We start from the raw sequence: 222,061 nt of genomic DNA on the forward strand, positions 1-222,061 counted from the left end.
TGGAGTGTATCCTAAGGTTATGAATGAACAGTCAAAATTGAATTCAATCATGGCCTGGGGTAGTCTAGCAATTAGGGCTGCTACCTTCAAAGTGCATATATAGGACTACTCTGTCGGTTCGTTTCTCGCTTATGATGTACATTTAACAAAAATATAAACGCAACAATTTAAAAGATTTTTCTGAGAGTTCAAATAAGGAAATCAGTCAATTTAAATAAATAAATGAGGTCCTAATCTATGGATTTCACATGACTGGGAATACAGATATGCATCTATTGGTCACAAATACTTGAACAAAAAGACTCAATGGACAGATAGTGTAGTTGTCATTAAGTCTGTAAAAATATGTTACCTGGTTCTATTCATTCTGCTCTGGTCCAGAACTCTCCTGCCTATTACACTCATAGACTACTACCAACACCAAAGGCACGTTTGTATTGCTGTGCATGTGTGTTTCAACCCAAAAAGTCAATTTAATCATGTAGTGTGTGTTTTCATGTGCAGGTGGTTAAAGGTGTGGGAGAGGCACATGGGGAAGATTTCAATTGCATACTCCATGCGTCCTCTCTCTGTAGAGAGTATGCAATTGAGATCTTCCCAGCTAACAATTCTACCTGTAATGTTCTCCTGTTTGAGTGTCCAGTTTTCCGTTAGTTAGGTGAACATTGTATGTATAGTACCAGTTAAAAGTTTGGACACACCTACCCATTCAAGAGTTTTTCTTTATTTGTACTATTTTCTACATTGTAAAATAATAGTGAAGACATCAAAACTATGAAATAACACATATGGAATCATGTCGTAACCAAAAAAGTGTTAAACAAATCAAAATGTATTTTATATTTGAGATTATTCAAAGTAGCCACCCTTTGCCTTGATGACAGCTTTGCACACTCTTGGCATTCTCTCAACCAGCTTCATGAGGTAGTCACCTGGAATATATTTAAATTAATTTGTAGAATTTATTTCCTTCTTAATGCATTTGAGCCAATCAGTTGTGTTTTGACAAGGTAGGGTGGTATACAGAATATAGCCTTATTTGGTCAAATTCAAAGTTCTTATTATGGCAAGAACAGCTCAAATAAGCAAAGAGAAAAGACAGTTCATCATTACTTTAAGACATGAAGGTCAGTCAATCCAGAAAATTTCAAGAACTTTCAAGAAAGTTTCTTCAAGTCCAATCGCAAAAAACATCAAGTGCTATGATGAAACTGGCTCTCATGAGGACCACCACAGGACAAGAAGTCCCAGAGTTACCTCTGCTGCAGAGGAAAGTTAAGAGTTACCAGCCTCAGAAATCGGCAATTAACTTCACCTCAGATTGCAACTCATAGAGTTCAAGTAACAGACACATCTCAACATCAACTGTTCAGAGGAAAATTTGTGAATCAGGTGTTCATGGTAGAATTGCTGCAAAGAAACCACTACTAAAGGACACCAATAATAATAAGAGATTTGCTTGGGTCAAGAACACGAGCAACGGACATCAGACTGGTGAAAATCTGTCCTTTTGGTCTGATGAGTCGAAATTTGAGATTTTTGGTTCACCTGATTGGTGAACCACTGATCCATTCACAGCTCTTTGCCCGTTGTCAAGGTTAAGGAAACATACACAGTGCTTTTAACATTAGTGTTTTCAACTTACATATTTGACACACTTTGACATACATGATTACATTGTGCATGTTCATTTATACAGTAATTATTATTCACCTATTGTGTGAGATGAAAACAGGATTTACCAAACCACCCTAAAATACAATACTAAACTAAATCTGTAACGGATTTCCTCCTCTTCGTCTGAGGAGGAGTAAGGATCGGAACAAAGCGCAGCGTGGTAAGTGTTCATGATGATGTTTAATTAAAACTCAGAACACTAAACAATAAATGACAACGTGAATATACAAAAAAACGAAACAGTACCGTGTGGCCCAAACACACACACGGAAACAAACACCCACAAACCAAAAGTGAAACCCAGGCTACCTAAGTATGATTCTCAATCAGGGACAACGATTGACAGCTGCCTCTGATTGAGAACCATAGTAGGCCGAACTCAAAACCCCAACATAGAAAAACACGCATAGACTGCCCACCCAACTCACGCCCTGACCAACTAAAACAAAGACAAAACAAAGGAACTAAGGTCAGAACGTGACAAGATCAAACAACATCTTTTATTTATATCAAAAAAGATCCGATCCCTACACAGGCTCAAGGGGAACCTTGGAGGGCAGGTCTTCCAATGCCAGTACCCCTTGTCTTTAGATGTAAAATCCTTAAATCCCCAAAACCTTTCTGCCGCAACCCACAATAATGTCCAGTTTATAACTGTGGCAATGAAAGCCACAAAATCCACCTTTTTGACACATGGTATCTTTTGAATTGGAGTAAACATTTACTACATATTTTCACGAGCATCACTTGTTTTCTAAATTATTTTAAATCGCCTCCACATAGGAGATTCGATTGACTACTCTAACTTTTGCCACCTCAATCTCCTTCACCTTTACAGGCCACTCCAGGACCTCGGGATCATGATCCCCACCATAACTGCAACACCGTCGTCCTTCTACACACCGTTCTTTAATATGCTCTGTCTGTCTGCACACACTTGAAACATGACCAAATCCTTTACAATTCTTACACTGCAATGGTTTGGGGACGAAAGCTCTTGTGTCGGTATTTGCTCTTTGTCAAAAAACAACAGGACTGTCAGACTTTATTATTTTGATTTTCTATATATATTTTTTATTTTGATTATTTTTCTCCATTCACCAATCAGGTCAGACACCGGGCACCAACAACACCAAGAAAACTCTTCAGGTATTATGGATATGGAAATTATGGAAATTGATATGGAAATTGATGTAACAAATGTATCACTAGCCACTTTAAACAATGCCACTTAATATAATGTTTACATACCCTACATTACTCATCTCATATGTATATACTGTACTCTATACCATCTATTGCATCTTGCCATCTTTATGTAATACATGTATCACTAGCCACTTTAAACTATGCCACTTTTATGTTTACATACCCTACACTACTCATCTCATATGTATATACTGTACTCGATACCATCTCTGCATCTTGCCTATGCCGTTCTGTACCATCACTCATTCATATATCTTTATGTACATATGCTTTATCCCTTTACACTTGTGTGTATAAGGTAGCAGTTGTGGAATTGTTAGGTTAGATTACTTGTTGGTTACTACTGCATTGTCAGAACTAGAAGCGCAAGCATTTCGCTACACTCGCATTAACATCTGCTAACCATGTGTATGTCACAAATACAATTTGATTTGATTTGACATTGTGCAGTAATTAGAATCCATTGAGCAGCTTTAATTGATACAGCCTACTGTCTGCTCAACCCACCGTTGCTCTCTCTCCATATGCCCTCTTCTTTCACTTTTTCTGTGTCTTGTCTGTTGCTGTCTGTGTTTTGTCTGTTGCCGTCTCAGGTACTTGTTTGTTACTGTCTCCTTTGTCTATTCTCTTCTGTTATGGCCTGTTCTGTTCTTCTGGTGTCTCTCTCCATCCTATCTTATTCTTCTGTTGCGGTCTCTGTGTCTTGTCTGGTGTGTCTCTCTCCATCACCTATTCTTCTGTTGCGGTCTCTGTGTCTTGTCTGGTATGTCTCTCTCCATCACCTATTCTTCTGTTGCGGTCTCTGTGTCTTGTCTGGTGTGTCTCTCTCCATCACCTATTCTTCTGTTGTTGTCTCTGTGTTTCTTCTGGTGTCTCTCTCCATCACCTATTCTTCTGTTGTTGTCTCTGTGTTTCTTCTGGTGTCTCTCTCCATCATCTATTCTTCTGTTGTTGTCTCTGTGTTTCTTCTGGTGTCTCTCTCCATCACCTATTCTTCTGTTGTTGTCTCTGTGTTTCTTCTGGTGTCTCTCTCCATCACCTATTCTTCTGTTGTTGTCTCTGTGTTTCTTCTGGTGTCTCTCTCCATCATCTATTCTTCTGTTGCGGTCTCTGTGTCTTGTCTGGTGTGTCTCTCTCCATCACCTATTCTTCTGTTGTTGTCTCTGTGTTTCTTCTGGTGTCTCTCTCCATCATCTATTCTTCTGTTGTTGTCTCTGTGTTTCTTCTGGTGTCTCTCTCCATCATCTATTCTTCTGTTGTTGTCTCTGTGTTTCTTCTGGTGTCTCTCTCCATCACCTATTCTTCTGTTGTTGTCTCTGTGTCTTGTCTGGTGTGTCTCTCTCCATCATCTATTCTTCTGTTGTTGTCTCTGTGTTTCTTCTGGTGTCTCTCTCCATCACCTATTCTTCTGTTGTTGCCTCTGTGTTTCTTCTAGTGTCTCTCTCCATCACCTATTCTTCTGTTGTTGTCTCTGTGTTTATTCTGGTGTCTCTCTCCATCATCTATTCTTCTGTTGTTGTCTCTGTGTTTCTTCTGGTGTCTCTCTCCATCACCTATTCTTCTGTTGTTGTCTCTGTGTTTCTTCTGGTGTCTCTCTCCATCATCTATTCTTCTGTTGCTGTCTCTGTGTTTCTTCTGGTGTCTCTCTCCATCATCTATTCTTCTGTTGCTGCGTCTCTGTGTTTCTTCTGGTGTCTCTCTCCATCATCTATTCTTCTGTTGTTGTCTCTGTGTTTCTTCTGGTGTCTCTCTCCATCACCTATTCTTCTGTTGCTGTCTCTGTGTTTCTTCTGGTGTCTCTCTCCATCACCTATTCTTCTGTTGTTGTTTCTGTGTTTCTTCTGGTGTCTCTCTCCATCATCTATTCTTCTGTTGTTGTCTCTGTGTCTTGTCTGGTGTGTCTCTCTCCATCATCTATTCTTCTGTTGTTGTTTCTGTGTTTCTTCTGGTGTCTCTCTCCATCATCTATTCTTCTGTTGCTGTCTCTGTGTTTCTTCTGGTGTCTCTCTCCATCATCTATTCTTCTGTTGTTGTTTCTGTGTTTCTTCTGGTGTCTCTCTCCATCATCTATTCTTCTGTTGTTGTCTCTGTGTTTCTTCTGGTGTCTCTCTCCATCATCTATTCTTCTGTTGTTGTCTCTGTGTTTCTTCTGGTGTCTCTCTCCATCATCTATTCTTCTGTTGTTGTCTCTGTGTTTCTTCTGGTGTCTCTCTCCATCATCTATTCTTCTGTTGTTGTCTCTGTGTTTCTTCTGGTGTCTCTCTCCATCACCTATTCTTCTGTTGTTGTCTCTGTGTTTCTTCTGGTGTCTCTCTCCATCATCTATTCTTCTGTTGCGGTCTCTGTGTCTTGTCTGGTGTGTCTCTCTCCATCATCTATTCTTCTGTTGTTGTCTCTGTGTTTCTTCTGGTGTCTCTCTCCATCATCTATTCTTCTGTTGTTGTCTCTGTGTTTCTTCTGGTGTCTCTCTCCATCATCTATTCTTCTGTTGTTGTCTCTGTGTCTTGTATGGTGTGTCTCTCTCCATCATCTATTCTTCTGTTGTTGTTTCTGTGTTTCTTCTGGTGTCTCTCTCCATCATCTATTCTTCTGTTGTTGTCTCTGTGTTTCTTCTGGTGTCTCTCTCCATCACCTATTCTTCTGTTGTTGCCTCTGTGTTTCTTCTAGTGTCTCTCTCCATCACCTATTCTTCTGTTGTTGTCTCTGTGTTTCTTCTGGTGTCTCTCTCCATCATCTATTCTTCTGTTGTTGTCTCTGTGTTTCTTCTGGTGTCTCTCTCCATCACCTATTCTTCTGTTGTTGTCTCTGTGTTTCTTCTGGTGTCTCTCTCCATCATCTATTCTTCTGTTGCTGTCTCTGTGTTTATTCTGGTGTCTCTCTCCATCATCTATTCTTCTGTTGCTGCGTCTCTGTGTTTCTTCTGGTGTCTCTCTCCATCATCTATTCTTCTGTTGTTGTCTCTGTGTTTCTTCTGGTGTCTCTCTCCATCATCTATTCTTCTGTTGTTGTCTCTGTGTTTCTTCTGGTGTCTCTCTCCATCATCTATTCTTCTGTTGTTGTCTCTGTGTTTCTTCTGGTGTCTCTCTCCATCATCTATTCTTCTGTTGTTGTCTCTGTGTTTCTTCTGGTGTCTCTCTCCATCACCTATTCTTCTGTTGTTGTCTCTGTGTTTCTTCTGGTGTCTCTCTCCATCATCTATTCTTCTGTTGCGGTCTCTGTGTCTTGTCTGGTGTGTCTCTCTCCATCATCTATTCTTCTGTTGTTGTCTCTGTGTTTCTTCTGGTGTCTCTCTCCATCATCTATTCTTCTGTTGTTGTCTCTGTGTTTCTTCTGGTGTCTCTCTCCATCATCTATTCTTCTGTTGTTGTCTCTGTGTTTCTTCTGGTGTCTCTCTCCATCATCTATTCTTCTGTTGTTGTCTCTGTGTTTCTTCTGGTGTCTCTCTCCATCATCTATTATTCTGTTGTTGTCTCTGTGTTTCTTCTGGTGTCTCTCTCCATCATCTATTCTTCTGTTGTTGTCTCTGTGTTTCTTCTGGTGTCTCTCTCCATCACCTATTCTTCTGTTGTTGCCTCTGTGTTTCTTCTAGTGTCTCTCTCCATCATCTATTCTTCTGTTGCGGTCTCTGTGTCTTGTCTGGTGTGTCTCTCTCCATCACCTATTCTTCTGTTGTTGTCTCTGTGTTTCTTCTGGTGTCTCTCTCCATCACCTATTCTTCTGTTGTTGTCTCTGTGTTTCTTCTGGTGTCTCTCTCCATCACCTATTCTTCTGTTGTTGTCTCTGTGTTTCTTCTGGTGTCTCTCTCCATCATCTATTCTTCTGTTGTTGTCTCTGTGTTTCTTCTGGTGTCTCTCTCCATCATCTATTCTTCGGTTGTTGTCTCTGTGTTTCTTCTGGTGTCTCTCTCCATCACCTATTCTTCTGTTGCTGTCTCTGTGTTTCTTCTGGTGTCTCTCTCCATCATCTATTATTCTGTTGTTGTCTCTGTGTTTCTTCTGGTGTCTCTCTCCATCACCTATTCTTCTGTTGTTGTCTCTGTGTTTCTTCTGGTGTCTCTCTCCATCACCTATTCTTCTGTTGCTGTCTCTGTGTTTCTTCTGGTGTCTCTCTCCATCACCTATTCTTCTGTTGTTGTCTCTGTGTTTCTTCTGGTGTCTCTCTCCATCACCTATTCTTCTGTTGTTGTCTCTGTGTTTCTTCTGGTGTCTCTCTCCATCACCTATTCTTCTGTTGCTGTCTCTGTGTTTCTTCTGGTGTCTCTCTCCATCATCTATTATTCTGTTGTTGTCTCTGTGTTTCTTCTGGTGTCTCTCTCCATCACCTATTCTTCTGTTGTTGCCTCTGTGTTTCTTCTGGTGTCTCTCTCCATCATCTATTATTCTGTTGTTGTCTCTGTGTTTCTTCTGGTGTCTCTCTCCATCACCTATTCTTCTGTTGTTGTCTCTGTGTTTCTTCTGGTGTCTCTCTCCATCACCTATTCTTCTGTTGCTGTCTCTGTGTTTCTTCTGGTGTCTCTCTCCATCACCTATTCTTCTGTTGTTGTCTCTGTGTTTCTTCTGGTGTCTCTCTCCATCACCTATTCTTCTGTTGTTGTCTCTGTGTTTCTTCTGGTGTCTCTCTCCATCACCTATTCTTCTGTTGCTGTCTCTGTGTTTCTTCTGGTGTCTCTCTCCATCATCTATTATTCTGTTGTTGTCTCTGTGTTTCTTCTGGTGTCTCTCTCCATCATCTATTCTTCTGTTGTTGTCTCTGTGTTTCTTCTGGTGTCTCTCTCCATCATCTATTATTCTGTTGTTGTTTCTGTGTTTCTTCTGGTGTCTCTCTCCATCATCTATTCTTCTGTTGCTGTCTCTGTGTTTCTTCTGGTGTCTCTCGCCATCATCTATTCTTCTGTTGCTGCGTCTCTGTGTCTTTTTGCAATCTAAAACAATCTAGGGAATACTGAGGTAGCTTAACTTGTTTTGGGCCTGTGTCTGAGTCACCTAAATCATCCTCTTCCCTACCAATTGCCCCTGGATGCTGCTGTTCTAAGTGCTCCACTGGCCTGCTGTTCTCACCTGTCCTCCTCCTTGGCTCATCTGCAAGGTAGCAAGGTAGAGGTGCAACATGTCATTAGTTAATTTTTAAGGGGGACTGCACTTCCTGATTTGGCCTCGTATTTAGATTGGGTTCATAAAAAAATGCTAGCAGCCATGACTGAATTCAAATGTGAGTTGGTTTCGGGGTGTGGTTTGATGTGGGAGTCTCGTGGCATGTGACATGACTTTGACTTTGGATGGCCTACATCTGGGGCTAGTAAGGGACTGTCAATACATTTCAATATTTGTATAATAATTTCTACAATTTATAGTTGGTTTGAGGTCATTGAAATGTGGAGCTATTGGATTTTTAACATATTGTACCATAATATGGGGAAATTGTGTAACTTACCAACGATCCCTAACTTGCCCAATAGAGATATCCAATGTCAACCCAAATTTGCAGTATGCATTACGATCGGGTCGCGTCCAGCTGTACTTTGAATTGATGATAACTTGTCTGCTGCCAGCATGTGGGCAAGATTGAAACAAGCCCAACCTTTATTTACGTTGTGAGGCAGTCACGAGCACAAGTCTCACACAATTCTGTTTTGGACGAGACCTTATGACCAAAATGTTCAATTTTGAAAGTAGAATACATTTTTCAGATTCATATCGTTGCCACATACAGACCGTTTTCTAAATGAAAAGTTGGTTTTTAGGGACAGTTGCTCTTTAAAGTAACTGCATACTGACATCACCACAGCAACTCCACTGTAAAGAAACATTCAAGTGTTTGCATGACAGAGCAACACAACTCCAAACATGACAGATAACAAGCTACATAGACCTAGGCTATATGAATATAAAAAGACATGAGCCAAAACATTTTTACCTGTAGAATGGAATGAGACCTGAATAACCAGATTTCCATCCAACCTTTTAATGCGAGTGAAGTATATGTCGGATAAAAATGTCAGGACCGGCCTCAGGAAACAGCACATTTTTCAGTAAACTTTCCAAATATCGACAAAACTATATAAATACGCCAAACAAGATGTGATCTTTTTGTTTTAGTAAAAGGTATTATGCGAGAAATGGAAACACATTTATGTGGAAACACATTTATGCGCAGATATTGATATAATAACTTGGGAGTGACACGATGACATGTTGCGTGGTCCTCCCACTACGACTTGGGAAAGCATGCATTTATTAGGCTACAGATTAAATCAGTTATGATGAAGTTTACAGGGTGGTGAAAGTTCAAGGTAATGAGCTTGAAGCTACTTTCCAATAAATATTGAGGGTCTTATTCCAGTGACATGATGATCGATGCTTGGCTCCTGTTTGACAAATACAAATAATCTCGCTCTTTTGTCCATAATAATCTCATCATGTAGGCTATACCCGCCAGTGGAGGCTGCTGAGGGGAGGACGGCGCACAATAATGTCTGGAACGGAGCAAATGGAATGGCATCAAACACATGGAAGCCATGTGTTTGATGGATTTGATATCATTCCACTGAATCCTGCTCCAGCCATTACCACAAGCCCGTCCTCCCCGATTAAGGTGCCATCAACCTGCTGTGAAACCTGCACTTGATCTGCGAGCTGTTGGCTGGAGCACACGTGCGAATACCAGAGTGGGCAGATTCACTATATGAGGCAATTTTTTGGTGACGAAACCATCAGTAGAGTTGAAAATGCGATGGAGACCCATGTGACTTCCATTTTTTATTCAGTACATGGAAGTTTAACTGCAAAAGTAATTTGTATGTGCACTATGCCATCGCCCACAGTATTTTATCCGCAAAAAGTGAATTTGACGAAAACACATTTCTGTTGTGAAATTACGCATATTGTTTTTATGCAGATTTGTTATATTCGCATGCAAATCTGTCGCCAGTTGGATGGAAACCGAGCTTCTTATGAATTTTTGTTAGCTCTACCAGCTAATGTGAGATTTGAAGATTACATAACATTTGAGGACACATACATGTAAGTTAAGGTTCTATGTACAGGTAACTGCCAAAATAATGGAAACACTTCAGTAACTGAGGGATTCAAAGTATAATGATTGATCACTTATGGGAGATTCTGAAGCGGTACCTGAGACAGCGTTTTCCAATACCATCAACAAAACACCTAATGATGGAATTTCTCATTGAAGAATGGTGTCGCATCCCTCCAATAGAGTTCCAGACACTTGTAGAATCTTTGAATTCTACAATGGTGCTTCATGGCAGCCCAATGCCCTATTAAGACACTAGATTGGTGTTTCCTTTATTTTGTCAGTTACCTGTATTTCACCTACAATCTAACCACAAAGCTGGCCATCTTTTCCCCTCTCTTTCTGTATGCCCTCCCCCTTCCCTTCTAAGTTTAAGTTAGTTTATTTTTCATATACACATGATATACATGTTAAGTTGCAAGTAAGCAAGTTAACCTGCAAGTCTCAACACTCCAACAACAATAGAACAAGTAGTTAAGTGAATTAAAACAGTAATACAAATAAAAGCTCAATGAAATAATTTCACATGTTTAATCATTTTAGTTAGTTTTTTTTACAAATAGTTACATAGCCTATATGGAAATAACAGTGAGCCAAGCACGTTTACCTGTCGAATGGAACAGGTTATAAGACCATTTCATTTGGTCAGTTCTCCCACCTCAACATAATTTGTAATTCTACAGATTCCCATCTTTCAATGAGAAACAGATTTGAATTAGATCAGTTTTGGGTGTTGTAACTGTTGGAAAATAATGCCAACTAAGAATGTGAGAGTAGTGTGACTCCCGTAGCGGGTCTCAAACCCGGGCCACCAGCACCAATGACAAACAGCCACTGTCCCAATAAGATAGCACGAAGGCAGGGTTTTCCAACTCTCTCCTTGGGCCCTCCCAGACATTTCACATTTTTGGTTTAACCCTAAAATGGCATACTTGATTACATTTGTCAAAGGCTTGATGATTACTATTATGTATTGATTTTTATTTGATTGATTTATTATTATTATTTATATATCTTTTTTCACTCTTTATGCGATCCGCACTGCAGAAAACAACGGAAGAAGAATTATTACTGAATTATCACAGTGAATTATTGTAATGTTTGTTTATGTGTCAATTCATCGCCAACTGGCAATTTGACAGGGTTAAAAAATAATAATCATTCATTCATTCATTAATTCCAGCATCTTCGCACAGCCATTGAAGAGGAGCAGGACAACATTCCGCATGCCACAATCAACAGCCGGATTAACTCTATGCGAAGGAGATGTGTCGAGCTGCATGAGGCAAATGGCGGTCACACCAGATACTGACTGGTTTTCTGATCCACCCCCAACCTTTTTTAAGGCACAGTATCTGTGACCAATAGATACATATCTATATTCCCAGTCATGTGAAATTCATAGATTAGGGCCTAATTAATTTATTTCAATTATCTGATTTCCTTATCTGAATTGTAACTGAGTAACATCTTTGAAATTCTTGCATGTGGTGTTTATATTTTTGTTCAATATAACATACTTTTAGAAAAAAACAAACAGGTATATTACTGGCTAGCTAGTGGTCAATCAGACTGAGACTGGGAGCTAGCTTACCAGCTGAGCTAGCAAACACAGTAACAAAAGTATAATTTCGGATTCGAAAAATACTCCAACAGCAATTGCATTTCAGGAATCACAGTAGCAAGTAACCCTGGTGCACTGTTATATTATTTATCCATTTTGTCACACCCTGACCGTAGAGAGCCCTTGGTTTTATATCACAAAAAAATACGGTTTTATATCTTTATGTTTGAAGCCTGAAATGTGGCAAAATGTCGCAAAGTTCAAGGGGGCCGAATACTTTCGCAAGGCACAGTATCTTTACTTTTACTCAAGTATGACAATTGAATAATTTTCTCAACACCGTTTCCATGAAACTGGTCTAGGACATTAATATGTTATATTCTGAGAACATGGCAACTATGTTTTGTGCATGTTTGGTGGGGGTTGATGGAATATTCTCTGGACTGTGAAAAGACGTCTGGTGGGGTAAGTGTGTGTGTCGTGTCAGTGCTGTGTGTAAATTGACTATGCAAACGATTTGGAATTTCTTATAAAAACAAGATATGATGCGGTCAGTCTTTCCTCAACTCTTAGCCAAGAGAGACTGGCATGCATAGTATTAATATTAGCTCTCTGATTACAATGAAGAGCAAGATGTGCGGCTCTGTTCTGGGCCAGTTGCAGCTTAACTAGGTCTTTCTTTGTAGCACTTGACCATATGACTGGACAATAATCAAGAAAAGATAAAACTAGAGGCTGCAGGATTTGCTTTGTGGAGTGTGGTGTCAAAAAAGAAGAGCATCTCTTTATTACAGACAGACCTCTTCCGATCTTTACAACCAGTCCTGTGGGCGCGCTCCACCTCAATCTTCTTGTGGTCCAACTTCAGTTTCTCCAAGATAATTTCCGCACTTTGTCCTTAGACTCTGTCCAGGTCTCATGTGGAGATTCTGCAATCCCTGGGAGAACTGCAAACTGTTCTTCAGGTCCTGGACCTCTCTGGTCAGGTTGTCCATTATTTTGTTAGTTGACTCCACCAGTATTTGGACATGACACTTGAAGCTATTTTCTTGTTGTTGTAACAACTGCTTGTAGAACTATTTTTGTTCATTTAAAAGATCCTTCACCTGTGATAGAGAGACACCCCTGTCCTCAACGGTACTCCCGCCGGCTTTGGTCTTGGTTATGGTAGCAACGTAGGTTACGCTGTTGCTCCTCGCAGTTCCAGACCGGGCAGGGAAGATTGGAAACAACAACAACAGCAAACAGCAGGGATCTAGACAGCCACAAGCCCGGGACAATTCGCGGTCCCAGCCACAATGGCTAACCGCATCGCGGGCTGCGTTCAAGCTTCTATGGTGGAGTTTTTATTGCTATCTATCTGTACTGTTAGTCCTTCCATTTCCTTTTTTAATATGGACTCTTTTGACCTAAATTGCTTTTGTTTTAGAGAAGAGTACTGAATTGCATGGCCTCTAAAGGCACATTTAAAAGTGTCCCATCTGCTGTACAGATGTATGTTATGTTGGAAAAAGTCAGTTCTAAATTCTTCTGTCCTAGTTTTTTTTTTAAGTTATCATCCAATAGGCTTTGATTAAATTGCCAATACTCTCACCCATGTGGAAATTCTGTAAGAGTAATATATATACCAATTATGTGATGGTCCAACCTCATTCTATCCCCTATCAACAATTTTTGGTGCCAGAGAAAATGACGTAAGAAAGTAATCAAGTTATCTTGAAAATGTTGGTGACCACTGGTGTAGTGTATAGTGTATAGTAGGTAACCTTATGTGTAAAATAGTAAATAATGGCTTCTTCTCAGAAAGTTTTAAACTGTCAGTAAAATTTGAATTAGATCAAGAGGAGTAAAACAAGATTGTCCACTATCGGCATATCTATGTATTACTGCCATCGAAATGTTAGCTGTTAAAATCAGATCCAACAATAATATTAAGGGGTTAGAAATCCAGGGCTTACAAACATGTATGCTGATCATTCATGTTTTCTTTTAAATCCACAATGTGGATCCCTCCATAGCTTCACAGAGGATCTAGATACATGTTCAAACCATCTAACCATCTGAATCTCTAGATTTAAACAAAATTATGATACTATTTTACGTATTATAAACTGGGTGATTCCGAGCCCTGAATGCTGATTGGCTGACAGCCGTGGTATACAACGGGTATGACAAAATATTTATTTTTACAGTTCTAATTACGTTGGTAACCAGTTTATAATAGCAATAAGGCACCTTGGGGGTTTGTGGTATGTGGCCAATATACCACGGCTAAGGGCTGTATCCAGGCACTCCGCATTGCGTCGTGCATGGATACAGCCCTTAGCCATGGTATATTGGCATATACCACATCCCCTTGGGAAACTTTTACATTACCATGTAGTTTACCAATAAAATGGTCTGATGGGGATGTGGACAAACTCAGTATACATATCCCGAAATAAAGAAATTATCTCACTCCAATACATTTTAATAGAAAGTTAGCAAAAATAGATAAGATCTTGCAACCATGGAAAGGAAAATACCTGTCTATTTGTGAAAAAACCCTGATTAACTCTTTAGTCACATCCCAGTTTAACTATTTGCTTATGGTCTTGCCTACACCTAGCAATCTGTTGTTTAAATCATATGAGCAAAAAATATTCAATTTGATTTGGAATGGCAAGCGAGACAAAATTAAAAGGGCCTAATGAATTTGAATTCGGTGGGCAGAAATGATTAAATATTAAAGCATTAGACCTCTCACTAAAGGCGTCAGTCAAACAAAAGTTATACTTAAATCCGAACTGGTTCTCTAGCAAATTAGTAAGAATGTCTCACCCCATGTTCAAGAATGGCCTTTTTCCCTTTATTCAGATTACAACCTCTCACTTTCGGTTATTCGAAAATGAAATAATCTCCAAAATATGCTATTTTTAAAACAAGCCACAAAGTTTGTTGCAATTTCAGTTTAATCCGCCATAAAAGACAGAACACATATTACAACAAATATTATGGTTAAACTCAAATATACTGATAACAAAAACATTATTTTTTGAAAACATTTTTAAAAACTGTATAATCTTTGTAAATTATATCATAAATAGGACTGGTGGTATTATGTCACACATGCAGCTAACAAAAATATATGGAAATGTCTGCTCTAACCAAAATTACAACCAACTAATTGCAGCATTAGCGCAAAAATGGAAGAGGCAAGTTGAAGGGGGAAAAGGAAGGAATTTGCCTGTCAGCCCTGCATTAAAGACCAAAATTGGTTAAAGAAAATTGTGATAAATAAAAAAATATACCAGTTTAATTTAAGAACCAAAAAATTGACAGCTGTGCCATATAGATTGCAAAATAGTTGGGAAGAGATTTTCAATGTACCAATTCCATGGCACATGGTTTATAAACTGATACGTAAAACGACTCCGGATTCAAAACTTAGAATTTTTCTATTTAAATTATTATACACAATTATTGCAGGCAATATGATACAGTGGGTCAAAAAAGTATTTAGTCAGCCACCAATTGTGCAAGTTCTCCCACTTAAAAAGGGAGGCCTGTAATTTTCATCATAGGTACACTTTAACTATGACAGACAAAATGAGGAAAAAAATCCAGAAAATCACATTGTAGGATTTTTAATGAATTTATTTGCAAATTATTTTTAACCTCCTTTTTCTCCCCAATTTCATGGTATTCAATTGTTAGTAGTTACTGTCTTGTCTCATCGCTACAACTCCCGTACGGGCTTGGGAGAGACGAAGGTCGAGAGCCACACAACACCACACAAGCCGCACTGCTTCTTAACACAGCGCGCATCCAACCCGGAAGCCAGCCGCACCAATGTGTCGGAGGAAACACCGTATACCTAGCGACCTGGTCAGCGTGCACTGCGCCCGACCCACCACAGGAGTCGCTAGTGCGCGATGAGACAAGGATATCCCTACTGGCCAAACCCTCCCTAACCCGGATAACGCTAGGCCAATTGTGGACCTCCCGGTCGCGGCCGGCTGCGACAGAGTCTCTGGTGGCACAGTTAGCACTGCAATGCAGTGCCTTAGACCACTGCGCCACCCGGGAGGGAGGCCATGGACTGATACCTGACCTTTCCAGCTTATGCAAGGAAACAATTCTTAATCTTAAGTCTTCTGAGATCTCTTTTGTTAGAGGCATGGTTCACATCAGGCAATGCTTCTTGTGAATAGCAAAATAACATTTTGTGAGTCTTTTTTATGGGGCAGGGCAGCTCTAACCAAAATCTCCAATCTTGTCTCATTGATTCGACTCCAGGTTAGCTGACTCCTGACTCCAATTAGCTATTGGAGAAGTCATTAGCCTAGGGGTTCTATTAAGGCACAAGGCGAGACCCAGATGCAGACACAGGAGGCAGATGGTTAGAGTCTTTGATATTTATTAACAATCCAAAAGAGGTAGGCAAGAGAATGGTCTTGGACAGGCAAAAAGGTCAAAACCAGTTCAGAGTCCAGGAGGTACAGAGTGGCAGGCAGGCTCAATGTCAGGCAGGCAGGAATAGAGTCCAGAAAACAGGCAAGGGTCAAAACTGGGAGGACTAGTAAAAGAGAAATAGAAGGCAGGAGCACGGGAAAACACGCTGGTTGACTTGAAAACATACAAGATGAACTGGCACAGAGAGACTGGAAACATAGGGATAAATACACTGGGGGAAAAAGCGACACCTGGAGGGGGTGGAGACAAACACAAGAAACAGGTGAAACAGATCAGGGCGTGACAGGTTCACATACTTTTTCCAACCTACACAGTGAATTTTTAATTGATGAATTCAATATAGACAAGAAAAATACAATAATGTGTGTGTTATTATTTTAAGCACACTGTGTTTGTCTATTGTTGTGACTTAGATGAAGATCAGATCAAATTGTATGTCAAATGTATGCAGAAATCCAGGTAATTACAAAAGGTTCACATACTTTTTCTTGCCACTGTATATATTTACAAAAAAATATATATTGGGGATTGGAAATGATGCAAACAACTACATTGATGGAAGCTACTATCTATATTCAATATTAAAGCTGATCTATTCTTTGACAGCCTCTCTCTGATCATGGTTTTAAAAGTTATGAAATCTCATGCAGGCTTGTATCTAATTTTGCTGTGGCCGGAGTCGTGGATGCTGTAGGGATGCACGGTGATTTAAGCTATCCGATTGTCCAGCACAGTAGACGCAGTCGATTTAGCAGATCTCCCAGTTCGTCGGGTAGGCAGAGTTTTTCTTTTCAGACAAATGAAATGTTCAAAATGCGAACAGTTTGCCTACTTGGTGTGCAGGGCTTCTGAATCAAGTGCGGCTACCTTCAGCAGTGCAACACGGAAAAAAAGAGCGCAAGCCTTCATGCTTGTATCGTTGGCTTTTCTACAAAAATGTCTGGCTTCAGTATTAGTCAGAAACATTTATTCCAGTGCCAAAATGGACTAAAAAGTGTAAATTGACAAATGTTGTGCATAAGTCAGTATATTCCAAAATAGAGATGTGAGATTTGTGTTTTGTGAGCCAATGCTAACTAGTATTAGCGCAATGAAAACCATAGACTTGCGCTAACGCTGGTTAGGAATTTGCGCATCCTTCAAACTGCACGCAGAGACATAAAAATGGTATCCACGATTTCATCTAACTAAGGGGAAAAAGTTAAAGGGCCTCATTACCAAAATCCCAAAGTATCCCTTTAACCACCATAAAGTCGATCATGTCGCTGTAACTTATTACATTGTATCATGTTGTTGTTATTAGGTTGACGTTTGGTGTGATCTGAGCCTTGGTGCTTCAGTGATGATGGTCAATTTATATGGAATTATTTTAAAGACTCCAACCACCCAAACCATATACTATTTTCTCTGCTGCCGCACGGCAAGAGGTACCGTGCCTCAAGTCTGACACCAACTGGCTATTGAACAGCTTCTATCCCCAAGCAATACGACTGATAAATAGCTAATAAAATAGCTACACGGACTATCTGAGTTAACCTTTATCGACCTTTTTATTTCAATTTCTCTATGCACACTCACACACGCTGTCACTCCAACACCTAAACAAAAACTCACTCCACCATTTGCTCACTCACACATAATATGCACATACAATTACAATGACTCTACACACCCGCACACCCACTCACATACAAGCTGCAGCTAGTCTGTTTATCTTATATCCTGTTGCCTAGTCACCTCACCCCTATATATATATATCCATCACTCCAGTATCCCTGCACATTGTAAATATGGTATTGGAACTTACTTAAAAATATATATTTCCTGTATATGGTATGCTTACTTACTTACTTAGTGTATTTCAAATTTCTTATTCTTATTTCTCATGTTTTATCTACGAATACATTGTTATTGATTATTGCGTTGAGTTTGCAAGAAAGACATTTCACTGTACTTGTTGTGCATGTGACATTAAAATTTGACATGAAAGAGCATAGAATCAACACTAGGTCATAAGTATTTTATACTTTGGGATGATTTTGGCATGAAGCGCAAAAATGCTAATATGGGCACCATTGACTAATATTGGCTGGCCTATATTATGCATAACGCACAATATAATGAATAGGATGTGGAAAAGAGGAGGCTGGTGGGAGGAGCTATAGGAGCTATAGGCTCATTGTAATAGCTGGAATAGAATAATTGGAACGGTATCAAACACACGGAAACCACTTCTGACTCTGTTCCATTCCAGCCATTACAATGAGCCCGTCATCCTATAGCTCCTCCCAACAGCATCCTCTGATATACAGTTAATGATAGATAGCCTAAGTAACTGAAAGATTAGGCAACATATGGTGTTTTCTTCCCAATCTGTCATCAATCCTGCCACTACTCAAAGGGAATGGGTATGACTGACTTACAGTGGCTCTAGAAACTATTCATACCTCTTGACTTGCACATTTTGTTGTGTTACAGCCCGAATTCAAAATGGATTACACACATTTTTGTCCACCCTTCTACACACAATACCCCATAATGACAAAGTGAAAACATGTTTTTAGACATTTTTGCAAATGTATTGAAAATTAAACACTGAAATATCTCATTACACAAGTATTCACACCACATGTTAGAATCACCTTTGGCAGCGATTACAGCTGTGAGTCTTTCTGGGTAAGTCTCTAAGCTTTGCACACCTGGATAGTACAATTTTTGCCCATTATTCTTTAAAATTCTTCAAGCTCTGTCAAATTGGTTGTTGATCATTGCTAGATAACCATTTTCAAGTCTTGCCATAGATTTCCAAGCAGATTTAAGTCAAAACTGTAATTTGGCCACTTGGGAACATTCACTGTCTTCTTGGTAAGCAGCTCCAGTGTAGATTTGGCATTGTGTTTTAGGTTATTGTCCTGCTGAAAGGTGAATTCATCTCCCCGTGTCTGGTGGAAAGCAGACTGAACCAGAATTTCCTCTAGCTCCATTCCATTCCATTTCTTTTTTATCCTGAAAAACTCTCCAGTCCTTAATGATTACAAGCATACCCATAACATGATGGAGTCACCACTATGCTTAAAAATATGAGGATTGGTACTCAGTAATGTGTTGTATTGGATTTGCCCCAAACATAACAAACATTGCATTCTGGGCAAAAAGCCACATTTTTTGCTGTATTACTTTAGTGCCTTGTTGCAAACAGGATGCATGTTTTGGAATATTTATATTTTGTACAGGCTTTCTTCTTTTCACTCTGTCCATTTGGTTAGTATTGTGGAGTAACTACAATGTGATTAATCCATCCTCAGTTAAACTCTATAACTGTTTTAAAGTCACCATTGGCCTCATTGTGAAATCCCTGACCGGTTTCCTTCCTCTCCGGCAACTGAGTTAGGAAGGACACCTGAATCTTTGTAGTGACTGGGTGTATTGATACACCATCCAAAGTGTAATTAATAACTTCACCATGCTCAAAGGGATATCCAATATCTGCTTTTAATTTAATTTTTTTTGTAAGACATTGGAAAACCTCCTTGGTCTTTGTGGTTAAAACTGTGTTTGAAATTCACTGCTCAACAGAGGGACCTTAAAGATCAAATGTAATGTACAGTGCCTTGCGAAAGTATTCGGCCCCCTTGAACTTTGCGACCTTTTTCCACATTTCAGGCTTCAAACATAAAGATATAAAACTGTATTTTTTTGTGAAGAATCAACAACAAGTGGGACACAATCATGAAGTGGAACGACATTTATTGGATATTTCAAACTTTTTTAACAAATCAAAAACTGAAAAATTGTGCAGCAAACTCTCTCCAGAAGTTCAGTGAGGATCTCTGAATGATCCAATGTTGACCTAAATGACTAATGATGATAAATACAATCCACCTGTGTGTAATCAAGTCTCCGTATAAATGCACCTGCACTGTGATAGTCTCAGAGGTCCGTCAAAAGCACAGAGAGCATCATGAAGAACAAGGAACACACCAGGCAGGTCCGAGATACTGTTGTGAAGAAGTTTAAAGCCGGATTTGGATACAAAAAGATTTCCCAAGCTTTAAACATCCCAAGGAGCACTGTGCAAGCGATAATATTGAAATGGAAGGAGTATCAGACCACTGCAAATCTACCAAGACCTGGCCGTCCCTCTAAACTTTCAGCTCATACAAGGAGAAGACTGATCAGAGATGCAGCCAAGAGGCCCATGATCACTCTGGATGAACTGCAGAGATCTACAGCTGAGGTGGGAGACTCTGTCCATAGGACAACAATCAGTCGTATATTGCACAAATCTGGCCTTTATGGAAGAGTGGCAAGAAGAAAGCCATTTCTTAAAGATATCCATAAAAAGTGTTGTTTAAAGTTTGCCACAAGCCACCTGGGAGACACACCAAACATGTGGAAGAAGGTGCTCTGGTCAGATGAAACCAAAATTGAACTTTTTGGCAACAATGCAAAACGTTATGTTTGGCGTAAAAGCAACACAGCTGAACACACCATCCCCACTGTCAAACATGGTGGTGGCAGCATTATGGTTTGGGCCTGCTTTTCTTCAGCAGGGACAGGGAAGATGGTTAAAATTGATGGGAAGATGGATGGAGCCAAATACAGGACCATTCTGGAAGAAAACCTGATGGAGTCTGCAAAAGACCTGAGACTGGGACGGAGATTTGTCTTCCAACAAGACAATGATCCAAAACATAAAGCAAAATCTACAATGGAATGGGTCAAAAATAAACATATCCAGGTGTTAGAATGGCCAAGTCAAAGTCCAGACCTGAATCCAATCGAGAATCTGTGGAAAGAACTGAAAACTGCTGTTCACAAATGCTCTCCATCCAACCTCACTGAGCTCGAGCTGTTTTGCAAGGAGGAATGGGAAAAAATTTCAGTCTCTCGATGTGCAAAACTGATAGAGACATACCCCAAGCGACTTACAGCTGTAATCGCAGCAAAAGGTGGCGCTACAAAGTATTAACTTAAGGGGGCTGAATAATTTTGCTCGCCCAATTTTTCAGTTTTTGATTTGTTAAAAAAGTTTGAAATATCCAATAAATGTCGTTCCACTTCATGATTGTGTCCCACTTGTTGATGATTCTTCACAAAAAAATACAGTTTTTTATCTTTATGTTTGAAGCCTGAAATGTGGCAAAAGGTCGCAAAGTTCAAGGGGGCCGAATACTTTCGCAAGGCACTGTATGTGTGGGGTAGAGATGAGGCTGTAACAACAAAATGTCAAGTCAAAGGGTATGAATACTTTCCGAAGGCACTGTATGATAGAGAAAGTATGTCCTCCAGTGTTCAACCTGAGCAGTAGCAAGCCTATGGCCACTAGAATAATCGTCTCTCCTCAAAGCTGCTGTGTGGTGGAGATACAGCGACTGTGAGAAGAGACGACTAATTCTATTTGTTTGGGAAACGCTAATCTCACCTGCCAGACTTTACATTACTTTTATGGTAAATTCAGAGACATTTGTCTGGCTCTGTGAGATAAGAACAATTATTGGAGTGGCTGCAAAGCCAATATAACAATGCAATGACATGGTTAACAGTGTTACACTAACTGTGGAATAACATCCATCACAATCTTAAACCACTTTTATAAGGGTATGAAGATCATATGACACACTTATGACTATTGTATAAAGGCAATTCAAACCTCATACTTTAAATGTCTTGTAGGAGAAGCCTTGCATACATACTGTGCAACATTAGCAGAAACCTTCACTCTGCCTTGGGGCAACGCTCCTTTTATCAGAAACCTTCACTCTGCCTTGGGGCAACGCTCCTTTTATCAGAAACCTTCACTCTGCCTTGGGGCAACGCTCCTTTTATCAGAAACCTTCACTCTGCCTTGGGGCAACGCTCCTTTTATCAGAAACCTTCACTCTGCCTTGGGGCAACGCTCCTTTTATCAGAAACCTTCACTCTGCCTTGGGGCAACGCTCCTTTTATCAGAAACTTTAACTCTGCCTCAGAGCAGTTTCCTCTACCAAATGTTTCCCACTGTAGATGAACATTTCAGAATTTGTACCCTAAGGACTTGAATACTGGAACTAAATTAACATGAAAAGTCAAACAGTGTCAAAAAGACAAAAAAAAGTTTGTATTAAAATGACAATGCTGTATTTTTATTTCACTTTGGTGTACAGTCAACATTACAAGAGCAGCATGTCTTTTTACAATAAAATAATTACAATTACAACAATAATAGAAATAACAATACCATAAAATAGCCAAATTGAGTAATTTCACACTTGATAACATATTGTCTATTATATTTTCTGTTTTAAAACGAAATAGATAATTTATGTACGGAATGATGTATGATTCCTGTTGAGTGACCATCATCTCACTCACGTTCTCTTTGGTGACAGGTATCAGTTTGAATGTGGTCAAATGCAGAGGAACATGACATGGGTCTCAATTAGGGTTGCAAAGGGAGGGTATATTACTGGAAACTTTCAAAGTTTACCAGTAAACTACCAGAATTTTGGTATCTTTCAATAATTTTCTGTAATCTATCAAAATACATCTAGTGGCCCTTTTTGGTACCACATATTATCACAGGTGTCTGTAATTACCTCTGGCACTCTGTGTGGCTTTATCACAGGTAAAATATAAAATAGAATGCCAAAGCTGTAAAACATTATCCTAAATATAAACCATCAACTTAGTGAATACCACTGATATTTAGTATTAGGGTTTCAGCATGAAATAGACTTGTTCTATTTTTACTATGTCAATATGTATTTGTTGTCAATGTTTTGGCATCAAATCGGTGGCAGTTGTGAAAAAGTCAATAGTTGGAAGGGTTGCAGAGTTAAATGAAAATAATGGCATTGTAGATTAGATGCTTTTCATTAATTAGGATACTTTCTATTTAATTATATGGTCTATCTACTAGAAACTCATGGACACAGGTAAAAAAAAGGAATACTATTTATGAATACATTTTTTTTAAATCATTCAAGTATAAATTACCAAAGTTAAGATAAATTGCCACAGACTTTCTGTTAATTACCAAAATTACTGAAGATTCTGGTAACTTTGGAAAACTACCGGTAGCTTTGCAACCCTAGTCTCAATGGTTAAAGCACTGGTTGAGGGGAGATATAGCACTACGATAAGCAGAGCCATAGATGGAGCAACAATAGTTTTAAACCTCTCTTCATCCCTGAATACATAACACTCCCAGACACATGCCGAGCCCAAGTGACAAATAATGAAATCAACTGTGACAAAGGTGTGTGGAGTGCATGGGCAGTTTCTAGGGGCAGCAAGTTTTCCAATTCATATTAGACACCTTAGTAACATAATTGTTCAGTAAGGCTAAACAACACAACAATGGCTATATGGATATTTGGGGTATAACTGTCAAACAGTATTAATCCAATACCAGCCTGATACAATAATAAAGTGGTATGTAATAATACCTACAATGGGGCTGTAACACAGTACCTGAGGGAACCACTAGATGTCGGTCTCAATCTAACTCAGGAGCTGTTGAGCTCAACACTTTCATTTCTTATTGCTTCACTGCCCGAATTGATCAGCAAAACTCAGTGGCATGTACAAACACTTGAGCTATGTTATTTTTCATTCCTCCCCAACCAACACACTCAAAAGAAGGGATAAAACTATCGAGATGACAACCAGTATATCATGGTACTGTATATCTACAAAGGAAGACAAAGTGTAGTTTGTGTGTTACAATCCAGTGTGAGGTGTATCATCTACTTTGACTAAAACTAAAGGCACTAATCACAAACAGTGAATATAAATGGCTGTTCACTTTAAAGCAGTTGTGTTAAATGACAACAATTACATGAAGGCTTACTTCTATCTTCAACATAACCGGAGCCACCTTTTTCAACCCTGCAGTGAGGCTTCTCTTTCAACAAAATCTCTAGTATTACTGAATAAACTACCACTAAAATGGTTGAATAGAATCGTTGAATAGACTCTTTCAACTACAGATTTTAAAAGAGCTATTGAGATTCTCCCAAAACAGCGAGAACACCTTTTTGACCTTGACCATTGTTGCCAACATGTAGGCTTAGTAGAAATCCCACTCTGACTGGAGGAGTAAATAGTCATGCTTTGGAGAGGCCCCACTTAAGAATGACATAAACCCTAGCGTCTGAAGTACATTCCTAAACAGCTTGACTAGGAGAACGGAAAGGCACAGGTATCAAATGTACCAGAGCACAGGAAGGAGCAAATAAAAGCACTCATGTTCCTGTCCCTGGATTGGGTGATGGTTTGCATTCAGTCCAGGCACTTCAACCCAAAATCATGAAGCCAAGCCTACTTTCTACTACTGTAGAAAATGTGTTACGTCTTATATGATTAGCTTTCATATCGTATCACACATCAATGTTAGAACATCAGTCATAACTTCACTTCAGTAAGCTTGAGGTTGATTGTTACCAACACTAGGGTACCTGATTTAAATGAATGCAAAAAAGTGAAGATACATTTTATGTTTATCAAAAGTGACCTAAGTCACTGTATAAGTGATATTATTCTGGACTAACTTAAATTGACTGAGAATGAATCATTCTATCCAAAAGTGGGACATCCTATTAATATGACATTTGAAAACGTTGTGTTGGGTCTCTACTCAAAATATTATTCCCACGAGTCACGGGGATGTAAGATTTTAAATCTGAGCAACTACTGTATTACAGCCTGGATTATGTCTTGTTCCCCAAGGCTCCATTGAGGGTCCACTCCATATTCCATTTTATATTGATTTGATGATACAGGCATAATGTGATATGAGGCTGTAAGGGGGAACTTACAAGAGGAGAAAATGCTGAGAGTCTGAGGTTTTGGCTGAAAGACAAACTGTGGGTTTACACTGTTATCATGAGGTATTCTGGCTTTGGTGAGTTCCACCATATGGCAAACTGTTTGGTTACATACACTGTACTGCTTCATCACAAATACAAACACCACTTTTAAAGCTGACATTTTTGGGCTTTTTTCTCTCCATCTTTTGGTAAGAAAATAAATTAGCTTGAGAAAGGTGCCCTGTGCTATTACAGGGCTAACGAGCTAACAATGTTAACAATGACTAACTATGTGATTTGAGATCCACACACAGGAGAACACAACACAAGCACAGATATGACAAAAGGTTGGCTGGCTAGGTTCATTAGAACGCTGGTTCCATCACTCTGGTGTTCTTCCAAGGTCCCAAGCCATTTTGGTTCTGTGACCCCAAGTTTTGGTCTGGATTTGCCAAAAACTCTGTAAATCTTCTAGGTTAACCTTAGAATCCACATCTGATTTTTTTTTTGTGTGAGATGTGTGTGACCAGGTCATTTTATTAATGAGTTATTTGGGTCAAGTTCTTTAATCCTCCTGGGTTTGTGTCATCTCTGGATTTCTGAACAGTGTGTGTGTGTGTGTGTGTATAAGCAGGAAATAAGAAAGTGTGGATTGTGTGTGCATTTGAGGAGTACCAAAGTATATCATGTTACACATCTCTGAAACACATCCCTAGATTTCTACAGTGCATATCCATTTCTGTAGAGAACAGAAGACGAATAAACATAAATTACTCAGTAGACATATTCACTAAAGTTACCTGATTATACTATAATAAAGAACCTCTATGAAAGGTAATTCAGGGGTCTGGGCTGCTTTATAGTGTTCGTGTTTAGCATGTGGGAGCTGTGCAAAAACAATAAATGTTCACAAAATATTGAAAGTATGTTAAGGACATCAGTAGCTTTATGTCTGCATGCCCACAGACATGTGGTTTGGTTAGTGGTTGCATGGCCATGTGGGAGACCGTACAAGTGGTTAAGAAGTGTGCAGTGATTAAGTGTGTGTCTGTGTGTGACGGAGAGGTTGATGTTAGCCTTTGTGGGGATTTGTGTGGCTCTAGATTGTGTGCGTTAAATAGAAAGAAAACATGCATGTGCCTGTATGTGGTTCTATCTGCATGTATCGGTCTATATGTATCATCAAGAGGGGGGAAATCAGTGTGTGTATGATTGTACGTTTTTAACCCCGTATGGATTTTTAACTGGTCATCTTTCCTTCCACTCAGTTAGCGGGTCCTGGGTCGGCCAAGGGCATGGTGTGTAGTACCTCGTCCAGCAGCTGCAGAGCCCGGTGCAGGTGTACCTCCACCCAACAGGGGGTATGTTTGATGCTCTGCCGGGGGTAGTCGGGCCCCCAACCTTTCACAAAGCTCAGCCGCAAAATACACAGCCTCCGGAGATCATCTACACCTATCCCCGCTGCAGCAGAAAGACCTGGAAGAAAGAGGAAGTGAGGTATCAGGGATAGGCATTTGAAAGGATTTCACTATTAGAATAATAGTTGAAATACATGTTTTTTTAAGAAAACCCCTATATATTTTTTACTTCAATGGGGAGTTGCTCGCATGACTCGGGAGGGAGCCGGTGCGCTACGCTACACTCTTAGAAAAAAGGTTTCCAAAAGGGTTCTTCGGCTGTCCACATAGGATAACCCTTTTTGGTTCCAGGTAGAACTCTTTTGGGTTACATGTAAAACCCTCTGGGGAAAGTGTTCAACATGGAACCCAATAGCGTTCTACCTGGAACCAATAGGGTTCTGCAAATGGTTCTCCTATGGGGACAGCCAAAGAACCCTTTTAGGTTCTAGATAGCACCTTTTTTTCTAAGAGTGCATGCTTGTTTCAGCAGTAGGGTGGGGGAGCGGAAGAGGAGCAGGGGCTGGTGTGTGTGACAATCTGTGTGGCACGGAGGGAGAGGGAGAGAGAAAAGTAGCCAAACCGACTGGCGCTGGATAAAAAAAACGTATTGCTTTCATAGGTTCCTATCATACCATCTGGTAGTGCCTGTTTTGACTGCATCAAATCAATGTAAAGAATCTAGCTAGCTACAGTAGCCTGCTAAGTTAGCCAGCCAGCTAGCTAATGTAGCAAGGCTAACTGAGGCTATTTTGGTGAGCTGATCTTCATTCATATTAACCAACAGCCTACCTGTTGGTTGATCATTGTAGCCTTCTCATTTAGTCAACGTAATTCCATAATTGTAATTCCATTTTGCATTGGTTAGAAATCTCCCACTTCACTTGATACACATGGAGCCTCTGACTGTAGAGCCAACAACAAGTTACACTTGTCACCTGTATGGCTATTAGGTATGCCTTTTTATGGGGCGCACGTCATAAAAACTACATTCAAAAGTCGGAGGTTTTGTAAAATTAAGAATTGAAAATGTCATGGTATATCCTTCTGTGTAGCAATGTCACATATAAATGTATTTAATTGAGAAAGCCTTCATAGTTAAAATGAGTCTATATATTTTGTATTAAAAAAATGTATACTCTCTCAAGTAATCAAACACTAACATCTGTTTGGATATTGAAATATTTGAATAATCGTGCCCATCCCTATGAGGTATACACTGAGTATACAAAATATTAAGAGATAGACTGACCAGGTAAATCCAGGTGAAAGCTATGATCCCTTATTGATGTCACTTGTTAAATCCACTACAAATCAGACTAGATGAAGGGGAGGTGACAGGTTAAAGAAGGATTTTTAAGCCTTGAAACAATTGAGACATGGATTGTGTATGTGTGCCATTCAAAGGGTGAACGGGCAAGACAAGAGTTTTAAGTGCCCTTGAACGGGGAATGGTAGTAGGTGCCAGGCTCACCGGTTTCTCAAGAACTGCAACGCTGATGGGTTTTTCACGCTCAACAGTTTCCCTTGTGTATAAAGAATGGTCCACCACCCGAAGGGCATTCAGCCAACTTAACCAAACTGTGGGAAGCATTGGGGTCAACATGGGACGGCATTCTTGTGGAATGCTTTTGACACCTTGTAGAGTCCATGCCCCGACTAATTGAGGCTGTTAAATGGGATAAAAGGAGTGCGGGTGCAACTCCATATTAGGAAGGTGTTCCTAATGTTTGGTATAGTCAGTGGTGTCCCACAGGGGTCAATACTTGGACCCATTGTCATTCAACAGAGGTTATAAATTCACAATAGCCTAATGGAAAAATGTAAATAAAAGACACGAAGGCTGTGCATATCTCATACACTGTACATTGTACTTACTGACTGCAGGGGCAATGCCTCCAACACTGCCTGGCCCGGGGATGTTGCCGGCCACGGCGGCAGCCTGAGCTGCTGCTGCTGCCTGCGCTGTAGCTGCTTGCTGCTGCATCTGCCTGTGACACTGTCTCAGGTCAAACACCTACAGGGGAGAGAACAGTCTGATGTCAGAACACCTACAGAGAGTCATCAGTGTCCAGTGAAATTCCTATAGGAAGGTTATCAAGAGGTCAAACAACTGCAAAGAGAACAGACGAAAGTCATTGTGTTCCTCACCTTGATGTAGGCGCCGGGGTAGATCTTGTGTACTGCGTCGCCTGGTGCTCTGCCTGCCTCTCGGTCCAGGTAGTAGCTCTGCACGAACACGGCATGGTCGCTCATACAGCGCATCCACACATCTCCCTCGCCACGACACTCCAGCTGCACTCCTTTACCTATGTGCAACCTGTGAGAGAGGGAGAGATGAAGATGATGAGTACAAGTGAATATAAGTTGTATTAAAGTGTTATATTTCAATCAATAAAAGAAGTTGCATTTTGCTAGAGTGGGTCTTCTGCCACTGGTACAAAACAGATAGAGACAAGGCATGGCATTATTATGAACGAGAGATATACATCTATTCATAGTTTGCAAAAAGGCATAGATATACCAATCCAAGCCAAAAGAACACAGACACATATAAAAACATACAAAATAGACATTTGTGGCAAGGTAAGAACTAGCATGCTTATTGATATAGAGATGGCATTAGAGGAGCACAGACCTGGCTCTTTCGCTGGAGTCGGTGCGGTGGACGTTGCTGAGCTGGCCCAGACAGAAGCGGTCGCCCCCTGAGGGGTCCACGTAGCCGTCCACCGTCACCACCGGGCAGCTGGCCGGCACCTTGAACATCTCCCCCACCTGGACATCCATCTCAAAGTAGGAGATGGAGCACCAGAACTCTGGTCCTGCACACAGACAAAGATGTGGATAGCAGAGTGTTTGTGCATCTATACATCTACATACAGTGCATTTGGAAAGAATTCAACCCCTTGACTTTTTACACATTTTGTTAAGTTATAGCCTTATTCTAAAATGTATTAAATTGTTTTTTCCCCTTGTCAGTCTACACACAATACCCCATAATGACAAAGCAAAAATAGGTTTTTAGAAATGTTTGCAAATTTACAAAAAATGTAAAAATGAAACATGACATTTACATAAGCATTCAGACCCTTTAAATCAGTACTTTGTTGAAGCACCTTTGACAGTGATTACAGTCTTGAGGTTTCTTGTGTATGACGCTACAAGCTTGGCACACCTGTATTTGGTGAGTTTCTCCCATTCTTCTCTGCAGTTCCCCTCAAGCTCTGTCAGGTTGAATGGGGAGCATCGCTGCATAGCTATTTTCAGGTCTCTCCAAAGATGTTTGAGGGTTCTCCCGAAGCCACTCCTGTGTTGTCTTGGTTGTGTGCCTAGGTTCATTGTCCTGTTTGTTAGAAGGTGAAGCTGCCCCCTAGTCTGAGGTCCTGAGCGCTCTGGAGCAAGGTTTCATCAAGGATCCCTCTGTACTTTGCTCCGTTCATCTTTCCCTCGATCCTGACTAGTCTCCCAGTCCCTGCCGCTGAAAAACATTCCCACAGATGATGCTGCCACCACCATACTTCACCATAGGGATGGTGCCAGGTTTCCTCCAGATGTGACGCTTGGCATTCACGCCAAATAGTTCAATCTTGGTTTCATCAGACCAGAGAATCTTGTTTCTCATGGTCTGAGAGTCCTTTAGGTGCTTTTGGCAAACTCCAAGCCAGCTGTCATGTGCCTTTTACTGAGAAGTGGATTCCGTTTGTCCACTCCACCAAAAAGGCTTGATTGGTGGAGTGCTGCAGAGATGGTTGTCCTTCTGGAAGGTTCTCCCAACCTTACAGAGGAACTCTGGAGCTCTGTCAGAGGGACCATCAGGTTTTTGGTCACCACCCTGACCAAGACCCATCTCCCCAATCGCTCAGTTTGGCGTGGGCAGCCAGCTTTAGGAAGAGTCTTGGTGGTTCCAAACTTCTTCCATTTAAGAATGATGGAGGCCAATGTGTTCTTGGGGACCTCCATTGCTGCAGACATTTTTTGTACCTTTCCCCAGATTTGTGCATCGACACAATCCTGTCTCTGAGCTTTATTGAAAATTCCTTCGACCTCATGGCTGGGTTTTTGCTCTGACATGCACTGTCAACTGTAGGACCTTATCTAGACAGGTGTGTTCCTTTCCAAATCATGTCCAATTAATTCCATTTACCGCAGGTGGACTCCAATCAAGTTGTAGAAACATCTCAAGGATGATCAAAACAGGATGCACCTGAGCTCAATTTCGGGGCTTATAGCAAAGGGTCTGAATACTTATGTAAATAAGGTATTTCTGTTTATTATTTTTATTACATTTGCAAAAAAAATCTAAAACCTGTTTTTGCTTTGTCATTATGGGGAATTGTGTGTAGATTGATGAGGGAATACATTTATTTAAATCAATTTCAGAATAAGGCTATAACGTAACAAAATGATTCAACAGGTCTGAATACCTCCCGAACGTGTGTATGTGTTGTCTTACCTGGATGATTGGACACAGGGGGAGGAAATGAAGCCGAGCCATGATGCTGAGACCCTAAAAGGTGAACAAATAAAAGATGTAGATTACGACACAGGTTACCAAACATACACTATCCCTAGGGCTGGGCGGTGTACCATATTTTACGAAACACCGTTATTGGTGCCTGGAGTGATTTGGGTTTTTACTTGACCTTCTATAACGGTATTAAAAGTTTGTTTTGTTAAAAGTGATATGCCATGTGTAACTTACATTTTTACAATTTACTCCGATACTTGAGTAATATTTCGCCACTCTCACTCTCACTCTCTCCATGCCACTTTCCACACAGACCTAGCCCCGCCCCCTGTCACATGCATTGAGTCTGCAAGGTCAATGCAGCACAAGCAACATTGTTGATGACAACGATGCTTTTTTCACTTTGCTTCTTAATAGAAATCCACTAGCGTTCTATAATTACAATATTAGTTTGTGTTTCTTCTTTTCTTAGCAAGTTAGGCCTAAATCGCGTTAGCTGCTAATGCTAATCAGCATACCACCCTGCATCCCACTGCATGGTTGCCTCTGAAGCTAAGTAGGGTTGGTCCTGGTCGGTCCCTGGATGGGAGACCAAATGCTGCTAGAAGTGATGTTGGAGGGCCAGTAGGAGGCATTCCTTTCTTTGGTCTAAAAAAATATCTCAATGCCCCAGGGCAGTGATTGGGAACATTGCCCTGTGTATGGTGCTGTCTTTCTGACTCTCTGTGGTCACTAAAGATCCCATGGCACTTATCGTAAGAGTAAGGGTGTTAACACTGGTATCTTGGCTGAATTCCCAATCTGGCCATAAAATCATCCCCAGCTTCTAAATGGCTCATTCATCCCCCTTTCTCTCCCCTGTAACTATTCCCCAGATTGTTGCTGTAAATGAGAATATGTTCTCAGTCAACTTAGTTAGCTAGCTACCTAACAAACACATTTATTGAGTCAACAATATCTTCTAAATCAAAGAAGAATATGCAAAGCATGAATATGTTAGCTACATGAAGTATCTATGAGAAAACATTAAATGTTACCAAAGAGTATAGGGTCCCCTAGGAAACACTTAACAACACTTTGGTTCCTACCCTGTCACAATAACTCCTCCCTGGCATTTTCATTTGTTGTCATGTGAAACACTGTATTCAAAGTGCCCACTATTATATTTTAACAATAGAATTGGAATAATCCTTCTATTTCAATGATTCCAACAGTTCACCAAAGTGTTTTGCTCTAAAACGCCAGTCAAATCGCAATTTCAACATTTGGTGAAAAATAAGGCCTAGATTGTTTGCTTATATCATGCAGCCCTTTGTGGCAGTGCGGAAATGATCCCAAATGAGTGCAGGAAATGCAAAAATGTATCAATTGTTTTTGGTTGAAGTTGAATTGAACAGTATAAAACAATCATAATGGAGAAAGACCCATTGAAATCACTTAGAATATATGTGTTGCCACCCTATGGTCACACACTACTCAGAAAGCAAATTTAAACTTGTATCATTTAAACTTTTATTATATTTTTATCCAACATAAAATACTGTCCAAAATGTAAAAAATATCAAGATATGATATTTTGGCCATAACACCCAGCCCTAACTTTTCCTAACAATATCCCAAAAAAAACACCTCAGAAGACATACGGACACACTTTGGGCTTGCATACTATAACTTACTGTAACTGCCTAACTTACAGAAGTGGGTTGGATGGTGGAGAGGAGGCTGTTGGTGGCCACGCCCATTCTGTTGTTGGGGTCCTACAGGAGTGTAGGATGCTGTGCTGCTGCCTGTCCAAGTTGCTGAATTCCCCCAAAATAAATACAAGTTAACAACATGCACATCAATCTAGCAAACAACCATTTAGCATTTTTACTAATATTTTGATTCATTTTTACACTTTCTAAATATGATGATCCATCATGCCATTGAAATGAATTGTGTATTGCTCCCTGAGTGTTTGTGTGTGTGTGTGTGTGTGTGTGTGTGTGTGTGTATGTGTGTGTGTGTGTGTGTGAACCATATGGCAGTACTAACTGTGGAACGCAGCCTGTGTCTGTGTGTGTTTGGAGCTGTTGTATCCATTCTGACCAGACGGGAGCTGGGGTGGCTGGGGGGTGTGTGGTGGCCCATGTGGTAGCCCGTGTGTTGGGGTGGAGGGGGGCGGCGTGGGGGTTATAGGGGTCATGACCTGACCCTGCGGAGAGGCGATCTGTAGGAGCCCCTCACTGTGACCTCCCTGGAGAGGCAGCATAGAGCCGGGCACTAGAGAGAGAGGAAGACAGAAAGAGAGACAGAGAGAGAGAGAGACACACAAGAAGAGCTACCAGGTTGTTTTCAATATCAATAGGTAGGCAGAAGTCGATAAACAAATGTCATATAACAGGATTACGTAGTAACACCCTTAGAAACAAAAATATAACCCTTGTGGACATCTTTGGTGACACCTACCAAATAATCCCCTAAGTTTTATTAAAATATCACCTTAGGGAGCAGCAAAACAGGAGCGGATATTACATTTTTCTCTATGTATTGGAACTTATTTTTGGCTAGTTCCCGTTATTATGTTGGATGTGCGTATAACTCCCTCCATTCATTAAACAACTATCGGTTTTACCTGTGGGCGAGAGGGGCATGTTGGGGTAGAGGGTGATGGGCGGAGGGGCGCACTGCGGTTCCGGCGGGAGCTGCAGAGGCGGGAGGGGCTGGCCGTAGTGGTCGGGAGGCGGTAGCTTGAGCGCCCCTGGGTGGGGGTGGTCCGATGGGGACATGCCTAGTGGCATATCCATCTGGATACAGTCATGAATGTACTCCTCTTTGATCAACCTCCCAGGGGTGCCTAGAGGAGAGAGGGAGAGGGCTACCAACAACATGGTATAACATTGTCATTAGTTTCAAGTTTTATAAGGCGTATGTAGGGGATACACATGGTATACACCGTCCAACGAAATGCTAACTTGCAGGTTCCATCTTGTCAATGCAACTATAATAAGAAATAATTAAAGATTATAATACGACCATGAAGTAAATGGCTCAGTAGAATAAACATTTTAGAATAAGAATAACATGAACCATGTGTGTGCAATTAATTAGCCATCTGTATTAACAGGTTTAAAACCTGTATTACAGTATTACCACCTGTGTGTAATGCATTGTGAACGCATTTAAGCAATTATAAAACATTAAGTTCAATGCTTTGTAATGAATGCAAGTCATTTTTGTCTAGGAAACTATAAAGAATTGATTAATGCAGAAACAGTCTGGCATCACGGCCAGTGAGGCACGAGCGAACCTCAATAGTACTCTTTTCACACTATTGTGCCAAGTCGAACCGTTGAGTGCTGGCTTGGATATTTTTTTTTCCACATTGTCCTTTCCAGCAACTATGGTGGATGCTTAACCAGACCAGCACAGTGCAGCTAGGCTCAGTAGTGTGAGAAGGGTATAGAAATGAAAGGAAAGAGGAATGTTTGGTCATCTGATACCATCAGCAAAGTATAATACTGTTATACTTAACATGCCTGCAGTAAGTTCGTTAGTGCTGTGATAGGGCACTCACCTGTATTTTGAAGACTGAGACCAACTTTGAAAGAGAACAAAAGAAAGAGGGGCAAAGAAAGAAAGGAGAGAATAAGAGACAGAGAATGCTTATCATTTGTAGTTAAGTTACATTGTGGTGAAGTCAAAATATCATTCACATAAACCATTTTATGTGAGTAAAGTACATGTTGGATAAAAATGTCATGACAGGCCTGACGGAAACAGCAAAAATCTTTTTGTGTCAGTAAAATGTATTTTGTGAGAAATGGCAGTGAAAACGCCTTGATATAATAACCATCATATCAAAGTAAACTTGGGAGTCACGCAATGATATGTTGGTTGGTCTTCCCAATACGACTCGGGAAAGCTTGCAGTTTGTTAGGCAACACATGAAATAAGTGATGATGAACTTCACAGGGAGGTGAAAGTGCACGTTGATGAGGTTGATGCGCTTTTCCAAAAAATATTCGGGGTCTAATTCTGGTTACATTAGGATTGATGCTTGGCTGCCGTTTGACAAATCTAAAATCTTGCCCTTATCCATAATAATCTCATCATGTAGGTAACCTAACCGTGACTGTATCTGCGAGCTGATGGCTAGAGCACATGTACCAAGACCAGAGCAGGCGCATTAGATTACTATTACGCATCTTCTTTGGGAGAAAACCATCAGTAGTACTGAAAATGCAATGTAAACTTTTTAAAAAAATGTTTGGTGCATTACATCATCACGCATAGTTTTTTATCCACAGAAAGCAAATTTGACTGAAACATCTCTAGTGGGAAAATGTGAATATTGTTTTTCTGTGGACTTTAATTTTTGGAATGTTATGACAGGAAACATAGTATTTACATATCAGAAACACCTGTACCATTAGACATTACGCGATATATGGTGAACTATCCCTTTAAGCTGTTGAGCAGACCTACCAATGCCGGGAGAAACCACTCTCTCGTAGTGGTAGGGGTTGACACACACATTGTCATATTTGAGGTCGAAAGCGTATTGGCAGAATTTGACGTGCTTTAGCTCATTCTTGTGCAGGTCTGGCCAGCGCCATAGTCGAGCGTAAATCACATGGGGGAAGCCTTTCCTCCCTGCAACCTGGAGATAAAGAAAAAAAGGTTGATAGGGGGGAGAAAGAGAGGGGGTGAGAGAGGGTGGGGGGGGTGAGAGAAAGAGAGGGGGTGAGAGAGAGAGGGTGGGCGATAAAGTGTTAGAGATACATAGAGATACATGGCCCTATTCAATCAAAATTAGTGTATGGGTTTATCTTAAATCTCTTAACTGGGTTAGAATTTTAAGAGGCTGTGCAGTCAAAAACGTGATTTTACTTTTTAAAATTATATTTCTACATTATAAGGTTGAAATTATGATAATGTCCTTTTTTTATGCCTTGAATTTAAGCCTTTTCAGATGGGATGGAGTTTTTTGCCCACATCATGACATCACAATCTGATTATTCTTACCAATGACCAGTCATCTTTTATTTGCATATGCATCCTCCTACTTTGAAGGGGGAAGTGGGGTAGGCTCTAGGGCAGGGGTCTCCAACCCTGTTACTGGAGAACTACCCTGCTGTAGGATTCGCTCCAACCCCAGTTGTAATTAACCTGATTCAGCTTTTCAACCAGCGAACAAAGTACAAAGTTAACATATGGAATTGTTTTAAGATGGTCATTTAGCAATTTGATTTCCAATTTTAGGACACCTCTAAGCATAAAAAAAATGGAGAAAAAAAAACAGAAAAATAATATATATTACATACACAGTACTTTTATATTACATACACAGTACCAATCAAAAGTTTGGACACACCTACTCATTCAAGGGTTTTTCTTTATTTGTAAGATGTTCTACATTGTAGAATAATAGTAAAGATATCAAAACTATGAAAGAACACATATGGAATCATGTAGTAACCAAAAAAGTATTTAAAAAATCTAAATATATGTTAGATTTTAGATTCATCAAAGTAGCCTCCCTTTGCCTTGATGACAGCTTTGCACATGGTTGGCATTCTCTCAACCAGCTTCAGCTGGAATGCTTTTCCAACAGTCTTGAAGGATTTCCCACATATGCAGAGCACTTGTTGGCTGCTTTTTTATTTTACCTTTATTTAACCATGTAGGCAGGTTGAGAACAAGTTCTCATTTACAACTGCGACCTGGCTAAGATAAAGAAAATCAGTGCGAGAAAAACAACCCAGAGTTACACATTAACAAACGTACAGTCAATAACACAATAGAAACATCTATGTACAGTGTGTGCAAATGTAGAAGAGTAGTGTGGTAAGACAATAAATAGGCCATAGAGGCAAATTATTTACAACTTAGCATTAACACTGGAGTGATAGATGTGCAGATGAAGATGTGCAAGTAGAGATACTGGGGTGCAAAAGAGCAAGAGGATAAATAACAATATGGGGATGAGGTAGGTAGTCGGGTGTGCTATTTACAGATTGGCTGTGTACAGGTATAATGAACGGTAAGCTGCTCTGACAGCTGATGCTTAAAGTTAGAGAGGGAGATATAAGACGCCAGCTTCAGTGATATTTGCAATTTGTTCCAGTCATTGGCAGCAGAAAACTGGAAGGAAAGACAGCCAAAGGAAGTGTTGGCTTTGGGGAAGACCAGTGAAATATACAGTTGAAGTAAGAAGTTTACATACACTTAGGTTGGAGTCATTAAAACTTGTTTTTTCATCCACTCCACACATTTCTTGTTAACAAACTATAGTTTTGGCAAGTCGGTTAGGACATCTACTTTGTGCATGACAAGTCATTTTTCCAACAATTGTTTACAGACAGATTATTTCACTTATAATTCACTGTATCACAATTCTAGTGGGTCAGAAGTTTGCATACACTAAGTTGACTGTGCCTTTAACCAGCTTGGAAAATTCCAGAAAATGATGTCATGGATTTTGAAGCTTCTGATAGGCTACTTGACATCATTTGAGTCAATTGGAGGTGTACCTGTGGATGTATTTCAAGGCCTACCTTCAAACTCAGTGCCTCTATGCTTGACATCATGGGAAAATCAAAAGAAATCAGCCAAGACCTCCACAAGTCTGGCTCATCCTTGGGAGCAATTTTCAAACGCCTGAAGGTACCATGTTCATCTGTACAAAAAGGTATGCAAGTACAAACACCATGGGACCACGCAGCAGCCATACCGCTCAGGAAGGAGACGCGTTCTGTCTCCTAGAGATGAATATACTCAAATCTACCCCAGAACAACAGAAAAGGACCTTATGAAGATGCTGGAGGAAACGGGTACAAAAGTATCTATATCCACAGTAAAACGAGTCCTATATCGACATAACCTGAAAGGCCGCTCAATAAGGAAGAATCCACTGCTCCAAAACCGCCATAAAAAATCCAGACTACGGTTTGCAACTGCACACGGGGGACAAAGATCGTACTTTTTGGAGAAATGTCCTCTGGTCTGATGAAACAAAAATATAATGACCTTCGTTATGTTTGGAGGAAAAAAGGGGAGGCTTGCTGAAGAACACCATCCCAACCGTGAAGCACGGGGATGGCAGCATCATGTTGTGGGGGTGCTTTGCTGCAGGAGGGACTGGGGCACTTCACAAAATAGATGGCATCATGAGGTGGGAAAATTATGTGGATATATTGAAGCAACATCAGAACAACATAGAAGGCCAGCCTCCCGGAGTCGCCTCTTCACTGTTGACGTTGAGGCTGGTGTTTTGCGGGTACTATTTAATGAAGCTGCCAGTTGAGGACTTGTGGCGTCTGTTTCTCAAACTAATGTACTTGTCCTCTTTCTGCATGACCCCAAACTTATGAACGGTAGTGTATATTACCGTGAGCACTCCCATGGTAGTCTAATTAAGCAATAAGGCCTGGTGGGTGTGGTATATGGCCAATATACCACGGCTAAGGGCTGTTATTATGCACGATGCAAAGCGGAGTGCCTGGCCACAGCCCTTAGCCGTGGTATATTGGCTATAATACCACAAACCCCCAAGGTGCCTTATTGCTATTATAAACTGGTTACCAATGTAATTAGAGTAGGAAAAACAAATGTTTTGTCATACCCGGTCTGATATACCACGGCTGTCACCCAATCAGCATTCATGGTTCAAACCACCCAGTTTATAATTGTTTTGATAGAGAACTTTTCAGGCCACCTCCAAGAGTCAATATATAATTTGCAACCTGCAATAAGTCTAATGTAGTATGTAATGATGTCACTTTTGCTCTGCTCATACATCTGCTGGTGTCAATACTGTTCTGAATGTACCTGGAGCATTCTGGAAGCAGGGAGATTATGTGTGAAAATAGGGGTGGAGAGTGAGTTTGTACAGTATTTAATGTGTGTTTGCGTGTGTGCCTGCGTGCGTGCGTTCATGCATGCATGTTTGTGTGACGGAAAGAGAGAGAGAAAGGGAGACAGAACGGGAGAGTGAGTGACAGAAAGAGAGGATATGGATCTACATGTGACTGTGAGCAAAGTCCTTAGACATTTGAAGCCTGATCTAGTCTACAGCTATGTCTATACAGCCCCTCCTCTCTCTCTCGCTCTCTCCCTCCCCCTCTTGTTGGGGAGAAGGTCACAGAAGGTGAGACATGTCTTCACTCAGCAGTTAGGATTTATTCTACCAGGGCGTATTGAATGAATTCCCTCTCTCTAGATCCACCGCGCGCACACATACAGGTTTTACAGTATATATACACACACTCAAAACAGACGGCCTCAGATTAGCCCGGTCCCTTTCCTGTGTCTCAGACAAAACAACTCTAACAGCCCCTCCAGCTCTCCACTCCCTCCCGCTCTTTCTCCCCCTCCCTCTTCAGGGGGATGGGTGGGGGTTCATTGGGAACTCCCTAAAACGTTCTCTCTCTTGACATGCAAAACTTGACTGTTGTACTGGCCACCATAATTCAGGCTTCAACTGTTAAACACAAGTTTCATATTTTTTTATCATCACCAATAACCAAACACCCTCAACCAACATTGGAGATAGGATTCTCCTTAGCAATACTGAGGTGTTAGCTACTATTAGCAAGTATCCCTTTGTTTCACTACTGTAGCACTAGCCACATAAGCAAAACCTGGCTGTTGGCTAACACGTTTAGCATTTACTATAAGCAGTGAGATCTTCAGCTGTCAGTAACTCTATAGTGTTAGCCTCAGTGAGTACAGTCTACTGCCTAGTAAATTTGCAGCATTAGCCACCATTAGCCAGGCTTAAGTCACTGAAACCTCATAGCATCCCCATAAACTAACAACTCCTCATTTGACTATTGCCTTGTAGCATTAGCCAACACTGTTTCCAGGGAAAATCTATGAAAGAGTTTAGCATTTAGCTGTATCGAGGCAAAGATTTATACATTCCATGTAGCCTATCGTCATTAAACATTTCTTATGTCTTTCAGTACAATACCTCCCACATGTGTTTGACAGCAAGTGCTTGACAGAAACCTGGGCCCAACTCTCAAAAGAGAAAACCAGGGCAACAGCTGCAAGGAAAAACGTATTGAGAGGTTTCACAGTAGGCTACATATGATGTGGCATGACATTCAAAAGTTGTCCATGTATTTCTCTGTTTACTAAAGTGTAGTCAAATAATCGCCTCCTCATATCGCACAGTTGTCAAATTAAATCACACTGCAAGACTACGAGGTTTACGCTATTTTTGGCACTTTTCACAATGCTCTTGCACTATGAAAATTTTGCCCCAAGTCGTTCTCTGTGACATTACATGTGCATTTGAGTCATTTAGTAGATGACGTACATGATCAATCAGGGTTACGTGCATTCCTCAAGGGCACATCGGAACATTTCTCACCTAGTCGGCTCTGGGATTCAAACCAGAGAACTTTCGGTTACTGGTCCAATGCTCTTAACTGTGCTATAGGTGTCTCGCTGTATGCTATAGGTGACCCATCTGCAGGTGTCCATATACATGAATACATAATACAGTGCCTTGCGAAAGTATTCGGCCCCCTTGAACTTTGCGACCTTTTGCCACATTTCAGGCTTCAAACATAAAGATATAAAACTGTATTTTTTTGTGAAGAATCAACAAGTGGGACACAATCATGAAGTGGAACGACATTTATTGGATATTTCAAACTTTTTTAACAAATCAAAAACTGAAAAATTGGGCGTGCAAAATTATTCAGCCCCCTTAAGTTAATACTTTGTAGCGCCACCTTTTTCTGCGATTACAGCTGTAAGTCGCTTGGGGTATGTCTCTATCAGTTTTGCACATCGAGAGACTGAAATTTCTTCCCATTCCTCCTTGCAAAACAGCTCGAGCTCAGTGAGGTTGGATGGAGAGCATTTGTGAACAGCAGTTTTCAGTTCTTTCCACAGATTCTCGATTGGATTCAGGTCTGGACTTTGACTTGGCCATTCTAACACCTGGATATGTTTATTTTTGAACCATTCCATTGTAGATTTTGCTTTATGTTTTGGATCATTGTCTTGTTGGAAGACAAATCTCCATCCCAGTCTCAGGTCTTTTGCAGACTCCATCAGGTTTTCTTCCAGAATGGTCCTGTATTTGGCTTCATCCATCTTCCCATCAATTTTAACCATCTTCCCTGTCCCTGCTGAAGAAAAGCAGGCCCAAACCATGATGCTGCCACCACCATGTTTGACAGTGGGGATGGTGTGTTCAGTGTGATGAGCTGTGTTGCTTTTACGCCAAACATAACGTTTTGCATTGTTGCCAAAAAGGTCAATTTTGGTTTTATGTCACCAGAGCACCTTCTTCCACATGTTTGGTGTGTCTCCCAGGTGGCTTGTGGCAAACTTTAAACAACACTTTTTATGGATATCTTTAAGAAATGGCTTTCTTCTTGCCACTCTTCCATAAAGGCCAGATTTGTGCAATATACGACTGATTGTTGTCCTATGGACAGAGTCTCCCACCTCAGCTGTAGATCTCTGCAGTTCATCCAGAGTGATCATGGGCCTCTTGGCTGCATCTCTGATCAGTCTTCTCCTTGTATGAGCTGAAAGTTTAGAGGGACGGTCAGATTTGCAGTGGTCTGATACTCCTTCCATTTCAATATTATCGCTTGCACAGTGCTCCTTGGGATGTTTAAACATTGGGAAATCTTTTTGTATCCAAATCCGGCTTTAAACTTCTTCACAACAGTATCTCGGACCTGCCTGGTGTGTTCCTTGTTCTTCATGATGCTCTCTGCGCTTTTAACGGACCTCTGAGACTATCACAGTACAGGTGCATTTATACGGAGACTTGATTACACACAGGTGGATTGTATTTATCATCATTAGTCATATAGGACAACATTGGATCATTCAGAGATCCTCACTGAACTTCTGGAGAGAGTTTGCTGCACTGAAAGTAAAGTGGCTGAATAATTTTGCACGCCCAATTTTTCAGTTTTTGATTTGTTAAAAAAGTTTGAAATATCCAATAAATGTCGTTCCACTTCATGATTGTGTCCCACTTGTTGTTGATTCTTCACAAAAAAATACAGTTTTATATCTTTATGTTTGAAGCCTGAAATGTGGCAGAAGGTCGCAAAGTTCAAGGGGGCCGAATACTTTCGCAAGGCACTGTATATAGTTTATACTATAGACTTTGGACAATACTTTTGCACTATGAAAATGTCTGTATTATAAATTATATATGGACACCTACAGATGGGTCATCTATAGCACACAGATAAATGTAAGTAGTGCATGTGTACACTGTACAGACCTATATCACAGAGAAAGACTTGGGGCGATTTTTTCATTGTGTCCCTCTCTTTTTACTACTTTATGACCCACTTGCAGGCGACCGTCTAGGGTCCTCTGGATGGTGACACACTTGCTGGGGTGCACTCCATTGGTGGTGATGGCGGTGATGAGCGAGTCCAGCTCGTCCTTCTTCTCCTTCAGCTTCTTCACCAGGCTCTCGATGGCGCGCTTGGCGAAGCCTTCATTCTCGCCGCCCTGCCGGTGGCACATGAGGCTGTGCACGATGCTCAGGCAGGCGTCATTGCTGCTGGGGGCATTCACCGACATGATACTGCAGAGGGAGGGAGGAAGGAACGGAGAGGTCAGTGGTTGGCATAATGATAACCCCTGTCATAGCGCTTGTCATAAAGGTTCAGGTGCATGCAAACTGACACTGTCTTGACACTTGACATTCAGTTATGTTATGTTTATGACAACATTGTGATACTGTTATAGCATACAATTGAAAATAGTGTCCCACATAAGGACTTAATACCCCATTCATAACCCATACATACTGCATTCATGAGCACAGACATGAGTGCACACCATTGGCGCACACAGTCACACAAAAGGGAGTGAAGTTGTGTATCAAGGTTTGTGCTTTGAGTTGTTACGACTTGCTTGTGTGTGTGTGTGTCATCATTCTTTACTGGCATTGTTAGTCAGCAGCGGATAACACTCAGTATCAACAAATTAATTTAAGCGTTCCAACTGGCTTCCCTCCATCTCCTCTAGAAAGAGTCCCAGGGTTGCATTCAATAAAATGTGCTTCTTCAATGTTGATTCTGATGCAGTGTCTTTGCTTACAAGCTGCTGCCCCTGCACAGGTTGCCATTGCCAACCCTCCCGGCTGGTCTCGACCAGAGAGTCTCCAAGAATTGAATCTTGGGGTATAAAGCTATTTTGGGAGATTATAGTAATATCGTTGACTGAGATGTGAAAAATGTTAAAAGGCTTCTTATGAATACACTATTCATAATGCATTATAATCACATTTATAATATCTCATGAGCCATGGATAATGCACTCTTATGCACAAAATACATGCTAACAACTATAATCTCCCAGACTGAGCTTGATCCAACTTGGCAACCCTAGCCTCGCCTGGAGTCACCTGCCTGTGAGGGGAATCTACCTGGTACTTTAAAATAGCCTGCCTTTAACCATTCTACAGTTTCATTTGACAAAAGTGGAAAACATGTTTGTGCTACTAGTGCAATGTGAATTGAATTAAATTGAGCCCCCCATACTCACTAATCAACATACCTCCACTACCAGGGTCGAGTTCAGGAGGCACAAAATGAAAGAGAGAGAAAAAAAAACGCTTCAAAACTGAGTGAAACAGGGTGGTACTATCTGCACTTACTCTTCATATTACGTAAGCCAATTTCTCTATTGTTAGGCCAATAACCCCAAAATGTCACTATTAGGAAATCCATGGCAAAACTGCAGCCTTGCTCTCTTAATACGTGTAAGAGCTAAAATAATTCTGCAATGACGTAGCTATCATAACCTGTTAACATCTACGTGGCTAAGCTGACTGGAAGTGACTCCATGTTCTCCCTCCTCTCATTATCTTAATATCTGTCAGTTTGGAAACATCCTCGCACAACAACATGGCCTCAAGCTGTGGGAGAAAGTCACAGGCTACCAGTGTGTGTACACTCAGGAAATTCATTGCCACAGCTTCTTCAACATAGAACAGCCATAAAAAGACAAACTCAGTCACCATAACGTGAGTCATGTCACAAAACAGCAAGTCCTACTTATAGCAAGCGATGTGTGTCTTCGTTATTCAGGATATACTGTATAGGCCGGGCCTACTGAGTTGGTGTTGTAGTCTAAAGCTTTATCTAGAGCAGGATAGCATTCCTTTGATAGTACTTTTTTCAAAGCAGTCATAGGGAATGGTGTATGTCACCATCAAAAAGCCTGGTGTGTCTGTCCTCTTACACTGAACCAATCTGATAAATATCTAGGGGCAGGGGGTTATATTGGACTAAGCCAGTGTTACTGTGAAGTCAATGCTCCAATAGAGATATTATGATATTATGAAAAAGAGAGGATTTGGGGGCTCTGTGCAAAGGGGAAAAGACTCAGCTGATAAGAAAGCTACGATGGTTTACAGTAGGTCTAACGACTGTCGATCAACCTGTCCTCAGGCCGACTATAAACCAAGCTTTAAATTCAAGAATTCAGACGTGAATCCATGCAACAAGTGACCAACAATAAGGGCATTCTGAGAAAAGAATGATAGTCTGGAGTAGAGATGTCATTTTGTGGGTATATGATAGATTTGTACTAAACTAGGGCCTACCTCACAATTAATAGATATATAACTAGCAAATTATCACTTCAACAATTAATGAATGAATGATTGCAATTCTGTTCTACACACTATTCCTGTAGGCCTACAGTACTCTCTAAGGGCTTCACCCATTTTGAAGGTAATATTTTATTAAAATGTCATATTTTAATAACAACATGAGCAAGAGCACGGTTAAGGTCCACTTATAGGCCTAAATGTATAGCATGCGGTTGGGGTTACATTTAATGTGAATCTTTAGACCCTAGTAGTAAAGCTATTATAACATAATAGTATGGCCTACACTACAGAGTCTGCTGTTATGTAGCAAGTAGTGAGCCTTCTGACATATCCCTCATAAAACAGCTGATTCTGCCAATAACATTACCGATCCAGCATTGCTTACAATATATAGGCCCCTACCGTCCAAATAAGATTTGCCAACTGAAGATGTACACTCATTGGACAGTCTATTAGTTACACCACCCCGTTCACAAAAATGGATTGCTCCTACAGACAATGAGTCATGTGACTGTGGCTTGCTATATAATGCAGGCAGACAGGCATCCAGTTACTGTTTGATTGACCATTAGAACGAGCAAAACAAGTGACTTAAGCAGCTTTGAAAGTGGTATGATTGTCGGTGCCAGGTGCACCGGATCCAGTATCTCAGAAACGGACGCCCTCCTGGGTTTTTCACCCATGACAATGTCTAGGGTTTACCGAGAATGGTGAAAAAAATTCTAATAACCATCCTGTCAGCGGCAGTCCTGTGGGCGAAAACAGCTCGTTGACGAGAGAGGTCAAAGGAGAATGGCAAGAATTGTGTAAGCTAACAGGCAGGCCACAAACAGATAAATAACTGTGTAGTACAACAGTGGTGTGCAGAACGGCATGTCAGAACGCACAACTCGTCGATCCTTGTCACGGATGGGTTATTGCAGCAAGCGACCACACCACGTTACACTAAAAGCATCTAAAAACAAGAAGAGGCTCCAGTGAGCACACGATCACCAACACTGGACAATTGAGAAGTGGAAAAACATTGGCTGATCCAACAAATCCCAGTTGCGTCATGCTGATGACAGAATCAGGATTTGGCGTAAGCAGCATGAGTCTATGGCCCCATACTGCCTGATGCCAACAGTACAGGCTGTTGGCAGTGGTATATTGTTGTGGGTAATGTTTTCCTGGCACACGTTAGGTCCCTTGAGACCAATTGAGCAACGACTGAACGCCACAGCGCATCTGAACATTGTTGCTGACCAAACCCAATAGAGCATCTGGGATGAGATAGAACGGGCTGTTGGCAGCATGAATGTACTGCCGTCCAATCTGCAACAACTGTGTGATGCCATCATATCAGCATGGACCAACATCCCTGTGAAATGTTTGTGACACCTTGTAGAATTCACGCCCCAAATAATTAATGCTGTCCTGGAAGCAAAGGGGGGTCCAACCCGGTACTAGATGGGTGTACCTAATAAACTGGCAGGTGAATGTATGTGTCGGTTTCTGCACATGACTATAGGCTAATCTCAGGGAATGGAAAGGATGACAAAAACATATGCTACAACTAAAACAAAGCATTGTTGGTGTGACCTTCTTGGGTGACCCTTATAATGCGTTATTATATCTCAATCTGACCAATTTTCAAGCCATACATTCCCTTTACAAGGATCTTCCGCGGAGAAGCAAACACTGCCACACCATATTTGGTCATATCGCGTCACCAAGTCTAGGCTACAGTCAACATTTTAAGAAATCCCGGTAGGGATGATAAAACGCTTGCAACGTTGTATCAATCTAATCATCCGAAAGCAGGAACTACAGTGCAACTCATTACAGTGCTACATCTAGTAGCATCTTTGAATAGAACATTAGACGTTGAGAAGACAGAGGGCAAAATGTCATATCAACTACCTTTTCGAAAAAACATCGACAGCGCAGACTACACAGTCATGCAGCCAGTGAAATCACTGCTGGACCAAATCATTCGAAATAAAAGCAGCTAAAACAAGCATATCATAAAACCGAAGACAGACAGACACACTCCCCAGACATATGTCTGGTTGATAAAACTAGCTAGTAATCAAGCTATTTTGCCAGTCTGGTCCAGAAATCTCCTCCTCGGTCTTTTACTGTATTTGGTCTGCTTGGAGATTAGAGAGCTCGCGTGACGAGAAACCGCATAATTTGATAAATTGACTATACTTACACGTCAACCAGAGTGTATTGAGGGATTAGAAGAGAAGTAGTGGTGAATGTGTTGCACTGAGGTAGCTAGTAATCCGAATTCCCTTCCTCCCCTCCTGGGCTATCTGTTTCTATCCCTGTCGATATCAGCCTCTCTGTCTCCGCTCGTGCATCCTGCTAGCTCCCCCAAACCTCTCCTCGCGCTTGGTACAATAACAAAAGAGAGTAGCTATCTTGCGCGTGAGTGTCTCACCGAGCCCCAGCCAATGCGGCCTCCAGTCTCAAAGGGATGGCGGCTATCAGCCAATAGTGATGCGGCTCTCACGGGAAGGCCCGGGTGGAGGTCTGTCTGGGTCGCGTCAAGATTGACATATCAACGCGACTGTTTTTTTAAAGTGGCGCCGCCGAGATTACCACGCCCCTATGCCTAACCCACTCACCCCCTCCCCAACTCCACTTTGTCAGTCCTACTAATGACTGGTGTTGTAGGCTACTACAAATAGGCCTACACCCCACCCCAAATTTGATGACTATTGTATTGTTTCTTAAATCCCGATTACTTAGCGCCACATTGGCCCTAATTTGTTAACGTTTAAAGGTTTAAGGAACCATGGTGATGAATAGGGCAATTAGTATTCAATTTAAAAACACCTGTTTTCAGTAATACATTTGATCTACAGTGTTACAATCCAGTCACACAACTCTATATAAAGGGGTGGGATAACTTTTTTCTGCCTAATTTTCTAAAACAACCATGTCCCCTCAATAAGCCAGTACAATTCCATTTTAATGTACAATTTTTTTGACATTCTGTGATAAACAAATGCACCAGCGTGGCATATATGAGTGCTACTACCTCTACCTGAGCCCCATGGCTTTGTGGTACAGGTTGTTTAATGATCGATCCTGCACCGCACTGAGCCCCCCTTCAGCTTTTCTCTAAGTTACAATAGACAAAAGAATTAATCATAAAAAACTACACAACAGTGAAACTCTAACTCTCCATTGAAAGTGCCATACATACATGTCTGCACAAATTCTCTCCAAATTCATGTTCAGGGAAATTCAAGAAAGTCTGGTTTGATCTGAAAAACACACCAAGGACCATACAGTCAGTGTAAGATTTTTACTTTGTCTCAGCCTTTCCCTCCATCTCTTTCTCTCTAACTACCTCAACCTAAGACAACGCCACCATGAAACTCAAACGCAGCTGCCCTCACCCAATCCATTTGTATCAATTCATATACCTCTTCCACAAGCCTTCCCCTCTCGACCTTTGCCCCACTCTCAAATCCCTCTCTGGCATTCCCTCCTACTCCAGTTCAAACCCAACTGGATCACCTTCAACCTACCTTCTCTCGTTACAAAACATTCAGTGTTGACATAGGAGGCAGACACACTTTGCATTTTACCACTGATCCAATTATGCAGAGCGCAATCCTTAAGAAGGTATACAGGTGAAGGACTTTTTAAAAAGAGTGGAGGAGCATTTCTAGCCCAGTCTTAGATTTGTTTGTTTCGCTTCATTCTCAGTTAACTGTAGACAGTCATGCTTGAAAAGCCCAGGAGGGTGGCCGTTTCTGAGACACTAGATCCGGCACGCAAGGCACCGATGATCATTCCATGGTCCAAGTTGCTTAGGTCACTTGTTTTGCCCATTCTAACATTCAATTTAACAGTAACTGAATGCCTCAATGCCTGTCTGCCTGCTTTATATAGCAAGCCACAGCCATGTGACTCACTGTCTGTAGGAGCGATCCATATTCGTGAATGGGGTGGTGTACCTAATAAACTGGTTGGTGAGTGTAGGTCAGAGCTGAGTTTCCTACAACACTGTCTTTCTTGGCATGAAAACATGATTTAAAATGATTTAAGTTCAGTATATCCACATAAACATAAGGTTTGTTTGTGAGAAAGTTGGTGTTGTTTGAGAATTGTGATTATTACAGAGCAGAAATTTGAATTGCAGAGCAATCCCTCAAAATCACATTTTTCAAAGGTGTCCTTGAAGTTTACTGTTAAAATGCGTGAAAACAGTTTGCTAGTAAGAATACTGACTTGCCACCATTCATCTTAAACTTTGATACTGATCTGTCATCTTGAACCAATTAAATGTGTCTGCGTAAAACTTCAGAGTAAATATTTGGCTACTATAACACATTTCATTGTGTTGTCAGACCACTCCGCTGAAACACAAATAATGTTAAGGACCTCCTCTGATTGTCTGTCTATACACACACACAATACGACAATGTCATGACAGTAGTACTAATACAATTTCCTTATACTAAAATGTATACACTAACAGAGTATTTGCACAATTCACAATATAGGAAAATAGTAATGCTTCTGTTTTATTCAATTGCATCTACTAAGTACAGATGTTGTCACTAACATGATGTTTTGTACTATTAGGTATTACTACACCGTCGGAGCTAGAAACATAAGCACTTCGCTGCACCTGCGATAACATCAGCAAAATATGTGTATGGAACCAATAAAATTCGATTTGACATCAAGAAAAAAAAGGTTTGACACACCGTATCAGGCAGCGGTGCATATCAGCTGCTGCTAGAAGCGTGAAACAGTGACGGCTGTTTCCAAACATTCCTTGCATCTTTTTTTTTCTGCACTATATTATATTGCCGGGTCTAGTTACAGAGTCCATAGAGACAAAAAATACATCACCCTTCAGAGAAACCGGTTCCATCAATTACATATCTGTGGGCATAGCTTTGAATGGAATGAAGAGGCATCCATTCACATATTCTGGAAAGAGGTTCGTAAAAATCTGTATGCCCAAAGCCTGTAAACTCACATTTCCTTGAATAACTTGAGGATAACCAGCCACCCATGGTTCTACATTTAATCCTATTTGAGTTGCAATGTCTGAACAAATTAAATGCATTGTTTAATTCATTTTCATGAACTGTGAAAAATAGTGTGACAAGTGATTGTTTGGCAAACCTTAGTCAAACAGTGTCATGTGTTAAGGATGAACCATGCCCTCCTGTGGCCATAGCAAAGCTGTACATATATGCAATGGTGAAAAGCATGACTTTAGATCGCTTTCCAATTATTTTTATTTTCAATTCTAATTTTAGCTTGCACAATCTTAACATTGTATCAATTTGTGTCCGTTTCTGAAGCAAAGCGCTCCTGATTCTAATTGCTTTTGGCTTATTGTAAAATAGTAATTTATGACTATACAAGATATGTACTCGTTGAACATTAGCACAAAGCAGAGGTAAGGTCGGTGTTTCAGCAGATAAAATGAGCATAGTCTGTGAGAATGGAAAGAAATATTCCACCCAATCTCACAGCGTAGGCTTGAGTATGCCGGGACATTCTGAAATACAGATGTTATGATTTTCAATACCGTTTGCTATGCCACTGCATAAAAGTTAACCATCTATGATGTGCCAAATAAATGATCATCTCAGGGCTCCAGCTATGCAGCTAGATCAAGCTTCTTGGTTACAGCAAAGACAATCAATCCCTAATGGATCAATATCCCTGCTATCTAATATTTATTTTGTACTACAGCAAACCGTGAGTATCTGTCCTTGCAATTCGTTTATGTTCGCTTGCGCTTATTAGCATTCGCTATGGGAATTCACTAGTAATTTGTAATCATTTGTTGGGACCAACACACACATATATATACACTCTTTACATTTGAAAATAAATAGCGCCCCTTGTGCACACTGACGATAATCCCGTATACCCCGGTATGGTACAGGAACGGTATGAAGGTATGAAAATCTGGATACCGCCCAACCCCAGTGGAAAGTTGAATGTGAAAACTTTATTAAGTCCAGGAGGAAGGCAGACAAGTTGTGTTGTTTTCAAGGCTGAGGAGTGAGGCTGTGGTCATTGTTTACTAGGCGACCGAGGAGTGAACGCTCCAGAGGTCTCCAGCATGGTCTTTCGACGCGCCGTCTCCTTGGCGACATTGTGATTGAGCCGTCGCAGCCGTTCCTAGAGAGGGAGAAAGAGTGAGTGAAATTCAAGTGAGCATTGAATGTTGAAAGTCAGAAGTTTGAAATAATATACCACCTGAGCAGTGGCGACTCGTCATTCACGGCCTGAGCCGTAGATAAAATAAAATAAAACATGTTTTGGACTTGCCTGTTTTGCATGTTATTTTGGCATTAATACGTGTCACATATCAATTTGCAAAGAATGTAAAAATAATAATATATAATTTAGTTAATAAAGCCACATACAAACATGGTCTCTTTTTTTTCTTGAGTAAGGCAGCTCCAAAATGCAGGTGTTTCAGCCTAGCTCAGTGCTTTCTGTGGTGGTGGGGCAAGCCAGCAGAAAATATGGAGCATTGCGCTGTGATTGGCTCAGTGTTCTGTCACTCATGGGGACACTGCGTCACTGCCAAGTCTAAGAGTAGACCTCGAAAATTCTAGCCCTTTGGGTGCTGCCATAGAGTTACATTAGAAGTGCCCATTCAAGAAGGCTCAAGGTCATTGGCCACAGATAAAATGACGTCAAGTCACATATCTACAGTAGCTTTGATTGGACTGTCAAAATCATACTTCCAAAATCTTAGCTAGCAGTCATCATGAATCAAGTCGACAATCTACTGGCAAATCCTTGTCATATGAAGAGAAATAATGAAGAGAAATTATAGATAAAACATATCGCTGCTCATCGGCCATTGGACATAAACATTACACAAGTTGGAAATCGCAAATTAAAAAATGTGTGGTTTGGAAGGAATCAGTGACAGTGACTGTGTGGTCCCAAATTTGGGATTAAGGGGCTCTTTTCCAAGTTTAAAATGATTAACATTCAACATTGTCCATACACTGTCAATGAAGCATGATTTGTTCCGCGCTCAAAACAACTGTTAACTCGGAACTGCGGAAATATTGACTTCAGTGAGTTCAAAACAACTGGGAAGTCGGGAATAAATGAGCTCTGACTGGAAAAATACGTTTTGAACTGTCACCCAACTAGGAATTGTAAATCAGGCCTCTTTCTAGAGCTACGACCTGAAGATCAATGACAACATCATGATTCAACCTTGTTTTTCCCCCCCTGAGTTCCCAGTTGTTTTGAAAGCACCATAAATCCATAGAATGCCCGACTTTGATGATAACATTTGCGCATGAAGAACCACCCACCACCTTCCTGTTCAAGTGAGCACAGCACAACAAGGTGAGTCCAAAAATGTATTGTACGCTGCTGCATTAATTATCTAATATGCCAGGGAGATATGTATACTGTAGCTAAGAAAGTAATACTAAGTGTATGTTGTGTAGTAAGATGTTAGTAGCACATGTGCCTCACCCTAATAATTTGGTCTATTTACCCCTCTTAACTTTGCCTACTGTTCTGAATTGGTGGTACGCATGTAGCCAGCCTATAACCTGTTTTAGAGAAATGTAATCATTGAATATTGTAAGAGCTTTCATTGTCTGCTTATATGCCCCCTTTATTTATCCTACGGTTCTGACTTAGTGTACAGTGAGAACACTGTAAGAACGGCCCATGTTCTGAATTCTGTCGCTGTACATTTCAAAAGTGCTAAAACAATTGTTATATTGACTACATCCGTCCTAGCTAGCTCATTGTCTTAATCAAAATTACGGATTGCCTTTAATCTGCTTGTCGTCCCCTAATGCCATAGTTTGTACATCTCAATTGTCATTAGAAACCACATTTGTTTAAGCAAGTCAGCCATATCAGTTATGTAAATGAGACTGAATTAACTGTTTTGCTGCCAGATAAGTCTCAGCTGAAAGCCAGGAGTAGCAGTGGTAATGTGTTGGGACATCTTTATGTAGGTTTGTTGGCACCGTTTGTCACCATTATAGATCAATTCATGTATTGTTTAGTGGCTTTGCTGGCATGCATCCCAAGATTTACATGATAAAATGGCCACTGCACCCGAGTAGCTAGCAGAGCTGCATAAATGCAAAATGCACAGACAAGGCAGAATTGCCATGCCCATTGGAATTGAACAAATACACATTTCATCCACATATTTAATGTATAGATGGACACATGGGATGAACACTAAAACAATGAATTGGACACAGTGACACATAAAAAGAGTGTTAGGTAAAATGACAGGAGTAAAAGAAGGCCCACAAAACAGCACAGGCAAATAAGAAAGAAAGCATCCAAGCTCTTGCTTTGAGCCACTGACCTGAGCATTCTGTAGTATGTTGTTGACCAGCACCACCCTGCGTCTCGCATTCAGCAGCTTTTTCACATAGGGGTCCAGGTCTAGCACCACCTTCTGGTGCTCATTTATCCTGCACAGCTCTAAAAATGAAGGGATGAGCTGAGGATGACTGACAGGGTGGTTTGGCTAACCATAAAGAAAATTGATAAAAGACAGCAGCCATTTTGGTAAGGTATTCAGGTCTTATTCATACCTTCAACTGTAGGATTGATTCTGTATATAATTTAAAAAACTTTTTTTTATGATCTCATGAAAATCACAGGTTCTGAATAAAGGATATACCTCTTTCAATTTAATTACCCCCAGGCAGCACATGAGCTTACACAAGCGTCAAAATCTGTGGTTGTACTGGTCACATCACAGCAGCGTCTGCCTGTCTCACACACTGGTTTTCATGGGCTTGGCTAAGGGCTTTCTTTCACAGGGTCAAGTGCATTAACCTGGCACCACTCCACTTCCCTGTTCCCCCGGGAAGGCATAATAAGCATGTAAAAGTAAATAATTTTACCTGTGGCTAGATTGTCTATGTGTTCTCGTAGTTCCACCTGGCTTTCCCTATAACAAGAAAACACAATAGCATTATTCATAGAGAAAAATAGTAAAGTAACAATCATTGCTACTACAACAGACAAAGAGTGGTTACAGCAGACTCCATTGACATCTGTAGCATAGGCCTACTTGGGCTACAGCAAGTAACAAAGTAATGAGGAAAGGAGACATCCAGAATGTCCATCCCTAAAAACACGCCTCTTCAATACAAGTGACTTTTCGTAGCAGGTTAGGAGAGCATTTTCTCTAACACTAACCCTTTTCCTAACCTAATTATCCTAACCTGCTACGTAAGATCTCTTAACTTGCTATGAAAAAGTTGTAGCTGATCCACCAACACAGAGAATAGTGAGGCACTGGACACAGGAGGCAGACTCAATAATGCAGGACCGTTTTTGAGTATACTGATTGGAATATGTTCAAAGATTAATCACCCAAGACTCATCATCAATGTTAAGGAATATACATTCGCAGTCACAGGCTTCATTAGGAAATGTGTTGATTATGTTGTATGTACAACTACAATCCGGACATACCCCAACCAAAATCCCTGGATGAACGGACATATCCGTACTAGAGGTCGACCGATTATGATTTTTCAACGCCGATACCGATTATTGGAGGACAAAAAAGCCAATACCGATTAATCGGCTGATTTTTTAAAATGTATTTGTAATAATGACAATTACAACAATACTGAATGAACATTTTAACTTAATATAATACATCAATCAAATCTATTTAGCCTCAAATAAATAATGAAACATGTTCAATTTGGTTTAAATAATGCAAAAACAAAGTGTTGGAGAAGAAAGTAAAAGTGCAATATGTGCCATGTAAGAAAGCTAACGTTTAAGTTCCTTGCTCAGAACATGAGAACATATGAAAGCTGGTGGTTCCTTTTAACATGAGTCTTCAATATTCCCAGGTAAGAAGTTTTAGGTTGCAGTTATAGGATTTATAGGACTATTTCTCTCTATACCATTTGTATTTCATATACCTTTGATTATTGGATGTTCTTATAGGCACTTTAGTATTGCCAGTGTAACAGTATAGCTTCCGTCCCTCTCCTCGCTCCTCCCTGGGCTCGAACCAGGAACACAACATCATCAATGTTAAGGAATATACATTCGCAGTCACAGGCTTCATTAGGAAATGTGTTGATTATGTTGTATGCACAACTACAACTACCACCCTCGAAGCAGCGTTACCCTAACTAGCTAGCCATTTCACATCAAATCGTTACACCAGCCTACCAGTCATAAACAGCAGAGCTGCTGGCAAAACGCACAAAAGTGCTGTTTGAATGAATGCTTACGAGCCTGCTGCTGCCAACCACCGCTCAGTCAGACTGCTCTATCAAATCATAGACTTAATTATAACATAATAACACACAGAAATACGAGCCTTAGGTCATTAATATGGTCGAATCCGGAAACTATCATCTCGAAAACAAGACATTTATTCTTTCAGTGAAATACGGAACCATTCCGTATTTTATCTAACGGGTGGCATCCATCAGTCTAAATATTCCTGTTACATTGCACAACCTTCAATGTTATGTCATAATTACGTAAAATTCTGGCAAATTAGTTCGCAATGAGCCAGGCGGCCCAAACTGTTGCATATGCCCACCCTGACTCTGCGTGCAATGAACGCAAGAGAAGTAATACAATTTCACCAGGTTAATATTGCCTGCTAACCTGGATTTCTTGTAGCTAAATATGCAGGTTTAAAAATATACTTCTGCATATTGATTTTTAGAAAGGCATTGATGTTTATGGTTAGGTACACGTTGGAGCAACGACAGTCCTTTTTCGCGAATGCGCACTGCAACGCAGGACACGCTAGATAAACTAGTAATATCATCAACCATGTGTAGTTATAACTAGTGATTATGATTGATTAAGTTTAATGCTAGCTAGCAACTTACCTTGGCTTCTTACTGAATTAGCGTAACAGGTGGGCTCCTCGTGAGGCAGGAGGTTAGAGCATTGGACTAGTTAACCGTAAGGTTGCAAGATTGAATCCCTGAGCTGACAATGTAAAAAAATATGTCGTTCTGCCCCTGGACAAGGCAGTTAACCCACCGTTGCTAGGCCGTCATTGAAAATAAGAATGTGTTCTTAACTGACTTGCCTAGTTAAATAAAGAATAAACAAAGGTGTAAAAATTATTATTATTATTTTTTTTTAAATCGGCATCCAAAATTACCAATTTCCGATTGTTTTGAAAACTTGAAATCGGCCCTAATTAAATTGGCCATTCCGATTAATCGGTTGACCTCTAAGCCATACCATGCTGAGAGCCCGTACTGCAGCATTCAATGCCAGCAGAACGAACCCCAATGACTCGATGGCGTACAACACACACAGGGCAAGCAGGTACGAGCTCCACAAATCCATTAGGGACGCAAAAAGACAACACAGACTCAAACTTGAATTTATGTCAGACAACTCAGACTCATGTGGGAAGGATTATAGACCATTACGGACTAGAAAGGCAAATCCAGCTGTGTAGTGCCCACCTAAGCCTCCCTCCCAGACGAGCTTAACACATTCTATACTCGCTTTGAGGCAGACAATAGCCATTCAGGAAGACTCTCACTGCTTCGGAGGACCAGGTGCTTTTGCTCTCCGAGAAAACTCTGAAGAGTGAAAACTCACAAAGCCGCCGGTCCAGATGGCATCCCTGGCCGCTTCCTCAGAGTGTGTGCTGAAAAGCTGTCTTCTCGGACATCTTCAACCTCTTCCTCTCCCAGGTTGTATTCCCCACCTGCTTCAAGGAGACCACCATCATCCCAGTGTCCAAGAAAAACAAGGCGACATGACTATCGCCCTGTCGCACTCACCCCGGTCATCATGAAGTGCTTCAAGGTGCTGATCATGGCCAGCAGGCCACACACGCTGGACCCACTCCAATTTGCCTACCGCTCCAACAGATCCACGGAAGATGCCATTTCCATCGCTATTCACACAGCTGTAACACATCTGGACAAGAGGAACACCTATGTGAGAATGCTGTTCAGTGACTACAGTTCAGCATTCAACACAATTGTTCCCTCCAAGCTCGACACAAAGCTCAGAGCCCTGGATCTGGACACCACCCTCTGCAACTGGGCCCTGGACTTCCTGACGGGCAGACCACAGGCTGTGAGGATTGGTAACAACACCTCCTCCATACTGACTCTTAAAGTCAGCCTATAGGGAGGAGGTAAGTGAACTGGCATTCTGGTGCCAGGACAACAACCTCTCCCTCAACGTCAGCAAAACAAAGGATTTCATTGTTGACTTCAGGAAGCAGAAGAGGGAACATGCCCCAATCCACAAGAACGGGACTGCAGTACAGAGAGTCAGCAGTTTTAAGTTCTTCTGCTTCCACATCACCGAGGACTTGACATGGACCAACAACACCACCACTCTTGTCAAGAGGGCGTCTCTACTTCCTAAGGCGGCTAAAGAAATTCAGCATGCCATCCCGGGATTCTCTCCAAATACTACCAATGCACCCTCGAGAGCGTCCTGACCGGTTGTATCATGGCCTGGTACAGGAATTGCTCCGTCCACGACCGCAAAGCCCTCCAGCAGGGGGTGAAGACGGCACAGTACATCACTAGGATCATGCTCCCACCCATCCAGGACATTTACTCAAAACTGTGCCTGAGGAAGGCCTGCAGCATCGTTAAGGACCCCACACACCCCAGCTACGAGCTGTTCACTCCCATACCATCAGGTGGACGGTGTCGGAAGGTCTGATACCAAAAGGCTCAGAGACAGTTCCTATCTACAAGCAATTAGACTGCTGAACACTTGAACTGGACTGACCACCTGCTCTGATTCTCTGCACCTTAGCACACATGCACTCTATCACGCACACATGCACTCTATCACGCACACACAACACAAATGTTACAACCAGACTCTTATTATAATTGCTAAATACTGTACAATTTAGACACCTGTACCCAAATATTGGAATATAAATGGTGCCTTCCTTTATTATACATATGCTCAAATATTTTTATATTCTACTGAGCCATTTCCTTTATGTTTGCATTCTTATATTTTATAATTTCTTATTGTTGTTGCATTTCGAGAAGGAACCTGCAAGTAATTGGAATTGTAACCCCCTTTAAAGACTGGATGTAATTTATTGTGTGGCAATAGTCATGTCTGCGTTCTGGAACTGCCTGCGTCCCCGTACAGAACTGTCCATGTAAGGTGCTGCATGAAGTAGATTGGGCGGGTACGCGGGAGTTGGACTGAGGTGATCTTGGGGAACAACGACGGATTTCGCTAGAGTCTTGAGACACCGAAGTTCATTGTTCAATTAGCTTTTTGTTTAATACTCAGGGGCGGTATGAGTGTAGCCAGTTCCTTTTCACTCACTATTCTTGTTTAATTTTGTGGTTCACCGGATTGGTCATCATCCTCGAGGGACAGTCGAACGACATGCTGGCTAGCCAAGCTAGTCGGTACAGCTACCTAAGCAGCTACCTACTCTACCAGCAGGATCCTATTGATCCTACCACTACATCATCACCGGCTTCCTGCAGTTGTTGTGCAAGTTCTCTCTCGGCACCAATGGAGCTCCCTAGTTGATTTTTCACCTGTTAAATCCTGTGGAGGGCCTGGTCCTCTCATTGACGGATGCCGGTTACCTACTCTGTCCGGTTCCCCTCTCTTCACTGGATGGGTGGTAACTTGAATGTTTAACCCCTCTGTGTCCAAGGACAAGGGCCAAACTTATTAATATTTTTTTCAGGGTGCCCCAAGGTTTTTATTGTTTGTAAAAAATAAAAATACATGTTTTTTAACTTTACCATCTACCGGCTTTTAGGTATATATTCTGGTACTAGTTTCAAACTAGCTTCAGCATACTAGGGTTCTAGGTTTGGAAAGTAACTTTAGCTACAGTATATTTTCCCCCGGGTTTCAGCTGTTTACAGGGTTTGATCCATATTTGTTATAGCCCATGTGGCTCACTAGAGTATGGCACTTGCAATGCCAGGGTTGTGAGTTCAACTCCCACGGGGGACCAGTATAAAAATGTATGCACTCCCTACTGTAAGTCGCTCTGAATAAGAGTGTCTGCTAAATGACTAAGATGTAAATATATATATTTGTAAAATTGCAATACTGTTGATTTATGAATCTTATTCAAATAATTTTCTCATTTTGAGGTTTTAATATTCTACCAGTTTACAATTTCTCTCAGGGTTTTATTAGGTCCAGTATTATTCTGTGTTCCTCCGTGGCTCATTGTTCTTTGTGATAATTGCTGTGTCTTTATTTTTTTTACATTCTAATTTATTTTTGACCATTATCTTTAGTTTGAATCAATTCTACTATCGTGGAGGAAAAAGGTTGTGCTTGTCACTGTGTGGGTGTATCATGTAGTTTCCTAATAAGCTAATTATAACCTTTCACGTCTTATTGCTTATTAGGTGGAGGCACAGCATTATTCTATACATGGTACATATACAGTCTCATGGTTTATCTTATCCCTGTATCATTCATGGGCATACTGACTCATGGTAATACACAGTGTCCTGTAGACCTACAGGGATTTACTTTATTTTTACTATTTTCTACATTGTAGAATAATAACAAAGACATCAATAATATGAAATAACTCATATGGAATCATGTATGTTCTATTTCATAGTTTGGATCTCTTCACTATTACAATGTAGAAAATAGTAAAAAATAAAATAAAAACTCTGGAATGAGCAGGTGTTTCCAAATATATATATATATATATATATATATATATATATATGCCCACCCTGATATAACCCAGGTATTCTCTCTCTATCAGTACGTGCTTAGTTAAAGTCATAACAAAGCTGCCTGAAGAAAGAGGGGTCACATAAGCATTTTGTTGGCTGGTGTATACCATGTGTATCCCGTACATACAACTGATAAAACTTGAAACTATATCGAAGCGGCATGTTTTTAGGGAATCTCTGTCCCTGATAACTAACGCCTCATTCACGTGCTAGTCGGAACTAGGAAACTGACTTGCTAACTGGTTGTAGTTATAGAGCTTGCTAGCTTGTAGTCCTTAAACCCAGAATGAGTTACCTCTGGTTCGCTCAACCATCCCTATGGAAAAAATAATGGGGAAATAATAGGGTTTTTGGAATAAATGCATTTTGTTCTTTGAGTTAACAGTCAGTTAAGTCAGCATGCCCTTTATGAACGATGAAGCCTTTGTGTGCTTAATGTGCTTTTTTTATTACAAATTCTCAAAAAGGTGGCGTTAGCTGTTGAAGATGATCATAGAACAAAAACGTATAAGATCTCCTAAGCCGTTTTAGCACAGACCTTATTTTTTGGCGTTTATCCAAAAACGCCATTCATTTTCCCCATAGGCATTGTCCAACACACCATGGCGGAGTTCATGCCTACAAAAAGACGGCATTATTATTTCTCTACCGTTAGCTAGTAGAACATTTCCTAGTTCCGACTAGGGACGAGACATTACTAGGGACGAGGAAGGACTGCATCGCTGGACTGTCATGTCTTATTTCTGCGTTCAAAACAACTGGGAACACTGGCCTCTTTCTAGAACACGGACTTTTAAACCTAAAGATCATCCACGTCAAGATTTGACCATGTTTTGTTGTGTTCCCAGTTGTCTTGAAAGCATCATATTTGATAGCAAGCTAGCTAGCTGTGAATGGAGCGGTATCTAGCAGGCACATTTGAAGTCGAAGCACATATCTTGCTACTAGCTACCCACCTCACTGAGTGTACATGAAGATCAAGCTGCTGGACAGCTGGTTTTAAGAGGTCAAGCAGTCCTTCTGCAATTGCATCTTTCCCGGACGGTGTCTCCACCACAGCTAGAGCGGCAGCCATTTCTCCTCCAGAAACAGTGACAACAACAAACGTAAACCCCTCCAGGAAGTAACTATGTGACGTAGCTATAAAGCATCTCCATTTTCCGCCAGTTAGCACCATTTTGTAAAGAAGGGAGATAGGGAGAACAGGCTGTTCTCAGTTTAAAAAAAAAAAAAAATAACGTTACTGTTTTAATCATTGTAGCTAGCTAGGATAGTTCGTATTTTAATATTATCCGAAAGAGCAAGGCGAAAGAAAACATCAAGTGAGAAGTGGATCCAGATCTTTCGGCTGCAACTAGCTTAGCTACTAGCTAACTCGTAACTGGTTCATCGCTCAAGTTAACGAAGATAACTAGCACAGCTAGTAGTTCGCTTGCTAGCCAAGTGAAACGAGTATTGACATAACAAGCACCGATCAAAGTAAGTTTCTACCAATCGTCTACTGAACTTGTTTCAGACAATGTTTACTTTTTAAAATAGTTTATAGCTAGTTAGCTAGCTAACGTTATTTACGTTGACTAATATTCTGACTCGTTGGGGACGCCAGCCCAACGTTAGCTCACACTGCAGGTTCCTTTTTTTGTTGTTGCTTACAGGCTGTTTATAGCTAGTTAATTAACTACCGCGAATAGGTAACGTTACTATAGTTTTTGTAGATGTCCCGTCTCTCGTTTGTCTTTCAAACGCAGTGAAGTCAACGCATGTGGTACATTTTCTTTCTTATTAACTGGACTTGTAACGTTATGTTGTGCCTGCAATGTCCACGATATGTTTATTTCGAGCCCGTGGCGTTTTCTTAATTAAAATTATGCATCCAATTATTGGTTAATGCTAACTAACTAGTTGGATCCCACAACTAGCCAACGCTAGCGATCTACAAACTACGTTAACCATTTTGCCAGCTAAATATAATGAATTATTATACAACTAGTTAGTTAAGCACAGATGAAATGGCCAACACGGGTGTATTTCCATCTCCTTGCTTGTGAAGTTTTTCTAACCAGTCCCCTCTCCCCCCTCCCTTTACAATTTGATCTATCCCCCCCTCTCTTGTCTGTTGCTTGTTCCAAGGAGTTCCAGTGAAGTCAAAATGAGTGCTCCCTCCTCCCAAAAAGTTGTGCTGAAAAGCACCACCAAGCAGTCCCTGAATGAGCGGTGAGACGCGCTACGCACCCTGACAGCACTAAGCGAGGCGAAGGGCGAAACAGTGGTACAGACGGCCCTAGTGTGCTCTACTACGGAAGGCCACTGTTGGGGACCTGACCAGACATGGACGCTAGACTGCCCAGGGCCGACGTGTGCTCCGCTCACTCAAAAGGCATGCCGTAGTCAGCATTTGCTGACAAAAAGTTTAACAAACAGAGTTTGGAGTGCAACATGGTGCTCCGGGCCAACCTTTTGTGTGAGCAGTGCACACTTAGACCCAAGGAGAGAGGGTAACGGTGATGCTTGGTAAGGCGACTGCCCTAGAATGGGCACAGGCTGCACTCCTGATATGCCCGGGCACTCCTCTCTGTGTGTCACACAACCCAAAATATACTGTACGTATGGGAGAGGAGAGACCAAACCAATGAAAAGGGGAGGGTGTGCCAAAGCACCCTCCCGCTCCTCTCCAACCCTCTCTACACCCACAACTCTCTCTCAACTAAATGACTGTTTGTTTAGCCATTTGTCTCCTCTTCCTCTCTTTGCTACCACTTAAATTTTCTGTGCTCTGAAGTCTTTCTATAAGACTAGGTGCCCAGTCCTAGCCCGGACGTGACCAACCCCCCCCCGCCCCCCTTCTATTCTCTCTCCCCCTTCTATTCTCATGTGTGGTGTGAGCACAAGGCACGGTCCGGGCTGTAAGTGGCTGGGTTGCCAGATACCCCTCCAGTCCTGGGCCTCCAACCTCCGCCAGGCCTTTTTCGCAGGCGGATGACATCAAAACAAGGTGGCGGGAGGCCTGTAAGTGGCAATCACTCTCCTCTCTTGAAAATCCTCTTTCTGTTCTCTCCTGCCTTTCTCATTCTTGTCTTCCAATCTGTCCCATCTGTTCCAGTGTTTCTTCTACTGCCTTTTCATCCATCTTTCTACTTTGTTTTACTTTAACCTAAAATGTGCTGAATTGCTTCCAGAAGACATTTTGGGTTGTCAAATACTTAACACTGAGAGAGAGAAACAAAGAGAGTGAGGTGCCAACAAGTGGGGCATTCATAACACACCACAGCTCCTGTGGCCGTGTCCATGGTATGAGAAATGACTTGATTTGGAACCCTCCCTCCCCCTCCGTATCCTCTCTTTCCCTCCTCTTCCCCCTTCTGTCCCGCTCCCCCTCCCCTCCAAAGCTTCACTACCATGCTGAAGAACAAGGCGCCGACAGCGGTGAGTGTGCGAGCCACCATGCAGCAGCAACACATGGCCAGCGCCCGGAACCGTCGCCTCGCCCAGCAGATGGAGAACAGACCCTCTGTGCAGGCCGCCCTGCACCACAAGCAGGTGAGATAAGGTGCTCCATCTCATTTAGTCTTTCTGCAATTCCTCACGGTAAGATGAATTGAGATAGAAACAAATGGGGAGACATCTGAAGAACTAAACGGGTGAGAAGGAGAGAGGAATGGGACACCGGAAACAGGCCATGTTCTATATAAGTGTATGGTGGGGATCGGGAAAAATACTTTACACTTGAAATCAGAATATATTGGGAACTTGAAATGCTTGACGCAGACCTAGTAAGAGAGGGGACCGTAGAGCAAAGGTTCATATACAGATCACATAAATGCTGAGTGCTTCACCACCTCCCTATCCCTGCCACTTGGTATCAATCTTCCACCTAACCCTCCCAGAGCCTGAAGCAACGCCTGGGGAAGAGCAACATCCAGGCCAGGCTGGGCAGGCCCATCGGGGCCTTGATGCGGGGGGGTGCTGGAGGCCGGGGATTTTCCATTGGAGGGATGCGGGGGATGACCAGAGGAGGTCTGCGAGGCCGCGGCAGAGGAGGAGCCCTGAGGGGAGCTATGGCTCTGAGAGGTGAGCATTTGGTATCACACAGCAAAGCCTATTTGGATTGATATTTTGGTACTATGTTAGACCTGAAAATGTTGGCCTCATAAATTGTTGAAAGACTACGACAAGGACCGTTTTCTCTGAAATGTTCTACCCTGGGGCTGGAATATACTTTCCACAGCTTTTATGTTGGCCTTGTACTTTTTTGCATATGGGGAAAGGCACATTTAGTTATTTTAAGGGGTGACTTCATCTGTAAACTAGCTTGAACAAATGCCCTCTGCTGAGTTGAATGGAATACCCCAGCTGTCTGTCCAGGTGGAGCTGTCAATCAAAGTATGGCTTCACCCCCTGGTTTACTGTCCATCCCCTCAACCTGAGGGAATGTGGCTTTCAATCATGTAACTCCACTCTCCATAAACCCCCTGCTGTCCTGATTGGCCTGGCATCTTAGCAACTGTTGTGCAACTGAACATGTGGTGATGGATCTAACAGCTGCACTTTCCCTACTTATCCACACAGTCACCCCACACCCATTTCTACACACTCCTGGTGGAGGGGATTGATTTTAGAAACCATTTAGAATAAAACAATTTAAAAATGAAGGTAATACTTCAAGTGAAATTAATTTAAATAATCCTGATGTCTAAACATTGGCTTTAATTTATCTGTGTTTATGTAATTGTGCCGATACAAAATGTGCACTGCCGTCGCATATCTGTTGCATACCGGCATTCTGTAAAAGAAAAAAAAAACTTTTTTTTTTACCCAATCTTGGTCATAGCATTTGAAGTTATATTAGTGCATTTACGGTCTCGCTAATTGTTATTCCGTCAGAATACCTCATGCCTAGCTAGAACGGAAGTAGGTGATTCGAGAGAATACATGGGCAAACACCATGACCCTGTCTGTCAAGGCTAACTTAAAACAAGATGGAGTACAGTTGCGAAGCAACATTATTTTTTTTGCCCCCCCCCCCCTCATAGAATTGGAATACTTTAGCTGTTTTAGTTAGGTGTGGCGGAGATGGGGGTGAATGATAAGCTTGCAGAAGGTTCTTGTATTCACTTGACAACTTTGTTCTTAAACTGAAATCTGATAGTTAAATTCCTAAATGCTAACTTATCAACCTTCAGCTAAGTCGCTAGCTAACTGTTCCTTTATTTCATCCTGTGTCGTGATAGGGAATCGCCTTGTCCCAGGCATGGGCCAGATGCGTGGCAGAGGGGGTCCAGGCCGGGTGGCCCACCGTAGGGGGATGCGTCAGAGAGGAGGGTTTGCTGGTCGTGGAGGTGCCTTCGGAAGAGGAGTGGGAGTCAGGGGTATGGAGCTGGGCTGATTTAAATCTGTATATTGACATGTCACAATCTACCTCAAGTTTCTTGTTTACATGAACATTTGTGCAGCAGCCATTTTGTTAACGCATTGTGATTCTATCGTAGTTTGGTTGGTGTTGTTGACCACCATCTCTCTGCCTCCAGGACGAGGCGGTCTGCGTGGGCGTGGTAGCTTTGCCGGCAGGGGTGGTGGCCGCGGTCGTGGGGGGGCAAGAGGAGGCCGGGGCAGGGGAGGTGGCCCAGGGATGACCCGCGAGCAGCTGGACAACCAGCTTGACGCCTACATGTCCAAGACCAAGGGCAACCTGGATGCTGAGCTGGATGCGTACATGGCCCAAGCTGACCCAGAGGGCATGGAGTGAACCTGGACCTCCACCACGAGAGCAGGGACTCCTTCAACAGACCCCTTAGTGAGACAGTACTGATAACATGGTGACATGGAGAGAAGCTTGTTTAGTGCTATTACTCCACACAAACGTAATGATAAACGCACATACGTAAACTCTGAGTGCACTGTCTCGCACTACATGGCTAAAATTTTAGATGTGATCACAACCTCGGGCTTAAATATGAAACCTGCTTACTCACTGACACACATGCATACAAACTCACTCTAAAATGTTGGGCCTATGAAGAGAACTGTTTGAAATGGACTGTTTCCCTGAATTTGGATTTGACCATTCTATCAGTATCAGTGCAACGTAGACACACCTGCGGTTTTAAACCCTTTTTCTGTATGTGCAAGTGTGCATGAAGAACGCAAATATCTTCAACTTGAATGGATGACACTTACCAAACTAGAGACTTGAAGAACCAATATTATCAATGTTCCTGAAAGGCCTGCATTTTGGACCAGAATCTCTCCTGTCATAATCTGTTTTGATGCTGAATTGGACTGTTACTGAACTTTGCATCTATGTCCAAATTCCTTTTTTCGGGAAGGAACCATGCCCCCCCCCCCCCCCCCCCCAGCGCCATAATCATGTCCAGCTAGCATCCACCTATCATATTTCGTAAACCTATTTTTTTACTACCATGTTTTTTTTAGGATTTGTATTTAGCAATGGATGCTCATTTTATTGTTTTAGCAGTAATGTACATCGACTTGACTCTCGAGTAAAAAAAAATCTAAAGAAAATGACCAGGGGAATTCTAGAGAAATCATTCTGTTTTTCTCCAATTTCATGCCTCCAACTTAACTTAAGCTTTGCTTCTGGTGAATTGAAGTATGTTGATGTCTTCAGTTGATATTCCCCTAACAGCATTGTATGGATGCTAGACATACCAAATAAGCAACTACACAAGGAGGTGCAAAATATTTCCATCAAGTTGCAAATGTGTGAGTGGTCTTCCCTCCTGGTGTCAATTGTATACATTTGAAATGGTCTTTAAGCTGTGGTTGTTGTACACAACACTCCAATGAAGTGAGTGAAAAATATTTTCAGATTGATTGTGTCCATCTGGATGAAATGATCTAAACTCCAATTTCTATGTAATTCCTTCTCCTACCTGGTTAGTGTCATAGAAAAGAGAATAAACTTTATATTGTCATCTTCTCTTAACATAGTTGTTGTTTGAATATTGGTTCCATCATGTATTCTCTCAAGACTAATTCACTTGGCTTTTTGGCTAAATCACCATTTACACTCACCACCATTTACACTCATTTTCACAAAAATGGATCTCTCCTACAGCGAGCGTGGTATCATTGGTGCCAGCCGCACTAGATCCAGTTTCTCAAACCGACACCCTCCTGGGCTTTTTACGCATGACAGTATAGGGTTTTTACCAAGCATGGTGCGACAAACAAACATCCAGTCACCGGCAGTCCTGTAGCCGAAAACACCTTATTGATGAAAGAGGTTGAAGGAGAATGCAAGAATCATGCAAGCTGACAGGCGGGCCACAAACTCACACACAATGATTTGTAGAGACCTGATCATATATCAATGTCTCTGATATGTTAAGACTTTACCATAAGTTTCTCCGTAGTAATTGTAATCACTCTATGGTACAACATTGCATTGTAGTTGTGATTAGCATTTTTTTTGTTCTTGAACATTCCCTATTCACTTGTAATTAAAATGGCTCGACTCATGGCTTAATCACAAAGCAATTACTAAATACTGAACAAAAATATAAATGCAACATGCAACAATTTCAAATATTTTACTGAGTTACAGTTCATATAAGGAAATCAGTCAATTGGAATAAATTCATTAGGCCCTAATCACATGACTGAGAATACAGATATGCATCTGTTAGTCACAGATACTTAAGTGAAGCGGTGTGAAAACCAAGTCAGTATCTGGTATGACCATTTGCCTCATGCAGCGTGACATATCTCCTTCACATAGATTTGGTTGTGGGACAACGGTTGTGGAATGGCTGTGTGAAGGTGCTGGATATTGGCAGGTACATTGTCAATCCAGAGCATCCCGAACATGTTCAATAGGTGACATGTCTGGTGTGTATGTATTTTCAGCTTCCAGGAATTGTGTACAGATCCTTACATGGGGCTGTGGATTCTAATGCTGAAACATGGGGTGATGGCGGCAGATGAATGGCACGACAATGGGCCTCAGGATCTCGTCACGGTATCTGTGTGCATTCAAATTGCTATATATAAAATGCATTTGTATTTGTTGTCCGTAGCTTATGCCTGCCCCGACCATAACCACACCGCCTCCATGGGGCGCTCTGTTCACAATGTTGTCATCAGCAAACCGCTCGCCCATACAAAGCCACACACGTGGTCTGTGGTTGAGAGGTCGGTTGGACATACTGCCAAATTCTCTAAAACGATGTTGGAAAATAACATTAAATTCTCTGGCGACAGCTCTGGTCGACATTCCTGCAGTCAGCATGCCAATTGCACGGTCCCTCAACACTTGAGATATCTTTGACATTGTGTTGTGTGACATCTATTTTTGAGAGAAGTAAACTTTTTTGTGCGCATGGAACATGGGACCAATACTTTTCATGTATTATTTTTTTGTTTGTTGTAACAGGTAATAAATACAAATATAAATTATCTTTGTTAAGAGCCTAATGGCCTACTTATTGGTAGATCTGATGATTTTGAATATTCATATAACAAGAATATCCATGCATTTCAATATTTGCATAAGATATACACTCCCCTATGTATTTATTTGGACAGTAAAGCTAAAACCTTTAATTTGGCTCTATATGAGGTGACAGTATACAATGTCAAATGTTATTATTTTTTTCATTCATACAAGTATTTGGACAAATTCACTTATATCTTCATTACAAGTTTAGTATCAAATTTCAAAATTTATTTTATATAGCCCTTCGTACATCAGCTGATATCTCAAAGTGCTGTACAGAAACCCAGCCTAAAACCCCAAACAGCAAGCAATGCAGGTGAAGAAGCACGAAGCACGGTGGCTAGGAAAAACTCCCTAGAAAGGCCAAAACCTAGGAATTAGTATCAAAACCTAGGAATTAGTATTTGGTCCCATAGTCCTAGCACGCAACGACTACATCAAGCTTGTGACTACAAATTTGTTGGATGCATTTACAGATTGTTTTGGTTTTGTTTCACATTATGTTGTGCCCAATAGAAATGAATGGTAAATAATATATTGTGCCATTTTGGGTCACTTTAATTGTAAATATGAATAGAATATGTTGCTGAACACTTCTATATTGATGTGGATCCTACCATGATCACAGATAATCACAAATTAATTGTGAATATAATGAGTGAGAAATTTAAAGAGGCGTAAATATCATACCCCCCCAAATGCTAACCTCCCCGTTAATGTTAATGTTGAGAGGTTAGCATGTTTTGAGGGCATGATCTTTGTGCATCTGTAACTTTCTCACTCATCATTATTCAAAATGTATTAATGATTATCCATAATCATTGTAGCATCCGCATTAATGTAGAAGTGTTCAGAAACATTTTCTATTCTTAATAAAATAGCTTTCAAAATGACACATCGTTAACTATTAATTTCAGTTGAGCACGCCTTAATCCGAAACATAACCAAAACTAACTGCATCCAACCAGTTTGTAGTCACAAGCTTGAGGTAGTCATTGTGTGCTAGGAATATAGGACAAAATACTAAACTTTTGACATAAATGTAATACAATATAAGTTGAATTTGTCCAAACACTTTTGATACCTTCAAATGGGGGGACAAGATACATAAAGTGCTTCCATTTCTAAACAGTAAAACAGATATGTATGAAAATACCCTCAAAAAAGGTGGCAGACAGCCTCATATAAAACATTCAATCTCAAATCCAGATTTTCTGTCCAAATACGCAGGGGAGTCTGAGCTTGATATAGGGGGGCATTGAAGTAGGAAGAGTGTCTTCTACTTGCCCTCCAACAACACACTTCTAGCAGCATCTGGTCTCCCAACCAAGGATCGATGGTCATCAAAACGAGAAGAATTTTATACATTGGTAATTAAGTTGGGTTATTGGGTAGTTGTACTTAGTAGGCAAAGTGCTTCATATTTGACTAACCTAGTTGACAAATATCACTTCAATGACAAAGAATGCAAATGCTAAATCATTATTGGCATTTAGATTTTAAGGTGTCAAATCCATCTGTCGTACTTTTTGTTGAAGTGGTTTTTGTATCTACAGTACCAGTCAAAAGTTTGGACACACCAACTCATTCTAAAGTTTTTCTTTATTTGTACTATTTTCTACATTGTAGAATAATAGTGAAGACATCAAAACAATGAAATAAAACATTTGGAATCATGTAGTAAACCAAAAAGTGTGTTAATCAAATCAAAATATTTGTTATATTTGAGATTATTCAAAGTAGCCAACCACTCTTCAAGTACTGTCGCAAAAACCATCAAGCGCATTATGAAATTGGCTCTCATAAGGACCGCCACAGGAAAAGAAGAACCAGAGTTACCTCTGCTGCAGAGGATATGTTCATTAGAGTTACCATAAATAACAGACACATCTCAACATGAACTGTTCAGAGAAGACTGCGTGAATCAGTCCTTCATGGTCGAATTTCTGCAAAGAAACAACTACTAAAGAACACGGATGAAATGGAGAGACTTGCTTGGGCCAAGAAACACAAGAAAAGGAAATTAGACCGGTGGAAATCTGTCATTCTGATGAGTCCAAATTTGAGATGTTTGGTTCCAACCCCTGTGTCTTTGTGAGTTGCAGAGTAGGTGAATGGATGAACTCCGCATGTGCGGATCCCACTGTGAAGCATGGAGGGGGAGGTGTGATGGCGCGGGGGTGCTTTGCTGGTGACAATGTCTGTGATTTATTTATGCTTCAAGGCACACTTAATCAGCATGGCTACCAGAGCATTCTGCAGCGATACGCCATCCCATCGCCATCCCATCTGGTTTGCGCTTAGTGGGACTATAATTTGTTTTTCAACAGGACAATGACCCAACACACCTCCAGGCTGTGTAAGGGTTATTTGACCAAGAAGTAGAGTGATGGAGTGCTGCATGAGATGACCTGGCATCCACAATCACCCGACCTCAACCTAATTGAGATGGTTTGGGATGAGTGCTCAGCATATGTTGGAAAAGCATTCCAGGTGAAGCTGGTTGAGAGAATGTCAAGATTGTGCAAAGCTGTCATCAAGGCAAAGGGTGGCTACTTTGAAGAATCTGTGAAAAAATAAGAAACCCGCACACTGCTCTTGATTGTATCACTGCTCTTTAATAAGCTTTACATGTCGGCCTCAGGGACTTCTTCAGAGATTTTCAAAGCTCTGAGGAAGGCCGTGTGGCCTATATGTAAAGCTTATTAAAGAGAAGATACCATCAAGAGCAGTGTGTGGGTCTCTTATTTTTTTTCATTTTATTCAACTGTTACCATTCACCTGAATAAAAGATAGCTCAGATGTGAATTTTACTTTGAAGAATCTAAAAAATATTTAGATTTGTTTAACATTTTTATGGTTACTACGTGATTCCATGTGTTATTTCATAGTGTTGATGTCTTTACTATTATTCTACTATAGTACAATAGTACAACTAAAGAAAAACCCTTGAATGAGTAGGCGATTCCAAACTTCTGACTGGTACTGTATGTATTTGAACATTAATCGAAAGAAAGTTCAAATGTAACAAGTAACTATATTTGTTACATTTCAGGAAAATATTTAGCAGAGGATGGTTTCGATCCATCGACCTCTGGGTTATGGGCCCAGCACGCTTCCGCTGCGCCACTCTGCTACTGTTGCAATAGCACGATCCTAGCTATTTATTCCGTTTTTCTGATTGCGGTCTGCACGTCGGCGTTGTGTTTTTGCAGTTAGCAACAGGTAGTTAGTTCCATTTTGGGCCCTGACTTCCGTCCGTAGCTGTACTCCATCTAGTAGTCTAGCTGACCGGCGTTGGATGCTGGTGATTTCTCTGTGAATATCTACATTAAAACATCAAAACGTCGTACGCAATGAGGTAATTTTATGCATTTGATAAGACCGTAATGTTGGACTATATCTATACAGTATCAAATTCTAAAAGAGTTATAGACATATGGAATTTAAAGGGGTGGTTTAGAGGGGGTTGCATTATTAGCTAGTTTACGTGTAGCGTGCTAACGTTAGCCCAGCTAGCCCACTTTGTTAGCCAGGTGGCCTGTATCATAGCTTATCTGGTGACTAACTATATAGCTATTATAGCTACCTATCTACAGAGATATCCATCAACTATCTTGCTAGTTAGTGTATGATTTGCTAGCTAGCGCCCTTTATTAGCTACCTAGCTAAACGTGCTTTGTTTTGTCTAAGTAAAATCAATGGACGAATGAATGAACCAACAGTCAGTAGCTATTCATGCTATGCTATAGTAGCAGCTAGCTAGTCATCTGGCTAGCTGCTGCTGCTTCTAACACAATTTAGTTAATGTGGTAATTGCCATCACTCAACTAACTATATTAATAATGTAATCAATTTCAGAGGCGATAGGGGCAGGGGCCGTGGTGGCCGGTTCGGCTCACGTGGAGGACTGGTGCAAGGGTGAGTAGCCAGTTAGCCAGTTGCTAACATAATAATGCCCACAAATGTAAATTTAACCTGTCCATTGTATGATTTAGGCCTATGAGATTCAAGATTCATGAGGTCACTTTGCCAACAGAAAGAAGAAGAAGAATTCATAGAAGAATGTCTGGCACAATATAATATGCATTGATGTTTCCTTGTCCCTTGTTTCAGGTATCGGCCATTTGTCCCCCACATTCCCTTTGACTTCTATGTGGTGAGTATTTGCCACTATGCCAAGCATCCTTCCCATACTCATGCACCAAGGGTTACGTTGAAGTGGTGCAGCATGTAGCTCACATGAATTGAAATAAAGAAAGAGTATGACCATAATCACAGATTATAATCAATGGATATCAGCTCACATACACACACACTCACAATGGTCTAGTAATGCTCTAGTCGAAACAACAGGGATCTTGTCAAAGTAATACAGTAGCGCAGATAGGGATGTCGAGTGGACAGTGCTAAGTTGTCTCTCTGTTTCCCCCAGTGTGAGATGGCCTTCCCCAGAGTAAAGCCAGCAGCGGATGAGACTGCCTTTAGCGAGTGTCTACTGAAGAGGAACCAGGACCTCAGTCCTACACCCGCAGAGCAGGTAGAGAACACATACATTCTCTCTCTCTTAAACATTCAACACACTTCCCTCGGTCAAACCACGCTCGCTGGATCATTTCAGTCAAACTGTTGTATGCACACAGCAACATATTCCTTTCAGCTATGTGTTAAAAAACACTCCTACACTATGTCCCCATAGAAGTCTTTCAGTTGACTCCATGCAAACTCTCTGCTCTGACTTTCAGTCCTCTATCTTGTCCCTGGTCACCAAGATCAACAACGTCATCGACAACCTCATCGTCGCCCCCGGCAACTTTGAAGTGGTGAGTTCCAGAGCTTGGTAGAGATTAGCGTGCCAAAATGGATATGCATCTGTATTGGATAACATATTTAGCCATGTACAATAACAATGGGAATGGCTTTCTCCTCTCATTCCAGCAAATTGAAGAGGTACGTCAGGTAGGCTCATACAAGAAAGGCACCATGACAACGGGACACAACGTCGCTGACTTGGTGGTCATCCTCAAGATCTTGCCCACATGTGAGTTGTGTGTGTGTGACCCAACAAAGCAAAGCCCAGTTGTACATTCATTAACTGGTCTTCAAATGTCAGCATAGTGTCTCAGATGTTGATTGCTGCACAGCATTTTGCATCTTTGCTGGGTTATAATACGAATTAGTCCTCATTCTGGACTGTATTTCCCAGAGCAGCCATTTTTGAAATTGCGTCTATTGGTTGTGCTGAACCCCCATAATGGAAGTTCTCTCTCTTGCAGTGGAGGCTGTCGCAGCTCTCGGCAACAAAGTGGTGGAGACCCTTCGCACACAAGACCCTGCTGAAGGTGACCTATATTACACAGTTACGTTTGTTTTCATGTAGCCACAGTGAAACATCAGTCACAGAAGTTAGATTTAGCTTTCAATAGCATACATTTTACTCATATTTAGCTTTATTAGTTTGTCATGCCATGTTGTTTAGTGATGAATTCATATAAAAGTAGAAGGATAATGTAGGCACACTGGGTAATGGGGTATTCTCGATCTTCAGTGGTTATGATCTAATGTTGCCAAGTGACTGCCTCTCTGTGTCCTAGTTCTCTCCATGCTGACCAATGAGACAGGCTTTGAGATCAGCTCTGCCGATGCCACAGTGAAAATCCTCATCACCACCGTTCCCCCCAACCTGCGCAAGCTGGACCCCGAACTGCACTGTACGTGCAGACAGAAACCCACACACAAACACGCAGTACAATGTGATAGAATGTAAACATGAGCTGCAACATAAGTACACTCATAGAACTACAGAAATAAGTCAAAACACTCACATAGATTCACTGGGATTGGCAAACAGCTCCCTATACCATGCATGTCATACAGAAGCATTCATTGTAGACTGGAGGAAGAGTGTGTGTGTGTCTTAAAGTAGATGGTTCCAGGACCGAGTTTGGGAAACACTGCTGTAAGTGGTCACATTGGTGTTGATCTTGATATGGTCTCTTTCTCCCCAGTGGACATCAAGGTGCTGCAGAGTGCTCTGGCCGCCATCCGCCATGCCCGCTGGTTTGAGGAGAACGCCTCCCAATCTACGTAAGTCACCGTTTTACCCTTAACCTTTTAGTCTTTTACCACTCACCTGGTTTACCCTCCCAAACCGATATCTCCTCAGAATGTGTTCCAAGTTTTTGTAGAAGGTCCTTACACCTCAGGCTTCTTTTTTTTTCACGTCAAGGAGGAATAGAGGGAGGCTTTTTAATCTAAATGTTTCAGTCATCATGGCCTTTGTCTTGAAAAATACTGTCTCCCTTCAAGGATCAAGTTGGCGCCGACTAACTTGATCCTTTAACTTAAGTCTTACTCATGTCCTGTTTGCTGCTGTTATTTAGGGTGAAAGTGTTGATTCGCCTGCTGAAGGATCTGAGGGTGCGTTTCCCCGGGTTCGAGCCTCTCACCCCCTGGATCCTGGATCTACTGGTGAGTCCATTGCACTGACCATAGTTGCACTGGATGTACTGGTTTGGTCACTACACCCACCGTTATCACGACTCGGCACTTAACATGTGATACTAGTAAGCCCACTGCATTCACCGTAGTTATGCTAATGTTCAGTTATACTGGAAATACTGGTGAGGACGCTACGCCTACCATTAACACAACTACTGGTGAATCAATAGCATGTGATACTGGTGAACGTTGGCACTTGGAGAGGCATGATAATGGATGATTTAGCTATTCATTTGTTGTGGATTACCACACACAGAGCAAGTCCCCTGGCTAATATGTTTTGTCTGATTTTCTGTTGTTGCTATCGTATTGACCCAAACTGAAAGCTTGTATCGCATCACTTCAAATCTAAAGGATGTTTAAGAAATAAAAAGCGTTTCATGTGTGTCTTCTCAGGGTCATTCTGCAGTCATGAATAACCCCTCCAGACAGCCCTTGTCACTCAATGTGGCTTACAGGTGAGCCTCCCCATTCTCTCAGTCAGTGCTCGATGTATCTGAGGTTGTTTTCTTATGACTTACTATTAGATATAGTAAGTTTTTCTGTTATACATGTATTTCGTACCACATTCCACTATCATTTTGTATTAGACACCCATATTTCCTCAAGTGTATGCACCAAGTTGTTTTTCAACTGGAGGTGTCTTTGTTGACAGTGTCTCAATTTATGAAACGTTGCTGGCGGTGCCTATTTTTGCAATCGGAAAGTATTCAGACCCTTTTCCACATTTTGTTACGTTACCGACTTATTCTAAAATGGATTAAATTAATAAATGTCTCCAATCTACACACAATACCATATAATGATGAAGCAAACAGGTTGTTGAATTATTTTTGCTAATTTGTAAAAAAAAAATATATATATATATATATATAAACAGAAAACCCTTATTTACATAAGCATGCAGACCCTTTGCTATGGCACTCGAAATTGAGCTCAGGTGCATCCTGTTTCCATTGATCATCCTTTAGATGTTTCTACAACTTGATTGGAGTCCACCTGTGGTAAATTCAATTGATTGGACATGATTTGGAAAGGCACACACCTGTCTATATAAGGTCCCACAGTTGACCGTGCATGTCAGAGCTAAAACCAAACCACAAGGTCAAAGGAGTTGTCCATTGTGTTGAGGCATAGATCTGGGGATGGGTACCAAAAAATGTCTGCAGCAATGAAGTCCCCAAGAACACAGTAGCCTCCATCATTCTTAAATGGAAGAAGTTGGGAACCATCAAGACTCTTCTTAGAGCTGGCTTACTGGCCAAACTAATCAATCGGGGGAGAAGGGCCTTGGTCAGGGAGGTGACTAAGAATCCGATGGTCACTCTGACAGAGCTCCAGCGTTCCTCTGTAGAGATGGGTAAACCTTCCAGAATGACAACCATCTCTGCAGCACTCCACCAATCAGGCTTTTATGGTTGAGTGGCCAGACGGAAGCCACTCCTCAGTAAAAGGCACATGACCGCCCGCTTGGAGTTTGCCAAATGGCGCCTAAAGGACAGACCACGAGAAACAAGATTCTCTTGTCTGATGAAACCAAAATTGAACTCTTTGGCCTGAATGCTAAGTGTCATGTCTGGAGGAGTCCTGGCACCATCCCTACGGTGGTGGCAGCATCATACTGTATTGATGTTTTTCAGCGGCAGGGACTGGGAGACAAGTCAGGATTGAGGGAAAGATGAGCGGAGCAAAGTACAGAGGGGTCCTTCATGAAAACCTGCTCCAGAGCCCTCAGGACCTCAGATGGGGGCTAAGGTTCACCTTCCAACAGGACAACGACCCTAAGCACACAGCCAAAACAATGCAGGAGTGGCCCAGCCCAAGCCCGCACTTGAACCTGATCGACCATCTCTGGAGAGACCTGAAAATAGCTGTGCAGGAACGCTCCCCATCCAACCTTCGAGTTTGAGAAGATCTGCAGAGAATAATGGGAGAAATACAGGTGTGCCAAGCTTGTAGTGTCATACCCAAGAAGACTCAAAGCTGTAATCGCTGCCATAGTTACTTCAACAAAGTACTGAGTAATGGGTCTGAATACTTGTAACATGTAATGTTTCCGTTTTACATTTACAAAAAAATATATAACCTGTTTTTGCTTTGTCATTATGGGCTATGGTGTGTAGATTGATGAGGGGGAAAACTATTTAATAATTTTTAGAATAAACCTGTAACGTAACGAAATGTAATAGTCTGAATACTTTCTGAATGCACTGTGTATATTTTCCCTTAAACGTACCACGCCCTTCCCTTGGAGTAAACTAATGGACAACAACACTTAGGCTTCTACTTCCAGTTTATACATACTATATAGTTGTTTTGTTTGTTTTTCGTCCCATCCTTCTGAAAGTGAGATGTTGTAATCTGAATAAAGGGAAAAGGCCATTCTTGATTCTTCATTTTTGTTTGTTGCTCTTTTCAGGCGCTGCCTACAGATGTTAGCCGCTGGACTTTTCCTGCCAGGCTCAGTAGGCATCACTGACCCCTGTGAGAGTGGAAACTTCCGGGTGCACACCGTCATGACCCTCGAGCAGCAGGTAATAATTTCGCTTTTAGGTGCCTTCATGGTGCAGGGGTGGTGAACCTTGGTCCTGGTGACAGGGTTTGCGCCAGCACTAAAACACTAAATTCATTTCCATTATCATATGTGTTTGGTTAGGATTATTGTCTGATGAATCACATTGAGGTATGTGAATTGAAAGTGTGTTTGTTTTGTAGGACATGGTGTGTTTCACTGCTCAGACATTGGTGAGGGTGCTCTCTCATGGAGGGTACAGGAAAATCCTGGGCCTGGAGGGTGATGCCAGCTGTGAGTCTCTCATTCTCTCGCATGTGCTCACACACACACACACACACACATACACCATTTTCTCAAAGTAAACATTAAACAAATCTACCTTACTCTCCCAGACCTGGCTTCGGAAATGTCCACCTGGGACGGCGTGATCGTCACACCCTCCGAGAAGGCCTACGAGAAGCCGCCAGAGAGGAAGGAAGAGGAGGATGAGGCGCTGGAGGAAGGAGGAGATGTTGAGGATGAAAGCATGGAGACACAGGAATGAGAAGGACCCGGAAGGTGGTGAGCTGCCAGGTACCAGTAGCCAGTCAAAAAAAAACAGGCTCATTACCAGGCTAGCTAGCTGCCTAGCTTGTTACAGCTCCTACAGTAGCTTTGTTAGGGCTTTAGCTAACTTAAGCCATAGTTAGCTAGAATCGTAACGTTCTATAAATTAGCCTACTTTGCATAGATGCTAGTTGAAAATCTCATTGAGTTAACAAAATCAACATAACATTTTGTTTATGGAAAGAAGTCATTGTAATTCCAAGTCATAACAAAGTAAACTATGTAGCCAACTAGCAGTGCTGCCACACATCAACTCACCAGCAAGAGAGACTAGCCAGCGATAGTACTGCATGGTGCCATAGTGCATAGCGCCATCTACTATATCAGTGTTATTGGCAAGAATTCAGCAAAATCAACTCCGCTTTACACAGATTATAATAGGAGAGGGTTTGCGAAGGATATTATTTTGTCTTTGAGAACCACCCCAAGTTCAACTTCAATTGTAACCCTGTGGGCAGAGTGATGGTTGTGCCAGATATCCTCTCTAGTAAGACAAAAAGGTCAAGGGTTAATGGGAGACAGGCAGCGCCATCAGCGTTGCGAGTGACAGAAGGCCAAATGGTGTTAGTGGTGGGATCCAATTCACCCTTTTACCCATACAATGTGCTCTTAGGCTTAACAACATTTTATTTTTCTCTTGTTGCCATCCAGAGGATCCTGTGCCACGTCTTTTAAACAATCGTTTACCCCTGACCCTTTTGGAAACCCTTCACTCGCCCATTTGTCCTTCATTGAAGTTCATGTCCACTAATCATGAATTGACTGCATTGACCTGGACCAAAGTGCGCCAACTGGACGGACAGACTTGCATATAGACTGTTACTGGTCCCTCAACGCCCTCAACAAAAATTCAATTCATGATCTTCTCAAAAGGGGCGGGTGTCACTATCAAATTGTATTCCGTGTGTTTGTGTGGTTTTTACTTTGTAACAGCAATGATGACTAAATTAAACAGCTTCTTTATTTTAATCTGCTTCTTTATGTAAATGTATACATTTAGAAATGCATATCCCTATTTTCAAATGTGTGGCTAGATGGATGGGTGGAATACATATGCCCCATGCTTGTGTGAATACGCATACTTCATTTTTAGATCTGGTCATAGAATGTGTAATTACCTCCACAGAACCAGTCTGTACCCCAAATTTGACAAACTTGTTAATGTTTTATTTGATACTTTATTGAAGCACAGTTCAAATTAAATGCTGTTTTGCAGTTCAGATTTAAGATACTTCTGGAAAATGCCTGGATCTTTCAAATGGTCTCATAGAGATTCTGTGAAATGACTAGAGGGGATATATCACTAAACCCTCAAAGTCCATAATAGGGTGAAAATGACATCCATCTTGGTCAGGAAGAAGTCCAAAACCAGTCAAATTGGAATGAATGGCAGTAGGGGCAATGGTGTGGTGTTACCTGCTTCTACTTATGCAGGAACATAAAAGTAAGGCATGGGATGTATCATAAATTGTAATGGTATTATAGTCAACATAAAATGCTGTCATATAGTTCTAAATACAGTTTATACAGGTTTTATACACATTTTCTATATAAATAGTCCCTATCGTCAACTGATTTCAGCCAATGAATGGCTGTGGATTGACTGCATTGTTTGAATGAAATGTTGGCATATTGGCAGTTAATTTGATAAATGTATGGAATACTTTCTCTAAAACTAAATGCAGATAAATTCTTCAAATTCATTGTTTTACACTATCTATTCACCGCACTGGAAAGCCATGGTTGACCAACTACTTTCTCATTTTGAAGTTGAAGTTACCACAATTGAATTAGGACTTAAAGTAATATAGTAGGGTCTAATGATCTAACTGAAGAAGACTGCATAACATTAGAACAACTGAGGACCAGCCACAAGTAGCACCGCATGCCTGTAGGTGGCATCAGAGTAAAGGATATTGCATATGGCAGCCAAGCTCAACCAACTTTTGCTGAAATCCCCCTTATGGTCTATCAATCAACTCTCCAATTCAAGCTAATCACACTGTACCTTGATCTTATATTTACCATATATCCTAATTCTATTCTTTAAGACTTTATTCAGAAACAGGATATTCATGATATTAGATTGCATTCTTATGTATAATGCTTTATTACTGGTCTCTATGTGTTACCTCATCCAGCTCCAATATGTAGCTTCCACCTGGATGACACACGGAAGCCATTTTGTGCCCGAAAACTATGCTCACATCTGCGATTATAGCAGAGAAGTGAGCGTTTGTTCCCTGACCAATCTGTTTCACTTCTGAAGGTTTACGCAGACAGACTAATTGAATAACAGAGTATCTGGAAAGCCATCATGCACTTTATGTGCCTGCTCTGTTTTCTGTTGCTTTTACCAGACTGTTCAAGTCCCTCCAATGGTGTGTTTACTGAGTGAATTTAGCCAATTAGCTGCAGTGAATTAGTGTCTGTGTTCCAGATGGCCAAGTGATCTTGTTTTTGATCCAGTAGACCTTATTAACCCAACAGTGACCTCGTCCAGATAATCGGACCTCTTGGCTTTACAGCTAAAGTGTTGGGTTGACAGTAGCATGGGTTCAGGCCCTGGTTGGGACTAAACCCTGACTTGTCTATGTGAAATGTACAAAGGAAAAATACATTTCCAATGCTGATTATAAAGAGAAACATTATTTTAGAATACAACAGCGACAGTGTGTGGTGGTAAAGCACTACAGTTGAATCATATCTGATAAACTGGATAGGCCTTATTAAGTATCCAAGCCCAGGTCCTTTAGCTATATTGTAGTTCGTTGGATTACAAAGATCAGCTCCTTTTCAAACAAACGTGACATCCTTCCAATTTTCCAACAACTAAGTCACACCTGTAAATGCCACATCTTGTGTTCACTTTCCATTTCCCTCCTTTCTGAAGTAATTGCCTAGAACGGCCTATTTTCCCCCTGCAGGAGGTAAACTGGGATGTGAGAAGCAGTTTACTCAGTCGAATAAAGCTGGCGCTCGGAATCTCGGATCCCATTGAGTCACACTGAGTCACACAGCTGTTCCTCTCTACGTGCAGGCCTTTTTTCTGATGCTGTCTGGTCCAAACGAGTATGACATTGTTGCCGCCTGTTGCATTGAAGGCAAGGGAATATAAAAAATAATTCAATCAGTGTTGAGCTAAATTGAGCGAGCTCAACTGTGAATGGTTCTGGCACAACAACAAAAAGGTGGGGGAAGCCAGTTTGGATTTGGCATCACTCCTATTAAATCCCATTGAGAGCATACCTCATGGACAGTATGTAAGTGTTGCATCGTGTTGTGTTGTCCTCCAGAGGCTAGTTAGCCAGCTAGCTAAAATTGTCGCTTTCCTAAATTAGCTATGGATGGAGAAAGGGATTTGGACTTGTGGTTTTACTTAATTCTCCATTCTGGCCAATGATTATAATGGTGATTCTGATCCAACCATCAATTCATACATGTGCCCCTGGTCTGAGAGGATGGAAGTTCAATTCATGTAAAGAGACACAATTGTGAGCTGAGAGTAGCCTAGATGCAACACCCTCACTCAGACTCTTATTAAAATAGTGCAATGTGAAGAATTGTTCACAAACTACTCTTGTAGAGCATTTGGAGACACCATGAAGTCTTACTTGTCATTGGCTGAAATCCTGGACATTTAGTCCATGAAGCCTTATATACATTTTCCAATAATTATTTCCCATAGAGTGAGCGCTATCTCATCTGTTCCTTCAGAGAATCCTGGTTGCATACGCAGTGCAACCTTTTAATATCTCAGGTCCAGATCAGACACTAATTCAGAGGATGAAAAGTTAGAAAATCTACAGGAGTGAAATTTGACACCTCCGCTCTATAATCACTGTCCTGGTGACCAGGGCCGGTCCTTTCCATTCTGTCGCCCTAGGCGCGACCAAAAGATGCCTCCCAAAACTATTGCAGTCCTAGTATTTGGTATTTTAGTAGGATCCCCATTAGCTCTTGCAAAAGCAGCGCCTACACTTCCTGTGGTCCACACAAGACTTGAAACATAATACAGAATGACATATCAATAGACAAGAACAGCTCAAGGACAGAACTACATACATTATTTAAAAAGGTACACACAGCCTACATATCAATGCATACACACAAACTATCTAGGTCAAATAGAGGAGAGGCAAGGTGTTGCTTTATCTGTTTTTTGAAACAAGGTTTGCTGTTTATTTGAGCAGTATGAGATTGAAGGATGTTCCATGCAATAAGGGCTCTATATAATACTGTGCGCTTTCTTGAATTTGTTCTGGATTTGGAGACTGTGAAAAGACCCCTGGTGGGATAAGTGTGTGTGTAAATTGACAATGCAAACTATTTGGGATTTTCAACACATTGTTTCTTATAAAAATAAGTTATGCAGTCAGCCTCTCCTCAACTCTTAGCAAAGAGAGACTGGCATGCATAGTACTTATATCATCAGCCCTCTGATTACAATTAAGAGCAAAATGTGCCGCTCTGTTCCGGGCCTGCTGCAGCTTAACTAGGTCTTTCCTTGCAGCACTGGACCACACGACTGGACAATAATCAAGATGACAAAGCTAGAGCCTGCAGAACTTGCTTTTTGGAGTGTGGTGTAAAAAAAAGCAGAGCATCTCTTTATTATGGCTAGACCTCTCCCCATCTTTACAACCATTGAATCTATATGTTTTGACCATGACAGTTTACAATCTAAGGTAATGCCAAGTAATTTAGTCTCAACTTGTTCAACAGCCATACCATTCATTACTAGATTCAGCTGAAGTCTAGAACTTAAGGAATGATTTGTACCACATATAATGATATTAGTTTTATTACTGGCCACCCAATCCAAAACAGTCTGCAACTCTAAGGTTTTAAACCACTTAGCTGTGGTTGCTGATGCGCATATAGTTGAATCATCAGTATACATGGACACAAATACTTTGTTTAATGCCAGTGGCAGGTCATTGGTAAAAATAGAAAAGAGTAGAGGGCCTAGAGAGCTGCCCTGTGGTACACCCCACTTTACATGTTTGATGTTACGTACGCCTCTTGGCGGAGGGAACACCCTGCTACAACTCGACTCCCCGTGGAGTGAAAAAGTATGTGATCGTAGGTGCGGGGAAGGACGACAGAGGCAGAAAAAATGAACGTTTTACAGGGAATTTATTTCCTTAACACTGTAATGTGTGAAAAGGGGGCTGGATGGAACCAAAGCAAAGAAAGTAAAAGTTAGAGTCCCCTCTCCTACCTTACCTGCCTACCTAATCTTAGCACCACCTGGCGCGCTAACCAAAATACAGGGGGTGGTCCGCCCAGGTCTTACCTAGTGTGCATAAACAGATTAAATACTACAAGTAATGTATGCCCGCAGCCCTCTTGCCTAAACAGTCCCAAGGTGCGCTCCCCCCCTGGAATCAAATGAAACGGAATAATTCACCAATACCTAGTGAACAATTTCAATAAACCAAAAACACTAAGTCCTATGGCATACACATACCTCTGCAGGAGCGGCTACAAAATACTTTCAACATCTTATACAGACCAACAACCAACACAGAACATACAAAGAAGCTCTCCCCCCTGGGGCAGGAACACTGGCTTCTCAAGCTGCAGAAGGAGTCGGTAATTGATAAGCCAGCTGTTTCCCCTGACGAGAGGGCGAGGTCAGAGCTCCAATCAGTGATGGGGCCGACCAATCAGCTGATTGAGGAATCCAGGATTCCATTTCCTGAAATACACACACACACCCAGAACAACACAGAAACTGGGGAACGTAACATTTGACATTAGAGAAGCTTCCATTAAAGAAAACCCTCTGAGTTCTATTAGATAGATAGCTCTGAATCCACGATATGGCAGAGGTTGAAAAGCCGTAGCACATACGTTTTTTTCAAAAACAGGTTATAGTCAACAATATTAAAGGCTGCACTGAAATCTAACAGTACAGCTCCCACAATCTTCTTATCAATGTCTTTCAACCAATCATCAGTAATTTGGGTCAGTGCAGTACATGTTGAGTGCCCTTCTCTATAAGCATGATGAAAGTCTGTTGTTAATTTTTTTACTGAGAAATAGCATTGCAACAGTTTTCTAAGAGCTAGCAGCAAGCGTATGGGTCTGCTGTTAGAACCAGTAAAGGACGCTTTACCACTCTTGGGTAGCGGAATTACTTTGGCTTCCCTCCAGGCCTGAGGACAAAGGCTTTCCTCTAGGCTCAGCTACCATCCTCAGTAGCTTTCCGTCTAAATACAGCCCCAGATCGATTCCAATCATTTTCCCACCTCTCCCACACAAACTTTACAAAATTCAAACTTGCACTGCTTTTCTTTCATTATTTGTTTTTTTATGCATGAATAGAATTGCTCACTGTTCGTTGTTCCTGCCTAAGTTTGCCCACTTTGACAATGAAATAATCATTAAAATCATTGGCAACATCATATTTTTGTGTGTTGTGATGAATAAGCCATCGGATTTGATGAAAGATGGTGTTGAATTTGTCTTTCTGCCCATAATTTAATTTAAAGTACTCCAAAGTTTTCCCCCCTCATTCTTTATATAATTTATCTTGGCTTCATAATAAAGTTTCTTCTTCTTTTTGTTGAGATTAGTCACATAATTTCTCAATTTGCAGTAAGTCAGCCAGTCAGATGTGCAGCCAGACTTATTAGCCACTCCTTTTGCCCCATCTCTTTCAATCATACAGTTGTTCAATTCCTCATCAATCCGTGGAGCCTTAACAGTTCTAACAGTCAGTTTCTTAACAGGTGCATGTTTATCAATAATTGGAAGAAGCAATTTCATAAATTCATCAAGTGCATCATCTGGATGCTCCTCATCAATCACATCAGACTAACAAATATGTTTAACATCAGTAAGCAAATGATGTTGTAAAGATGTCTAAAATATGTATTTTCCAGACGTTGCCATTAGGTTCAGTTTAGGTTCTGAATGAAAGGCGAAAAGGTCATTTCTGTATGTTTAAAATACATATTTTACCGGACATTGAAAAAGCATCTTGAAAAATATGTATTTTTCAGAGATTTGAAAGTATGTATTTTCCGGATGTTGAAATCAGGCACATTTTTGGGTCTGAATGAAAGTTGAAAATAAGTAATTTATAGACATCTATGTTTAGGCCAAATCTAAGCTGGACAAAATCTGAATCTATGATTGGTTCAGATTTGTTGTGGACCAAAAACCAATGGATGTAGAAATCAAAGCCGGTCCGTATCTGCACCAAAAAAAGACGCCAAAAAGGTGGCGGTTTCAGGTCTGTGCTTACGGAGGTGTAGGCTACAGTTTTGGTTAAAATATAATGTTATCTATGTCTACCGTTTGTAAAACACACAAAAAAAAGAGACACCAAATGGAATGTTAGCGCAAATGGAATTTTATGAATTTAATTTCACCTTTATTTAACCAGGCAAGTCAGTTAAGAACAAATTCTTATTTTCAATGACAACCTAGGAACAGTGGGTTAACTGCCTGTTCAGGGGCAGAACGACAGATTAGTACCCTGTCAGCTCGGGGGTTTGAACTTGCAACCTTCCGGTTCCTAGTCCAACTCTCTAACCACTAGGCTACCCTGCCGCCCCAATGCCCATCCATGTGGTAGGCGAACCATTAGTAAAACAGGCCGTTGCGTTCACTTTATTAGTCCTGATTCATGTGACTAAACAATTTGTCAGTTTAAGCTCTGAATATCAGCTACCCAACTTTATCAGGAGTTATCCTGAGCCTATTTGCAATGTGTTTACACAGCCGGAAATGCAGAAGTATTTTCTTTTTCGCTACGATCAGCAATTGAGGGATACAAACTTGAAACCACTGATCATGACAATGGGGTGAAACACCTGGACAACAGTTGTGATGGTCCATTCCATATTGTCCATTTTACTTTGACCTGTCCTGTTTTTTTAGGATATGTTGTTTGTTAACATGACAACGCGTTTTTTAATTGATTGAGTGCCATTTAGGTTAGGCTATTTGATCGGAGAAACCTGCATGATGTAAAAAGTGTCCGTCTCATTACATTGTCATATATTTTATCTCTAGCCTGTAGGCTATAGAAAAGGCCACATACCATATCCTATATCTGCTACTTGATTTATGTTAATTATATTTTTGACTGAATGTTTGGGGGAGTCCCGCAGCGATGCCTGGAGAGGCATGCTGGTAATGGACAAGCTAAATATTTTGCGCCATTGACATAGCGGCCACTGCTTATCACAGGACGTCATCAGCGCTCACCTAAAAAGCCCATATGCCACTGGTTGAGAGAAATTGTTTTTGGGCAGAATTATGTGAGGCTTTATGTGTTGTTGTTGGAGGTGTGTCTTGGTCAGTTTAGCTCAGAAGATGCCGCCCTCGTCAATCTGCCGTAATAGGTGTTCGCCTAATCCTGCCTAATGAGCGGGCCGGCCGTGCTGGTGACTCATCTTGTATCTCACTCTAGCGGGAACAGTTTTTCAATGGCGCTGTGTCAATAATAGTCCTAATTAAATGAAACTCTGAAAGGACATGCAGCTGCTGGTTGATTCACATAATGTCAAATCTACATCATTAGCTTGCAGTCATATCATATCAAATTACCATAAATTGGTGACTAGGAAGAGTGCCATTTAAACAGGGGCTAGTTGATCTTTACAATCTGCTTGGTTAATTACAGTACTTTTACCAAATCCTTCTATATACTTGTGCCAAGGTAGTAATGGTTAAATGTGCACCAACATTGTTTTGAACTACCATCACGTGACAGAAAATAATGACTCTGTTGACGTATGCCCTCCATTTGATTTTGGCCACACAGTTGATGCTTATCTACGCATCTCACATCCATATTTGCTATGCTCCATACCATGTTGATGCTAACTTGTATTTTGTCCAGAACAAAATCCAGTGTAGACTGGCCATTAGCTTAGCGCTAAAAGAGAAACAATATAATTTTCATCCATATGAGCAGAAATGACCTTCAGGGTCAGGAACTTGAGGTAGAAGTTGCCGCAAACCCTAATTACGTCTGGGCTCTGTGCAGGCTGGTCAAGTTCTTCCACACCGATCTCAACAAACCATTTTGGTATGGACCACGCTTTTTGCATCAGGTGCACGGGGGCATTGCCATGCTGAAACAGGAAAGGGCCTTCCCCAAACTGTTGCCACAAAGTTGGAAGCACATAATTGTCAAGAATGTCATTGTATGCTGTAGCGTTGATTTCCCTTCACTGGAACTAATGGGCCTCAACCAAAACATGAAATGAAGCCCCAGATCATTATTCCTCCTCCACCAAACTTTACAGTATGCACTATGCATTGGGGCAGGCATCCGCCAAAGCCAGATTTGTCCATCGGAATGCCAGATGGGAAAGCGTGATTCATCACTCCAGAGAACACGTTTCCACTGCGCCAGAGTTCGATGGAGGCGAGCATTACACCACTCCAGCCAACGCTTCACAGAAATTTAACAAACTGACTTGTTGGAAAGGGGGCATCCTATGACGATGCTACGTTGAAAGTCACTGAACTCTTCAGTAAGGCCATTTTACTGCCAATGTTGTTATGGAGATTGCATGGATGTGAGCTATTGCCAAATGTACTAATAGAAGGCGTGTCCACATACTTTTGTATATATAGTGTATGTGTGACTCCTCTCCAGTATTACAGTTTTTCTCAATTGTTTGGTGACATGCATAAAAGAAAAAGTGCAAAGCTGTGAAACCTACTCTTGTTCTGTGTTTTTTGTTGTTGACATGTCAAATAACTCCAGCATAGGTTGGTAACTACAGGCCATTAGGGCGGCAGGTACCCTAGCTGTTAAGAGCATTGGGCAAGTAACCGAAAAGTCGATGGTTTGAATCCCCGAGCTGACTAGTTGAAAAATCTGTCGATGTTCCCTTGAGCAAGGCACTTAACCGTAATTGCTTCTGTGAGTAGCACTGGATAAGAGTGTCTGCTAAGTGACTAAAATGTAATCAAGTAACTTGGTCAAATAGAATGGCAGTGATTGTCCTGTAGGTGATGCTGTTATAACCAGTCTCACTCAAATCTGTCGCCCAGCTTGACATTGAAACTTTGTATGTAGGTTTCTTTCCTCATGCTGAACACATTTGCCTCAAGGACCCTTAAGGTCCACCAGGATAGATTTTGGAAAACCAAATAACACCGAATTGTATTTTTTTCTACTGGTGGTGGACTCCGATAGAGTTGCCGGTTTAGATATAGTTGCAACTGTCCCAGCGTCCTTGTAAGAGGACATAATTTACCAGTAAGAGACAGGTGTACAGAACACACATTTATTGCCACACGCAAGACAGGGACACACATACAGCAAACAAGAAGAGGACTGATGATAGCCAAGGTAAGAACCAGAGCAAACAACCAGAGAGAAGAAGAGGTAGAGGCCGAGAGGCCCCTGCTGGAGCTGACGGAGGGAGAGACTGGAGCTGCTGCAACTGTGGGAAGTTAGGGCATTTCTCAGACACACTGGAGCAGGAGAATGTCAAGGAGAGTGGCCGTCCTCATCTGTGCAGGTGGACAACCCATTTAGAAGAGGAGGTGGACAAGTGGGCTACAAAACATAGGATGAGGAAACAGAAGAAGAAAGTAATGAAGAAAACAATGATGAAAAACCAAAAGAGACCTGTCAAATGCTAAAATTGACCACCTGACAAATTGACCATTGACAACCCAAAACCCCCTTATTGACATTTTAGTTAATAAACATAGAATTCCATTTTTGTTGGACACTGGTACCGCGGTCTAAGTGTTGAAAATGTCTGCCCCCCCCCCCCCCCCCCCCCCCCTTGAAAGAAAACAATGCACACAGTTGGAGCGTCTAGAATTCCCTGGATGTGGAGTGGGGAGACGGAAATTGGAAACACCAATTCCTCTGCCTGACCAGTACATTTATTAGGAAGAGATTTGATGTGTAAAATGAATTTATGTTGCCTATACTGACAAAGGATTGTCATTGGGATAGAGAGAAAATGTAATCTTCCCGTGCCTGATGAACTGTTACAATGCTTGGCACCTGAATGTTCTGCATGTTGAGGGGGAGCTGAGAAAGCAATCCTTCTCTTCCCCATTGAATGCTAACTGGGAAGTGTCTGAACACCTACATTGTACTGCTGATGTTCCCCAATGCGAAGATTACCAACAGAGATGGTCAAAACAGAGAAAGTTGAGATAACCATGAATGGGATATACAGAGGAGAAGACTTCGTAGCAGTCCCTGGCTCTGTTCCCAATTGTACCTCATCAAAAGCTTCTGGAACACAATGGAATGATGTGGGTGTTTGAATGAAGAAAGTGATGGAAGCAACTAATTGGGTGGCCTGGGAAGGAGAGGGAAAGTGGCAGCTTCAACAGCAACGTTCTATTCCCCATACTGGGCTACTGCAATGACAGTACCAAGAAAATAACCAATTCCAGTTGAAACCATGCCTGTGGTATTATAAGATAATTCACACATTGATTTGTTAAAAGATATACATGAAGAACTGTGGGCTAAATCCAAGACTGACATTGGATGCATGAAAGGAGCTTTGCCAGTTATGGTCATTCCAAAAAGCACCCACAAAATTCAGTACCCTCTTAACCAGTCTAGGACACAGGTTCCGTTAACTTTCACACATTAACAAGTCCAATACAGCAAATGAAAGATAAACATCTTGTTAATCTACCCATCGTGTCCGATTTTTTAAAATGTTTCACAGCGAAAACACAACATATATTTATGTTAGATCACCACCAAATCCAAAAAACACAGCCATTTTTCCCAGCCAAAGATAGTCACAAAAGCAGAATTAGAGATAAAATGAATCACTAACCTTTGATAATCTTCATCAGATGACACTCATAGGACATCATGTTACACAATACATTTATGTTTTGTTTGATAATATGCATACTTATATCCACAAAACTCGGTTTACATTGGCGCCATGTTCAGAAATGCCTCCAAAATATCCGGAGTAATTACAGAGAGCCACGTCATATAACAGAAATGCTCATCATAAACTTTGACGAAAGATACATGTTTTACATATAATTAAAGATACACTGGTTCTTAATGCAACCGCTGTGTCAGATTTTTTAAAAACGTTCCGAAAAAAGCATACCATGCAATAATCTGAGACGGCGCTCAGGCGTAAATATATTTTTCCGCCATGTTGGAGTCAACAGAAATACGAAATTACATCATAAATATTCCCTTACCTTTGATTATCTTTCATCAGAATGCAGTGCAAGGAATCCTAGTTCCGCAATAAATCGTTGTTTTGTTTGATAATGTCCATTACTAGTGTCCAATTAGCTACTTTTGCTAGCACGTTTGTGTCCAAAAGCTGTGCAAATCAATCCCAGAACAACAGCAAAGGACCTTGTGAAGATGCTGGAGGAAACAGGTACAAAAGTATCTACATCCACCGTAGAACTAGTCCGATATCGACATAACCTGAAAGGCCGCTCAGCATGGAAGAAGCCACTGCTCCAAAACCGCCATGAAAAAAGCCAGACTACGGTTTGCAATCTCACATGGGGACAAAGATCGTACTTTTTGGTTTAATGTCCTCTGGTCTGATGAAACAAAAATATAACTGTTTGGTCATAATGGCCATCGTTATGTTTGGAGGAAAAGGGGGGAGGCTTGCAAGCCGAAGAACACCATTCCAACCGTGAAGCATGGGGGTGGCAGCATGTTGTGGGGGTGCTTTGCTGCAGGAGGGACTGGGGCACTTCACAAAATAGATGGCATCATGAGGTAGGAAATGTATGTGGATATATGGAAGCAACATCTCAAGACATTAGTCAGGAAGTTAAAGCTTGGTCACATGGGTCTTCCAAATGGACAATGACCACAAGCAAACTTCTGGCAAGGTTGTGGCAAAATGGCTTAAGGACAACAAAGTCAAGGTATTGGAGAGGCCATCACAAAGCCCTGACCTCAATCCTATATAACATTTGTGGGCAGAACTGAAAAAGTGTGTGCGAGCAAGGAGGCCTACTAACCTGATTCAGTTACACCAGCTCTGTCGGAAGCTTGTGGAAGACTACCTGAAACGTTTGACCCAAGTTAAAAATGTAAAGTCAATGCTACCAAATACTAATTGAGTGTATGTAAACTTCTGACCCACTGGGAATGTGATGAAAGAAATAAAATCTGAAATAAATCATTCTCTCTAGTGTTATTCTGACATTTCACATTCTTAAAATAAAGTTGTGATCCTAACTGACCTAAGACAGGGAATTTTTACTTGGATTAAATGTCAGGAATTGTGAAAAAATATATTTTCAAATGTTATGTTAAGGTTATGTAAACTTCTGACTTCAACTGTAAGTATTTTGATAGAACCTCCTTTAATAGTTAAGCCATTATCTAATGCTTACCTTAAAATGTAAATAATTATCACAGAGTGGTGAAAGGAGGGAGTGTGAGGGAAAATGTTGTTGTCTGAAAAGATAGCCTTGAATTGTACATAGCATCTCCTCTCACTCTATCTTGGTTCGTGCAGGTGACTGTGACCTCCTCCTCAGATGAATTGGTGGTACGCTCAGAACATTGTTCTCAGATCCAAAAGGAGTATCTCAGTTTCAAGGTCCCGGCTTTGAGAGAAGAAGCCCAGTGAGGTATCAGTCAGTCACATGCAGGAACCAAAGTTAATAATGAATAATGTAAATCATGCTTATATGACTTGTTTGTGTAGCAGTATATAAAGCCTGAAAGGTTTCACCCTTTTCAGAGTTTTCATCAAGCTTGGATTGAGTTTGTGAACCTCTCTGTTTGTGATAATAAAGAGTGATTCATTTAATTTTGACTTCCGGTGTCCTTGGTGTTGAATTTCCACGACATTAGCATCAGTGTTGGCAGCTACAAAGGCTAGGATTCTAACATGCAGCCATGTTGGATGTGGCTATGACCATATCAGGACGTGACTGTGAAGTATGTAACATGGGATTACAGAAGGCAATCCTGACATAAACATCTTAAGGAAGCATATAAACTCAGTTTATGCCCCTTTTTCAGGACCCTGTCTTTCAAAGATAATTCGTAAAAAATCAGATCTTCATTGTAAAGGGTTTAAACACAGTTTCGCATGCTTGTTCAATGAACCATAAACAATTAATGAACATGCACCTGTGGAATGGTCGTTAAGACACAAACAGCTTACAGACGGTAGGCAATTAAGGTCACAGTTATGAACATTTAGGACACTAAAGAGGCCTTTCTACTGACTCTGAAAAACAAAGAAAGATGCCCAGGGTCCCTGCTCATCTGCGTGAATGTGCATTAGGCATGCTGCAAGGAGGCATGAGGACTGCAAATGTGGCCAGGGCAATAAATTGCATTGTCCGTACTGTGAGACGCCTAAGACAGAGAGGCAGGATGGACAGCTGATCGTCCTCGCAATGGCAGACCACGTGAAACAACACCTCCACAGGATCGGTACATCCGAACATCACACCTGCGGGACAGGTACAGAATGGCAACAACAACTGCCCGAGTTACACCAGGAACGCACAATCCCTCCATCAGTGCTCAGACTCTCCGCAATAGGCTGAGAGAGGCTGGACTGAGCGCTTGTAGGCCTGTTGCAAAGCAGGTCCTCACCAGACATCACCGGCAACAACGTTGCCTATGGGCACAAACCCACCATCGCTGGTCCAGACAGGACTGGCAAAAAGTGCTCTTCACTGACGAGTCGTAGTTTTGTCTCACCAGGGGTGATGATCGGATTTGCGTTTATTGTTGAAGGAATGAGCATTCCCCCTGGGCCTGTACTCTGGAGTGGGATTGATTTGGAGGTGGAGGGTCCGTCATGGTCTGGGGCGGTGTGTCACGGCATCATCGGATTGAGCTTGTTGTCATTGCAGGCAATCTCAACCCTGTGCGTTACAGGGAAGACATCCTCCTCCCTCATGTGGTACCCTTCGTGCTGGCTCATCCTGACATGACCCTCCAGCATGACAATGCCACCAGCCATACTGCTTGTTCTGTGTGTGATTTCCTGCAAGACAGGAATGTCAGTGTTCTGCCATGGCCAGCGAAGAGCCCGGATCTCAATCCCATTGAGCACATTTGGGACCTATTGGATCGGAGGGTGAGGGCTAGGGCCATTACCCATAGAAATGTCCGGGAACTTGCAGGTGCCTTGGTGAAAGAGTGGGGTAACATCTCACAGCAAGAACTGGCAAATCTGGTGCAGTCCATGAGGAGGAGATGCACTGCAGTATTTAATGTTACTTTTGATTTTGACCCCCCTCCCTTTGTTCAGGGACACATTATTCCATTTTTGTTAGTCACCTGTCTGTGGAACTTGTTCAGTTTATGTCTCAATTGTTGAATCTTGTTATGTTCATACACATATTTACATATGTTAAGTTTGCTGAAAATAAACGCAGTTGACAGTGAGAGGACGTTTCTTTTTTTGCTGAGTTTATAAGCATATACTAACAGAGCAGTAGCAGCTTATAACGTGTATACAGATCAAATGCACACGAGCCCTAACAAAGTCCACTTACATGTTCAGTGATGCACTAACACAGGGTTGGGGAAGTCTGTTACCTCCAGAAGGTAGAGCCTGTGAATGGCTGGCCCTGGTCAGCTGACTGAGTTCCCTGGCAAACTGGTCCTTAGCACACAGGTGTGAAATGCCCTATGCCTGAATAATAGAGTCAGGCTGAGGCAGGGGATGGTAGCCTACCTCAGCAGTAAAAGCCTACAAATTTTGTGTCTCTTCCAGGGTCAGAGAGAGGGTTAATGAGAGAGGGTTTTTAACACCCATGGTAGATCTGTAAACTTAGTTTCAGAAAAGTTAAGGGATTGCTTAAGAGATGTCTGAGTTATTTATACATCAGGAAATCAGCCGATGTCAAAGTGCTATACAGAAACCCAGCCTAAAATCCCAAACAAGCAAGCAATGCAGATGTGGAAGCACAGTGTCCATTTAAAGCCTTCGTAAATCCACTCCACAGTGGCCTATCAACATGAAACTTTCTTGGGTCTTCAAAACCAATAGAATGATGAACCATGTTAAATTTGGCACTGATATGAAAAAAAAAGCTAACTATTAACAATACATGTGACTATGTAACACCAATGCTCAAAGCCGTCTGCAATCATCTTCTTATGAACCAAACATCAGATTCACTCAGTCTTTACTGGTTTTAAGAAAAAATTGTTGCTGCATTCCTATAGATGCACTTTAGCACATATGCTACTGCTAAAAATACTTACAAAATCTCCTCATGAACCACACATCAGATTGACTCCAGATTTGGAATACAGACTCAATGAATTAGCCTCCAATCAGTTTAAGAATGATTCATTTTTGCATTCAACGTCGGCAATGCAACACCACTAGATGGCACCATGTCACACCAGGGCTATAAGAACTGAACAGATGGACATGGGGCCATAACATTTGGTATGTAAACTTCATGTACATTTCCTTAGAAGCTGTGTGAATATTAAGTCACAGCAACCTTAGATGGCTGCACCAGACGAGTTGGTGGCACTATAGATGTCATTGGCACCATAGGATACTAGAGCACTAATTAATGATCAACTAGACTTTGTCTCATGCAAATGAATGTTAGATTTTAATTATGCAGACGAACAATGTAAAATATTTTGAAAATATTTCACAAATCTTAACAAAACCATTAGCCAAATTGACCCCAGAATTGGTATACAAACTCGATACATTAAGTAATGACTTTAAGAATGAATACCTGCTGCATTCAAAGACCACCAACCTACAGCACTGAGCACCTACTGTGCACAGTACGAAAGTTTTCATTTTGACCAATTAGGAATTTAATGCTGGAGATTATTATTTTTTTTTTAAGTAGGTTAAATCAAAACCATGTCTGGTGTGTTTGATGTTTTCGTAAACTGATTAAAGGGTAACCAATTAACTGTGTCTTTGATTGGTTGCATCCTTTAACTGGGCACGCATACTAATAAGTGTTTAAGTAATGGTCTAACGAATAATGCTTTGATTATATTGTCACAGGTGTGATTCATTTGCATGTTTATGAAATAAGCCTTTTTATTGGTTGATTAATGCATCTGTATTTAAACCCCCCAGTTTGTGTGTGCCAGGTGGATGCCCATAGGAAGTGAATGCAGTCCGGAGGCATGTTGGAGCCCAGGTTTGTTATGGCTTTGTTTGGTGAGAGCAATGGCTAATGGAGTTTGGTTAAGCTGAAATAGAGATATTGAGAAAATGGACGTGTGCTTCCTGGGCTGCATCACTTCCTGTGCTCCTTTTGTTTTCTGTTGGTTTGGTATGTATGTGTGATTTTTAAAAAAATATAATAATTTGAACTACCATGGCTTTTAAAAGTAAAGAAAATTGAAATTGTACGTATGGTAACAAAGTATGCTGAACTGAATTGACAATGGAATAAGATTGTGCTGTAATGTTCTGAAAGGAATGCTGGAAATCCTGGGAAACAACATTGATTCAACCAGTTTGTGCCTAGTGGGGGGGTTGTTTCAACTGTGACTCAGTTGTCTCACTCATGCAGTAGCAGCTCGACTGTGGCGGCCTCGCTATCTATCTATCTATCACTCCTCGACTTGTCGTCTTGCCTCGCTGTTTCTTGTCCACACTTGTCTCCGTGCCCTCTGGAAAGTGATCAGAGCCTTGTGCAATTGGCTGCCCTCTCTTAAACTCAACAATTCCAGCTGCTACCAGGAACTTGCACTGCTGTGATTACCCATGGTTGGCAGCTGCACAACAACAAACCCCCCCCTCCTCCATACGGGGCATGGCGGTTTCCTGCGCTCCCTCTCATGGGCTAACTAATCAGAAATGAGTCATTCAGTTGAGCTTGTCAGCTGTGATGCCTTCTAACGAGCCTCCTGCGGGCTACGGCCTCCTCTGAGGGCAAAGGGTCTGTAAAAAAAGTTGGTAGCTGCTGTAACTGACTTTTTGCATCCTGAGCCAGTATACGACATATACACTGCAGGTCTATGCAATATGTCTATATGGGACTTGCATCTGTTTATTTGTAGTTTTTTTTCCGGTTTACATCAGCCTCTGCCCAGTGACTATTTGCGACGATAACAGTGATTTGTACCTCATTTGTTGTTATTTTCTTGCACTGGCTCAATGGGGTGGGGGTGTTTAATGTATGGGAATGTGAAAGGTCCTGCTACATATGGTATTTACCAAAAAAGAGGTGTGTGTGGTCTATGGTAACTTCCATTTTCAGCTAACGCCAAGATGTGTGTGTGTGTGTGTGTGTGTGTGTGGTACATTCCCTGCTTTTTACTAGACTGTAGCTTACTCACACACTCACAGGCAAACACACACGGTGATGGCAAACCATCATTAGTGAAGCTGCATCATGTCAGAACCATGGAGGCAAGTGGTAACTAGTTTTCTGTAGTAAGATCAAGGCACTCTCCCACTCCCACACAGACCCGCAAATGTGTGTGCGCGTCCACACACACACATCAATATCTGTCACCACAGCGATGTTCGGCTCTCTATTTTACTCAGTGAGACCATTAGCAGCTTTGGAACAGTGTGATTCAGCAGGTTCAAAGGGACAGAGACCAGAGAGAAGGGGAAAAGGACACAGAGAGGTTAGGCATCATCACATGCAACTCGCTGAGCAGAAAATGCTAGTGGGAGTGCAGGGAAAGAGTCATCAAGAGCTGGAGGAAAGCAAAACACCACACAAAGGAATTGTGGAGGTTTTCTAGTCTTATATCTGTACGTTCATGTGTAAGATAGCTAGCTACATAAGAGACTACTGATCTCATGCTATTTTATCCGGAGGTATTCTGTCTTCCACCAGTTAATAGTGTGGGTAGGGAAGAGGGGAGCATGTGTTTAATTGTCAGAGCAGTGTGATGACCAATAACCTGAGTGCACAGGCCTAGTGGAAGAAAAGAGGGAGGGGGTGGAAGTGTGTGTGTGTGTGTGTGTGAGTGAGGTGGGGGGGGGGTCAGTCCGGAGGTCGGTGATAATATCCAGGAAAAGGCACAGGGGAGAAAGGGAGTGCACAACTGTGCCACATCCTGTTTTGTAAACTGTATCCTGCAGCCTTTTGGAGTGCGTCTTGGGCAGAAGGCTGAGGGAACGAGAGGGGAGAGAATGGGTTAGGTGGGTGGACAGTAGTGGAGGAGGGTTGTACATTAGCCAAGAAAAAACACATGCCGGGGTAAGAGGAGCATGGTGAATGAACTCCTCCTCTGTTGGAAGTAAAGGCAGCATGCGTCCCGCGGATGATTTACGAGTGGCCATGACTCGGGAAGCTTCACCTCCGCTTGGCACTTTACACACACACGTTCTTCCGCATCCCGGCGTCCGGGAAGCAAGCGAGCGCTTGTTTTCCCTCTATTGAGCTGGAAGTTAAGCGAGCATAACACGCTTGCAAGCGATGCAAGACACGAGGTACGGCAAGGTGAAATTAAAGTGCAGTGAAGACTATTGAGGGGAGAATGACTAAGTGGCAATAAAAGCTTAATGGACTTTTACAAAAATAGTATGTTTTAGAATGAAAAGGAAGCGGAGCGTGCGATGGGCAGAAATTCTTCAATATCTAGTTTAGCGACAGTCAGTAGTAGGCAATTTTAAATACATTGTTGCTCTCCTTTAGCAGAAGTCACGAACATTAACCTACATCATAATAGGAGTGACTGGATTACCGTATGCAATCACAGTTAACCTTAGTGTATTTTTTTTGACAAATGTCTATCTCAGCTTGCTTACTCAGTTTGAGGAACAATGGTTTCAGATGTGCACATCGAACAAGCTCACCCAATTAAGCATTTATCTGGAAATCAGACCACCAGCCCTGATATTCTAACTATTACAGTACATGCATTTGGGAACACTGACAATGCATACGTTCCTTATGCACACAATCAAACAACATGTTTTGGCATAAATGTCCCTGCAATGGCACAGCTCCCCATCCATCCCTTAGGCGCAGATCTCTTGTTATTGATGACACATGGTAATGTAATGGTATATGCCTCACCCTTCCCAGCCCTGTGCACAAAAGCAAATATAGCCTATCACACTGCAGCGCACACAGACTGGTTACCCTTGTGCCCGGAGCTCCCCAGCGCTTATTCATCAGCGCGATAGATCCTTGTGTGTTGCTGTATGAGCTGAATGTTGGCGATGTGCGCAGAGAGGAAACCACCGCACGCAACGCTAAGAATGACACTTCGGTTTATCGGTCGGCTTCGAGAACTTTGGATGTTTAGTTGCTATTTTAACTTTGAGCATTAATGGAATCAACAAGAGACGAGTAAAATCGCTGCCTTCACAACACCAGCAAAACGTGTTGGAATTTAGGCTAAGAAGCAGCGGCTACAGATTGAAATAATTAGCCGTTTTTTTTCATTCTTCAAAACAACAAAAGTGATATACATTATGCAATAATTCAGTCGCCTACTGCAGATATTCACCTAACTGTTGTGTTATTTATGATCCCAAATACCAGCCCGAGCTTAGAGAATTTTCCTATAGGCCTTAGTGTTGCCAATTTAGCTTAGCCTATAGCCTAGTTCATAAACACTCCTGGCATACCTAGAGAACTATTTTTTTAATAAACGGTTTTCTGCGTTAAAGTAGGCAATTAAAGAAAACAACAGTTCAAATCTCCTGTTCAAACTAAACTGAAGGAAAGAGTCAGGAGATCAGGGATTTGCACTCTAGTAGGAGTGGTGCGCAACAAAATATTTCTCGCGCGAGGCGCATTGTCTTTACAGCCTCGCATCTTCCATTGACAGGACAGCCGGGAGACAATCAACTGAGAACATCTGTGCCACTTGTGGAAGAGATACAAAAAATGACGAGAAATAACCATCGACATTAAGGTAAAATTTCATTTGAATTCAATTTAGGCCAATCATGGAAAGTTTCACGCAATAGTCCAGGGTTCCCCAACTGCCATCCCACTGGTGATTTTATTTGGCTCCCCGAGATTTGTTTGTGGGGAAGAGGGGGGACATAAAATACTGTAAATACACTGGCAAATCTGTTCTTAGTGGTTTTAATTTTGGAAATCTCTTCCCGAAGTACGCACGCACAATAGAGATGTGATCTTATACAAATGTAAGCACGGTTTGAAATGCTTGTTTTAGTCAACTTTTATATCTGTTTGAGCTTCTTGCGGTCAATTTGCAGTCTACAAATTATTTGTAATTAAGTTCGAACCCCGTGACCATCTTCTCAAAACATCGTCTGAATTTAGTTGATTGATGATCCCTACAATAGGCTATCTGATATTAACAGTTCCGAGTAGCTAGCCTATTTGGCTGCAAAGATGAGCACGCACTGACAGCTGAGTTAGTTTTGGCTTCACGCACGCAATGGCATAGTAGTGAATCTTTTTAACTAGTCACAGGTTGGCTACGGGGTTATACTACATTTTTTGGTGTCTCAAGTAAGAAACTGACTGTTAGGCAATTGCTATATAAGCTATTTAAAGTTAAGTATACAGTGGCAGGTCTAGCCATCCTCACTAACAAAGCAGTCAAATGCTAGACGTTATCATATCATGTGTCTTATCCACACACACCAAATAAGTAGATTAGAACCTGTTAATACCATGATGCTTCCCTTATCCCCACCACCACCTTTTTTAAATGCTTATTCTGTCAATCTCCATCCAAATTCCATGATATTTCACATAGAATAAATTCAACACTACTTTGGTAATCTTATCTAGTGGTTATTCAAAATCCTGCTACAGAATTGAACTGAATCATTCAATATAAAGGCCACATGCCTCTGGGAGTTGGGTTGGTGTCATGTTATAAATCATTATTCACAGGCCACCTCATGCACTGTGTGTTTGTTCCTGCCAGCCCCTCTGTGGTTGATGGTGATGCCCGAGTCCAACCCAGCAATGCAGAGGACGAGAACCTGGTGGTGGCAGGGAAAACTGGGGGTTCCTCTGCTGTTTCTGGTTTTCCCGCTCCTCAGGACCGAACCGCTCCAGCTCGAGCTGTCTTTCAATGGACTTTCGGAACCCCAGAATGTGACACTGGCTGCTATTCTGCCTTTGAGCAACACTGAATACCCGTGGGCCTGGCCTCGCGTGGGGCCCGCTCTGATGAGGGCTCTGGAGCGAGTCAATGACGACCCCACCCTGCTACCGGGCCACCGCCTTCGAATAGTCTACGACAGCAGCGAAAACAAGGACGGCGTCTGCTCCGACTCAGTGGCGCCATTGGTGGCCGTGGACTTTAAGTTCTCCTACGACCCATGGGCCTTCATCGGCCCTGGCTGCGACTATGCTTCGTCTCCCGTGGGCCGCTTCACTACCCACTGGGACGTTCCCATGGTGACGGCCGGGGCAGCGGCCATCGGCTTCCACTTGTACACGTCCATCACCAACACGGGCCCCACGCACAAGAAGCTGGGCGAGTTTGGGGTGCGCCTGCATCGGCATTTTGGTTGGCACAGACACGCCATGCTCATGTTCAGCGACAACAAGAACGACGACCGGCCGTACTACTTTACGGCCGAGGGGTTGTACTCGCAGCTGCAGCTGGACAACATCACCACAGCAGACAAGGTCTTCAATGAGCAGAATGGACCGGTCCAGTATGATAACCTCATCAGTGTCATCAGCCAGAGTGCCCGGGGTGAGCTCCATGTCTAATCTCTGTCCATCTGACCTTTATCCTTTTTCTACCTAAAGTCTTCTGGACACCCTCTGCCATTATCTGGGTGACTGTTCCTTGTTCTCATCTTGATATGAAATGTTTTTGGTTTGTTTGTACAATTGCATACAGACACGTACATAAATGTTGACATGGTTTTCTCATGCCAAAGACATGAGAAAATAGCTCTCAAGCAGTCACAAACTCAGCTAGCAGTAGATTTGGTCCAATTTTTATGACCGCGCATTAAAGCCATATGTTTCACGTGTGAAAATAAGTGGCCTGAATAATTGCTTTTGGCAGTAATGGTATTTTAATTCCGTTATTTCATGAAGCTGTAGCGAGCAGTCATTCCCAGTTGGTCCTTATTTTAAGACCCCCATGTGTATGCTGTTTTCATTTCCAACCACTCTTTTAATTATTTTGAATTGACCTGTAAACTTACTAATTATGTCGACACATGACGTCCCAATTACCAGAATTAGGCCTACTTGCACATGCACAGTTTAAGTCCAATAGATTGAATGATATTATTTGAGCTTATGATTTGTTGACCTAGTGAGTCAAACAGATGGACCTAGATGGAAAATGTAACCAAAAGCCTAATTCATGCATTGCCCTGGCAGATCGAGTATTCAAAATGCTGTCAACTTGCCACAACGACAATTAACACACAACACAGTGAGGGAGAGAAAACAGACATCTGTTAACACACATTTAACAGACAGCATGACAATGTATACAACAAAGACAACAAACACAACTCATTTTTCACTCTCCACTTTTAAATTCCACCAAGGGAACAACTATTTTAGAGAAATTGGAATTAAAACAAGGCAACAGTAAACATCTCGTCCTCCACGAACGATCTCTGTGGCATCTCATTCACCCTAGTATCGTCAAAATTGGGCCAGTGCTGTGAGAGATGTCGCATGTGACTAACGGACGGAGACAAATCCACAGTCCCCTCCCCGATTTCATTGTGGGGGACAATGAATCCTGGCAGGTAAAAAAAAATGGAGAGTGGAGAGGGAGTTAGAGTGAAAAAGAGAGCATGTGCACAAGCAAAGTGATGGGTCTGTCAAAGATATAATGGACGAAACAGGATGGTGAAAGATAAATAAAGATCTACAGATAGAGTGCAAATAGTTAGACGACTTAGTCCTGCTGTCAGAGAGACGGTAAGTGTTGAAGTACAATAGTGTTGAAAGGAAGTAGAATAGTACTCCCTGCTTTGCTGGGCTATGGATGGTATTTTTGGTATTTTATTAGGATCCCCATTAGCTGTTGCAAAAGCAGCAGCTACTCATCCTAGACAAGAACAGCTCATGGACAAAACTACATAAAAACATATTTTTTTACGGCACACGTAGCCTACCAATCAATGCATACACACAAACTATCTAGGTCAAATGTGAATCATAACTAGTCCACTCCTCTGCTTTAGCTCCGTGTGTGGCAGTGGTCCTATCCATATGGCAGCAGGAGAACACCCTGTGAGCACATTCTGAAACGACATCTCACCACGTCTTCCCATTTAAGAGATGCTGCGTCTGGCACTGTGTCTGCAGGTGTGAGGAGCCTCGCTGGCATCACCTTGCTGCAGCTAGGCCACACAGGCACTAAAGTTTAGGAGAGAAGTAGAGGAAATGCGTCCAGGAAATGCTGACAGAACATGTTCCTGAAAACACTCTCTCACACAAACACACACACACACGAAGTTGGGCACCTCCCCACCAAATAGCAATGGAAAGTTAAGGCCAACGTCAGCAGAGGCAACTCCACTTGGCATACAGATAACCTTATTATGTACTTGAGTGCTTCATTGTTATTTCAAATATGTAACTAATTAAAGGTGCACTATGCCAAAATTGCTCCAACGTTTCCTGGTTTCTAAAATTCAAATAGTTTGCCTAATTTTAATTTTATGTGAGCAAGTATAGTGTAGAGAATCACTACCATGTAAACCGCTGTTAAATATATTTTCCATAACCAAAAATATTGTTATTTCAGCTGTTTGAAGCTGATGTACAAAACTGAAAGTAAAAGACACAAAAACTCAACTTTAGAATGGGAAGCATAGAAATAGCGTACATAGACAAAATCTACCACTTCTTAGACTTGCTTTCAATGAGAATGACAGATCTATAATTCACATTTCTATGTGATTTTGTTTAGATCACCCAAAAAGTTACATATTGCAGTAATAAGTGCTCCCTGGCTAGCACCCTTAACTGAACCACCACCAAGCAATCAATATATCCAATATGAAGTTTGCGAGTACTGTGAACTTTAATTCGATGTGGCTTTAATTCGGCTTTAATTCGATAATTGGCTAGTTCAGATGTTGAAATGTGTTGTCAGACTGGGTCTTCCCCCAAGAGAGAGTCCAAGACATAACTGGAGGAGGCCACCTAGAGAGAGAGGATGAAAATAAACATGTTCTGGAGCCCTTCAGTTGGTGTGCTGTTTGAGCGTGAAGTTGACCTGAGACAAAGCTGTCATGTCCAGGCAAAATAACTCTTGTACAAAGGGCAAATGGGAACGGAAGAGGGAGATGTACAAAGGGCAAATGTGAACGGAAGAGGGACATGTACAAAGGGCAAATGGGAACGGAAGAGGGAGCTTGTTTTACCTTCTAAGACCTACAGCATTTCATTAGCATTTTTTCACACTACTGAATTCTTTATTTTGGAATTAATCCACAAGAAACTGTATCTAGTTGGCTGTAAAATCCAACAATGTGTGAATGGGAACACTTGATTGGTTCTAGTTGGATTGTAATGGAGAAAGTCTTTGTTTCCTTCAAGTAGACATGCATTTCTGTTGCCAGTACTTTGTGTTCTTAGCCTCAGGACACACTGAAGAAGGTACATAAAAGCACATTGAATGATCAGAACTCATCGTTTTCTATAGATTTTACTTTTGACTTCTTCAAATTGATCATAAGCTATTTGATTATTATTAGCAGATGGTATTCATTTTAACACGGCTTCTTTCAATTTATTTGGCTTGCTGCATAGCTGTAAATGTGGAATTTTGATAGTGTGGCTCATGGTTTCTGAAAGAGGACATTACATGAACTTGAATGGTAGAATGTTGGTGGTATAACTGCCCTGTCAGGAACCACCTCGCGCTGTGCCCGGCCTCAGCCCACTCCCCCAGTTCCCACATGGGTACGACAACATTTCTAATTAAAAGTCCCAAACTTAAGCAAGAGGTCAATCCAGTGGCCCCTCTTTGACTTTATAAGGCAAACGGCTCGGGACATTTCTGACACCAAGATATTTCCTGTGAAACATAATTTGTCCAGATTCTTTTGTTCTCTAATGTTTTGTAGGGCTATTTCTGGTACCGGCCCCGTATGATCGCCATCTGAGTTTATTGACTGTCACACAGTCGTTTGTCTCACCGAGCAACCGGGGAATCAATTTGCAGGCTAAGCTGACCCAGCAGGGGTGGAGTGGTGATGAGTGGAAGAGAGAAGGAGAGAGAGAAGCGGGATGGCTGGCTCTTCAGCTCTACCCCAGTCCATTGTGAGGGATGCTCCGTTCTCACATGGTCTTCACTGCACTCCCTCTCCCTCACCAGGAGCCTGAAGTTTTCGTGGTTGGTCAAAAATAATACAGGACCATCAGTGCCCCCTCTGCCTCCCTTCAACAACCACCGCTTCACAAGATTAGGAAACCAATGGGAACCACTCTTAACTGGTCAGAACACACCGTTTAAAATTAATTATTCTTTCAATTACCCAGTACAATATCAGAGTGTTTTCCTCTTGTATTTTTTCGGGTATAGCCTGTCCAAGCCCCAGGGCCTCTGGAATGATTTAAGGCTGGTGGTAAAAGGGGTTTGGGTTTTGGGGGAGAGGCGTTGGGGGGAGCTCTGTAACAACGTCATTTGATGAAGTGATTTGCAAGCAGAGATCTATATTGGAGCCAGCAGTCCCATTTAAAAGGCATAAATATAAGCCTGGTTTCTCTGGCCCTTTTGGGTTGGAGTGGAGGCAGAGAGCGCCCCTAATTCAAACAGCATGGAGACTTCCAGTGTGGGATTACTTAGTGGTGCTGTGGCTGTCTCATCCTTCTTGTTTACCCCCCCAGCAGCATTTAGCAAATCAAAGCTGGGGATAGTGTCGGTTTGTTAGACTGGCAAGAGAAGGGGATAGAGAGAGAGAATGAGAGAAGGAAAACAGTTTTCAGAATGTTTTCTAACTGATTCAAATAGTTCAGAGAACATTAAGAAACAACGTTCTTCTGGGGGAATTTCAGTACTTCAGCATAACGTTTCTTCAGGATTCTATTTAAAAATGCACTATGCAGAAATCTCTCCGCCGTTTCCTGGTTGCTAAAATGTGAATAATTTAAGTTTATCTGACAAAACAAGGAGTTATTGTGTAGAGAATCATTGTACCATCTAAACTGCTATGAAATGCAGTATATTTTCCATAATCACGAATATTGTATTTTGAGCTGTTTTGAAGCTGGTGTGCAAAACCGAAAGTAAAAATCATCAAATCAAATTGTATTTGTCACATGTGCTGAATACAACAGTAGACCTTACTGTGAAATGCTTACTAAAAGCCCTTAACCAACAATGCAGTTTTAAGAAAAATATGTGTTATTTACTAAAATAAACTGAAGTAAAAAATATATATAAAAAAATAAGAAAATGTACATGTAGGTAGAGGTAAAGTGACTATGTATAGATAAGAAACAGAGTAGCAGCAGCGTAAAAATGGGGGGTGAGGGGGGTCAATGCAAAAAGTCCAGGTAGCCATTTGATTAGCTGTTCAGGAGTCTAATGGCTTGGGGGTAGAAGCTGTTAAAAAGCTGAAAAGAAACTTAAGAACGGGAAGTATAGAAATAGTGCACATAAAACAGATCTACCATGTAGACTTACTTTCATTGAGAATGAAAGATCTATAACGTGCATTTCTATGATAATTGGGTCGGTCATGTTCTCAAATTGTTCTGAGAACATTTAAGAAAACTTTATTTTAAGAAAACTTTCCATAAAAACCACAACTTTAACGTTCAGAGAACGTTCTAAGAATGTTATTTAAATATATACACGCCATTCTCAGCATCAACAAAACTCTTATTATCTTGTTTTGTGTTCAGGTGTGTTGGTGGCACCCACTGATTGGCCACACCTGATCTTAATCAGTGCTTTGTTCCTTTGAATGGGGTCTGTTTGAATATACTAAAATGAACAGCTTTGAATGCGTATAAAACTAAAGGAATGCTAGCTCCATTCTGGTGGGACAGTGGACTCATTCCCTGGATAGAGAACAGAAGATTATAGGTTCAAATCTCACTGATGCCATGTCACAATAAAAAATGAAATGTGTTTGCATGTTTAGGCCTAATGACTAAGGTAATTAATTTCCATGTGTCCTATCTGTGATTGGTACAACAAAGTTAACTCAAAATGAGCTAGCAGTGTTATTAAAAGTCTTAATGAAATGTTCAATTAAAGTTTTTAGAAAGTTATTCAAAAACCTCTAAATAACCTATAATTTCCATTGTTAGTGTTAATAAAACCTCCCAGGAAAATCTCCAACGAACCAGAGTAAAACATTCTCAGAACCTCCCTGCAACCTAAAAATGAAAGTTCCCAGAACAGGCAACATTTTCACTTCTATTCTCAGAACGTTTAAAAAATGTTCAGTTTACCGGTCAGGAAATGCATGGCTTCGTTCCCACAACCAATGTGAAACCAAAAGCATACGTTCCCACAGCTTCCAAGAAACTAAATGTGCTAGCTGGGAGAGCTTTTGTAATACTGTTCCATTATTACTTTTAATTTCCCCGGTAGCATTGCGTCTTTCACAGTCATGCTGATAAAGAGTATTTGGATCAGAACATTAATTTGCCAGAGAGTCATAGATCTCATCAGAAGGGAAGACTGAGTGTGCCAGAATGTGGCAGCTTGTCGAACAACCCGAGGGGCAATGAGAAAACAGTTTGGTTTAACTTACTCCCAGAGAAATATGCAAAGTCATTTTTTTTTATCGCATTCCAAACTATTTAGTTCTGGCTGTTTATCCTCCTGTTCAAATTTCAACCAATTGTAGTACCTTACTTGCATAAATATTACTTGCCCTGTGTAGATGCAAAGAAAGTTACAAAACAATTAGTTTGAAACATAGAAAGGAGTGAGAGAAGTAAAGACAGAAAGAGATGGCGGAGTCTTGGCCAGTGAGGGGTGTCTCTGAGAAAGAAAGAAAAATACCAAGAGAGCCAAAACAGAAGGAACGAGAGAAATACACATTTAGTGTGAATGAAAGCACAGAGCTGCTTTGTAAAGCTCACTACGTCTAAACCGCATTTTAGCTGGATTTGTGAGTTTACCCTTCACTGAGGAGGGATTATGAGGCACTGGCATTGTCAAGGTATTTGGATAGATGCTACATTTTCTTTCCTACTCCCGATGTGCCATGATGAAAGTTTGACGGAGAGAAGGATCCGCAATCATGTCTGAGCCGAGGAGATAGTTTCTATGGCGACAGGCAGCATCTGCGCAGGAACGTGTGGGCATGACAGGAGCTGTCACCTGCCCTCCTGTGTCGTATATTTTCATCGGGAGCACAGTGAAACTGTCAGTGTGACCACCACTCTTTACTCCCTCTCTTTCACATGCTCTCAAACATACAGAAGCACACAGTATCTCTCTCTCTCTCTCTCTCTCTCTCTCTGTCTCTCTCAAATACACACACAATAACCATATGTTCGAAAACATGTCACTTTGTCTATGCATGTGCATCTGACAGGCTAAATTGAATGTGTGGATGTTCAATACTCCCAGATACACGTAAATCAAATCAAAGATTTGCTTTTTACCTAAACATCTAACTGGAATTGCCATAAATAATTTACAAGCCAGGACTTCGAGAACTGACATATGCATGCTTCAGCAGAGTAACTTTGGACTAGCCTTTACCAGACTGATTACTGCTGAATCCGTGTAGGTAAACTGAATGTAAGCTCGCAAGACTTCCAGAAGGTTGTACGAGGTTAACTTTGGACTCCAATTAATCAAAATCCTATCTATTTTGACCCTCACCTCAATTGCTTTAAATTGCTTGTCTTTTTCTAAATACGAGGATGTAGAAAAAAAAACGGACCAGTTTCTACAGGAGCAATATGGCAGAGCCTTACCTCATCACACTCTAGGTGGGATATGTTGACAGGACTCTGCATTCTTAGAGTATCTACAGTGAATTGTACCCCAGGGGGAATTATTTTACATTTTAACTCTGGGGACGTGGTTACAAATTGAACAGACAAACTCGTGTTTGCTTTAATTGTTTGTTACATTGTTAGGTTGCTGAACTGTAGAGATTATTTGCAAGCATTTATTCACTTTTTTCAACTTGCCTGGATTTGATTTACTTCAAACTAGAAATTGGTTGTGCAAGCAAGGGCGTCCCTGGAAGTTTTGTCACGCACATTAACTCATGAATGGGAATAGTTGCTTTATTTTACATTAGGCTATGTTCAGTTTTATCTATGCAACTGCTACTGTGAAATGTTTTATTTGCCACTATCGACAACAGTTTAAGTCAGCACTGACTGTTTGTCAATAGAATGGATTATAGTTTTTGAGTGAACACGCTCCCTGTCATCATTTCAAATGATATGCTTGAACAGAGGTTGATCATTGGTTGAGTTGTCACATCAACTGAGAAGGTAAACTGATGCCTTGTGCGCTGGGGCAAAATGATACGATATCGTTCCACTTCTCTGAATTGGAGAGAATTACTTTCACACCAGCTGGGAATCTAACATCTTTTCCTATTGGCAAACTAGGTCGCCTTTTTTTTTCTCTTCATTTTGGCAGAAAATGCTATCACACCTGTTAAAAAAATAAACAAGCAACCCCTTTCAAACGATCCAGGTTTGACAGATATCCACCTTAGAGGGTCCATGGCGGTCAGTACGGGTATGAAGTACAGTTGACAGGACATTGCTGAACGCACCCTGAATCTAACACCCCCTCCAATTGAGCCAGATGTGAAAGACAACTGAAGAGGAATCCACCTGAGGGGGGTCAGTGTTTAGGCCTAACTCTCAGAAAGGACGATGCACCTGGACACCGGCGCGGCTACCCAACAGACGTGGCATGTTCTTTGGCTGAAAAACCACTGAGGCGCGGCTCCAGGGTCGCCGCCTCGCTAAATGGCACGACACACACACACACAGGAAAACACACAGAGGAGCGAAGGGTCTGACCCTATCTGATTTATTACGGCTGATACGGTTGAACATGACGCTGGTCGAAAGATTGCTGGTCCGGTTAGCATGGCAAACGCTCCCCTGGATTCAGTGGGCTATAATAAAGGTTGGCCATCTGTTGCCACTGGAGATGCGAGGCCTACGTGCCGTGTGCCAAGACAGGAGAGGCTGTAATTGCTGCTGTTTGCCGTATGCAAGGCCTGCCGTCGCTCGTCATGGACGTGCTGGACGTAGTGTGTAAACAAGATGGGCCTGCTGCTGCTTTTCTTTCACCACGTAGAAGCCAACTCTGCCATATGTACTTCCTCGACACAAGAAAAATGGGTTCGACGGAATGGAAATATGTTACTCCGAGCTAAACATTTGAACATAATGTCAGAGAGCTTAGTCAACCTGCTAATATTCCCTGGCAGATATTTTATCTTAAAAAAAACTCCCAGTCCTTGGTGATGACAAGCATACCCATAACTTGATGCAGCCACCACTATGCTTGAAAATATGAAGAGTGTTACTCTGTTGTGTTGGATTTGCCCCAACATAACGCTTTGTATTCAGGACATGAAGTTAATTTCATTGCCACATTTTTGGCAGTTTTAATTTAGTGCCTTATTGCAAACAGGATGCATGTTTTGGAATATTTATTATTCTGTATGGTCTTCCTTCTTTTCACTCGGTCATTTAGGTTAGTATTGTGGCGTAATTACAATGTTGTTGATCCATCCTCAGAGTTTAATGGCTGCCATAAGAGAGAACTATCTGTTTTTAAAGTCACAATTGGCCTCATGATGAAATACCTGAGTGGTTTCCTTTCTCTTAGGAAGGACGCCTGTATCTTTGTAGTGACTAGGTGCATTAATACAACATTCAAAGTGTAATTAATAACTTCACCATGCTTAAAGGGATAGTCAATGTCATTTTAAAATGTATTTTACCCCATCTACCAATAAATGCCTTTCTTTATGAGGCATTGGAAAACCTCCCTGGCTTTGTGGTTGAATCTGTGTTTGAAATTCACTGCTCGACTGAGGGACCTTGCAGATAATTGTGTGTGGGTTACAGAGCTGAGGTAGTCATTCAAAAGTCATGTTAAACACTATTATTGCACACAGTGTGTCCATGCAACTTATGTGACTTGTTAAGCACATTTTTACTCCTGAACTTATATAAGCTTGCCTTGATAAAGAGGTTGAATACTAATTGACTCAAGATATTTCAGCTTTTCATTTGTAAATAATTTGTAAACATTTCCAAAAACATAATTCCCCTTTGACATTATGGGGTATTGTGTGTAGTCCAGTGACACAAATTCTCACTATAATACATTTTCAATTCTGGCTGTGACACAACAAAATGTGGAGAAGGTGTGAATTTGTTCTGAAGGAACTGTACATCATCGACAAGATAGAGACCATGTGAGCAAGGGAGAGGAAGGACAAGAGTGGGAAAGTGGGGAAAAAAAAGAGAGAGAGAGGGAAATGAGAGAGCGATGGAAGAGAGCAATGCAAAAGAGAGTAGAGTGACGACCGAGTATAAATAATGAGTGATTATAAGGAAAAAGAGGAGAGAGGTGGAGACAGAATGTGTGTGTGAGAAATGGATTAGCAAGTCCTCCAGTAATTAAGTCTCCCAGCTCCTCAGTCTTAAGTCTCTCACCACGTCTAATTTACATTAGCCGCTTCACAGCCACATCCAGCAGAACCATTTCATTTGGCAGAATTTGTTTAGAATAATGAACCTTTCTTTGAAGCTTTACATTTGGCATTACGACATAGGTTGTTTCAGGTTAGGGAATAACTTGTCAGTTGGTATTGTTTTTGTCCATATACACCTGGTTGTTTTGTCAGGTATGGGGTGGATTTTTTTCAGCAAAGGTTGATTTATGCCACAATTGATTAATTATATTGATCAGATACTATAGTGGCCACTTTTCAATTAAAGAAATGTCTTCAAAAATGGAAGGCAGTCTGAAGGAGATCACTTGGGACCATTCTAGCCAATGAGAGTCCAGATATGCGTGTGAACAACAGGCACAACGATTTCCACTAGTTATCACAGCCACAAAGTCAAAATTGGCTATATCATAAATATTCATGAAAACAAACGTGTTTTTTGGTCATATTTTAAGGTTAGCAATGTGGTTAGGGTTAGAATCAAAATGTAAGAAAATAAATTCTAGAAATAGGCAGGGTTTATGACTGTGGCTGTGGTAACTAGTGGAGACCAGGCACAAATCCGATATAAATTGTTTTTTCTCAAAGTTTCTGGTATGTCACAGTGGGTCAGAAGTTTAGATACACTCAATTAGTATTTGGTGGCATTGTCTTTAAATTGTTTAACTTGGGTCAAACATTTCGGTTAGCATTCCACAAGCTTCCCACAATAAGTTGGGTGAATTTTGGCCCATTCCTCCTGACGACAGAGCTGGTGTAACTGAGTCAGGTTTGTAGGCCTCCTTGCTCGCACACGCTTTTTCAATTCTGCCCACAAATTTTCCATAGGATTGAGGTCAGGGCTTTGCAATGGCCACTCCAATACCTTGACCTTGTTGTCCTTAAGCCATTTTGCCACAACTTTGGAAGTATGCTTGGGGTCATTGTCCATTTGGAAGACCCATTTGCGACCAAGCTTTAACTTCCTGACTGATATCTTGAGATGTTGCTTCAATATATCCACATAATTTTCCTACCTCATGATGCCATCTATTTTGTGAAGTGCACCAGCCCCTCTTGCAGCAAAGCACTCCCACAACATGATGCTGCCACCCCCATGCTTCACGGTTGGGATGGTGTTCCTCGGCTTGCAAGCCTCCCCCTTTTTCCTCCAAACATAACAATGGTCATTATGGCCAAACAGTTCTGTTTTTGTTTCATCAGACCAGAGGACATTTCTCCAAAAAGTATGATCTTTGTCCCCATGTGCAGTTGCAAACCGTAGTCAGGCTTTTTTATGGTGGTTTTGGAGCAGTGGCTTCTTCCTTGCTGAGCTGCCTTTCAGGTTATGTTGATATAGGACTCGTTTTACTGTGGATATAGATGCTTTTGTATCTGTTTCCTCCAGCATCTTCACAAGGTCCTTTGCTGTTGTTCTGGGATTGATTTGCACTTTTCGCAACAAAGTACGTTCATCTCCAGGAGACAGAATGCGTCTCCTTCCTGAGCAGTATGACGGCTTGCGTGGTCCAGTGGTGTTTATACTTGCGTACTATTGTTTGTACAGATGGACGTGGTACCTTCAGGCATTTGGAAATTGCTCCCAAGGATGAACCAGACTTCTGGAGGTCTACAAATTTTTATCTGAGGTCTAGGCTGATTTCTTTTGATTTTCCCATGATGTCAAGCAAAGAGGCACTGAGTTTGGGGGTAGGCCATGAAATACATCCACAGGTACCCCTCCAATTGACTCAAATTATGAAAATTAGCCTATCAGGAGCTTCTAAAGCCATGACATAATTTTCTGGAATTTTCTAAGCTGTTTAAAGGAACAGTCAACTTAGTGTATGTAAACTTCTGACCCAGTGGAATTGTGATACAGTGAATTATAAGTTAAATAATCTGTCTGTAAACAATTGTTGGAAAAATTACTTGTCATGCACAAAGTAGATGTCCTAACCGACTTGCCGAAACTACAGTTTAACAAGAAACTAGTGGAGTTGTTGAAAAACAAGTTTTAATGACTCCAACCTAAGTGCATGTAAACTTCCGACTTCAACTGTATAGATATTTTAAATATATCTAAAAAGAATTTTAAAAACATTGACTTCCAAATGACACCACATTGTAGGAATGACCCAGCTATGCTTTCCCACCTTATTTACTAGCTAGGTAACTTACCATCCGCAGGTAACATTACCCAGAGTAGCTAATGTTAATGTAAACCCCTGCGATTATTTTTGGTTTTGATAATGTTAGCAATCTACACACACACCAATGACCTGTAAATCACCAGCAGTAGCTACAGTACATTTGGCCAACTCATGTTCCTCATCTCTCTTTCTTAGTAGCTTATTAATGCCCCCCCTCTCACAAACTATGATAGCTAGTTAGATACAGTGGGGAGAACAAGTATTTGACACACTGCCGATTTTAGCAGGTTTTCCTACTTACAAAGCATGTAGAGGTCTGTAATTTTTATCATAGGTACACTTCAACTGTGAGAGACGGAATCTAAAACAAAAATACAGAAAATCACATTGTATGATTTTTAAGTAATTAATTTGCATTTTATTGCATGACATAAGTATTTGATACATCGGAAAAGCAGAACTTAATATTTGGTACAGAAACCTTTGTTTGCAATTACAGAGATCATACGTTTCCTGTAGTTCTTGACCAGGATTGCACACACTGCAGCAGGGATTTTGGCCCACTCCTCCATACAGACCTTCTCCAGATCCTTCAGGTTTCGGGGCTGTCGCTGGGCAATACGGACTTTCAGCTCCCTCCAAAGATTTTCTATTGGGTTCAGGTCTGGGGACTGGCTAGGCCACTCCAGGACCTTGAGATGATTATTATGGAGCCACTCCTTAGTTGCCCTGGCTGTGTGTTTCGGGTTGTTGTCATGCTGGAAGACCCAGCCACGACCCATCTTCAATGCTCTTACTGAGGGAAGGAGGTGGTTGGCCAAGATCTCGCGATACATGGCCCCATCCATCCTCCCCTCAATATGGTGCAGTCGTCCTGTCACCTTTGCAGAAAAGCATCCCCAAAGAATGATGTTTCCACCTCCATGCTTCATGGTTGGGATGGTGTTCTTGGGGTTGAACTCATCCTTCATCTTCCTCCAAACACAGCAGGTGGAGTTTTTAGACCAACAAGCTCTATTTTTGTCTCATCAGATCACATGACCTTCTCCCATTCCTCCTCTGGATAATCCAGATGGTCATTTGCAAACTTCAGACGGGCCTGGACATGCGCTAGCTTGAGCAGGGGGACCTTGCGTGCGCTGCAGGATTTTAATCCATGACGGCGTAGTGTGTTACTAATGGTTATCTTTGAGACTGTGGTCCCAGCTCTCTTCAGGTCATTGACCAGGTCCTGCCACGTAGTTCTGGGCTGATCCCTCACATTCCTCATGATCATTGGTGCCCCACGGCGTGAGATCTTGCATGGAGTCCCAGACCGAGGGTGATTGACCGTCATCTTGAACTTCTTCCATTTTCTAATAATTGTGCCAACAATTGTTGCCTTCTCACCAAGCTGCTTGCCTATTGTCCTGTAGCCCATCCCAGCCTTATGCAGGTCTACAATTGTATCCCTGATGTCCTTACACAGCTCTCTGGTCTTGGCCATTGTGCAGAGGCTGGAGTCTGTTTGATTGAGTGTGTGGACAGGTGTATTTTATACTGTTAACGAGTTCAAACAGGTGCAGTTAATACGTGGAGTGGAGAACAGGAGGGCTTCTTAAAGAAAAAGTAACAGGTCTGTGAGAGCTGGAATTCTTACTGGTTGGTAGGTGATCAAATACTTATGTCATGCAATAAAATGCAAATGAATTACTTAAAAATCATACAATGTGATTTTCTGGATTTTTGTTTTAGATTCCGACTCTCACAGTTGAAGTGTACCTATGATAAAAATGACAGACCTCTACATGCTTTGTAAGTAGGAAAACCTGCAACCTGATAACCTGTGTATCAAATACTTGTTCTCCCCGCTGTAGCTAGCTTAGTTAACCCAGTTAACAGCAAGTTAGCTAGTTAGCAGATCAGTTAGCTATGCTTTCCCTCCTTGTAGCTAGCCAAAGATATTTAGCAATCCACCTCTGTTTGTATTGTAACATTAGTTAGCTAGCATCTGCATTCTTGAGAAAAGTCTACATAAAATAATTGTTTCGACTTGGACAGATTACAAAATGTTTAGAAAATTATTCAGAAAAAATGTACTTACAGTCCCCACTCTCACCTGTCCTCCACTTTTTGAAAGTCATCAGTGTGCTGTGTGGCTTTTGTGTGGTCTTGAGAGGAGCAAATGGTGCGAATGGTTCAAAGTATTTTGTCCTTCTAGCATTTGCGCAGTAAAGTTGCCACAGAAGCAAATGGTTGTTAAAATATCTAATTCAAATTGGTATGAATTAATTTCTTAAATTGTGCACCCATAAGATTACAGGCTGTTTTCAGTCATATTCTTCCTGTGTCAGAACATTTGACAACTTGACAGGGTAAATTTGTTGGAAAAATATCCATATTTTGTGGATATTTCCATGAAGCCACCATCATTTTATCAATATAGGCTATGCAATACATGATTATTTTTGTGGATTTCATGTTTTCAATGAGTACAGCAAGCTAGCGGTAAGGCTGATCTTTGGTAAAATTTAGACCAAAACGAACTGACTATTTTTGGGCGAAATAGCGGCCATGACGGACGGGCCAGATATCACCCATAATTTGACGTCAATTGACGTAACGTGCTGAGTGAGATGTTCTCCAACCAGATATCAACTAATTGATATTTTTTCCATGCAATGTTTTAATTCTGGGATGATTTCACCAATGATAATGATACTTCACTTTATCCTCTGTCTTAGCCTCAGAAATGATAGAAGTGTGTTACACAGAACAAAGCCATTAGAGTCCCCTTCAAACCCGTATGTCTTTTTCATATTTTGTTCCTATGGGCTCAACAGTAATTAGCTCTTCTTTAGTTGATTGTTAAGCGGCTCGTTAGGAGAACCGATCTCGGATAATTATCATAGAGATTGACCTAGTATGTGAAGTCATCAGTGAAGCGCAGTTGACCCCATGGAGAGCGGGATATTGAGTTTCCCTCACTGTATAATAGATATAGAAATATAATGGGGGTTGGGTGAATTGGTTAAACTGTGTGTGTGCGCGTATGCCTGATGCGTAAGGGAGAGCCTGGATGAAAGTAACACGCCCATTTTCTCAGATAACACAGAATCTAGAATGGTGAACTGAAGTCAGCATGTCTCTAATACGGAGGACGTCCTCCCTTTTTAAAAAAGAGCCCAGTCCGACCATGTTTCGCCGAGTTATCAACAAAAAGTGGTTTTGAGCAATGAAAGTTTAAAAAAGCAGACATGACAAGGACAGCTGCAACACACCTGATTGATAGGCCTAAGCATGAATAGTAATAGAAAACCTCCCACTACATTTACATTTAAAGTGAGATGATAAAATTATAGTTAATATAGCAATTATGTGATCCAATTTTGTCCGATTTTAATATTGTAAGGCAAAATATAGTGCTTGCGCAACATTACGATGTTGACGTATGGTTCATTTTCATAAATGTAGAACCTATAGCATTCATTATTCAAATCAACAAAATCATGAAATTAGAACTGATTTGTTTGTTGAAAGTAAGACAGATATTGTGCACTTCTCGCCACGTGTTACTTCTGTCCCAGGGCTGTGTTACTGCTGCCACGCCGGCAGGTACAAAAGTAACGTTGTGGTCAATATTCCCTCTAAGCTGCACAGGTGCCCACTCAAAAGTAATATCAGCCTGCACAGAGAAGCACGAGATTGAATTTCACTCAACTTTCTAGAGTTTTCCCCGTTAGTCAACACATATCGTTTCCCTTTACTGTGGGAATTGGGATTGAATCAACGCAATATTAGCGGCCACGTGTGCACATTTGTTCATATCCTTTGCTCGCTAGTGAGTTATTAGCCCAGTTATAGATAATTTGTAGTCAGCAATGGGGGAGTGATTGCTTCCTACAGGGGTACAAAATGTGTGCATTTCTAGTGTCGTGTCTTTACTATCATTAAACTGAAGATTCATCTTTATCAAATGACTCTCTGTAATTATTATTACGCGATTAAACTGATTAATTATGTAACGGTAATTAACTAGGAAGTCGGGGCACCAAGGAAAATATTCAGATTACAAAGTTATAATTTTCGTAATATAACTTTTTCAGATATTTTCATATCTGATCAATAGTCTTCTGGTTAATGAATTCTTCTTTACCTCACGTTAGTCTCATTTCAAACGTCGTAAATTGTTGGTTATCTGCACGAACCCAGTCTTCACTATGAGTCATCCATACATCAATTGTCTGAAAATAATTTATTTACTAACTAAGTAATTCACAGAAATGCATTAACAAACAGTAGATAGTTACAAGGAAATGATAACGGAGTTTCCCTAGTGGGATAAACCGGCATCGCTGCTTGGTGTACAAAAGGGAAGTGGGGGTCGACTGAGATAAGACAACACATAGTTGATAATTATAACAATTGAAATGCTAATCCTTTGCACATGAACGCTCACCCATTCGGGAACAACTGCAATCAATATATATATTTACGCTCAGTGTGTCGTCGGGGTCTCTGTTGAAAAGTTTGTTTCTGTTGGAGAGTTTGTCCGCCTTCTCTGTCGTGGTTAGATTGGATAGTTCAGAGTGACATTCATTCATATCGTTATGGATAGATGTTTTGCCGGTTGTCGGTCTTTGTGTTCAATTATACCGAATTCCTTGCTGCAGAATAGTAATTCATATCAAAGACTTGTTCTTATTCTGTCGGTATCGATAGTCTAAGAGTTTAACCACGTGGGATGGTTAAAAGATTCAGCAGTCTGGTTTCAAACCATGGCCCTCTCGTTATCGAGGTAAGCTGGTCTGCAACCTTTGTCCTCCTGTAATTGAGAGCAACATGGTCTGTTGAGAAATTCTCTAGGTGGGGCTTATATTCGGAATTGCAGAAAAGGGCCTGTTCCAGGATGCCCGACCATAACTGTGCTCATGGGCGGTCCTCTGATTTAGTTAAACTCAAAAGGGAATTGGAGTTTCCTTCATTAAACAGTCCAAAATCACATTACACAATTTTACAAACCGTATCCTCACTCATTCATCTTATACAACAACTAGATGTAAACCTCATATCTGAGGCTATTATATAAACAGCGTTATGGTAATGTGGCCGTATTGTCTCCCATGAGTTTCACAAAATTGTACCAAACGGACCAGTCCGTAGCTGGATTATTCACCGATCTTTTATACCTTCTCCGGAACATAAATGTTGTTCGGACCTCTACTCTCTCTCTCTATACTGTGACCATGAGGAGATAATCTCCTCCAGGAATTTACGACCTCTCTCTGACCACAGCAGCCTGGGTGTAGGAGACAGGGAGAGGGGGATGGGACTTGCTGTACCCAAAGAGGGCAACGTCATGACACTAGCCATATTTGAAAAGTGAGTCGGGTAAAGATATATTTTTTTTAAGGGGCAGTGTGGTATTTTAGACAGGCTTAAATAATATAAGAAGCCAATAGGCAGAAGGTTGCATAATTTGTCTGATTCTCTGTAATAATGCTATGGGAATAATAATGCATTTTATTTTGTAAAGGGGTTTCTTGCATCAAACAACACAAAAACATTTTCAGTCACCTCCTTGTCTGAAGGACAAATGGATAAATAGGTTAATGTCAAGGCTTGCATGTTTTTTTTCATAAGTCTCATTGAATCTAGGCCTAAATTGAACACCACAAATTGGCTGCTACTGTAGGCTGAATGATAGAACAGCCATTTCCATATTAAAATGTTATGGGATATTTTCTCCATTGTTTTTGATGATGGGCCACTCTGTTAGGCTACTGTGGTCAAGTAGGCCTATTTGACCACTGTTAAAACTAACTTAAAGCAGAAAAAATGTAAGCGATCATTGGTTGCGGTAGTTCTTTTCTTGGTCTATTTCATTTAAAATCATTTACCCTAGAAATGAAATTACATTTGTTAATGGTAGATGATATATATAAGTTGTTTGTCATAAAATATGGTGTCTCTAGATCTATCGATCTCTGAGTAGTTAGGAAAAAAACTAAAAGTGTCACTTTCATCCCGGTTCTCCCCTATGTGTGTGTGGGCGGGTGAGGTGAGTTGGCAGTATATTGTATTGCTAACAGCAACATGGGCCGTTCACATCATACTGTCATCAGCACATCTGCTGTGAATCAGTTTGAGACCTTCACACAGAACCTGTCAACATATTCGCTCTGTCTATGTAGCCTACTGTATGTCTTCCCCTTAGAGTGGTTCTTGGTATGTTGCAGAATGCACTTCATGTTGTGTGTCTTTACTAGTTGACCTTGTGTAAAGTATTCCTTTCACTTGGACCCTATAGTATAAGCAATAAAGAACACTATTTCTATGGAAAATCACCACAACGTGGGATGTAATGTAGTCAAGTATTATATCTTCTCTCTGACACAATGTACACTACAGGACCAGTGACGTGTATTCATGGATGCCAAGGGAAGCCAGGCTTCCCCCAAAAAATGTATTTTAAGAATGTATCTTTCGCCTCTCTGTGTTTCACAATTTTACTTCAATTCGCAAGAGGCTTAATGTATCTCACTGGAGAAAGCATCCAAGCGAGCGAAACAGCGCCCTTCTTTCTCAGGATGTGTTGCCCATGTATCTGAGGCTGTCTGGTAATTAAGAGTATGACATTGTTTTCGCCCGTAGCATTGAATGCAAGGGAAGCCATCGAGTATTTGGCCTCCCTTGATAAAAAACAGTTATAATTATAGCCCATCAGCATTGAGCTACACTGAGTGAGCGCAACTGTGAATTGTCATGAACTTTCGTCAGCCGGTGATTGTCAAGCAATTAACTATCTCATGGTAATTGACCGTTAATTAACATAAACACATTTAGCATCTCCTGGCTTCCACACATAGCCTACAAGCCACTGATGCAGACCTTTGGAACGTCTACATTTTAAAAGGTCTAATAAATCCATGTAATATAGTCTACACCTTCACAATAAATCCATTATTTATTTTAGACAGGTCTAAAGAAACATGATATGAAGAAAATGTAGTCTATTTCAGAAGAACAGAATAGCATACTCTGAGTTGTCCTGATGTGGCTGTGCAATATGGCTGTGGGCTACAGTAGTTTATTTAGCAGACAAGATTTGCTTAGAATTCCGTGGAATTATTTTATATAATTTTTTAGTATGAAGAATACAACTGAACAAAGCTGAATAAAATAGAAAGGATATTTTCTCCAAATGACTTCAGGGAGTGCGCACATGCGACGATTCTGTGTTGAGCGGTTTGCAAAAAAATAGGTGCTCCTATATGCTTTACATTTATTGATGTAACTGCAGTTCTACAAACGTTGGGCTATATGTTTTGATTTTTAATATATTGTAACGCTGCATGATGCGACTCTAATGATGATTTGAAAAAAGTTACTTGAAAGGCATGAGGTCTGCTTTGTTTTTTTGCACAGGCTGTACACACTTCATCAGTCTCCCATTCACAATTTGAGGAGCACTTGATAATGCCTCAAATTTCCCAAAGGCTTCTCCCCAAAAATGTATTTTAATAATGTATTTTTCGTCTCTCTGTGTTTCACAATTTTACTTCAATTCGCAAGAGGCTTAATGTATCTCACTGTGTGGCCATAATGCACCCCAAAAAATCCATACCTTTTACAGCCCTTCTCCCTGAGTGCTGCCTGCTCTGAAGCACCTCTCACTCACACAACTCTCCATCAGGTGATTGGGTCTTTCTCACAGGCTATAAGTGAAGACAGACACATAGGAGACTCAACTGCGCACATTCATATCCATATTGGATGAACTGTCCACATTTACTTTTCGTCAGTCAACAAGATGAGTAGGCCTAATGAACAGTGAAAGCACTAGCCTATGTCAATCTACTATCCCCCATAGTACAAAAGTTGACATATTCTGTGCAAAAAATAATTATTCCAAACTTAGTCTGGGACAGTTGTGGGATGCGATAGATCCCAAGTGAATACAACCACTAGTATCAAAAATATTTTTTACGCAATGAGGTTGGCGCAACAGATCGGAACGATTAGCTTAAAATGTTGATAAACTGTTAGGCTATTTCTTCACATTATAAGCACAGCAATTCGCACACACCAGTAGGCTTATAACCGCGAATGTTCCATTTGCGGGATATTTATTTTTTTCTCGCACATTATCAAAAGTGACCACAAATGCGATTATGCATGTAATTATTTTAATATTATTAAGGTGCATTTTTATGGTGAAAATGATCTTCCCCAAAATTGTAACTCACGTGCTGCTTATGTACTGTTGAATTCGGAAGTTTACATACACCTTAGCTAAATACATTTAAACTCAGTTTTTCACAATTCCTGACATTTAATCCAAGTAAAAATGCCCTGTTTTAGGTCAGTTAGGATTACCACTTTTATTTTCAGAATGTGAAATGTCAGAGTAATAGTTGAGAGAATGATTTATTTCAGCTTTTATTTATTTTTCATCACATTCCCAGTGGGTCAGAAGTTTACATACACTCAATTAGTATTTGGTAGCAGTGCCTTTAAATACTTTAACTTGGGTCACACATTTCGGGTAGCTTCCCACAATATGTTGGGTGAATTTTGGCCCATTCCTCCTGACAGAGCTGGTGTAACTGAGTCAGGTTTGTAGGCCTCCTTACTCGCACACGCTTTTTCAGTTCTGCCCACAAATTTTCCATAGGATTGAGGTCAGGGCTTTGTGATGGCCACTCCAATACCTTGACCTTGTTGTCCTTAAGCCATTTTGCCACAACTTTGGAAGTATGCTTGGGGTCATTGTCCATTTGGAAGACCCATTTGCGACCAAGCTTTAACTTCCTGACTGATGTCTTGAGATGTTGCTTCAATATATCCACAAAATGTTCCTCCCTCATGATGCCATATATTTTGTGAAGTGCACCAGTCCCTCCTGCAGCAAAGCATGCCCACAACATGATGCTGCCACCCCCATGCTTCACAGTTGGGTCAGTGTTCCTCGGCTTGCAAGCCTCCCCCTTTTTCCTCGAAACAGAACGATGGTCATTATGGTCACAAACAGTTCTGTTTTTGTTTCATCAGACCAGAGGACATTTCTCCAAAAAGTATGATCTTTGTCCCCATGTGCAGTTGCAAACCGTAGTCAGGCTTTTTTATGGTGGTTTTGGAGCAGTGGCTTCTTCCTTGCTGAGCGGCCATTCAGGTTATGTCGATATAGGACTGGTTTTACTGTGGATATAGATACTTGTGTAGCGGTTTCCTCCAGCATCTTCACAAGGTCCTTTGCTGTTGTTCTGGGATTGATTTGTACTTTTCGCACCAAAGTACGTTCATCTCTAGGAGACAGAACGCGTCTCCTTCCAGAGCGGTATGATGGCTGTGTGGTCCCATGGTGTTTAAACTTGCGTACTATTGTTTGTACAGATGAATGTGATACCTTCAGGTGTTTGGAAATTGCTCCCAAGGATGGACTTGTGGAGATCTACAGTTTTTTTCTGAGGTCTTGGCTGATTTCTTTTGATTTTCCCATGATGTCAAGCAAAGAGGCACTGGGTTTGAAGGTAGGCCTTGAAATACATACACAGGTACACCTTCAATTGACTCAAATTATGTCAATTTGCCTATCAGTAGCTTCTAAAGCCATGACATAATTTTCTGGATTTTTCCAAGTTGTTTAAAGGCACAGTCAACTTAGTGTATGTAAACTTCTGACCTACTGGAATTGTGATACAGTGAATTATAAGTGAAATAATCTGTCTGTAAACAATTGTTGGAAAAATTACTTGTGTCATGCACAAAGTAGATGTCCTAACCGACTTGCCAAAACTATAGTTGGTTAAGAAGAAATTTTGTGGAGTGGTTGAAAAATGAGTTTTAATGACTCCAACCTAAGTGTATGTAAACTTTGACTTCAACTGTATTCCAGTTAGGCTCTACAGCCCTTGTAAAGCTGATTAATGTGCTTAATTTGAAGAAGTTATTTTTCCACTTTAGTTGTGATACAAAGCTTATCAAAACATATAGACCTATAGGCTATGCTACATGAGGTGTGCGACAATGATTAGAAAAAGTCACAAAAAAAGGCATTGTTGCTTGTCTTACGCATCATTCACAAGTGATAATATATCATTCACAAGTGATAGGCTAATGTTGTCCCCCATCAGACTATTCTAAATAATATGAAATATTTTTTATTTTGAATGGAACATTACCATGCACCTGTCTCAATATACATGTCATCTCTGCGCTTAAGTAGCGAATGGAGGACGTTTTTCCCGTGGTTCATTTTCATGCCAGCCAGGTAGACTATACTCCTGTTGTAAAGATAAGCAATGTGCTTAATATTAGGAAAGTTTAGAAACAAATATAGTAGGCCTAGCCTATAGAAAGCTGATGGGATCCTCCTCTTTTTAATAGAGGCCATCACTCTGTTTTCTCGCACATTGCATAGCCTATAGAAATGTTGCACAACATGAGCTCATTGGCTCTCATGAAGTGTTTGATTAGATTTTTTTTAACACATTTGCATTTATGTCAGTGATTAGAGGGACAATAGAGTGATGAGTACCAGGCAGTTAGCAAGTTTGGTAGGCTACTAATGACCATCAGCAGCATCAGACCTTGGAGAAGCCTAATTACCGTGACTAAACAGTCATGTGGAAATTTGACTGCCTTCATGACTTGTGACCGCCGGTGTGGCGGTAATACGGTCACTGCAACAGCCCTAGTCCTGGCACACCTAAAACAATTGTCAAGGGAAGCCAGTTTTGATTTGCCTTCACACCAATCACATCAAAAACAGAACGTAATTTACAGAAAAAAATTGTTGCATCTCGTTGTGTCGTTGTCCTCCAAGGGATAGCTAGCTAAAATCATCCCTTTCCTAAATTAGCCATGGATGGAGGTAGGGATTTGGACTTGCGGTTTTAATTAATTCCCCGCACTTGTCAATGATTATAACGGGGATTCTGATCCAACAATACATTGTGCCCCTGAGAGGATGGAAGTTCAATATGTAGCTAGATGTATTAGGCACATTTTAACTAGGTGGCCTGGCGCATAATTGCCCATGAAAGGTAGTTAGGCTTGCGAGCAAGCATTTTAGCCAGGTAGCCTAGGACAATTTAAAACTAAAAGCCAAACACAAACACACACACACAAATCAGTTCTATGGACAGCGAAATCATATTTAGCTTACTTTGATTGGACTAAATTGTTTTTGGTATCGTTTAGTTGTCACTGTATTAAACTAAGTATACAGTGCATTCGGAAAGTAATAAGACCCTTTGACTTTTTCCACATTTTGTTACGTTACAGCCTTTTTCAAAAAATCTATTAAATTGTTTTTTTGCTCATGAATCTACACACAATACCCCATAATGACATAGAAAACACTGGTTTTTAGATTGTTTTACAAATGTATAAAAAACTGAAATATTACATTTGCATAAGAATTCAGACCCTTTTACTCAGTACTTTGTTGAAGCACCTTTGGCAGCGATTACAGCCTCAAGTCTTCTTGGGAATGACGCTGCAAGCTTGGCACACCTGCATTTGGGGAGCTTCAGTCATTCTTCTCTGCAGATCCTCTCAAGCTCTGTCAGGTTGGATGGGGAGCGTTGCCGCACAGCTATTTTCAGGTCTCTCCAGAGATGTTCAATCGGGTTCAAGTCCGGGCTCTGGCTGGGCCGCTCAAGGTCATTTAGAGACTTGTCCCGAAGCCACTCCTGCATTGTCTTGGCTGTGTGCTTAGGGTCGTTGTCCTGTTAGAATGTGAACCTTTGCCCTAGTCAGAGGTCCTGAGCGCTCTGGAGCAGGTTTTCATCAATGATCTCTCTGTACTTTGCTCTGTTTATCTTTCCCTCGATCCTGACTAGTGTCCCAGTCCCTGCCACTCAATAACATCCCCACAGCATGATGCTGCCAACACCATGCTTCACCGTAGAGATGGTGCCAGGTTTCCTCCAGACATGACCCTTGGCATTCAGGCCGAAGAGTTCAATCTTGATTTCATCAGACCAGAGAATCTTGTTTCTCATGGTCTGACAGTCCTTTAGGTGCCTTTTGGCATGCCTCTGTCATGTGCCTTTTACTGAGGAGTGGCTTCTGTCTGGCCACTCTACCATAAAGGCCTGATTGGTGGAGTGCTGCAGAGATGGTTGTCCTTCTGAAAGGTTCTCCCATCTCCACAGAGGAACTATGGAGCTCTGTCGAAGTGACTATCAGGTTCTTTGTCACCTCTCTGACCAAGGCCCTTCTCCCCCGATTGCCCAGTTTGGCCGGGCGGCCAGCTCTAGAATTAGTTTTGGTTGTTCCAAAATTCTTCCATTTAAGAATGATGGAGGCCACTGTGTTCTTGAGAATCTTCAATGCTGCAGAAATGTTTTGGTATCCTTCCTCAGATCTGTGCCTCGACACAATCCTGGCTCAGAACTCTACGGACAATTCCTTTGACCTCATGGCTTAGTTTTTGCCCTGACATGCACTGGCAACTGTGGGACCTTATATAGACAGGTGTGTGCCTTTCCAAATCATGTCCAATCAATTGAATTTACCACAAGTGGACTCCAATCAAGTTGTAGAAACATCTAAAGGATGGTCAATGGAAACAGGATGCACTTGAGCTCAATTTCGAGTCTTATAGAAAATAATACTTATGTAAATATTTATTTTTATATAATTTATCAAAAATGTCAAAAAACCTGTTTTCGCCTTGTCATTATGTGGTATTATGTGTAGATTGATGAGGAAATCTTACCCAGGCACCGCTACTGTACAGGACTACATAACAATGACTCTATTTCTCTGTAGTGTATTAAAACAGTCATATACAGTGGGGCAAAAAAATAATTTAGTCAGCCACCAATTGTGCAAGTTCTCCCACTTAAAAAGATGAGAGAGGCCTGTAATTTTCATCATAGGTACACTTCAACTATGACAGACAAAATGAGAAAAAAAATCCAGAAAATCACATTGTAGGATTTTTAATGAATTTATTTGCAAATTATGGTGGAAAATAAGTATTTTGCCATATACCGGTATTTATGCACGGACCGGTTTGGGTTTTTACTTTACCTGCTAGAACAGTATTTTAATGTTTGGTTTGTTAATGAGAGACGCCGTGTGTAATGTCCATTTTTATGTTTACTCCACTCCTTGAATCATCTCTCTCCATGCCGCCTTCCACCCAGACCTAGCCCCGCCCCCTGTCACTCAAGGAGAGCATTTGTTGTTGCTTGACCAGAGACACATTCTTTCAGTCTGCATAGTCAATGCAGCACATGCAACAATGTTGATGACAACGATGTTGTTTCCACTTTGATCTTAATATAAGTCCACAAGCATTTTATAATTACAATATTAGTTTGTGTTTCTTACATCTGCAAACAGCTAGTTTGTATTTTCTTAGCAAGTTAAGCAAATTAGCAAATTTTATTTGTCACATACACATGGTTAGCAGATGTTATTGCGAGTGTATCGAAATGCTTGTGCTTCTAGTTCCGACAATGCAGTAATAACCAACAAGTAATCTAGCTAACAATTCCAAAACTACTACCTTATAGACACAAGTGTAAGGGGATAAATAATATGTACATAAAGATATATGAATGAGTGATGGTACAGAGCGGCATAGGCAAGATACAGTATATGGTATTGAGTGCAGTATATACATATGAGATGAGTATGTAAACAAAGTGGCATAGTTAAAGTGGCTAGTGATACATGTATTACATAACGATGCAGTAGATGATATAGAGTACAGTATATACGTATACATATGAGATGAATAATGTAGGGTATGTAAACATTATATTAGGTAGCATTGTTTAAAGTGGCTAGTGATATATTTGTCACGTGCGCTGAATACAACAGGTGTAGGTAGACGTTACGCTGAAATGCTTACTTACAGGCTCTAACCAATAGTGTAAAAAAATATATTAGGTGAACAATAGGTAAGTAAATAAATAAAACAACAGTAAAAAGACAGGCTATATACAGTAGCGAGGCTATTACAGTAGCGAGGCTACATACAGACACCGGTTAGTCAGATTGAGGTAGAATGTACATGTAGATATGGTTAAAGTGACTATGCATATATGATGAACAGAGAGTAGCGGTAGCGTAAAAGAGGGGTTGGCAGGTGGTGGGTGGCGGGACACAATGCAGATAGCCCGGTTAGCCAATATGCGGGAGCACTGGTTGGTCGGCCCAATTGAGGTAGTATGTACATGAATGTATACAGTGCCTTGCGAAAGTATTCGGCCCCCTTGAACTTTGCGACCTTTTGCCACATTTCAGGCTTCAAACATAAAGATATAAAACTGTATTTTTTTGTGAAGAATCAACAACAAGTGGGACACAATCATGAAGTGGAACGACATTTATTGGATATTTCAAACTTTTTTAACAAATCAAAAACTGAAAAATTGGGCGTGCAAAATTATTCAGCCCCCTTAAGTTAATACTTTGTAGCGCCACCTTTTGCTGCGATTACAGCTGTAAATTGCTTGGGGTATGTCTCTATCAGTTTTGCACATCGAGAGACTGACATTTTTTCCCATTCCTCCTTGCAAAACAGCTCGAGCTCAGTGAGGTTGGATGGAGAGCATTTGTGAACAGCAGTTTTCAGTTCTTTCCACAGATTCTCGATTGGATTCAGGTCTGGACTTTGACTTGGCCATTCTAACACCTGGATATGTTTATTTTTTAACCATTCCATTGTAGATTTTGCTTTATGGTTTGGATCATTGTCTTGTTGGAAGACAAATCTCCGTCCCAGTCTCAGGTCTTTTGCAGACTCCATCAGGTTTTCTTCCAGAATGGTCCTGTATTTGGCTCCATCCATCTTCCCATCAATTTTAACCATCTTCCCTGTCCCTGCTGAAGAAAAGCAGGCCCAAACCAGTTCATCCAGAGTGATCATGGGCCTCTTGGCTGCATCTCTGATCAGTCTTCTCCTTGTATGAGCTGAAAGTTTAGAGGGACGGCCAGGTCTTGGTAGATTTGCAGTGGTCTGATACTCCTTCCATTTCAATATTATCGCTTGCACAGTGCTCCTTGGGATGTTTAAAGCTTGGGAAATCTTTTTGTATCCAAATCCGGCTTTAAACTTCTTCACAACAGTATCTCGGACCTGCCTGGTGTGTTCCTTGTTCTTCATGATGCTCTCTGCGCTTTTAACGGACCTCTGAGACTATCACAGTGCAGGTGCATTTATACGGAGACTTGATTACACAGGTGGATTGTATTTATCATCATTAGTCATTTAGGTCAACATTGGATCATTCAGAGATCCTCACTGAACTTCTGGAGAGAGTTTGCTGCACTGAAAGTAAAGGGGCTGAATCATTTTGCACGCCCAATTTTTCAGTTTTTGATTTGTTAAAAAAGTTTGAAATATCCAATAAATGTCGTTCCACTTCATGATTGTGTCCCACTTGTTGTTGATTCTTCACAAAAAAATACAGTTTTATATCTTTATGTTTGAAGCCTGAAATGTGGCAAAAGGTAGCAAAGTTCAAGGGGGCCGAATACTTTCGCAAGGCACTGTATATGATAAACAGAGAGTAGCAGCAGCGTAAAAAGAGGGGTTGGGGGGTGGCACACAATGCAAATAGTCCAGGTAGCCATTTGATTACCTGTTCAGGAGTCTTATGGCTTGGGGGTAAAAACTGTTGAGATGCCTTTTTGTCTTAGACTTGGCACTCCGGTACCGCTTGCCATGCGGTAGTAGAGAGAACAGTCTATGACTGGCTGGGGTCTTTGACAATTTTTAGAGCCTTCCTCTGACACCGCCTGGTGTAGAGATCCTGGATGGCAGGCAGCTTAGCCCCAGTGATGTACTGGGCCTGGGCCGTACGCACTATCCTCTGTAGTGCCTTGCGGGCAGAGGCCGAGCCGTTGCCGTACCAGGCAGTGATGCAACCAGTCGATGTTGCAACTGTCAAACCTTTTTGAGGATCTCAGGACCCATGACACATCTTTTTAGTTTCTTGAGTGGGAATAGGCTTTGTCGTGCCCTCTTCACAACTGTCTTTGTGTGTTTGGACCATTCTAGTCTGTTGTTCATGTGGACACCAAGGAACTTGAAGCTCTCAACCTGCTCCACTACAGCCCCGTCGATGAGAATGGGGGCGTGCTCGGTCCTCCTTTTCCTGTAGTCCACAATAATCTCCTTAGTCTTGGTTATGTTGATGGATAGGTTGTTATTCTGGCACCACCCAGCCAGGTCTCTGACTTCCTCCCTATAAGCTGTCTCGTCGTTGTCGGTGGTCAGGCCTACCACTATTGTGTCGTCTGCAAACTTAATGATGGTGTTAGAGTCATGCCTGGCCATGCAGTCGTGGGTGAACAGGGAGTACAGGAGGGGACTGAGCACGCACCCCTGAGGAGCTCCAGTGTTGAGGATCAGTGTGGCTTTGAGGGTACTATGTTGTTGAATGCTGAGCAGTAGTCAATGAATAGCATTCTCACGTAGGTGTTCCTTTTGTCCAGGTGGGAAAGGGCAGTGTGGAGTGCAATAGAGAGTGCATCATCTGTGGATCTGTTTGGGCGGTATGTAAATTGGAGTGGGTCTAGGGTTTCTGGGATAATGGGGTTGTGAGCCATTACCAACCTATCAAAGCACTTCCTGGCTAGAGACGTGAGTGGTACGGGTCGATAGTCATTTAGGCAGGTTGCCTTTGTGTTCTTGGGCACAGGGACTATATTGGTCTGCTTGAAACATGTTGGTATTACAGACTTAATCAGGGACATATTGAAAATGTCAGTGAAAACACCTGCCAGTTGGTCAGCACATGTCTGGAGCACATGTCCTGGTAATCCGTCTGGCCATGCAGCCTTGTGTATGTTGACCTGTTTAAAGGTCTTACTCACATCGGCTACGGAGAGCCTGGAACAGCTGATGCTCTCACGCATGCCTCAGTGTTGCTTGCCTCGAAGCGAGCATAGATGTGATTTAGCTCATCTGTAGGCTCGCGTCACTGGGCAACTCGCGGCTGTGCTTCCCTTTGTAGTCTGTAATAGTTTGCAAGCCCTGCCTCATAAGACGAGCGTCGGAGCCGGTGTAGTATGATTCAATTTTAGCCCTGTAGTGACGCTTTGCCTGTTTGATGGTTTGTCGCAGGGCATAGCAGGATTTCTTGTAAGCTTCTGGGTTAGAGTCCCGCATCTTGAAAGCTTCAGCTCTACCCTTTAGCTCACTGCGAATGTTGCCTGTAATGGCTTCTGGTTGGGGCATGTACGTACATTCGCTGTGGAGACGACGCCCTCGATGCACTTATTGATAAAGCCAGTGACTGATGTGGTGTAGTCCTCAATGTCATCGGAAGAATCCCAGAACATGTTCCAGTCTGTGCTTGCAAAACAGTCTTGTAGTTTAGCATCGGCTTCATCTGACCACTTTTTTATAGACCGAGTCACTGGTGCTTCCTGCTTTAATTTTTGCTTGTAAGCAGGAATCAGGAGCATAGAGTTGTGTTTGGATTTACCAAATGGAGGGCGAGGGAGAGCTTTGTACGCGTCTCTGTGTGTGGAGTACAGGTGATCTAGATTTTTTTTCCCTCTGGTTGCACATATTACATGTTGATGGAAATTTGGTAGAACTGATTTAAGTTTCCCTGCATTAAAGTCTCCGGCCACTAGGAGCGCCGCCTCTGGGTGAGTGGTTTCCTGTTTGCTTATTTCCTTATACAGCTGACTGAATGCGGTCTTAGTGACAGCATCTGTCTGTGGTGGTAAATAAACAGCCACGAAAAGTATAGCTGAGAACTCTCTAGGCAAGTAGTGTGGCCTGCAATTTATCACAACATACCGTACTTCAGGTGAGCAAAATCTAGAGACTTCCTTAGATTTCTTGCACCAGCTGTTTACAAATATGCACAGACCGCCCTCCCTCGTATTACCGGAGTGTGCTGTTCTATCTTGCCGGTGCAGCGTGTATCCCGCTAGCTGAATATCCATGTCGTCATTCCGTGAAACATAGGATATTGCAGTTTTTGATGTCCTGTTGGTAGGATATTCGTAATCGTACCTCGTCTAGTTTATTGTCCAATGATTGCACGTTGGTGAGTAGTATTAGCTTTCCCACTCGCCTTTTTCGGGTCCTGACCAGGCATCCGGCTCTGGTGTGTGTACAGCAGCAGAGGCTATGTTGTTCTCCAAAGGCTGCACAAGTGTACATTAATTGTGTCTGTCATTCCGCTTTAGTAGTGTACCTAAAGTCTACTATTCATAATCAGTAGATGCTACAGTATTCTGTCTCTCTCTCTCTCTCTCTCTCTCTCTCTCTCTCTCTCTCTCTCTCTCTCTCTTGCTCTCTTGCTCTCTCGCGCTCTCTCTCCTCTCTCTCTCTCCTCTCTCTCTCGCTCTCTCTCTCTCCTCTCTCCTCTCTCTCTCTCTTTAGTAATGCACATAGCACAGTCGTTGCTAAATTCTTTCATCTTTGTCCCTTCAGTGATGCACCTGTATTTCCCATTAACAGTAGTAACCAATTCCCCTTATTGTTTTCTGTCCACCCTCTGTAGTTGCTCACAAACAGTACCACAGGGGTCGAAACTTTTTCCTGGAGTGCTGCAAGTACTGCAGGATTTTATTCCAACATAGTTCAGTTCAGTTCAGTTCAGTTCAGTGATTGCCTAAATTTAACACACACAGAACATTGGTAAATTCCACTGTGAATCACAAACCGTAGCACATGGGTAAATTCCACTGATATATATGTCTTTGATACATTCTCTCTTCTATGTCTCTTCTTCTTCAGTGGTGTACATGTGCTGCTCATGGGACACTTTCCGGATGCTGATGGTACAGTTTTGGAGGGAGGGCTTGCCCCCGGAGGACTATGCTTTCTTCTTCATCGACCTGTTCGGCCACAGCCTGAGGAAGCGGCCCGCTAGGCCCTGGTACAGAGGAGACGCAGACGACCATGCCGCTAAGAAGGCCTTCAGGGTGAGAGGGGGATGACAGAGGGATGGATGAGGGAGGTCTGTAGGAACGAAGGGAGGGGTAGATTGAGTAGGGGGTATAGGAGATGGATTTAATGGGATTTAGTGGGGACTGCATCTTTGGGTCTGAGAAAAGTGCTTTAATCGGGTGTATTACTGTCATTACACTGCAGTTATGAGTGAGATTTGACTGGTATGAAGGAGGGATGAGAGAATTGTTTCATTTGATTTAACTCTACTTTTACCAGATAGCATAATAAAGAGGAATGTAGGGGGTATATCATGAGTAGGGGATAGAGGAGAGGAATTTAGTTGGATGCTGTACTGTCGTTATAAGTGATATTACAAAGGCAGGGAGGGTAAATGAGTGATGACTCAGCAGCAGATAAGAGAAAAAAGGCATCAGTCATGCAGCTGTATTGGTAGGTAATGAGAGGTACATGATACATTTTGAGAATATTGTGAAATAGGACGTTTTATCGCAAGTTCAAGGAAATAGCACAGTGAAAAATTGGAGAGTGGTTGGCTAAACATGCATCTTTTTTTCTGCGATATATGTACCTTTTTCAAGAGAGAAATGGATGAGAGACGAAGGAATGAGGAAAAGGAATGACTATGGCAAAAATGGAACAAAGGACTATGGCAAAAATGGAACCAAACATATCCAGTTGTAGCATATCTCCCATTACACTGTCAGATAGAGTAACACTGAGTGAGGAATATAGGGTGTTAAGCATTCAGATGACTCGACTTGATGACAGTACCCAGACAGCAAAACTGTTACGGCCCAAATCCAGTCCACATCTACAATGTTACAGCCAGTTATAACTTGGTATTACGGTCAATTAACCCAAGCTACTCCATTTTCCCGGCATACTAAACCATTTGACAAAACAAACTTGCACAGTGAATTGAAGTTATGTTTGTCTCTCTGGCGGACAGTTTTAAATAGATGCAAGCTGCACCACACTACTGGGGGAAAAAACGTGCATCTCAAGGGGGAAGGCCAGCTTTGTACAGCGCTGTCAGCATGTTTTCTCACCCTAAATAACCATGTACTGCAGTCTGTACTGTAAATCAAATATTTTTCACTCCTTCACAAATAAAGTCTAGAGCTTCGTTCGCATACTTACTGTGTAGTACATGCTTACAAAAAAGGTGCTATCTGGAACCTAAAAGTGTTCTTCAGCTGTCCCCATAGGATAACCCTTTGAAGAACCCTTTTTGGTTCTAGGTAGAAACCTTTTGGCTTTAGCTGGAACCAAAAAGGGTTCTCCTATGGGGACAGCCGAATAACCTTTTGGAACCCTTTTTCTAAGAGTGTACAGCATAAAGTTTGGTAGGATTGTTAGATTTTTGCAGAATGCATGCTCTGAACATTATCGCCACATTCCTAAATTACAGCCATGTTTTTACTCACAAGCTCGTGGGAGATCGGGCCCATCGTCTTAAAAGTGTTATATGTAGCACAGAGCCCATTTGTCATACATTCCTAATTATTATATCGATAGAATATGTCTCACGTCCTGAGCATTATAGATTGCCTAAATGTATACAGTCATGTTAAATGACTAATTACTTGGTCTATGGACAGTATGTACAGTTCAGCGGGTAATCTTTAGAAAGTGCATCGGCGATGTTATACCCACAGCAATGATTAAAACATTCCCATACCAGAAACCGTGGATTGATGGCAATCAAGGCAATCAAACAAGCTAAGCGTCAGTATAGAGACAAAGTTGAGTCGCAATTCAACGGCTCCGACACAAGAGGTATGTGGCAGGGTCTACAGTCAATCACGTATTACAAAAAGAAAACCAGCCCCGTCGCGGACCAGGATGTCTTGCTCCCAGACAGACTAAATAACTTCTTTGCTCGCTTTGAGGACAATACAGTGCCACTGACACGGCCCGCTACCAAAACCTGCGGACTCTCCTTCACTGCAGCCGACGTGAGAAAAACATTTAAACGTGTTAACCCTCGCTAGGCTGCAGGCCCAGACGGCATCCCCAGCCGCGTCCTCAGCGCATGCGCAGACCAGCTGGCTTGGTGTGTTTACGGACATATTCAATCAATCCTTTTTCCAGTCTGCTGTTCCCACATGCTTCAAGAGGGCCACCATTGTTCCTGTTCCCAAGAAAGCTAAGGTAACTGAGCTAAACGACTACCGCCCCGTAGCACTCACTTCCGTCATCATGAAGTGCTTTGTGAGACTAGTCAAGGACCATATCACGTCCACCCTAGACTCACTCCAATTTGCTTACCGCCCCAATAGGTCCACAGACGACGCAATCGCAACCACACTGCACATTGCCATAACCCATCTGGACAAGAGGAATACCTATGTGAGAATGCTGTTCATCAACTACAGCTCAGCAAATAACACCATAGTACCCTCCAAACTCTGGGTCTCGACCCTGCCCTGTGCAACTGGGTACTGGACTCCCTGACGGGTCGCCCCCAGGTGGTGAGGGTAGGTGACAACATCTCCACCCCGCTGATCCTCAACACTGGGGCCCCACAAGGGTGCGTTCTGAGCCCTCTCCTGTACTCCCTGTTCACCCACGACTGCGTGGCCATGCACGCCTCCAACTCAATCATCAAGTTTGCGGACGACACTACAGTGGTAGGCTTGATTACCAACAACGACGAGACGGCCTACAGGGAGGAAGTGAGGGCCCTCAGTGTGGTGTCAGGAAAATAACCTCACACTCAACGTCAACAAAACTAAGGAGATGATTGTGGACTTCAGGAAACAGCAGAGGGAGCACCCCCCTATCCACATCGACGGGACAGTAGTGGAGAGGGTAGTAAGTTTTAAGTTCCAAAGGCGTACACATCACGGACAAACTGAATTGGTCCACCCACACAGACAGTGTTGTGAAGAAGGCGCAGCAGCGCCTCTTCAACCTCAGGAGGCTGAAGAAATTTGTCTTGTCACCAAAATGACTCACAAACTTCTACAGATGCACAATCGAGAGCATCCTGTCGGGCAGTATCACCACCTGGTACGGCAACTGCTCCGCCCACAACCGTAAGGCTCTCCAGAGGGTAGTTAGGTCTGCACAACACATCACCGAGGGCAAACTACATGCCCTCCAGGACACCTACACCACCCGATGTCACAGGAAGGCCATGAAGATCATGAAGGACAACAACCACCCGAGCCACTGCCTGTTCACCCCGCTATCATCAGAAGGCGAGGTCAGTACAGGTGCATCAAAGCAGGGACCGAGAGACTGAAAAACAGCTTCTATCTCAAGGCCAGCAGACTGTTAAACAGCCATCACTAACATTGAGTGGCTGCTGCCAACATACTGACTCAACTCCAACCACTTTAATAATGGAAATTGATGTAAAAAATGTATCACTAGCCACTTTAAACAATGCCACTTAATATAATGTTTACATACCCTACATTACTCATCTCATATGTATATGTATATACTGTACTCTCTATCTATTGCATCTTGCCATCTTTATGTAATACATGTATCACTAGCCACTTTAAACTATGCCACTTTTATGTTTACATACCCTTCATCACTCATCTCATATGTATATACTGTACTCGATACCATCTACTGCATCTTGCCTATGTTGTTCTGTACCATCATTCATTCATATATCTTTATGTACATATTCTTTATCCCTTTACACTTGTGTGTATAAGGTAGTAGTTGTGGAATTGTTAGGCTAGATTACTCGTTGGTTATTACTGCATTGTCGGAACTAGAAGCACAAGCATTTCGCTATACTCGCATTAACATCTGCTAACCATGTGTATGTCACAAATACAATTTGATTTGATTTCCATCTACACTACAATAAGAAGAGTGAACAAGAAAAATGAATAAGAATTGATTGGAAAATGTAAATAAGGCAGCATATCACAAAGATGTAGCTTTGCTTTGAACATATAAAAATACAGGAAAAAAAGAGGAAAGGATGATGAGTCGGAGGTAGGGAAGGGAAACAGAGGGTTTGGTCCAATATCCACACTAGCATACCACTTAACTTCCTAGACTAGAGTCTAAGCCTCTAGATGGCGACATGTACTAACTTATGGAATTGTTTTACGATGGTAATTTACCTACCCAGACTCCTTGCTCTGGCTAAACGCTACGCCACACCCACGGACGTTAGTTTCTTTTCCTCGATGACTTCCTAACGATTTCTAGATTGAAAACACATTCTAGTCACTATATTGATTTGGGGACAGGTCGAAACACACATGAAACATTTATGGACATTTAGCTAGCTTGCTGTTGCTAGCTAATTTGTCCTGGAAAATAAACATTTGGTTGTTATTTTACCTGAAATGCATATAGTCCTTCTTTGTCGAATTTTGACCCATGTCGAGTCATACAAACAATGTTCTAGTTGTTTTTTCTCCTTGTTCATTCTTTTTTTTTGTTCATTCAAAATTTTCTTTGGATTTTTACAATTTTAAAATATATCTGTCAGCAGCAATGAAAGAAGTTCATAGGATGTCAGAAAGGACACTATCAGTTGGATAACAAAGCAGGCCCTCTATCGTGTAGGAACTACCTTCCTTTATGTGCCATTGTGAGACAAATACAACATTTGGAGTGAATCTGACTATGGTTCATGAAGAGAGAATTATTTTGAGAATTAGCATTACATATGCAAAGAATGAGTTGCTAATAGTTTCCTTGTTTTTCAAGATGGCAATACCAAATTCAGTGTGGTTTTTGAAGTATTTGTAGCATATCTTAGCATATGTACTAATATGCATCTACTAGAATAGTGTGGCCATCAACGTTATTTTCACAATCTCCTTAGGGACAATTGTGATGAGTTCAAAGACTACATTTGGAGTGAATCTGACTTCTAGTCTAAGAGAAGATTTTTACATAATCAAAAGTGAATTGTTTCCTTATTTTTAAAGATATCAGTGCCGAACATGGTTCATCATGGTAATGTCTTTGACGGTCCTAAAAAGTTGATTTACAAAGGAGTGGATTTACAAAGGATTTTAATGGACATGTAAAATCCGATTTCCTGATTGTATCAATAACTCAGCTATCTCTTAACCAATCCCATAGCTCAAACTAAGTTAAGAGATTTAGCATGGTCATACATACTGAATTTGGTGTTATTTCAAAGATTTTGTGTTTTTCAAAGATTTTCAAAAAGTTCCAAGATGGAGGAAAGTCTGTCCTGATGGACCTTATTTGTTATTGCGTTTTTCTGACTGGTTGTCATTCATTTTTCTTGACAGAGTGTGAAGATTCTGACCTACAAAGAGCCACAGAACCCAGAGTACCTGGAGTTTGTGTCCAACCTGAAGACGGACGCATTGAACATGTTCAACTTCACCGTAGAAGACTCGCTGGTAAGTGGGGATGGCTGATTGGTTGCTTGACTGGTTTGTTGGTTGATTGACAGGCATTGAGAGGTCAGAATAGAAAGCAGGTAGAAATAAGTCAGTAAGAGTGGTAGAGACAAAAAATCGAGGACGTCTCTCTTACTCACAGGATGAACACTCAAGGAAATCCAACTTTGAAAAGTTTGACACATACAACAACACAGAGTTACACATGGAATAAACAAAACACACAATGAATAATACGGTAGAAAAATCTATATACAGCATGTGCAAGAGAGGTAAGGCAATAAATAGGCCGTTGCGGCGAAGTAATTGCATTATAGCAATTAAACTCTGGAATGGTAGAATGTGCAGAAGATGAATGTGCAAGTAGAGATACTGGGGTGAATAGGAGCACGATAAATAAAAAAAAATACAGTATGTGGATGAGGTAGATTGGATGGGCTATTTACAGTTGAGCTATGTACAGGTGCAGTGATCTGTGAGCTGCTCTGATAACTGGTGCTTAAAGCTAGTGAGGGAGATATGAGTCTCCAGCTTCAGAGATTTTTTTGCAGTTCGTTCCAGTCATTTGCAGCAGAGAACTGGAAGGAGAGGCGGCCAAAGGAGGAATTGGCTTTGGGGGTGACCAGTGAGAAATACCTGCTGGAGCGCGTGCTACGTGTGGGTGCTACTATGTTGACCAGTGAACTGAGATAAGGCGGGGCTTTACCTAGCAGAGACTTGTAGATGACCTGGAGCCAGTGGGTTTGGCAACGAGTATGAAGCGAGGGCCAGTCAACGAGAGCATACAGGTCGCAGTGGTGGGTAGTATATGGGGCTTTGGTGACAAAATGGATGGCACTGTGGTAGACTGCATCCAATTTGTTGAGTAGAGTGTTGGAGGCTATTTTGTAAATGACATCGGCGAAGTCGAGGATTGGTAGGATGGTCAGTTTTATGAGGGTATGTTTGGCAGCATGAGTGAAGGATGCTTTGTTGCGGAATAGTAAACTGCCTATTTCTCAGGACCAGATGCTAGAATATGCATATAATTGACAGCTTAGGATAGAAAACACTCTAAAGTTTCCAAAACTGTAAAAATATTGTCTGTGAGTATAACAGAACTGATATTGCAGGTGAAATCCTGAGAAAAATCCAATCAGGAAGTGGCTCTTATTTTGAAACCTCTGTCTTTCTATGCATCCCTATTGCCCATTGAAAGGGATATCAACCAGATTCCTTTTTTCTGTGGCTTCGCTATGGTGTCTACAGCCTTTAGACGTAGTTTCAGGCCTTTATTTTGAAGAATGAGCGTAAACGACTACATTGCGTCAGTGGCCAACTGAGGGCTCTCAGAATGATTATTGCGTAAAAGACAGAGGTAGTCATTTTTCCTCTCACTCCTACTGAAAAGCCAATTGTCCCGGTTGATATATTATCGAATAGATATTTGAAAAACACCTTGAGGATTGATTATAAAAACGTTTGCCATGTTTCTGTTGATATTATGGACATAATTTGGATTTTTTTTTGGCGTTGTTGTGACTGCTATTTCCAGTGGATTTCTCAACACAACGTGACCAACAAAAGGAGGTATTTTGGGTATAAAAATAATCTTTATGGAACAAAAGGAACATTTGCTGTCTAACTGGGAGTCCCGTCAGTGAAAACATCCGAAGATCATCAAAGGTAAACGGTTAATTGGATTGCTTTTCTGATTTTCGTGACCAAGCTTCATGCTGCTAGCTGGACATAATGCTATGCTAGGCTATCGATAAACGTACACAAACGCTTCTCTTGCTTTGGCTGTAAAGCATAATTTCAAAATCTGAGATGACAGGGTGATTAACAAAAGGCTAAGCTGTGTTTCACTATATTTCACTTGTGATTTCATGAATATGAATATTTTCTAGTAATATATTTTGACCGTTGCGCTATGCTAATTAGTGTAGTTGATGACAATTCTCCCGGATCCGGGATGGGTAGTTCCAAGAGGTTTTAAGAGCCGTTGGAGGCCATGGAAGGAGAGTTGTATGGCATTGAAGCTCATATGGAGGTTAGTTAACACAGTGTATTAAGAAGGGCCAGAGATATACAGAATGGTGTTGTCTGCGTAGAGGTGGATCAAAGAATCACCATCAGCAGGAGCGACATCATTGATGTATACAGAGAAGAGAGTTGGCCCGAGGATTGAACCCTGTGGCACACCCATAGAGACTGCCAGGGATGGGCAACCCCCTTTTGTAGGCCCGCTGACCAATAAAAAAAATCTAACCAAAGAATATTTTGGAACTCAGTCCTGGCCTCAACTTACTGTTGAAAGTTATAACAATGTAATACAATAAAATGTTAGAAGGTGCAATTTAAAAATTTGGTTGTGCATCAGCAGTCACTCAATTATCCCATGACAGCAAATTATTTTTTAGATTGATACGGTAGTCTAGCGGCTAGCTATCTAAACGTGTAGTAATCATGGTCAAATCCCCAACCGGGGTCGGGCCAATTGATCATCAGTTATCATATTAAAAACAGCGAAATCTTTCCCTCAGCCGCATGGCAAAATGTGTAGAATTACAGGAAATGAACTTAACATTTTTTGTTTTAGTCTTCGCTGTCATGAAGGGGATTGCTAAAATGTTTTGCTCGCAAGGTGGGTAACTGGCTCACTGTTACCGATGTGAGCCCAAACTGTACCACCTCTACCTGCCTTCACAATGCATGACCTTTCAAAGGCTGCTGGGACCAAGAGAGGACATCCAAGAGGCTGTAGAATTTTCATGATATCCCCTCAGTGCTAATGGATCTCATGGTAAAAAAACGTAGGTAGGTTTATTCTTCACCAATACGGATGTTCTGCAATGGGATGTGTGCAACACTAGTCCTTAAATGGTATTTGAATTGCAACCGTAGATATGGAATATTGTCATTTGATGCACCATTGTCAACGATTTAATTATGTCCTATGAGGAGTGGATGGAAAATTGTACGATATACTGCTATAGTAATTCCTCATTGTCCCCACTACAGATCCTTGGGTTGTCCCATTCCATCAACAGGGTTTACTGGATAAATGTTGCTTGTATGAGTTATTCATGGCAGAGCATGCCAGTTAAGCTTCTGGTGACATAAATGGGGTGGTTAAGACTCTGGCCCCTCATATATCAAAAAACACCTTCACAATTTCCTCTACCCTCTTTTCTCCTCTCCCACTCTTTCTCTTTATTTAGATAGTTTTGTTCTCTCTGTCTCTCTGTCTCTCTCTCCTTTCCTGTTCTGAAACCAGCTGTAATTATTTATATAAAGGTGAAGATTGGAGTCTATGCTTTGAATCTACACCCTTAGAAAAAAACAAAATGTTTTTTGGGGTTGAACCCTTTGAAGAACCCTTTTTGGTTCCAGGTAGAACACTTCTACCTGGAACCAAAAAGGGTCCTCCTATGTGGACAGCCGAAGAACCCTTTTGGAACCCTTTTTGTGTAGAGAATTAACATTCTGGCATTTTGCCTTCTGGCTCTGGCTGGATTTGCTAGTATAGAATTACCTTAATTACCAGTATGCAATTATCGAACTGTAAGTATAGGTGTTGCATTTCAATTCCACTATTTTAAAGTCCGTCAGTGATCGCTGTGGGACATCTAGAAATGGTCATTTCCTTGCACTTGGTTTGCACAATCCCTAAGTATGAATGTCAAGTAAAATGACAACTTAATTAGACTGTTGTCTGGCAACAGATTTAGATGTTCCACTTAAATGCTAAATTCTGCATGTTGGGGCATGCAGTTCTGGTAACCATTGCTATAATAAATGGTTAGCTATGCATTCATAAAAAATAAAAAAAATGCTATTTTTGGCTATGCTAATATAGTATAGGTTATAGAACCGATAACAAGCTCACAATGTGATATACTGTACAGAAGCATCTTACAGAAATTAAAATAGGCCGAGTGCCAGTGGCTTACTGCTTTTTCTGTCTCTGAGAATCCTGGTGTTGAAACATACAGTAGTAGCATTCATGAATCTCATGCGTCACCCTGTTTTCTAAGTGGATTATTGGGCTTGCTAGAGTGTATATTTTCCACACAAACCTGGCTTTCGATGGATGAAGTTATGCCACAGGTCTTTTTACACTGCAAACAGGGATTTATCTGTCAAATAGAGCATATTGAGTTACATATCTCCCCTTGGGAAGATTTTGGGCGTCTTTTTGGTGTGTGGCATCATGTTGTTTATGGAAAATAACAAACTGTTGCTTCATAGCCACTGCTGGGTTCAATGTCAGTGAGCTAAGGTTGTTGGAAAGTCTCTCACAGACTCTCATAAGCATGGTGGGGCTGACCTAAATTCGAGTGATAGGGCTGTGTGTCACACTCCAGTGTCTCTAGTCTCAGCCCAATCAATGGCCCCTCAGTTAGGAAGCTAGCGAGCTGGTCACTAATTAGCGCAGCAGCAGTCCAGGAAAGGTAGAAAGTTACGCTTCCCCTCTCATTTGGCACTTAGGAAAACGTGATGATATCCTAATTGCCATAGCAACACAGATCCAATGTAGAAATGGCAGCCATTATTGCACAGTATACTTGAGCAGCCCTGCTTATTACACTAGGAGACGGGCTAAAGTTCAGGCTAAACATCTATGTGGATTTGTCAGCTCGTGAAAGCAGTTCCATGCATCTTTAGATCACATTGCATTTGTGTGGTAGACATAGTAAGTTTCACCTAAATACACAAATGAAAATGTCTCTGAACATTTTGTAAATTACACGGTTTGTGCAAGACTTTAAATGTGTGAAACCATGTCAAGGTATATAAATGATGTTATTATGTTTGAGTTGTGGGTGGTAATAGAGTGAGGTGTAGGGCGAGTGTGGGTGTAGAGAGCTGCCTGGCTAAAATTCAGGGCTTTCCTCTGTAAGAGAGCTTAAATTGGTACTCAACGTCCTTAGGTGGTGCCTGCTAAAGTGCTGAACGAGAGATGTGGGGGGCAGGCGCTCCACCTTTATTAGAGCCAACAAGGGATGGAGTGTGGGGAATGTTGTTCGCTCAGGGGCCAGCTCATGTACCTGTGTCTGCCTGCCTGCCTGCCTGTTAAAGGTCCAATGCAGCCATTTTTATCTTAATATCAAATCCTTTCTGGATACAATTAAGTACCTAACTGTGATTGTTTTCAATTAAAATTGTAAAAATAATAGCTTCTTAGCAAGAGCAATTTCTCAAGCAAGAATTTTACTAGGACTGTCTGGGAGTGGCCTGCAAACTAGCTGTTATTGGCAGAGCAGAGAGGTTTGGAACTCTTTTTCTTATTGTTTTATTTTCCAATTTACAGTGATGTCACCAGACAGGCCAAAACTCCATCCCACCAAACAGCTCCTACACTAAAAGGGCATTATCATAATTTTCACAATTTCACAGTATTATTCCAACTTCATAGTGTGGAAGAATATATAAAGCACAGAGAAATCACGTTTTTGACTGCACTGGGCCTTTAAGCCACATTTATGGTAGAAAGGTGGCGTCCTGGTGAGTCACAGACACAATTCTGTGCGACTCCACTGTGGCCAACACCTACTTAATTTTGTCTGCTTTGCCGTCACATCGGTCTGCGACTCACCAGGACGAAACTTGCCTTTTCAAACATAAATTTGGCTTTTTGTCTGTCTGTCCGCCCGTTAGTCCGTCCGTCTGTCCTTCCTTCTGTCTTTTGCCAGTGAACAGCTCTCTCCACACACCAAGCTTTATTTTTCTCTCTTCTATGTGTCTGTACTGGGCTTGAATCAGTCCACCTGGCCACTGTTTTTGACATAGTAAGTCTTTCAGCCGCCCAAACTCTTTAAATGCCCATATTGGAAGTTTATTTTTCTCACCCCTACAACTACTTCTGCATGCTTTGGAGATTCATTATAGACTCATAGTTTCATTATTAAACTCCTTCATATCTTAATCTCTTGTTACCTGTGGGCAACAACGACAGCATCTGTCAAAATACCTAACACAGCACAAGTCACTAAAATCCAATCACTACTGATAACACACACTGAATCCCACAACATGTACAGAGTAAAAGGTCAATTTAAATAGAAACAGACAGAGAAGAGAACTGGCTAAATACGCATAATGTTTGTTTATATTAAGCTTATGTTTGATTAATGTATGAAGGAATAGTTGGTTGGATGGGTGGGTGTATAGTTTGTCGGCAATGTTTCAGCTAACATTGCTTGGATTTTAAGGTTTGCTGGTGGATGGGTGGGAGGATGGATAGATGGATGGCTGGACGACAGGTAGCCTAGTGGTTAGAGCGTTGGACTAGTAACCGAAAGGTTGCAAGATCAAATCCCTGAGCTGACAAAGTAAAAATCTGTTATTCTGCTCCTGTACAAGGTACCCACTGTTCCTAGGCTGACATTGTAAATAAGAATTTGTTCTTAACTGACTTTCCTAGTTAAATAAAGGTAGAATAAATGGACATACAGTCAAGTCCAGAATTATTGGCACCCTTGATAAAGATGAACAAAAATACTGAATAAAATAAATAATACAAATACTGAGCGATTATTATTGTATCCTCCCAAAAACATTTTTATTTTAAACTAATACAATTGCTCAGAGAAAGGTCCTGGGACTCTTCTTGAGGTCAATGGCATCATGAACCTTACCCAGTACCTGGACATTTTAGCCAAAAACCTGTTTGCCTCGGCCAGAGGGCTGAACATTGTAGGCAAGTGGATCTTCCAGCAAGACGATAACACATACAAATCCACAAAGAAATGGTTAATTGGGCAGAAAATCAACATTTTGCAATGGGCATGTCAGTCTCCCGACTTGATCTGAAAAGATTGTGGAGGAATGGTCTAAGATCCCTCCCAAAGTGTTCTGCAGTCTTATAAAACATTTTAGAAAAAGTCTCAGTGCCGTTATCGTCACAAGGTGAGGTATTGAAAACAGGGGTGCCAATACCCCTATCTTTTTAAGATAAAGAATTATTACTTGTTTAACAAAATCTCTTTCTCTGAGATTTTTTTTTTTAGCATACTCTATAGCTCAGTATTTGTATTATTTATTTTATGCAATCTTTTTTTCTCATCTTTTATCAAGGGTGCCAATAATTCTGGACCTGACTGTAGATGGCTTGAATTATGATTTAGTGAAAGATACGAAGCTACTCCGAGGATATTCCAGTGGACTGTGCCATTTACAGCATCGTCAAGGTTCATTTACAGGGCTTCTCCAGCTGTCCCAAGTCCGCAGTGGGAGGTTAGACATATTTCTAACCTCAGGGGAATAGGATCTATTTCTCCATGTCTGAGTGATGTGGAGATATGGCCAGTTTTGGCACAAGTGTAAATCCAAGCTCCTAGTCTGGGCTCTAACTCAAACAAATACAGGTTTTTACTTATGAGCCTGTGTTAGGCATTATATAATAGTTCATATTTATAGTTACACAGTTACATTCGGGGCCAGTAAATAATCCCTATGTCAGCGTGAACTCTTTCGAGGGCTATTCAAGACACCCAGTCGTGCTTACAAACACCGAGTAACATACAGGCTTGACTCTGGCTCACACGCACACACACCCTTACACGCACAAACAAACACACTGTTATGCATACTCTCAGACGTGAGACGTGTGTCAGAGAGGTAGAGGACTAAAAAGTGACTGAAAAGATAGACAGGTGGAAAAGTAACAATAAACAGATGAAGAGGAGAGAACCACAGATGGTATGAGAGTGGATATAACCAGATTTGATGACGGTCCTCCTCCCTCCATCTTTCTAGACGAACCTGATAGCAGGAGGCTTCTATGACGGGGTAATGCTGTACTCTCAGGCCCTGAACGAGACCATGGCCGAGGGAGGGGGCCGGCCGCGAGGGGACATCGTCACCAAGAGGATGTGGAACCGCACGTACCATGGTGAGTCAATGCAGATACACACACACACACACACACACACACACACACAATGCCCGTATCAATACAATATTCCAAACTTATTTTGCAGTAGTGCCATACCATCCATTTGAAATGATATGGTTGTTTTTGGTAAGATCACTATTTAGCTCACTTTAAGGCCTGTGCGTTGGACAGAAAATGTCACCCATCATCTGTACACTTTTGGGAAAAAAGGTGCTATCTAGAACCTAAAGAGTTCTACCTGGAACCAAAAAGGGTTCTCCTATGGGGACAGCCGAAGAACCCTTTTGGAGCCCTTTTTTCTAAGAAGTGTACATATAGCTTACACAATGAGAGAGATGCCACAATATGCTGTACAAAATATTACAATAACAATCCCACATAAAAAATACTATGGTATATAATGGTATAAATACTATAGTATTCACTGTAGTGTTTTTGAGAACTTTACTGTAGTATTTACTGTAGCATTTATAGTTAACTATAGTATAAATAATGTAGTAAAATAAAACTGTAGTATATACTATATTATAAACTGGGTGGTTCAAGTCCTGAATGCTGATTGGCTGACAGCCGTGTTATATAATGGCAATAAGGCACTTCGGGGGTTTGTGGTATATGGCCAATATACAACGACTAAGGGCTGTATCCAGGCACTCTGCATTGACCATACACCACACCCACTCAGGCATTATTGCTTAAGTAATTAATGTAGTGTTTTTGCAGATTGTGGTATACTGCAGACTGTAGTATATACCGTAGTTTTTGCAGACTGTAGTATATACCGTAGTTTTTGCAGACTGTAGTATATACCGTAGTTTTTGCAGACTGTAGTATATACCGTAGTTTTTGCAGACTGTAGTATATACCGTAGTTTTTGCAGACTGTAGTATATACCGTAGTTTTTGCAGACTGTAGTATATACCGTAGTTTTTGCAGACTGTAGTATATACCGTAGTTTTTGCAGACTGTAGTATATACCGTAGTTTTTGCAGACTGTAGTATATACCGTAGTTTTTGCAGACTGTAGTATATACCGTAGTTTTTGCAGACTGTAGTATATACCGTAGTTTTTGCAGACTGTAGTATATACCGTAGTTTTTGCAGACTGTAGTATATACCGTAGTTTTTGCAGACTGTAGTATATACCGTAGGTTTTGCAGACTGTAGTATATACCGTAGTTTTTGCAGACTGTAGTATATACCGTAGTTTTTGCAGACTGTAGTATATACCGTAGTTTTTGCAGACTGTAGTATATACCGTAGTTTTTGCAGACTGTAGTATATACCGTAGTTTTTGCAGACTGTAGTATATACCGTAGTTTTTGCAGACTGTAGTATATACCGTAGTTTTTGCAGACTGTAGTATATACCGTAGTTTTTGCAGACTAGTATATTGTAGTGTTTGCAGACATTAATCTATTATTTACCATAGTGTTAATGTCTTTGACTTATAAATGGAGTCTTTCTCCTTTTATTTATTTTTACAATGACAGCATAGGAACAGTTGGTTATCTGCCCTGTTCAGGGGCAGAACAACACATTTTTACCTTGGGGATTCGATCTAGCAACCTTTCGGTTACTGGCCCTACTCTCTAACCACTAGGCTACCTGCTTCCCCAAATTCCTCCTTGAGGAATTAGTTTTATTATTATTATTTTAATTGAACCTTTATTTAACTAGGCAAGTCAGTTAAGAACACATTTTTATTTACAATGATGGCCTACCAAAACGCAAAAGGCCTCCTGTGGAGACGGAGGCTGAGATTTAAACATTTAAAATAAAATAAAAATATAGGACAAAACACACATCACGACAAGAGAGACACCACAACACTACATAAAGAGAGAACTAAGACAACACAGCATGGTAGCAACACATAACACAGCATGGTAGCAACACATAACACAGCATGGTAGCAACACATAACACAGCATGGTAGCAACACAACACAGCATGGTAGCAACACATAACACAGCATGGTAGCAACACATAACACAGCATGGTAGCAACACATAACACAGCATGGTAGCAACACATAACACAGCATGGTAGCAACACATAACACAGCATGGTAGCAACACATAACACAGCATGGTAGCAACACATAACACAGCATGGTAGCAACACATAATGGAGAAATAATAAAATAGCACATTTTCCATAACCTGTAAATCAAATCAATCAAAATCCAATAAAATTGAATGTTATTGGGTCACATGATTCATAGAAAACAGGTGTAGACTAACAGGGAAATGCTTACTTATGGGCCCTTCCCAACAACGCAGAGAGAGAGAGAGAAATAATATCACAAGGAATAAATAGACAAGGAGTAACAATAACTTGGCTATGTACACGGGGTACCAGTACCGAGTTGACGTGCAGGCTGCGAGGTATTTGAGGTAGATGCAGTATGTACAGTGCCGTCAAAGTATTCACACCCCTTGACTTTTTCCACATCGTGTTGCGTTATAGCCTACATTTTTAAATCACTGGCCTACTCACAATACCCCATGATGTCAAAGCGGAATGATATTATTAGAAATGTTTAGACATTTATAAAAAATGAAAAGCAGAAATGTCTTGAGTCAATAAGTATTCAACCCCTTTGTTATGGCAAGTCGAAATAATTTCAGAAGTAAAACATTTGCTTAACAATTTGCATGCTCACTCTGCAATAATAGTGTTTAACATAATTATTTTATAACTACCTCATCTCTTGCACGCCACACATACAATTATCTCTAAGGTCCCTCAGTCGAGCAGTGAATTTCAAACATTGATTCAGCTACAATGACCAGGGAGGTTTTCCAATGCCTTGCAAAGGATGGCACCAATTGGTAGATGGGTAAAAGAAAAAGCAGACATTGAGTATTGAGCATGGTAAAGTTATTAAAAACCCTTTTGATGGTGTATCAATACACCCAGTCACTACAAAGAAGCAGGCGTCCTTCATAAATATTGCAAAACATGCATTCTGTTTTCAACAAGGCACTAAAGTAATGATGTAATTCATTTTTTGTCCTGAATACAAAGTGCTCTGTGTTGTATTAGATTTGCATCCCTAACATTACTGAGTACCACTCTCCATATTTTCAAGCATAGTGGTGGCTGCATCATGTTATGGGTATTGTAATCGTTAATAACTGGGGAGTTTTTCAGAATAAAAAGTAAATGTCACAGGCAAAATCCTATAAGAAAACCTGGTTCAGTCTGCTTTCCACCAGACACTGGGCGATGAATTCACCTTTCAGAAGGACAATAACCTAAAATACAAGGCCAACTCTACACTGGAGTTGCTTACCAAGAAGACAGGGAATGTTCGTGAGTGGCCGAGTTACAGTTTTGACTTAAATCTACTTTAAAATCTGTGTCGGTGGCTAATAATGATCAACAACCAATTTGACGGAGCTTGAAGAATTTTGAAAGGAATAATGGGTAAATGTTGCACAATCCGTTCCCTGAAAGTGGCAGCTCTAGCCTTTACTACAGTGCGAATGGTACCTGTATTTTGTGGCTTCTGGTTGGGATATGTACATGCCAAGGTTTCCCTTAGGAAAATGTGGCACCGGACAGCGTTACCGGGAAGATTTTAAATTAGGGCGTCCACCCACTGTGCTCAAAATGACAGAAATCACATTTAAATTATGGTAATGCATCTTAACAGAACATGCAACTAATGTAATGAAGCAGCCAATAAAATGTCGTTTTCAAACATTTGCCAAAATGCAATTCACAGGAAAAGACCAGTTCTAAACAGCACACCTGATAGCGGTTCCATATGTGACAGATGAAAATCTCTTTTAGAAACTTAGAAAGAGGGGTAATCTAAAAATTCAACAACTAGGATGGATTGCTAATATGACTAGGATTGTGCCTTTGGCTTCATGGAAAACTAAATAAAGTTGATATGAAAATCAATAGAACGGGAGAGAGAAAGCATAGCGGATCCAATAGGGAAGTAAACAGAAATCAATTTGCCGAAATTATTCCGGTCTTTACAGAAATAAATAAAATAATTCAAAATACTTCACCAGAAAGCATGACTTAGCCACAGAGGAAATGAGGATCATAAGCTTCTTTAAAAAAATATCTGTGGATTGTTTCAAATCCCAAGCTCGTAGGCCTATGCCTATTTTGGAAGCCTGCAATTTGGGCAGCGTGACGATAGGCCTAGCTGATTACTGAGTGGTGGCTGTCAGTGAAAAGCATCTAAAATATGTGTGAAGATAATGTGTCTTGAGTATAATTTTAAATGTTGAGACAAGAAGGTAGGGATGCGTGGGGAAGATACAGTGCATCTCAAAAGTATTCAGACCCCTTGACTTTTTTCATATTTTGTTACATTACAGCCTTACTCTAAAATATATATTTTTATCCCTCATAAATCAACACACAATACCCCATAATGACAAAGCAAAAACTAGGTTTCAGAAATTTTAGCTAAAGTTTAAAAAAAAACGGAAATATCACATTTACATAAGTATTCAGAACCTGTACTCAGTACTTTGTTGAAGTACCTTTTAATAGCAATTACTGCCTCGAGTTTTCTTGGGTATGACACTATAATCTTGGGGCACCTGTATTTGGGGAGTTTCTCCCATTCTTCTCTGCAGATCCTCTCAAGCTCTGTCAGGTTGGATTTGGAGCGTCGCTGCACAGCTATTTTCGGTCTCTCCAGAGATGTTCGATCAGGTTCAAGTCTGGGCTCTGGCCGGGCCACTCAAAGACATTCAGAGACTTGTCCCGAAGCCACTCCTGCGTTGTCTTGGCTATGTGCTTATGGTCGTTGTCCTGTTGGAAGGTGAACCTTCGCCTCAGTCTGAGGTCCTGTGTGCTCTGGAGCAGGTTTTCATCAAGGATCTCTCTGTACTTTGCTCTGTTCGATCCTGACTAGCCTCCCAGTCCCTGACGCTGAAAAACATCCCCACAGCATGATGCTGCCACCACCATGCTTCACCGTAGAGATGGTGCCAGGTTTCCTCCAGACATGACGCTTGGCATTCAGACCAAAGAGTTCAATCTTCTTTTCATCAGACCAGAGAATCTTGTTTTTCATGGTCTGACAGTCCTTTAGGTGCCCTCTGTAAAACTCCAAGCGGGCTGTCATGTGCCTTTTACTGAGGAGTTGCTTCCATCTGGCAACTCTACCATTGGTGGAGTGCTGAAGAGATGGTTGTCCTTCTGGAAGGTTCTCCCACCTCCACAGGGGAACTCTGGAGCTCTGTCAGAGTGACTATCAGGTTCTTTGTCAACTTCCTGACCTAGGCCCTTCTCCCCTGACTGCTCAGTTTGGCCGGGCGGTCATCTCTAGGAAGGTGGGTCCAAACTTATTCCATTTATGAATGATGGAGGTCACTGTGTTCATGAGAACTTCCAATGCTGCAGATATTTTTTGGTACCCTTCCCCAGATCTGTGCCTCGACACAATCCTGGCTCGGAGGTCTATGGACAATTCCTGAGACCTCATGGTTTGGTTTTTGCTCTAACACGCACTGTCAACCGTGGGACCTTATATAGACAGGTGTGTGCCTTTCCAAATCATGTCCAATCAATTTTGAGTATCATAGCAAAGGGTATGAATACTTATGTAAATAAGATATATCTGTTTTTTATTTGTAATACGTTTGCTAAAAAAAATCGAAAAACCTGTTTTCGCTTTGTCATTATGGGGTATTGTTTGTAGATTGATGAGGATTTTTATTTATTTAATCCATTTAGAATAAGACAAAATGTGGAAAAAGTAAAGGGGTTTTAATACTTTCCAAATGCACTGTATAGGCAAATCTCTCTCCAGAATGTCTCAGCTGTCCCCCGCCAATTCTTGCGCATTCATTGTTCCATTGTGTGAATTATTTTCCCTTTGTTTTTTGTTTTCAATCAATTCCCCATTACATATGTCACCAGTAGTCAATGTACCCTTAATCCCTGTCATTCGGTTACATCAATTTCTGTTAATGCATGTATTAATCACAGTCATTTACTGTTCTCATTCTCGGAGTGGAAACGTTGTTACAACCTGTTACCCTTGTGAGAAACACGTTTTGAATTATTTCATAACCAACATATATGAGATTTGTACATTTTTTTCTGTTGTCTTTTGTTTGGAGTGCACCATATGAGCATGTGTCTGGTTTCTCCTTCCTGATAATGTTTAGTCACTGGAAATGTAGGAAAGTGTTGTTGTTTTTTTTACATCCATTACGAATGATAATATATTAACCCTATACGTTCCTCACAGTAAGCTATTTGAAAAATCTTTCCAACAATCTCCACCTCGATAATCACCAATCCTCAGTGTGAAAGAGACATGGAAGTTAAAGGCCTAGTGCTGCATTTGGCCTATAGGCTATGAGTTCCATGCACTCATTTCTTTAGCTGCCAATGGATCACGATGTATCAGTGTGTCCATATGGCAGAGACAGAAATGCATATGTGAAAACATAACTGGCATGCCGAATTGTAGAAATGGCAGGCAAGTATTCTAGCGGTTAAGAGCGTTGGGCCAGTAACGAAAAGTTTGCTGGCTTGAATCCACGAGCTGACTAGGTGAAAGATCTGTCCATGTGCCCTTGAGCAAGGCACTTAACCCTAATTGCTCCTGTAAGTCGATCTGGATAAGAGCATCTGCTAAATGATGTAAATGTAGGATGAATTGTAAGCTTCCCCAAACTTGAAAGTCTTTATAAAATAATTGCCTCCACGTCCATGGTCAGATTTAGCCTAAAAGCTACTTTGAAGTAAGATAATAATATTCAGAGTTCAAATAATGAATTATGTTTTCAAAATGCATACTGCCTCCAGCTCACATTGTAAAGTGGTTGGTGACACACTGATAGCTTGTTGCCTGCGCTTAATTAGTGAATGGGAGACGTGCTTCAATTACCAGTTGAGAAATAAAAATAGCAGTTATTTTTACTCGTGCCCCAAAAGTTTTTTAACATGCGATTGCATTTAGAGTTGTTGCGTATTGAATTGGCTTTGAAAAGCAAATTTTTTACTACAGTAAAAATCCAGTTCAAAATAGTCTCTGTATACAGTACTGTCACGTTGGTATGAAGGGTCAGGAGACAGGCGCAGGAATGGGTAACAGTTTTTTTTTATTAAGCCCAAATTACGGCTTGCCTTTCGTGTAAAGGCACGGGGACGGGCCAGTTGCCGCTACCGAAGTTGCGTCATCGGACGGACCCGTTGTGGCAACGTTGGACGGGCCAGTTGTGGCAACGTTGGACGGGCCAGTTGTGGCAACGTTGGACGGGCCAGTTGTGGCAACGTTGGACGGGCCAGTTGTGGCAACGTTGGACGGGCCAGTTGTGGCAACGTTGGACGGGCCAGTTGTGGCAACGTTGGACGGGCCAGTTGCAGCTGCTGAAGTTGCGTTGTTTAAAAAAATATAAATATTAAGCCCAAATGACGGCGTGCCTTGTAAAGGCACGGTGACGAAGACCAAATAAACACTATACAAAAACACAGGGTTGAAACCCAAACAAAAGAGCGAGGAGTACCTTGAATAAATAACACACGCCCGCAATGATTAACACACGGGACGAGACCCATAATCATCTGCGCAATCCACAATGGCATGAAAGCCCAAAACAAACAACACTGGTACTCACACAACGGACATAGTAAAAATAATCGACAAGACCATGGTGAACAAAGGGCATATATAAACAAATACAATCAGTGGTAATAGGGGCCAGGTGTGCGTAATGAAAGTTCTGAAGGGATCTGTGACAAGTACGCATGTAATAGTTATGTTGGATAAATTAGATAGGTACATGATGACTAATGAAAATACACACAGGCCAATTTAATTCCACAGAATTATGCAAACTAACCTACAGACCAATTAGCAAATCTATTAACATCGACTGGTATTTCCATCAATGAATAAACAGCATTATTTTGCAACAGGATTTTCTTCTCCCTGTCATTTTGGTCGGCAACAATTTTAATTATCTGCTTTTTTTTCTTTCAATTACCAGTTAACGGAAACCCTGGTATGTATGGTCACTGTGGGGATGACGTTGTCGATGCACTGATGTGGTAAACTGCTCAATGTTATCTGATCAATCCCAGAACATATTCCAGTCTGTGCTAGCGAAACAGTCATGTAGCTTAGCATGCACTTCATCGGACCACTTCCGTATTGAAGGGCGTGCGTCACTGGTACTTCCTGTTTTCAGTTTTTGCTTATAAGCAGGAATCAGGAGGATATAGTTATGGTCAGATTTGCCAAAGGGAGGGTGAGGGAGAGCCTTGTATGCGCTTCTGTGGGTGGAGTAAAGGTGACCGAGTTTTGTTGCACAGGTGGTACAGCTGGTAAGAAATAGGTCAAATGGATTTCAGTTTCCCTGCGTTAAAATTCCTGGCCACGAGAAGTGGCTGCTCTAGATGTGCATTTTCTTCTATGCTTATGGCCCTATACAGCTCGTTGAGTGCGTTCTTAGTGCCAGCATCAGTTTGTGGTGGTAAATAGATAGCTACAAAAAATAGTATAGTCTGTAGCTTATCATGAGGCATTCTAACTCGGCAAGGCAAGCAAAAACATGAGACTTCTTTAACATTCTTTAACATTCGAAAGCACCAGCTGTTGTTAACAAAGAGACACCCCTCCCTAGTTCATCTTACCCAAGGCTGCCGTCCGGACTTGATGATGCATGGAAAAACCAGCGAGATGTAAATTAGGAGCCCGTCAGAAGCCCGTAAAAAGGCTGCTGTCCACTGCGGCGCCATTTTCATAGGTCGGTTGGATTGAGGTCTAAACAGATAGTCCAGGGCTTCTGTTCTTTTCTATAACCTGTAGGGAAGGTAATACAGTATATGATCTATACTTGGCATGTTCAGTAGGTTTCTCACTTATGGGTGGCAGAAATTGGGATAGAGGGGAATGGGCAGGGTATATGCAATTTGTATACTCTAGTATTTACTATAGTTAAAAAGGTGTCATATTTTTGCGGAATGTAGTGTTTTTGCGGGCATTACTGTAGTATTTACTACAGTGTTTTTTTCCAGATAGTACTGTAGTATTTTCTATAAACTGTAGTATTTTTTCATGTGGGTAGCGAACTGGGCTGTAATTCGGTACATTTTCTAAATAGACTAATCCAGTTACCTAGGCATTATCTGTGTGGAAAAAAAATCTAATGACACACTTCAAAGTGCTTAAATGTGCATAAAATCTGATAAAATCATTTAAAGTGGTGCAGTAATTGGAGGCCTGCAGTGACCACACACTGTCAGAGCTTTCAAACGTTGAAATGTTAGTATACTTCTCACAGTCAGTCTTTGTATCAAAGCGCTACTTCACTCTGCACCCTGCACAGCATGGAATACAACCCCTTGCCATTCCCTGTCTCCATAACAACAGTCTAACCCCCACACACCCCGACTACCCATCCCCCACCTCACCTCTAAAACTGATTACGCTGATGACTGTAGAGCACACATAAGCTCCTCTCGCTGTCCCCAATAAGCACTAACCAGCCAATCAAAGGGTCGAAAGGCAATTTAAGCACTTCTAGAACGTTCAATATCAAAGATGTCAGTGCAGGCACACACACACAGAATGTATAAATCACCTGTATTTGTGAAGAGTTGACCGAGGAAGGGAGAATATTGAACTAATGCATTCATGTGTGTGCTGGCGACTAACTGAATCTCAACTTGTAGAACAAATCATCAGGGCCGGCCCTAGAGTTTTGGAGGCCCTAAGTGACGTTTTATCCCTCCAGGATACTGCAATTCTGTGATCGCACGTCAACAATTTCCTACATATTATGCAAGGGATTGCAAATTTGGGTAACACTTTACTTAACACCTAGCGTCATAACACGTTATGGCACTGTCATAACCATGTCACAACTTGTCAAAACCTTACCATAATATGGTCATAACACTGTCATGACCAATATATTCAAACCTGTTGTGACACCTTCATTATAGTTTCAAAACCCACATTTATTGAAATGTGTTTTTTCCCTTCCAAGAAGTTTCCTTTCATTTGAACGTTTGTTTATTAAATCCTTTGTTGTTGTTGCAGTTGTAATAAATCCTTTGTTGTTGCTGTTGTATTAAATTCTTTTTTTTTCATCCTATTTTAAGTAACTTGTAGAAAATACACTTTATGACACTGTCATGATGCATTATGAACGTCATAATCATATAAGCCAGAAAGGCCTGCCCTTGTCAGCCCCTTTCAGAAAATGTTAAAAACAACAAAAAATATACTGTTGACAGGCTATGGTGTAATGGAATGTTTTGTGGGTTTCGACACTCCTATGTAGGTTTCATAACCAGCCATAAAATACCTACCGTGGTATGTTATGTGGGGTTTTGACACTCCTATGTCGGTGTCGTAACCAGCCATAAAATAATGCAATACTGTATACAGTATGTCACAGCGTGTCTAAATATATTTTTCATGACAGTGTTATGACATGTTATAACAAGTTATGTCAGCTTTTTTAAAGAATGACTACCTGCCTAAATGACTACTGCCCTGTAGTAGCACTCACTTCGGTAGCCATGAAGTGCTTTGAAAAGCTGGTCATGGCTCACATCAACACCCTCATCCCAGAATCCCTAGACCCACTCAAATTCGCATACCGCCCCAACAGAGCCACAGATCAATCGCACCACACACTGCCCTTTCCGACCTGGACAAAAGGAACACCTATGTGAGCATGCTGTTCATTGACTACAGCTCAGCGTTCAACACCATAGTGCCTTTTAAAATGATAAACTTGGATAAATTAACACAACGTGCCATTGGAACACAGGAGTGATGGTTGCTGATAATGGGCCTCTGTTTGCCTATGTAGATATTCCATAAAAAAATCTGACGTTTCCAGCTACAATAGTCATTTACAACATTAACAATGTCTACACTGTATTTCTGATCAATTTGATGTTATTTTAATGGACAAAAATTGTGCTTTTCTTTCATAAACAAGGACATTTCTAAGTGACCCCAAACTTTTGAACGGTAGTGTATATACTAGGCGTGTCAGAGGAAGGCTCCAAAAATGGTCAAAGACTCCAGTCACCCAAGTCATAGACTGTTTTCTCTGCTACCATACAGCAAGCGGTACCTGAGTGCCAAGTCTATGTGCAAAAGGCTCCTGAACAGCTTCTACCCCCCAGCCATAAGACTGCTGAACAATTAGTCAAATGGCCGCCCGGATTATTTGCATTTTTTTTTACACTGCTGCTACTCGCTGTTTATTATCTATGCATAGTCACTTTACAGTTGAAGTCGGAAGTTTACTTGCAACTTAGCCAATTACATTTAAACTTAGCTTTTCACAATCCTGACATTTTAATCCTAGTAAAAATTCACTGTTTTAGGTCAGTTAGGCACCACTGTATTTTAAGATTGTCAAATGTCAGAATAATAGTAGAGCGATTTATTTCAGCTTTTATTTCTTTCATCGCATTCCCAGTGGGTCAGAAGTTTACATACACTCAATTAGTATTTGGTAGCATTGCCTTTAAATTGTTTAACTTGGGTCAAACGTTTCAGGTAGCCTTCCACAAGCTTCCCACAATAAGTTGGGTGAATTTTGGCCCATTCCTCCTGACAGAGCTGGTGTAACTGAGTCAGGTTTGTAGGCCTCCTTGCTCGCACATGCTTTTTCAGTTCTGCCCACAAAATTTCTATGGGATTGAGGTCAGGGCTTTGTGATGGCCACTCCAATACTTTATGCCATTATGTCCTTATGCCATTTTGCCACAATTTTGGAAGTATGTTTGATGTCATTGTCCATTTGGAAGACCCATTTGCGACCAAGCTTTAACTTCCTGACGGATGTCTTGAGATGTTGCTTCAATATATCCACATAATTTTCCTACCTCATGATGCCATATATTTTGTGAAGTGCACCAGTCCCTCCTGCAGTAAAGCACGTCCACAGCATGATGCTGCCACCCCCGTGCTTCACGGTTGGGATGGTGTTCTTCGGCTTGCAAGCCTCCCCCTTTTTCCTCCAAACATAACGATGGTCATTATGGCCAAACAGTTTTATTTTTGTTTCATCAGACCAGAGGACATTTCTCCAAAAAGTACGATCTTTGTCCCCATGTGCAGTTGCAAACCGTAGTCTGGCTTTTTTATGGCGGTTTTGGAGCAGTGGTTTCTTCCTTGCTGAGCGACCTTTAAGGTTATGTCGATATCGGACTCGTTTTCCTGTGGCTATAGATATTTGTATACCTGTTTCCTCCATTCATCTTCACAAGGTCCTTTGCTGTTGTTCTGGGATTGATTTTCACTTTTCGCACCAAAGTACGTTCATCTCTAGGAGACAACGCGTCTTAATTCCTGAGCGATATGAGAGCTGCGTGGTCCCATGGTGTTTATACTTGCGTACTATTGTTTGTACAGATGAACGTGGTACCTTCAGGCATTTGGATTTTGCTCCCAAGGATAAACCAGACTTGTGGAGGCCTTGAAATACATCCACAGGTACACCTCCAATTGACTCAAATTATGTCATTTAGCCAATCAGAAGCTTCTAAAGCCATGACAAAATTTTCTGAAATTTTCCAAGCTGTTTAAAGGCACAGTCAACTTAGTGTATGTTAACTTTTGACCCACTGAAATTGTGATGTGAATTATAAGTGAAATAATGTCTGTTAACAATTGTTGGAAAAATTACGTGTGTCATGCACAAAGTAGATGTCCTAACCGACTCGAGTTTTAATGACTCCAACCTAAGTGTATGTAAACTTCGGAGCGAAAAAGAGCCCCTCTGTCTCTGTGTGTGTAGGCCATCTATCTATAAACTGAGTGAGCTCAACTATGAATGGTCCTGGTGCAGAACAAAAAGTGTCAAAGGAAGCCAGTTTGGATTTGGCTTCACCCCATCACTGAGAAATGTGTCACTGTTAGAAACAACTTGAATTGTTGCATCTCATTGTGTTGTTGTCCTCCGGTGGCTAGCTAGCTAAAATTGTCCCTTTCCTAAATTAGCCATGGATGGAGATAGGGATTTGGACTGGTTGTTTTTCTTAATTCTCTGTTCTGGCCAATGATTATAACGGCGAATCTGATCCAACCATAAAATACATTGTGCCCCTGGACTGAGAAGATGGAAGTTTCATATGTAGCTAGATGTAGAAGGCTAATATTAACTAGAAAACATTTGCCATGAAAGGAAATTAGGCTAGCCAGCATGCATTTTAGCCAGGTAGCCAAGGACAAGAAGAAATAAAAGAGTGTAGGTCATGTACCTGTTTGTTACATGCAATATGCTTTGTGGACTTCACCGGACAGAGGTTGCTCTCCAGTTTTGTGATGAAACAAAGGTGTGGTTGAATTTATTCTGCCGCTGTGTTTTCTTATTGTGTTGGCCGTAGGCATATAACACAGTCACAAGGCATATGAACTAACAGGTTATAGAGTAAACGACACAATTATCACAATACCTATGTTGTAATATGGCATTTTTTTCTGGCTTGACTTCCCCAATGATTTTACCCACACACCGCGACTGACTATTTCCTCAAAAAACAATCAAAGCATTGCAATATTATCGCATAAAACTAACCCATCAACACAGTACAAAAAAACAATTTTTGCTCTCAATTTCAACCATTCACCGCACATTTACTGCATAACATGGTTCAATCGAGCCACACATCAACAAAATGTTTCCCTCGTCAGTGCATATTGTCATGTGAAATGTCAGTTGCCAGAGCAAAATCGAGCATTTTTGGCCACAAATATCACAAAGAAATCTCTCTGAGAGATCCTGGAGGGACTGAAATCATAAGTGGCCCCCGTATCGATGGCTGATTTGAGGTGTAGAGAAAATGATGCAGTTTTAAAGCGAGTTTGCAGCAATTCTACACATTTTGCCATGGGGTGGCGAGACATTCTTGCTGTTTTAAAGCTAATTTCCTGCAATTCTACACATTTTATCATGACTTATGCCATGTTCATATGATATCTGAGTGAGAGTGACTAACTAAATCAATGGGGGCCCTCTAGATAGCTGATAGCTGGCTAGACTAACTTACAATCAAAATTGAGTGACTTTCAGTGACAGACATAAGAGATGCACTGCCAATGCACAGCCACATTTCGAAATGGCACCTTGTGTATTCTACTATTCTAACGCTCAACAGGAAGTTGAGACGCCAACAGAGTTCCTATAAAATACCACTTATGTCGCTTATGCCCTGCCTATCATCACCTCGCAGCTAAACCTTAACTTGATTGCACTGATTTAAAAAAAATACAATTATAAGATTACAAATGATCCTCAGGGGTTTCTCATTCTAACCACAGAACGATTAGCTTGTCGTGCCGAAGTCCATACTTCTCACTTGAGGCCTTTCCGAGCTCTTATCTCTGGTTTTGTGGTTGATGTCATCGTGCTAACGAGTTAGCTGACTGGGCACCGTTTGCGTCGCTACACCAGCGGGCCTTCTTTTCATCATGAAGATAAGCTCACAGCGGCCGATGGTCACATTCAGCGACAGCCTGTTACAGCACCATCGATTCGTATCTGTGTTTGATAGGATTGCACTGTAAGATGTTGTATGGGTACATTGTCATATTGACGGTTTGCCTCGAAGGATTTATATTGGGCACATTGTGTTTGGTGGCTGACAGGGAATAGCATAATGTAGGGAGAGAAAGCATGTGAGAGAGAGAGCGGGGAGAAGAGATATGTAGAGGAAAGAAAGAGACAGATGGATAGAAAATGATGAGAGAGATGGAGACGGACACTGATTAATACAATAAATGTTGATGAAGGGTCTATCAGGTGTCTTAACTGTCGGCGCTATTAGGGAGAGCACCAACTTCAGCTCTATTCTGTTCTCAGTTAGTCCCGCAGGGTTTTTGTGTCTGCTCCGACCAAGGCACACAAGAGCCAGTCACCTACCACAGTCATCCCACGTGTGTGTGTGTGTGTGTGTGTGAAAGAGAGAGTCTGTGTGTATTTGGTATTTACTATTTTAATAGGATCTCCATTCACTACTAAAGCATCAGCTACTCTTCCTGGAGTGCCGTGCGTGCGTTTATTGAGACTACTTAGTGGGAGGAAAGCTTTCTGTTCTACAGTTGGTTATTTTAAGCCATCTCTGCTGGGTTGTCTTCATGTGTCGGCAGATAGGAGTAAACACACTGTGACATGAGATAGATAATACGTAGAGGGTAGAGGTGAACTCCTCCGAGACAGCACGCCGACACTGGAATGTTTGTGTATATTATACAGTATAAACACCCAGGTCTGTGCACCTTCTTGACTGGAATCAAGTGTGATACTTGTGCGTGAATCTGTATTAACAGGACTGCTGATGGTCAGCACAAGTTCATCGCTCTCCATGTTTATGTTTGTACCTACTGTACCTGGATCACTAACCGGGGTTGGGGCCTTGTGGTGGCACGAGCAGCACCATGAAAGGTACTGCTGGCAAGTACAGCATAAATACTATGTTTTGAAGCTTTCTAAAGCTGCCCTGATCCCTTTACATTACATTGAGGAGCCCTGCGTGATCCAGGGGCACTGCTCTGCCGCACACCTCTCCAAAGTGTGCACAGTTCCTAAGTCATTTCAATGCACTTTAATGACTCAAGGAAAGAGCCTTTAACTACTAGGTGCTCTTTTAAGCACTCGAAGCTGTGCCGTTGAAGGACTGATGCCAGCACACTTGTAGTTTTTGGTTTGGAACACAGCCGTGCATCCCCCAACCTCACACGATGACCATTGTTGTTTATTCGTTCCATTACAAATCGCAAACTGGGTCCCGAGGGCATCATTTGAAAGCTTATTCGATTGCCAACATGACTAGCTAAGTTCTAAAGTAAGATCTTACAGTGTTAGGTTCTCACAAAGCACAGAGAAACACATTGTAACTGTTGGTGCGTAGAGAATTGCATTCCGTGGCTACGTTTCTTCAGAATACGGCGAACAGAGGCTGATTCTTTTCAGAACAACCGGGGGTGTGACACCATGTCATCTTCGTAACGGTACATACTGTGACACTTAGCAGTTCTGAATGTCGATACTGTAAATGAAATGAGTTTTGTTGCATATGCGTTTCAAGAGCACATTTGGACTCATGGGTGTGTGGTTTGCTTGTGTGACATCAAAGTCTTATTCATTATAATCCTCAAGGTTTCATCTCGAATTTACTGCATTCCCTTCACTTTACTCAGACAACACCAACGTGTGCAAAAGTAACCCCATTGGCAGGTCCTGCTCCCGCTTGGAACATATTTCAGTTGAATCGCATACAGCTCTGTAAAGCAGAGACCCTGAGCTCTGACATCATGTATAGCATGTTACTGTACAGCAACTGTTCCTATTTACACGCTTATCAGTGGACAGAATCTGCTACAGCAAGCACTTGTTGAACTTGTTTCAAACAAACAGAACTTAACAGGAGTTAAATAGGGTTACACTTGATCAGGGCGCAGGATGCAGCACGGTTGTGTTGTCAGTACCAGAATAAAAGCAATCTTATTTAAGAAGCGCAAAACACTTGCTTTCCTAATATTAAGCGTCATTTATTGCACTTACCTTTCGACAAACAACACTTTAACTGACGTTTTAGAGGGTTGCTTTTGAGATCGCTTTAATGTGCCATCTCTTCATTCTGGCCTTCTATGGCACTGATAATGTCATCCTTATATCAAGCTTCATCCTTCAATGAAAGACACGTACTGTACTGATGCCAGCCCTTGATTAGCTGAAACCACCTTCAGCTGGGGCTGAAGATGCAAGGTTCCAAAAGGGTTCTTCGGCTGTCCCCATAGGAGAACGCTTTTTGGTATCCAAGTAGAACTCTTTTGGGTTCCCTCTGGGTTCTACAATGGAACCCAGTAGGGCTCTACCTGGAACTCAAAAGGGTTCTTCAAAGGGTTCTTCTATGGGGATAGCCAAAGAACCCTTTTAGGTTATTGATATAACCTTTCTTTCTAAGAGTGTAGGTTGTGTGTGCTCATGGGACGTGTAGTCTTTGTGGGCAGAACAATGACTGACATCTTCACGAGATATACCACAAAATGCCACTCCGTAGTAAACCTCATTCTGGCTTAATCCCTTCTCCTCTACACTGACAGACCCAATCTGTTGACCATTTAAAAAAAAAACAGATGCTCAGCCCGCTGCCTAAATGACCTGTCTGCTCTACTCTCCTCCATGTCCATTATCACCATCCCTCCATCCTTTCACCTCTTCATCTCCATCCTCTCCTCACCACCACCACCGCTTGATACTTATTATCTCACCTAAAGATCAGCCTCCCTTTTGATAGGCGCCTTAATTCCATCTAAAATATTCAGCCACCACATCTAGCTAGAATTGAATCTTGCTCTCTTTGTATTGCTGCTGTTCTGAAGATGGACAAGCCATCAGAAATCAGTAATAAAGCCTTTAGGCCTGAGAGAATGAAAGGGAGATAGAAGGGAGAGTGAGAAATAGAGATCGGAGAGTGAGAAATAGAGATCGGAGAGTGAGAAATAGAGAGGGGAGAGTGAGAAATAGAGAGTGGAGAGTGAGAAATAGAGAGTGAGATATAGAGAGGGGAGAGTGAGATATAGAGAGGGGAGAGTGATATATAGAGAGGGGAGAGTGAGATATAGAGAGGAGGGAGAGTGAGGAGGGAGATTGAGGGAGAGTGAGGAGGGAGATTGAGGGAGATTGAGATATAGAGAGGAGGGAGAGTGAGATATAGAGAGGGGAGAGTGAGATATAGAGAGGGGAGAGTGAGATATAGAGAGGGGAGAGTGAGATATAGAGAGGAGGGAGAGTGAGGAGGGAGATTGAGGGAGAGTGAGGAGGGAGATTGAGGGAGATTGAGATATAGAGAGGAGGGAGAGTGAGATAAAGAGAGGAGGGAGAGTGAGATAAAGAGAGGAGGGAGAGTGAGATATAGAGAGGAGGGAGAGTGAGATATAGAGAGGAGGGAGAGTGAGATATAGAGAGGAGGGAGAGAGAGATATAGAGAGGGAGAGAGAGTGAGATATGGAGAGGAGGGAGAGAGAGTGAGATATGGAGAGGAGGGAGAGAGAGTGAGATATGGAGAGGAGGGAGAGAGAGTGAGATATGGAGAGGAGGGAGAGAGAGTGAGATATGGAGAGGAGGGAGAGTGAGTGAGATATGGAGAGGGGAAAGGGAGAGTGAGATATAGAGAGGGGAAAGGGAGAGTGAGATATAGAGAGGGGAAAGGGAGAGTGAGATATAGAGAGGGGAAAGAGAGTGGAAAAACTGAGAAAGCAGAGGCCCAGAGGGTCCCTCCACATAAAGAGTAACTTTATATATATAATTATTTTTATTGTCACATAGATGCAGTGAAATGTTTTGTATTACAGGGTCAGCCATAGTAGTAAATCAGGGTTATGTGCCTTGCTCAAGGACACATTGACAGATTTTCCACCTTGACGGCTCAAGTATTCGAACCAGCAACCTGTCGGTTACTGGTCTAACACTCTAACCGCTAGGCTACCTGCCGCCCTATAAACTGGTCTCTCAGTCCTGAGCAAACTGTCCCTCAGTATATTTATTGTCTAAAGTGGGGATCTGGGGGAGTTTGCCCTGGATTTGCGTCATGAGAGGCCGCGCGGTCAGCTAATCGCTCCTCTGTGGCTAGCGGGTGTAAACGGCCAGGGGAGAGATGGAGACAGATGTGGTGTAGAATTGGAGCGAGCCCCGCTTATCACATTAGTTGATGGGGCCTGATTGAATCTGAACTGGGTGATATAGCATGGTTTTTATGTTGGGAATGGTTACAAAGTTTTCAACACAACAAAATACAATCATATTCACCACCCCTGTAGATAAAGCAAGCAATGACCATAATCATTTTCATTCCTTTGAATTAGACATTTCTGCTGTTATGCTGAAACCCCTCCAAAAGATCATCCTACCAAGTGCTGATGTCCTGAAGAGCTCAAGTTACCCTAATGAGCACAAAGATGATGAAGTTTTTTTTTTTTTATCAGGAATGTTACCTTTTCCCAGGAGCAATGTACTGTAGTTTCAATTACTTGAAATGATGTGTCGGAGTAATGGCCTATGGGAGGAATTTGGCTCAGTTCTGCTGAACTAGGTTGTCCTGCTGGGTTGTCTTCATGTGTCGGCAGATGGAAGTAAACACACTGGGACATGAGAGAGATAATACGTAGAGGGTAGAGGTGAACTCCGACCAGACAGCACACAGACACTGGAATGTGTGTTTATGCTCATGCTGATATGCATATGTGTGTGCGTGACTAGAGAAATGCGCGCGTGTGTGTGTGTGTGCGCGTGATGAGGATACATACAGTAAGTCCACACCTCAGTGAGTCAGTCAGTGGAGGGAGTATCCATGCGTTGCATATCCCCCCCCCCCCCCCCCCCCCTCTGTCCAGTCCAGTCCAGTCCTGCAAAACACCCGTGTGGGTTCTGTCAGGACACACGGCGCTGCAGGACCTCAATAATAAATGGGAGGGAATCTAATAAAGGGGAAACAGAGTGTCCTGTTTATCTCTCCCATCTGGGTCCCGATCTGCCTCCGTCATACAGAGAACAGCACAGCAGAGCAGCACCCTCCCCTCTGAAATCAGTTTTACCCTCACACTTTGTCTCTGTCTTGTTGCTAGTCCTACCCAGTGTGCTGGTGGCGGTAAAGTTATTATGGAGTGTTTTGGGACGTCACGTTCAGGTCGTTTACTAGTTATAGAAGGACGTTTTCTAGACATCTTTTTAGTGATCAGAAAAATACATCTTTCACTGGTTGTAATCTGGTAATCTGACCAGAATAATGTATTTAAGTAACTGTAACGTCTGGATGACGTCATGAAAAAAGCCGTCTCGACATGGTTCACACAATAATCTGACGTCTCTACAACCACGAAGCTTGTTTTCAACTAGATAATGACATCATTATACAAAATGTTGCCTTCATTTTTCCCCTCCTCAAAACTCCTGTGTCCTTTTAAATTGGTCTCATTCTGTCCATGCTCTCGATTTTGTGGTTTATTTCACCCTCTTTTTATTACCCCTTTACCTGTCTAACTTCTTTATCCTGTTCATCTTGTACTCTTGTTACTATCTTTCTACTTTACTTTTACGGTCTGTCTGGCTACTTTGTCTTGTTTATCTTCTCTTTTCATTACCCCATCTGTTTATTCTTTCTTCTCTCCCTTGGTCTGTCTCTTGAAGCCAGGATTCCACAACTGGCGGCCCGCCGGCCAAAATTTGGCCCACAATATTTTTATTTGGCCCTCCAAGTGATATGAAGAAAACAAATTAAGGCTGTTCTGAGGGCAGAACTGGGTGTGCAACTCAATATTAGGAAGGTGTTCTCAATGTTGGTTACAGTATGCTCAGTGTATGTGACCGTATACAAATGTAAGCAAGGTTTGAAATTATTATGTTTTGGTCAAATATGATATCTTCTGGCGCTGAATTTGCAGTCTACAAATTATTTGTATTTCAGCCTGCAGCTGAATCTATTGATGATTGCTGCTCTAAGCTCTCTTTCCCTTTCTTGATGCTCCCTGACTTCTGAGGTCTCTTCAAAGTTTTTTTTTGCTATCCATCCCTCTCCACACTCTATTTCTCCTTCTTTCTTCTCCTTTTCCTTTCTAATTTTACACAGTGGGCTCACTCTCTCTGACCCGCCACCCCCAACCGAAGACTTTCTCTAACTTTGCTATTACCTCCTGAACATGTATTTTAGACTTTCGTTGCTTCAAACACCCCAGTCTCCCCCCTCCTTTCTCCCCCTCTTCTTTCTTTCCTCATTATCAGAAAGTATTCAGACCCGTTTACTTTTCCCACATGTAGTTCGGTTACAGCCTTATTGTAAAATGGATTAAATTGTTTTTCTCCCTCATCATAATCCACACACACTACCCCATAATGACAAAACAAAAGTTTTTGTGAAATTTGTGCTAATAAAAAATGGAAAAAATGGAAATATCACATTTTACGTAAGTATTCAGACCCTTTACTCAGTACTTTGACACTTTTGGTAGGGATTACAGCCTAGAGTCCTCTTGGGGGTGACGCTACAACCTTGGCACACCTGTATTTGAGGAGTTTCTCCCATTCTTCTCTGCAGATCCTCTCAAGCTAAGTCAGGTTGGATGGGAATCGTTGCTGCACAGCTATTTTTGGGTCTCTCCCTAGATGTTCAATCGGGTTCAAGTCCTGGCTCTGGCTGGGCCACTCAAGGACATTCAGAGACTTGAGCCACTCCAGCATTGTCTGTGCCTCGACACAATCCTGTCTCAGAGCTCTACGGATAATTCCTTCGGCCTCACTGCTTGGTTTTTGCTCTGACTTGCACTGTCAACTGTGGGACCTTATATAGACAGGTGTGTGCCTTTCCAAATCATATCCAATCAATTAAATTTACCACAGGTGGACTCAAATCAAGTTGTAGAAACACATAAAGGATGATCAATGGAAACCAGATGCACCTGAACACAATTTTGAGTGATAGCAAAATGTCTGAATTTCTATTTATTTTTTACCTTTTATTTAACTAGGCAAGTCAAATTAAGAACCAATTCTTATTTACAATGACGGCCTAGGAACAGTGGGATAACTGCTTTTTCAGGGGCAGAACCACAGATTTTTACCATGTCAGCTCGTGGATTTGAGCCACCAACCTTTCGGTTATTGTCCCAACGTTCTAACCACTAAGCTACCTGCCACCCCAATACTTATATAAATAAGGTATTTCTATTTTTATTTTTAAATTAGCAAACATTTCTAAGCACCTGTTTTCGCTTTGTCATTGTGGGGTGTTGTGAGTAGATTGCTGAGGATTAAAAAAAAAGCCATTTCAGAATAAGACTACAACATAACAAAATGTGAAAAATGTCAAGGGGTCTGAATACTTTCCGAAGGCACTGTAAAAGACAGTCTAGACAAAGAGCAGAGACACATCATCACACCACCAGAGCCGTGTCAGCTGACCCTGACCGGCACAAAATGGACGCTGGTCGCCCAGTCACCCTTATGAGTGGGAAGGGAAACCAAGGCAGCCGCTCGCCTGATGTCAGTCTATGCCTTTCGCTTGGTCATTATTCTTGTACTGTAGTTCTGACGGACAATGTACAGTGTTGGACTGTCATAGCCACATGCTGTGTTGGTATAGTGCCCTTCTTATCCCAGTTTGGTCAATATGACTCACTATATGTATAATTATTTGGTGTTCTTAACATAAAGTATTCCTTAGCTAATTTGAGTCAAACGTATGCTTATTGGTTTGCTTTAGCTATCATGGATGTTTTATATGCTAGTCAATTGTGTAAATAAAATGACAGAATATGCGTTATTTACATGCAGTAGGTCACTTGGTGAACTCATACGCTTCCTAACTCATACACTGCATGGGTAGATCATTCAGTAATTGATTGGTTGAACTTATGGGCATCAAGTAGCCTCAAGGTTAGTGCATTGGCCAGTAACCGAAAGGTTGCTGGATGGAATACCGGAGCCAACAAGCTAAAAATAAATAAATAAATCCTATCGCTGTACCATTTGAGCAAGGCACTTAATCCTAATTGTTCCAGGGGCACTGTACAATTGTGACCCCACTCCCTGCGGGTGTCTTGGGGAGGGTTGGGATATGCAACAACAACAAAAATATATTATACACTTGTGTGTAACAGGACAAATATAAGCACCCCCCAACTGATATTATTATCTTGATAGTGCCGGTCAGAGGTCACATTACTCTAAGTGGTCTGAGCCTGACGTCTATCTTCTTCAGCAATGACCAAACAGGTCCGAGGTCAGTGGATCATGGCTTTGAGCGTCTGTTCGGAATGGAGTGACAGTCCAATGTGACTGTTTCTGCACCTTTATACTACTTAACCAATTTACTCAGACTAATGTGTGTTTTACTGTACCTCCAAAACCATTTATTTTACTAAGTTCTAAATGGTTCTAAACTGTGTTGTGGAATGACGGCTCCTGTGTGTACGTAAAATAGTGTACAGGTGCACATCGGTAGAGTTGTGCTTCAGAAAAGGAAACATTCGGTTGCAGTTCATTGCAGCACAGCTTAGAATGTGATCGTTCAGCTGACTTCAGGGTTTGTTTTGGATCCAGTGTGGTTCGTTTCTATTGAGAGCAAGTGTCAAAAGTTTTGCTAACAAAGTGAAACAAACTGCACAAGGTCCACATGACTTCAGAACCTGACAACGGTTCAACCCCTGGATTGATTCGATAAATCGCCCTTGACGCTTATGTATTATGTTTTATTAAGTCTGGTTACAAATGGTTATTCAATCTATTCAGCCCTGGGGGATGTAGAGCTAAACCCTAAACAGCCATAATGTTGCCAGAGGCTGCCTGTGGGTAATGTGAGCTCTGTGGTGTGCTGCTGACTACTGAATCATCATGGCCTCCTGTTACACTGAGGTCAGCCTGCTTCCCTGTGTACCTCTATCCCCACTGTACTGACCTGTGTGTGTGTGTGTGTGTCCACCCCCACTGTGCTGACCTGTGTGCTACTGAGCCTTTTCACCCATCTGGACTACCTGGAGGAGGGAGTTTGTCATGAAGGCCTAAGTGAAGTCTTCTTTGCATAGGGGTTCATTTAAACAAAAAATATATGAAATGTAACCTTCATAGGACTAGGCAAGTCAATTAAGAACGCATTCTTATTTACAATGACGGCGAAACCCAGACGACGCTGGGCCAATAGTGCGCCACTCTATGGGACTCCCAATCACGGCAGGTTGTGATACAGCCTGGAATCAAACCAGGGTGTCTGTAGTGACGCCACTAGCACTGAGATGCAGTGTCTTAGACCGCTGTGCCACTCGGGAGCCTCAAAATTGCAGGTAGCTCTTTGATGACTGTTGGTTTCTCTCTCTCTCAGTCCCCCTTCTCCCTCTCTCTTCATTTTTCAGTGTCCTCTCTCTCTCTGTCGCATGCTCCCTCTCTCTTTGTCTCTTTCTATCTTTTTATTTTTCTCTCATAAAAGTTGTTTTGATTGACCAAAAAATCTGTTTTGGGAATTAGAAGATCTTTCCAGCTCCCAATTGTTAAATGTAAGTACCTCTTTGAATTATGGCCCTCTCCCCTGAATGAATACCCTCTCCCCTGAATGAATACCCTCTCCCCTGAATGAATACCCTCTCCCCTGAATTAAAACCCTCTCCCCTGAATTAAAACCCTCTCCCCTGAATGAATACCCTCTCACCTGAATGAATACCCTCTCCCCTGAATGAATACCCTTTCCCCTGAATGAATACCCTCTCCCCTGAATGAATACCCTCTCCCCTGTTTTTCCCCATCTCTCCTCTCACTGATTAGATTAGCTGCCAGCTGCAGCTGGGCCCAGCCTGTCAATTCCCTTGATGGACACACTTCCTGTGTCCATGTGTGCTTCCAAATGGCACCTATTCCCTATACAGTGCACTACTTTTGACCAGAGCCCTATGGGCCATTTGGGAAGCACCCATATGTTTTGAATAAGAGAAAGTGGAGTCCCTCTTTTCTGTGGTTGGTTTCCAGGCACTGGTGGTACTTCTGTTTTGGATTTCACACAATGTTGATTGGACAAATGTTTTATATATGGTAATATACTTAATGGTTTTATTACGGTATAGGACAGCTGGTATGAGTTGTATTTTGAATGGGAGAAAGTCCCTTGCTGCTGGTGGCACTGTACTTTTCCCTCGCATCTGGATCGATGTTTCTATCACACTGTTGATTTTGAGTTGGACTAATATTTTAGTGTCATAAACCTGTAAACCTTTATATTTGTACAGGACACAAACATAAATGTTTTGATGATCAGATTGCCTGTTCTTGTTACAACCACCGAAGAAGCATTGGAATGATTGGGACTGGAGTAACACTGACACGTCAACAGTGTGATAATCGCTCTTGCTACTAATCATTGCCAGTCTGCCTTCCCTCCTTTTCCTGACGTGTGACATCAACCAGTGCAGAATTTCATTAGGGCTCTAATCAGTAGTAATCAGCAGTAAATATAGTCCATTCAGCGCCGGGGGCCTAATTGACAAAGCACTTCTATACTGAACAAAAATATAAACGCAACATGTAAAGTGTTGGACCAATGTTTCATGAACTGAAATAAAAGATCCCCCAAAAATTAAGTCGACAAAAAGCTTTTTTCTCTCAAATTCTGTGCACAAATTTGTTTACATCCCTGTTAGTGAGCCTTTCTCCTTTGCCAGGATAATCCATCCACCTGACGGGTGTGAGGGATCAAGAAACTAATTAAACAGCCTGATCATTTTTGAGGGAGTGTGCAATTGGCATGCTGACTGCAGGAAAGTCTACCAGAGCTGTTGCCAGAGAATTGAATGTTCATTTCAACATAAGCCACCTCCAACGTTGTTTTAGAGAATTTGGCAGTACATCCAACTGGCCTCACAACCGCAGACCACATGTAACCACGTTATTGTTGTCTCTACCTACTTGACCTTTGTGCTGATGACCTTGCCCAATAATGTTTGTACCATGTATTTGTGACGCTACCATGTTGTGCTGCTACCATGTTGTTGTTGTGTTGTGTTGCTAGCATGCTGTGTTATGTTTTGCTGTTATGTTGTTGTCTTAGGTATCTCTTTATGTAGTGTAGTGTTGTCTCCCTTGTTGTGATGTGTGTTTTGTCCTATATTTATATTGTATTTATTTAATCCCGGGCCTCCGTCCCCACAGGAGACCTTTTGGTAGACCGTCATTGTAAATAAGAATTTGTTCTTAACTGACTTGCTTAGTTAAATAAAGGTTAAATAAAGATTAAATAAATAAAACCACACCAGTCAGGACCACCACATCCGGCTTCTTTACCTGCGGGATCGTCTGAGACCATCACCCCGGATAGCTGATGGAACTGTGGGTTTCCACAACCAAAGAAATTCTCAACAGTCAGAAACCATCTTAGGGAAGCTCATTTGCGTGCTTGTCATCCTCACCAGGGTCTTGACCTGACTGCTGTTCGGCGTCTTGACCAAATTCAGTGGGCAAATGCTCACCTTCGATGGCCACTGGCATGTTGGAGAAGTGTCCTCTTCACAGATGAATCCCAGTTTCAACTGTACCGGGCAGATAGCAGACGTATGGCGTCGAGTGCCCATGGTGTCGGTGTGGTTATGGTATGAGTAGGCATAAGTTACAGACTACAAACACAATTGCATTTTATCAATAGCAATTTGATGCACAGAGATACTGTGATGAGATCCTGAGGTCCGTTGTTGTGCCATTCTTCCGCTGCCATCACCTCATGTTTCAGCATGATAATGCATGGCCCCATGTTGCAAGGATCTGTACACAATTCCTTGAAGCTGAAAATGGCCCAGTTCTTCCATGGCCTGCATACTCACCAGACATGTCATCCATTGAAAATGTTTGGGATGCTCTGGATCGACGTGTACGACAGTGTGTTCCAGTTCCCGCCAATATCCAGCAGCTTCGCATAGCCATTGAAGAGGAGTGGGACAACAATCAACAGCCTGATCAAGATATGTGAAGGAGATGTCTCACTACATGACACAAATGGTGATCACACCAGATACTGACTGGTTTTCTGATCCACGCCCTTACTTTTTAAAAAAAAAGGTATTTGTGACCAACATATGCATACAGTGCCTTGCGAAAGTATTCGGCCCCCTTGAACTTTGCGACCTTTTGCCACATTTCAGGCTTCAAACATAAAGATATAAAACTGTATTTTTTTGTGAAGAATCAACAAGTGGGACACAATCATGAAGTGGAACGACATTTATTGGCTATTTCAAACTTTTTTAACAAATCAAAAACTGAAAAATTGGGCGTGCAAAATTATTCAGCCCCCTTAAGTTAATACTTTGTAGCGCCACCTTTTGCTGCGATTACAGCTGTAAGTCGCTTGGGGTATGTCTCTATCAGTTTTGCACATCGAGAGACTGAAATTTTTTCCCATTCCTCCTTGCAAAACAGCTCGAGCTCAGTGAGGTTGGATGGAGAGCATTTGTGAACAGCAGTTTTCAGTTCTTTCCACAGATTCTCGATTGGATTCAGGTCTGGACTTTGACTTGGCCATTCTAACACCTGGATATGTTTATTTTTGAACCATTCCATTGTAGATTTTGCTTTATGTTTTGGATCATTGTCTTGTTGGAAGACAAATCTCTGTCCAAGTCTCAGGTCTTTTGCAGACTCCATCAGGTTTTCTTCCAGAATGGTCCTGTATTTGGCTCCATCCATCTTCCCATCAATTTTAACCATCTTCCCTGTTCCTGCTGAAGAAAAGCAGGCCCAAACCATGATGCTGCCACCACCATGTTTGACAGTGGGGATGGTGTGTTCAGCTGTGTTGCTTTTACGCCAAACATAACGTTTTGCATTGTTGCCAAAAAGTTCAATTTTGGTTTCATCTGACCAGAGCACTTTCTTCCACATGTTTGGTGTGTCTCCCAGGTGGCCTGTGGCAAACTTTAAACGACACTTTTTATGGATATCTTTAAGAAATGTCTTTCTTCTTGCCACTCTTCCATAAAGGCCAGATTTGTGCAATATACGACTGATTGTTGTCCTATGGACAGAGTCTCCCACCTCAGCTGTAGATCTCTGCAGTTCATCCAGAGTGATCATGGGCCTCTTGGCTGCATCTCTGATCAGTCTTCTCCTTGTATGAGCTGAAAGTTTAGAGGGACGGCCAGGTCTTGGTAGATTTGCAGTGGTCTGATACTCCTTCCATTTCAATATTATCGCTTGCACAGTGCTCCTTGGGATGTTTAAAGCTTGGGAGATATTTTTGTATCCAAATCCGGCTTTAAACTTCTTCACAACAGTATCTCGGACCTGCCTGGTGTGTTCCTTGTTCTTCATGATGCTCTCTGCGATTTTAACGGACCTCTGAGACTATCACAGTGCAGGTGCATTTATACGGAGACTTGATTACACACAGGTGGATTGTATTTATCATCATTAGTCATTTAGGTCAACATTGGATCATTCAGAGATCCTCACTGAACTTCTGGAGAGAGTTTGCTGCACTGAAAGTAAAGGGGCTGAATAATTTTGCACGCCCAATTTTTCAATTTTTGATTTGTTAAAAAAGTTTGAAATATCCAATAAATGTCGTTCCACTTCATGATTGTGTCCCACTTGTTGTTGATTCTTCACAAAAAAATGCAGTTTTATATCTTTATGTTTGAAGCCTGAAATGTGGCAAAGGGTCGCAAAGTTCAAGGGGGCCGAATACTTTCGCAAGGCACTGTATCTGTATTCCCAGTGATGTGAAATCCATAGATTAGAGGGCCTCCCAAGTGGAGCAGCAGTCTACGGCACTGCATCGCTGTGCTTGAAGCGTCACTACAGACCCGAGTTCGATCCCAGGCTATGTCACAACTGACTGTGACCGGGAGTCCCACACAACTGGCCAGGCGTCGTCCGGGTAAGGGGAGGGTTTGGCCGGGGGGGGCTTTACTTAGCTCATCGTGCTTTAGCGACTCCTTGTGGCTGGGCGCCTGCAAGCTGACTTCGGTCGTCAGTTAAACAGTGTTTCCTCCGACACATTGGTTCGGCTGGCTTCCAGGTTAAGCGGGCAGTGTGTTGAGAAGCACGGTTTGACAGGTCATGTTTCGTAGGATGCATGACACCTCTCCCGACAAAAAATAAATGATCCATAGATTAGGGCCTAATGAATATATATATCAATTGACTGATTTCCTTATATGAACTGTAACGTTTAGATTTTTGTTCAGTGTAATATAGATAGAAATAGAAGGCCTGAAATACACACATACAAACACAAACAGACAGGCTAGCTTGGATGATTAATGAATAAACAAATCTTACATTTGAATCCCCTACGTGGAGAAATCTCAATGACTGAACCAAAATGACAATAATAGGCGAGACTGGAAATGAAAGGCACAATCCCAGTTATCTGATGGTAGTTATTTAGATGATTACCTTAAATTAGTTTAATAGTATCATGTAATATATTCCAACCAAATAACCACCTACCACATCAAAGCTCACAATACACCTTTACCTGATGCACATAGTGGCTCCATGGCCTCTGTACTTCAATGAGCAGTTAAATAATACACACTCTGAAAGCTCAGGGCTCTTGAGAAAAACAAGGACATTATTGTCTTTCAAGATATGATTTTACCCAGCTAAATGGGTGCCAAGAAACATCCAGAACTACAAAATGTCAATAAATCTGTTGAAAATCAACCACTCTGCCTTACACTGTACAATACCACATCCTTGAATCATTCTGAGAGTACATTTTTAGAGGAGTTGTATCGATTGAGCACATACAGATGTAGAATCGTAATTTGAGACCGTTTTCTACAGCACGAAAATGATCCTGCAGGAACAGGAAATGTGCATTTTTATGTGGATTATAATTATTGGACATTTTTTGTAGGGGTTGATAAAAATGAATTAAGTTGAAAATACAAACTGGAAGCCTTTTTAAACCTCAATACACTACGTTTGCATGTCCTGCTATGCAGGGAAATTCTCAGCAACAAAAGAGTGATCAAATTAAGGTCCTACATCTGTTCAACTCTTATCGACAGAAATCAGGACCCACTAGCTCCTGAAGCAAAAGACGCTCAACCAAAAAAATCCCCCTCTTTACTCCATAAATTAAGCCTCGTCAACCAATCACCTCAGAGATAGGAAGGCATCTACCCAGTGGGGGTCCATGGAGGCTGGAGGTTGATGTTGTTCTCTTGTGATTTCCATCTTTCGTCTTTTCCTAATCCCAACCTGCGAGTGGGATCACTCGCTCTCTCCTATTCCCACAGCCCACACTCTGAACTCCACAAGCCTCTTCTCATAGCTCTTCAGTTACCCACAACCCCCTCGGTGACGATACGGGGCGGCACTGTTGCATATCGTAAGGGAAAGCCTGTATTATTGCATGATGAATCCATATGTGGTCATATTTGTGTGGTTGATCATTGAGCAGTGGTTGACGTTCCTCTGTGACTTCTTGGCTGGTTTCTTCTGTGTTGACCATTATAAGAGGCCCCCGTTAGATTGAGACATGCATGTTTTGGGTTGTCTAACAGCCGTGGGTTCCTATGTGTTTCCTTGCTGATTGTTTCAATGTGACATGGAAGATGCCACTACATTGGAATGTATTGCTTTTAAACATACAGGGAAAAGAAAGGCTTGTGAATTGAATTAAAATATGTGAGAGATGGCCTTCATAATTGACATTTCTAATGCAAACACGCATCTTCACAGTGAAAATTACAAAGGAAATGTCAACTTAGCTCGTTATCGAGTGACCTTCCTTTGCCATTTATTAATCATTTATAATATATTAATAAGGCATGAATAAAACATGAGTACGGCATGAATAAGCTATATTAACAAGAGGGACCTACGCTGAAAGGGACTCGATTAATGGAGGTTTCAAAGAACAGGGGTAAGACAGGTACTTCTTCATTGACCTGAGCAGCAAGTGACAGATGGGTAGAGTGCTCTGCTCTCATCACAAAGGGACAGATTGGTGGAGGAGAGGGAGCTGTTAGTGGATTGGGCTATGTAATCACCACAATGGGTTAACCAGGTCTCTTATAGAGATACTGAAATCCACTGAGCCTGGCAACTCAGGCAGATTGGCAACAGATAGATGGAGAGATTGGAGGAGGTTACGAAAGTGTGGATGAGATGGGAAGAGGAGAGATGGATAGAGAAGGGAAGAGGAGAGATGGATAGAAGAGAAGGGAAGAGGAGAGATGGATAGAGGAGATGGGAAGAGGAGAGCTGGACAGAGGAGAAGGTAGGGTGATGGACTGAGGTGGTTACAGAGAGGGAAAGGAGAGATGTGGAAAGAAGGAGAGAGGGAAAGAGAGGAGAAGAGAAAAGGTTGATAGAGTGCTTTTAGAACGAGTGGGTAAATAAGATGGGGAGTGGAGCAGAGAGGGGAAGGAGAGGTGAGAGAGATGAAAACAACATTGAACGACACAGAAATAGGAAAATAGTGAAGGGAATTAAAAGATACAGTAAAGAGGTCAGGTCAACATTTATTGGCACCCTTGATAAAAATAAAAAAAAACACTGTTTAATAAATAATCCAAATGCTGTGCTATATTGAATGCTCAGATTTGTTTACAAATGATATTATTTTATACTATTAACCTTACTGTACATAGCAAAAATAGAGGGAGAATGAGGCAGAGTGGTCCTGTGAAGTGAATGACAGTGTTCAGTTAGGACTTGTCCTGCCAATGGAGCAGCACAGGCACCAGGGGCCAGAGCATTGAGTTTCAGCTTCTACACAGAGGAGCTCCTATTACAATGACTAATGGACCAGGGGTTGATGTGTGTGTGTTTTTTCAACATATGAGACTGAAAGCCAGAAAGAACGCTTTTTTTATCTTGTTTTTGTCAAATCACCCTGTGTGAAATTAAAAGCAGCATCACTGTTATCATTCAGTTAAATGCAAATTCTCTTCTTTCTTTTTTGTGGTGGTGCATGACCCTCCTCAGGTTCTGCCTGTCTAAGAGCTGGGAAAACATGTCAGACGAGATCTGCTTCTCTTCCTCTCTCTCTCTCTCTATAAACACACACACACACACACACACACACACACACACACACACACACACGCGCTTTACTTGCTTTAATTACAGTTCTGTTTTCAATGCACCCCTCGACCACTCCCCTGTTCACCCGTCAAGTTGAAAGCACATGCCACTGCTACCACGATTAGTCTTGTCAGAGATGAGCGCTGCTGCCACTGTGCTTTTTACTCCCACGCTAATTAGCCGGGTATTTTACAACACAATGGATGTAGATTTTAGAACAAGGACAGTTTAACCACCTGGCGAAGAGACGAAAGATGATTCCCTTTTTTGTGGAGAAAGAAAGAGCGATTATATTTTACATTTAGACAGGGCCCTGCTAGAATACTTTTCAAATGCATCCTTCCTTCCTTCAGTCCTTCCCTTCTTCCTTCCTTTCTTCCTTCTTTGAAGTAATCCTAGATCTGACATTTTTGGACTAGGTTCAATTATGTAGTGGAACCCTTGCTTTCACCTTTCCAGTTGTGTACGATTAGTGATAATTACTTCAAGGCAGGGAGCGGAGGGATACATTTCACAACTATTCAAAACGGTTTTAGTCAGATTTACAAGTGATAGATATCTGTCCTGGAGATTCGAAGTTGGGTAGCTGCTCAAATCAAATCACGTAGTTAGCAGATGTTAATGCGAGTGTAGCGAAATGCTTGTGCTTCTAGTTCTGACAGTGCAGTAATATCTAACAAGTAATCTAACAATTCCCCAACAACTACCTAATACACACAAATATAAATGGGGAATGAGATAATGTACCTGTAAGTATATGGATGAGCGATGGCTGAGCGGCATAGGCAAGGTGCAATAGAAGGTGCAATAGATGGTATAAAATACAGTATATACATGTGATATGAGTAATGTAAGATATGTAAGCATTATTAAAGTGGCATTATTTAGAGTGGCATTGTTTAAAGTGACGAGTGATTCATTTATTAAAGTGGCCAGTGATTGGGTCTCAATGTAGGCAGCAGCCTCTCTGAGTTAGTGATTGCTGTTTAGCAGTCTGATGACCTTGAGATAGAAGCTGTTTTTCAGTCTCTCGGTCCCAGCTTAGATGCACCTGTACTGACCTCGCCTATATAGTTTGACATTGAGAAGCCATAAATTGCCAGTATCATCATGATTCCTTATAGATGGACATCATGTATTGTAGAAACAAATTAGATCCTTTTTAGGGAACGCGTTTACTGTACATTATGTCCTTGGGGGTCTGTCATATGTATGTCAGAATAGACTGTGTCTGTTGAAATGATGACTTTGAAAGAACCATAGCCATCTGTGCCAAATACCTTTGGAAATAGGAACGCAGATGAATTATACGATGACTAACCCCCATACAATGTAAAGTACTTTGAGACCTAGGCCTATAACGTTATACGTTATATAAATGCATTCCATCCGTGATTCACCCTGTTAACCTTAGAGATCTTGTAATATATAAGCAGTAATTTGGTAGAGTGAGCTGTACTACCTCAGTCAACTATGAGCCTTATAGACTCAGGTCAGGGACAGCCACTGTATGATACCTTGCATATCTGATCTGAGGTCAGAGCAGTAGAACATGTAGGAGGCAGCATGTTGGACACAGAGATACATAAATGTATGAAATGAAATATGATTATGCAATGATTCATTTCTGATGGCGTTGAGCAAGGTAGAGACTCAATCATAGAAGTAGTACATATAACATAATAAAGTGATTGTCACGACTTCCGCCGAAGTCGGTTCCTCTCCTTGTTCGGGTGGCGTTCTGCGGTCGACGTCACCGGGCTTCTAGCCATCGCCGATCCACCTTTCATTTTCCATTTGTTTTGTCTTATTTTCCCACACCTGGTTTACATTCCCTCATTACTTGTCGTGTATTGAACTCTCTGTTCCCCCCCATGTCTTTGTGTGAGATTGTTTGTTGTAAGTGCATGTGCACTTCTGACTGGTTTTGCGGCGGGTTATTTTACCCGTATTTTGTTCTTGTGGGTACAGCTTGTTTTTGCATTATTAAAGTGCTCCAGTTGTTACCCATTTCTGCTTTCCTTCGCCTGACTTCCTGCAGTCAGTTACGCACCACTTACAGGGATCTTATTTCTATGGGCTCAAATCAAATCTGTTCAACTCTGGCTCAAGAAGATAGAGGAATTTGAGAGTGCCGAAGGAGAGAGATTTTTTTTCCCAAACTTTATTACTACACTCTTCCAGCACAGTGGTGTGAAGAAGTGGGAGGTTTGGGTTAGGAGGCTTTTCACTGTGAGGTTGCAGGTTCAGGTTCCAGATACTGTGTGTCTCTGTCATTGATCAAATAAGCCTAAGAGGTGAAGTATGGGAAATGCCTAGGTGCCTGTGAAGTTCTAAAAACCTCTAAACTAAAAGTCAGCTCACGCCACTTTATTTGGCAGAATTATTGCTGCAGTGCATGTGCAACACAGTGCTATAACATCTTCTAGTACAAGTTTCTTTTTTTTTTTTTTGTAACAAGCTAACTTTTTAGGTCTTACAACTGTAGGGCCAAGAGCCAAACTAAGAGATGGCATGAGTTTGAATCAACTCATATGTTTTCCTTGGTTTCCCCTAAACCCTATTGATATTTTAAACCATGTCCGTCTCAAGTGTGCACGGTGTAGGTGAAGTTTTTTTTATAAGCGAGCTTGATAAATGTGCCGTATGGATTATTTAACCAAAGACTTGATTCAAGAGAGGGGCTTTACATCACGCGCCTATTTCCCATTACCCCCTCCACAACATTAAAGACGGCGTACGGAAGTTGTTAATTTACCTCAAATTTTGACTTGAGGTGTAGGATCTTCATTTTAAATCTGAAACTTGTTGTGTATTTCAGGTTTAAAAAAGGTTTCTGAAGTTTGATATTCCCTTACGAAAAATGTATCAATCCCTACAAAAATGTCAATTTCTAATCCAGATAATAATTCACATTTCCTGTTGCTGCGGGATCATTTTCCTGCTGTAGCAAACTGGCTCAAATGAAGATCCTACATCTGTACTTGTGACTTGGCAAGGCTAACTTTCTGCATCCTGTTGGTTTGTTTTACTGCGGGGGACAGGATATAACAACACACAGGGACTGGCAACAGGTGGTGCTACACAATATGGACCCAGCTGGCTAGTTTGTTCATTTATTTTGTGAAGGGCAACCAAATCAACTAATGGGATTGAACAAAGGGCCCATCTCTCAATCTTGAAAGCAATGAGGAAAAAGCACAGCTTGCGCCCAGATTGTGCACCTGAATCCTTTGTGTTAATCCCTCTGTTCTCTCTCTCTCTCTCTCCTCTTCTGTGGCAGGTGTTACTGGCTTGGTTCAAATTGATGGAGAAGGCGATCGGGAGATTGACTTTGCCTTGTGGGACATGACCGATCTTGACTCTGGGGTCTTTCAGGTAGGCACTGACTGCTCCTCTAGCAAAATGGTGGTTAGGCACAAACACACACATAAATACACACTCACACTCTGTAGCTGTGTTCTTCGTCCTCTTCCAGTGTAGCAGCTACAAAACCTGCAATGACATGCACTTTCATTCAACACCCAAAGTTAGGCTAACCATCTATCCTGTGTATCTCCAGATCGTATCCGTCTACAACAGCACCCTGAAGGACTTGGTTCCAGTGCCGGGCATGAAGGTCCAGTGGCCGGGGGGCGCCCCGCCCCAAGACATCCCCGACTGTGGCTTCAAGAATGACAAGCCCGCTTGCTTAGCACGTATGCACTGAGGAACCCCTGGGGCCTCATTTATCAATATAAAAATACAGTGGGGAGAACAAGTATTTGATACACTGCCGATTTTGCAGGTTTTCCTACTTACAAAGCATTTAGAGGTCTGTCATTTTTATCAAAGGTACACTTCAACTGTGAGAGACGGAATCTAAAACAAAAATCCAGAAAATCACATTGTATGATTTTTAAGTAAGTAATTAGCATTTTATTGCATGACATAAGTATTTGATACATCAGAAAAGCAGAACTTAATATTTGGTACAGAAACCTTTGTTTGCAATTACAGAGATCATATGTTTCCTGTAGTTCTTGACCAGGTTTGCACACACTGCAGCAGGGGTTTTGACCCACTCTACAGACCTTCTCCAGATCCTTCAGGTTTCGGGGCTGTCGCTGGGCAATATGGACTTTCAGCTCCCTCCAAAGATTTTCTATTGGGTTCAGGTCTGGAGACTGGCTAGGTCACTCCAGGACCTTGAGATGCTTAAGGAGCCACTCCTTAGTTGCCCTGGATGGGGGTTTTGGGTCGTTGTCATGCTGGAAGACCCAGCCATGACCCATCTTCAATGGTCTTACTGAGGGAAGGAGGTTGTTGGCCAAGATCTCGCGATACATGGCCCCATCCATCCTCCCCTCAATATGGTGCAGTCGTCCTGTCTCCTTTGCAGAAAAGCATCCCCAAAGAATGATGTTTCCACCTCCATGCTTCACGATTGGGATGGTGTTCTTGGGGTTGTACTCATCCTTCTTCTTCTTCCAAACACGGCGAGTGGAGTTTAGACCAAAAAGCTCTATTTTTGTCTCATCAGACCACATGACCTTCTCCCATTCCTCCTCTGGATCATCCAGATGGTCATTGGCAAACTTCAGACGGGTCTGGACATGCGCTGGCTTGAGCAGGGGGACCTTGCGTGCACTGCAGGATTTTAATCCATGACAGCGTAGTGTGTTACTAATGGTTTTCTTTGAGACTGTGGTCCCAGCTCTCTTCAGGTCATTGACCAGGTCCTGCTGTGTAGTTCTGGGCTGATCCCTCATCTTCCTCATGATCATTGATGCCCCACGGCGTGAGATCTTGCATGGAGCCCCGGATCGAGGGTGATTGACCATCATCTTGAACTTCTTCCATTTTCTAATAATTGTGCCATCAGTTGTTGCCTTCTCACCAAGCTGCTTGCCTATTGTCCTGTAGCCCATCCCAGCCTTGTGCAGGTCTACAATTTTATCCCTGATGTCCTTACACAGCTCTCTGGTCTTGGCCATTGTGGAGAGGTTGGAGTCTGTTTGATTGAGTGTGGGGACAGGTGTCTTTTATACAGGTAACGAGTTCAAACAGGTGCAGTTAATACAGGTAATGAGTGGAGAACAGGAGGGCTTCTTAAAGAAAAACTAACACGTCTGTGAGAGCCGTAATTCTTACTGGTTGGTAGGTGATCAAATACTTATGTCATGCAATAAAATGCTAATTAATTACTTGAAAATCATACAATGTGATTTTCTGGATTTTTGTTTTAGATTCCGTCTCTCACAGTTGAAGTGTACCTATGATAAAAATTACAGACCTCTACATGCTATGTAAGTAGGAAACACTGCCGATTTTGCAGGTTATCAAATACCTATTCTCCCCACTGTATGTATATTTGCATATGAATTAACAAAACCCCTGTAGATTTTATAAACACTGAGAGAAACATTAAAATGTTGTGCTGCTCACGATTATGGCTGTTGCGGTGGCCATGTTAACACCACACCGGCAGTCATGATAATAGGAGACACATTTCCTGTGACCGTTGATCACGGTAATCTCAATCCAAAACTATGCAAATTAATGGCGCTGGTGGGTAGCCTACCAAACTTGCTAATGGCCCTTGCTAATTACCTGGTACTCAGCGCTCAGCATGCTTTTTGCAGTTTGGAAGAGTTTGTGCAAATATTATGATGACATTTTGACATTTTTGTTAATTTTGGACTCCGCTAAGGATTTTTACGTCAAAATTATTGACAGATTTCTTCAGTTATCTTAGACTAATTCTGCCTATTTTGAGGAAGTGTATGCTGGCTATGGCATCTTAAAATGGTCAAACAGTACTACAGCCGATTTAGTTTCTCATTCAGTTCGACTAGCCAACTTTGGTTAGCCACCAGCCGAACTGAAGCGTTCTGACTCCTTTAGAGTGCTTTTATGAAATGGACACGGTAAAGCCTGACCCGGACCCATTATGCAGACATTTTTTAAACTTGTTCCGAAAGGACCAAAAGGACAAACTGTCCAATACAAGTGAAGGAAGCAGCAGAAATTGTTTTGCCAATTGCCAAATGTTTTTCTACTTTATTCAACCGGAGCCATGGAGAAAGGGGGAGAGAGAGAGAGGCAAAGAGCGAGCAGCTGTAGGCTATTAGGAGGAGTGGAGGCTGTTTGGTGTGTGTGTGTGTGTGTAACACATGGAAAGCTCAGAGCACCATAAGGCACAGAGGGAGAGACCACAACCACTTATCTCATGCTAGACTAACTTCTTGCTAGTTATTTATCATCCCATCTGGTTATATAGTAGCTGTCTTCAAATCAAATGTATTTATATAGCCCTTCTTACATCAGCTGATATATCAAAGTGCTGTACAGAAACTCAGCCTAAAACCCCAAACAGCAAGCTATGCAGGTGTAGAAGCACGGTGCTCGGAAAAACTCCCTAGAAAGGCCAAAACCTAGAGAGGAACCAGGCTATGAGGGGTGGCCATTCCTCTTCTGGCTGTGCCAGGTGGAGATTATAACAGAACATGGTCAAGATGTTCAAATGTTCATAAATTACCAGCATGGTCAAATAATAATAATCACAGTAGTTGTCGAGGGTGCAACAAGTCAGCACGTCAGGAGTAAATGTCAGTTGGCTTTTCATAGCTGATCATTGAGAGTATCTCTACCGCTCCTGCTGTCTCGAGAGAGAGTTGAAAACAGCAGGTCTGGGACAGGTAGCACGTCCGGTGAACAGGTCAGGGTTCCATAGCCGCAGGCAGAACAGTTGAAACTGGAGTAGCACGGCCAGGTGGACTGGGGACAGCAAGGAGTCATCGTGCCAGGTAGTCCTGAGGCATGGTCATAGGGCTCAGGTCCTCCAAGAGAGAGAAAGAAAGAGAGACAGAGAGAGAGAATTAGAGGGAGCATACTTAAATTCACACAGGACATTCGATAAGACAGGAGAAATACTCCAGATATAACAGACTGACCCTAGCCCCCTGAAACATAAACTACTGCAGCATAAATACTGGAGGCTGAGACAGGAGGTGTCAGGAGACACTGGGGCCCCATCTGATGATACCCCCGGACAGGGCCAAACAGGCAGGATATTACCACAGCCCCCACACCACTAGAGGGATATCTTCAACCACCAACTTACCATCCTGAGACCGAGTATAGCCCACAAAGATCTCCGCCATGGCACAACCCAAGGGGGGGCGCCAACCCAGACAGGAAGACCGCGTCAGTGACTCAACCCACTCAAGTGACGCGCCCCTCCTAGGGATGGCATGGAAGAGCACCAGTAAGCCAGTGACTCAGCCCCTGTAATAGGGTTAGAGGCAGAGAATCCCAGTGGAAAGAGGGGAACCGACCAGGCAGAGACAGCAAGGGCGGTTCGTTGCTCCAGAGCCTTTCCGTTCACCTTCACACTCCTGGGCCAGACTACACTCAATCATATGACCTACTGAAGAGATGAGTCTTCAATAAAGACTTAAAGGTTGAGACCGAGTCTGCGTCTCTCACGTGGGTAGGCAGACCATTCCATAGAAATTGAGCTCTATAGGAGAAAGCCCTGCCTCCAGCTGTTTGCTTAGAAATTCTATGGACAATTAGGAGGCCTGCATCTTGTGACCGTGTACGTGTAGGTATGTACGGCAGGACCAAATCGGAAAGATAGGTAGGAGCAAGCCCATGTAATGCTTTGTAGGTTAGCGGTGAAACCTTGAAATCAGCCCTTGCCTTAACAGGAAGCCAGTGTAGGGAGGCTAGCACTGGAGTAATATTATTCAAAAAATAAATAATTTGTTCTACTCAGGATTCTAGCAGCCGTATTTAGCACTAACTGAAGTTTATTTAGTGCTTTATCCGGGTAGCCGGAAAGTAGAGCATTGCAGTCGTCTAACCTAGAACAGGTAATAAAAGCATGGATTCATTTTACTGCATAATTTTTGGACAGAAAGTTCTGGATTTTTGCAATGTTACGTAGATGGAAAAAAGCTGTCTTTGAAACAGTCTTGATATGTCAAAATAGAGATTGGGGTCCAGAGTAACGCCGAGGTCCTTCACAGTTTTATTTGAGACGACTGTACAACCATCAAGATTAATTGTCAGATTCAACAGAAGATCTCTTTGTTTCTTGGGACCGAGAACAAGCATCTCTGTTTTGTCCAGTTTAAATGCAGAAAGTTTGCAGCCATCCACTTCCTTATGTCTGAAACACAGGCTTCTAGCGAGGGCAATTTTGGGGCTTCACCATGTTTCACTGAAATGTACAGCTGTGTGTCATCCGCATAGCAGTGAAAGTTAACATTATGTTTTCGACTGCATCAAACCGAAATAAGCTAGCTAACTAGGCTAATTGAGCCTAGCCATAACATTACTGAGCTTTTCACTGTCCTACAGTTAGCCTACACATTTTAGTATTTTTTATTTCACCTTTATTTAACCAGGTAGGAGGGTTGAGAACGAGTTCTCATTTACAACTGCAACCTGGCCAAGATAAAGCAGTGCAAAGCAGTGCGACAAAAAAACAGAGTTACACATGGGATACATAAATGTACAGTCAATAACGCAATAGAAAAATCTGTATACAGTGTGTGCAAATGAAGTAAGGAGGTAAGGCAATAAATAGGCCAAAAGTGGTGATGTAATTACAATTTAGCCATTTACACTGGAGTGATATATGTGCAGATGAGGATGTGCAAGTAGAAATACTGATGTGCAAAAGAGCAGAAAAACAAATATGGGGATGAGGTAGGTAGTTGGTTGGATGGGCTCTTTACAGATGGGCTGTGTACAGCTGCAGCAATCGGTAAGCTGATCTGAAAGCTGACACTTAAAGTTAGTTGGAGAGATATGTCTCCAACTTCAGTGATTTTTGCAATTTGTTCCAGTCATTGGCAGCAGAGAACTGGAAGGAAAGGCTGCCAAAAGAGGTGTTGGATGACCAGTGAAATATACCTTCTGGAGCGTGTGCTACTGGTGGGTGTTGCTATGGTGACCAGTGAGCTGAGATAAGGTGGAGCTTTACCAAGCAAAGACTTATAGATGACCTGGAGCCAGTGGGTTTAGCAACAAATATGTAGTGAGGTCCGGCCAACGAGTGCATACAGGTCGCAGTGGTGGGTAGTATATGGGGCTTTGGTGACAAAACGGATGGCACTGTGAAAGACTGCATCCAATTTGCTGAGTAGAGTGTTGGAGACTATTTTGTAAATGACATCGCCGAAGTCAAGGATCGGTAGGATAGTCGGTTTTACGAGGGTATGTTTGGCAGCATAAGTGAAGGAGGCTTTGTTGCGAAATAGAAAGCAGATTCTAGATTTAACTTTGATTGGAGATGCTTAATGTGAGTCTAGAAGGAGAGTTTACAGTCTAGCCAGACACCTAGGTATTTATAGTTGTCCACATATTCTAAGTCAGAGCCGTCCAGAGTAGTGATGTTGGACAGGCGGGCAGGTGCAGGTAGCGATCGGTTGAAGAGCATGCATTTAGTTTTACTTGTATTTAAGAGCAATTGGAGGCCACGGAAGGAGAGTTGTATGGCATTGAAGCTTGCCTGGAGGGTTGTTAACACAGTGTCCAAAGAAGGGCCAGAAGTATACAGAATGGTGTCGTCTGCGTAGAGGTGGATCAGAGACTCACCAGCAGCAAGAGCAACCTCATTGATGTATACAGAGAAGAGAGTCGGTCCAAGAATTGAACCCTGTGGCACCCCCATAGAGACTGCCAGAGGTCCGGACAGCAGACCCTCCGATTTTACACACTGAACTCTAACAGAGAAGTAGTTGGTGAACCAGGCGAGGCAATCATTTGAGAAACCAAGGCTGTCGAGTCTGCCGATGAGGATGTGGTGATTGACAGAGTCGAAAGCCTTGGCCAGATCAATGAATACGGCTGCACAGTAATGTTTCTTATCGATGGCGGTTAAGATATCGTTTAGGACCTTGAGCGTGGCTGAGGTGCACCCATGACCAGCTCTGAAACCAGATTGCATTGCAGAGAAGGTATGTTGAGATTCGAAATGGTCGGTAATCCGTTTGTTGACTTGGCTTTCGAAGACCTTAGAAAGGCATGGTAGGATAGATATAGGTCTGTAGCAGTTTGGGTCAAGAGTGTCCCCCCACTTTGAAGAGGGGAATGACCGCAGTTGCTTTCCAATCTTTGGGAATCTCAGAAAGAGAGGTTGAACAGGCTAGTAATAGGGGTGGCAACAATTTCAGCAGATACTTTTAGAAAGAAAGGGTCCAGATTGTCTAGCCCAGCTGATTTGTAGGGGTCCAGATTTTGCAGCTATTTCAGAACATCAGCTGAACCGATTTGGGAGAAGGAGAAATGGGGAAGGCTTGGGCGAGTTGCTGTGGGGGATGCAGTGCTGTTGACCGGGGTAGGAGTAGCCAGGTGGAAAGCATGGCCAGCCGTAGAAAAATGCTTATTGAAATTCTCAATTATGGTGGATTTATCAGTGGTGACAGTGTTTCCTATCTTCAGTGCAGTGGGCAGCTGGGAGGAGGTGTTCTTATTGTAAGCCAGGATTCAGACACAGCTAGAACATCCGGGTTGGCAAACTTAGGGAGGAGGCTTCTGATGTTAACACGCATGAAACCAAGGCTATTACGGTTACAGAAGTCGGCAAAAGAGAGCGCCTGGGGAATAGGAGTGGAGCTAGGCACTGCAGGGCCTGGATTCACCTCTACATCGCCAGAGGAACAGAGGGGGAGTAAAATAAGGGTACGGCTAAAAGCAATAAGAATTGGTCGTCTAGAACGTCTGGAACAGAGAGTAAAAGGAGGTTTCTGGGGGCGATAAAATAGCATCAAGGTATAATGTACAGACAAAGGTATGGTAGGATGTGAATACAGTGGAGGTAAACCTAGGTATTGAGTGATGAAGAGAGAGATAGTCTCTAGAAACATCATTGAAACCAGGAGATGTCATTGCATGTGTGGGTGGTGGAACTAATAGGTTGGATAAGGTATAGTGAGCAGGACTAGAGGCTCTACAGTGAAATAAGCCAATAAACACTAACCAGAACAGCAATGGACAAGGCATATTGACATTAAGGAGAGGCATGCTTAGTCGAGTGATCAAAAGGGTCCAGTGAGTAGAGAGGTTGGTTGGGGGTCACGGCGATTTAGACAGCTAGCCAGGCCATCGGTAGCAAGCTAGCATAGGATGGAGGTCTGTTATTAGCCACCTCTTGCGTTCCGTCAGTAGATTAGTGGGGTTCCGTGTGGTAGAGGGGATTAATCCAAATCACAAAAAAAACAATAAAAAACAATAGATATAGTTATAGAGGCCCAAGAAGAAAAATAAATAAATAAATAAATAAATTGTCCGATTGTCTATTCAGATAGCAGCCGATAAGACAGCTAACGGTTAGCGGGCCGCATATGGGCGTTCAGGTAACGTCGCGACGGAGGAGCCAGCCGGATAACTCCTTCGGGTAGATAACGTCGGCAGTCCAGTTGTGAAGGCCCGGTGGGGCTCCGCGTAGGCAGTAAAACGGGTCCGGATAGGTGATTGTAGCCCAGGAGTGATTGATGGAACTCTTCAGCTGGCTAGCTCCGGAATAATTGATGTTTGCTCCGGAATCGACGAAAGCCGATAGTCACACGGATAGCAGCTAGCTAGCTGTGAGATCCAGGTATGAATGTCCAGAGTTAGCGGTTGAAATCCAGGGACATGGAGAGAAAAATTGGTCCGGTATGTTCTGTCCCGTGCCGCGCTGCGCCTTACAAAACTGGCGATAGATTTTCGAGCTAAAGGATAGCTGATGACCACAAACCGTGGTTAGCTGAATACTAACGATTAGCCAGTAAAGAAGCTAACTAGCTTCTGGATTAGCTTCTGGCTAGCTTCTGGCTAGCTCCTTGCTAGCTTCTGGCTAATTTCTGGCTAGCTTCTTGGAGGATTACAGATTTGAGGTAAATAATACTTTTTTATAAATATAAATTGGTGAGGCGGGTTGCAGGAGAGTGTTTTGAAGATGAGTTTATGGAAAATTAAAAAATATATATAAAAAGGTATGTGAAAAAAGTTTATATATATATATATATATATATATATATATATATATATATATATATATATATATATATATATATACGGGACACGACAAGACGAGGACAAAAGACGTCTGAACTGCTATGCCATCTTGGAATAAAAAAATAAAAAAAGTATTTCAAGGCCTACCTTCAAACCCAGTGCCTCTTTGCTTGACATCATGGGAAAATCAAAAGAAATCAGCCAAGACCCTAGAAAACAATTGTAGACCTCTACAAGTCTGGTTCATCCTTGGGAGCAATTTCCAAACGCCTGAAGGTACCACGTTCATCTGTACAAACAGTAGTATGCAAGTATAAACACCATGGGACCACGCAGCCATCATATCGCTTAGGAAGGAGACGTGTTCTGTCTCCTAGAGATGAACGTACTTTGGTGCAAAAAGTGGAAATCAATTCTAGAACAACAGCAAAGGACCTTGTGAAGATGCTGGAGGAAACAGGTACAAAAGTATCTATATCCACAGTTAAACCAGTATTATATCAACATAACCTGAAAGGCCACTCAGCAAGGAAGAAGCCACTGGTCCAAAACCGCCATAAATAGCCAGACAACTGTCTGCAACTGCACATGGGGACAAAGATACTTTTTGGAGAAATGTCCTTTGGTCCGATGAAACAAAAATGGAACTGTTTGGCCATAATGAACATTGTTATGATTGGAGGAAGAAGGGGGAGGCTTGCAAGCCGAAGAACACCATCCCACCTTGAAGTACGGGGTTGGCAACATCATGTTGTGGGGGTGCTTTGCTGCTGGAGGGACTGGTGCACTTCACAAAATATATGGCATCATGAGGCGTGAAAATTATGTGGATATATTGAAGCAACATCTCAAGACATCAGTCAGGGACTTAACCTCTCTGGGATCGTTAGGGACGCTAGCGTCCCACCTCGCCAACAGCCAGTGAAATTGCAGGGTGCCAAATTCAAAAGAATAGAAATCTCTTAATTAAAATTCCTCAGCCATACAAGAATTTTACACCATTTTAAAGATACACTTCTCGTTAATCCAACCACAGTGTCCGATTTCAAAAAGGCTTTTCGGCGGAAGCAGAACGTATCATTATGTTAGGTCAGCAACTAGTCACAGAAAGCATTCAGCCATTTTCCAACCAAAGAGAGGTGTCACAAAAAGCAGAAATATAGATACAATTAATCACTAACCTTTGACGATCTTCATCAGATGACACTCCCAGGACTCAATGTTACACAATACATGTATGTTTTGTTCGATCAAGTTCATATATATATCCAAAAACCTTAGTTTACATTGGCACCATGTTCAGAAATGTCTCCAAAACATCCGGAGAAATTGCAGAGAGCCACATCAAATAACATAAATACTCATCATAAACTTTGATGAAAGATACATGTTTTACATGGAATTAAAGATAAACTTGTTTTTAATGCAACCGCTGTGTTAGATTTCAAAAAAGCTTTACGGCAAAAGCACAATATTCAATAATCTGAGAACAGCGTTCAGCCACAAAAGCAAGCCATACAGTTACCCGCCAAATTGTGGAGTCAACAAAAGTCATAAATAGCATTATAAATCTTCACTTACCTTTGCTGATCTTCGTCGGAATGCACCCCCAGGACTCCCACTTCCACAAGAAATGTTTGTTTTGTTCGATTACGTCCCTATTTATGTCCAAATACCTCCATTTTGTTCGCGCGTTTACTTCACGATTCCAAAGGCACAATGCGCGATCGAAAAATCAAGACGAAAAGTCAAGAGTTCCATTACAGTTTGTAGAAACATGTCAAACAATGTTTACAAGCAATCTTTATGGTCTTTTTATAGTAAATCTTCAATAATATTCCAACCGGACAATAGTGTATTCATTACAGAGGAAAAATAAGGGATGGCGCGCCCGCGTGACCGCACAGTAAACAACTGATTGGCCTCAGCCTAGTCCACTTGTTGAAACAGCTCTTATTCGACACCCTTCCACAATAGAAGCCTCAAACGACTTTCTAAAGACTGTTGACGTCTGCCATTTAGCCTTGGGAAGTGCAATCTGGCCCCATAGACACAGCATATTGGATAGGCAATGACTTAAATGAAACTACAAACCTCAGATTTCCCACTTCCTGGATGGATTTGTCTCAGGTTTTCGCCTGCCATATGATTTCTGTTATACTCAGACATCATTCAAACAGTTTTAGAAACTTCAGTGTTTTCTATCCAATACTACTAATAATATGCATATATTAGCATCTGGGACGGAGTAGCAGGCAGTTTACTCTGGGCACCTTATTCATCCAAGCTACTCAATACTGCCCCCCTGTCACCAAGAAGTTAACGCTTGGTCGCAAATGGTTCTTCCAAATGGACAATGACCCCAAGCATACTTCCAAAGTTGTGGAAAAATGGCTTAAGGACAACAAAGTCAAGGTATTGGAGTGGCCATCACAAAGCCCTGACCTCAATCCTATAGAAAATGTGTGGGCAGAACTGAAAAGGCGTGAGCGAGCAAGGAGGCCTACAGACCTGACTCAGTTACACCAGTTCTGTCAGGAGGAATGGGACAAAATTCAAGCTTGTGGAAGGCTACCCAAAACATTTGACCCAAGTTAAACAATTTAAAGGCAATGCTCCCAATTACTAATTGAGTGTATGTACACTTCTGACCCACTAGGAATTCTCTCTACTATTATTTGAAATTCTTAAAATAAAGTGGTGATCCTAACTGACCTAAATGTCAGGAATTGTGGAAAAACTGAGTTTAAATGTATTTGGCATATTTGGTGCATGTAAACTTCCGACTTCAACTGTATATAGAATGGTGTCGTCTGCATAGAGGTGGATCAAAGAATCACCCGCAGCAAGAGCGACATCATTGATATATACAGAGAAAAGAGTGGGACCGAGAATGGGGGCCCTGTGGCACCACCATAGAGGACAGCCCGAGGTCCGGACAACAGGCCCTGCGATTTGACACACTGAACTCTATCTGAGAAGTAGTTAGTGAACCAGGCGAGGCAGTCATTAGAGAAACCAGACTCTGATTGACAGAGTCGAAAGCCTTGGCCAGGTCGATAAAGATGGCTGCACAGTACTGTCTTTTATCGATGGCGGTTATGATAACATTCAGGACCTTGAGCGTGACTGAGGTGCAGCCGTGACCAGCTCGGAAAACCATAGAGGAGAAGGTATGGTGGGATTACGGAAGGTACGGTGGGATTCGATCATGGTCGGTGATCTGTTTGTTAACTTGGCTTTCGAAGATTTTAGAAAGGCACGGCAGGACTGATATAGGTCTATAACAGTTTGGGTCTAGAGTGTCTGACTGCGGCCGCTTTCCATTCTTTAGGAACCTCAGACGATACGAAAGAGAGGTTGTACAGACTAGTTTTAGGGTTTGGCGGCGGATGATGGCGGCAGATAATTTTAGGAAGAGAGGGTCCAGATTGTCTATCCCAGATGATTTGTAGGGATCCAGATTTTGCCGCTCTTTCAGAATATCAGCTGTCTGGATTTGGGTGAAGGAGAAGCGGGGGGGCTTGGGCCAATTGCTGCGGGGGGTGCGGAGCTGTTGGCCGGGGTTGGGGTATACAGGTGGATTGCAGCCTACCTGTTGGCTTTTGGTCGTTGTAACTTTTCTTTCTCATTTCTGTAATTTAAATTCCATCTTTCATTGATTAGATATCCCCTGCCTTTATTGCTACAACGCATAGCAGCAATGCAGTTGTCTCTCTCTCCCTGCTGGAAGGGAAAGGATCAGAGCCCATGTATAGAGTTGCATCAAATCAAATACATTTGCATTTGTCATGTGTGTTGAATACAACAGGTGTAGTAGACCTTACGGTGAAATGCTTACTTTACAAGCCCTTAACCAACAATGCAGTTCAAGAAATAGAGTTAAGAAAATATGTACTAAAAATCTTTATTTAGTAAAGTTCTAAATAACCTTATAAAGTAAAGTAAAAAAAAAAAAAAGTAAAAATAAGTAACACAATAAAATAACAATAACGAGACTATATTCAGGGGGTACCGATACTGAGTCAATGTGCGAGGGTACAGGTTAGTCGAGGTAATTTGTACATGTAGGTACGGGTAAAGTGACTATAAATAGATGATAAACAGCGGGTAGCAGCAGCGTAAAAAAATTACGGGGGGGGGTCAATGTAAATAGTCTGGGTGGCCATTTTATGAATTGTTCAGCAGTTTTATGGCTTGGGGGTAGAAGCTGTTAAGGAGCCTTTTGGCGCTCTGGTAATGCTTGCCGTGCGGTAGCAGAGAGAACAGTCTATGACTTGGGTGACTGGAGTCTTTGACCATTTTTTGAGCCTTCCTCTGACACCGCCTAGTATATAGGTCCTGGATGTCAGGAAGCTTGTCCCCAGTGATGTACTGGGACATACGCACTCCCCTCTGTAGCGCCTCATGGTCAGATGCAGAGCAGTTTCCATACCAGACGGTGATGCAACAGATCAGGATGCTCTCGATGGTGCAGCTGTATAACTTTTTGAGGATCTGGGGACCCATGCCGAATCTTTTCAGTCTCCTGATGGGGAAAAAGGTGTTATCGTGTCCTCTTCACGAATGTCTTGGTGTGTTTGGACCATGATAGTTTGTTGGTGATGTGGACACCAAGGAACTTCAAACTCTTGAACCGTTGCACTACAGCCCAGTCGATGTTAATGGGGGCCTGTTTTGCCCGCCTTCTCCTATAGTCCACAATCAGCTCCTTTGTCTTGCTCACATTGAGGAAGAGGTTGTTGTCCTGGCACCACACTGCCAGGTCTCTGACCTCCTCGCTATAGGCTCATCGTTGTCGGTGATCAGGCCTACCACTGTTGTGTTGTCAGCAAACTTAATGATGGCGTTAGAGTCGTGTTTGGCCATGCAGTCATGGTTGAACAGGGAGGACAGGGCGGGACTAAGCACGCACCCCTGAGCGGCCCCAGTGTTGAGGTTCAGCATGGCATATGTGTTGTTGCCTACCCTTACCACCTGGGGGCGGCCTGTCAGGAAGTCCAGGATCCAGTTGCAGAGAGAGGTGTTTAGTCCCAGGGTCCAGAGCTTAGTGATGAGCTTTGTGTGCACTATTGTGTTGAACGCTCAGCTGTAGTCAATGAACAGCATTCTCACATAGGTGTGTGTTCCTTTTGTCCAGGTGGGAAAGGTCAGTGTGGAGCGCGATTGAGATTGAGTCATCTGTGGATCTGTTGGGGCGTTATGCGAATTGGGGTGGGACTAGGGTTTCCGGAATGATGGTGTTGATGTGAGCCATGACCAGCCTTTCAAAGCACTTCATGGCTACCAACATGAGTGCTATGGCGTGGTGATCATTTAGGCATGTTACCTTCGCTTCCTTGGGCACAGGGACTATGGTGGTCTGCTTGAAACATCAAATTGTATTGGTCACATGAAATATTTCGCAGATGTAGTGAAATGCTTGTTTTCCTAGTTCCAACAGTGCAGTAGTGTTTAAAAACGATTCACAATACACGCAATCTAAAAGTAAAAGAGTGGATTTAAGAAATATATAAATATTAGATCAAGCCATGTCGGAGTGGCAGCGACTAAAAAACAGTAGAATAGAATACAGTATACACATGAGTTGAGTAAAGCAGTATTTAAACATTATTTAAACATTATTAATGTGACCAGTGTTCCATTATTAAAGTGGCCAGTGATTCCATGTATATAGGGCAGCAGCCTCAAAGGTGCAGGGTTGCGTAACCGGGTGGAAGCCGGCTAGTGATGGCTATTTAACAAACTGATGGCCTTAAGATAGAAGCTGTTTTTCAGTCTCTCGGTCCCATCTTGGATGCACCTGTACTGACCTCGCCTTCTGGATGATAGCGGGGTGAACAGGCCATGGCTCGGGTGGTTGATGTCCTTGATATCTTTTTACCCTTCCTGTGACATCTGGTGCTGTAGGTGTACTGGAGGGCAGTTAGTTTGCCCCCGGTGATGCGTTGTGCAGACCGCACCACCCTCTGGAGATCCCTGCGGTTGTGGGTGGTGCAGTTGCCGTACCAGGCGGTGATACAGCCCAACAGGATGCCCTCAATTGCGCATCTGTAAAAGTTTGTGAGGGATTTAGGGGCCAAGCCAAAAACATGTACGTATTACAGACTCGTTCAGGGAGCGGTTGACAATGTCAGTGAAGTCCTGTAGCGTAGCATCAACGTTATCTGACCACTTCCGTATTGAGGAAGTCACTGGTACTTTCTGCTTTAGTTTTTGCTTGTAAGCAGGAATCAGGACGATATAATTATGGTCAGATTTGCCAAGTGGAGGGCTAGGGAGAGCTTTGTATGCGTCTCTGTGTGTGGTGTAAAGGTAGTCTAGAGTTTTTTTTTTTTTACTCTGGCTGCACATGTGACATGCTGGTAGAAATTAGGTAAAACGGATTTAGGTTTGCCTGCATTAAAGTCCCTGGCCACTAGGAGTGCCGCGTCTGGATGAGCATTTTCTTGTTTGCTTATGGCTGTATACTTCTCATAGATATGGCTTTATACAGCTGCGTCATGCAGCCCTTATGTTTTGATTTCTAAGACATTCTCAGGTTTAGAAGCCTATCACAACTAATTAAATAATAGATTTTATTGTGATGGCTATATTAAATTGATTTATTTACTTGTTTAAGCAACTTATATTATTTGGTTATTTTTACCTACCTTAGCTGAATGCACATGCTATAAGTGGCTATGGATAAGAGGGTCTGCTCTGTATATGACTCAAATGTTAATGTATTTATTTGATTTATTTAACCTTTATTTAACTTGGCAAGTCAGTTAAGAACAAATTCTTATTTGCAATGACGGCCTACTCCGGCCAAACACGGACCAAGCTAGGTCAATGCTCCTCCCTATGGGACTGTAGTAGCTATATGAACAAAACATTGCCATATGCTACACATACTATGACAGATGTTATTGAATTTGCCCTGGGTATAACTTCATAGAATTCAATAACATAAGTTTGTTCTTTCGTCCCAGGGACTGTCACTATGCACCAGATGGTGGCCATCGTTGTGTGCTTCATCTTCATCATCATCGCCACCGTCACCGTCTTCATCTACAGGTCAGTGGTACCCCTTTTTTTACCGTACAGTGTACCCCTTCCCTGAGCAAGACACTGGTCGATGGTTATGGGTTCTTATGCCACCCCTCCACTCCCGACCCCTCCTCCACCCATCCTCTATTGCTCTCGCCATTCTGTTCACTCTCTTCCCATACTCTGCACATCTTTCCTTTTCTCTATTTTATCCCCCCATCTCTTCCTCTTCTGTTTGTTTTTCTACCTTCTACAATCATGGTATGCTTTTGCCTCCCTGTTTAACTTTCTTACCCACATTGTTACTCTGTCTATCTCTCTCTTGTCCTCTTCACCCTGTGACGCTCCTCTTTTCACTATCTTTCTTCCTCTGCCCTCTTTTTCCTTACTCTTTCTTCACACATTACAGGGAGATCACTGCCAGGCCAAGAAGGAACGAATAAAAGTGTTTCTGTCTCCTCTTCAGTGATGACTCACCACCAGGGTCATGTTCATTAGGCACCACACAGAAATAAACAGACAGAAACAGTGAGGGACTACCTGGACCTGTTTTAGTAAAAAACATTCATTTTCGTTTTCCATTGAAAAGTGTTTTTATTTACCTCCAGCCCCGTGTTTGCCCTTTGACCCTGCTCTCTGGCCTGTTTCCAGCTCCATCAGTCTTGCAGCTGAAAAGGTCACTTGCTTTATAGCTTGTCATGTCTTGTGATAAAATTGTTTAACATTGAGTGCAACTCCAGGTGAAAGTATACCTTGCTTTCTAAATAATAGTTTTCTCTAGAGGAATATCAGGCCTAAGGTCAAAGTATATTATGTCCTGTATCAAATATAAAAAAGCAATATGTTTTTACATTTTATAGAGATTTATGTTAACTTTGAAAGGTGAAAAGTGAAATAGTTCAAGTTCAGTGACATATTCTAGCCAATAATTATGCTGAAGTCACTTTGTGTTTGATATAACTTATCCTCAATCTTTACTTTTGTCTGATAATTCCGATATTTCACATTTTATTAAAGGAATACTTCAAAATGTTGTCAATGAGACCCTTATCTACTTCCCCAGAGTCAGGTGAACTTGTGGATACCATTTTTATGTTTCTAGCGCTAGCACAATTGCTAACTAGCGTTAGCGCAATGACTGGCACTCTATGGGTATCTGCTAGTGTGCTATGGGTATCTACTAGCACTCGAGCAGATAACCATAGACTTCCAGTTATTGTGCTAATGCTAGCTAGCATTGGCTCATGAAAGTAACTTCCTTTTTAAATGGATACACATTTTATCCACAAGTTAATCTGACTCTGAGGAAGTAGATAAAGGGCCTCATTGCCAAAATCCCAAAGAATCCCTTTAAATGTGCTGTAAAATTACAGACCCTTTTTTCCACTTTTTTTTCACGTTATAAAATAGAGCAACGTGTAGTACATTTGAATAGCACATAGCAGTAGGCGAATACAGTTATGAATGTTTATTTTCATATTCTTGTAAAATAAGTGCTTATTATATGAATGACTTAATCTATGGATTACTTAGTCTATGTGTAAAATGTATTGCTTAAAATAAATGGAAGCTACTGTATGATGTGTTTTTATGTTCATAGATTTTTTTTTAAACAACAAATGTGTTATTACTACACATGAATAGTGACTTTTTGACCTTTTCTTACATAATGTTCCATTACAGTAAAGAATGTTAGATCAAGCAGAGGAGGCTACTGAGGGGAGGACGGCTCATAATAATGACTGGAATGGAGTGAAAGGAATAGTATTGAACACATGGAAACCATGTGTGTGACGTGTTTGATACCATTCCATTGATTTCGTTCCAGCCATTACTATGAGCCTGTCCTCCTCAATTAAGGTGCAACCAGCCGCCTGTGATATCAAGGTACTTGTCTGAACAACTTCACACAGGCAGCACTGTTGGTGAATGATGACTCAATTAAGGGGGCGACACTCCAATCAGGTCACCCACTATAATAGAGCTCAGATATACATTTCTATCCAAACTCAATTAATTAATCCCTTCCCCAATGCTATAGTTAGGTTGCATTTGTTTCTGAGAAATGTGTGTGTGAATACAGTTTGGTGGTGGGTGATAGAGGTTCTGATTTTGGAGTGTTGATGGCCTGTGTGGGTAGAGGTTCAGTCCTACACAGTGTACACTCACGCTGAAACACATCCATCCCTCTCCTTAATCTCTCTGTCCTTTATTCTGGATTCTCATTCTCTTTCTCTTTATTGATTTCTCTTTCTCCGTCGCCCTCACACAATTTTGTCTTCCACCATCCTCACCTCCTTTCTATACTCTATCCTTCTACCTATTTCTCTCTCTCTCTCTCTCTCCCTCTCTCTCTCTCTCTCTGAACCTCTCTCAAGCCTCCTCTTTCCATCACTCTTTGTCTCCCTTTCTCTCACCTTCCACCTTCTCTCCCTGTTTGTCCCTCTCTCACCCCCCCCCCTACACCCTCTCCATCAGGAAACTGAAGTTGGAGAATGAGTTGGCCGCTCAGCTCTGGCGGGTGCAGTGGGAGGATGTGCAGATGAGCGACCTGGAGAAAGTGATGCGCAGGGCCTGCAGCAGACTCACCCTGTCTCTGGTACTGCACGGAGAAACACACACGTACAGCATATAGAGGCTTGAAATACAGTGCACCTACACAATTACACAGGGAAACACACTGTTGAAAAGGACACATGTCTATGTCTCTATATGGTCCACAGAGAGGCTCCAACTATGGTTCCCTCCTGACCATGGACGGAAACTTCCAGATCTACGCCAAGACTGGCTACTACAAGGTCTGTCCTTTTACACAGGGATTGTTGTAATAGACTGACAATGCTTATGATGTTTGCTTTATTAAGGATTTGTGTAGTGATACCTACAGTAGTTGGATACATAAAGGCTTCATAAGCACTACATAAATGCTTCACAAATCATCTATAAGCGTATGACATACTCTATAAATCAGGGGTTCTCAAACTTTTGGGGGGGCTGGGGATCCCTTTTATGATAGCAAATTCATCAGGGACCCCTCATAATCAGAACACAACTGGAGTGAGATACAAATATCATAAAAGGAGTATGATTATGACTCTGGCAGTGCCGGACGAACCAAGTCTCGGGCCTTGGGGATGACATTTAAATCCCGCCTCTTAAGAATCTGAGAGAAAATGTTGCCGTTTTCAAGCTAATTTCCTGCAGTTTGACACATTTTGTCATGGGGCAGAGATTTATTTTTTTGATTCAGCTTTAAAGGATATTTATAGGTAATATCCTGCAATTCCATGTATTTTGCCATGAGGCAGAGAGAAAACTTTATAGTTTTGAAGTTTAAATTACAGTGCATTTATGTTTTAAAAACAATTTTTGGGGAATACAAGAAGTATTCAGTTAAAACCTTGATAATTGGTTGAGAACCGTGGATACTAATAACCCGGTGACCCTCCCAGGTTCCATGTTGCCTTGGGTTAATAACATACATTGTAGATGAATAATATTACATTGTATTGCAGTACGCCCTCTAAACGTATTCCACAGATCCCTTTGCCAAAATGAGTTCAATCTGTTGTCGTTAGTAATATTCACACAAAAAATATCTGTCCACGGACCCCCCTGCAGTACCTGGAACACACTTTGAGAACCCCTGCTATAAACAGTGTATAAACATACATAGTGTGTTATGTCACATTTGGCGATTTGCTCTACAGTAGGAATGATTGTCACCTTTTATTAACCATTTATAGTGTATGACATACGCTTACAGATTATTTGTGATGCATTTATGTAGTGCTTATGAAGCCTTTATGAATGCTATATAAAGCCTTTATATTGGGACCCAATATTTGCCAGTGAGAAGTGTTCGTCCCGGGATTCTGATAGGCTTCACCTGGGCATTTGCATAGTTTACATCCTTGGAGTCGGGATTACAAGTGAATTACAATCATTTTACATCACCCCATATTACCGACGGACACAGATAGTAAAATCATGGTGAAATATTGTGTTAATTAATGTGTCCTCCTTTCCAGGGAAACATTGCGGCCATTAAGTACGTCACTAACAAGAAGCGCATCGAGCTCACCAGGATGGTGCTCTTTGAGCTTAAACATGTGAGGGTTTTATTCAGTAGGCTTGTAAACATGTTGCCATAGCAACAATGTCATTTCTAGTATTCTGTCTACTCATTATGTTGTAAGGTGTATACTTGTCTCAGGTGTAAATGCTTTTGTATGTTGGTGATTATATATGCAGTTGCTAGTATGTTGGTATTGATGTTAATCTTCTTTCCTCCAGATCCGTGATGTTCAAAACGAGCACCTGACTCGCTTTATCGGAGCCTGTATTGATCCTCCCAACATCTGTATCATCACAGAGTACTGCCCCCGGGGCAGCCTGCAGGTACTTCACACAGCCTATAGGATCTAATTGTTCTATTCTATATTATTCCGTTCTATTCTTTAACTTTATCTAACCTTAGGGTTGTGAACCAAAACCCCTATTGGTCTCTTATCTCCCTCATCACACATTCTCACAATGAATTCATGAACCATCTAGCCTACAATTACAACCCTTGGGTCTTGAGATGGTTGGTTCATCCTCTAGGCTACATGTGTTGAATACCGACAGCCTGTGTGAAAGGAGTATGACATGTCATGTATATTCTGATGTTAGCATTGTGGACTGGGATTATTAACCTCTGGGTGACTTTCATGTCTGGCTGATTTGAAATATGTTCTGAATATTTGTGTGTGTGTGTCTGTAAATTGTCATGTTTATGTTCATGTGCTGTGCTGTGCAGGATCTTATGGAGAGCGAGACCATCACCTTGGACTGGATGTTCAGATACTCTCTCATCAACGACATTGTTAAGGTGTTTCTCCATCCTTCATCCTCCATTCAGAGGTTTTAAACAAAGACATAAGACACTGTAGGAGGAAAGAGAGGAGGAGGTTTGTGATTAAGTTGCGATTGGTCCAGGATTCTCAACCAACGGGGTCACGGGCATATATGTATTGATTGTACTGATACTTAATGTTATATTCACAGTATGGGGGCTAACGTTGTGCTAGGGGAGAGGTAGAAAATATTCAAATAATATTTATTCTATCATACTACTTCAGGTTTTTTTATTTATTGTCAATGCAAAAAGTTATGCCAAGCATGTTACCTCTCACTTTATTTCATGCTCTTACGCTGATTTGTATCATATATTTTCAACAAGATGTTTGGGATTACACCAGATCCAACCAACCCGTCATGTGTATTGCCTGCAGCAGGAGTTGGGATTGTCCAGGCTTTGTAGATGCATGCAGCCAGGCATGTGCAATGCTTATAACGAAGGGTAGACGGATGGTGTCTGACACCTCCTGGTGTCCTGGTTAGAATGATGAACGACGAGTTCACGGCTTTTACTTGAGTTAGCCTCGATTTAATGCCCCTCAATGTGCATTCTAGCAGAGATAGCTGTCGTGAGAAGGCTACCTCCGTACTTTGCAAAGGAAGCTATGCACATCTTCAATGGAAGTTAATGGGAGGGTACAGAATTGTTGGGTATTTACTTACAATGCATACTGTAGATTGTTCAGCAAATGCAATTTCGTTGGCCTAAAGCATGTGTGACAGTTCCCGAAACATTTTACACAGGGTCATCCACTGGTTGCATACCTTGTGAATCACACTGTCTTTGATTCTAGGGGATGGCCTTCCTTCACAACAGCGTCATCGTCTCCCATGGTAACCTGAAGTCCTCCAACTGTGTGGTGGACAGTCGCTTTGTTCTGAAGATTACTGACTACGGGCTGGCCAGCTTCCGCGAAAAGTCCAATATGGAGGACACACACGCCTACTATGCCCGTGAGTTACCTGAGCTGCAGAAACACACTCACTCGTAGACAAAGACACACAGATTCGAACCCACGAGTAAACACACACACACACACTCTAAATAACTCAAACCAAGTGATTTCCCTGCCATTGTTGTTATTCAAAAACCAAACATGCCCATTTTCTGATACAATTGGCTGTTTGTTTTACACAATAGATTTCTGTCTAAATGTTGTGTAACAATGTCCCTTCCTGAGAGAAAGCCCTTGCTGGCTCCATTGAAATACATGTCATTGATGTGGCGCAACAGTCAAATCACCTGGCTGAAAAAGTCTTGACTAGTTGCTGATTGAAAAGGTGGGTATTAAAACTCAGTTAATCTGGCTCTTTCTCTCTCTAAGTACATCTTTGGCGAAAGAAAACTCATAATACATCTTGAAATGGCCTTTTATTCTTATGTCACGTTAAATGTGTAAATATATATTTTGTGTATTTAAGTTGTGTTATACAAGGCGGATTTGAAAAAGAGACCTAGGTCTCAATACGTCTTCCCTGTTAAAACAAAGGTTCAATTAAAACAATTAAGGAAACTGTATCCACCTCTTCTCTCTCCCTCTTTCCCCCTCTACCTCCCTCTCCAATCCCCCTTTACAGGGAAATTGTGGGCAGCTCCAGAGCTGCTGAGGGCAGAGTGTCCCCCACCATGTGGCACTCAGAAAGGGGACATCTACAGCTTCGGCATCATCCTGCAGGAGCTGGCCCTGCTCCGAGGGGTCTTCCACATCGAGGGGGACACCTTCAGCCCCAAAGGTGTGTGTGTCAAATCAAATTAAGTGTTATTTGTCACATGCGCCGAATACAACAGGTATTTTCAACCTTACCGCGAAATGCTTACTTGCAAGTTCTGAATCTCTTGGCGCACCGATCCCTTTAGCGGGATCATTTTCGTCAACATCAGTTTAAGAAATAGAGTTAACTAAACTAAAACTTAAAGTTTAAAATATTACATCAAAAAGTAACACAATAAAATTACATAACAATAAAGAGGCTATACACAGGTATAGGTTAGTTGAGGTCATTTGTAAAGTGACTATGCATAAATAATAAACAGCGAGTAGCAGCAGTGTAAAAACAAAGGGGAGGGGGGGGTCAATGTAAAATCCAGGTGGTCATTTGATTAATTGTTCAGCTGTCTTATGGCTTGGGGGTAGATGCTGTTAAGGAGCCTTTTGGTCCTAGACTTGGTGCTCTGGTACTGCTTTCCGTGCGGTAGCAGAGAGAAGAGTCTATGACTTGGGTGACTGGAGTCTTTGACAACTTTTTGGGCCTTCCTCTGACACCACCTAGTATACAGGTCCTGGATGTCAGGGAGTTCGACCCCAGTGATGCATTGGGCCATACGCACTGCCCTCTGTATCGCCTTACAGTCAGATGCCGAGCAGTTGCCACACCAGTCGGTGATGCAACCGGTCAGGATGCTCTCGATGGTGCAGCTGTATAACTTTTTGAGGATTTGGGGACCCATGCCAAATCCTTTCAGTCTCCTGAAAATATTTGTATGTCTGTGCGTGTTCTTCAGGCAAGGACAGGCATGTACAGTGCCTTCCGAAAGTATTTACACCCCTTGACTTTTTCCACGTTTTTGTATTGCAGCCTGAATTTAAAATTGATTCAATTGAGATTTTTTTGTTGTCACTGGCCTACACACAGTACTCCATAACGCCAAAGTGGAATTATGTTTTTAAAAATGTTTACCAATTATTTAAAAATGAAAAGATGAAATATCTTGAGTCAATAAGTAAGCCTAAATATGTTCAGGAGGAAACATTTAAGTTGCATGGACTCACTCTGTGTGCAATAATAGTGTTTAACATGATTTTTGAATGACTACCTCATCTCTGCACCCCACACCATTATCCCTCAGTCAAGCAGTGCATTTCAAACACAGATTCAACCACAAAGACCAGGGAGGTTTTCCAATGCCTCGCAAAGAAGGGCGCCTATTGGTAGATGGGTAACGGGGAAAAAAGCACACGTGAATTGTGCATTGTGAAGTTACCAATTTCACTAAAAGATACAGGGATTTTACCATGAGGCCAGTGGTGACTTTAAAATAGTTAGAGTGTAATGGCTGCGATAGGAGAACACTGAAGATGGATCAACAACATGCAACAGTGTAGTTACTCCACAATACTAACCTCATTGACGAGGTGAAAATAAGGAAGCTTGATTGAAACAAGGCACTCAAGTATAACTGCAAAAAATGTGGCAAAGCAATTACATTTTTGTCCTAAATACAATGTGTTATTTTTTGGGCAAATCATATACAACACATTACTGAGTACCACTCTCCATATTTTCAAGCATAGTGGTGGCTGCATCATGTTATGGGTATGCTTGTAATTGTTAATGACTGGGGAGTTTTTCAGGATAAAAAAGAAACAAAATGGAGCTAAGCACAGGCAAAATCCTGTAAGAAAACCTGCTTCAGTCTGCTTTCTACCAGATACTGGGAGATTAATTCACCTTTCAGCAAGACAATAGCCTAAAACAGAAGGCCAAATCTACACTGGAGTTGCTTACCAAGAAGACTGTGAATATTCCTGAGTGGCCGAGTTGCAGTTTTGACTTAAATCTGCTTGAAAATCTATGGAAAGACCTGAAAATGGTTGTCTAGCACTGATCAACAACCAATTTGACAGAGCTTGAAGAATTTTGAAAACAATAATGGGAAAATGTTGCACAGTCCAGGTGTGGAAAGCTCACAGCTGTAATCACTGCCAAAGGTGCTTCTACAAAGTATTGACATTTACTTATGTAAATGAGTTATTTCTGTATTTCCTTTTCAATAAATATGCAAACATTTCTAGAAACATTATGGGGTATTTTTTGTAGATGGGGAGGGAGAAAAAATCTATTTAATCCATTTTGAATTCAGGCTGTAACAACTAAATGTGGAATAAGTCAAGGGGTATGAATACTTTCTGAAGGCACTGCAATTATATAAGAATATATATCAAGGTAAATACGGTTAGGGTTAAAGATGAAAGTACAGACAAATATGGATGGGCACTTGGAACAATGAAAATAAAATAAAAATGAATGAGGTTGGCGTCTTTTATTTTGATTATTTTTGGGAAAGACAAAGCGTTTCATTGCACAATATTGTACAAATAAATATGACCTTTATTTATCTAGGTTAGTCTCATTGAGATAAAAACTATTTTTCAAGAGAGACCTGGACTATATAACCTTCTGTGTAGAACACAAATCATTTTGAAAAGAAGTTCAAACAGGTGCCATTAATACAGGTAACGAGTGGAGGACAGAGGAGCCTCTTAAAGAAGAAGTTACAGGTCTGTGAGAGCCAGAAATTTTGCTTGTTTGTAGGTGACCAAATACTTATTTTCCACCATAATTTGCAAATAAATTCATTAAAAATCCTACAATGTGATTTTCTGGATTTTTTCTCTCATTTTGTCTGTCATAGTTGAAGTGTACCTATGATGAAAATTACAGGCCTCTCTCGTCTTTTTAAGTGGGAGAACTTGCACAATTGGTGGCTGACTAAATACTTTTTTTGCCCCACTGTACCTAGGTGTCTGGTTAGACTGTAAACTCTCCTTCCAGACTCACATTAAGCATCTCCAATCCAAAATTACATCTAGAATCAGCTTCCTATTTTGCAACAAAGCCTCTTTCTCTCATGCTGTCAAACATACCCTCGTAAAACTGACTACCCTACCAATCCTCGACTTCGGCGATGTCATTTACAAAATAGCCTCCAACACTACTCAGAAAATTGGAGGCAGTCTATCACAATGCCATCCGTTTTTCACCAAAGCCCCATATACTACCCACCACTGCGACCTGTATGCTCTCGTTGGCTGGCCCTTGCTTCATACTCGTTGCCAAACCCACTGGCTCCAGGTCATCTACAAGTCTCTGCTAGGTAAAGCTCCACCTTATCTCAGCTCACTGGTCACCATAGCAGCACCCACCTGTAGCACGCGCTCCAGCAGGTATATTTCACTGGTCACCCCCAAAGCCAATTCCTCACTGGCCACCTTTCCTTCCAGTTATCTGCTGCCAATGACTGGAACGAACTGCAAAAATCACTGAAGCTGAAGACTCACATCTACCTCACTAACTTAAAGCACCAGTTGTCAGAGCAGCTCACAGATCACTGCACCTGTACATAGCCCATCTGTAAATAGCCCATCCAACTACCTCATCCCCATACTGTATTTATTTATTTATTTATTTTGCTCCTTTGCACCCCAGTATCTCTACTTGCACATTCATCTTCTGTACATCTCACTCCAGTGTTTAATTGCTATATATGGCCTATTTATTGCCTTACTTCCCTTATCTTACTTCATTTGCACACTGTATATAGACTTTTTCTACTGCATTATGGACTGTATGTTTGTTTATTCCATGTGTAACTCTGTGTTGTTGTATGTGTCAAACTGCTTTGCTTTATCTTGTCCAGGTCGCAGTTGTAAATGAGAACGTGTTCTCAACTAGCCTACCTGGTTAAATAAAGGTTACATTTTAAAAAAATGTAATAATGCCTAGGCATGCTTTTATGAAAGCGCATTAAAATACTGTACCATTTTCTATAGCTCAATCGGTTGGTACGTTGTGGAGCGGACGGTCACATGTGTTGGTGAGGTAGAGCAGGGGTTCCCAACCTTTTCCCCAAGGGCCCCCTGTTTCACATTTTCATTGTCATTTTCTTTGTCATCAACATTCTTTGTCATCAACATTTTCATTATTGAGATTGTCTATTTTAAATACACCACCAGCTTGGTTTTGTTTCATTTGAGGGACCTAGGAAAAGTATTCTTTGAAGCTTTCCTGCAATTCCTTTGTAGTTTAACAAGACTCATCTTTTAGGTAGGCTATTTAATGATAATAATAACAATAATTATTATAATTATGATAATAATGCTTAAGGAAATAAAGTCTAGACCCAATTTCCCAAAATGTTATTCCGCTACCGAATATGTTTTATTATGATAATTTATATGAACACTTAATTTAATTATGCATATTCTCTTTTACAGAAAGTGATTAGATCAATTGATAGCGACAGTGACACATTGTATAAGATAACGTCCTAAGCCAATTCCAATTTCTTTCACTACTCGACTTTAGAAGGTCGTAGCTCAGCTTCATATGAATGTCTTAGAGACAAGTTGTATGCGTCATTTTCGATCGATATAAACAATCGTTAATTGTGTATTTTTTAAAAATATTTTAAAAAGGAAGGTCCCGTGCACCCCTACAAAATGTTGGCGCCCCCTAGATTGGGAACCACTGAGGTAGGGGACCCTGGTTCAGGGAGGCAGCGCCAAATGCTAAGCTAGCACACTTACGGCAGTTATATACACATTGAATTGAAGAGGTGGGTGGGTCATATCATTTATGTGTGAGACACGAGACAGAAGTTGGGAACGAAAAATAAGAGTAAAATAAATGAAATGAGAAGAGAGAAGGGGGATGGACAATGAGTTCAGGCCATTAGCACTGGAAGAGCCCGGTCCCCGGGTGGAAATATTGTTGGTTTATGAAATGAAGAAGAGCTGATATAGAGTAAACACGGGAGGTGACCCAGATACAGTATTGACGCATTTAACAGAACACATCATTTCTTTCAACCTCATTCTGCATTGCCTTTCATCTTCCATATTCAAGTCTATTGGCATGGCGCTGCGTTTCGAGTGCCGCCCTCCTTCTTCGGAACAGAAAAGAAAGGAAACGGAGAGAGGGAAGAAAGGAAGGAGATGGAGAGATTAGATGACAGAGTTATGTCTCTGAAACTATTGACCATGGGAAAGAGGCTGGTTTTACTGTCACCTTGGGGATATTTTAACGTGTCGTGTTCTTGTTATGTGAAAGGAAAAGAGGCTTGCCTGTCCAAGGGCTGTGTAACTTTTCTAAATGAAGCTCCCTTGAACTCCACCTCTCTCTCTCTCTCTGCTTCTCTATCTGTCGTTCTCTCTCTGAAATTGATGTGTGCCTTAGTACAAAATGGTTATATGAATTCGCACATCCCCCTTTCTTCCTCCCTCCCTCTTTCTCTCTACCAGAGATTGTAGAGCGTGTGGCCCTGGGCCAGTGGCCCTACCTGCGGCCCTCCCTCTGCCCCCAGAGCCACAGTGAAGAGGTGGGCCAGCTCATGCAGCGCTGCTGGAGCGAGGACGTGAACGAGAGGCCCGAGTTCCACCACATCAAGCTGCTGCTGCGCAAACACAACAGGTACTCGATTTCTGTACGCACTGCTTAAACCTCTCTTGACGCCATGCACTTTCTATGGTTCCTGATCTACAGACACGCACTTATACCCATCCACTCACTTTAGAGATCTTCCTTCCTCTGCATTCAAAATAACACTCCACACACAAGCATGTATTTATTATCCCCAGTGACTTTTTATACTCACAACAACAGGTTTGCACTGCTCTGACCATTATCTTCCAATCCTCCCTCCAATGTGTTACCTGTCCTTTACTCCCCTCTCCATCATTCCCTCCCCAGAGGTTATGGGTCTAATATCCTGGACAACCTGTTGTCTCGTATGGAGCAGTACGCCAATAACCTGGAAGAACTGGTGGAGGAAAGAACACAGGCTTACCATGAAGAGAAACGCAAGGCCGAGGCACTGCTCTACCAGATACTTCCACAGTGAGTCTATGAAGATGATCACAATGGAAATATGTAGTTCAACTTTTTTGTGTTGTCCTCAATGATTTTGAATGCAGTATATCCACTGAGTTGTGACAAAAAAAAATGACACAAACACACCCCCACACAGAAATACTCAGAGGCTCCACTCTGCAGAGGACGAATAATCCAAACATAATTTGGTGATTAAACTGAATCACTCACTCACACACACACACATACTCTCTTGCACACGCACACACACACACAGCCTACTCACTCTGATTAACACTGTCTTACATAGCTCTGTAGCAGAGCAGTTGAAGAGAGGGGAGACAGTGCAGGCTGAGGCCTTTGACTCAGTCACCATCTACTTCAGTGACATCGTGGGCTTTACCGCCATCTCAGCAGAGAGCACGCCCATGCAGGTCAGTCCAAAATGAACGTAGTCAACAGCAATTTGCCAGTACAGTCTACTCCTGATATGCAATGGCTTTGGGCTGTCATGAATGAGAAGTGGAGTATGCCGATTTTCAGAGCAAATTAAAATAATATATTTGAGTTGGGCCCGATGAACTGCACTCTATTTCAGCATACTTGTGTTCAATGTGCACTTTTCAGAAGTTGACTGTATTGAAAATGCCTTATATTGCTCGGCAAATGAATAAACTGTTATTCTACTGAAAGGAAACATATTTTATGCAGGGGCTAATAATCTTCATGTTTTCCCATAGGTGGTGACCCTATTGAATGACCTCTACACGTGTTTCGATGCCATCATCGACAACTTCGATGTTTACAAGGTGAAGTCAGAGTCTAAACCTTGTTTATTCACACATGGTCACAGGGTGTGCAAGCTTTTGTTCCAGTCCAGCATTAATACAGCTGATTCAGCTAATCAAGTGCTTGAGGATTAGTTGAATCAGCTGTGTTGGAGCTAGAATGTCACAAAGACCTGGACACACTGCGGTCCTCCTGTACTACACTTACCCACCACTGGGTTAGGGACATATTTAAAGGGAAATTTGTAATAATTTCAACTTCAAATTTATCATCTCCAGCACCACCCCAACATCAACATATGTGAAAATGGCACTTTTGTATGTTTTGTTGTAAAAAAGGTAAATTAAGATGTATTTCCAATCTAATCAAATTAATTTATATAGCCCTTTTTACATCAGCTGATATATCAAAGTGCTGTACAGAAACCCGGCCTAAAACTCCAAACAGCAAGCAATGCAGGTGTAGAAGCACAGTGGCTAGGAAAAACTCCCTAGAAAGGCCAAAACCTAGGAAGAAACCAGGCTATGAGGGGTGGCCAGTCCTCTTCTGGCTGTGCCGGGTGGAGAATGACATCATAAACCAATTAGTAGACAATGCCTACTCACACGATGCACACCGATGATATCATTGGAAACACTTTTCTTCCTCTATCTTTTTTACTACAAAACATAGAAATGCACCATTTTCATATGTTGATGTTGGGGTGGCGCTGGAGACGACAAACATGGAGTTGAAAAATGTACCTTTAAGAACCCTAGTGACAGTGTGACCGTCTCGCTCTCTCTGTGGCGTCCTCAGGTGGAAACGATAGGTGATGCGTACATGGTGGTGTCTGGGCTGCCGGTGAGGAACGGCAAGCTGCACGGCCGAGAGATCGCCCGTATGTCCCTGGCCCTGCTGGAGGCCGTACACTCCTTCAGGATCCGCCACCGACCTGCTCAGCAGCTCCGTCTGCGCAGTGGCATCCACAGTGGTGAGCAGTGGTGGGGGCAGGATTGTAGAGTTCAAGCAATACTGTATTTGTTTTCTGACACTGTGGAATCATTGGAGTCTGTGGAATATTGAAATAGGTTGTCTGTGTGTTCTCTCCAGGCCCTGTATGTGCTGGCGTCGTAGGACTGAAGATGCCTCGGTTCTGTTTGTTTGGAGATACAGTCAACACAGCCTCTCGCATGGAGTCCAATGGGGAGGGTGAGAGTGACCAACCTCTTTTATCTACTATCCCATGACCTATCAGGACAAACACTATTCCTTCTCTGGTTTAAATGACCACATTTCTGTCATGTTCTCATCCCTCAGCCCTGAAGATCCACGTGTCGGAGGCCACGTGCTCGGTGCTGGACGACTTCAACTGTTTCCAGCTGGAGCTGAGAGGAGACGTGGAGATGAAGGGCAAAGGGAGGATGAAGACCTACTGGCTACTGGGGGAGAGCATCAACAACATGGCTTAGTAGAGAGAGAGAATTAGACAGACAGTATTGGAAAGATGCCGTAGAAAAGAGAGGTAGGCAAGGGAGGACTGAGGTAAAAGGAACAGACATGCGTACAGATACACATAGGAATGGGGTGAAATAGAAATAAGCCACAAACAAACTCCTGACAACCCCCTCCAGAATGATAGTCTCATCGACTCAGTCTCACTGCTCTTCAGGGGCATTCCTTGGCTCCTTTAGGTGGAAACGCTCTCTCTAGATTGACCTACTATGGTGCATAAGCTATCAACGTTGACCTTCCATGGACAGCTTTAGACTTGTACCTCTCCAACCAAAGGAAAGCTATCACTGTTACACCGCCGTGTGCCGAATGGTGAGGCCCCACCTCCTCCGATTGGCAAGGACGATGGGCATTTGGCGAACATCTCCACCCAGTGTTCAAGAGTTGGAACTGTCGCTTTCAAGAACGAACATTTTGGGACAATCTTGTTGGACCTGTTGTTTATCGTGACGAGAGTAGTCCAATGTGTTATGTTGTGGTTATTTCACTTTGTGACTGACTTGGTGTTCTCTAACATGTAGAGAGGCCTTAGTGTTATGTGAAGCCTTCACAGGCTTTATTCTATTTGTTTCACGGTGGTGTTTGTTCTGTATCACAATATCAGTTTGTTCTATATCTATATAATTGAACAATAATCAAGTGGAGGCCAGAGGGGTATACTACGAATGTAGCTAGATGTACTCCGGCATTTCTGAAATTACCTAACTTCTTGAACTGCGCGTTCATGTCGTACATGGCTAGTCGAACTCCGAACTCTTCATTGAGACAATGCTGAAACATCAATCCGTGGGCGAGTCAGTGCCACATTTACATTTTTGCCAAAATCAATTTACCTGCAAATTCAGCAGGCTATGGTGTGAAATGGGCAACTAGACGGTTTTTATATTTTTTACACATATTGTGTTTGTTTGTTTGTTGTGCTTATCAATGCACAAGTCCCATGATTCCCCACTCCTAACGATACAAAAATAGTATTAAGTCATACGAAAGTTTTACTGCATGTGAAGTTTCAAATGTGTTACTATTTTTAACACAAGAATTTGATTGGTCCTTCGGCTCAAACACTTCATTCAATAGAAGTGGGACAAGCCCCGAGTTAGCCTGCCCGGGAGCAGGATACTTCTGAAGGATTGGTTGCCATAGAAATGTTACTGGCTAGAGCCATATTCGTGTCACCACTTATCCCGAGTTGACCAAAGTTACTTCAACTCCTCAAACCTGATTCATAGTGTAATGCTCAGTTCCCCATAATAATACCAGTCCACAAAGTGTGCTCTACAGCCTGCCTGGCTATGTGCTTTAGGAGGAAGTAGTGGAGGTAATCACCACCATGCCAATGCGGGCTATCTAATTGACATTGGTGAAATGTCTCAAATGGACACTTATGGCTGTTAAGTTGTGAATTAGCATTCAACAGGACATATGTATTCAACAGGACTGTTCAGAATCTTTTTGGTCATAAAAAACAATTCATTGCTTTAGTCTGCTCAAAATAAACTGCGATGACAAGGAAGAATGGAGAGTTAGATTTGGCCATAAGTGACAACTTCTGGGTGAATTAATATTGTCGCAACCTGTTCTCAGAGCATTTCGATTTATTCTATACGTAAATCCAAGACACTCCATTTAGTATGATATGTTACATAAGACAGATGGTCACTTATAGACAGATGGTTACTTATAACCAGCTAGCCCTCTCACATTAAGTTCTTATATTCCAGACTCATTTTGAGTTTCATATTTTCTAATGATCCTTTTTCCTTTACTTACAAGATGATGTCAAAACAACTTTCACACACAAGGGTACAAAAGAATGAGGATGTCTAGCTCTTCACTTCTCTTACTGTTACTGATGGGAAAAGTGAATATTTTCAGAATGGGAGTCCTACTAAATGACATACACAGTACAATGAAAAATATATACACTGAACAAAAAATAAACGCAACATGTATAGTGTTGGTACCATGTTTCATGAGCTAAAATAAAAGATCCCCGACATTTTCCATACACACAATCATATTATTTCTCTCATATTTTGTGCACACATTTCTTTACATCCCTGTTAGTGAGCATTTCTCCTTTACCAAGATAATCTACCCACCTGACAGGTGTGGCCTGTCATGAAGCTGATTAAACAACGTGATCATTAGAGGTGCACCTTGTGCTGGGGACAATAAAAGGCCACTCTAAAATGTGCAGTTTTGTCACACAATGCCACAGGTGTTTAAAGTGTTGAGGGAGCAAGCAATTGGCATGCTGACTGCAGGAATTTACACCAGAACTGTTGCCAGAGAATTTAATGTTAATTTCTCTACCATAAGCCACCTCTAAAATAATTTTAGAGAATTTGGCAGTATGTCCAACCGGCCTCACAACAGCAGACCATGTGTGAGGCCCCATGGTGGCAGTGGAGTTATGGTATGGGCAGGCATAAGCTATGGACAACGAACACAATTGCATTTTATCGATGTCAATTTGAATGCGCCGAGATCGTGAGGCCCATTGTCGTGCCATTCATCTGCCGCCATCATCTCATGTTTCAGCATGATAATGCACGGCCCCATGTCGCAAAGATCTGTACACAATTCCTGGAAGCTGAAAATGTCCCAGTTCTTCCATTGCCTTCATTCTCACCAAACATGTCACCTATTGAGCATGTTTGGGAAGTTCTGCATCGACGTTTACGACAGCATGTTCCAGTACTCGCCAATATCCAACAACTTCGCACAGCCATTGAAGAGGAGTGGGACAACATTCCACAGGCCACAATCAACAACCTGATCAACTCTATGCGAAGGAGATGTGTCGTGCTGCATGAGGCAAATGGTCACACTAGATACTGACTGGTTTTCTGATCCACGCCCCTACCTTTTTTTGAAGGTATCTGGGACCAACAGATGCATATCTGTATACCCAGTCATGTGAAATCCATAGATTAGGGTCTAACAAATTTATTTTAATTTACTGATTTCCTTATATGAACTATAACTCGGTAAAATCTTTGAAATTCTTGCATGTTGCGTTGATATTTTTGTTCAGTATATTTAAAAAATCTCAAAGTTGACTTCTTTGGCTTGTGATTTGCAAACATGTCACAAACAACTGTACTCTTTGTCCTTTTGGGTGGTTCTGCTCAGTTGAAAGGGAACAACTGCACCACCTAGCTTATAAGTGGAGCATCACTGATAGGCAGTAGGCACCCATTTGCCAACCAGCGCTATGGACCATGTGAATGTGCTCTCAGTTGAACGCCCCTAAACCTTAATCTTATCAGTGAGATTTTCCCCTTTCCAACTTAAGTCTAAATGTTTGATCATTTATCACCTAAGGCCAAAGCCAATACTCCTGAAATGATCAGGATTAGTAATGAGACATGGTAAATGATAACAGGTCTGTGTAATGTCAGGGAGACAAGTTATTGATCAGCAGTAACTCACCCAATGTCAGGCTTAATCTGATTTCAATGATGTCAGTATAATCTATTTTATGAGGTCATGGTCAGGTTGCATACTGGCTATTTTTAGCAACCAGAAAAATATGTCTTTGTCTAGTTTTAATCTGACCAGATAACATCCAAAATATGTCTTTCCCATTGTTTTCTTGTCGTGAAAAATGTCTTTACCAGGTTGTAAGAGACCAGTTGGTTGTAATATATTTTTTTCTCAATCAGATCAGAATAGTACATTATTAAGGCGATTCCAAGTCAGGTCCGTCTGCATACGGTATATGTCCACTATGAATGTACTCCCATGGGTTCTGTAACGGGGTCTCTGATGCAGTAAAATGTATTGTGTTGTTTTGGTTGCTTTGTATTTTAGAGGAGCGGGTTGGTCTTTGTGTGTTACCATGTATTGTTTGGTGTGCTTTAAAATATGACAATGACATTGTTTTTGGGGCGAGAAAGAAATGTTCAGTTACATTGCCTGTCTTGTTTCTAGTCAGTTGAATGTCTTTATAAAAGCAGTTGAGAACCAACATCTTCTGAGTTAATACCAATGTGTTATTGTGCTTTGTCCTTTTAGCCAATGAACTTGCCATGTTTAGTTATTTTTAGACCTTACAAGTGGGGCAGTCTATGCATACAATTGCATTTTGTATCATAGTAGGGCACAACAACCCACATACTTGTAGTCTAATCTACAGGTTACAAATGTCCATCGTTACAGTATATAATCTTGAAATAATGAGGATATAGAGTAACTACAAACAACACGTACAAACACAGTAAAAAAAAAACAGCTCAAAGACACTGACTGCTTTTATTTGTACTGTGTAGCAATTTGAAAAAAGTTAGTCACACAGCACTTAAATAATTGGCTGACAAGGCAGATACTTTCCCACAGATTTAACGATGAAACATGAAAGGAAAAGGAACCAAATGAGGAGTCTATTTCTCTCTGGCAATTGAGCTGAATGTTCAGATTCTGTCCATGTCAAGAGACCAGTCCCTGCATCGGTTTAAGAATCCGATGGAAGCAGGCCTGATGTGGTCTTAAGCGTCCAATCCAATAAAGGTCCCATCCAATTGGGAACTCTGACAGAGGCTGGAACAGTTGGCAGTCATGGCCAGACCGAGCTCGGGCTGTGGTTGACACAGCAGCCAGGGCATAACGGGGAAGAAGCTTCAGTCTAGCGATGGCAGGGGGTTAAAGTCATATCAACTGTAACAGAGACAACATTGTAACAGACCGAGGCTCAGAGAAAAAACACAAACATGCAAGCAGAACAAATGAGTTCGTGCCTCATTGAGGAATAAAGAAGATAGTCTATATTGAGCATCTGGTCTGGACATTCTTCCTATGTGTGGACACCATCGGAATTACAACCAGAGTGATGCCTAGATTTGGGACCTTTGTTGCATTTCAAAGATGGTGGTAGAAAAATAAAAGTAGTTTTTTTTTCTTAGTATTTTCTCCTACATTCAATTCACATTTCCACAAACTTCAAATGGTTTCCTTTCAAATGGTACAAAGAAAATTCCTATCCTTTCTTCAGGGCCTGAGCTACAGACAGATTTGGGTATGTCATTTTAGGCGAAAATTGACAAAGGGGGCTATCCCTAAGAAGTTTTAAATTAGAGAAAAAAAAATCTAATTCACAAAAATGTAAATTGCCCTCCAGAAAGGATTCACAACCCTTGACTTTTTCCACATTTAGTTAAAATGTATTTGTAATTTTTTGTCAACAATCCAAACAAAATACTATTATGTCAAAGTGGAAGAAAAATATATATATTTTTAATTAAATTCATCCCCCACAAAGCAATCAATACATGTTAGAATCACCTTCGGCAGCAATCACAGCTGTGAGTCTTTCTGGGTAAGTCTCTAAGAGCTTTACACACCTGGATTTTATAACATTTGCCCATTGTTCTTAATAAAATTATTCAAGCTCTGTCAAGTCATTGCTAGACGGCCATTTTCAAGTAAAAACTATAACTAGACCACTCAGGAATATTCAATGTCAACCTGGTATGCAACTAGTGTATATTTGGCTTTGGAAATGTGTGTGAAGAGATCATAACTATGAACTAACACATATGGAATCACGTAGTAAGCAAAACGTGTTAAATCAAAATATATTTAAGATTCTTCAAAGTAGCCACTCTTTGCCTTGATGACAGCTTTGCATTCTCTCAACCAGGTTCATGAGGTAGTCACCTGAAATGCTTTTCCAAACAGTCTTGAAGGAGTTCCCACATATGCTGAGCAGTTGTTAGCTGCTTTCCTTCACTCTGTGGTCCAACTCATCCCAACCCATCTTAACTGGGTTGAGGTCGGGTGATTGCGGAGGCCAGGTCATCTGATGCTGCAATCCACTCTCCTTGGTCAAATAGCCCTTACATAGCCTGGAGGTATGTTTTGGGTCATTGCCATGTTGAAAAACAAATTACGCAAACCAGATGGGATGGCGTATCGCTGCTGAATGCTGTGGTAGCCATGCTGGTTAAGTGTGCCTTGAATAATAAATAAATCATTGACAGTGTCACCAGCAAAGCACCCCCACCCCATCACACCTTCTCCATAGTGGCAACCACACATGCGGAGATCATCCGTTCACCTACTCTGCGTCTCACAAAGACACGGCGTTTGGAACCAAAAATCTCAAATTTGGACTCAAAAGGACAGGTTTCCACCGGTCTAATGTCCATTGCTCATGTTTCTTCTTATTATTTGTGTTCTTTTGTTCTTTAGTAGCGGTTTCTTTGCAGCAATTCAGCCATGAAGACCTGATTCACACAGTTTCCTCTGAACAGTTGATGTTGAGATGTAGCTGTTACTATAAGGGCACAGGACGAGACCCAGATGCAAACACGGGAGGCAGTTGGTTCGAGTCTGATATTTATTATAATCCAAGGGGCAGGCAAGAGAATGGTCGTGGACAGGCAAAAGATCATAACAAGGTCAGAGTCCAGGAGGTACAGAGTGGCAGGCAGGCTCGAGGTCAGGGCAGGCAGCATGGTCAGGCAGGTTCAGAGTCAAGGCAGGCAAGGATCAAAACCGGGAGGACTAGCAAAACAGAGAAAAGGAAAAAGCCGAAAGCCGAAAGCATACGCTTCAAACCAAGCTGCTTACCTATTGCAGATTCAGTCTTCCCAGCCTGGTGCAGGTCTACAATTTTGTTTCTGGTGTCCTTTGACAGCTCTTTGGTCTTGGCCATAGTGGAGTTTGGAGTGTGACTGTTTGAGGTTGTGGGCAGGTGACTTTTATACTGATAACAAGTTCAAACAGGTGCCATTAATACAGGTAACGAGTGGAGGACAGAGGATCCTTTTAAAGAAGAAGTTACAGGTCTGTGAGAGTCAAATCTTGCTTGTTTGTAGGTGACCAAATACTTATTTTCCACCATAATTTGCAAATAAATTCATAAAAAATCCTACAATGTGATTTTCTGGATTTTTTTTCTAATTTTTTCTGTCATAGTTGAATTGTACCTATGATGACAATTACAGGCCTCTCTCATCTTTTTAAGTGGGAGAACTTGCACAATTGGTGGCTGACTAAATACATTTTTGCCCCACTGTATGTCTGTTCCCTATTAAAACCTGCTTCTCCTCTCCAGCGTCACTCCTTACATTATCTATTGATCATAGCATGCTTGTATTAGAGACTCCATCTGACCTGAAATCCCGTAGCTGTGGTCTTGAATTTGTACATATACATTTGATTACAAAGATTTTTGGCTTATCAATCTAGAGTTATGGTTTCTCAATCCAAATGTGGACATTTTAATCATTTCTGAAACCTGGTTGAATAGTTCTCTCTAACTGGTTATGTTTACAGATCGGACAGAATTGACAGATATCGGTGTTTCCATATTTACGAAGGACAATTTAAATGTGTCTGGATCTCTTGCTACCTCGGTCACTAAGCAGTTTGATTGTCTTGTTCTTAACGTGGGCCTTGGTCATTATAACCAGCTGAAACTAGTAGGGGTGTATCGCCCTCCCTCGTCTCCCTTCATTTTTCTGAATTGCTATCCATGTATGGTCTATCTGAACTACTGATTATGGGCGATTTATAATATTGATTGGAGGATGTCAGTGTCAGATACGCTGAAAGATATTTGCTCTGAGCTAAAACTGCCTCAGGTGATAACTGAGGCTACACTGCCGAATCCTAAACATCCATCGAAATCTACCTTAATGGATCATATTTTGACGAATACTCCAAATAAAAAAAACTAATCGGGTATCTGGTGTGACCGCCATTTGCCTCATGCAGCGCGACACCTGTCCTTCGCAGGCTGTTGACTGTGGCCTGTGGAATTTTGTCCCACTCCTCTTCAATGTCTGCAAAGTTGCTGGATATTGGTGGGAACTGGAACACGCTGTCGTACATGTCGATCCATAGCATCCCAAATGTGCTCAATGGATGACGTGTCTAGTGAGTGTGGATGGTTTCCATAGGAAGAACTGGGACATTTTCAGCTTGTAGGAATTGTGTACAGATCCTTGCGACATGGGGCTGTGCAATATCATGCTGAAACATGAGGTGATGGTGGCAGATGACTGGTGCGACAATGGCCCTCAGAATCCCGTCACGGTATCTCTGTGCATTCAATTTTACCATAACCCCACCACCCATAACATAGCATGTATGGTGCCCGTGGGGCTGTCTGCCATCCTTCCAGTACAGTTGAAACCGGGAATCATCCGTGAAGAGCACACTTCTCCAGCGTGCCAGTGGCCATTGAAGGTGAGCAATTTCCCGCTGAGGTCGGTTACGACACCGAACTGCAATCAGGTCAAGGCCCCGGTGAGGAAGACGAGCACGCTGATGAGCTTCCCTGAGACGGTTTGTGCAGAAATTCTTCAGTTGTTCAAACACAAAGTTTCAGTGGAGGCTGCTGAGGGGAGGACGGCTCATAATAATGGCTGAAATTGAGTGTAATGGCTGGAATGGAGAGAATGGAATGGAATCAAACACATTAAAATATATTTGCTACCAATCCATTTACTCCATTCTGGACATTGTTATGAGCCGTCCATCCCTCAGCAGCCTCCACGGTTGCATTGATATTTTTGTTCAGTATGTTGCTAGTGGGTTTTTCCAACTGGACTTTAGTGACCATTGCCCAGTTGTCTGTCAGAGATGTGAAAATGCATAAATCAAAGCCCCGTGTCAACACTAAGAGGAACTTTAAAAACTTTAGTGACCAAGCTTTTTTACATGATCTTTATTTATCTCAGCTATCGTTGAATCGGATTTAGCTTTAATATTTTTTGCTAATGTCTAAAATACTATTGTAGATAATCATGCCTCCTTCAAAACTCAGAGTGAACGGTAGATCGGATAATTCAGGAGTTAACGAGGCATTCGAAATCATTTATAAAGATACATTTTGCCTGGGTGAAGGCCAGGAACACAAGCTTAGGCCCGGATTGGCAATCTTTTAGGCAACTGAGAAATCAATGTGTAAGACTGATCAAAAATCTGATTATTAAATCGGATTGTTATGTAACCACTATTTCTGATTGTAAGGGGAACCCGGCTAAATTCTGGAAAACTGTCAAATCTCTAAAGGGTTGCACTTCCTCCTCTCTGCCCCAACAAATTAATTCAGACTCTGGCCCCATTATGGACAAAAATGTCATTACATTTACATTTGAGTCATTTAGCAGACGCTCTTATCCAGAGGAATTTACAGTTAGTGCATTCATCTTAAGCTAGCTAGGTGGGACAACCACATTTCACATGCATAGAAAGTAAATATTTCCAGAATAAAGTAGCTATCAGTGCTGGTTCAGGGTTGAGGTGAGAAGGAGGATTATTTAAGATGCTGTTTGAAGGGTTAGGGTTTCAGATGTTTTCGGAAGATGGGCAGAGACTCTGCTGTCCTAGCTTCAGGGGGAAGCTGGTTCCACCATTGGGGTGCCAGGACAGAGAAGGGCTTTGACTGGGCTGAGTGGGAGCTGCCCTCCCGTGTGAGTAGAATGGAGTGCTCGGGTTCGGGTGTAGGGTTTGCGCATAGCCTGAAGGTAGGGTGGGGCAGTTCCTCTTGTTGTTCTGTAGGTAAGCACAATGGTCTGATAGTGGATGTGAGCTTCGACTGGAAGCCAGTGGAGTGTGCGGAGGACCGGGGTAACATAAGAGAACTTGGGAAGGTTGAAAACCAGGCTGCAGCGTTCTGGATAAGTTGCAGGGGTTTAATGGCACAAGCGGGGAGCCCAGCCAACAATGAGTTGCAGTTGTCCAGACAGGAGAGGACAAGTGCCTGGAATAGGACCTGCGCCACTTCATCTGTGAGGTAGGGTTGTGCTCTATGGATGTTGACCTGAGCAAGTCACTGCTATCATGTTTGCAGAGACAGGGTGTTGTCCAGGGTCACGTCAAGGTTCTTTGCACTCTGTGAGGGCGGTTGGGGTCAAGAAGATCGTTCTGAGAGAGGTAACAATACATTTTATCAGAGACAGCACGCTCAGATGTTGAAAGAAAAGAAGGGATACAGGTCTATAGTTTTTTATTTCGTATGAGTTGAGTGTTGGTTTCTTGAGGAGAGGGGCGACTCGGGACATTTTGAAGTCAGAGGGAACGCAGCCAGCGGTCAGGGATTAGTTGATGAGGGATATTAGGAATGGGAGATGATCTCCAGAGATCGTCTGAATTGAGGAGGGGATGTGGTCGGAGATGGGGTCGGACAGTTTATCGGGTGGCCAGACCTCACTTCATTTCACAGGATTTCATCTGGAGAGATAGGCGGGAAAGAGGTGAAGGCGTAGGGTAATTACGGGTGAGCGAGACCAGTGGATTCAATAGGCTGAGTGAATGAGTAGCGGACGTTGGCAACCTTTTCAAAGTGGCTGACAAAGTTGTCCACAGAGAGGGAGGAGGAGGGGGTGGAGGATTAAGGAGGGAATAGAGTTTCCTAAATCAAATCAAATGTATTTATAAAGCCCTTTTTACATCAGCAGATGACAAAGTGCTTATACAGAAACCCAGCCAAAAACCCCAAAGAGCAAGCAATGCAAATGTAGAAGCACAGTGGCAAGGAAAAACTCCCTATAAAGGCAGAAACCTAGGAAGAAACCTAGAGAGGAACCAGGCTCTGAGGGGTGACCAGTCCGTTCCATAGCCGCAGGCAGAACAGTTGAAACTGGAGCAGCAGCACGGCCAGGTGGACTGGGGACCGCAAGGAGTCATCATGCCAGGTAGTCCTGAGGCATGGTCCAAGTTGAGGGAGCGTGTAGTTGGCATGCTGACTGCAGGAATGTCCACCAGAGCTGTTGCCAGAGAATTGGATGTTCCTTTCTCTACCATAAGCCGCCTCCAACGTCATTTTAGAGAATTTGGCAGAACATGCAACTGACTGGCCTCACAACTGCAGACCACGTGTAAGGCGTCGTGTGGGCAAGCGGTTTGCTGATGTCAACGATGTGAACATAGTGCCACATGGTGGCAGTGAGGTTATGTTATGGGCAGGCATAAAATATGGACAATAAACACAATTGCATTTCACCAATGAGGTCCATTGTCGTGTACGACAACCTGTTCCAATATCCAGTAACTTTGCACAGCCATTGAAGAAGAGTGGAACAACATTCCACAATCAACAGCCTGATCAAAGCTATGTGAAGGCGATGTGTCGCGCTGCATGAGGTAAATGGTGGTCACACCAGATACTGACAGGTTTTCTGATCCACACCCCTATTTTGTAAGGTATCTGTGACCAACAGAGGCATATCTGTATTCCCAGTCATGTGAAATCCATAGATTAGGGGCTGATGAATTTATTTAAATTGACTGATTTCCTTATGAACTGTAACTCAGTAAAATCTTTGAAATTGTTGCATGTTGCATTCATATTTTTGATCAGTATATATAAGAATGAGGTTACAGAGATTATTGAGGCAGTGATATGTTCTCTTCCTGCCTTAAATTTCCTGAAAATGCAAGATAACCCTTTCACCTGTGACTGTAGCAGCGCTTGGTTCATCCAGTCGGTGAAGATCAACAACTAAACACTAGTCGTTTACGCTAATGATTTTGTCTGCAAATTCCCAGAGGTTCAGAAAGGCACAAAACTGTTGGATTTTGACATGCACTCTTCTTGGGAAGACATTCTTCTATTTCATCCCCACACCTTCATTTGTCTCTCCTTGAACCTCTTCAGGATCCACCCCTTTTTTTCAATTTTCACCTAAATTGACATACCCACATCTAACTGCCTGTAGCTCAGGCATTGAAGCAAGGATATGCATATTCTGGATACCATTTGAAAGGAAACACTTTGAAGTATGTAGAAATGTGAAATGAATGTAGGAGAATATAACACACAGATCTGGTAAAATAAAAATGTCAATTATTTTGTACCATCATCTTTGAAATGCAAGAGAAAGACCTTAATGTATTATTCCAGCCCAGGTGCAATTTATATTTTGGCCACTAGATGGCAGCAGTGTATGTGCAACGTTTTAGACTGATCCAATTAACCATTGCATTTCTGTTCAAAATGTTGTATCAAGACTGTCCAAATGTGCCTAATTGGTTTATTAATAACTTTAAGTTCATAAATGTGCACTCTCCTCAAACAATAGCCTGGTATTCTTTCACTGTAATAGCTACTGTAAATTGGACATTGCAGTTAGATTAACAAGAATTTAAGCTTTCTGCCAATATCAGATATGTCTATGTCCTGGGAAATGTTCTTGTTAAGTACAAACGCCATGCTAATCACATTAGCGCATATTAGCTCAACCATCCCGAGGGTGGGACACCGTTCTGTAGAGATCCTTAAATTAAGCTGCGTGGGTCATTTATCTACCATTTCCACGGCTGGTTTGGTTTCCATGTAGCTCTCAAAAACTTTAGGCGGCATTCTGCCTTCTCCCCACAGTTTTCAGCGATTAGCTTCGCCCAAGACTGACTTGTGAACTACAATCCCAACGCTGTTTTTAACTTTTAGAAACTTCAATAATCATTGCTTGCAATGCGGCTTTCGTAACATATTGGTAAGAGCGTTGGACTAGGAACCGGAAGGTTGCAAGTTCAAACCCCCGAGCTGACAAGGTACAAATCTGTCGTTCTGCCCCTGAACAGGCAGTTAACCCACTGTTCCTAGGCCGTCATTGAAAATAAGAATTTGTTCTTAACTGACTTGCCTGGTTAAATAAAGGTAAAATATATATATATATATATATTTCATCAGTGAGAAATAATCCTTCAAATAAAAAAAAGACACACTTACTGTAGCAGTTTTGCATAGATCCATACAGCTACGGATGCATCCATCTGACGAAACTACACTTCCCGAGTTACACTTACACACAGGTGTTTGGAGCATGCTAGATAGCTAATTAGCATAGGTGGTTGCCTCTGTCATTACCACGAGCCCGTTCTCCCCAATTAAGATACTTCCAACCTACTGTGGTGTGTAGTAATTTAACCTTTTGTTTTATCAAAATTATTTATTGCTGATATCAAAGATACG

At 41.7% G+C, this 222,061-nt stretch overlaps 5 protein-coding genes across 15 annotated transcripts; 3 read left to right on the top strand and 2 right to left on the bottom strand.

The window, feature by feature from the left end:
* Positions 1-22,038: 22,038 nt before the first annotated feature.
* LOC110488280 (mothers against decapentaplegic homolog 4) lies at positions 22,039-46,732 on the bottom strand. Of its 4 annotated transcripts, none has more exons than XM_036970957.1 (12): positions 46,392-46,731; positions 41,917-42,157; positions 35,062-35,236; positions 34,151-34,174; positions 33,209-33,451; positions 32,629-32,856; positions 32,271-32,393; positions 30,580-30,633; positions 28,765-28,948; positions 28,278-28,446; positions 28,005-28,143; positions 22,039-26,205 (listed from the first exon to the last, which is right to left on the bottom strand). In XM_036970957.1, the coding sequence occupies exons 2-12, from the start codon at positions 42,151-42,153 to the stop codon at positions 25,994-25,996; spliced, it is 1,788 nt and encodes a 595-aa protein (XP_036826852.1). In that variant the 5' UTR covers positions 42,154-42,157; positions 46,392-46,731; the 3' UTR covers positions 22,039-25,993. The 4 variants fall into 4 exon arrangements, with proteins under 4 accessions (XP_036826852.1, XP_021416120.2, XP_036826855.1 ...); XM_021560445.2 differs by having other exon boundaries at positions 25,994-26,205; positions 32,683-32,856; positions 46,392-46,732; XM_036970960.1 differs by having other exon boundaries at positions 25,994-26,205; positions 32,289-32,393; positions 32,683-32,856.
* Positions 46,733-48,700: 1,968 nt separating this feature from the next.
* On the bottom strand, positions 48,701-60,124 carry LOC110488289 (SNARE-associated protein Snapin). Of its 2 annotated transcripts, XM_036970963.1 has the most exons (6): positions 59,877-60,001; positions 55,981-56,119; positions 55,796-55,904; positions 53,089-53,135; positions 52,542-52,660; positions 48,701-50,350 (listed from the first exon to the last, which is right to left on the bottom strand). In XM_036970963.1, the coding sequence occupies exons 2-6, from the start codon at positions 56,117-56,119 to the stop codon at positions 50,243-50,245; spliced, it is 522 nt and encodes a 173-aa protein (XP_036826858.1). In that variant the 5' UTR covers positions 59,877-60,001; the 3' UTR covers positions 48,701-50,242. The 2 variants fall into 2 exon arrangements, with proteins under 2 accessions (XP_036826858.1, XP_021416134.2); XM_021560459.2 differs by lacking the exons at positions 55,796-55,904; positions 55,981-56,119 and having other exon boundaries at positions 59,877-60,124.
* LOC110488286 (chromatin target of PRMT1 protein) lies at positions 60,090-65,863 on the top strand. Of its 3 annotated transcripts, none has more exons than XM_021560453.2 (6): positions 60,090-60,399; positions 61,051-61,134; positions 62,307-62,457; positions 62,805-62,988; positions 64,149-64,286; positions 64,446-65,863. In XM_021560453.2, the coding sequence occupies exons 2-6, from the start codon at positions 61,070-61,072 to the stop codon at positions 64,661-64,663; spliced, it is 756 nt and encodes a 251-aa protein (XP_021416128.2). In that variant the 5' UTR covers positions 60,090-60,399; positions 61,051-61,069; the 3' UTR covers positions 64,664-65,863. The 3 variants fall into 3 exon arrangements, with proteins under 3 accessions (XP_021416128.2, XP_036826856.1, XP_036826857.1); XM_036970961.1 differs by having other exon boundaries at positions 60,103-60,399; positions 61,051-61,926; XM_036970962.1 differs by having other exon boundaries at positions 60,103-60,399; positions 61,051-61,431.
* Positions 65,864-70,579: 4,716 nt separating this feature from the next.
* LOC110488285 (interleukin enhancer-binding factor 2 homolog) lies at positions 70,580-78,228 on the top strand. 3 transcript variants are annotated; one of them, XM_021560451.2, is made up of 15 exons: positions 70,580-70,736; positions 71,237-71,296; positions 71,492-71,534; positions 71,811-71,915; positions 72,121-72,198; positions 72,314-72,416; positions 72,652-72,717; positions 72,970-73,086; positions 73,384-73,462; positions 73,759-73,846; positions 74,273-74,334; positions 76,296-76,410; positions 76,592-76,682; positions 76,784-76,964; positions 77,649-78,228. In XM_021560451.2, exons 1-14 carry the CDS (start codon positions 70,732-70,734, stop codon positions 76,933-76,935), a joined length of 1,164 nt encoding a protein of 387 aa, XP_021416126.1. In that variant the 5' UTR covers positions 70,580-70,731; the 3' UTR covers positions 76,936-76,964; positions 77,649-78,228. The 3 variants fall into 3 exon arrangements, with proteins under 3 accessions (XP_021416126.1, XP_036827073.1, XP_036827072.1); XM_036971178.1 differs by lacking the exon at positions 70,580-70,736 and adding an exon at positions 70,908-71,099 and having other exon boundaries at positions 76,784-76,952; positions 77,649-77,966; XM_036971177.1 differs by lacking the exon at positions 70,580-70,736 and adding an exon at positions 70,916-71,099.
* Positions 78,229-96,043: 17,815 nt separating this feature from the next.
* On the top strand, positions 96,044-211,067 carry LOC110488277 (atrial natriuretic peptide receptor 1). Of its 3 annotated transcripts, XM_021560440.2 has the most exons (23): positions 96,044-96,382; positions 97,732-97,818; positions 98,812-99,594; positions 130,367-130,554; positions 135,796-135,909; positions 143,653-143,788; positions 178,613-178,707; positions 178,892-179,027; positions 194,298-194,382; positions 196,834-196,954; positions 197,079-197,153; positions 198,387-198,467; positions 198,652-198,756; positions 199,157-199,228; positions 200,052-200,211; positions 200,836-200,991; positions 206,280-206,448; positions 206,728-206,874; positions 207,158-207,281; positions 207,588-207,656; positions 208,435-208,609; positions 208,729-208,827; positions 208,936-211,067. In XM_021560440.2, exons 3-23 carry the CDS (start codon positions 98,826-98,828, stop codon positions 209,085-209,087), a joined length of 3,228 nt encoding a protein of 1,075 aa, XP_021416115.1. In that variant the 5' UTR covers positions 96,044-96,382; positions 97,732-97,818; positions 98,812-98,825; the 3' UTR covers positions 209,088-211,067. The 3 variants fall into 3 exon arrangements, with proteins under 3 accessions (XP_021416115.1, XP_021416116.1, XP_036826859.1); XM_021560441.2 differs by lacking the exon at positions 96,044-96,382 and having other exon boundaries at positions 97,000-97,818; positions 98,778-99,594; XM_036970964.1 differs by lacking the exon at positions 96,044-96,382 and having other exon boundaries at positions 97,001-97,818.
* The last annotated feature ends 10,994 nt before the right edge of the window (positions 211,068-222,061 follow it).

Source organism: Oncorhynchus mykiss, chromosome 32 (genome assembly GCF_013265735.2).
Source record: "Oncorhynchus mykiss isolate Arlee chromosome 32, USDA_OmykA_1.1, whole genome shotgun sequence".
Taxonomy (NCBI): Eukaryota; Metazoa; Chordata; class Actinopteri; order Salmoniformes; family Salmonidae; genus Oncorhynchus; species Oncorhynchus mykiss.

Excerpts from the sequence above, each read along its gene's own strand:
- LOC110488280 (XM_036970957.1), bottom strand. The coding sequence starts at position 42,153 with ATGTCGGTGAATGCCCCCAGCAGCAATGACGCCTGCCTGAGCATCGTG. Across the intron at positions 34,175-35,061 it reads AGTGGTTTCTCCCGGCATTG|TTGGTCTCAGTCTTCAAAAT; the intron begins GTAGGTCTGCTC and ends TCTCTTTCAAAG. Across the intron at positions 32,857-33,208 it reads CATGCCCCTCTCGCCCACAG|TGCCCGGCTCTATGCTGCCT; the intron begins GTAAAACCGATA and ends CTCTCTCTCTAG.
- LOC110488289 (XM_036970963.1), bottom strand. The coding sequence starts at position 56,119 with ATGTGTTACAGCTGTGTGAATAGCGATGGAAATGGCATCTTCCGTGGA. Across the intron at positions 53,136-55,795 it reads CCATCTGGACCGGCGGCTTT|GGAAAGCCAGGTGGAACTAC; the intron begins GTGAGTTTTCAC and ends TTCTTGTTATAG. Across the intron at positions 52,661-53,088 it reads CATAGACAATCTAGCCACAG|AGCTGTGCAGGATAAATGAG; the intron begins GTAAAATTATTT and ends CTTCATTTTTAG.
- LOC110488286 (XM_021560453.2), top strand. The coding sequence starts at position 61,070 with ATGAGTGCTCCCTCCTCCCAAAAAGTTGTGCTGAAAAGCACCACCAAG. Across the intron at positions 61,135-62,306 it reads AAGCAGTCCCTGAATGAGCG|CTTCACTACCATGCTGAAGA; the intron begins GTGAGACGCGCT and ends TCCCCTCCAAAG. Across the intron at positions 64,287-64,445 it reads AAGAGGAGTGGGAGTCAGGG|GACGAGGCGGTCTGCGTGGG; the intron begins GTATGGAGCTGG and ends CTCTGCCTCCAG.
- LOC110488285 (XM_036971178.1), top strand. Across the intron at positions 71,916-72,120 it reads GTCCTACACCCGCAGAGCAG|TCCTCTATCTTGTCCCTGGT; the intron begins GTAGAGAACACA and ends TCTGACTTTCAG. Across the intron at positions 73,463-73,758 it reads GAGAACGCCTCCCAATCTAC|GGTGAAAGTGTTGATTCGCC; the intron begins GTAAGTCACCGT and ends GCTGTTATTTAG.
- LOC110488277 (XM_021560440.2), top strand. The coding sequence starts at position 98,826 with ATGGTGATGCCCGAGTCCAACCCAGCAATGCAGAGGACGAGAACCTGG. Across the intron at positions 200,992-206,279 it reads GGACACCTTCAGCCCCAAAG|AGATTGTAGAGCGTGTGGCC; the intron begins GTGTGTGTGTCA and ends TCTCTCTACCAG. Across the intron at positions 207,282-207,587 it reads CAGAGAGCACGCCCATGCAG|GTGGTGACCCTATTGAATGA; the intron begins GTCAGTCCAAAA and ends GTTTTCCCATAG.